The 288,358-nt window shown below is 40.9% G+C and overlaps 6 protein-coding genes across 12 annotated transcripts; 4 read left to right on the top strand and 2 right to left on the bottom strand.

The window, feature by feature from the left end:
- Window positions 1-87,392: 87,392 nt before the first annotated feature.
- On the top strand, window positions 87,393-110,367 carry HABP2 (hyaluronan binding protein 2; the record flags this gene model as incomplete). The annotated part of the gene is made up of 13 exons (XM_080621133.1): window positions 87,393-87,461; window positions 95,429-95,465; window positions 100,814-100,942; window positions 102,072-102,179; window positions 102,727-102,843; window positions 103,204-103,323; window positions 104,246-104,417; window positions 105,311-105,405; window positions 105,533-105,770; window positions 106,999-107,141; window positions 107,475-107,609; window positions 109,150-109,295; window positions 110,191-110,367. 13 exons carry the CDS (start codon window positions 87,393-87,395, stop codon window positions 110,365-110,367), a joined length of 1,686 nt encoding a protein of 561 aa, XP_080477259.1.
- A 1,702-nt stretch (window positions 110,368-112,069) lies between these two features.
- NRAP (nebulin related anchoring protein) lies at window positions 112,070-161,415 on the bottom strand (the record flags this gene model as incomplete). Its single annotated transcript, XM_080621771.1, has 42 exons — window positions 112,070-112,171; window positions 113,408-113,560; window positions 113,795-114,106; window positions 114,752-114,859; window positions 116,380-116,484; window positions 116,601-116,699; window positions 117,369-117,473; window positions 118,994-119,305; window positions 120,948-121,055; window positions 121,417-121,521; window positions 122,311-122,409; window positions 123,298-123,402; window positions 125,207-125,404; window positions 126,842-126,955; window positions 127,739-127,846; window positions 128,221-128,325; window positions 130,145-130,243; window positions 132,358-132,462; window positions 133,537-133,848; window positions 134,477-134,584; window positions 135,059-135,163; window positions 137,153-137,251; window positions 139,579-139,683; window positions 139,905-140,102; window positions 140,548-140,649; window positions 141,452-141,559; window positions 142,336-142,440; window positions 142,939-143,037; window positions 144,122-144,226; window positions 144,916-145,023; window positions 146,321-146,425; window positions 148,187-148,303; window positions 149,413-149,517; window positions 152,204-152,308; window positions 153,775-153,882; window positions 154,430-154,534; window positions 155,293-155,400; window positions 155,999-156,103; window positions 157,066-157,167; window positions 160,212-160,299; window positions 161,002-161,096; window positions 161,344-161,415. 42 exons carry the CDS (start codon window positions 161,413-161,415, stop codon window positions 112,070-112,072), a joined length of 5,211 nt encoding a protein of 1,736 aa, XP_080477897.1.
- A 7,641-nt stretch (window positions 161,416-169,056) lies between these two features.
- On the top strand, window positions 169,057-188,118 carry CASP7 (caspase 7; the record flags this gene model as incomplete). Its single annotated transcript, XM_080621646.1, has 6 exons — window positions 169,057-169,169; window positions 184,590-184,735; window positions 185,570-185,698; window positions 186,210-186,385; window positions 187,039-187,177; window positions 187,895-188,118. 6 exons carry the CDS (start codon window positions 169,057-169,059, stop codon window positions 188,116-188,118), a joined length of 927 nt encoding a protein of 308 aa, XP_080477772.1.
- A 4,636-nt stretch (window positions 188,119-192,754) lies between these two features.
- PLEKHS1 (pleckstrin homology domain containing S1) lies at window positions 192,755-207,691 on the top strand (the record flags this gene model as incomplete). The annotated part of the gene is made up of 13 exons (XM_080620284.1): window positions 192,755-192,785; window positions 193,935-194,026; window positions 194,132-194,238; window positions 196,480-196,614; window positions 197,862-197,937; window positions 198,595-198,702; window positions 199,399-199,494; window positions 202,977-203,087; window positions 203,624-203,733; window positions 205,069-205,278; window positions 205,510-205,611; window positions 206,699-206,834; window positions 207,623-207,691. 13 exons carry the CDS (start codon window positions 192,755-192,757, stop codon window positions 207,689-207,691), a joined length of 1,383 nt encoding a protein of 460 aa, XP_080476410.1.
- DCLRE1A (DNA cross-link repair 1A) lies at window positions 207,664-237,462 on the bottom strand. 3 transcript variants are annotated; one of them, XR_013957109.1, is made up of 13 exons: window positions 236,434-237,462; window positions 233,201-234,763; window positions 229,523-229,656; window positions 228,727-228,845; window positions 226,921-227,064; window positions 225,860-226,005; window positions 224,717-224,871; window positions 220,609-220,750; window positions 219,772-219,968; window positions 218,026-219,170; window positions 217,739-217,873; window positions 214,599-215,004; window positions 207,664-207,687 (listed from the first exon to the last, which is right to left on the bottom strand). XR_013957109.1 is itself a non-coding variant. In XM_080620283.1 (9 exons), exons 1-9 carry the CDS (start codon window positions 236,849-236,851, stop codon window positions 219,802-219,804), a joined length of 2,988 nt encoding a protein of 995 aa, XP_080476409.1. In that variant the 5' UTR covers window positions 236,852-237,462; the 3' UTR covers window positions 219,335-219,801. The 3 variants fall into 3 exon arrangements, 1 of the variants encoding a protein (XP_080476409.1); XR_013957110.1 differs by lacking the exon at window positions 207,664-207,687 and having other exon boundaries at window positions 214,390-215,004; XM_080620283.1 differs by lacking the exons at window positions 207,664-207,687; window positions 214,599-215,004; window positions 217,739-217,873; window positions 218,026-219,170 and having other exon boundaries at window positions 219,335-219,968.
- A 329-nt stretch (window positions 237,463-237,791) lies between these two features.
- On the top strand, window positions 237,792-278,481 carry NHLRC2 (NHL repeat containing 2). Of its 5 annotated transcripts, XR_013957234.1 has the most exons (13): window positions 237,792-238,118; window positions 240,441-240,593; window positions 247,203-247,658; window positions 250,788-250,969; window positions 252,623-252,752; window positions 262,871-262,970; window positions 263,433-263,664; window positions 264,111-264,233; window positions 265,386-265,595; window positions 266,698-266,923; window positions 268,375-268,524; window positions 276,536-276,719; window positions 277,656-278,481. XR_013957234.1 is itself a non-coding variant. In XM_080621628.1 (12 exons), the coding sequence occupies exons 1-12, from the start codon at window positions 237,956-237,958 to the stop codon at window positions 276,571-276,573; spliced, it is 2,163 nt and encodes a 720-aa protein (XP_080477754.1). In that variant the 5' UTR covers window positions 237,792-237,955; the 3' UTR covers window positions 276,574-277,440. The 5 variants fall into 5 exon arrangements, 4 of the variants coding, with proteins under 4 accessions (XP_080477754.1, XP_080477752.1, XP_080477755.1 ...); XM_080621628.1 differs by lacking the exon at window positions 277,656-278,481 and having other exon boundaries at window positions 276,536-277,440; XM_080621626.1 differs by lacking the exons at window positions 276,536-276,719; window positions 277,656-278,481 and having other exon boundaries at window positions 268,375-276,390.
- Window positions 278,482-288,358: the final 9,877 nt, after the last annotated feature.

The raw sequence follows: 288,358 nt of genomic DNA, 5'->3' as shown, positions 1-288,358 counted from the left end.
TAACATGTTTAACAAGGTCTATTAAAAGAATCAGTTAGCATATCAACCGTCATATTTCTAATGCATGCACCGCTAAAGGCGGTATTAGCTTTTTTGACATGCTGTTGTAACAAAGCTGTGTTTGAGTATGTATCATATATATCTTCTGTACACCCAGTAGGGAGGATACATTGTTCAGGCAAAGATCTACCTGGAGGTCTTATGTCTCCTGAGGAAACCCTCTGGTCAGCACATGCAGCAATCCACCCTCACCATACACAGACAATCTTCCAAGGAAAAGCTTAAAACCATGTTGGAATCAAGGCATTAACCAAAAGCAAGATTCGGACTTTTTAGAACAGATAAGACTATCTTGGGTACTTACCAAAGACATGATTGCTGCTATTTTAACTGCCACCATGTTCCATCTATACTCTACTCCTGTGGGAGGAGGATGTTTCATAGTTTAGAAGAGATACATGGAAGTGTAGATGAGTATTCTGTGATGTAAAAAACATGTGGTTGTCAATCTACCAAGCCTGAAATCGTCTTGTTGAAAGCACTTTGTTATGTGTTTATGTATTAAGAATTCATGGCTTGTATAAGAAGTGTATTTTCTTCTCTCTGCTGCACAGGGAGCAGAGTTAAGTTCCCACTTAACTGTGTGCAGTGATGCCCTGGTCATCTTCCAAAGTGGCCACAGTTAATTTAGAAACTAGCAGTGTACATGAGGAACTAGAGTGATGCCTTCCACTGTGCCTGGCCCTGCACTGGTCAGTAATGAAACTCTAGATGACATTTGTGTCCCAACTTTCTCTTGCGCTTGGAGTAACGGAAACTTTGATTAGATGAGGAAATCATTTATATTATCATTAAATGGGTCACACCTCACTGTAGTTAGATTTCAACCACCACCATGCTTTTCACATAGCTGAAAGATGTCAGCTGTGGACCAGTTCACAGAAACAAGAGGAATTCAGCCAAAACACAGACCTTCTGCTGCTGTACAGGTATTTGAATTGAGGGTGGAAACTTCACCGCCAGCTGTTTAGTAGAGAGGAGCGTGTCTGTATCAGAGAACAAAGGAAACAGAAAGAAACCCAGCAGTGCCAATAGTTTTGCTTACTAATGACACAAATAGCGAGAGATTTCGGGCCAGCTCCTGACGGAAAGGACTTGGTTCTGAGTTCATGAGCTACCCTCTGTTCTTTTAATACCCCGTCTGTTTAGAGGACTGGGAATTTAAGTGTTCCTTACAACTTTGTTGGTCCTGCCTCCTCCTAAAGCAGACATCATAGGGAATTTTGACTGGCCGTTCAGATCAGAAGCAATAGAAAGGAAATGCTGGTGATGAGAACTGCACACGTTTTTACAAATAACATCTGCAATGTGGTTTTACCCAGGCTGGCTACTGCTGCATCCAATGTTGGAGTTCTCACGTAAGCCAAGATGCCGTTGGCTTTCATTGGTCTTCTTTCTAAAGTTTTTTGCTTCACTGTGAATTTTGCTTGTGAAAAGACATCAATGCCAGTCCTTGAAAGTAAGAGGAAATCCCACAGATCCTTTTTTATAGTTTGTGTTTAATGTTGTCACATTCAACATGAGAAAAATCTCTTATAGTCTATCCGTGTATACATAGGAACCTCATGCTACAGTAGGGGAAGATTTATGATTAGACAAAAGAGACATTTTCTTAGTGGAAATGAGGTAAGGCAATAAACAAATAAAAAAGCTTTTATTACAGAAGGATACATTTAGCAGGAAGTATGGGAAATCCTGATTTAATCTACTGCTCTGGAGGGATATTTTCAAATCTTGGATACAGTGAAGTTCATGCTGTTTAATTCTCTGCTCAAAAATGCACATGCAATACCAGGAGTAGAGCAATTATTCCATCTAGCCAAAAACTAGGTTTAGTTGAAAGAGCCCTTCAGAGTTCTCACTTTGTTCAGCAAATGGCCAAAAATATGATGAGCTTATCAGAAAATGTAACTGAGAGCACACACAACTTTTAAAAGTACATTGTTTGGCTTGAAATCTCACAAAAATGAGCATATTTGTGAGATTTAAAATGTTTACTGCTACTGGTTAAGTCAACAAGATGATAGAAAAAGTGTTTGGACTGTAGTAATATTTCTCATCTCCACAAAGATGCTCAAAGTATTTTGCCAATTACAACAAGTCTCCAAAACTTTTGTGTTCTGAGCATCCTCTAGCAGTTTTACAATACCGGATAGTTTTGTCCCAAATCAGGGAAAAAAAGCTATTGAGGGAACAGAAGGTGATTGAGGTGTTCAGGTATTGAGAAACACAAACTCCAAGTCCTCTAACAGCATCACTCATTTACCATCTTGCCACAGTTCCACTTCTACAGTCTGAAATCTTTACATCCCACCAAAAGAAATCATGACTTGCTCAAATAAAGCTTATTTATCATAGGTGGGAGAAGTCACTACTTCTGACCTCATCAGTCAAAAATTATCATATTACCAGAGATACAGACTTCAACTGCTGAGGGAAAGACTCAGGACTGAAGAAAACTTCTCTGGCTGAAACTTGACAGAATTCATGGCCAGGAACTAAGCAGACCCATTAAGGGTCAAGTTGAATAACAGCCATGCAGGGTCTTCAGTGCATGGACTGCCTTTTGTAATATGTAGTCTTAGCACAGCACTGCTCTGCTCCATGACTGAAGCTCCTAGGTGCTAATACTGTGCATATACTGGTAAGAATTTAAATGCCAAAGCAAAAACATTAATCAGAAAACAGAAAAGATTATTCATGCACTTCTCTGTATTTGTCCCAAACTAGTCAATTGCTACTAGTTCTGGCAATATCAGCCCCTTGTATTTACTATGTGATATTAATCTTAGAAATGGCAGGAATTGTTAAATTTTGGCAATACTTGAAAATTTGAAATGCTGAAAAATGTTAGTGAAATTTATTGCTGTTTTCCCTCCAGCTTTCAGCCAGCTAAAGAATTGCTAGCCATTCCTGGACAGAAGAGGGAAAATATTTAAGTTTCCCTTCCTCCATGTCCTGCTAAACTGGTTCCAGAGGATCAAGTATGTTCTGAGAAGACCAGAAAATTAATTGCCTACTTACATTGGATTTAAAATGATCATTTTTTATGTTTTTCAGACAGAAAGCGTACAGCAGGGATCAACATAGAAGAGTTCATTGTGATCATCTTCACTGCTCTTCACTGATCTAGTTCCCATTGCAAATAGAACATATATATATTAGAAAATCATCTGTCTCATGTTTAGAAATTATTAGTAACAAAAATGAAGCAGGAACTTTGCTGAGCTTTTGCAGTTCTGTTTGACATTTTTACCTGGCTTTAATCTGAAGTCGTCTACACCATGAGTGTTACTCTCTCTTGCAGCACATGTCCCTGGCTTACCACTCTCAAGCTCCCTGCAGGAGCAGCAGGAAAGGGCAGTTCTTAAAAATGTAGTTTCAGGTTTTAATACCTTAAAATAAACTCAGATCAGCGTGGACATGAGGTGCGGTTTTTTTCCTTTTTAAAACTGATCACCACGTTCCTACAGTTATCCAAACAACAGCCCATTATATAGTGAGCACTCAATGGTCTTTATGAGAGCTACACAAAAGGCTGAGCTTTTCTAAGGCTTGTAAGAATTTATCATCACTGTCATCCTTAAATTTACTCTTCTATTGGAATTTCCTCCTTGTTTGACAACTGCTTTTTCCTTCCATCTATCACAATTTAGGGTGACTAATCAAGTTAGTCACAAACCCTTCAGAAATATACCCTCCAGGGCACTTTTTATTTTAGCTTGGGGAGGAAAGCGTTTCAATTTATAACATTTAACAGAAGCCTCTATGCAGTAGCCATGAGGGTTTCTCTTTAGTTCAGATTTGCATATGCAAATTGCCCAAACATCAATTCAGTTAGCCCAGATGGATGAGATTTAAGGAAAGGAAAATGATCTGGAGATTGGAGGAGGAGAAGGCAGTTCGGGAGATCTGTCTCTGCTCTACTACAACATCACTGCATGTCCTGCAGTAATATGAAGTGGATGTAATAGGCTAGACACTAATCAATTGGTCTGTAGGGGAGATGAAACAATTATTATCAAGTTTGTTAAAAAGTACAGACAATTTCAGAGCTACTGTTCAGTGAAGAGAAGCAATGAAACTGCGAAGAGCAACATTTGTTTCACTTCTGAGACATCGCAAACATAGAGGATGCAACTATAGTACCTGGGAATTTGAGGATCACCAAATTGTAGAAAAGCAGATGGGCAGGAACCTGTGACCCTGCTCCTGAAAAACATTTGTCTAATCCATGGATTCCTGTAGTGCAGCCCATGGAATTTTACGTTTTTGTGAAGCGCATCTGGGGAGGGTGGGTTTCAAGCAGAGGCAGTAGAAATCCCCTTAGCATTGGGCTAAACCAGCTGTATGTGAAGCCCTGTAAGGAAGCTATGCCAGGAGTTCACAGACTGGAAAAGGCTACAAATTAGTTGTGCAACCTGTGCTTGGAGACAGCCAATGATAGAAAATTTTGCTCCCAAGACAATGCATTCCTGGTCTTTGCTGTTCTATCAGGTAAAATACTCATGTCTAACTTTCACTTGAAACTCATTATTTCATGCCCTGGCCTTGGTGGCTGTGACGAATAGGATGTTCCTTTTCTCTTTGCAGATCTCTTTTACATATATGAAGAGTGAGTACAAGAAATTGTTCTACAAATACATTTATCACAAGATGAAAAGAAAAAGGTAGCACCAGCTGATACCAAGGGGGTGAAGTGTTTAAAGCCTTTTTTGTATCATTGTTCATTTAAAAGTTCATTTGAGAGCAGGAGGCTAACAGGATTGGAAATTGAATTGAAAAAGGATGGGAAATTAACACAGAATAAGGAAAGACGTGAGAAAGTTATATAAGCTTCATGTTTTATAATTGGCTGAACCTGACCAGCTTCATCCTAGAATATTTTGAAAGTGGACTGAAACGATCTTAGATACCTGTGGTTGTCTTTGACAAGCCAGGAAAAGCTAAGCAAGATAACGAAAAACTCGAAAAGGGTTAATGTGGTACCTATCTTCATGCATGGGAAGGGAAAACAGAGGAACATGGGAATTACAGACCAGCTCATCTGTATTTTAAACTCCAAGAAACATCATGCAATTTAGCTGTTTGGAAGCACCTGGGAAAAGAAAAGGAATAACAGCTGACATAGGTTTGTCAAGAAAAAATCATGTCATCTTATTTCCTTTAACATAGGAGTGGCGAACAGAAATGAAAGTTTGATTTTGCCTAGGAATTGACCGTCGCTGACAAGATGGAGAAGAAGAATGATTTAGAATAAGCTGATACAAAAATATTTTAATAGTGACACTCATGAAACAGTAAGTTGGGTTGCCTCAGGAGCCTGTAGACTGTGCACTGCTGGAGATCTCTATGAGCAGGTCAAAACAGTATCTATCTGGAGTGATTTAGATATTGTGGAGATTGTTCCGGGGGGAGGAATGGATTGGACAACCTCCAAAGATCCCCCTTAGCCTTATTTTTCTACAGTCGTCTCCCTTAAACCTCCTCTTCTCTAGACTGAATAAGCCTTATTTTTTCTGTCTCCCCTCATATCCCCTGTTCTCAGACCTTGGATCACTCCTGTTTATCTCTCATAAATGCTTTACAGTGGCTGCATTTCTTTCTTGCAGTGCAATATTAAGAACTATCAGGTAGATGCCTTCAAATCTTTGGCATGTCCCAGAATGAGGGAAAGGGATGCAAGCTCCTCTGTACAGCCAGTTCTGCCAGCAAAACACCCAACTCATCTTTAGAGTAAAACCTATCACAACCTAACGATTAATAGGGGCTTTTGTCACATCTCCTTGTTAGTTCATATAAATCCACTTTTGCATTTCCTGCTTACTAGCCAAGGAAGTGTTGTCTGAATACTTCAATACTTGTGGAGGTCTCTCCTTCTTAGAAAGCTCATATTTTAAGATAATGTCAGCATTCCTCTTTGCCCCAGTTGCCTGCTTTTTGAGCCTGAAGTGAAAGGAGTCCCAGCAATAATAAAGCTCAAAAAAATAAAGGCGGCATGAATTACTGTATTCTTCTCATGGTACAATAATGGAGAAAGGTCCCCATGTTAGGCGGGGGGAATGTATGTCACTGTTTCAATACTTCAGAATCAGAAGTGATTCACTGCACAGAGCAAAATAGCAGCTGTGTTCAGATCTCAGCCATTCACTGAAAAGAAAGAATAGTTTTCACTCATAAAAATGAGTATGTGTCTTTATTCTGTCATGGGATAATGATGTACCTTGGGCCTGATCCAAAGCTCCCTGAAGTCCAGAGAAAGACTCACACTGGCCTCTATGCACCCTAAACCAAAGAGGAGAATCTTCCTGAGTGGGAAAAGCTTCCCCTTGCTCTTCCTTTCCCTCCCACACTACTCTACCTCCCCTATAAATAAAGACCACCGGCATGTAAAATCTACAAGGCTGGCAAAAACTTATTTAAAGACACATCAGCAGTTTAGACTGCAAATCAGTGCTTGCAGACACAATATGCAGTATAGATGTCCAACGTGCAAATCTCTGCAGCGGAGTTGCCTTGGAAATTCCTCATCTGGAGAAAGACCTGCAGAAAGCTTTAGAGCAGTACAACTTAGCCTTGGGGTTTTTTTTGTTCCTCTTCTTTCTTTTTTTTCTTTAACTATCCTCTTACAGAAAAATCACTGGAAAGAAAAGAAATGAAGAAACTTTAACTGTGTCCTCCTCTCCTCTAACTGTACAGAGAGCCATCTCACCAGATAAAGAACAGTCCTGGAAGGATTCTGCACTCTTCTGCCAGAGGCATTTGAAAAAACATTTGGGCTCCTACAGAACAGGGCACCTTTCCTGAATAGGTGTCTGCACTGTGAAAGACAATTGATTTTCGCCTGTTGGCCTCTTCCCCATGCAGCAGTGACTTATAAAGGCAGAGAAACAGAGGGAAAGATCAGATCCAAAAGGGAACATTAAATATTTCACTTTCCTGTTAGCTGGGAAAATCAAATATGACACCTCTTACCATCCGGGAGGTTGCTTCTGGCTATGTCTTCTTGTCTTGGGCTTTGGGTTACATCTCATATTAAAAGGTTTGGGGCAAGGAGTGTGTGAAATTAGAGGAAAACCTGATCTGGAGGTGACCTGAAACAAATATTGAGGAGGGAGATTGTTCTTATAGATGGGATATGACACCAGTTTTGCACTAGTGATTTTTTATGTGATGGGCACCTCACTCCTTTCCCCGGATGTTTGGATCTCAAAACAGAAGGTTTATCCCAAAGATATCCAAAGCCTTCATGCTTGTCTTCTTATTGTGAGTGGTGCATGCAAGCCGTGCCTGGAGCAGCACCCAGTACTGCCCTAGATTCCTGCCTCACGTGCGACTGGAAATAATTGTCATCCCATGCTAGAAGCAAAACAATGCTCAGAGTGGCAGGGGCTATTGTGTGACAGTGGGACAGAGAAGCCCAGATGAGACCAGCCACAGGTAGCTTATGCCATGGTGATCACCCCATCACCTGTCACAATTATTAACTGTTCCAAAAAATAGGATTGTGCCCCTCTAATTTGCAAGAGGTGTCAATTTTCTTTAACTCTGCCTCTCTCTTTCCATCTGTGTGTGTAGGGGAAGGTGGGAATCAGGTACAGCATAGAGTTATTCTCCATCCTTGAGATGTTGCCAGCACATTTCCTCTGAGGACTTTGGCAAATATTCCTGCAGACTCTGTACTGTGAGAACCTGCTCTGCTTCCTCTTTGCTTTATGGCAGCAGTGGCCTCTTATTTGGCTGCAGCTAGAATTTTCATTACTGGAAATTGTAGGATGGAGGTGCTGGAGATGTAAGGAGGACAAAAACATAGGCTTTTGCTACCAGCCTGCAATTCTTTTGTTGTGATAGACTTGAGCAAAGGGAGTTAATAGTTCACTGGCTAATTTGGCTTTAAGAACCTGCTGATCCCCTCTTGTGCATCCTCATGCCAATGCATCAAACCTTATGTTTAATTCTCTGCACACCCTTATCAATATATATATATGTGTTTGCATCCATACTCAAACATACAGAGATCAACATCTATGTATGTTTTAAGTTTGATCCAGTATTGAATGCTGCAGAAAAAAATTTATTTCCTATGCTCATAGTTGTTTCAGTGGAGCTTCAGTGTGTTCTGCCCTAGGCCATGGAAGTGGGGAGGAGACTTATTGTATGGGTCAGATGTTCTTGGCCAGGGAAATTCATCTGGCTTGTGTGCCCAGGGTAAATCACTCTGTCAAGCTGCTTCCCCATGCCCCTTCTAATCCTTCTCCCACTGTGTGATTAGACACAGAACCAAGGATCCCATCATCACCATCAGTAATCACCCACCCACCCCATGTGCTGTGATGTTTCCATACCCCTATGATGGCCCTGCACATGCTCATCCGGGGAGAGAAGGCTGACTTTTGGTGATGTGACAGACAAGAGGTGAATTATGTAGGCGTTGTGTGCCTCCAAGAGAGCTCGTGGTTCATTCTCATGGAAGAGCTGCTCACCTGGCTGTGTTTGAGTCCAGTTCTCAGTCTGAAATCCAGATATAGCCATGTCTTAAGTATTCAGTGTCAGCAAGAGACTTTCACAATGGTTTCACAAGACCATAGAGCAGTACTGCTTTGAACTCCAGAAGATCAGTAAGTAGGACTTACTTTATATATATATATATGGTTTTTAATTGAGCCGTTAAAGACTTCTCCTTTTTCCACTGTGTAAAATGGTAACAAGGTTTTGTTACTTCAAGGGGAGGTTTGCAATTCACTTCTTTGCTGTCACAGTACTGGGAATACCTCCGCTTTCTAGGTCAGTTAAGAGGATTCCTGATTCTTGTGATCATTCCTTAGCACAGAAGTACTCTCTCCCAAATGTTCATTACGCATTTAAATGAAACAGTCCTGCCCAAGCAGGCAAAAAGCTCTTAACTTGTTAGCACTGGTTGTTCTAATCAAAGCTCCCTTTTAGGGTTTGTTAACATAGGACAAGGCTTGGTCTGAATCCTGCCTCTCATTGTGTTCACACTGCTAAGGCAAAGCTGCTGTGCCCCAAGCTTTGAGACTCCAAGGACATGGTGTCCGATCCCAACTGTACTCTATGGTGTGGTTTGAATGCGGATGAGGAAGAAGCTCCCAAGCACCCCTCAGTCATTTCTGCTTAGTTTGCACCGGCTCCCTCTTTGTCCTACTCCCCAGCGCCAAAAAGGTTTCCTGCTCCAAGAAATTCTTAATCCCACGAAAAATGAAGCCACAATGCCCACTTTCTGTTCTGGTTTAGACTGATCTTAGCATTGTTCTCATTGTAAGCTGTGTTTAGTCAATATATGGTGGGACATAGATGTTTGTGGTCACAAATGCCCCCTGAATATTTTTCAGGTCTCTGTGAAGAAGCTGCCTTGCTGCTAATGTCTTTGCCACCTTTTTTTATGGCAGGAAGGACAGAAAACAAAAGCTGCGCCTTCATTTAACATTTTTACTATGCATTCCCATTGTGCGCATGTGTGTATGTGAGGATGGGAGCTGCATCTGCAAACAGCAGATGGACAGAGGAGCTTTTAGCTGGAATCACAAGGTTGTGAAATGCTGGATGCCTTGACCTGTAACATGGACTGTAAATTCCTTCGTTCTTGTTATGTTTTCCAGGGGTCACGGTCTTTAACAGTTTATTTAGTGGAGGAGGAGGAAAGAAGCCCTTTGTGTTGTTGGGCAGCAGATGATAGTTTCCCTTGTCCTGGTAGCTGGTGCTGACACAGGGCTGCTCTTCAGGTGTTTCTTTGATGGATGGTGGCCCTGACGCCCACAAAGCAGCAGGGGTGGTGACAGCCTGCACTTACCTGGCTTTGGTTAAAGAAAAACCTGTGGAATCTGCCAGAGGCTGACTCAGTGCTACCTTTCCAGTGCTTTCATTGCATTTCAAAAGGAGACTGAGCTGTGCTGCAGCCTAATTGCTGATGGTGATGGCCTGCTGAAGTGAACTGTTGCTGTGATGCAGTGCATGTACCACTGAGCACTTGCAGTGACAGGTCTGCATTAGTACAAAATCCAGCAGCAGATTGACTAAGGCTGGGGTCCTAAGGCTAAAGACCTTTAGCATCTCTAGAGGTGGGAGAGGAAGATGTTATTTCATTGTGCTGTAAACTGTCTTCACACAACCCAGCACTATGTCATCCTGGAGAGTCACAGCTCCCAGCTTCAGCTTGCAGTATTCCAACATCCATGATTATTTTGGTACTCAAAAATCACCACAGTGCTGAGATAGCACTTTGAGACACACTCCCAAAGGCACTACCAGCTCCTTTTTGGCTGGTGGCAGTGCTAATCTGAACTCAATGTTCCTAGTACTAGTAAAAATAACACCGGGACGCTCCAAGTGTCCCCAGCACAGCCAGAACTGAAAGCTCCTAGGATAGTCAGCTCTCCATGTGGGATGGAGAGCAGCCCACACCTGGTATTCATTCTGCGGCACTGTGGTTAAGAGGAGAAGAAGAGGGTTCAGGCTTGCAATGGTGAAGACTCCAGGGCTTTCCATGCAAGCAATTCACCCTGTTGGCTCAAAAAACATCTCTTCTAGCAAGAGCTCTGAGATTACATGGAGCTATAGCAGAGCCCAAAGTGACTGCTAGCAGCATTTGTTTTGTGACACCTGGACCAGGAAATACATTGCGTGAAACTGAACTCCATTCGGATGTGAGGAAACAGGAGCATATCCTGAGTGTAGCCAGATGTGACCGCCAACTCTGCTTGTGCAGTGGTCCACATAGACACATCTCACAGATTTTATCCTGATCCAAGGTCCATTGAAGAGAAGTCATTAGTGTTTGGGCTATAAAGGACTTTAGATTTTTTTTTTTTTTTTTTTTACTATTTACACTATTTTTTTTGCCCAGGAGAGGATATTCCTGCCATGTTAGCTTGCTGGCTGGAGAGCTAAGGACAAACACGCTGCCTGTCAGGCTCTGACACCACTTGTGCTCAATTTGCCAAACTGGTTAACCCAGCCAGCATTAAAAGCCTAACAGAAAAAAATAGGAAGACAAAGATATAAGATTTCCTCTCTGTGTGCCTGTGTTATGGAAAACAAGGAGACACAAAAGGCACACAAGTAGAATGGGGGTGAAGGCAAAGCACTAGACTTCTCCGAGGATAAAAATATTGATGAGATGAAGTATTGCTGTGCTTGCATGTCATGTGGAGGGTTGAAGTGAAAAAAGAATGTTACTCGTGCAAACACATAAACCCCCTTCTCCTCTCCCTTATCTCTTTTTCTGTGTCTTTAACTGCACATCTTTCCACCTTTTTAATTTTAAAATGCTGTGGATTAAGCATAGAATTTCCTGTGGCTAAGACGAATGGGGTCTGATTGATCATAATAAGAGACAGTCTAAATGAAGTGCTTGGACTTGCCCTGGGCGCTTCTATCTGCAGGTGCTGGGAGCCTTTGCCAATGTGAATGACTTTTTGGAACACAAGTGGTTATTTACTGCTGAACCAAGCCAAAGGCTATGCTTCTCCTTGCAGCTCACAGCCCTTGGCCTCCAACAGGAAATGTATTTAGTTTTCAAATCCCTCTCTGACCAAAAAGAAATTCCAGCAAAATAGCAATAAACACCCAGAGTGCCTCCTCTTCTGTAGGAAAAAAAACCCATGAGCTTGTGTTTAAAATGAGATATCCTGTGACTAATCTATTCTAGGACCGGGATGGGGTAAGCTTGTTTGCAGTGAGAGGACCTGGGAGAAGGCCACCCCACCCCATTTGTCACCAAACCCCCCTCTTAGAAACTCAAATGTCACCAACACAATGTTTTCAAACAACGATTGCAAAAGGGTTCACTGTTTGATCCTCCTCTTCTCAGTTTGTCATTGATTTCTCCCCATCAAAATAGTTTGTGCAACGAATCCCAGCTGTATCGCTGGCACTTTGCTAGCCAGTAAATACAATCCAAATGTTAATTCTCTGGAGCCGAGAGCTCCGTGCCAAGAAATGAATAATCTGTGCGAAGCTAAACAAACAGTTTATTGACGGGGTGGGGTGGGGTGCAGGTGGGGGGTGGCTGGGCTAAGAAGCAGGCAAGCCCAACCAGAAGGACATCAAAGCTGCTTCTGTCAGAAGACTCAGTCACATGTGATTTGTTTTCTCTCGCTGCTAATTCAGTTACGTGTTAAACTACTAATATTCCCAGGCAATGCTGTGAGCGCTTTCCAGCCCAAATGCAGCAGGCAGGAGAAGCAGATGTTTGCACCCTGTCCATCTGAACTTGCCCTTTTTGTCTGTTTTGTTGTAGAAGTGCCGTGGATGCCCTCTGGTCCAGAGATCCAGCAGCCAGGCAGCTTGGTAGGTTTGTCACTGCTTTATAAATAAGGCAATCTGGAAGTCAATAGTGGCATTTCTCTGGCAGCTGATGGAGTGTGGCAGGGCTATTCTGCTGAAATTTAAACCAACAGATTCAAATTCCCTCTTTAAAACTTTGCACCTTTTGCCTTTTCCACACAGGAGGTAAAGACCAGAAGCACGATTAGAGCCTAAATCCCCTGAGTCCCAGGCCAGCGACAGTACAGACCATTCGTTGCATACACTACTGGACCCTGACCCCAGCTACGTGATGCAGTAATCCACTCTGCAAATTTTGGGCCAAAGCCAAGGCAGGATCACAGGGATGCTGCTCAGCCATGTCTCATCCTTCTTCCAACCTGCTGCACCATTACGACATGCTGTCTGGACTTCTTGGGGTTTTGGGAGAGAGGGACTGGATTGTGCTTGAAACCCAAACCCAGTAAAAAACACAAGCACAGATTTGAATCTTAATTTTAATAAGAAAACGTCCACTCCAAATGTGCAAGTGCCATGTGTTGGGTGAATTACAGGAACAGGTCATTGGGTTTATTCCAGTTCTCAGCATTTACCTCCACTTTTCCATTCCTCCCCATGGCAAAGAGCATCCTTCCCACCCAGCAGTGTGCCTGTGCTGGCAGTGTCCCTGTTAGAGACCTCACCTCATGGACAGACCTGCTCAGGCTGCCACTTGGAGTAGGTGGCGGCATTCCCGGGCCACCAGTGCAACCCTCAACACCCGGCATCACACACATAGGGGAAGGCAAGGGCCTGCAGCATGATGGTTTAATAAATAAAAGGCTGGAAAAGTCACTGGTGAGGGTGTGATGACAGGTTATGGAGTCACATGCATGAGTAGTTAAGTCCATTGAGGGTTAATCTAACTCAGGTACTGATGCGGGCATTTAGATAGTGGATAACTCATGCTGTCATTAACCTGTCAGCATTACAGCAGGAAGATTATATCTTCACAAGAACATATTGATTTGGAAAGGGACGTGTGAGGCATGACCAAGTTTTTTCTATGCTGTCTTTTACCACCTGCTTTTGCGCTGATCAAAAATGCTTAATGTGTGTGGTCAGTGCAAGGAAAGCCATGTTTTCCTCTAGGCTGGAGAGATGTTTCTTTTTGCCCTCTTCCCGTTATCTTGGGTGCAATCTAAATATCTTGTTACTTACACAGCCCATTCATTTTCATGCTGATCTGGAGCAGTGAAGACAAGATCGTTGCCTCTGTAGCTCTACCACAGCCTTTTGCAGAGAGGCTCACACTTGCTGTGTATGTGCTCTGAGCAGCCCAGATGCAGGACAGCTCTGAACTGGAAGCTGAGTGCATGACTTTGGACTTTGTTGGAGCTGGTAAGTCTCTTAGCAGATGACTTACTGGCTCAACGATTGCAGTGTGATGAAGTAGATCCTTGGGGTTTGGATCAGAATTGGTTCCTCCAGATATTCAGACCTTTGGAAGAGTCTGCCAAGGTGTGCTGCCTAGAGATTTATCCCAACACTTGGTTTCTTCTACAACCCACCGTAAAATGGCAGCTTATGGCCTTCATATGGGGAGAACATATTGTGAAGGACAGAAGAAGAGGACAAGTGTTACAGCTATAAATGTTTTCGCATTTAAATGCACTGAGAGATAGTTTCAAGACCATTGCACCGGCAAATCCACCTATGGTAAATGGTGTTTTAAAAGCAACAGAGTTCTGATAGCATAGCATGTCCATTCCCAACAGAGATAACTTGTTGGGCAGGGACATGAGGCAGATGGACTAGAGATGGTCCTCAAAACCATGGCACGGTTGTGTTTGCAGTGCTTTCAGGTGACCACTGGAGGACAAGGACCATGTGGCAGCCTTTCGGAAATTAAGGCAGTTGGCAGGCATGTAAGGACTAAAAGTGTGTGAATGAGCCACACTTGGCAGGGTATCTTGTCCTGCTAGTGGTTAGCATCAGGATTTCTGACAGCATTTCATGACCAGCTAAAGGCAGGATTTTTTCCCATCCTACCTCATATAGACTGGAAAATCATTCTGAAGCAGAGTTTTGCTGTATAAAATCAACAAAATTCCCTATCACTGGCATAAAAATGCTGATATTTGCATTCCTTACACTGGGTACAAAACTGCATTTCTGTGAGCTGTGCTGATGAAACTTTGAAAGGCTATGATTCTTTCATAGAATCATAGAATGGTTTGGGTTGGAAAGGACCTTAAGATCATCCAGTTCCAGCCCCCCTGCCATGGGCAGGGATGCCTCACACTAGATCATGTCACACAAGACATGGGTGTCTTCATGTTCCTGGTTCCCCAGGTTTGGGGATGGGGGCAAGAAGTTAGGTGAATTGAACTGGATAGTTTTTGCTCATTGCTAATGTGAGAAAATAAAGGTAACTGATAATGGAGACACTCTCCAATGGCTCTGCACAGACTGTTGCCCTCCAGACCTGCTTCCGGCAGGGATGATCGTGGACATGGAGAGAAAGCAGTTGTGCTTCTTTTCCCCATGCTCACCTCAAAGCACTGCCCAAGATGTGAGCAGCATTAAAACATTTTCCTCTTTCTTTTTCCTGTGAGTATTCACTCTACACAGTCTTGTGCTTCCAGCCTGAACTGGAGATACCTGGGGAAGCATGAGAGGCCAAAAGTCTCCCAAGAACTGTCAAATTTGGCATCCTAATATTGACACTGTTTAGACAAAACCTTGCTCTAAGACTCCTGAGATGAAATTGTTTTCAATACTGCAGTGGGAACTGGCAGCTCACGGTTAAGAGGTTCAATGAGCACATGTGGCTTGTCCTAAATCCTCCTACTCAGACTGGGAGTCTCTATCATTTGTTGGCAGCTGAGTGCTGGAGAGTTGGTGGATGTGTGCAGGGCATTAGGCATGTGTGCACGCGCTGTTCAAGTGCTCCTTAAAGTGCCTGCATTTTATTTATTCAAGCAGAACCAGGGCTCTGGGTGAATGACAAAGTAGCACTTCATCTCCCCTTAAACACAACCACAAATTAGGACTCAACATTAAGATCAGAGCAAAAAGCTCGCTAACTCATGTGTCTGCACATGAAACCCCTGGAGCCAACTCTGCCTCCCCAACCTCCCGGCTGAACCGGCCCTTTGCAAAGAAGCAATACTGCCTTAGTAGGGGCTGTACAACGATGGCTATGCCTTGTGCGCTGCCACAAGATAATATACGACACACAAAGAAAAGAAAGAAATGGAGAGAGGAAGAGAAACAAGCATTCCTAACAAAAGCAGAATAATATGTTAAGGCAAGGCTCTCTGTGATCTGCTGTTTGAAAGCAGGCGGGCATTAGTTGTCATTACCAGCCTCCATCATTTGAGGGCACCCTAGTCTTTGATGATGGCTGCAACTAGCTACGGGAGTAGTGTAGCAGCCATCTCTGGCGACGGCAAGTCTTTCATTGAAATGCTCTTTCCTCCAACGCTCCAGGTCAATGCTGCTGGGACTTGCTTCTTTACTGATGGCAGGAGCACATGCTGGGCTCGCAGATCACCAGCCTTATTGGTGTATTGGGAATTGGAGGTGAATTGCCTAAAGGAGGGATGCGCTGGCATGCCAACACTGCTATTGATTAATGCTAATTATCATTTAATTTAACCTCCAATTAGTTTTAATCAATTGTCACATTTTCCCTGAGTATTACCGCAAGGGTGATGTACAGTAAGGAAGATAATCGTCGTGAGCTTTTCCTTGCTTCCCAGATGGTTATTTTCTAACTCTTTCTTTTGCTTTTAATAGATCTGGGTGAATAATTTGTTCACCAAATTTGGCTGCTGCTGCTTCTTGTGTCTCGGAACTGTCTGTAAGCATAGTTTGAGTCTGTTCCTTGGTCCAGGATTTCTCATCACAGAATACTGGTTCTTGGTCTGTACGATGTGTTGCAGCCATTTGATCCTGGAAATTCAAGCACTTTAATCAGGCATGTGGTAGGGCAGCATGGCTCTGGCCCCAGTGTTGTTGTCAGTCGTAACTCTGGGGATTCAGTTTTGCATGAATTTCCCATATCTGTTTCTTAAAAGAACAGGCACATTCACGTTTCAGTCACCCAGAGCATTTCCCTTCAAAAGGGGAAAGCAGAGAGATGAAGTAGTTACATCTGTCCGTCTGGGTGGATCATCTCCAGGTCTTGAATCCAGGTTCTAGCAATCAACGAGCATCAACTCAACTTCTTCTCCCAAGGGTCTAATGCCTCTCTGCTACAGCACTAGCCCTCTTAACACTCTCCTATGTGGTCTTCTCACTGGAGCTGGAGAAACAGGTTTTGTTTGAATATCACTGTGACAGCCTGACCTTTCCATGTTGTATTTGAATGGATGGTCACAGAATATATTCAGAGGTACTTCTCCAATACTAACAATAGCTGTCTGTCCAAGTGAATTACAAAAGAAGTATCAATTCATTAATCACCCCCACTGATTTTGTGTACATCACTGATGAAACATCAGGCAGCATTCCCTGAAGGTCAATAAATTAGGGCAGTTATCCAAAATTACCTTCTGAGATCTCTCTGAAAGCTAAGGGAAAAGTGAGCACAGTCCCATCTATTCTTGCTGAGGATCAAAAGCAACTCAACAATACCTCAGGGCATCAAAGACAGCTGATAGATCTAACAATAACATCTTGGAGCCCTGATATTCATCTGTAACCTGGACTGCTCATGCAGTGCAGTCTCTGTGCTGCACTCCATCTGTACCCAGACCAACACAGGTCAAGAAAGGCTGAGACAGTCAGGTACTCAGGGAATTCACTTCCCTTCACAACTTTCTCATTAACCATGCCCACACTTGAAGAACAGAAACAACGCAGCCAGATTGCCAGCATCCAGGAATAGCTTGTTTGGACACCTTTTCTGCACTTCCCAGAGTTATCTTGCACACAACGGCTGTCCTGATTTCAGACAGAGTGGTTTCTTTCCCCAGCCCTGCCACCATGTATCTGTGGCATCGATCAAAAACCATGGTGGATAATGCAGGTTCAATTCAATGGGCAGGTCATGTCCCCACCAGCAGTGCTGGTGCTCATCTTCAAGCCTCTGCTGAGACCCGAAAGAAGGCAGTGGTGGTCTGGGAAGGTGGCTGTGCTCCTGTCCCCGCTGCTGGCAAGGCTCCCAGCTTTGGCACCCCATCTCCTAAAAGTTTCCTCCCTTCTATGCAGAAGATATGAAGAACCTTGCTGCTGGAGGACTGAGAACTTCCTTTGTGACAGAAAACAGGAGGACTTTGGTGTCTTGTAGGAAATACATAGTTCATCACAGCACTATGTCCCAACGTTTTAGTTTTATTTTAGAAAATAGAAGATCAACTTATGTGTACAACAAAGCTCTTCCTCCTCCTATCCAACCCACTCTGTCCCCAGTGGGTCAAGTTATGTGGGCTCAGATGTCCCAAGCCAATAGCTATGACTTGGTTCAACATTATTTCATTATAACCATTTAGGTTACAGGAGAACTTTAGTGAAAAATGAAACTATGGTAAAGGAAATCCATTGCTCCAAAGGAACGAAAGCTGACCCTGTGCTCGCCTTTGTGCATGGGCTGGATAACAAACCCATTGTAAGATTTAAATGAAAAAAGAAGGAAAGCCAAAGCTTGTTTTGTTCATATAAACATGGGACTTTCGATTTACTTTTCACAGAGCTTTGACTGGGCAACAGAAGAAATGTGAGCTATCTCACAATGTTCCCTTGGCATAACATGGTGCTTTCAGTCTCATTATTATTGCATTATATGTAGCACATCTGTTACTGGTCAGAAGCCAAACTATTTAATTCTATTAGATACATCTATACAGCTAAGTGATAATCTACACCAGGTTTATGGAACAAGCACTTAATTCTTGGCAGGGAGCAGCTCAAGACTTGATATAAGAGCAACAGAATATATGCAGTGTAGTTGCAGATCAGTGTCATAAACTGGCCAGAAATCATTTCTGCATTCTTCGGCATGCAGGCATTCCAGTGTGGGAAACTATTCATTCAATTTATTGTTCTAACATCTGTAAGTTATTGGACAGGGGGGAGGGAAGAGGCAGAAGAGGAAAACGCTCAGAGGGAAAAACGTTTACCTAACAAAATACTAACTCTTTCAGGGGGTTTCATGTCAGCACTCTGTAAATAATAAGAGCCTTTTAATGCACATGTGGTAGTATTTACTTTGTGGAGAGGTACACAGAATCCTGTCTTGTTCAGAAAGTTTTGTGCCCCAGCACTTCTCAGGCATATAGTTTTTTGCCGCATGTATTTTGTCTTAATCCATCTTTCATCTTTCTGAGCACAAGGACCAAAACCAAAATCACATTGTATTGCCTCTGCTTGCACGCACCTACAGCCCAGGCTGAACCTCATGACACTGGACTGAAAGAAAAAGCTCAGCATTTTGGCTCAGCCCTCCTATCACAGGGCGCACAACAGCTCCGGCATGTGCCAGATGACATGTTGGATCCAGGTGCTTTTTCCATCCCCTTTCTGCAAGACCCTTCCCAACTTTAGGAGGCTCCAAGCCATGTGTCCTTCCCGGGAAGGCAACTAAACATGGTTTTACCCCAATTTTGGAGAAGAGGAGGAAGGGCACTGGGAGGTGATGACTTGCTCAGGGTTGCACAGGAAGTCTTCAACAGAGCTGGAATGGGTGCCAACTCTCTGAACTGTCAACAGTGCCTCTACCTTTATCCACCAGACCATCCTTCCTTCCTCTACACTGAAGAATTGAAACAATTCCAAAAAAAAGGAAAAAAAGGAAAAAAAAGAAAAAAGAAAAAGAAAAAAAGGAAAAACCACTCTCCACCTGCAGAGTTTTCTGACCTTCCACTGACAGGGCTTTCATTTTTCTCCCATCCTCCCTATTTTTTGGTCTCTCAGTGGAAGTAATTGGATCTGTTTCTGAAGGAAGTGATGTCAAGAGACCTGGGTGTTCCAGAAATAGTTATTTCCATATGATCTGAGCAGGTTCTTACATACTGTCACACATACATTGTTGTAATTTAAACAGAGCTGGTTCTTTGGACTGAAGGCCATTTATAAGAGTCTCCAGCTGGAGAGGAATTAATTTCTCATGGCCTTTGGGGAACAGCAGCATCCTTAACTCTCTGCTGTCTCCCCCAGCACCAGGTGCTTGAAATTTCCCTGAACCAGCTTATCCTGAGCCTGACCTTATCGAGGTAAGAACACTGATTGATTGCAGAGGTCCTGCTCTGCTATGGGTGAACAGGGCTGAGCTCCACTGCACATTGCAGTCAGCAGACTGGTAGCACCAGAGAAATCATTCTTGGTTGCCACCAATGGTACTTGAGTTCCTATAAGAAAACCCCAGCCCCTGCACCTGAATTTACAAGCTGAATCAAGGAGGATAGAAACAGGGCTCTGAATGAAAAGGCCATAATTAGGCTATAAGCTTTGGGGAAAAGTGCTGTCTTCCTTCTTCCCATGGAGTTGTATAGCATCTAATACTTTAAGGTCCTAGCTGATGACAGAGGTCTGACATACAACTATAGTGCCAAAATAATAGCATTAAATACCAGTAATAACATGATGAGGTAATAGTAATAAAACCTTGGAGGGAGGCCAAGTAGAAGGGTCTTCAGAGGTTGTGCTGCCCCCTACTACTCTTGATCCTGTATTGTATGTGGGATCCAACCCTAAGTGAGGTGGAGAGGTGTCAAAGAAATGAAGCTTTGCTTAATATGAGAGCTCCCAGCACCTAGGGGGAGAATGGGGAGGGAGAAAGGTCTGTGCATTGCTTAGCCCCTACACCTACACCTTCCCTCCTGCCCAGTACAACGTCCTTCTGACCATTCAGAGCAATACCAGGTCTTGTCATTGGTTTAGGGTCTTTCAGAGGTCATTTAAAAATCATCTCATGATTCAGCATTATACTTGCATTTTCCAAGCACTCCTTGAGGGTGCCCAAAGGAAAGCCAGTGACTGGCTTAGGCTTATTGGGTCTCAAACACAGCCCTGACCTGTCTTGTCCCTCCAGCCAAAGGTCTTGGGCAGAGCCATTCAGGAGGAACTGGTCACTTTTGACAACAGCAATCGGTACTGGATTTATCAACATGTGGACATGTAAAAGTTAATTACCCAGCACGTGGTTTCTGTTCATTAAACAAATAACTCACACCCCCACGTGGCCTGGAGACACTGTTTGCGAGGTTTGCTGAAGAAAGGAGTCACCAGTGGCTGAACCTCTGATTTCTAGCTAGGATCTTCAATGTGATCTTTGCTCTCTAAAGAATGGTGACCAGAACAGGCACATCCTTTATACGAACCAGCCTGCTCCCACTACTGACTTTCTGAGCCTCTGTGGGGAAGGATTTATGAAGACTTCAAATACTTTCTTGAATACAAGGAAGGAGAAATAAACAAACTCACATGGTGAGAAAAGTCACATGTGGTTATTACTGTTTATTTTCCATTAGCTTTGATAACTGCTCCAGAGTATTGTACTTTGTGACAGTGTCCTCCAGAGTTACTGGTACACATGCAGAACCTACGTACTGACATCCAGAAGTTCAGTTGTGCACAGCAGCAGCTCTGGCATCACTCCTCTGTGCACGCAGGAGTCACACAAATAGCAGTAGCAAAACTCATGTTCAAAACACTGAAGGCATTACCAGCGAACCCACCAGAATCACTCTGCTGCTTTTCATGGCACCATTTCTCTCCTTCCTGCTCACAGCCCACCATCTATGCAAATAAAGCATTCTGCCACTGTGCTGCAAGCTGGGTTTTTGCAGTTAGTAGCTTTTAACTTTCCAAAGTAAAGGAGTTTTTGGTTTGGGTTGAATTGGTTTGATTTAGTTTTGGTCCACATCATTTCAGCAAACCCAGTGATATGCTGGCAGCACAGGCATTGCATTATAAAGTGAGGTGATTTCTGCAGGCAGGGAAAAGCTTAAATTACAAAAATCAAGCTCTAAGGAGTGGTCCATGATCTCTTAAAAGTCTGCATTCATCAGTTTAAAACTACTGATGTGATAATGACAATTCCTGATCCTGGGCTTAAAATAAAGGACTCTTACCCATCCTTCTGTGCAATCTTCTTTTTTCACATTACTTGCTTATACACTTGATAGACAACAACCCTGATAGACAACAACTTGCTTATACACTTAATAGCCAACAACAACCCTAGAAAGTGTCAACACTGTTTTCTTGCCATTGTTAGACCTTGCCATTGTCCAGAGTGGAGGACTCAGAACATAATATCAGAAGGCAACTGAGAAAAGATAAGTGGCAGGCATTTAATTTCCAGTGCCACTCATCAGGTATTTTTTCTTGTACTACTCTCATGAGAGAGAAAACAATGTAAATTGAATACCCCAAGGGGAATAGCTTCTTGTAATTTAAGATTAAGCCTGAAAAATGGCTGGAGGATCTAAGCTACTGGTATTTTATGCAGCAGAGCACACCATGTTCCTGGAGTGACACGTGGCACCTCGGCTGGGCTGAAGCCTTGGTTTTGGTGTCATCACAAATCCACCTTTGGGGAGCTTAAGGTGTTTCTGTCATCCCCTGTAATTCTGTCTGTAAATTTATCTATCAATTGTAATCCACTGGGACCATTCATAGCGGTACAGCCGCCATTGTATGAAAATGTTCATCTGTCCATCCGCAAATGCAGGATTCAGTTTTTCTCAATAACATCAGCATGAGATTGTGAAGGGAGCACCAGGACAGGAAAAGCCAAGCAAATAGCTCCTGGGACTAGTGCGGATCTGCTGACAGCTCACACTGCTCACTGGAGAAAACCCTGGCTAGTGATAGCTCAGTGGTCATGCTGTTGGACAGGGCTTTGAGATGTTTGGGTTTGTTTCCTGGTTTTCCATAATATTTCTGTGCCTCAGTTCTCCACTTCTGAAAGCAGAGTTGGTAGGGGATCACATATCCTTTTTGAATGTTGTGAAGGCAATGGCCTTATAAATCCCACATGGTTATAGACTCAGCCACGCTGCACTGCCTTCTAGAGCCTACAAGTTCCCCACATCAGTATAAAATAACCATTAAATCATCTGTAATGCAGCCAGCTTAACTGTAATTCTATAAGGCATGGACTGAGGACATGTAGCTAACAAAATTGGTCAGAAAATGTGGGAATCTTTTCAAGGAAAATATTAAAATAGCTTTTGCATCTATTTTTCTGAATTTGTTGGCTTTTAGTTCAGTAAACTTGTCTTTCTTTCAGGAGCTTTAATTCTCTTTCTTTCTTCTTTCTCACTTTGTCATTAGAAAAATGGAAGGAAGGGAAGAAGGGGATGCAAACTGATGGGGAAGAGTAAACCCATGAAAATCTTCAACCCTTGGTAGCAATTTTTTTGAGATCATTAGGATTCTTTTAGAAAGAAAATTTATGTAAAATGTAGACATTTCTACTTCATGAAAGTATGGCTGAATTGAAGACGCCAAATATCCCAAAGTCTTGACTTCTTCATTTGCAGCTGGGGAAACTGAAGTGAAGCACCAAAGTGAAGACCCCAAGGTCATAAAATGGGGGCCAGTGGCAGAAGAGATATTTAGGCCACAGGAACCCCTAGGTCTTCTCCTAGGTCCAGATCATCGCTGCTCACAGGGCAGCTACATGACGTCTTCTGTTGTAACAACCGCACAGTGCACAAGGAGAGCACAGATGGCTTCCCCCCTGACTTCCTCACCCAAAAAAATGCCCCTACATCTCAAAATCATAGAATCATAGAATGGTTTGGGTTGGAAAGGATCTTAAGATCATCCAGTTCCAACCCCGTGCCACAGGCAGGGATGCCTCACGCTAAACCATGTCACCCAAGGCTCTGTCCAACCTGGCCTTGAACACTACCAGGGATGGAGCATTCACAGCTTCTCTGGGCAACCCATTCCAGTGCCTCACCACCCTCACAGTAAAGAACTTCTTTCCTATGTCTAACCTGAACTTCCCGTGTTTCAGTTTGAACCCATCACCACCTGTCCTATCACTACAGTCCCTGATGAAGAGAGAAATCATTTCCCAGAGCCCCTTCTGCAGCACTGTGGTGAGGGAAGACCACAATGCAGGGCTTGGTGATAGGTGCAGGTGAAGCAGGTAAAACTCAGCAGGATGCTGGAGCTGGGGACAGGAGGCCGGGGGGGGACAGGGACCAGTGTGGGGCATGGCCAGGAATGCGGCGAAGGGCTGTTCATAGATGTACAGATGCTTGAATTAATTGGCTGCTGTTTACAGCTTGGGTTTATTGCTCAGCTTTCAATTAGCTGTTTCCGGATTTAATCTCACAAATGTTCTACCTTCTTCCTTGTTTAATCCAGCAGTCTAATGGCAAGCTTATTTATGCAGATCAATACTGTTTACAAACATGAAAGCCGCCTGTCGGGTTTTGAACTTTAGACGCGATGGCATTGGTTATCAATAGCTGAAGCAGCCCCAGCAGGTGGCATGTCAATATGCAGCCAGTCAATATTCATGGAGAGGCCAAGATTAAAACTTTTTTATAGCAGGAATAGGAGGGAGCTGCTTAAACTCCTCATCATATTCATATATGTGGAGGATATAACCCACTCCCACCTCTGTTTTCTTTTATTTAGTTGTAGCCACCTGAATGCAGTGCTAATGAGAATAATCAGGTTATTCAAGAACATGGGTGGTGGTCGGGAAAATAACTGTTCCCACAGTCTGCTCCCTTTTGTCCTCCCTCAGCCAGCTCACCTGAAAAGGTGCTTCCTTCTATTAAAATATTTTAAGTAGCAGTAGAGGATATCTGGCTTGCTCTCTGCACCTAGCACCATTGATTTAAATTGAAATTACTGAAGGCATTAGGTTATTTTCCACTTGTTCTATTGACTTCAGTGGGGATGGAAAGACCATTCAGAAAATGCTTCCTTGAAAACCAAGCATGAAAACCCAGTGGCTGGTAGTTTTTGATGAGGGGATGCATAGAAAGCAGCACTTGGTACGAGCCATGCAGCCTTGTTTCTCCTTGGACCTGTTCTTTTGCTTGTATCTGGGCAGCTGTTGGCATAGCTGTGAAGGGAGAAAAGTGTATTTTCCACCTGAGTTGCACAGGCATGAACTGCACAGGGTCCCAGTCCTTCAGGGACTGACGTGCTTATCTTATTGCTCTAGATGTAGTCTCTGTTAAAGTCAGTGGCCCAGTTTTTAACACACTGAGTTGATCACTTGCAAATCTCTGAAAGAGCAGAGCTGAAGGTGAGTCAGTCACTAGTTAGGCCTAGTGGGAGCTTTTCTTGGGGAGAATTATAGGTATAAATGTGGAACACAGAGCCTCAGCCTGATTCTTTATGATAAAACCTTAACCTGTCAAGGCAAATGAGATCAGGCTTGCCAGTGCCTACTATTTATTTGTGGAGTGCTCAAATCACAAGCTGCATGCAGGGACCAAGCCCCTGCTGTGCTGGGAATGATACAAGCATAGCTAATTGTATGTTTGCTATAAACATGGCTCTTACACAGTTGTTGCACCTTCCATAAATGCATTTCTAATAATCAGCAGACAATAGTATGGGCAAGCCAGAAGCATCACACAAAGCATAAGAATAAATTGCATTTAATTACAAGGAGAATCTAATTAAGCCTGATTTTCTTAGACCAGTATTAGACCGGGAGTAACTTCATACACATTAATAGAGTTGTAACACATGTGACCCATGGTATAATGACAATGACTACTCAGGGGTGGATTGTCAGATTGATGCGCGGCATGACACTAACTCCATTCTTTAATTTCAAAGATGCAGAGTAGATCATTTCTATGCAGAGCATTAGGGCTCCAATCCTTTCTTTACCTTTGTGTCTTAGCTTTATATTTTTGGTTATTGGCAGCATTTGCTGACATTTTCCAATCTGTCTGTTCTAATACTCGTTGTCGATTATGTAGCCAGGAACAAGACTCTTGGGGCAACAGCCACAGCATTCGCATTGGGGTCCTGTGGCCTCTGCAGGTCGAACACCCTCCTTAGCCTCCCAGGGTGATATTTTGTTCTCTGGGTTCAGAAAGCATTTGGTGATGTTTCAATTTTGACTCTTCCCAAATGACTCACGAAAGGGGGAAAATAGAACATCAGAAGGGGAAGAAAATGGGGACATCATGGCAATGCCAGACTAGCATCAGGCTTTGCAAAACCAAGCTGGATTTCGAAGTAATGCACCCCTGTATACAGGCGCGCTGGTTAGAGGCTGCTGATTTGTTCTCTAGCAACTTGTGGCACACCGCAGCCTTTGTAAGGCTGGCAAAGTGGGAGCAGCTAATCAGTTCTGCTTTATTCTTCCTAGCCACAGACCTTCGCCTGCAAAGCGCAGTGCCTTCTTTAATAGTGACATCTTGAGCGCCTTTCAGAGTCTGCTTGAAAGCAAATATAGGCCTTTTAATAGGTTATTTTAATGCATTAAACTACGGAGAGAAGGAAGAGAAGAGGAAAAAAAAAATCCCTGGCACATACATCTCTGCAAAAGTTTCAGAGTCTGGAAGAATCTGATCCAGAAACAAAAGCCCTTTGAATCTCTCCCCTTCCCTGCTCCCCCAAGCCTGGCTCCCCCTCCCCTTCCTTCCTCCACTTCTCCCTCCTCCTGCTGAGCAGTAACAGTGCCAACTTATCAGATACTTTTAGCTGCCAGCTTCCCAGATACTTTCCTTTGAATGTGACCTGGCAGCAGCTCGCTGCAACTTTTGAACTGCTATATATGTCATATGCTAAGAAGAAGAAGCAGCTGAAGTATAATGACTACTGGAATACGCGATTCAAGACAAAGTCGAAATGCTTTCAGTGGGGAGCGCGAGGCAATTTATTTTAACTCGTAAGGCAACTTTGCTATCCAAAGGGAAAGGGGGGTGGGGAGGAAAGCGGGATAATCGTCGCATTTTATCTTTACATAAGGGCTGCGAGTCCGTCGCCAGCATCCACAAATTGCCCTTTCTGACAGCCCTGAGGTACTCATAAGAGTTTGAAATGATGAGAGAAAGGGGGAGCAGGGGAATGTGCCCGGCTGGCAGGGAGGCACCTCAGTGGTGCCACATGTCCCTAGCCCAGGAGGGAAAAGGGAAACTGAGGCAAACTGGCTCGTGCTGCTGCAACAGGTCCACTGCGGAAATAATACCAGGGATCAATCCCTCTGGCTTTCTACTTTCTGGGGTGTCAATGGGATCTCTCTGTTGCATGAAGGAAGCAAAATTCCCAACAATCCAAAATACACATGTAAGCAACCAAGTGGCTAAGCCTTCTACATCAGTGCCGGTTCAGAAAGAGTCTACTGGAAGAGTGATGGCCATTCAATGTGAATTGGGCTTTTCTACCTTTCCTTTGGAAATGGATGGATTCTGACAGGTTGTTTTAAAATTGCACAAACCAGTTCCAGAAGGAAGCATCTGATTAAAAATACAAAAGCCAAACCTCACCAACAAAAATACCCCAATTTTGTTCAGAAGAAATAGCTTTGGTTTCAGAAGCAAAATGGATTTTCTTTTAGGGAGGTGGAAATGAACAGAGAAGTTTACAGGGCTGAGACACAGTGCAAAGCGGCATGGTCTATGAAAAAGATGTTTTAAGTCATTGGTGTTTTTTTTTCAACTTCTGCCTGGAAGGAAATGTTTGAATTCCCAAGCTTTTTGTTTCAGGACAGAGTGGATGCAGTTTTCACAGTCTGTGGATATTCTGCACAGTGGAAGAGCTGGTTCTCAAACAGCTCTAGGTCTAATACACTTAATTACTGCAGTGCCAGAGATCTTTCTGCATGTAGGTACCAGTTGAGGCTGTTATTAAAGAAGGAGCGGGAATGCTGAGGCTAGAGAAAGGAGGTTCAAGATGTTCCTCTAGCTCCCAGGTTGTATTGCTCCCTGTGATAGTGTTCCTTGTGCCTCCGCCTACCCCTCCCTGAAGCAGGTAGACTAGTAATTATTTGTTATAAAGTTTATTAGTGTCTTTGGCACATTTCAGCAGGCGCAGATTAAGACCACCTTGGCCCCAAGGAGTTTGCTGGTACACTGCCACCCTCACCGGGGCTTGGCAGGAGACTTAATACAATAATTTCACAAAGCGCTTTGAGATCAGGGGATGAAAGCTGCTACAGAAGTGCAAAATATAATGATTAATTGCCTTTTCTTGGTGGGAAGTTGCTATCATCTCGTCACTTTCTGTGACTGGCAAACCGGAGGGAGTATTTAACTTTTAAAAAAACCCAACATCTTTACAAAGTAACAAATTAAGATGCAAATCTGGAGGGGGTTTTTTCCCCCCTCTTTTTTTCCCATCTCTCTCTTTCTCTCCCCCCTCTTTCTCTTTATTTTTTTTCTTTTTGCTAATTGGCAGGAAATTAATGACTGTGTTTCTGACTGAGCAGATGCTCCCGTCAAAAAAGGCAGATTTGGAGTTTCTCTAACCCTCCTTTTAAAAACACATCAAGAAGGCAGTAGCATGTGGCAGGTCAGAAATTAAGCGAAGGTAACTGTACAGATTGTAAAGAACACAAAGGAGGTTTTGTGTGTGTGTGAGGGAGTGAGTGGGGGGGTGCTATTCCCCCCCTCCATTGCTCCCTTTTGTTTTAACTTCCTTGCATTGGATTTTATGGGGATTTTGGGGGGTTTTGTTTCTTTTTGTGGCATTTTTGTGTTTTTTTCTCTTTTTAAACCCGTATTCCGCTGCAGCTCACAATTAGCAGCCAGGCCTCTGGGACCTAATTAACCAATTCAATTAACAAAAAAAGCATACAAGTCACCCTGACATTTGTCAGCCATTAGGAGGGATGTCAGGCTGGCAGGTTCTACCGACACATTAATGATGATTAGCTCATTTGCAGCTCACTTTTACCCCAGGTGTCCACCTGGAGAGCCTGGCACAGAACACTCAGCAGACAGGGAGAGGGGCTGGGGCTGCGAAGAGCTTTACTGCAACTATGGTGGCCCTCAAAGGGAGTTTTGACCTTTTATTGAACGTATAATCAATAAGTTTTTGCCTCGGTTAAGAGACGCTGCTGTCCCCTCATCTGGCTCCCGTGCTAGCTAACCTTCAGAGGAGCTTTCGCCCAAAGAGCTGGGGGCCAGTGTTTGCCCCAGGGGCTGAAAACCCTTGTTTTTCAACTCCTTCAGTAGGAGAGAGGCCTTTAGAAACATTTTCCTTGTTGATAACGCTGTTTGCTTGCTTACCGCAGCAGGGCTCCTTCACTTGGCTGGGGCTGTTTCTTAGTTCAAGCCAAGCTCTTTGTTCTCAGGATTGATTAACTACAGTACTCTATATAATATAGGCAGATATTTATATAGACGTTGCTTCCGTTCCTGCCTCTGATCTCCCTTAATTTAACTCCATTTCCCCAGCAGCTCTGATTTAATAATAAGTGGCTGATTGTTACGGAAATGAAACCAAGAGAAACACTGGCAAAGAGCACTTCCAGGATGGAGGGGTGTTTGACCCTTTGGGGGTTTTCCTTTCTTTCTCCAGCACCTGAGAGCAACTTTCCTTTCCCGCCTGGGTGGCCAACTCCAGGTCACTCAATATCACTGGGGGATCTTGCTGTCCAGGGCAGAGCCAGGTTTGGCTCCCTTCAAGACACTGCCCAAAAGGACTCCCTTAGGCTTGCTGAAGCAAAGGTATCACTGAGATTTGCTCCTGGGGGGACATTCATGGGGCTTGCCAAGATTCATAGGCAGCCCCCTCGCCCTATGGAGGCTGTGAGAGTATTTTGGGTGAGCGATGGGGACACTCATTCAACATGATGCAAGAGTCAGTCCGCCCCATGCTGGGCCCATAAGGATGCTGCCAGCACCCTGCTTCACCCTGCCCCACAGTCCTGCCTTTCATTCTCCTCCACACAAGGCAGCCCAGTCCCAGCAGGGTGCTCATAGTGTTGTGTGACATAAAATCACAACAAACGATATGCACAGGAATAAGCAGGCGTCTCTGCAGGGGGAATCACAGCTCCCCTCTCATTTGGACCCATCTGACCATGCTTCTCCAGGAGGCCAGAGCGTATCAGTTTCCTTCTTGTTGCCTCTTACTGTTGCCCATCACACTCTTGGCCAGCCCCAGCCAAGAGCAAATCACAAACAGCTGTCAAGGAATGAATTTTTGCCTTGGTTTTGGCATTTCGTGAGTTTCCTGCCTGCAGGGTGAACTCTTTGCATCCAGAGGCAGTGATGGCGAAGTGCAAAACCCTGGCGCATCATCTCTGAGCAGGGGAAAAAGCCCAGCAAGCAGTTCAAAGCCAATCAGGTGCTTTCCTTAATTTCAATTAAATCCTAACTGTGCCTTCACATTGACTAATCACAGAGGGGCTGATTCAGCTCCTTCTGCAAAACAGGACCTGTATCAATAGCCAGAGCCAAACACTCCTTCCCGGAAATCTGCAGTGCACAATAGTAAATACAGAGAACCGGGACTATTCATGTATTAACAATGCAGCGGCAGCAGCCCTTTATTGTCACGCACATTGTTAAACCCACAAAGAGCAACTGGTAGGTTAAATCTATTTTAGCTGGGAAAGCTTGACAAAAATCCTTGCCACCAAGCATTTGATACTGATCAGAGTGTCACATCAGGGAACAGCCAGCTCAAAAGAACAAGTCATTTTTTTTCATTTCTGAACTTTAGAGGCAACGGCCTCTCCTCTTCGCTGGCTCCCCAGGTCTTAGTCCTCTTAGTAGGAGGTGGGCTTTTTTCCTCTCATTTTTCTCCTTCGTGACACTCAATGAGAGCAAATTCGGGGGGGACACAACACAAGGGGAAGGGGAAATAAAAAGACAGGAAACATACAATGCTGTATTGCGGCAACACAGGTGGATGGGGAATGCGAACACAAGCTTCTTCCTCGAGGGAAATCAGATCCAAAGCTTGGGATGGCAACAAAGGGTGTGGCTTACGAGGCGGCAGGACAGCTCGGTGACAAATGACCACGACATTAATCGGCTGTCCTCTCGCATGGAAACATCCAACTCAGAGCATCTCCCTGAACTATATACCTTGGAATTAACACCAAAGGCTGAAATCAAATAGATTTGGCCAAGTCACAAACATTGCTGCAACCTATTTATTTTTCCTGGGAGTTTTCTATGCAATGGGACCAGGTATTTTTTTGAGCAACACATCTCCAAGTGATGAAATTATGCTGATTTTCACAGCTTCACAGGCAGACTCCCCAAAGGTCTCTGTTAAAAAGCGCCTGGGCCTTGAGAAGGACAAAACTCCCATAAAGAAGATAAGAAAAAATTCTTATACAGCAGCATTTGTCCCCATCGGAGGGATCACTGAATGCTGCCAGGAAGGTCTGGTGGGACAGGGAGACGTAAGTGCTATCCACCCAGTGGAGTCTACCAGTTGCTTAGTAGGATATTATTAATCTTATTTAGATGATGGCAATGCGTGACACCCTAACAGGGTAATTTAAAGCCTTCAAACCAGAATACCGTATTGATTTTATAAGCTGTGCATTGGTTTTATAGCGAAGATAGCTCTGTAAATGTAGATGCCTTTCATGTTAAGGTACTCTTCTTAAATTTTACGAGTGGGCTTTCTTATTAGTAGGAATTATGAGCCACTGGGAGAAGAAGGTCCAGGGCTCTCAGCACAAGGCTTCACCTTTTCCTATGACCCCCATGCCCAAGAATAACAAAGTCAACAGTGGATACGAAATTACGTATTCTTTATTTGCTGGGAAGAACAGATGACATTGGGTCCTTGCAGTGTCCCCCTGTCTGGCACACTGCCAGCATGGGGAGGCTGTGACAAGAGTGTGGTCTGTCTCTGAGTCTCTAGGATCCCCTCAAAAAGTCCATCCTGTAGCACATGTCGAACCAGACATGGAAGGACAAAGTTCTCTGCTGCTTTGCCACATTTTCCCCTTGTCGTTCACCCTGCTGCATTTATGCTCTGAGGACTTCCATGCCAACACCAAGCTCCAAATAAGCATCACTCACCTCAGGTCAAGCGCTGGGTGCTTTAGAATTACCCCAAGGGGCCAAGGAGAATCAGAGGCTGTGCCTTGATCCTGCTGCTGGAGGCTGAAACTCAGACATGGTCCCTGTGCTGAGTTTCTCTGTGGTATAATCACTCTCCTGTGAACCTTATGGCTGAACTTCATGGATTAATTCTATGGCATTTCAAGTCCGCCAAACAGTGCGGAGAGGCTGTTTGCTCAGCCATAGCAGGAGTGTCTGAAAACACTGACACCTTGTGACAGTTTGGAGTGAGATGACAACAAAAAAGAGTTGGAGAGCCTGTGGAATTTCCATGCCTCCTTAAGGACTGGAGATTTTACAGAGGCTTTTACATATTAGTTTGCCGATGACACCAAGCTGTGTAGTTCGGTTGATATGCTGGAGGGAACGGATGCCATCCAGAGGGACCTTGACACACTTGTAGAGGTGGGCTGATGCCAACCTTATGAAGTTTAACCATGCCAAGTGCAAGGTCCTACACCTGGGTCGGAGCAACCCCAGGCACAGCTACAGGTTGGGCAGAGAAGAGATTCAGAGCAGCCCTGCAGAGAAGGACTTGGGGGTGCTGGTCAATGAAAAAATGAACATGAGCTGGCTTCAGTGTGCGCTCGCAGCCCAGAAAGCCAACTGTATCCTGGGCTGCATCAAAAGGAGCGTGACCAGCAGGTCGAAGGAGGTGATCCTGCCCCTCTACTCTGCTCTCGTGAGACCTCACTTGGAGTATTGTGTGCAGTTCTGGTGTCCTCAACATAAAAAGGACATGGAACTGTTGGAACAAGTCCAGAGGAGGGCCACGAGGATGATCAGGGGACTGGAGCACCTCCCATATGAAGATAGGCTGAGAAAGTTGGGGCTGTTCAGCCTGGAGAAGAGAAGGCTGCATGGAGACCTCATAGCAGCCTTTCGGTATCTAAAGTTGGCCTATAAGGATGCTGGGGATGGACTCTTCATCAGGGACTGTAGTGATAGGACAAGGGGTAACGGGTTCAAACCTAAACAGGGGAAGTTTAGCTTGGATATAAGGAAGAAGTTCTTTATTGTAAGGGTGGTGAGGGACTGGAATGGGTTGTCCAGGGAGGTTGTGAATGCTCCATCCCTGGCGGTGTTCAAGGCCCGGTTGGACAGAGCCTTGGGTGACATGGTTTAGTGCGAGGTGTCCCTGCCCATGGCAGGGGGGTTGGAACTGGATGATCTTAAGGTCCTTTCCAGCCCTAACTATTCTATGATTCTATGATTCTATATTAAGGCCATTTTTCGCATGCCTTCTGCCCCAGAGCCCATTTGTGGACTCTGCTGCTGCCAGTGTGAGCAGATGCACATGGTCATCTAAGCACATTTAAGCCCTGAGTTTCTGCCCTCATTGCTGCCCATCCATACTTTTACCCTTTAAATGCACTGAGAGTGGCAATAGCCCTGTGCAAATAAAACATCTTTGTGTTGCAGAAAACTCTTTTAGCCTCCTTAACACCACTGGTGCAGGAAATATGTGCCTGCCACTGAAGTGACATTTACCACCAGTGTTGTGGGAAAGGGGCAGTGGGTGGGGTTTCTGAGTTCTCACCCATCACAAGTGACCATTCTCCAAAATGCTACAGAAGGGAAAGGTGCTATCGGGAGCAGCCACACAAAGTTCTTGCCATCAGCATCTCTAAGAGTTCATCTTGTGTTCAGGTCTTTCTTTTTGTTGGCAATGTAATTCTGGGTGTTTATTTAGAACAAAAAATTGGTTTTTTAAGCCGTATAAACTGAGGTGGCCTTTTCTCCCCCAGCTGGCTTTTTCTTCCACATGGCAGAAGTTCAGTCTCAATACACCTGGGAAATGCCAACCCTAAATATTTAAATTCCAGAATTGGGGGATTTGCTTTAAAATTATAAGGAAAAAGGAAACGGAGGTGTTTATTTACTCAGCTATTTGCTTAGGTGTGTGTTGAAGAGTGAGCATCACGTTTTCAAATTTTACTGGCAATCACCATGAGTGATTATTATTTTGAAAAGAAATGCTGAGATTTTCATCTATTCACATGACTCCCAGAGTTGGCAAGTAAAGGAAAATTATCCAAGACTCACAAAAAAGCTGTGAAACCTGGTATTGTTGGGACTGAATTTGAAAGCTGCTTCTTAACTTAGTTACACAGTAGAAAAGCAAGAAAAATAATATTTCTATACAACGTTAATTATTCCCCACTTAGCAGTTATATGAATGTCATGAAAAATAGGAATCTTACCTAATTAGCTCAATTCCTCTTCATTTGCAGGAGTATGTCATAAGCAGCATCAAATAAATAGATGCTGAAAATGATGAGAAACAACGCAGAAGACTTACTGTGAAAACCTAAAATAATAAAGTTGCTATATTTTGAAAAGAAATAGCTGTGTGCCAGTAGAGAAACCAGTTACCACTTTCCAAGTGCTTTTATTAAAGAGAAACCAGACTGTTTTCAAATTTCTTTCTTTGAAAGAACCTGAGGTGTTATGAATACTCTGCTAAGCAGAGTCCAGGTAAGGCTGATGAACTGCTTTAACCAGCCTCTGTTTCCAAAATTAAAGTTCTGTGGGCAGAAGAGGTCGTCAGGGTGGCTTGCTTTTTCCTTATTGAAGTTGTGTTTGGGCTTCACAGGTTTTAAAGCCAGAAGGGACTATTATGATTCCCTTGCCTGACCTCCTGCATAATAGAGACTACAGAACCTCACCCAATAATTTTCGCATCAAACCCATAACTTCTGTTTGATCTGGAGCATATCTTTTACATCAAGACTGGATATCTTCTTAAAGACTTCAAAAGTGATGGGGAATCTACCAAGCTCCTAGATAAGATAGTTTGAATTTGTCTAACTTCAGCTTTCAATCACTGGATCTCATTATGCCTTTTTCTGCTAGATTAAAGACCCTTCTTCCATCAGAAATGTCTTCCCCATGCAGGTACTTGAAGACCTTGAGAGGGTGATAAGAGAGGATGATATTTCTTGAATGGGTGAAGAGAATGTGTCATCTTAACAAAGATAAAAACTTATCCATGGGTATTCTTTATTTTCCCCCTAGTTTAAAGCTTGTAAAAGGTGAAGCCAGTAGACTACTTCAAGTGAGTAAATATAACTCCCAAGAATAAGGGCTACACCATCAGGCTTCAACTCACTCATTGTAAGGTATATTACTGTGGTTTTGAAAAAGCCTGTCAATTAAATTTGACTTCATTTTGCCAGGTAGCAACATTATAGAGTAGGATGCGCCATCTGCCCACATGATCAGACATCGTGTTTTTAACAAGCATTTACAGTTCTAATCCACTCAGGAATGATTCATGTAGTAATTTTTTTATCCCTTCCTTTCTAAACACAAGGACAAGAATAGCTTCACCTCAGGCTACGTCTGTTTTAGAAATGTTTACTACAGCCCCAGCAAAAACAGTGTATTTTTTTGTGCATGAATCTACATGAAGGGCTAATTTTTGCTGTAGGCTAATTATGGAATTACATAGACATTACTTAAAAAAAAAACCCAAAGCAAAATGCAGCACCTCCATTCCCAAACAACCTCTTTCTAAACTAGTCTTACTGTTGGAAAATGGAGGGGGAAAATGAAGCAGAAGAAAGAAGTATTTGCATGAAGGTCAGTGTCTCCTACTTCTCTTCGTGGAAGCCTTTTTCTCCCCCCTCTTTTGACTACTGACCAGAAGCTAAGGATTTTACAGAAACACTACACTGTATATTGTTTATCCAACCGCCATTGCCGTAAAGTGTATTTAGCTGGAATTCTGCACATCTTTGTGTGAAAAACCAAAGGAGGTTATTAATTATTAGTGTTAAACCATGTGCACATTAAAAACTCTGTCCTGCATCCTTTCTAAGGGGATGTACCACTCAGTTCCACACACAGAGACTGACTTGAAATGCCTGGAAACATTACTCTATTCAACACTGATGTCACTGACTTTTTTTGATTTGTCCTTCTCATCTTCAGCTGTGTGCATTGCTGTCGTTTTCTTCCTCCTCTTCATCTCAGTGCAATCATGTATGCATTTAGCATGGAGGCTCATTCATGGACTCATCTCTTGCCATGAACCTAGAAATCTACATTTGTGGTTGCATTACTGAAGGTGCAGCTGCTCTGGGTCACAGTGGCAGTCACTAATACCAGACTGCAAAAGCTCTAACCACCCTGTGTGGCTGCTTGGGAATTGCTGATGGTGCAATGTGATGGTGATTTGTGTCCTGGCAGGGCACAAAAGCAGAGAGTCTAAAAACCACATCTGTGGTCCACTGGGCATCCTGGCCAGAACTGGAGGCTCCCAAGCTCATGTCTGGTGCCATATCTTTCCATACGGAATGACAAACTGCATGTTAGAAATAGCTTTAAGATTAAGGCAAAAATGGGGGTTTGGGGAGTTTTTATTTCGTTAGATAGTTTAAACTTGACAACCAATGATGGTGACATGCCCCACCATAGGGCTCTGTAGGATCAAATCCTCAAACAGAAGATGGGTATGACACAAGAACTAGCCTTGCCCAGAGTAAATCCTTTCTTATGGGTGAAGAAAGTACCTTTTCATTAACATCATATTTCACTTCCTTTCATTGTGTGTGTATTAAGAATAAGGATGGAAATAGCTAATGGTATTTTTGGCCCAGCTCAGTGGTGTTTTGGATAAAGATCAAATTCTGGATGTTTCAGCAGAACCAGCTTTATCAACACTATGAGGCGCTTCAGCCTCTCCTGTGGGTTTAGCCGCAGGCTCATTGGGCAGTGGAGGTCTGGCTTTCAGCCAGTGTCATCCAAGGAACTGAAAGGATCTGAAGAAGCTGGGAGGGTTACGTGCATATGGACAGGTCTGTTTTATTAAAGCAGGCAAGGCACACAGTTTACCTTTTGGAGCTAGCATCTGCCAATACAAACTAAACTTTCCAGTGTTCAGCTGGGAATTAGCTCACAGGACCCAGCTTCAAAAGCACTGCTGGATCAGGAGATAAATGAGCCCTAGCTCAGCCCTAGACTGCAGGCATAGGGCAGAAGAAGGGGCTGTTTGCTTCTGAACACACTGCACAGCCCTGCCTTCTCCATGGCACATTGTTCTGTACTCCAGTCAGAAGTATATTTGAACAACTCGTTAGCCCGATTAAACACCACTGTCTTTGGTCATACCCAGGCTCTCTTAAGCAAGGAATATTAAACCAGCCTTGGGCAAATAGATTTTTTAAGCAAAAGCTCTTGTAAAGGCCAATTATCATCCCAAGGTGGTGCATCAGCTCCCCATGGATTCTGCAACCTGTCTCCTCACACACAGGTGACAGCAAATACTGCTTAAAGACATGAAAAACCTACTTGAAAACAGGTTTCTCTGCACCTGCCAGAGGGTGTTTTTTGAATATGTTTATGTAAGTAAGATTTTTCTTCTTCTCTTTTTACAAAAAGAAGATTTGCCATACACCCTTTCTCCAAGTGACTGAGTGCACCTTTGGGAGTGCAGGGTACACACACAGCATCTCCTTATATTTTCTCCAGTGTAGCCATTTCTTTACAGGAATAAAAACATGGATTTCCATTGGCAAGTAAAAGCAACCAATGTAGGTTTCTTCTGTTTGTGTACTGTAATATCCCAGTCCCTACATTATTAAACTTCAGATACCATACCAAGGAGTCCTTACATCATATACCACTCACCCAAAACTCAACACATTATTCTGTGCAGATGGTACCCAGATCTTTCTAACAAATGAGAGATCACCAGATATGGCCTGTATTGGATGATGATGCTTCAGGAGCTACCGGAAATCCACATGAGCTTCCATCATTAAAAATACTGAATTAGAACCAGACTGAATGGTGGCATTAGGACAGACCAATACACTGCATTAAAGAGCAGCCAGTATTCACATCATCCTCTAATCATGCTTTTACAAAATCTTACATTGTAGGCTATCGCACATTTCCAACTCCTCATCTGGTCTCTTCCATGTTATTTACTAAGTTGTTTCTCCACCAGTGTCATGGAAAAAGCATTCTCCAAAGTGACAGAGCTGCACAGACAACAGAGAGAAGCCTAGAGCCTGAAAACTAGATGAAAAATCCTATGCCCAAGAAAGGGCCCATTTTTCTCTCCAATAGGCTAATAGAACTTCTGTTTGGCAATGAAATGGAAAATAGAAAAATTTTAGCCAAAATTCAAAATAATTTGTAACAAAAGTGCCATTCTTCTTGGGAACCATATTTAAGGTTTTAGCATTTCAAAAAAATTCTATCCCTACACTACCTTCTGGACTAGGGGACCTATCAAAGGCCATGCTTTTTACTTAGTCCTTTCTCTTCCTATTAAAAACATGCAGATCTGAAGTGCCAGGAGCATAAACATATGGTTTGCCTTAGCTTCTGCAACAGGACAGTGAGAAAAACACTGGCTTCTTGATCAAAACTTGAAAAGGAGAGTAGATAGAAGAGTTGCTGTATGGGTTTTGAAAGCAAGTGCAAGTTTACTGCACCCAAGTTCTAAGCTGAGCAAAAGCTTTGCGTTAGGTTTGTGTCCTAAAAGTGCCAGTATCACCATTCTGCACTCAGATCTCACCTACCTACTAATTTCTTAGACACAAGCCCCTATCACAGAGTTGGGATAGAGACAGAGATTTTTCCCCAGCAGTGTAATATACATAGCATGAAACAAATGGAAACAATCAAAGACCATCCTGATGAGCAAATGAGCAAAAGGAGCAACCATAGCTAATTATCCTGAGTCATCTCCTCATGCACCATCAGCCAGTGGATTGATACAGACCCCAGCTGGGATGGATCTCACCCTCAGGCAGGTGCTGCTCATCTAGGATTAGGCACAGTTCCAGAGAAGGCATATAGGAGTGCTTGAGAGGAAAGTGATCCACTGCTGCTGGGGAAAAGCTTCACAGAAGCATAACTTCTGAAGGTACAGGGGTTAGGGCTCTGTGGTGGTGGGTTTAGGCCTTCCTGCTATAGGCTTTGCTGAAATCATGCTGGGTTGTATTCTGAGATGGTCTAGTGAAGAGTATTTTCTCTTTCTTATGTTGGACTTGGTTGTTCTGTTGTTTCTACTATGCAGAAAAGTCTTGCAGAGGGCCTTACAGTAGAGTGACTGTGGTGTGCTTTCTGCCTTAGGGTGGTAACCTTTGTGAGGCTGTAGTAGACTAGTGCTGCCTTCCAAAACCCTGGTAGTTACCAATGCAAGTATAGAGCCCGAGAATCATCACTAGTGCTTTCAGTACTTGGCAATGGCAACCCCATTGAATTTCCCTCCCTTGCACAAGCAGCCTTGTGCTGGTGAAAACAACTGGTGTGCATGTCTCTGCACCAGCAGAAGACAGCAGGCTGATTATGCCTGAGTTGAGCAGTGTCTATTCTGCACCCCATTAGTATGCTGACATTAACACAATTGGTTCTTGGTAGGGGCCTCCTCTGTGGTCCCCAATTCAATTCAACACAAACTTGCTCTATCACACTCCTGATGTAGTTTACAGCTACAGAAATGGGTGGAGAGCCAATTATAAGCAATACAGTGACTTAATTAGCTCCTACTAGCATAGCATACCCTGAGCAAAGCTAGGAAAGGGGTAGCTGGATGACTGTTGCAGCATCTCTGTTCTCCAAAAAGCTTCCTCTAAAGGGCTGGTCTCCTCACCATGTCCCTGTGTACCCCTAGGAGACACTCTGTATGGCTGACAGAAATTGTCTTGAGCACCCAAAGCTGTTGCTCAACTTAGTTTACCTGTATGTGAAGTGCAATGAGCAGATGTAGCAAAGCACCCCATAAACAAGCTGTGAGATCTCCTTAATGAATGCGTGTGAAGGACCCAGGGTGGATAAATGTAAAACAGCAAATAAATAAAACTATGTATGAGTATGTTTTTTTCAGATGTGTAGTCTGAGGCGTATCAGAGTCGTGCATCACCTGTGCTGCTCTGTGATTTGGTGTTCTAGTACTGGTGTCCTGGGTGGTAACGTAAAATATTCACAGACACAAATGTGAGCTGAAGCTGCTACAGACTCCTTCTACCAACTGAGTGGGCAAAAAATGTTAAAGGAAACAAAAGCCAGGCTGGATGGGATTTGGAGCAACCTGCTCTAGTGCAAGGTGTCCCTGCCCATGGCAGGGGGTCAGAACTGGGTGATCTTAATGTCCTTTCCAACCCAAACCAATCTATGATTCTATGAAAACCCATTCAGCTAAACTAAATGTAGGAAGTGAACAGAAGTGCCTGTGCATACGGGTGTCTGTGTGCTTTAAGAGCCAAATTAGCAGGGCTTTGTGAGCAATATTTTGACAAGTCAGGTGAATTTTATTCCTTGCTTCCAGCTGCTCTAGTGAATTTTATACAGCTCTCCAGAGACACTCAAGCTCAGAGAGCTCCTTCCAAAACTGTCGTCTTTGCTTTCTCTGTTACATCCCTTTCCTTGTCAAACTTCCACTGCTCTAGTTCCCATCTCTCTTAAGTGGGTTTTTGCTGTTCATTTTGGTATTTTAGAAACTGCATGTAGCCAAAAGTTTTTCTTCCAGTCAAGCCTGGAAGAGCTGTGAAGTTAAACTGCTTCCCTTTGACAAAAGGAGAGTGGCACTGAGACTTAGAAATCTCTTGAAAGGAGAGAATAAAACATAGACAGGATGGGCCTGTGGCAGGCTGGTGCTATAGGTTTCCACGGGATGAGATGTGCCTCCAAGTCAGCATCTCTTGCAGAGCCCCTGAAGATGGAACACAATTTCCTACAATATATAGGGATTAAGTGGAATGGTGGAAGAACTAGTGAAGAGAGGGTGTGGGGTTTGAGGGATTTTTGTTGGTTTTGTTCACACTGACCCCATCACATACAGGATTTGAGACTTCTGAAAGAGCAGGGGTTTGCTTGGAGGGCCTGCCCTTTCTGGGAGCTGGCCGATGTGTCTTCCCTAGCATCATAAGCGTAGCAGTTGCTCTGGCTGTTCTCACCTCTTGACACATTCACACTTCCAGGGTAGGTTTCTTTCCCACTGGCCTCTCCTGGCTTCACCCATGAACCATAGTGTGAGTTAATGCCACATGTAATGCTGCCTGCCCAGCCCAAGGGGGCTCAATGACCCTACGGTGCAGGGGTGTGACGGGTGCTCCTCATCCAGAGAGGCAAAGGGCTCAGTATCCTGTTACTAATCCCATCATCCAGCCAGATCCCACTCTCTTTCCTCTATTTTTCCTTAAAGGGCATTTGCTGCACCAGCTGCCAGAATATCTCAATTGCATCATGTCAGCAGATCCATCTCAGCCTGGTGTTTTATACTGGGAAGGGCTGGGCTTAAGTCTTCCGTTAAACAATTAAAGCCATGCACACCAAACTCAAAACAGGCTTGGTTATAAGAGAACAATAAATATTGATGACTTGAGGCAAGTCTGGCTTTTATGACGTTTGATGACAACTGGTATCACTTACAAAAATTACATCATGAAGAAAGAGCAGTGAAATCACATGTCATCAGACAACATTAAATGTCAGAAGAAATATGCTTATCCTTTGTTTTCTGATCCAAATTCATTTCTAGCATTTAAATGAAATCTAGGGTTGTTATGATGTTTATCAGGCACTGTTACAAAAAGTCCCGGGGTAATTTTGTTTGCTAACTTGCTCATTGCCAAGGATGGTGCGTTGTTTATGTTCCTGCTCTTTCAAGCCAATTTGTGCCTGGTAGAGCATCCTCTGAATTGTAACATCCCCTTCCTCTTTACCCCACCTACCTCATTTTTGTCTGTTCTCATCCTCTGGAGGAATCATAGGCTGCCAGCTTGTTGAAAACCAATACTGGGCCTGGGGATGAGATTCACAGAGGCCTGGTATTAGCAATAAACCATGGGTTTATTGAAGATGTTTGGAGATGAAAACACTTTGTCTCCTGTTTTTTCCTAAGCTGAATAAAATTAGCACTGTCTGGACCACTGCACCACAGCCTGTGGTTCAAACAAAACAAACCCTCCCCTGAATGTGAACTTCAAGATCCTATATATAACCAAGAATGTTAGAATAAATGCTATTATTAAGCAACGGTTGCATTTTCAGCTTTTCTGAGTGCTTTAATATCTATTCTTACATACCCTTAAAAAAAAAAAAAACAAAAAAACAAATGCAGGAAAAGAAAAGCCTTAAAATACATCTTAGTCATGAAGGCCTTTTGCTGGCCGAATTCTAGGAAGGCTTCCTTAGCTTTGTGCAGAGGAATCAATGTAAGATCATGTAAGAAATCAGACCCACAGCTCCTTACAATGTTTGCCAGGTTTCACTTCTGATACCAAAGACAAGTGTAAAAAAAAAAATAAAGTTACTATTTGGGAAGGAATACGTGGAGGAAACTAGAAATGGCACTTAGCAAGCATCTGGGAGGGTACAAATGTCATTTCTCTTTGAAACAGCACCCAACAGCATTCAGCATATCTTAAAGCAATCTACATCTATGGCATGTCAAAGGGAGCGAGGCTTTTCAGCAGAAGAGCCTTGGAATTGCTTTCCGTATTACTAATGTCTCCTGATGTCTAATTTGGGGGTGAGTTTTTTGACTCAGTCATACTAGTTGAAGGTGTTCCTGATTCTCCTGTCGCTTATATGCAAAAGATGCAGTTGTCCATTGTATAACTCCAAGGTAACTGTACCCTGAGCTTCAGTGCCTTCTCCAGCATTAGCCAGAACTCTGGATTTAAGTACTTGGAAGATTGGGTAAACCCTGCTCTGTTATCTTTATTGTAAGTTAAGCCCGCTGTAGATTCCAGTGTTCTCCTTTTGGTTGTCTGCTAGAAGGAGCCAGGGGAGTTGTATTAGACTCTGGGGGATCTAAACCCAGACAATTAAACTATGCAAAAAGTGCATTTCTGGAACAATTTTGCACTAAAAGTTTCAGTCAGGGTTTTAGTTGTTGAGTTTTTGGCTCGTCTCTGGTGAGCCAAAAGAGGAAGGGGGAAATGCCAGGTTTCTTTCTCCTGCATGGTACGCACATTGTGAGTTCATGGGAGCTGAATAATCATTGCTGGGTGTTAAGTCTCAGATTTTCTGACTATTTTAAAGCAACACAGGGGCAGCTGCAGTTGTTTTACACCGAGGAATTTCAAAGAATCATCATATGCTTCCTTTTTGTGGTTGAAATGCTTAAAATATTCCTGTTTCTAAAGTAAGCTGAATTTACACACATCTATATGTATATATAAACAAACACACACTGAGGCTTTAAGTCTTCTGGGGGAAAAAATATTGTAGCAGTCGAAGTACGAATACATCTGAGTTATTCTGGGGGACTATGAAAGCATCAAAAAAATAAATACAACATATAAAAATAGCAAAAAATCAGGCATTCATAAGGACTGGGTGATATTGCATTGGCTTTGCTCATTTGCATGTCAATGCCATAATGCTGTTGCCAGAGCAGAGCTGCTCCATGGCAGCACTGGTGTCTAAGCCCAAGGGAATAATGTGAGAGGTCATATCAGCACATTTGTAGGTTCACTGATTTCTTTTCAGTGTGCTGTGGAAAACAAAACCAAAGTGGAGAGACAGGAGCTGTATCCTATGTGGTGATTTGTTGCTGACCTTTCAGGTCTTCAGCACAACAAGCATGGTGGCTGGTTTTCCAGCCCCACATGCTTTACTTTCCACAATGTAGTGGAATGAGAAACGCTTGAATTCCATTGTGGGCTCTGCTGTTGTAGTATGTGGCTGTAGCTTCACGGTTAGCACAGCATCTATCTAGGTATGCCTAGACTACCAGCTTTTCCATGCCTGAACTTAAGGTCAGGATGGCTTTGGCTGAAAGAGGAGCAGTCAGCTTTAATTATCACTCTGTCAACTTCTGTAAAGCCTTTTATCTGAATGTTCCAGGGCATTTTACAGGTGTTAAGGGGAAAATTTGCCTCTGTTATATGCACGCAGCTTCCTTCAAGGGAGCTCTATTTGTGGCTCTGATTTGCACCAATTAATGAAGTTTTCTGCTGTCACATCAGCAAATGCTCTTGGGAGGGGCAGCCTCCAGCAGCTGAGTGACATGGAAAGCAAACTATACAGTTTGCAGGGTGAGAATAGGTAAGATACTGGATCTGCAGATGGGAAGGGTAAGCAAGCTTGATGAGAAGTTTCTGCTGCAGTAGTTACACAAGTAAAGTATTCTTCTGAAATGCTTGCTGAACCTTACTGATTTTACTTTGGTCTCCTACACCTTTCATAGAATCACAGTGCGGTTTGGGCAGGGATACCTTCCACTAGACCAGGTTGCTCCAAGCGCCGTCCAACCTGGCCTTGACCACTAACAGAAATGGGGCAGGCACAGCTTCTCTGGGCAACCTGTGTCAGTGCCTCAGCATTCTCATAATGAAGACTTTTTTTCCTAATCACAGCCCTGATTTTTGTGGTTCATGGTTTCAGGTGGGTAACGTTCCCTGCAGGCTTAACTATGGGCTGCTACCTTCATTAAATAGTTTAGAAGTCGTGGTTCTAAGACTTGATTTTCTTAATGGAGCTAGCTCCATGTTGTCTCACCATGCTTAAGATGACTGTTTAAGCAAGTCCAGCTGTTGTCACAGGGTAAACACAAATAGCTATTCTGAATTAGCCTTACTACTACAGCTACAACCAATTATATTTATTTGTTTTTTAAATGCCTGGCAACTTATGCCAGGACCCCACCATGCTGATGCTGTAGTACCAAAGTAGCAACAGGAGACTGGTGGAGAAAGCCAAATTCCCTAAAACTAAATTCAGGAAAAGTAAGAGCCGCCAATATATGCAGCATTTTTTGGCCTATTGCTATGTGCCAGTTTTAGCTTGTCATTGCTGGCAGCAGGCAGAGAATGTGTGTGTTTTTCACTAACTGCCATTTCCCTGCCAATGTAGATAATCTGAACTTTCTTCCACCTCACTGATGTGCATTGTGACTTCTTTCTTTTTTCTCAGTTACAAAACTTAAACTATCATTTTATGCAGGAACTTCATCAGGCCTTAAGCCTATAATTTATTTACTGGATTGAAATTGTCTCATTGATTTCAGTTTTGTTTTACACTTGCATGCACCTTCCCGGACACTGTATGCTGGGCAGCGTTTGTGTAGTTTTGCTGTTAATGATGATAAAACCTTCTCTTCTCTGCTCTGACAGCTTCAGAGTCAGGAAGGGAATTCAGAACCTCAAACTTCCTTCCTTCACCTTGGCCATGGGATGTGTACAGAAAGCTGGGTTGAAAAGCAGCACAACTATCCAGCTGGGGAACATGACATTGTGTTATCGATGAGGCACAGTTTGTGAGAGTAACTATAGCTTTTTAGTAAGCCAGCTAGAAGGCAGATGTTGCTGTTAATCTATTTGATGTTTGGTAGTCACACTCTCACATGGTGAACTTTACCTTCCATACTGTAGCTATTGACTGTCTAAGCATATAAGCAAGGTCTACAAGGAAGGAGAGGTAAACAATTTGTTTTACTATAACATAACTATCTTCCTTACTGCTACTTACTGTCTTGCTTGTGTTCTTAGACCATTAGGACAACAATAATGCTAATTCTTTGTCATTAGCAAGCCCTTAGTTATTCTGTTCATGAACTGGGAGGTGACTTTGAAGGCTACATGTTCTTTGCTCAGATTTGCTTCATGATTCAGTGGCTGATTTCTTTCTCCCTTCTCAGAGTGTTTATTCATGGCTGAACAAATAATGGATGGTTAAGTTTGAGAAAAGTGAGAGCTAATTTAAATCATCAATTCAAGACTTTTGGTGTATTCGGGACATTATTTAATGTTTTTGTTAACCTTAGCAATTCTATTTCTGGCATAAATGACAAAAATGCTGGAGTTCATAAAGATGTGCTCAGTCACTCCATCACTTTCTGTGAGGCTAAGTTACCAGTTTACCTCTCTTTAAAGGATAGCATCTGCCCTGACCACTACCTTAAGGCTCACTTTCTGAATTAATCCCTGCAGTTCTGTGTCTTAACCTCTGACTTGCAATACTTATTTCACCATCTGTGTTGGTATAGATCAGCCTGTGTTTCACTTTGCAATCTGTCTCTGAAATCAGCAAAGTTGAGAAACAAACCATGGTTAATCTTAATGGTGGGAAGGCGGCGTTTAGAGAAACTGTTTTTGATGGCAAAACAATGTTGTTATCTAGTTTTCCATTAATTAACATAAATATATCGTTTCTTCATATGTCCCAAAGGGTGTCATTGGTCTTTGATTCCTCTTATATCCAAGTCATGACACCCTGAAACATGTATTTAAGCTCCTGATGAACTTCCTATCTGATAAGGTGCCCTCATTGACCATTTCATACCCCTTGAAGTCTGAAAGACTGTTCCCATTCTTCACATTAGGCTCCTGTTTCAGAATGAGGGTCTGGTCATCCCTTCAGGTAATTTTTATAGGCAGATTGAATCTCTGCTTTTATCCCATCCTCCTGGGGGTGCTGAATCTTCACTAACTCTGCCTTGGGATCCTGAAGCCTTTGTTTTTTCTTTTTCAGGCAGTACCACAAAGACAACTAGCCAGGCTTGGTTTTGTAACTCACTGTCAGTGTTTCTGAAAGTCTGTGAAGATCTCTGCTAATTGTGCTTATGTGTTTGCTTCCACGTGATTATGCTCAGCTGTTTAGCTGAACTCTAAGAACTGTCAAGGCTCATTATCTAATCATACCTTCAGTGAAAAAATTGGGTCTGACAGCTTCATGGACATAAATGCCCTCTAGTGACTGGTGTTCACTGTAAGGAGCTGTACATTGTGTAGAGCCTGTGTATTCTTCAGAAAACATCTTGTTTCTCTGTCTTGAAGTGTTACTTAACTGGTCTCTTAGACATTTATGATATTGGTCTGTTATGGGAAACTAACGAAGCTTGGTTTTTTTGGGAAACATTTGCTCTTTATTCTTTCCTTTCAGCTCCATATTTGTATTAAAACTACTGTATGTGAAAACCCCTCTGATGTTGCTGTGTTTGCTCAGCTTTTCTTTAACTCTTTTTCCAGATAGCAGGAGCAGATAATAGCTGTCACTTTCCTGATAAACCCTGATGTCACATTGTCCCCCAGTCTAGAGTAGCCCCTCTGTAACTAGGCTTACTTGGTCTAATTGTATTTTTTCACAGCTGGAGGAGCTTTGTTCTCCCTAAAGAGCAGGAGAACTGGAACAGAAGGATTGGGACTGTCTGGTTGTGTTCCCAGCTCTCACTGAGAGATCATTTCTACAAGTAAATCTTTTATTAAAAAACCCCGAACTAGTACATGTATCCCCAGTTCCTGGGTTTTGCTTCTGTTAGCTGGGGTTCAGGCATCCAAGGAGCACTGTTGCAGACAGTACAAGATGTCAGCTGCTTTGGGGACCCACTGCCCTTTAGCTAGGTAGTGCCAAGCTCTCTGGAGAAGACCCTAGCACTGCTGTCCATTGCCCTTTGGATGTTTAGGTCTCTGCTCCCAACCCATGCTCTAGTGTAGACCATGCGTTAGTGTAATCCATGCATTAGTGTAGACCAAGTCCATTGAAGTGGCACTTAACCAGAGCTTTGAATCTAGACCTCATTCAAGTTGTCAGCTGATCAAGAGGTGTCTTGAATGGGAGATACAGGTCTTGTCCATTGGCAAAAGGCATTAAGGCCACAAGAGGCATGATTTGTTGCAGACTTGAACCAGGAATCCTGAACACTTAGTGCTGCGCTCCTCCTCAGCTAGCAATCACCCACGTTAGATCTGCTATGGTTCATGCAAACCCACTCTCTTGTTCTGAGGCGGGTTCTCCTGATTTCTGGAAGTCCTTCCCTCCATCGTTCATCCTTATCTTTATGTCTGTGCAGGCTTTCTGGGGCTGCTGGCTCTTTGTTTCTGGAAGCCCCTGCTGAGGTCCCACATGTGCAGCCGCTGCTGATTTGCATGTGTGTGCATCGCTGCCAAAAGCTGCCGCTCGGCCACCTGCACTGACCCTTCTTGGTTGGGTTTGGATTTTGTTTCTTTTAATGCTGCTAATCCCCAAATCTTATGTAGGACAAATACAGGACAGCTAAAGTATGATGCTTTTTCTGCTAGAAAGCCTCACAAATGTCTGTAGTCAGCATGTGAGTGCTGTTCAGAGACGGGGGGAAAAGAGTTGATGTTGGCTATGTCTTATGGTGACTTGAAGGTTTCACATTAGTCTGGCCTGACTTGTTTCCAGCCCTTTAAACTAGGGTATTTCCAATATTTGCTATAGAAACATCTTCTGTATGCTTTTATGCATGTGTATGTCTCTTTTCCGTGTTGCTCTTAGAAGGATTTCTCAGCCAATTCATATGCTTGTCAATTTGGGTGTCATTGCCTCCTGCCATGCTAATTAAACCAAGACAGGGGGAGGGAGCAAATAGCCCTACAAATAAAAAAAAATACAGGCTTGTCATATTTGACAAAGGCATGATGTTAAAACAGAGGTTTTTCAACACCGTAACTGGTTCCTTGTTACACCTAGCTAGGGGAAAATGCAACTAATGTTGTGGTTTATAGTGATTAAGTGGTTAATGATTTAATGAACTAAAAAAAAATTCTCATTTGTTGCATCCCTTGGACTCAGAAAAAACCTCAAAGAGCTGATTTTCTGTGTACCTCAGTCCAATATTGCTACCTGCTGGGATATGAACACAATCTCTAAATAAATTGCAAGTGGCCTTGGGCAAATAGAAGAGTTTCGCTTTGATCTTGCTAGAGAGAATGAAGTCAAATGTTCAATCAATCAAATTCATAACTTCTAGCTACAATCGGCCTGACAACAGCCTATTATTTATTTTTAAAATCATATATTTCATTATTGCAAAACACACAGTCTCTCGTGGGGGGAAATGACTAAATTATTGATAAGCCTTATATGTGACTGAGTTTGTTGGTTTTGACATGCTTGTCACTAACTATTGTCAGGAAGAATTTACTAAGATGTTTAGTCTGAAAAGTTGGTTGGGATTGTGTGTTGTGCCACATTTAAACTGGGTAGAGGAAACTTTAATAGCTTCTTTCTTCCTGAATTCCTAGTTGGTAAAGACAGCTGAAGGCAGACTGAGCTTTCTACTGTGAAAACAATGCATTAGAACAAGCATCCTTTGTTTTAATTGCTGCAAACCAGATGATTCAGGCTCTGAAGTTATCCACAAGTGGCGATATGAAACTTTTACTTGGTTTGTGTATTTCTGGAGATAGCAATTCTCAGTCTGCAGAATACTTATACAAACAGAAAAGAGAGAACAATTAACCCCACACCTCAAGAATCTGTTTGCACTAGTGTTTGTCAAAAGCATCTGAAGAGTAGGGAAGAAGAATGTATCAGAGAAGTCTGTAGGGAGACTTGCTTCTCATAGTCATCCTATTATACAAAAGCATTTATAGAGATGCTACAATGCCTAGTTTTTCCAGCCCAGCTAGAGTTTGTGAGGAAGCTGTGCCTACACCTAGATGCAGCTCCAATATGGCTCAGAGGACCCCGTGATTGACCTATTGCCATGTGCCTGGTAACGGACAGAGTATCTGTAGGAAAGCCATGACCTTTTCCCTCCCCTGTTGCTATTTATGTGACCCTTACAGTTCTTACTTGTCTGTAAATAGTTACTATCAGGAGACCTAGGTCCCCGGATATGTCTGAAAGTGTTTGTGGCAATACCTGGGCACCACAGGAAAAAGTTGAAATCCTGTCTCTTTTGAAGTCAATGGATGGTTTTTATAATGGACTTTTTAATGTCAAGATTTTGTCCTCCTATTCCTTTAGTCATTACTGAGCAGACCAAAGAACCGAGGCAAGTGCTATGACTAATCCAGCTGAGATACACTAGCTTGTACCTTTAGTGCAATATGAGGAAAAATAACCGGTGTAAAGTAACTGAGGAATGGTGAATCTAATCAGTACTAAAGACATCCACATACGTATTATATGTATATACATAGATATTCTTTGCATCCAAACAAAATCATAAGGACTTAAGCATTTGAGTCATTAGCATGTAAAGCTTTCAAAGCCTTGCAAAGATGCTATGTAATGTATCTCTGTCAATATATGAGATACAGCTTTCAATGTACCCTGGATGAACAATTAACGAAACTGCATCTGTCTGATTTTTTTCCAAACAAGAAATTATCAACTTTAGTCTTGCAGATAGCATAATACAAAAAAATGTAATTTCTTCCTTCTTGCTGACACAATTCTTGAACAGATTGAAGGAGGCAGATTAGTAATACTGCCCTGGTTTTGCTGGAGGGAAAGGCAGGGATGGCTCCTTCAACCCTGTAGCCTTGGTTCAACCCCAGAACCTTTAGGTCTGATGCCTGTCCGTTGTTATGGGGACTTCCCATCAACCTTAGCTGTGCAGAATGAAATTATCCCTTCTGATTTGTAACACAGATCTCTGCCATCCTTTGGATTTGCTGCTTATTCTGCACCTATTCCTCAAACAGAAGTTTGGTACGTAAGAATTCTGCAGTATATGCAGAAACACCCAAATGGTGAATGAGACCTGTTGTTTTATGTGTAATTATTGCACTCCTAACTCAGATAATCAGAATCCATTCCTATCATCATTTAGCTCTGTAAAGTGGAGTCTATTTGTAACAGGAATTATTTCTGGACCAAGTCTGATTAAAAAAAACCCCACAACATCTGAGGTTAAAGTTGGCTAACATCATGCTTAGAGGTACTTCATTTCAAGTGGTACTTCAGGGTTAAATTTTGATCCATGAGTATAATGAAAGTAAAAGTCTGCAGAAATGTCTAAAACTTCAGCATCTCCCAGTCATAGGGCTTGATAGACAATTCTGAAAGTCATCTTAATGAGAAGGTGATGCTATTACTAAATCCATGATTGGGAAAAACTTTTCTTCTAAGTGCTGGTCTTCTCTGACCAAAAAAGGCCAAAAAACCTCGTTTTATTTCAGCTTAGTATAACACTGGTCTAATTTCACTCTGATTTTGGCATGCCTTGATTTGAAATTAAATATTTCAGGTCAGTGAAAGAACTAAAAACAAATGTTGCCATAATCCCCAGAATGCTGTGTCAGTCAGATAATGAAATTAAACGTTTGACTGTGTTTGTTCCTGAACAATTTGTTCCATGAGCTTTTTGATGCTATTTCAACATCTTATATTGATTCCACAACAGTGGAGTGTCCCATGTGTTAGAAGTTCCAAGAGAAGGTGAAGAAAAAGCTGAGCAAAGGACTGATTTAATCAAAGTTTAGTGATCTGAAAGTTGAGAATCTTGCTCAGATCCTCCAGGGTCCCCCTGCAGGCACTGACTAAAAGAGGCGCTTCTAGGAGATGGTTTGCCCAAAGCAGTTGAGCATGGGCTACCTTTCTCCATAGGAACAGAAATAACTCTTAAAAGCAAAACTTGTATTTTTGAACTCTTTCCTCATCCCCCAGTTTTAGCTGCTGTGCTTCATGGTTTGTCAGAAGCAACAGTACAAAACATCTCCCAGCCTTTCTGGGTCCCCCTGTTCAGACCTGTCAAACACCACCACAGATGCAACAGGCAGCCAGTAAATCTGGATGGCTTTTGGGAACTTCCCTTCCCAGTGCTTGGTTAGCAACTCTGATCGTGAGCTCATACTGTTTGTCTGGTTTGACATGGATGACAGTCCTATTTGCACCTAGGTTTGGATCCTGTCTGTGAATGCCTTTTCAGCCTGACACTAGGTCACACTTGTTGCAAAGCCTGGAAAATTAAGCCTTTCCTGAGCTTTACTCCTGTGGCATCACTACTGCATGTAATTATAGACTGTAATGTTATTTTATTATGAAGCTTTAGCAAGATGAGCAGTTTGGGACGCTTAATGCCTAATGTGCAGTTCAACTTGGCTTTGATTTCCGTTATGAGATTTATTATCCCAGGGAATACGTGTTCCACTTGACACTGTCTTGTGCCCATCTAAGCTGAGTACACAGGCTTTTTTTAAGGCTAGAAAGATTTACTTGTTCTTTTTAACGTCCAGGACTAAGTTTTTGCATGGAAAGAATGTGTTGCCTAAGTATACTCTGATACTTCCGGGTATAAGAGTGGGATAGGATAATTTGCTTTATATCTGTCTTTCTCAGCCATCCGAGAAATATTTCAAAGATTTTTCCTGCCCAGGTTTCCATTGGGCTATAAGTGACTATTGTCTGTTTTCAGAAGTTCACAGCATATATCAAAATGTATGAATGAATATCTCTTTCCTCTTAGCACGCACACAGGCTCAGATCATTGTGGGAGGCCAGTGCCAGTGTTGTGTACTTTACCAGATGCTTAGCTGCTGTGATAATGAGGACTATTAAGGAAGCAGGGATATTAGATGCTGCAATCTATGATAGTGGGGGATTGTGCTTGATGACTCAGAAAGGTCTCCTCTGCTGCTGTGTTCCTGTGTTTAAGGGAGGTGGTGTTTGTTACCTGCCAAGCAGCCTCTGATTCACTATCTCAAAAGCACTGTGAAGTGTCAACACCAAATTAATTTCTTTGTGCTTCTGTTGTAATCTCAGACAGTCCCTTCTGATACTTGGTGGTTGTGAAAGGGTGGTAAATTCAGATCTGAGGTTGTTTTGGGTTTTTTGGCTCAAGTAAACATCAGAGGAAATCCTTCCCTTTTCACTCAACTGTGCTGTTAAGAAGAGCAGGGACATGACTCGGTTATGTAGCTGGAATCAGAAGTATTTTCAAAGGAAAAATATCACTTGTAAACTGGATTGTCCTGTAATTTTTCTTAACCAGGTGTATTTTGCTGTTAACTGTAATCATATCATCTCAAGCAACCCACATACTGTCTGTTTACTGATTTGCCCGCTTGGAAATGAGCATGTCATGAATTGCGCTGCTGGAGGGTGGATCAGGTATGGGACCTCCAGAGCCAATAATTATCAGTTGCTTCTGTCTGAATTTAAATGCCATCTGCACCAGTACACAACAGGAGCAGATGTTGAAAGTTAACCTCAGGTCCCTGTGCAGAGGACCGTTAACATGGGTACTTTGCACAGGGTGGGTCCATCTACTGCCATTACATACGTCAGAAGTTTCTCCTTTACTTCAACAACCCCAGTTTCATCCTTAGCTTTGAGTGCACTTAGTAAAGTATTTTTTATGAAGAGCTTTGATAGCACAGCATGCCTACTGCCTTTGGGTTTTGGGAATGTTACAATTGAACATGATCCCAATGAACTCATGCGTGCTGCTGCCTCATCCTGTGTTGGTTTTGATTTCCTGTTCTAGTCATGTAATACAGCATTTCGTGATCTTGAAAGTTGGAGTTCAAGGAGTCCTTTTTGCCCAGGCAAGCAATTGTGTACCTTATCCATTTACCATATCAGGCCCTTCTGAAGGAACCAGAGGTACCATTTGACTGATTACTTCCAGATTTTGTGTGGGAGAGGTTTCCCTTTTGTATGCTGGCATTTTAATATACCAAAAGAGTGTCTTTAGCAAGGGGAAACCCTACAGACAACCTGATACTGTCTCCAAGTGGAAAATGGAAGTAAAAATACTTGTGTCAGATACCTCGGTTCCTTTCTTTGACTTTAGCAATGTCCTTGCTCTGAAGCCTTTTCTGGTTTAATTTACTCAGGTTCTTGGGATGCTGCTCATCTGCATCTTGTGCTTTATCAACGTGTAATCATAGGCAATCATCTGTTTGCTAAAAAATATAATTATTGTTGTATTTAATGTCCACCCTTACAAAAGTCTGGTCACAGTAAGCTAGGGAAATAGACCTCTATCACTAAAGAGAAGCTAATTTGCCCTAGGAGTGTAGTTGCAGTGAGCCTCTCTGAACTAACAAAAGGGACAAAACTGAAGCAAGAAGATAATCACAGCATATGGGCTGGAAGAAAGGCCCACACACCAGGCTTGCATGGCAGCTGGCCCAGGCTAGCCTAGCTGGTGCAGGCTCCTGATACAACTCCAGCCACCCCTGCCTGTGACAGCAGCACCGGGTGCTCCAGGCTGAGGATGCACTGGCAGTGCTGGACTCTTGCAGTGGCAGCAGTTGACCTGGTCAGAGCGTTGCCAACTCCAGCACTGACCCTCATTCTGGTTTTAGATGCACATGTCAATTCAGATGCAATTTCTCACTCTGGTCTATGAAGCTCCCCAGGAAACCGAACTGTGCAACACCATTGCCTATGCTGGTGTGTTTCCTGCTGGCAAGTGGAAGACCTTGGTTTTCATGACACTGTGGTGTTGCTTGGATCTGCTCTCTTCCTGGGAAGAGCAGTATTTGAACGTGGCATCACTCATCAGTGTCCATCCTGATCCCAGCACTCAGCTTTGTGTCTACCCATAGATTTTAAATTCACTATATTGGTGGGAAATGTGTTTTCACAGGGGCAGCAGAAAAGATTTTAACTTCGTGCCTGACTTTCCTAAAATGAAACTGGCAACAGCTGATGGCCAATTTCTGTTGGTCTCATTGAGTTATTTCAGTCTGACTTCTTAAATCACAAAGTGCTTATATTCCTGGTTTTATCCTCACGGTAGCACAAACTGCATCTCATCTTCTGGATATAAGACATGGTTATCTATAAATGCATGGGAGAGTGGATTATGTAAATGTGCTTATTACTCTGTTATGGTGGCTGGTAGTGGTTGGTTTATGCTCTTTTTTAATTTGAGCTCATTAACACTTCAGGCAACATGGTTTTTCCCTGTAGTCTCAAGACAAAATCATAGCAAAAAAATATTGCCAAATCTATTTTGTTTGGGATGAGACACAAAAAAAACAAGAGGCAGCAAACTGTTGACCAAGCCTCCCTTAAATCCCTCCTGTTCCCCCCTTACCAGTCTTTGTTTTCTCACTCCTGAGCTGAAAGTATCAACCAGGAGCAAACGTACAAGGTTTTTGTAGTTGTTTCCATAGAAATTAGGCAGTTCTGCTACACTTTAATTGCATATGTTGCAGATCATGTCAGAAGTCATTCTGACAAAAAGGCCAGGGAACCTTAATATTTTTGTTTACAGTATGTTAAACAGATGTTTTTTTCAGTGTAGAGATAAGACTACATTAAATATGATTTCATAAATAGAGGCTCTCACGGCTCGGCTCCTCTCGGGACTGCTCTGATTTGCTTGTTGCATGATTATAATGGGTTTTTAATTACACCTGTGAGCCAAGGTGTATATCAGAACTAAATTACAAAGCAACTTATAGTCGAGATTTTTCCAGTGTACAATGAGCTAAAAAAAGGCTTTTTGTCCATAAGGACAAAGAAAATATTTTTCACATTATTTAAATTACAGCAGCTTTCTGAGCAAACACGGTGATAACACAGAAGATTAAGACAGACAAACTTTTTGTCTTTTTTTTTATGATATATTTATTTTGGAAGATGCTTAGCCAATTTCTCCCAAGCAAGCTTAACTCCTTGTGAGCAGCTGACTGAGCCTCTGGTGTTTTTTGTACTTGAAGCTTACAGCAGGTTATTTTAACTTGGTTTTGTTTCGAAGATTTTCCTTATAAGACTGAAGAAGGCCAATAATGCCGTTAAAAAAATAATCCCAAATTCATGCATTTAAAAGAATGAGAACAAGTGATTTCAATCCTTGAAGGAAAAGCATTTAACATAGGTCTATCTATTCTGAGTCATCTGCAGCTCTCTCTTAGGTTTAGCAGTACCTCTATCTACTGTGAGGAGTTGGACAACTTGAATCATAAAGTGGTTCTTTTGGTCATACATGGGTGCTCAGTGAAGTAACAGCAGCCCAGTAATTCCATAAAGACACATGACTGGTGTAATATTCAGAACAGGCTCTTAAAGATGTTATTTCCAATGTGAGTGTCAGTCTGATGCAAGACTTGCTGGAGCCAGTGGAAATAGGCCTGGGTTGAGAGTTGTGTGTTGATTACAACTAGATGGAATATCTTCCGAATATACCTGAAACACAGGGTGAAGTTCTTGAAGCTAATAATGTGAGTCAGGTTTTTCCACTGTTGGAAAGCCATGCAGTCCAAGGGCTTCCCTTTACTCAGACATAGGAAGATAAAAAGTGCAAAAAGCAAAGCTATTCATCGTGCTTGTCCTGCCCTCATGAGCTTACCCACAGGACGGCCTTTCCCTATGGAACTTTACTGTCCACGGATGTGGACATGCACTGAGTAAGCAGTATGTCTGTTCTTACCTTGGATATCTTTCAGGGAATGAACTTCTTGTGTTTATGAAGATATTAATGGCCCAGGGTGAATGGACCACTTAAGATAAGCTATATTTGAGGCAGCCTTTAGGCATGTTATTCATTAACTTTCGTTTTTCCCTGGGTGGAATTGGAAGAGAATAAGCTGAATGTTGAAATATAGTGATGGAGGAGTAACACAAAAGCAAGGCGTAGGAGGAAAGGCAGGGCATAAGAGGGTTAGAAGAGGTGAGTGGGTAAGAAGACGGGAAAAATAGAAATGGATAGAAGGTTAGGTAGTCAGGCAGCTCGCACTAAGTGATTAGTACTAGGATGTACTTCCAGAGGAGACTTAGCTGTCCTGCTCTAATTATGCAGAGTGCAACTGACTGCAGCTACTGGCCAGGACACTGTTTTCAGGTACTGGTTTCGCCCAACACAGGTATTAACGCTGGTTTGAACAAAGCACTTTCCATTTTCATAGAAAAAAGGGGTATGTGATCCTACTGGGCTCTAACTTGACAGCAAATGGTGGTACTGTCCATTGTAGTGCCTCTGGTTCAAGTGAAATTCAGAGGGTTCATTCATCTGGGGTGTCACCGTACTGCGCTGAAGTTTCTTCCAGCACCAGGTCAGAGAGCAAAAAGAGGCACTAACTCTGCTTCCAGGGCATCCTTCTTTCTTGGAAAATACTGAAGTACTGGCTGAGTTCTGTTTGATGCAGGTGTGGCATGTTAGAGCTGGCATGGTTGCAAATGTCAGTCTCTTTGAGTTGGGGAATAATACTCATATACAGTTCCTGCTAGGACCATGAACACAGAGTGTAGAAGGCCAGATCTGTAGAAGATATTTTCTATGAATAAATCTTTTCCATTAAATCAAATAATTCTCTATCACTTGATGGGTGTCTACCATTTCTTGCTAAATGCAGACAGAAGGGACGTTCTCTCCTTTGCTCTGCTGACTTTAACCAGTGTTGGATGGCTTAGCTCCTCCTAAGTGAGCAGAGCAGGACTGTCAGTTTCTGACTTTTTACCTGTACAGGGTAAATGTCAGTGCAGTAACTGAAGAAATTCCCTGATGTTGCTGACTTGAAATGCATTCAGGTAGTATGTTTATCACAGTTAGTTTTCTTTCAGAAATCAAATTACCTTTGATGTCCAAAGCCTCCATTTATTATCATTCAAGACCAGAAAGGCTGAAGGTACATAAAAAAGAAGGTACAACCATGTTCAAGAAGCTGGCTGTGTGTCCTCTGCTTTTTCCCCCTTTGTGGCATTTGGGCCCCCGTTGCCATATGCTTTAAAGGTCTCCAAATGATGAGCGTGCTTGCAATAGAGCGATGTACAGTAGGGCTGTGGTAACTGAGGACAGCATTATAAGGCGTAGCTCTCCAGATGCTGTCAACCTTGACAAGTATCTATTGAAATGCAGATGCCTCTTTTTTGCACCCAAAGCAACAAATGGTTCAGCCAGAGCCCATTCCTCTGTCTCTAACAAGAAAGAGGGGAAAGGACATGTTTTTGACGATACATAATCATGTGAGGCTGCCTGTGCCCCAGGGTAGGACCACATCATGCAGGTGCTTTGTATGTTACTCCATAATGAAATCTAATATTTGGCCTACCATACCCAAAGCTCAGCCAGGAAGACGCAGGGTTATCCAAGGCTAGGATTTGTCTCCTTGTTTTTTGACTTTGTGTAAGTGAGATATGACCTCAGCCTTGACAAAAGATGAAATTTTATGAGCATTTACCTGCAGGTGGAAGATGTTAATAAGTATTTCTGGCATTCTAATATCCCTCCACTTAGGCTTTATTAAGAAAATCTCCCTTCTTCCTTTAATCACTGGAGCTAGACATTTCTGAGCTTCGCAGTCATTTGAAAAGAAATAAACACGCAACAAATCACACTTGACTAATTTTGTTAAATTCTACAGGAAAGCAAATGTGAAGTCAAGTCTCTAGAGGTTGAGTCTTTGGCAAGAAGGATTTATAAGTGGAGTACGTATCTATTTGTTCTCTGATTATTTGCTTTGCTGACAGTAGATGAAGAAAAGACGAAGCAGAAGATTTGTGCTAATTTAGAAACATGTTTGAAAACGCTGGCCTTGCAAATCCAAATATATTAGCTAAATGTTATTGAATAATAATGAGAACAGGCGTGTATTGACCGAAGAACTTGGAACTATGTGAAATTAATTTGTATTTATTTAACACTGCCTTTCAATGGATCTTTGTTCTTGTTTCTGTGGCTTGGATTTCCTTGCAAGAGCTGATCTCTTTTTATAGCAGTTCTTTATTTTAGTAACCAGCCTAAGTGCCTCAGTTCCCTGACAAAGCTTGAACAAGAAACGGAGTAAATATACAAAGCAAAAGCTTGCTTCTCAGAGGTGCTGTTGTTTGTACAATGGTGAAGTGCCAGCATCACTGCTGTGGCCTGGGCCGCCTCTTGCTGGATGTGCAGTAACCCCAAATCTTCCCAGACAAATGGCTGAAAGAAAAGAAGTCTCATCTTTGACTTACAAGTAGTAAGTTGAAGTGGGCAGCGTGCAGGAGACCCGTCCAAGTCTGTAATAGCAGTGATCTGGGCTTCCCCAAGCTGCAACCCCTTACCCTGAGCATGTTTCTCTCCTCTCATTCTGTGTGAAGCTCTTAACTTGATGCCGTTTCCTTACAAAAACAGAAATGTTTCATCAGATTGAAATGAAGAGAGTCATAAGGAAGGAGATCTGAGAGGGGCTTACAAGTAAAGGGTAGCTATTGAAAGCAAAAGACCAAGATCCCTCCCATCTTTACTACAAAGATGACCTCCTTGCCTGGCCTGTGCACCATGCAGGAGTTATCTGTGTTATCTTCCTCACTCTTCCAGCACCCTGAGTGCATTCTTGGTGTTTATGCACCCCATAATGCTGTACCCACAAGCACGACAGCAGCTGGTCCTGTGTGCTACTGCTCTCTGCTGAAGAGCACATATCTGAATTCCATGCTCCTGAAGGCCAGTGCAGAGCATGGCCAGGTGCTCTTTGGCAGACTGTGGCTGCAAAATTCCCCATCTCTCCTTCTGCATCCCAAATAAAGAGCAGCTGGGCTAATTTCATCCCTGCATCTACTCTGTGGGGCAGCCTCAGGAGGCTGTTTAGTCCTCCTTCACTGAGTTTGGATTGAGCACTCTAGATCCTTCCTGACTTATTTCTAATCTCTTCCCTCACAGCTCCATCAATGGCACCCTACAACTTACTGCTGCTCCAGGGGGACTGATGGCTCAAACTCAACTTGTCTTTAACTCCCTAGTGAACACAGAGGGTCGTCACTCATCCTTTTTTCATAACAGCTATTCATATGAGTAAGATTTTGCCCTCTCTGCCTTTTCCTTTTGTGCTAGGCTAAGCAAACCCATGTTTGCTGTCTCTAGTCAAGGCTGTCAAGTTCCAGCCTACATGTACAAGAGTGTATCCACAGTGTGGGTGGGGATTCTCTGAGCTCAGGTGCTTCCACTTTCTGCCTCTCCATCACTTCAGTCTGTGTCCTTTCTGTGCCCCACAAAGATGCTGGGATCTCCTACCATCCTTCCCATTTTGGGAAGCGTCACCAAGGGCTCTTGGAGATGTCAGTGAAAAAGTTTCCCATTTGCTGTACAGCTGAAAACCCAGAGATTAGGCAGCATTTGTAAAACTGACCAGAAAAGGCAAAATGTCACATTCTTCTTCTTTATGGGCATGGAAGTGTTAAAAGCGTCTAAGCTTTGCTGAGGACAAGTTAGACATAGTCCACAGCATGTTCATAAATGGTTGCACCATTGCCCTCATGTATATGCGTTATCTGTAGCAACTCGATACTTTGCAGAGGGCTTTGGAAGTGTAAGAATGAAACAGACTCTTTTTAATCTCCTTTTTTTCCTCCGGCCATCTGGATTGAGTAAACACTCAAGACATCTGACAGGACAAAGTTGAACCTTAGCGCTAACAGGTTCCTATGTGCGTTAAGAGCCAGGACTGTTTGCATTCGGAATGCTGGCTCCAGCATTGGCTCACAATGAAGCCTTAATAGCTTTTCTGCAGCTTATGTGTCTTAAAGTAGGGCCAGCTATGACTTCTTGCCTCATGGGGTGTTGTGAATGTTTATTACTTACTGCTGAGAGTGGACAGCATCACTGAAAAAAGCTATTGGTCTTATTTAAGGCTCATTAAGATCTTGCAAATTTGGCTTGTACAAAGTCATCGTCAGGAATTACCTACTGAAGTCACTTTACGCTTTCTTGTGTAAGAATAGCAGAGCTGGGCCTTTAAAATGCTTTTCAAATGAATCTGCTCTCAACGTGGTCAGGAGAATCTTACAACTGGCTACAGTGGAAGCATGGGATATGATCCAAAGTAAAAGAATCGACACTCTGGGATTCTGAATGAAATCTAGTAACTAATAAATGAAAAGTACTTTTGTTTATCCTTGCTGGCAAGCAGCCTGTCCATAGTGGGAACACCAGTGCCCAAGTATGTTCTTTATCCATTTGAATTTATACGATGCTAAAATGGGAGCCTGGCCAAAGCATGAGGTGCCCTTGCCACAAAAAGCAAGGACAAAATAGGAGCTTAACTCTGAGAGCTGTTCATGAAATCCATGTGAAACAGCTAACTCCATGAAATCCCTCCCTTCAGAGCAGCATATAACCACAGCGCTATGTGTGTTGTCCCCGTTTGTATCTGTCCTGCGCAGGATTCCGTTAAAGATGCTGCTAAGTTGCTGACCTCTGTGCAATGCTGAGAGTATGGTGGCTGTTATTTGGACATAAATTGTACCAAATGCAAGTTAGAGGCCTGAATGTTTTATGTTTTAGTCCTTCATGTCCCTGCATATGGAGGACTTTCACATGGTTTAGTCTGCTCTTTTACTGCCTTGAAGTAGGACCAAGCATCCAAGCCATTGGCACTTGTATGACTCTATCTGCCTCTGTACTCACTGGTGTCAGGAGGAGGATGAGTAAACCATAAGTCGTCTTTCTAGGGTTTAAAAAGAAAGGTTTTATCCTTGATTTATTTTGATGGGATGGTAACAAAAGGAAGGGTTAAAGTGCTGTTCTTACATTATTGCCAAGCTGTCCAATGCTTATCCTCATCTATAGCCCTGCTGTGAGTCCTGTGTACTTTTATTGAGGTTTGTGTTGATGGTCTGTGTCTATGAGAAGGGAGTACTCCTATTTATTTTTCTAATCCAGAAAACTAATATTCTATTTAGTTTTCATAATGTGTTTCAATATTAGGCATTGGAGTAAGAGCCAGATGTTAGATACAGTGCTTTTCCCTGAGCTTTACACTCAAGATACAGGGTACGTTGGTAAAATTTTGTCTGATTATTGTGTGGATGCAAAGCTGCTGGAGGGAATTCGGAGGAATCTTTCCACTGAGCCACACCTTAAATATTTGCTTAATTTTGCTGTGTGAGCATCTTTCTTTACTATGAAACCCTCCACAACTAAAACCTGTGGAAGACGTTTTATTCAAATCAGGCTGTATAATAATAGATGATACAGCGTAACACAGTGTAACAATAAGACAATCTCTAGCAGCAGCTTCACTGAGAGGCTTTTTAAACCACAGACCGAATAACCCCACCTATCACTAAGCATCTTGGTGGGCTGGTTCATGCATTCTGCTGGAAGGGGGAGCGTGTGGTTTCATCTAGTCTGGTGAATCTGAACCTGTTTGACACCAATGCAGCCTGAGGTTGAGCCATTTGAATTTCACCCGTATGCAAAATGATTGGGATGGAAGGTGTGGGGGAAAGAGGCTTTTAGTTAGTTAGAGCTTTACACTGTTCCTGGTATGATGCCTCCTGATGGGAAGCAGTCTAATAAAGCTTCCATTTTCAAGTTGAGATAAAAGCATTACCTATCCAATAGATCTGTGTGCAGACACTAATGCCTCTCTGCTTTGTTTTCACGTATTATATGTACAACTGGCATTAATTGTTGCATTTTTCTTATGTTTTTCCAGTATGTTTTTAATCTCTGCAGGCTGTATTGATTTTTTTCCTCTGTTGCTTCTGCACTTGGCACCAGGACCTCCTTGTAGATAAGGTGTTTCAATTCAGTGTGTGATATTTCTTGGGAAAACACTCTAAAACACTTTTTTTTTAATGTGTTATTTTTTTTCTTCTTTTCCCCCCTTTTGCGATGTATTAAAAGGAAGATGCTGGAAAAGAATTCAGAGCACAAAGCAAGGACTTGCAGTGCCCTTTCTCTTTCAGTAAACTCTTTTATTCTACTGTGAGGAATGAAACGCTTCTGTTACAGTGAACACAGGCTTGTGTTTTACAGCAAAAGCTGTTTAAAAGGTTATACACAGGCTGTACACAGGTTGAGCCTGGTGGCGAGAGTCTTTCTGTGTTGCTAATATTGAGAAGAAGAGGCTACTTATTCTGAAGTCACAGTTGTTACAGAAGAACCCTTCTTTTTAGGGCTGTTGTCATGTCTTTAATTCAGAGCTGAGGGGATGCTTTCTGGAAAGCTAAGAGTTAAGGAGAAATATTAAGCTGCCACGGAATTAGGCTTGGGGGCTAAGAAGAGGGTGTCCTTGGCCATTCCTCTAGCATGATGGATGATGGCAGGGAGTAACAAAGTTTGACATGGGGTGGGCAAATCCGGTGACTGCAGATAGATAAATCACGATATTTTCTAGGTTGATAAGGCTTATGATGCATTCCTTTAAAATAATAAATATTGTAATTCTTCATTATCTCAGCATGTGCAAACACCATAGAACAGTCTGAAAATACTGGGGAGGTGGGCTCAGCCACCACCTTCAGGCAAGCAGCACTGCCAGCAATGATTTGCAGTATATAGCGATCACTAGTGTTGTGCAGATGTGATTTATGTCCCTGTCACTCACTTCCCATCATCCCACCATGCCAGGCACTGTAAGTGGTTCTGCCAGATGGCTGCTTTGCTCGCCAGCATATCTGCTGCCAGCCTCCACCTATGCTGTCACCTCTCTAACCATAAGCCCAGTTGCTGAAACTTGATGTGAGCACAATTAATGTTGGCTCATCAACCTCTTAGCTTTCAGCACATCCAAATTTGTGCCACAAACTCTAACCACAGACCAACCCTGGCCATGGAGGTCAGACAGAAGGGGAAAGGTGCTCCTGTCCCCCCATTATGGCTTTGGCAGGCAGCTGCTGTTGCAGCTCTGGTCCAGGGGAATAGGATTTGCAGCTGTTCAGTAACAGGTTTTGGAGAATCCAAACCACTGTCAGCCCTCTTCAATTACTCATAAATGGAGTGCTTTCACTTAGCTTGGGAGGCAGGGCCTTTTCCTGCCCTGTGCCTTCCCTTGGCCACACTGGACATACAGTTTTGCTGCCCTCTCTCTTTTCCAGTGTGGACCTTGTGAACCTGCTGCCCAGAGTGTGTCCTGCTGGTTCCCGGATACGCCACAAACACACAAACCCACATTTAGCAGCTAACAAACAGCACTCAGGGATCATGCTGGGCACTTCCCACAGCCTGTGTGTATGATGTGCGAGCAGGCAGCATTGCCTGCCTCAGCCACGCATCATTATCTGGGCCCTTCAGATCCACTGTTGCTCATTAGGTACCTTTCTATATTACAGCAATGTCCATTTGTGCACCCCCAGAAGTGTCAGGGTTGATGCTGCTGGGGTGATGACAGTCATGCAAAACCACTGCTTGCCAGAGACAACTTTGGCAGACTGCTAGCTGCTAGTTCAGCCCCAGCTTGATGCTGCTCTTGGGAATGGAGGACAGGGAAAGACAAGCTACTCTTGTTTGAGTCCTTAATGTACCTGGTAACATGCTTCTCTCTTCTATCCCGCCACCTGTCTGGGTGGGTTTGGCTGCTTACAGACCCCGCCATCAACAAGTGATGGGGTGATTGCACAACATCCCTCACTCTTCCCAGTATTTAAGTGGTGGGATGGCTGATTTGGCTCAGACCTTGCATCAAGCTGGAGCAGAAGCAACTTTCTTTTAAAGCTCAGGGTTCAAAACCAGCCCAGTATCTCCCATAGCATTTTATTGCCTGGGAAGCCTTAGCTTTGCCCATGTACCATCAGGCTGGGATGCTCCCCTGAGCAGTTAGAGATGGAGGAGATGAACTTCTCATTGAGCACCAGGATAAGGGAAAGAGCAGCAGCCTGAGCATCTCCCAGCACATGCAGTGCAAGAAAATGCCACGAGTAGGTCAAAGAGTCTGGGCTCTGTTGTCACAGGCTGTACCTCAGGCAAAACACATCTGAAGGAAAAATCAGAAACCTTCCAGCCTAGTTAACTTGGATCCTAAGCAGAGTGAGCAACGGTAGAGCAGGACTATCCATTTCTATCTGATGTCCCTAAGCGCAACAGTGATCAATTCAAAGAAGAATTTAATATTAAAGATTCAGCCACCTTAATCAGAAATAAGCCCTGATTCAACACAGATGTACGAGAAAGAAATGTTTTGAATTTCAGGTCTACACCCCAGCCCCAGAGAGCTAAACTCTGAATAGTCACCGCTCTGCAATGCACGCTGTCTCTCGGAAAGTTCTGCTAAAGGTGAAATGTGCTGCGGTTTGTTTTGCTTCCAGACTGATCTAACTGTTCAGACTTTCAAAGGCACTGTGTAGGAGTCTGACATTTAAAAGAGGGAGGAAGAAAAGGAGGGGAGAAAGAGTAATATTCCCATAGAATTTGAACATGTATTTCCCCCTCCTTTTCCCTGATAGAAAGCGTGCATCTCAAGCGCTGCTGGGCTGGTGTTTGCTCCCTGCAGGCAGAATATGGCTCCGTGTGTTTCCCAGTGGTGCAAAAAGTGTGTGTAGATGGGTGTGCTGATGTCAGGTTTGCTTCCCTGGGTTGCGAAGTGGGAGGAAATCATTCAAGAGATGAGCTCTACCTGCACCGTGAGATACAGTAAGAAATACTTGCAAAAGGCTTTTATGGGCTGGGGGAGATTTAAGGATGGAAAATATCGAGTGTGCCATAGATTGGTCATCTGCCCGGGAGGCAAACAAATCTCTGCTCTTCTTACTGTAACCAGGAGTTTACCAGATTAAACAGGGATGCAATTTCAGCGTGCTGTTCTCCTTCTGCAGCAGGCAGAATTTCCATGCATGCATATACATATAAAAGAAAAGAATCATATAGAATACACTGTTCTGATACATGCAAGCATTTTCCCTATACGTTTATATACTTTGAGATACACTGTGGATGCAAATCAGCTCTGTGGAAGCACAAGAAATAAATTTCCACATCATACACTGAAGCCACAAAGATGTGTCCCCAATGTGGTTTTGCCTTGGTATGAGTTTCTGAAATATAGCACAAACCAGGACAAAACCTACTTTTTCCTTGGAAAAACATCACCAGGCAATACAGATTCTTAGAGAAGGATTTTTTTTTTCCCTACCCTACTGGCACACACACATACTCACATAAGTGATCTGGACCTAGATGTTAGAAAAAACCCAAAGTCTAAAGGTTTGACAAACAAATGGCAAAATTCCCTGTAATCCCACTGAGAGAGTGTCTGGGTTATTCAGTACAAGCTTCACTTCCAGGACCCTTGCAGATGCTAAGGGAAGCTGCAGGTCTATGCTGACTGCTAGAACGATGCTCTTATAATCAGGAAGAATTTAGCTCTCAGAAGTTGAAATAAATGCCTTGTTCAGGCTGAACGTGGTGGATGTCACTTAGGCTTGTGGTAGCAAGATGTGGAAATAACCTATTAGCTTATTGCCAGCATCGGATGTGGACTGCTGTCCTGTGAAACCTTATTCACAAATGGTTCTTACTTATGTGATGCTTCCCACTGAAGTAAAACCCAGTTCTGATGCTGTTCGCTCCTCTGAGCTTCCCTCTATGTCCTCTTTTCTTTCTAACAGAGATGCAGGCTCTTTGGGATAGGGCATTTCAGCACTAATTCTTACACTGTAGATAGTGCCACATAGGTGAGATGAGAGACAATAAATATCAGAGATTTAAAAATATATATCTGCAGGGATTTCAGTAAAAAATGTACTCATAGGAGAGCATTAATTGATATAACTCTGCAGAACTTGTTTTTTCACTATGTTAATATACTGATATTATTGGTCAAATGAAAATCAAAATCTCTCTTGTAATAATTTTGATTTTAACATATTTCTTTCATAAAACAGAGCTGTGAATTTCTTGGGGTTTTTTTTTCCTCCTGGTTTTATAGTAAGGTGAGCTAAGAATGCTTAACATAAATTTAAAAGACACTTAGCTTACGTGAACTGAAAGAAAATACATTGTGTAAAAAGAGACAGTAACGGGTCCTCTTTTCACTCCTTTTTTGATGAGGTTGTCTCTTGTAAATTTTAAGGGTATATTTTATTAAAATTATTTCAGTACTTGTATCTTGCGTATTCCAGTAGCATTTTAATATATATTATATCAGTGGTGTATTTTCACTTCTCAAGACTGACAGTCTTTCAGTGCTGCACGTTTTTCGTGTTGGGGGTTTCTTACATCTGGTTCATAGTATAAAGGAAAAAAACCCTGTGAACTGATTTGCACCAAATTCTCTCATAGCAGCAAGAGTTTATGGTTAAAAGGGATTGTGAAAGTGAGGGGGAAGCAGGGAAGAATGAAAAATAATGACAGAGTAATTCTTGTAATCACTCAGGATAGGATAAGCATGAAATGCAGCTATAATATGAATGATAATCTGAAGGGGGAAGTAACAGCTGAAAGACTTTCAATTAAAATCCACTAAGCTTAACTGATTGTGCAGATAAAGCACACCGATACCACAATGATGGACGCTACATAAATGCCAGTGCAGATTCCCAGAGCCCAGAAAACAGTTTAATTAAAAATGAATTTCAATACAATTATCGTTGTAGCCTCACAAACAACTACAACAGAAATTCGTATTTTGTCGTGTGAGCTCCCGACGCATGAAGCATTTCATTGTAGGGTATTTATGAACCCCGGTTTTGTTTCAGACCTCATAATGGGCAGTTGAAACACGCAGCAATGAATCTATCCTTGTATCGGTCCTTTGTTCTGGCATTTTATCCGAAGCTCTGATAGGGGATGGGGGACAGGCGGGAGCCCCCTGCTCAGCACATTGCAGCGCTTGGGTTGTGTTTCAGTGCCCTCTCGTGGCTCGCATGCTGCGGGGACATGGGGGACAGCCAGCCCCATGCAAGGACTTCATACTCGGGAGTGCTCCCATGTAGTTATATCTCACCCCATCACACCCTGCATTGCCTTCCCCTGCTTCCAGCAGTGTCAGCTCCATACACAACCCCACGTCGGTGTTGCTACCCAGGAGCAGAGGTGTTCTGTGGGGCCACACAGGCTGACGAGGGTGAGCCAGGGCCACCTGTGCTGGCAGGGACAAGTCTCACTGTCACCTGTACCCTGGGAGGAAGCACAGACTGCCATCGCAGTCAGCAGGGGGTGGATGCTTGATGCTTGCTACTGACCCCGTTTCTGGACCAGGTCTGACCTGTCCGGTCTCTTGCCGTGCTATGATTCACACTTTTGTCATGTATCTGGACATCAAGGGATGCTGCAACCTGAGCGGTTCCTGCCTGCGTGGGTTTCTGTAGCAGTCAGGGGTTATGGAGTGTGCAATGGCCACTTCAATACTTAATCATGCATTTCAGAGTTCCCCTGTGATCTATATGTGCAAGCTACTTAAAACATCAATCCGGTTTGTTCTTCTAACGTTTTATTTCACCAGCTGCTTCTGTCTGCCCCTTCCTTTCCTCCCAAATCAAGCAGTGCTTCACAAAGTGCAGCTCTCAAAGCTGGTGCAAGGGGCTACAGGCTGTGAGGCACAGGCAGGTTACAGGCATCTGCCCAGGGAGCATTCCACACACATCACTGTCTGCAGCTTTCTGTCTGAAATGAAGTTTCTTGTTCCTTTATTCCTTTTCCCCTATTATTGTTTCCTAATTATTCCCTTATTATTATTGTTTATTCCCTTTATTCAATTTTCCCTTTATTCCCTTACTATTATTATCTTATTCCCTTATTATTATCGATTTTCCCTGGTTATTATTTTTTCTTATTCCCTTATTATTATTGTTTTCTCTTATTCCTCAAAGTGGTCACGCTCATTTGTACCAAATGGTGCAGTACAAGTGCTCTGGTACATAAAGCCCCATCTAATTCTAAATCAAAGTGACTTATCTAAGCCTGGTTAGGAACCAAGCTGTGACCATTCCATTCAGATCACTTATGACACAAACTAGATTTAAACACCTATCTCCAGAAGCATAAACCTATGTCTTCTGACTTTACTACAGTTTTAGATGATGGTAAAAGTCAAAACCACCACCATAATTACCCATCAATTTCTCATTTTGTTTTCTGTAGTGCCCATCACTGTAAAACTTAGGATATGATGTTTGGAAGTTAAATAAATGATGTGAAACTTAGATCTTTGTTTCAGCTAGGCGCTTTTTACAGCACCAGGACTGAGTGCAGGCTGTAAGTCTTGTCTGTGTACCATGTCTTTTATTGCTTCCTTGCTTGTACAGTGCAGCTTGAGAATTATAAAACAGAGGAGGGTGTATAAACTGCACAGCCCTGTACTGCAGATGAAACTGATCCCTGCAGTAATGCTGCTGAAGGTAGGAGAGCTGTAAATGAGAAGGACTTTTGCCCAATGTTTCATACAGCCATTTCACCAAGCAGTGAGTTGCCCAGCCCCTGCAGCCTTCTGCTCAGAAAGAGACAGCGGGTGGAGAACACTGGTTGGCTTTTAGAAACATTTAACTGAGCAAGAATCATCTTTTCTTCCTCTTTCAGGTCTTTGTGAGACTGTATAGACATCGCTTTTCATTCTGAAGGACACAGCAAATCAAAGCCAAACCAGGTCTAGGTTAGAGTCTTTCCTCTGTTACTGTTGTCCTCCAAAGGTGTGGGAATTTCTCCATAAAATGCTGTTGTATCACTGATACAACATGATAAAACACGGTCTTATCTTCTGATAAACTGATGTTCCTGTTGGGGAGGTTTCTTATAAAGGAGTTGTCAAGAGGAGTAGAGGTACCAGTACTCTCAATGCCTGTCCTGGCTCCTACTGGCCAGGGATTATAAAAGTGTCAGTGGAACCGAGGCAGGGTTTGAGGCATTCTTACATGGTACTGACAGCAGCAGTTATTTGCAGGTAGCTGCCACTTTTGCTGGCCAACAAGCTTGGCCAGACAAGCTGCAACCATTAATAATAATACTGTGCACACACAGTTCTGAATCCTGTGTTTTGTGAATCATAACACAGGGAGATACCCATTTGTGTACTTACTAGGTTACCTTCTTTTCAGACCTCAATATTTCACATCTCTAGTGTTGAGTGTGAAGTGGATGTGGCTGGAGGCAGGAGTTGCTTCCCTGCTTTGTGAATAAAATCCCAAAGGGCCAAGGGCTAAGAGATGCTGAGCACCCATTTCAATGGGTCTTCCTGGTGCGGACCAGACCAACATGCAGGTCATGCCCCTCCAATGTCAAGTACGTGCTCAGTGGTGGGAAGAGCTGAGGGACTTTGTGGCCACAGCCCAGTCCTGTGTCTGTGAGTTGAAGTGCAGATGTACCATTGCTCTGGCAGTCCCTGTGCATCCCGCATCGCACCGATCAAGCCAGTGAGACAGAGTTTCTTTGTTTGCCCAGACTGGAGTGAAGTCCGTGTTGCCACGACCTTGCTTTTCTGTGTCTCCTATTCTAGTGAGCCCTATCTTGTTGCTCACTGACATTCCCTTGAATGCAACTGTTATTTGCAGAACGAGAGGTGAATGCTCAGAAATGTTTCTGGAAGCCAGCAGCAAAGGCCAGGTTAATGGTTACTTGTGTGCTAACACAGACTCTGACCCACGCCGTGCAGCCAGAGTGGTGGAGAGCGTTGCTATCATCTGCTCACACAGCGCAGGATGGCACAGCACAGAGATGACCTAGAGCAGAGCTGTCTCCTCACTTTGCCTCATCTCTCATTAGCAGCAGCCTCTACAGCAAGAGATGCTTCTTTCGGAACTTAAAAAGTGAGCATGAACGCTGTTCAAAAGCCTGCTTGTTAGAAGACTAGAAGCGAGTGGCAGCCTGAGCTGCAGAGATACGGAAGACTTAAAATACATATATATGAATCATATATGCCAGCCTATAAGCCAGGGTGTATAGAAATGGACCTTTCTTTTTCATCACTGCAGAGTTAACAAGCTGCATAATTTGCTCCATCCCACAAGTACTTGTCCCCTCTCTGCTGTCCAAGTGTCACATGCTGCAGCTGCGTTTGGCAGCCTCACTCGCTCCCTCTTCCCTTTTCTTTCTTCACTGTTAACTTCACCAAAAATGTGGCCCAGTTCACTTGGGTGTAGGGATGAGTCCTGATCAATTGGGCAGAGGCAATGCAGATGGTAAACAGGACTACCTTGTTTTTACTGTATGTCTGTGTTAGATAGAGATGTAGGTGGCTGGATGCCTATATAACAAAGGAAGAGTTCCTGCTATTGGTGGAGGAAAACAAAGCTGTGTCTGAGTAGAGAGATGAATGTAAAGGTCTGCCTCTCAAAAAAATGTGTAAGAATGGAGCTCAGACCTGGGGTAATGTGTGTTCAAGTACTCAACTTTGAGCTCAGACTCGACATCGTTCCATTTTTATGGTCTTTTCTCAGTATGTATCTGCTCCAGCTTGAAGAAAGTCTTCGAGTACGTATTTTTACATTTGTTAGCTAAATTGCACAAAAAGCTAATGCTCTCCAAGCTGAAGATCTGCATTTAGTTTGTCCTTGAGGTAGGCAGTCTCCATCAGAAAATGTGTGTTCTTCATTTGCTGAAGCAAACAACTATTCTACATGTAGCTGATGCATAAAATAAGCTAAGAAAGCACTCTCTTGTGAGTGCAGCAAGCTGTTCAAAGTCCCAGCTAAGCAGCACTAGAAATCTATTACTTCATAGAAATTATTTGCTTAATATTTTTAGCACGGTTGGCAGTTTTTCTCCAACCTGTTTCACTTTTGAACATTTTTCATGTAAATTCTTTTCAATAATGACTATATAGAAGCAGTGTGGTAAAGGAACAGGGAAAGTTAACAGGAGCATGTGAGACTGGCAGTGCTAGAACCGAGACCTATCATAAAATACCAACTCTGTAGCCTGATATCCTTCAGCTCTCTGGTGGGTTTCTGCACTGAAAGACTTTAAAACTCCCTTGTGTACAAAAAAATCTGATATCCACCGGGCTGCATGCACATACTTCATATATAATAGCAGCACACAGTCCATCTCAATGCATTTAGCTAGGAACCCTGTCCCCCTACAGTGGGTACACGTGCTGGAGACACAGATTTCAGCGGTGCCTCTGAGCATCAGCCCCATGATGCCTTTTGTGGCTTAACTCTGAAGGGCCCAGGTACCACTTAGTATAGCTGACTTCAATGTAAAACTGAGATCTAGTCATAAAACAGGAGTACGAGCTCTTTATTTGGGCTTGACTGCTTATTTCAGGCATTCACTGAGGAATTACCATCCTTCTCAGACATCCCGAAAATTGTACAGGTTTTTTATCCACCTTTTTCTCATTGTTCCAGAGGACATTTTTCCCTATAAGTTTCCAGATAAAGGTGGAGCCATGGCTACTGAGAATTGCAGATTATAGAAAGGTCAGCCTACAGGAACACTCTCACCTGCATGCTCTGAATCCTATGCAAAGAATTTCTCAAGCTTAAAGAGCAGGAAGAACGGTAAAGACTCATTCTAATGGAAATTTTGAGCATGTACTGAACCACCAGGTACAAAGAGAGCTTTAGGTGATGGGACTGGGAAAAAGCATCGTATCTATGTCATAACTAGAACAATCATCCATGTCCCTTCCTTTGTGCTGAAGTCCAGCATAGTGGCATTTCAGAGAGATGGGCTGTGCCAGGAGCCTGCAGCATCTCTGCCATGCAAGGTCTATGAGAGATGGCTAGAAGAGATGCTGCAGTGCTAGGGCAGGCGACAAATTGGTGAAAACCATGTGAATGTGTGTGATATTTGCTGATTTCTGAATTCAAATTACCTTCACTTCTCTGCCTTCCTGCACTGCTCATTTGGATGGAGGTTAGGTGACCTGGCGTTCTTTATTCATGAAAGAAGCCCTGTAATATATGTACATTTGCCCTCTGTTCATGGGGTTAATTCACTTTTGGCAAAAAGTGCAGGGAATCAGCCTTGAAGACAAAAAACCTCTATTTCCCTTCCCCAAAAAAGATGGTGTCATTCGTGCTGCAAACTCACTGTCCTGCATGCTTGCTTCCTGCTTCGCCTTGAAGAGCACAGGCTCTTTCAACCTGCTGGTCCTTGTCCTTACTAGATCAGTATAACATTGCCAGCCCAGAATTAGACTTTACAGCTTCTTTTACTTCCTTCTAGCTATAAATTTGGCTGGGAGAACCACATTTATCTCTGGGGAACCACAGAGCATCACAAGTTGGTGGCTCATGTCCTCCCCTTCTTGCTGCCAAGCTGTATCTCATGGGCAGAGGATTTGCTGGCTTCAGTATGAAACTAAAGGTCATTTAAAAGCTGGTTAGCTATCCCTCTTATAGAGAGAACTATTTAATTGTGTTTAATTGTGAAACTTAACACCATCAGAAAATTCCTGTTTATCCCCCTTGAACTATTATGCAGCTTCTCAGAAAGAAGCCACATTTGCCACTGGGGAATAATAAGTCTTATTTATAGAGTAGCCCATGCATGAAATCCTCTGGGCAACTAACAAAATACAGTCTGGCTTAAAAAAGAAGTCTGAAAAAAAAACATCTCCATGTAGTCCAATAAAAGCCAAGAGGGGTGAAATAGTTTCTTAATGTTTTCAGACCAAACGTGGTCAGCAGTAAATGAATGTCAAAGGGATTTTTAACAGATGTTTTCTGGAGCTCCAAACAGTTGGTAGCTGTGTGGGATGATCAGAAAAAGAAGAGAGAATACAGTTGAAGAGGTGACTATGTCTTGACCCTCAGCTCACCAGAGCACCCCTTCTGTCTCTAAGAAGCTTTCATCTAAACCTACTGAAAAAACTAATATGGAGGTGGCTGTGCAGAACACCAAGTGACATTAATTCTACCCTCAGATGTGGCAAATTAGGAGAAAAGGCCTCCTGTTTAAAAACATTTCCTGTTGAGGCCTCGAGGTACTATCCCAAGGGAGGAACTTTTGGTTTATCCCTTCAACCCATGTGAGTAGGGCAGTCTCCCTCCTCTGGAGAGGCTGAAGATAGAAGGGACCTGAGAGCTGCTGTGCTACCCTTGAAGATCCGTTGGTCCCCTGTGTCAAGGGTGGATGTTGTTGAGTATTAATGAGACATAGCAGTGGGGAAAGAGCATGAAGAAGGACAACAATATCCATGTCCTTTTTACCCTCCTGGCAGAAACATGTGTTAAGTCCAGGAAGGAGACTGGGGACCAAAACCAGGGTTGGTCTCCATGCCAAGGTTCTCATCCGTACTTGCATTTTTAAGAGTGAATTCAGGATGTTATTGAAAACCAGCTGCTAATTTATGCAGGTACAATGGATCTCTTAATATCTTCCTTCCAACTACATTTCCTGTATGTTGCAGCTTTTATTTTAATTATTGCATTCCAAATGACTTGCCTTTCAGTCAGCAGGCCTAAAAGATCTTGAAAGACCCCAGAAGTAATTTATGAGCAATTATCTGATTTTCATTTTTAGCAGTCTGCACTGTCCCCATTTCTGTCACCTTGGAATATTCTTCGCCACAGTCTGGATAATTTAACTAATAGGAAGGACACTCATTTTAAAAGGGGGCTTTCTAATGACAGGGCCTGCTGAGCCTGCTGACACTGGTGCGGGTAGTTGGAATTATTATGGTGATTCTCAGCATTTTCATTAATCTCTTCTGCATTCTCTGGGGTTTCTGAGCTGAAATTTGCCAGGCAAGGTCTTAGAAAAGTAACAATTTTTATTCTCTTTCCTTAGGGTCTTTTTTTCCTATTGTGAAAGTCTATTAAATAAGTTAAAAGTAGTTCACAAAACTACAAATGAAGATGGTGACAACAGGCTTAAGGTGCTCCAGTATGGAGACAGGCTGAGAAAGTTGGGGCTGTTCAGCCTCGAGAAGAGAAGGCTGCATGGAGACCTCATAGCAGCCTTCCAGTATCTGAAAGGGGGCCTACAAGGATGCTGGGGAGGGACTCTTCATCAGGGACCGTAGTGACAGGACAAGGGGTAACGGGTTCAAACTTAAACAGGGGAAGTTCAGATTGGATCTAAGGAAGAAATTCTTTACTGAGAGGGTGGTGAGGCACTGGAATGGGTTGCCCAGGGAGGTTGTGAATGCTCCATCCCTGGCAGTATTCAAGGCCAGGTTGGATGAGGCCTTGGGTGGCATGGTTTAGTGTGAGGTGTCCCTCCCCATGGCAGGGGGGTTGGAACTGGATGATCTCAAGGTCCTTTCCAACCCTAACTATTCTATGGTTCTATATATAAGGAGTGCAATGACTGTTTCCTGGAGTGGTGAATTCCCTTTTTCTCATCCCTTCCACCCGAACATCAGGGTCCAGCAGGGAAAAACAAGGTAATTTTGGGTGCTGAGCCACTCCTTACTTAGGATTATGGGTTTGCTGATGATTGCTCTCCTGGCTCCGTGGAGAGGTGGTGGCCACCAGAAGGTAACTGCAAAGAGGTCCCTTAGCCATATCCCCATGTGTGGCTCGTGTCATGGTCTGACAAAACAACCATGCTTACCTCTGGGCTCCTCAGAGGCAGAGGGAAGGAATGAAGCAGCAGTGCATGAGAAGAGAGGAATGAAACACAAGCAAAGTGCCATGTTGAGGGCCCATCAGCTGCGGTTCTTCCACCCCACAGAACATGATGCAGAGCACAAGCCTTCCGTCTGTGCTTGCCCAGGCACAGCCGAAGAGTCCTCCAACATGTGTGGGAGAGTAGGGAGGAACAGACTGCTGTGTGGCTTGGCACAGCCAAGTGAACATCCATTTTCCCCCTTCTCTCTCTATCCACTATGCAAATTGTCCAGTTTGACTATGCTTGAGCGGCCCTGAGAGGACAAGGATCTCACAGAAGAGCTGGTAGAACCAAAGCTCTTGCACTTCTGCAGTACAAGGTCTCCAAAGCAGTTCCTTCATGAACAGCCCCACAGAGGTGGTAGGACCCAAATATCTCTTGTCACCCGATCATCATATGGGGAAAGGGAGCCCATAGCTCATTTTTGTGTGGAACATTTGGGCTACCGGAATCCAAAACACAAATGTCATTTTTGTGTTTGTATTCTCTTCCCTTTGATCTCTCCCACACTATGATTGCTGATAGATTCAGTTAGCTTAGAAACAAATATCTATTGCAGCTATGCTCTTCCATAAATAGCAATTGTGTGCTTTTAGTCAGAACAACTCTTATTCCAGCATTTATCTGGAAACTAAGTGGAAGGAAAGCAAAGCCATTTAGAAAGGCACAGGATGGGGGCATGTGCATGTGTCCCAGTCCTCTGCACTACAGTGTGAGGAGCTGAGCACAAAAATGACTGCTGCTCTCAGCAAACATCAGAGTCTTTAGACATTTAAACATTCAGCATGCAGAGGAAGAAAAGGCATGGCAGCAGTTAACTGAGAGGTTTTGTTTTATTTCTCTCTCTGCTCGTCTTGAATGCACTTAGAAGGGATGGCTCAGAGGATTTAAACTTCCTCACTTGATTGTGGGGGGAAAAAAGAATCATCCCTGCTTTGGGAACCCAACTTCTCTATCCAAGAGGCAAGTCACAGGCATAGCGTATCAGTGGGTAAGAGAAATGCTCGCCTTGCTCCCACCCCAACACCTCAGAAGTGAAACCTGGGTCAAATCTTTTCATGTGTTGCTCATAGCTTCTTTAAAATCAGTGTTTCCACTGATGCACACCAACGTGATGAACATTTTTCATGTATTATTAATGCGCTTCTTTGTACCCTGTTCCGAAAAAAAAGTTTTGATTTATTCCACACCTTAAACCCAATGTGACAAACCAGTGAGATGGCAGCGGGCTGCCTCTTTCTTTCTCTAAGATTTGAAAACTGAACTTAAAAGTCTGGAATTATACTCAGATGCATTCCACTCTTGTAATATTAACATTTTTTTTATTACCTGAACTATTTTCCCTGTCTCCCTTGACTCCCACAGCAGGGACTCTCACATTATTTCCTGCAGTGTTCCACCCCCACTTTCAGAGACCTGGATTTGAGGAGCTGCCCTACCATTTATCAAAGCTTTTCCCTTGGTCATCAGAGAGAGTCTTGTCTGGTTTGGGCTCTATGAAATTGTCTGCTTCTACTTTTTTCCTTGCTTTTTCTTCCTCTTCTTTGTATCGAGTTATCTGTTCACAGCTGAGTAATCTCAGTGGAACTGCGGGAATGGAGATCTTCTTGCCTCACGTCAAAGATACAGAACCCTTTTCAGCTGAGCCAGGGATTGGTGATACGGACAGGTATTTATAAGTGCACACACAAAGTAGGAACGAGGTGTCCACTGTGGCAATTCCTGTACAATATTGTATTGATCTTATATACCTCTGACCTCTCTTTCTCTGCCCTCTAACCATACAGCTCACCTCCACCAAGACTAACAACTTCCAGCCGCCTTTGCTGCTCAGTGCCTCTCGAGCAGCAACCATCTTTCTGGGAAAAGCAAAACCAAAGCAAAGAAACTCCTCACCAATCAGAAAAGCAAAGTCTTTGTTTCTTTTCTTCAAGTTGCAGGATTTTCTCCCAAACCAGACCTGTAGAATTTGTAATATCTGTTCTTAGATGAGCTGACATGTTTAAAACTCAATAGATTGTAAAGGTTAAATCATTACTATATTTATCCAACAGAAATTTGGGAGTCATTTGTTTGAGAAGAGAGAAAAAACTCAGTTTTAACCTTGGGATAGGTTGAGATAATAGACTTTAAATTGTCAGTGTTGTTGCACAGAGAAAAATCACAGATTCTTTCTCAGTGAATCCACTGATAACAAATTTCTGGACTGATTCTATGATCAGCAGATATTTGAAGTATATGGTATTAATACAAGTGCAGAGTGGTGTGATCCAACTCTAAGTAAATGGTTTGGTTGGACTTGCTTGGGGGTTAAATTCTTTGCATTTTCAACTGTCTGTTAGTGCTTTTTTCCTCATAATATAAAGCTTCCATCCTGCCTGTGCTTTACTTCATAAGCTCTTTAATAACATTTCTCTCTGCAGTCCTTTTTGTAGTGCAGTTCACATATACAGAGACTGTCACATGTTCCTAATCTCTGTCCGTTTGTGTGATGGTCCTCTGGGTAGGAGCTTCTTGGAATGGGAATGAGACTCCCCTCCCTGAGAGTTGGGAAATCACCTAGTCCAAATCAGCATCTATGATAAAGATGCTGACGCCAGTGTTGCGGACGGCTATTATTTATTTATGTTGTTATAACTGGGTAACGGAGCTCTCTTACTTGACATCAATAGAAATACCTTTTTACAGCAACATTATAAGTACAAATGATGGGGAGATTTTAAACTTCGCTAATCAGTTCCATGATTGTTTGCTTGAACAGAAATCTAGATCTACTTTCTCTGTATTTATTTTTCAGTTATTCTAGGGGGGTGAAATCAAATTTTTTTCCAAACATTTCCACTCTTTCCTTCCAAAAAAGTGTGTGAGGGAGAAGACCCCTCTTCTGCTGTATTTCTATGTTGCAGCCCTTTCTGAACATATGCACTTGTGCTAATCACTTTCTGTTTCTACTCTATCTGACAACTACAATCACAGAAACATTGATGTCTGCTTAAGATCCAAAGCTATGCACAGAAAGCAAATTTTGAACGTTAAAGTGAATGCAAGGAAATAAAATCTCATTCTAAGTGTCAACAATCTGCTAATCAGGCAGTGAAAAGGAAAGCAATGAGCTCTATACACCAAACCAAGACTTACCAACCCAGCTTAATCCACCCTTACCAGAGGGATGTAGGAGACTGTTTTGTTAATGGTTACAGAACACAAAAGCTGTAAGGTATTAATGCACATTTTGTAGACAGGAAAAGTGGGAAAATTTATAGAATAAATTGCATATAACTTTTCCCCTCTTCTTCTGCCTGCCAACATAACTATGCCTACAGTGTGCTGAAAAAAAGGTTTTCACAGATTTGTGATGTGAACTGTTGAATCTATATTTATGAATTTCCATGATGTTTCTGTAATAATAAGATTATTAATAGTCTTTTTCACTTAGTATGAGGCACTAAGGCAATCAGTGCATGAAACTCGCCCACCTGTAACAGTAGCTGGTTCATTAACAGGGACTGCTGTAAAGACTGTGGTGAACATTAAGGCATATACATTTATTTTTAGCAGGTACTCTATTCTGTGCAATCCAACATGGGAAAAGGGCAAGGAATTTGGAAGCTTCTCATTGGCAAAAAAAATCCTTCCCAGAATGGCGTTGTTCATACCTTTTTATACCTTTTCTTTCTAGTCCTGCACCCCAAGGGGCCATTGGAAAAACATGAGTAAGCACAAGTCTTAAGGCAGATCCAGAGAGGAGTTGCTGGTCAAACTGGTCCTCTATTTTGAGTGTTGTCCTGACTGTGGTTCTACCAGCAGTTGTGTCCATGCAATATTTTGTCTAGTTCCTGTTGTTACAATTAGCTCATAAGACTATCACGTGCTAATGACAATCTCTTTTGAAAGCCTCATAACATCTTCAGACATACCTTGTGCATGTTGAATTCTGCTCCATCTTTAGTATCTTTTTTTTTTTCAAGAGAGACCAGGACAGATAGGGAAACAGTCCTTCATATGACTGGCAGAACCTGAATCTTGCAGCCTTTTGAGAATCCCCACATTTGGTGGCACCCATATCCTTTGTTTGGGGATTTGGTTGCTTCACCATTGATGTATGGTCAAAGAGGCTGACTTCAGCACTTAAATGAAACCTTAGCACTGTGAGGAGCAGTTGCACACTGATGACATGGTGCTGCTGAATGCATCGTTTTGACTAGGACAGAATTTGAACTTATGTCAGTTGTTAAACTTTATTTAGTTAGATTGCAAATCTCCATGCTCAACTGAAGAGCTTGCAACAGTGAAAGTGACAGCTAGGTAAAATGCCATCATTAGGAGTATTTCCATAATGTCTATAGCTCTTTATCAGCAAGCAGATGTGCTGAAGTGAGGCACACTGTATTTTCATATTAACATGAAGTGTGTATGAGTGGCCTTTGTAAGTTTGCTGTGTATTCAGGGAAAGTTCAGACTTTAGTATCTGACCTGAATTTGGAATTGAGTGGTCCTTTCAGTGAAGTAAAAGCTCATTTTTCATGACAAGAATCCATTTATTAGGTGAACCAAAAACCCCATAAGCAGCCAGTTTTAGGCTTTCAAAGTGCCTTCATAGAGGTTCTAGGAAACAACTTGCAAAACATGCAGGAATTTATATGGAGATGTTTAATAAATCAAAGAGACACTTTACAACAATGAACATCACTCAGTTTAGGTGATTAGTTCTTTACAGTCATTAGGATTGGAGACCAGAGTGTGTGGACTAGTCTCTTTTTATAGATGATTGATGGGATGAGAGAGATCAGAAACAATATTGTAGACAACAGATGAACAGAGAATATTAAAAAAGCAATGGGGGGAGTATTGAAGCCCTGCTGAAAGATTAAAGAATAGAAAGAAGTACAAATGAGCAAATCAATTATTGTGTGAAGATTTCTAGGATGTTGTTTAATTCATATTGGCCTGTTCTATATTTAGTTTCCTCACAGTTTCTTTTTTTATTGATGTTTCTTATAGTTTCCTCTCTGGAATCTGATTCTAAGATGCATCATTGAATGATCCTTTGAGGGGAAATGTTACAAAATGAGACCCAATCTTGCAAACATTTTCTGACATGAGCCGTCTTGCCTTAACTAAGCAAAATTCAATGATGCTGTTTCTGTGTATGAAAAACACTTGAAGAAAAGGTTTGCAAATGTGGGCCATAAGGTGGGCACCTCTGCTTGTGGAGGGAAGGGTAAAGGAGGAAAGGGAAGGGCTAACTTCACATGTGCTTCTTCTTTTCCTAACCTGGGAATTTATTTTGGCACCAAGTATGTGGTGTGGGTTGCTGGAGGGATAGTCCCAAAGCCAGGCAGAGTGAAGGGGGTTTATGTGCAGTGTCTATCTGTCAGATCCCTTGTTGTACATGACACCAGGAGTTGGGCAGCTCTCTCATGGGAACCTCAGCTTCAGGAGCAGTTTCAGGGGCCAGGATAGCTGTGTTTTCCACCTTGTCCGACTGCTAGGAGCCTCCCTTCCCAGAACATCCTGTGCATGGCTCCTTCCATCATGGGGGTCACTTGCTTGGACTTTTTGCATCCCACTTGATTAGGTGCACAAGTGATCACTGGTATGGGCTAGAACAATATATGACAGGCTTCCTCTGGGAACTGGAGAAGTGAACCGAAGCTGTTGTTCCCACTTAGCCATTCCTCAAGCCATCCCAGTGAGTCAGGCAGCTTCAGGTCAACGTGTGAGAAGCAGAAAGAGGAGCCCAGAGGAGAGGGATTGAGGTGCAGGTGCTGTAGCAGAGCCGTGTGCTGCATAGTGAGGGTTGTGCATAGAGGGTGTTAGGGTGGACAAAGAGGATGCCTGGGAATAGGTGTCAGAGTGGAGAAAACTTTGTGCTTATTGGAGGCACCATGGTAAGGGGAAAAAAGGACATAAATACGTATTGTTTAAATGATGTGCTCTAAGCACAAACTACAGACTCTAAAATAATGTAAACATATTGCTCTGCTGGCTTCAGGATGCCATTACAGAGCCGAGCTCAGACTGTTCATGAATCAGTTCCACTTTGGAGCACGTTTGAATCAAGTTTTACAATAAATCATTCAGTTTTGCAATACCTGGCTTAAGAATGATTATAACATCACTATAATTGCTTTGAATGTAAACACCAAAATGTGCTGCGTCCACACACCAACACCTCAACACTCAAAATTTGCAGTGAAAAATTAGGTGCCTCTCTAAACACGCTGAAAGAAAAGTGCTGCTTTCCACACAAAATGTCAACTTCTTCTCAGAAAGGTTATAACAGCCAAAATGATTCACTGATACCCTTTTTCTGAAGCATTTCATAGAAGTATGGTGATTCCTACCTCTTCTTTGCATTTTGTTATGCATCACGGGAAGATTGCCAACCAGGAATGTCCATGTTACTACCAAGGGTTAGGGAATTTGACTGCTGCTGCTGTGAAACACTGTGATGGTACCAAAGCTTCCCAACCTTAAAAATACTCAGGTTTTGGGTTAGGACTCTGAAGCAGCAAAACCATGCCGACTTTCCAGTGAGCTGATGCAGTTGTTGGCTGCTAATGAGGAAATAATGTTGGCTGCATTTCCCTCTATGAACCCCAGATGCTAATTTTTCACAGTGCCAGTTCTCTCCATTCTCTGTCTGGTTCTTTGAAGGCTGTGCTGGTGGTGTGGGTTCAGAGACCCTCTGGGCTTGCGAGCATCTTGCTCACATCACTTTCCCTGTCTCTAGTTCTGGGTACCCGCTGTTGGTGGAACTATAAAGCCTGCAAGATGACTGGTTTGACTGCAATGAGAAGAGCAGAAAGTGGAGAGTGGAAAATGGAACAGAGATTTGAGAGCAGCTTAGTCAAAAAGGGACTGGTTAAAGAGGACTTGAGGGAAGCAGGCAAATACTGCTGAATGCAGTGAACTAATGGGGAGGAATAGTGGCCAGGATCTTCAAAGGCAAGTAAGGGGGAATTCAGTGGGAGCAGTACACAATCCATTAGGATCTGCTCATCATTCCAGTGACTAATTTACAAGCTAATAGTCCCAAGATTATCGAGGTGGAGCTTACATTTAGCATTGCTGCTCAAGAGACAGCTTTCCTATCCCAGATAGTCTTATAATCAATTTTACTTGTGGTTGCCACTGCTATGTGAAGAAAAGTGCAAACAGTGCTGTGCTGCTTCTGTTACAAATCTCAGAGATTTAAAATGCATACTTGTTTGATTGCAACCATGTAAAAAATAAGCTTGAATACTGGGTTGGTGTCCATAGAAAAATTGCTTTTCAGAAGTAAAATTCAGGGTTGAAGTATAGATTGAGATGGTGGAGCAAAAAGAGGAGTTGTAACCTGGGGAAGTTGTGCTTGAAATGAAATCGATATCTTTGTGCTCAACCAGATTGGCCCTGCTCATCATGTTAGGCCAGCCAAGTTAAACACGAAGCCAAGGTAAACATGACATAAGTACTAGATATCATACACATTCCATCACCTCCAGGTAAGGCAGTGGCTACAACTATGTGCTGCTTTGGTGGAGCATCCTTTCAGCTGGCCATTCAGATGGCTAACTCTGTGTGTAGTGATGAACATTAGTAAATAAATGAAAATTGAAAATCTTCATATATTCTTTTTCATAGCCTACACAAGGAAAAGTAAAGATCTAAAGAGAGTAAAGTAGTTGTATAGTTCTTATTCAAGTAAGAGTTGTTGGCTCTATCAGAACTGCAGAGCTGTTTGTGAATCGATACACTTGAAGTTATTTGTCTCTGTTATTTGAGTCATTTAGACAATTCACGAAACAGTACACTAAATGATTCTGCCAAAGAATCACCAGATATCCAGTATATGTATTACTGTATGATCTCCTGTTCAGTTTTCCTCCTGGAGACAGATGATATCTCACTGTCCCACTGAACAATGTGTGATTTGATTCCTCTTCAAAATAAAAACACTACAGTGAATAGAGAAAAAAATTAATCAAAATTTACATTACTTTTTTTATGGCATATTTTGGAAGTAAGGGGTTTTTTTAAACCTGTGTTTCCTAGTTCGTGCTTGCCTCTAGATACATACAGAATAGCATGGGGATCAGACTTCATTATGGTTTTACTTCTTCAACAGGAAGAAAAGGAGTTACCGTAATGTTCATTACATTCAGCTTGTTTGGGGATTGTAAAGATAAATTAGTAAGGAGGGTGGTGTCCTCTACACTGCAGTGTAAGAGGAAAAAAGAGGCATGGATGCTAGCTGAAGTGGCAACAGGGTATGTTGACTTTCTAGTTGCTATGTGATGTGCTTTAGAAGTGCCTGGCCCACCAGTGCAGTGTAGGTCTACGCACCTCTGTGCAAGCTGCTGCCTGTTGAGCCTGGCCACCACACTGTGCTGCTGTTCCTCACCCTCTAGTGAAGAAAATCTTCACAGATGCAGTGCCAGGCCATAGCGTCAGGCTTTCAGGTCCAGCAGCATCACCTGGTCTTTGCTTTTACAGCATCTCCTTTCCTTCCTGCTCTCTTATTGCTGCCATCGGGTTAAAAGCCAAATGCTGTACCTTCCTTAAACCCTATCTTTTCCCACAAAGCAACAGGATGGCACTGTCAGCTACTGCAAGCTCTCCTCTGAGAGCTACTGCCTGCTCCCACCTCTAGCTAACTCCCCCATCAGAGAGTACCTTGTGGGGTTACAGCTTGTATGTTTTCCCTCAGAATAATATTCCCTGCTCTGCACTTTGTCTGGAGAAGGACAAACAGAGCCTGTGGAGGAGGCGTTTGGTAACTGGAACAGAGAGACTATATTAGCTCTACCTTTGCAATGTAAAAACATATCTGGTTTAGGATGATTGGACAGAATTTGGCCCTTGGGATTTATAGCCTAGGCAGGTTAAGTGAGAGCCGTGCACATTAAATGCAGACTTTGAGGTAGGCCGTTGCATCTTTCCCAAAATTATGTTACCCTACGGTCAGATTTTGTTTGTTTTTAATACTTTGTAAATTTAATACAGGGCCTTTGATGCATGTTTTTCAGCTTGAAAGCAAAACTGTCTTCCTTTGTCCAGCACTTTACAATTTTAATGCTTTTAGCAGGCAGCTCCAAGACACAAAACCCGGCTCAGGAAGCTGCACAGCTAACAAGAATATCTGGAGCTGTTATAGGAAAGATTTAAAAGAACACCCAAGAGGCCAGGAGGGGACAGAAGCCTTTTGGCCAGGGCATACATCAGTCTTTGACTGAGGACAGGAACAAAGCTGCACCATGGCAGGTTGTTCTTCAAGGGCTCAGTGGTGTTTATATACCTTCAGAGGAAAAGCCTGGTATCAAATCAGTGTCAGAGAGAGGTTGCTGGCCCTGGTGTGTACTGCTAGAGCGGGATTGCCTCCCTTCCTAACTAGCTGAGCCTCTTCTTGCACCAGCTTTGAGCTTGCATAAAGCCTTTGAAGAGTTACTTCTGGGTTATAGCGGTGGGGACGAGGGAAAAGCCCTTTTGCACGTCCAACAGAACTTTCTGCTGCTGCACTTACTCTGGTTTTTGTTTGTTTGCTTGTCTAAATTTTTACTGTGCTTTTGATCTGAGCCCAAGAATTGAAACCATCGCTGGGAATGTGCTGCGAGAGAGAATTACGAAACAAAATGCAACCGCAACACTTTAAATGTTGTTTTAAGTGTTGTCTAGACCTCATGCTGGCTTTCTGCACCAAGATGAATTTCACAAAGTGAACAACCCTCCTCCAAGCCCCCCCCCCCCAATTTATATTAAAAGTCAATTCCCTATACTCTCACTCAACTCCAGTCCTTCTGTATAAAGAGGAGTAATAGGGCTTCTGCTTTCTTATTTTCATTTGCCATTTGTAGAAGGCTCACGTTTAATGGAAGAGGAGGGAACACTAAAAAGGAAGCATGAACATGTATAGGGCTTTTGAGTTATTAGGTTAATGAAAGGAAGCCACAAAATATGGTAGCAGTGGAAAAGGCCAGAGTCAAAGCATCAATCTTTGCATATTTTATGGCATTGCTGTTGAATCTGAGGAAAGATGCCCTGACCCTTGAAGAGGCTGGCTCATGCTCTTGTGGGCACACTGCTGTTGGCTGATGCCAGCAAGTATTTCTAGAGCCACTGGTTGTGTTAAATTTGTATAATAGATGGGTTTGGTTTTTTTTTACTAAAGGAATTTTCTCTCTTCACTCACAGCTGGGGTGATTTGTTTCTTCTGATGTTAATAACTAGATCTGCAGTTAGTTTATCTGACACCGTAATAATCCACACACACCAGATACACGTAGGTAAGACTCAGCACAGAATATTCATTAGTGTTGGAGGATGGAGAAGAGTTATCAGCCAGGATGGGCTTGAAATGCTTTCTGGTGGTGTGCACAGGGTTGGAAAAATGTCCAAGGGAAATACTTTTTCTGTGGAAATTCCCATTTAGGTGAAAAGAAAGGACAAATTAATGATTCCACTGTTTATTTTGGCAACCAAAGCTATTTGAGCATTACAGAGAACAATACTTACTAGTCATCCCAAATAAATCATTGAGATTATGGTCATTTAGGTTATTCTTTTCTTTCTTTTATAGCAGACATCACAGCTAAAACAGGGCACCTCTTGTGCCTGGAGCTGCTCATTAATACAAGAAAAAATACTGAGTAAGAAGAGCTTATTATCTTAACAGGCAACACATAGTGAAAGATGGGAAGTTACTACCCACACTCTTCAGGTGGGAATGAAGGAATATTGAGCGTAAATGATTCGTTCAAGGCAGTAGAGATGGCTATGCAGAACCCACCCTGTCCACCACAGTTCTGATCCATTTGTTTTCATATCTTCATTCTCAATTTAAATGGATTTGATGGTTCTTATCTTTTTTTTCCTACATATTTATTGCTTGAAGGCACCTGTACTGTCACAGAGAAGTGCTTCATATCTGATGAGCAAGCTGTCATCACTAGGATGGGCTTGGAGATATAGAGATTGGGTTTATTCCCAAAAAAAGAATGTCTATGCCCAAATTCTGCACCACCTTTGCTGTGCTCAGCAATACGCTTTATGTTGCGTATTGCATCTCTGAAAGGCTTGGATGTATCCTGATGAACAAGGAAAGCAAGATGATATATATATTGGCTCACAACTGATAAGACTCAAAATGGCTCCAAAGCTTTTCTGTTTCTTGAAGCTTCCTACTGGCAACACATTTCTATGTATATGAAAGAGGAAGAAGGACTTTTACATACTTAAATTTTAGTCCATCTTCTGAAATCAGCAAAAGTTGCAAGCAGGTTTGCCTTTCCACAGGGTCTGACATGAGGACCTCTTTGCAACATACTCAGGGGCAGAATGAAATGGATCCACAGAGCATTCTCACTGGTCAAAATTCTTCTGGGCAAAAAGAGAGAACAGCAACCTTATTGCTTGTGTCTTATTATGTAGATTTATGTGACACAAAAAGGTATGAGCTTTGTGCTGCCCCTCTGCACATGGTGAGATTTCACTTGGCAGCTTGAAAAGGTAAATTAAGTGTTAAACAGCACCCAGGCTAAGAGGGCAAGATGACTATGTGCCATGTAACACTTTTTGCGTATCATGAGCTGTGCACAAGGGCATATCTAAATAAAATGCATAGGAAATAGCATCACGCAAATATGATCTACATTTTTTTTTCCTGATCAAAGAGGCTGAGGGAAAAAAATAATTAAAAAGTAAAAGCCTTATGCAATGAGATTTAAAAGAAAACTTTGGAGGCTGACAAGACGCATCTGGCACAACTTCAAAGTCCTTCAAAGTACATATAATCAATGTTTGTCAATAGCAGTTTTGCATCCTTTAATTTATCTTTCATGGATATAAAGCATGATGTTATTAGGATCCAGTCCATACCTTAATTCTGTTTGAGATTTGATGAATCAGGGCTCTATTAAAATTCAGTGCAAATCAGCTTACTCAAGGACACGTTACATAAAGTTGTGCGTTATCTAACTCCTTTTATCTTGCTGTCTTTCTAACTCCTTAAAGAATCTGGAATCTCTTAAACTTGTATGTGTGGCCACCAACATACTAAATCTCAAACACATTTTGCTTGTAGGCACCTGCTTAAATTATGCATGTGTGGCATAATTTGTATACTTAAATTCTTTGTGTATTTTGTGATGTATGAAATCTCCTTAGGATGTTCAGACTCCAAAGTGAGGAATCATCAGAAGTAAGGTTCCCCGGCATCCAAATTTCAGCGCTTGTTACAGAGTCTGTGATCAAGTGCTCACATCTTATCTTTTTCACAAGAATGTCACAGTCTGGATAGGAAATGAGGAAGCCGTTCTGATTTCACTGTTTTCTTCTTCATATTTCACCATGTGGACACCCCACCCATCCATTTTATTTACTGTACACTATTTAGGTCCTCCTTAGAAGACAACCATATTAATTTTTCTCCTGGTGGTGTTTAATGTGCTTAGCACTATCCTATTTAACTGTTTTATAACTGCAGAGAAAACATATTGCTATAGGGAGTTCCATGTGAATTTGGGCTGTGATGTGAGGACACTGTATTTCTGTCACCCTCCTCCTTCTTCCTACTCAGGCTCTAAGCTATCTGGGAGAAAGAATATGTCTTTTCATTTGTTTTCATAACATGTAGCACAAGCAAGATCTGATCAGAGAAAGTTTGTCAATGTTTCTGCAACAGAGGGCTGTTTATACTTGCAATAATATTGTGATCTGCTCAATCGCTACTGTTGTTACAAATGCCTCAGCTTCTGGAGACTGGGAGTTACTCAAGAATTTCAACTTTTATTGAAAAGAGATTCCAGGTTCTCACGTCTGTGAACAAAATGCTTGAGAGCAGGAACCTCAGTGTCTGAAATATAGAAAATAATAAAACCAACACTTTTTAAAACCTTACATTTTATAACTAGATCTCAATATTTTTTTCCAGTTAAAGTTAGTCTAATTCCTTCTTTTTTCCAGCTGACAATAACAGTCAAAATTATTCTGTTACAAGGAAAATACTTTGGTTTATTGTCAATTTATGCTATTATCATAGAATAGTTAGGGTTGGAAATGACCTTAAGATCATCTAGTTCCAACCCCCTGATTTGAAGCGTTTAACAGCGGTTAATGCAGTGATTATCTGATCAGGATGCACTTATTTGATCAGGGTAATCTGTTGAACATTAAACAATATTTGAAGCACGGTTAATTATTTGCACTGAATTAGCTCACCCTTGAACAGTTGTGGCTTCTCTGAAAGAGACGTAGGCAAGAAGAAAAGGCAAGTTTCAAGAAAGACACAAGCAATAAGGATGGTTAACAGCGTTCTGACCCTTCATGTTCTTCCACTGGTTGTTCTCCTAGGGAACACACATTTGTGTGTGAGTATGTTTCTGAATTGCTTTTCTTGCTGTGTGCCAGCTCTGTTTCTTGCTGACCCCTTCCTGGGCAGCTGGAGCATTTATCTGTGTATTCGTATTGCAGGATACTGAGGTGCCCAAGTAAAGGCTGCATAAGAGAGAAGCCCCATGATTTTTAGGAGCAGATATCTACATTGACAAGGAATATCCTGTCCGGGTGTGTTCAGTGGACACCCCATACCCGGGAGTGTGCAGTGGGGAGTGCTGTCGCTTCCCCAGTCTTGGGCAGTGAGAGATGCTTCAAACCACTGGGCTGCTCATCCTCAAGCTGAAGGGACTTGAGATCAGATTAAACAGGTCAGGGTATGTGTTGACTTGGAAGTTTTGCAAGCTGTTTTGTCCAAGGTAAAACTTACCACAGCCATCAGTTTTGGATGGTTGAATTATCATTACTGAGACATGGAAGAAAGGTTAACAGCAAAATACTCAACACAGCTAGAGATGGCCTTTATATCCTTTCCTAAATTTATTCGTCTCTTCTTTAAAGAAGGCTGAAAGAATGACTTGCAACCAAAACAAAGTTAAAACAGTTTTAGAAACATTTCTTTTGTTCCTCCAAGCACTGCAATCAAGTAGGTTTTCCTATTAAGGAATTTGAGGTTCTTTCAAGCCCCTGCTTTCTTAATGATGGTCTCGATGCATGCAGGTTTCTATTTGCTGAAATGCAGTGCAAAATTTCAGATATTGGTATTTTTAAGTTGAGGTCTTTGGGAAAAATATGTAGTGAGGGGGTTTAAAGTGTTATAAATCTTTTTTGAAGAACTCGGTGAATTTTTGATCCCAGATTTTCAAAACACAATAGGGTATTAATAATTATTTTATTAATTAGTCAGGTCTATCTATCTGCTGACAGCAGTGGATATGGCACACTTAGTTCACTGGTGCATATGGCCACTTGCTGAGGGGATCAGCTCTAGGTAGTTCAATGCCAGTTTTACAGACATTGTGGGAACCCAATCTTATATTAAATAAGCTCATAATGAGCTGGTTGTGTTAATTCACACTCAGTGAGGAAGATGCAGGTGCAGTCTTAGACAACACAAAGTCTTGCACAGATTTTTCCTAACTATACCTAAGTGTTAGATTGATTCATTAGCTTTGACAATCCTAATCTGACTTTGCTCTAAATGTTGCTGTGGAAAATGTAGTGCATATCCCCCCTCCACCCCACCCCTGAAAATTCATTAACATTGCTAAAATGCAAAAGCAATTCTGCTGTCACTGAAAAGCAGCATGGCAGAATATTCAGCAGGCTAGTTTTTAATAAAACATGGTTTTTCTTCATAATTAATATAACAAGGTTTTCTGGCTTAGCACTTGGAATGGATCCCAGGAATAAAAAAATGAGGGGAATGAATAGCCATGACGTGACCATTGCATGACAAACATGTTATGAGGTGACATTTTTGCCTTAATGATTTGTTCCAAAGAAAAAGTTTACTCTGAAATAGTTTGAATGGAAAAAGAACAGATTTTCACTTTTCTGAAACCATGGAAAACATCCTTAAATTCTTATTTCCATCCTTTCCCAGAACTGTGTATCTTCATCATTGTCATTTTTATCTGAATCTGGTTTGGGGAGTTTTTATAAGTAACTCTCTGATTAATAAATGTTATTGGTGAAATACAGCACTAGTCGAACACAGATTTAGGTGATAGCTCCTATCAAGTCAGACAAAAGAGATCAAGAAAGCACTCGGGCATTCATGGATCTGGCAGGTCTGGAGCAGGACCCTAAGGCAAATATTTCTGTTTGATTCTTTCGTATTACCTGAAGAGAAACTGATTTCACCTGCATGAATCAGGGCTATCTCCATAAAAGACATAAAGTTGCATGATGGGTGCTAATGAGAACAAATTTTGGTCCTATATTTTATCATATATGATGCAACTGCGTCAAAGATTGTCTTCAGACATGACAGGTCTTCTAAGGTTGGGCTAGGTTATTTCCTGCTTTTAATTACAATTCTGCTCAGTAAGATACTATGGTAGAGGTGTGCCTGCCATAAGGTATTGTATTGTTAAGTGTTCCTTATTTAGCCAAGAAGAAATCCAAAGAGCTCTGGTGCAGCAGATTGTGCAATTCAGCTCTGTGTCTTCCTTTAATCAGACTTGCATTGCAGCAGCTTTTCTGAAATACACACAGATTTAAATGTCTTAAATGTTGTGCAGTTTTGGGCTAGAGAACTCCGCAATGGGACAAGACTGGGCTAAATCCCACAACACTGTGGTGATGGAGCTGTTCATATGACCAACTGCAGCTCCCTTTTAAATGTGCTCTAATGTGCTTCAGCTCATACTTGGAGGAGACTAAAAAACTCATCTCAGGCTTTTTCCTTGTATCAGAGTTCCCTGCAAACTCAACACCCCTAGCAGCAGAGAGGAAGACATGGAGGGGGCGCAGTAGCGAAGAGGCTCTTCACTGAATATTTCAGAACTTGAGAAAGTTGATGTCCACTAAGTTGTGATGGAGAGCATTTTGAAGTCACCAACCAAGACCAGCCCAACAACCCAACACACTTAGTAGTGGAAAGGGAAGGATTAATGTGTCACGTTAAAGTCAAACAATTGCAAAGAAAACTCACCATCAGTGCCTATCTGCTAACTGGCTCATCGCAGATAGAAAACTTAGCAGTACAGGTCTTTCCTTGCCTCAGATGCTTAGAGACCAACTTTTAGGGTGCCCCAAAGTCTACTCAATCTGACATCTTTTTCCATCTACTGATGGCTCTTTTCCCATGGGAAACTCCTACTCCTGCTTCCTTCATCCTCTCTCCAGCAGTGCACCACTCACACGAGGGCTTTACGCTGTGCTGTGTCACAGAGCGATCACTGCAAAGATTAGTGGATGCTGTCAAGCCTGTCTCGGTTTGTGGTCCATCAGGTATGATGCCCTTCTGCAGTGCTCACCTAAATTTGCCTGATGCAGCAGGAAAGCAACAAAGCCTCGGGAGTGCTCCCAGCTAATTTTGCACCACGCACTCAGAGAGGGAAATGTTCCTCGCTGACCCCTGAAGGCAAGCAGCTTATGCCCTGAAGCATGCAGGTTGATATCCCCTGTAACTAAAAGGACTTAATGACTTTGCATAAGCTTCAAGTCTAGCAGTATAACCTGCATTCCCAGCACTGGCTGCAAAAGCATTTGATAGCGCAGCTCTCACTTGTTAGTGTGACAAGCTGGCTCCTGCAGCCCCTGTGAAACAGATCTTGTAGCTTCCCCTTGCTGTGGCATCCGAGGCTGACCCTGTTTTCCACCTGGGAGCACAAGCACACCTCATCCACCAGTGAGCAGCTTTAGAAACAGCCAGCTGCTACCAGGCCATCTCTCACAGTGCAAAGATTAGTTTGGAAACTTTGATCTCTTGGAAAACAGGAGCAGGTAGCTCCTGTGCAGGGAACCAAGCTGGTTTCAGCAGCACCTCCGAGGGCTCTTGCTTTCTTCCTGGATCCCTGTGGTTTTTGTATCCGGTGTTACCATGGGAAAGGTTCACAACTAAATAATCATCAAAATAAAGACTTTAAATGTAAATCTCTCTGGGTGCCCTAGGACCCCGTCTAATGAATGTGTCACTCACTCTGAGGCACATGTTGCAGTTCAGTGTGGAGGCAGGAGATGTCTTGCTAGCGGAGAGGTGAAGAGCTCAGAGATTCTGGTGGAATCCTCTCAGAGAATGGTTTCCCAGGCTACAAATACAACATGTGTTGCATGTGTGCTCCAGATGATAATATGCCCTGCTTTCATTATACTGCAACCATGGCCTTGGCTGAGAAGTACAATGTCATTGCTGGAAAAGCCACTTTCCCTTGAAGTTCAAAGACTGTCACTACCCAAGATGGTTGCAGGCAAAAATCTGGCCGATTGTAAGAGCATCAGAACTGTCGATTCCCTCCTCCTTTGGCGAGAAGCCCAGACAAAGGTTCCCACTGAGAGCTGTCAGCAGGATCAAGGGGTTCACTGCGAAAAGGCAGTAGTTGTGTCTGCCCTCATGGCTCCTTCATGCCTTATGTCAGTTGCGGATGGAAGTTGATCAAATATCCATCCTTGTCCTCCAGTTCTTCCCCATCCCACCTCCTTCTCGGCTGCAAAGCTATGGCTGCACAGAAGAGCACATGAAAGGGGTGATATTTGCTTTTCTGCCATGGAGGCCACTTGGTGGTGAGTTGCAGGAGAATTTGCACAGCTTAGTGCTATTAAGTGAATAGGCCAATTTCTACCAATGCAGTTTAATATTTGGACTCCTGTAGTGCTTTGTTGCAGACTGTGGGTATGTGCAGATGCAGTTTTCATCCTCATTGCTAGCCTGTCATGCCAGCTTGAGTAGCTACAAGGTTTTCTCTGGAATTGCTTCTGGTTTGCACTCATGTAAATGCACAGCCTAACCCTGGGTTGTTGCCTTTGTGCTGCCTGTTTTTCTACCTGCTTTTGTGGTTTAATTATTCATTTTGATTGTAATAAGGGGTAGCGAATGTACCCGAGACACAATAAACAGTTCAACTGCAGAATGCCCTTGGCAGCTGTAAATGATTTCCCTTGGATTTAGGGTCAAATCTTCCTGGATTTATTCAGAAAGAATTAAATGGACATTTTTGTCTGAGAAAGAGCTGTAGGATTCTGTCCTGAGACCAGGAAAGCTCCTGGTGCTGACATTACTGTTTGAAATCCATTACATTTCATTAGTCTCTCTTTCTTATCGAATTGAAATGGAAAAACAGTGAGTATCATGTATCTGCAGCACTTAACCTTGGAACAAAGCCTAATTAGCAAAGTTTGGATGGTTCTTCAGAGAAGCGAAGTTTTAGTGAAGTGCTAATCATTATGATGATGATAGACAACAAAGGTCAGGTGAAATTAGGGTATTTTGAATTTCAGCCATTTCTTCCACCATGTTTTTCTAAAAGCCCTATAAATGCAACCAGCTCCACACTCAGCAATGCACTGGTGCCCATATCAAATGTCTCTCTCAGGATTTTTCTCTCTTTTTCTGCACAGTTTCTTTTTTATGAGCCTAAAATAATAACGTTTAAAATCCCTCTACACAAATTCTTCCATCTTCATCCCCCATCCCTGCGGACCCGCTACATACACGATCCAGCGAGTTTATTCCCTCTTGAGAGAGCACACAGAGTATCCGTGTCAAGCTGCAGCAAGGAGACTGCTTGGTGAAACCAGCCCCGCAGCCTTAATTCCTTCTCGCAACCCCTTTTGTTTGAATCCCGCTCCTCGTTGGGCTCCGTGCTGCACCTCGTCGGAAGGACAAGATCCTCCTCTGCTGGCCATGAGTAAATACGGCACGGCAGGCAGGACGCCCTGCCTTCACTGCCCCTGCCTGCACCCCTCCTGGACCCCCGCTCTGCAGCCCCTAACCTGTGCTGTCTCCTGCCTTCCGCATCCCATAGCCTGCATCCCCTTATGGCAAGGAGGAAAGGGTGAGCTCAAGCCCGAAAGAGGGGAGGAGATGAGTGCTTGTCCCTCCTCTGCTGCACTCCACCATAGAAAGGGAAGCAAAAGGCTAAAATCCGGCCTTGGACTGGCTAGCGGGGGATCAATGCTTCAAAACCAGTGTAGTCTGGTGAGTGGTGCAGTAGAGCTCAGAAGGGAGGGGAAAAGTATCCACACCACGAAGTCAGCTTTGCCTGAGGTTTTGTGTATCTGCTGCTGAAGCATCTGACAGGCTCATGGAGGGCAAAAGCTCCAGGGAATTCCAGGGACACCAGAGACTTATGGTAAAGACTGAGCTTAACTCTTGGACTCTGCTCCAGGATCTTTTGTTCCCAGTAATGTTTGTACTGTGGCAGCAGATGGAGGCTTTCACCCAAAAGCAGGAACCAAGATTTGGGGCTCAGCCACCCTAGACTACAAGCCACTGTCTGCTCTTAGGGATGTTACTGGAAACCTGCACATTTTCCAGGCAGCAATTATTGCAAGAGTTTAGGGTATCTGCGCTTCCACAGTCAGCTCTGTCCATGGAGGGGTGCCTGGGCACTATGGGAGGTGGGTAACCTGGAAAAGAAAGTGGTGTAGTAAAGTGCTAGATCTCTGATCTTTCTCCTTCCCTTGGCGTGTGAGCAAAGCCTTGGGCATTGTGTGAGTGTCATCTCTGCTCTACAGCTGGGGGAAACTGAGGCACAGAGGAGCAAGATGCGGTCACATCCTTCACCTCACTCAGCCTGGGCTGAAACCCTCTAGCATCCCCATGAGGTGCCAAGGGCTGTCCCAAGTGCCAGGGCAACCTTGCTGAAGTCAAACCCTTCTGTCCCCAAAACCCCTTTCCAACCCCATCGACACAACAGGGCACTGCAGACAGCTGGCATGGGAGATAAAATATTTCTTGCTTCATCCTGCTCCCGTTGCTGCTTCCTTGTTCTTAGTTTCATGTATTCCTCCAGCAGAAAGGAGCACTGTTGCAGGGTCTGTTTTGGTCTGTGTATATGGATGAACACTACCACTAATTGTAAATGGAGCAATTAAACCTTTTCTTTATATAGGGTCTGGCAAAGGATCTGACAAACCCTGTTACCTGCACTTAAGAAACATACATACCAAGGGCAGAGCTTTTACAGCCTTCTCATTTACCATCTCTCCGCACTCATTCAGGAGGGGCAATTGTGTGAGAGTGTGTGTGTATTCCCAGCTGCAAAGGATTTAGTTATGGATGTGTGTGGCTCACTTAAGTGCACCTGGAAAGGGGCTCTGCTGAGCAGTGCAAGGGGCATCGCTCATTAAAGTCAGTGGGAAGGGGAGAGCTGGAGTGTCTGTTCTCCCTGGCTGAAACACAAGAGGGAAACAAACGTGCCTGAAGCAAAATCTCATTTATATATTTCAGGTAATATTCACAAATGTAAATCCTGAGCTTTTTAGGTCCTTTTTTTTTACTCATTGCTTCTGATTCATTCGTTCTTAGTCACAAAAAGTGTTAGTTGAGAATGTCATTCTTCTATATGCCATTTCTATATGCAATGCACAATGAAACAAGGTGTAGATTTACAGTTAATTGTACCTGTGGCAATATGTAGGTGCACATAATAACTGTGTGTGTGTGCATGTATGTTGTCTTTGTTACATGTGTTCAATTGTTTGGAAATACATTCCTTTCTGACAAATCATGTGAGAGATGATGAATAGCAGCTCCAATTCTCCTTCTTTACACCTGCTGTTAACACATGTATTCTCATCACAGGCAGGTAATCTTGTCCATAGCTGGGGTTTAGAGCAAGAGGGAAAGCCAGCTGAAATCGTCACGCAGGGGATGCATCCCTGTGTGGAGTCAGTGTGTCTCCTTTCAGACAAACCTCACTCACACTCTTCAAAGCCTGAGAGCTGTTTTCCTTCTTCTGTTCCCTTTTGTTGCTTGGCCTTGATCATGAGCCCAACAGGAAAGGCTGGAGCTTCACGCTGGAGGTCGGACACATGGCATTTCCTAATGGGAAATGGCAGAACTGTTCTCCATTCAAACGCTGTTGACAGCCTTCCAGCTCAACGGTCCAGATCCCACTGGCTGCACCAGCACAGGCTCCTGGGGCTGTGCTTCACTGCCTGACCTCTTCTCGGCCCTGTCTGAGCTTTGGCAGCCGGCTGGAGAATGGCCTGTTGGTATCTCAGACACATTAGACAGTCAGTCAGTGTGCATGGTCACTTAGTGAGCAAAGAGGCAACCGAACTCATTCAGGATAGGTTTTCCCCAAAACACAGCAGCCCAGCCACTTGGGCTGGATGCTCACAAAAGCCAGAGCTCCCACGTGGGTTGTTGGGAGCAGTGGGCATTTGAAGACATTTTGCTAATCCTTTGAAAATCCAGCCCAATGAGCTCCGAAGTGGGTAATGGATGTCCAGCACTGGGGCAAACAGAATCTTCGTGCTGTAAACCAAGCATTGTGCTGGCTTTTGTTTTTTCAGAAACTGACTCTTTTCCCTTTTCTGTCTCAAGCAGGCGGCCCATTTATTCTCCCTGGCTGACCTGCTGGATGGTAAGTGGTTTTGATTTCATTATAACTTCTGCATACCAAGGCTGGTGACTTGGTCCTTCAAAGAGCCTTTGCTAGTGCCCAGTGCTGAATCTTATTAATTTCGTGCACAGCTTTGCTGAGCTTAAAATAAGGCCTGTGATCAAGTAGAAAGTGTGCTTGACTTTGGATGAGTAATATGGTGAGTAATATTCAGACCTCTGCTTGTGCTCTGTGCTGGTCCAGGGGACAGCGCTGCACCAGGTCCCAGGCAGGACCATGTCTAGCACACTGGAGCCCAAACCAGAAGCACAGCAGCAGTACCACTTTGCAGCTGATCATGGGGTACTCCTATGCTGCACAGCTCTGTTCCAAGCCAGGACTTTTCCACCATCCATAGAATCATAGAATGGTTTGGGTTGGAAAGGACCTTAAGATCATCAAGGTCCAACCGCCTGCCATGGGCAGGGACACCTCACACTAGGCCGTGTTGCCCAAAGCTTTGTCCAACCTGTCCTTGAACACTGTCAGGGATGGAACATTCACAACTTCTTTGGACAACCCATTCCAGTGCCTCACCACCCCCACATAAAGAACTTCTTCCTTATACCTAACCTGAACTTCCCCTGTTTAAGTTTGAACCCGTTACCTCTTGTCCTATCACTACAATCCTGTGGCAACATTCTGTGGCTACATGTGCTCAACATAGCTCTGGGGACGCATGGTGGGTCATGATGCTGGTCTACAAACCTCACATAAGCGAAGAGTCTAGCTGTGCATAAGAACAAAAGGCCATATAAATGAAGGCTAACTTTCCCTTGCAGCAAACAACAAACTGTGCAACTTATTTCCACAATGTTTTGTCCTAAGTGTAGGAAGGTTCAAAAAGTGTTTACAAGCTCAGGCAAGTAAAAAATCGTTAATGGCTATGTAGTGTTAAGACGTTGATAAAGGTAAAGCTGTGATGAATGTTACGTGTGGATGTGTAGATTGTATCAGGATTTGCACATCCTTTCACAGACTACTTGGTCCACATAGAAGATTATGGTTTTATTGACAAGTTTAGTATTGTTGCAGATAAGTTCTGCTTCTCCTTTTCTTGATTTCAGTGGCTCTTAGATCTGAGTTTATAATTTATAGCTAATAAAGTATCACAGTATCACAGTATGTTAGAGATTGGAAGGGACCTCAAAAGATCATCTAGTCCAATCCCCCTGCCAGAGCAGGAACACCTAAATAAGGTTACATAGGAATGTGTCCAGGCGGGTTTTGAATGTCTCCAGAGAAGGAGACTCCACAACCCCCCTGGGCAGCCTGTTCCAGTGTTCTGTCACCCTTTATTGCATTAATATACTCATTTTCCAGACAAAATTATGTTAAATTACATTAATATACTCATTTTCTACTGTTCATTCCAGCCGCATTTTGGCTTCCAGGTCAAACCTGCAAGGTCCAGCAGCCTTGTAGCTCATACAGCACTGCTGCTTTCCCCAAATCAGTGTTGCTGTTCTAAGAGGATGTGTATGAAACATAAATTTCCACATTCTTTGTGCACCCAAGCATTTGGCTTCTGCAAGTATTTGGCCACAGAGCTGTGCGCTTGGCTTCAGGCTTTACCCACAGGCCTTGTGCAAACTGATTTGCCTTTTGATGATGGAGTATCCCTTTCATGGTTTCTTAATTCATTCCCTCCCTTATGGTTATAATAACTTTCATTACAAGGCTTTATGGTCGTTACCTCTGTCTCTCCACTGCCCCTGCCCTCTTCATTTCCCATCCTTCTACAAGTCCCCACTCCTTCAGCGTCATCATCCACCTTCACCCAGCTCCCGACCCTCCAAGGAAAAGGTGTCGCAAAACTCCTTTTAAGTAACAGCCTTAAAACAATGTAAAAGGCTTTGTTGTTAGCTGGTCTCTCTTTCACAACTTCTTTCTGGAGCTACACATACTCCCAGCTATAGCCTGTGTGGAAGGGAGGAAATACGTGAGGTCTTATCTCTGCAGAAGTAAATGGGGGACATCTCGTTATGTAAAATGCAGTTAGGATTTCAGCCCCATAAAAATAACGTTACATTATTCTCAGAGCTGGAGACAAAAAGTATTTAGATAGGTGGTAGGAAAACTCATCCTGCTTAAATTAGGCCACATTTCAGTCAATCCCCAGAGGTTCAGAGAGCTTGACTAAACGCTCGGTACTTTCTGGCGCTCTTGATGTGTGTTGGCAATAGGTTTTAACTTTGCACATCACTCATCTTGACATCTGCAGTCCAACAAAGTTACCTCGCAATTCAGGTCACTCGATGGCATCCTAATGCATCACTTTCTCACTCGGAACATTAGTCATGACTTGATCCAGCGAAGGTTTTGAAAACAGTGTGACTGCTGGCATTGGGATATCTGTTCTTTCTGAAACAGAGAGCCCATGTAAGCTAATGAACAAGGGGATATTGATCAGAAATCCATTGCTTGATTGACAGCTTTTGGCAATGTGAAAAACTGCAGATGAAAGCTTGAGCAGTTTAAAAGATCACCCAGACCTCAAAGCTGATTTGAAGCTTTAAAAGTCAATCTCTGCCTATCAATTATGGGGGGATTTTTTTGTACTACACAGAGGAAAGTTATTCTTTGAAAATTTGCATGCAGGATGTCTAATTTAATTTCGTGTAATAGTCACATTTCAGTGACAAATGTCAGATCACTGCTTTTTTTAAGTATGTTAAGGTTTTCCAGCACTTACAAAGAGTGAACACTCTGATTTAGTAATATGTTTAAATCAACCAGTGTATCAGACTTTGTGCATTAATTATGTGCTCAGATACAAAAAAAGTGTTGTTTTTCCTTTACTAAGCCTATAGCTTGTTATGAATAATTAAAAAAAAAATTGAATGGGAGCACCTCTTAAATAAGAGATGTAGAAGCCAAATAGTTATTTAGTGCCAAAGGAATGATAAATAAGAAGACATCTTTTAGTTTGATGCCATGTACTCAAGTCAAGGTTTTCTGCTCTTTGTTTTTCACTGCTTCACACAGCTGGGGAGGACACGGAGTAGCTGGGAAATGGGAAACATTGCTCATGTGACCCATAGGAGCACTTTATGGTTCCTAGTTTCATAAGAAGGGATGGGGGAAGTGGGGACGTTCTCAGATCGGCAGGACACTCTCATCACCTTGGCTGGTCTGATGGCCAGGCAGCTCGGCTTCCCAACTCCCACTATTCATATGGGAAAACCAGAGTACCCAGAAGGGTTTGCTGATGTTTTCCAAGCCCTTTCTGCATGTACCTTGAACTGCACAGCTTGGTCATAACATTTCTTGCAATGGTAACTGCCAGCCCATGAAGGGGTTTTTTGGCAACCCAAAGTGCCCTCCTCAAGAGCTGACAGGTACCAAACTGGCCTCAGATGTGCATTGGCCTGTTCCATAACTCTCTGGGGGTCATCTCCCTGTCGGTGTGAATAGGGTTTTGTACTCCTCCACCTGACAGAGCTGTCAGAAGCAGACATCCTGCAAAACATGAATTGCATCTTTGCCAACTTGGGGTTTGCCATTGAGATGTACTTGAAATAGTCCATAATGGGCCAACAAGTAATTCCATAGGTGTTGCTAATAAATGATTAATTATTAGCATTAAAAGACTGCCAGGATACAATGCCAGTGTAACAAACTGAAGTGACAGTATTCTCGTTTCTTAACACCATATTTACACTGAAGAGTAGGTTTAAAAATCATGGTAGATGCTTCTACAGTGGCTTGGCTATTTGAGCTCATTTGGAACACTTGTTTTTCCTCTGTCAACTCCAGAGAGTTCTCACCAGCCTCTGTAAATCATGCTGGGCATGTTTGCAGTCTGCTTCTGGCAGCCGTAACTCCCCTGTTCATCCTTCACAACTTTTAGGAGGTATATTTTCCCATTAAAAGGGCTCCCCCATCCCTCAGAACACTTCTTTAAAGCATCCGTGAAATAAAAGCCAACGTTTCCCACTGAGATTTTGAAAATAAACAGGGAAACAAAATCAGCCTCCTTCAGACAATCCCCTCAAACTCAAGTCCGCTCACAAAGTCTCCCCTCCAACACAGTGAGCTCGCAGGCTGCATTTCAGGCAAAACCCTCTTTTTGTTTTCCTTTCTCAACTACATCACATTAAATTTAATTTTGTTCACTGTAGACAATGTCCTTATCTTCCAGCGAGATCCTTCTGTTCCTCAGCAAGGCACACACTTCTGCAACACTTGCACATTGTCGAGACTCGGCTCCTGTGGAAATAATGAGCTGAGGAAAAGGAGTCTTGACTTAACATAGCAATAAATGAGGTGAAACTTTCCTCCTTTTTTTTTTTTTTTTTTGGTGAGAGTTGGCATGTAGGAAAAAAAAGGAGGAAAAAAAAAAGACAGTTCTATTTTAATATGAAGTATAAAACATCCATTGTACAAAAGTGGGATTTCTTTCTTTTTTTTTTTTCAGAAGCAAAGAAAGAATAAAGATAAAGGCTGCAAGCGAATGAATGAGGAGAGAAAACTAAGATAATGCAGTTGATAATCAGTTCAAGGCAGAGCATTATCCATGGGGCCATCGGTCCAGCCCTAGGGGAGAGCTTTTTATAATGCCTCTGCTTAGCTTTGCTCATTACCATAGCCTGTCTTTGAAACGCCGGCGTGGCTCCCCCCGGCAGCAGCCCTACCTGTGCAAGGAGCTGCCAGCCCACTTTAACCATCCAAACCCCCCAAACATGGGCTGGCAAAGCGGTGTGTCCCACTGGTCCCAGGCGCCCAGGAGGATGCTGGCCATTGGCTCGACCGAGGCAAGGATGGGCTTCTTAGCATAGGTCTGCTGTGCCAGGCCCTCTCTCCTCGGAAGGGGCATTGTGTATGGGGAACTACACAGGTGTGCAAGTGCCTTGGGCCCTTAATCCCCTCCGATTTCCCTCAAAATGGGTTTCTGTGTCTCCACATGCAGCAGGTACCTGCATGTCGGTGAGGGTCTTGCCTTGTGCTGCAGCAGTGGTGATGCTGGTGGTGACCAAAGTAGCTGGACAAAGGAAAACCCTTCTTCCTGTAAGAATCTAAATCCCGTTTTCTGACTGTGCTGGTAGCAGCCATCAGCATCTTCCCTGGCTGTGAGAGCAGAACTGGGGCCAGCGGTGCTCAGGGATGGCTGTGCTGGGCGCTGAGTGAGCTCTGTGCGTACCGAGGAAGAGCTGAACGGCATCTTTCGTCCATAAGATGATGGAAGCTCTGGACCCACTAACATCCCAGATGAGCCGAAGGAGAAAAGGGCTGTGTCCATCCCAGGAAATAACCTCTTTCATACCTTCTCTCCTTCTAGCAGTCCTAATTCCTCTGTTCTTCCACTCTCATCTCACCCCATCCTGCAGACGAGGCTGATGACTATGAGTACGACGATGAGTACCTTGAACTGGAGCAGGACCTCTTTAACCAGCAGCAGCACTCAGAGGACCCTGACTGGTTTGAGGCATATTTTGGCTACAGTGATGCTAGAAAAGGTACCTCTGAGGGGTGGGCAGGGAGCGGTACAATCCCAGCCCTGCGCTTGCAGTGGGAGTGTGGCAGGCCTCGGCTGCCAGCCTGCTCTCGAAATGCCTGCATCAAAGGGATGAGTTAGGAGGATCGTTTGCTGTGTTCTCCTTTGTATTTCTCTTGTAAGGAGCCTGTGTTTTATCTCTGGGTTTCACAGGATGGATTCTGATCATGCAGAACATTTCTGATTGCTACTACAAAAAAAAAAGCACAGGCTTATTTGTCTATAGACACTGTAAGATGTAATTGCTGTTTTCATGGGATGTATGTTCTGTATTTATGATGCGAAACAAATGTAGAGCAGGTTTCTTTCTTTTTATCTCTTTTTTTTTTTTTTCTTCTCTCAGTTGCAGGCTTTTCTCTTTTCTTTTTCTGTTTTGCGAAACTTCAGGAGAGCAGGAAAGGATCCTTGAGATTCCTCAAGGAACACAACAGGGAAGTTGCTTGTAACATACCCTGGGTTATCCCCCAGTACAAAGAGAGCAGAGCTGGTATGTGGCTTGTCCGCAGTGCAAATTGTGCCTGACAGCCTGGAATGGAGAGGTTGAACACAGTTCTAAAGAGTAGCACTCAAGAGCATCTCATCAGGTGCCTGCTCCCTTGAAGCAGCAGCCACCCCAGGGCTATTATAGAGCATCATGGTGGTGAATGGCTTTTCTAGGGAAGATTTAGTGCCACCTTACAACCAGCGCAATGACAAACCCAGATACCTCCACAGCAAGTGCATGAAAAGAAATGCCCAGGCACAGCTCTGGTTCTTCAGGCATCTGTTTCTTTTGCTGCCATAGAGGCAAATCTGTCCCTGGGCAAAGGAAAGGACTTGCCCTGTTACAGCTCCATCATAGACATAGAGAAGGGAGCTGGGGACATCCAGATCCAAAGCCAAGAGCTGTTACAACTTGCAGTAAGCTCTGCAGCAGTTCATAGCTGTTTCTGTGGTTGCTGAGCTGATGCATAAGCACAGCATATGTTACGCAGCCTGCTGTGCCTAGGAAGGCAGCCTTCTTCAGTCAGAAAGCGCAAGAAGAGAAAGCAGGTGATGGAGGTGAAGCAGCTGAAAGTAAAACTAAAAGGTCTCCATCCTTCTCCCAGCAGACCCATGCTCCTCCAACCCCTGCAAGAACAACGGTAGGTGTGAAAACAGAGGGAGCAGCTTCAGCTGTCTCTGCGCCAAGCCGTATGCTGGGAACACGTGTGAGAGAGGTAAGTGTTCGTTTGCTAACCTACACTCCTGATTTTGGCACCTGATGTTACTGTTGCAGCTCTGCCAATGGGAGCAAACACAAGGCTTTATAAACCCACTGTTTGCTGGGCTGAGGGTTTTGACAGCCCACTCCAGTCATGTTTATAGGTCTCACACTTAGCTCCCTGTCTAGACCTAGGTCTGTCTAAAACAGTATCCAGATTTTAGGTGTGCAGAAAGCATTCCTCTATCTCCTAACGGGTGATCAATGAGGAGCTGCTTGTTAGTCATAGTATCATAGAATGGTTTGGGTTGGAAAGGACCTTAACATCATCCAGTTCCAATTGCCTACCATGGGCAGGGATACCTCACACTAGACCACGTCACCCAAGGCTCTATCTCACCGGCTTTGAACACTGCCAGGGATGAAGCATTTACCATTTCTTTGGGTCTCCAGATTCTTTGCCATTGATACTGAGAACATGAAGAGAAATCCCAAGCCCACATAGGCCAAGCTCTTGTGCACATACAAATGCTGATGAAGCATCTCATATCTGTTTTCCACAGTGAAGGACACGTGTCTGGAGAAGAGGTGCCACGGAGGAGACTGCCTGCTTACATTAACTCCACCTTATTTTAAGTGCAGCTGCAATCATCCCTACAAGAAACCTGACTGCCAACGAGGTGGGCACTCAGCAGGGCACCAAGTGGATTGTGGTGGGGACAGCACGGGGAGGTCATCCCATCACTGCTTGTCTGTGGTGGGAAATCACACACAGCTCACTGCAGTGTGGTCCTGCCCTTGTCATCCAGCCTGAATCTGACCATCCATGTTTGGGCTGGTCAGTGATGAGTGATGCTTGATGCACAGTGGGTGGTTCAGTCATTGGTAACCTGTCTGCTGATAAGTGTTCTTCAGGAGTTCATAAGAACTCAAAGCCAACAGGCTAAGTGGGAGCTCTCCCCTGTTTCCATCAGGCATGTGACTGGCCGTATGGCACTCAGCACAGTGACGCGGCTGTTCTGTGTTTTCCCCATTGACAGCATCTTCACCATGCAGGCCAAACCCTTGCAAAAACGGAGGTGTCTGCATCCGGCACAAGATCAGATCGAAGTTCACCTGCGAGTGCCCGGCACCTTTCAGAGGGAGGTTCTGTGAGATCGGTACGTCACAGCACCGGGGCACAGCGTAGGGGTGAAGCCTCCAGACAGGCCCTAAGCCAAAATAACTGATGCCATCACTGACTACACGTGGGCACCCACCTCCTTGGAGAGAGAGTTGGAGCAAGAGGCTGTCTTCTGCAGCCACCACTGGCAAAAGGAATCAAAGCAGTTCCTGTACTGATGTGTGCTTCAGCAAGGTCCCACTGGCGTATGACAAGTGAGCACGCTTCCCAGAGGTGTCATATGTCCCACGGGGAAGGAATACCAGACTTTCCTTAAACACTCGAAAGATGATGTAGTGAAGATTCATTCCCAGTTATCTGACTCCCCAGGCTGCGGAGACAACCACTAATACATGGATGGGTGGCCAAAGGCATCCCAGCCTTCATGAAGAGACTTTTGCCGCTGTACCATGGGCACCACAGCCCACACGTTTCCAAGGAAGAGGACTTGGTTTTTCTCTTTTAAAAGTTGAGCTTCTAACTGCACATTGCAGGTGACTTTTACCTCCACCTCACTTACAGGTCAGGTTCACAATCCCATAACCTTCCTTTTGGCACATCCACTGCCCTAGCATGGTAGCAGCTCTGTGCCCACTTCTGTCTAACCCTGCTGTGATATCATTTCTTGTCAGGCCACTTGGCAAAGAGATTCTACTTTGGCATTAAGACACCTCTTAGCTGCCAGGTCTTTACCGTGCAAAGAGATTTCAGGCATCTGAAGTCAATCAAGCTTCGAGCTGGAAAATATGGGACATTAGCCTTATTTCTGGCCTATGTGGGTTATAAGGTATCATTACATGACCCAGTAGGTCCTTCTTCTCTATAAAATTAATGTAGAGCAAGGAAGGGAACAAAGAGGGACTGCTTCGGGCAGGGAGCAACACGAAAGCAATTTTAACATTGGTATTGTCTTCCTACAGGACCGGATGACTGTTATGAAGAGAACTCCTTTAATTACAGAGGAAGAGTGAATCAAGCAGCGAATGGCAAGATGTGTCTGCACTGGAATTCCCACCTTCTCTTGGACCACCCTATTAATGCCTTTATGGAGGATGCTGACTTTTATGGCATTGGTGAACATAACTTCTGCAGGTAATATTTTGAAGAGCAGCCGTAGAGGTCTGCATCAAAGAGAAAGCTGTCATGGTTTAATCCCAGCTGGCAACTCAGCCCCACAGAGCTGCTCACTCACTCTTCCCCCCCCACCCTCCCCAGCAGGATAAGGGAGAGAATCAGAAGAGTAAAAGTGAGAAAACTCATGGGTTGAGGTAAAGACAGTTTAATAGGAAAAGCAAAAGCCGTGCACACAAGCAGAGCAAAACAAGGGATTCATTCACCACTTCCCATGGCAGGTGATCAGCCCTCTCCAGGACAGCAGGGCTCCATCACATGGAACGGTTACTTGGGAAGATAAACACCATCACTCCCAATGTCCCTCTTTTCCTCTTCCCCCTGGTTTACATGCTGAACACCTTGACTCTATGTAAGCACTGCTCAGCATGAAACCATCCCTGTGTTATCAACACTGTTTTAGCACAAATCCAAAGCACAGCCCTGTACCAGGTTCTATGGAGAAAATTAACTCTATCCCAGCCAAAACCAGCACAGGCATTGAGGATGAACTGCTCATGAATTTGGCAAACTGATAGTGTTATGATCTCACATCTTTCAAGACAATGCCAGTCTACAAAACACCAGGGCATCAGAGGTGCATTCCCTAAGTCACTGATGCAAGGTTTCCAGAAGCAGCCCTCATTCCTCATTTTTCTTACGGTTAAGATAGGTCTAGGGACAGTAAAATGGCAAAAGCCTTACTCTCTTACCTCAAGCATCTTCTTTGTCAAATCTTATGAAAGAGTACCTTTGGAAGTCTGGTTCTCATATGGGAATATGAGGCTGCTCCCCTAAGCATTCTCATCTCCTTCCCTGGTTTCATGGGGATTTCCCCATTCCTGCTGGCTGATGGTCTGGACTGTTCCCTTCAGGAATCCCGATGAGGATGAAAAACCCTGGTGCTACATCAGAAAAAATCACAAAGTGGAATGGGGCTTCTGTGATATTTCACCCTGCTCAGGAACAGGTAAGGAATTACAAGTGAGCTGTTTGGCAGCAGTGTACATGATCCAGAGCAGCAGGTGACTCCCTGTTACTTAACTCCTCCAGTCAATATTCTCTGCATCATGTATCTGCTGTTTCTTCCAATGCAGCTGAAGAAAGCCTACAGTCAATAGACAGCCCAACAGACTCAAATGAAATGTTCCAAACATGTGGACAACCAGAAATTCCAAGGATGCTTCAGAGGATCTATGGTGGGACTAAGACTAAAGCTGGCAAACATCCCTGGGTAGCATCTCTGCAGATGAAGTCTTCACCTGGGGGGGAACATTTCTGTGGTGGAGTGCTGATCGAAGCATGCTGGGTTCTTACTGCTGGGCACTGCGTTGAGTAAGTGCATGTCCTGTGCCTAGGGTAGATAGATGTATAAAAATCAGGATTGTTACTCAAGACAGTTTGGAATTTGATTTATTTGCAATCCAAATGATTGCTGGGAATCAAATAGAAAGGAAAATGTATATGTGACAAAATGAGCACATAGCTGAAAATAGATATATCTACTTGAAAATGGTGCTTGCTAAAATAACAAATTAAACTTATCCCCCACTCAACTAGAATAAGCTAAAATAGTTGTGTGAGAGGAAAAAAGGAGGAAAGCAACCAGGTTTCACAAGGTATAAAAGAAAGACTCTATGAAAACTCCAGGAGATATTAGGATACCATAAACAACATCACATATTGCATCATAATTAAGATCTCCAGAACAGCCTAAATATACATTTCGCTTTCAATTGTCTATGTGCCAGCTACCTTAGAATATAACATTTGCTTCAACATTTTTGTTGATTAGGTTGGAAACCACCACACTGGAAACTGGTAAATTACACTCTGGAGATCATTCCAGCACAGATGATTTTAAGTGTGTCCAAACTGCATATATGCAATCGTACTCTCCTAGCTCTATGAGCAGCCACTCGTCATCACAGTCATGCATGTGTGCCCACTGCTTCTCTGCCCTAAAATGCAAAGAAAACCACATCACGCAGCTGTTCAGCCTCGAGAAGAGAAGGCTGCATGGAGACCTCATAGCAGCCTTCCAGTATCTGAAGGGGGCCTACAAGGATGCTGGGGAGGGACTCTTCATCAGGGACTGTAGTGACAGGACAAGGGGTAACGGGTTCAATCTTAAACAGGGGAAGTTTAGATTGGATATAAGGAAGAAATTCTTTACTGAGAGGGTGGTGAGGCACTGGAATGGGTTGCCCAAGGAAGTTATGAATGCTCCATCCCTGGCAGTGTTCAAGGCCAGGTTGGATGAGGCCTTGGGTGATGTGGTTTAGTGTGAGGTGTCCCTGCCCATGGCAGGGGGGTTGGAACTGGATGATCTTAAGGTCCTTTCCAACCCTAACTGTTCTATGATTCTATGATTGCAACGTGTTAAGAGCACATGTATTGTCCAACACCATCACTTCCCTGACTAAGTCCTCCCATAACAATCTTGGGAAATCTGTCCATGCTCTGTAACAGGAAGGAATATCTTGACTTGCAGCTACTAAAGGTGCAGGTTTTCACCACCACTGATAGACCATGACTGAATGTGATTTATTTTCTATTTCAGGCATTCAGCAAAAAATCTCCAAGTAGCACTTGGAAAGCAGGACCTCAAGAAGAGAGAGCCTCAAGAGCAAATATTTGATGTGGAGAAGATCATCAAACATTACAACTACAGAGAGAAGAATGACATCCCACACAATGATATTGGTAAATCCTTTTTATTGAATATGCACCTCCAATCTCAGTGGTTCAAAGTGCCTCTCCCCAACTAATGTCAATGTGAAATTCCCATTGAGCCTATATCCTGGAAATAATTAGGCCAAATTGTGGCTTAGACCCATTTGAATTTTTGGGATGTGAGTTTTGATGAGCAGGCAGAAGTGGGAGGAGCAAAACAACACAGATAAGTCCAGCATGGAGTGTAAATAGCACCATCAGGTACATGCAGCTTTGCCTGGGGTTGTGTCACAGCCTGGTAATGATGGTTTGGGATTAAAATTAGCTCCAAATAAATGAAGTTGTTGTTCCTTTTCTCTCCAGCACTACTTAAGCTGAAGCCAGTTGATGGTCACTGTGCAGTGGAAACGAAGTATGTGAAAACAGTGTGTCTGCCTTACGTCCGCTTTCCCGATGGGACTGACTGCTTCGTTTCAGGATGGGGTGCCACAGAGAAAGGTATCTGTGGGCTCTTCCATAGCAAGGCGAGCTGGTAGTTTCAGTAGCAATTGCCAGACCCAAATGTGGACCTAGACACTTAGTGAAACCAAGACATGGAATTCATGTCTTAGGACATGATGAATTAGATGAATTCATTCATCTTAGGATGGCTAAACCCTGTCATGGAAATCACTCATTAGCAGAAAGCTCCAACTGCTAAGACCAACCAAACCTTTCAGAGCTCTGCAAAAATCCCTCACGCAGTGTTTTTTGCTTGCCACCTGACACACCATGTCATGGTTTCATCTGAAGCCAGCAATAGAAGCAAGAAGGTACCAAGAGAGAGGCTATTGTATCTAGAGTTTGTGTGTTTCAAGACAGGACTAAGATGGGAACTTTCATATGGTTTTCCAGCCCATTGGGTCAGCGAAAGCTTTTCAGAAGCAGCATCTGGATCTTCAGATGTGCTGAAAAATAAGGAAGAAAAAAAAAATCCAAAGCTTTTCAAGTTCAACCAGCTCCGTCCGAAACCTTTCCTGCCCGTGGTAAATCCTAAGGGGAGAAATTACTATGCTTAAAAAAAAAGATAATGGCAATTTTCTGAAAAAAATGCATTTTCTCATGTTCTGATTGATGTGTTGCTGTAAAGCAGCAGAAGGAAAATGTGTCACTGAGGCTGCAGTAGGTGTCCTAGTGCTTTGTGACTGATACAGCCCGATACGATACATAGGACCAAATTCTCCCTTCTGATGTAGCTCTCATTGAAGTCCACAAGAGACAAGCGTGTTCATTTGATCAGAATGCACCAACAGAATTTAATGGATATGTTTTAAAAGTTCCAAATAAAAAGTCTCTCTTAAAAAGGGTACAGGGAATTTTATTTTTCTCTTTCCCCAACAAAGAGTCTCAGGTACCCTGTACGTGTTCAAACTAGATGGCTCCTTCTTTGAGCAGAGCTATTATTAGCATTGCAGGAAATCTCTGCAGAAATGGAATATTTCCCGAAACTCAAGCAGAACCAAACTTATAAACCACCCTTAATTATCTACAGATGTAGTGCTTTGAAATCCTGGCTATTGCCTTTAGATGTCAAGTTATGTCTTTAGATTCGCTGTAATTAATCATTGCCCTTAAATATTGCATGATTTTCAGTTTTCATCTGTTTCATTAGCCCGCGTGTTAAAACATCTAATGGCAGCAGGCTGAGAAGTGCTGAGCTGCTCAAAGTCCCACTCTGGGACCCATGGGAGCTGCAGACAACCAGCACCTCTGAAATGCAGGATTACATTGGTAGAGCTGATGAGAACCGAATTCTGAATACCTGACCTTGCTTCTACTCAGGCAGCAACTTGGTGTCCTGAGCAAAGCTTCCAGGCTCCAACTCTAACCCGTACCATTTCAGACAGATACGTCTTTCCTTCCCAGGCTAGCACATGCTTCCCCCCCTGCTCCTCCCCCTTCCCATCCCAAAAGCAAGCAAGCTCGTGTTTTGAACAAAGACAATATATAACAGGATTGGGAGGAAGGTGACTCCATTTTTTTGGTGTACATCCCACAGATGACTTATCCCATCAGCTGTTAGATGTCAACGTCAAGCTGATTTCGCAGAGGAAATGCAATGCACCCAGAGCATATAATCAGAGACTGGATGAAAGCATGTTTTGTGCAGGAAACTTTCAGAGACCCGGAGCTGATTCTTGTAAGGTCTGTTGCTTTTTCTGTATTTGAACAATAATTTTTTGTGTAAATAGTCAGACTGTGCACAGTAATAGCTTTGGCAGGGTGCTGCATATGTATCTGTTTCTCCCATCAGCGTATTTCAACAGTCATCGTCTTTTCTTCAGTACAATCTGAGATGTAGATCCCTAGAGCTAATGTTGTCACTGTCAGCCACAGGCAGATCTACGGAAGTTAGAGACTAGCCTGGAAAGTTTGGCTTTGAAGGCAGTTTGTCATAACTTGAAAACTTGCCTTTTTTCCTCTCTGTTTTATTATGGCCTCTGCCATGAGCACCAATTCTAATCTGATTTTCACTATCACGGCTAAGACTTGCAGGGAAAGTCAGGATTGGTATTTCTTCTCATTACAACCAGTGTAAATGTGAAGCAAGTTCATATTTATACTGCTTAAAGATAGGGAAGAGTTTAAATAATGCTTTCTAAAGTACAAACTACCACTGTAAGCATACTTTGCAATAGAAATCACCAATTAAACAATGAGACCAACCAGCTCAGAATAAAGTTATGTTGAGGGGTGTGAGAGAGATCAAGTATTTTTATTTAGGCCAAGGATCACATCTTTATCTTTCTGAGCTCAGGCTCTTGAATGCCTCGTACTTTCATGCCTGGGAAATTTCATGTGACCTTGTCAGATGTATGTCACAGACTTGAACAAACAAGAACTTACACCCAAAAAGTCTGGCATCATTTGACCTGGTTGCAGAACTGCAAGCCTCTCAGGCACTGAGCAGCATCTGGTGGTACATCTGATAGGGGAAAAGCATCATTGCAGCTTCAAAGTGTTATGATGAGAGAGGAATATTCTTATTTTGGTTAACATTTTCCTTCAGGTTTTGAACATGTGTGTTTTTTCTCATCAGGGAGACTCCGGAGGCCCACTGACTTGTGTAGAAGATGGCTTCTACTATGTATGTGGACTTGTGAGCTGGGGTGAGGGCTGCGGGTTAAAAAACAAGCCAGGAGTTTATACCCAGGTGACAACATTTCTCAGTTGGATTAAATCCACAATTCAGACTGAGTCCAGGTCACTTCATTAGGATACAGCTTCGGAATGACAAATGGTAAGCTTGAGACATTTACTTATTTTCACTGTTTCCCCAAACGTCTCCTCTTCAACCAAAAATGCTATTGATATTTTCTCATGGCCTACATGGGGCATCCCTCAGCACCATCTTGAAAGCAACCTTAAGAGCGTTTGCTAGAATGTCAGTGGCAGTTTTTCTGTTGGGGGCTTTGTAATAAGCCCACATTTCACAGCAAAACAGAGCAGAAAGTAAAGTAACTCCAGTTCCTCCCCAAATCAATCAGAGCTGTAGTTGCCAGTGTTTCCAGTTCTGCTTTTTAAGCCTTGAAAAGTCTACAGGCTCAGCTGCTGCCAGACATTCTCTTTTCCCCTCATGTCCCTCCTGTCTCAGGTGCGTTTTTTCTGCACTCATTGGACCCCAGCACCTCAAAGCTATTGGTGTGTGATCGATACTAAAGCCAGTACTATTTTTCACACGCTTTAAAATCGTCTTGTGCCTATGTCTGTAAGACGGCAGCCATTGGAATTATCTGAGGATGGAGCATCAGGCAGGAGAATTATTTTTATAAGCATTTCTGTAGGGCAAATAACCACAAATTCCACCAGTGATTCATTCCAGATTGAAAAGAAAAATAAAAAATCAATACTAGGATTACCCACTTTACTCCTGATTAGAGGATCATTACTTAATATGCTACAGATCTACAGTGGTATATGTGTGCTTAACTTCAAACACAGCGAGACCTAGAGGGTATTAAATCCCATTTAAAGATATGGTTGTAAAGCTATTGGATAATTCTTGGGCTTTCATAAGTTTTGCAAGTCAAATAGTGTCACTTTTGCCCAATGATTCTGCACAGAAATTTGAAAAACAGAGGATTAGTATTAAGTCTGTTAACCTGATCTAGTTGAAGATGTCCCTGCTCATTGCAGGTGGGGTTGGACGAGGTGACCTTTGAAGGTCCCTTCCACCCCAAACCATTCTATGATTCTATAATTCTAAATCAGGATATAAAAAGTAGATGTATTTGTGAAGAGTCCTTCTCATCTGAATTCCAGGGTTTACAACTTGCCCATATCAGCTCCCTAATTTATCAATAGCTAACCCTATGGTAAGAATTTCTAACAAATTTATTCTGATTTTTTGCTTTGGAAGATTTGAAAAAGACTGAAGAACTAATTGTGACCTGAATACATCCTGTTAATCAAGACCAAATTCTCTGATGTCCACAAAGGCCTGCCCTTGGTTAGTCAATGATCACTTCGCTTCCACTGGCCCTTCTCGTTTATCTGTTAAGCCACCTGAATCATGCTCTTGTATTCTCTTAGGTCAATGGTTCCAATAAACCAAGAACATAAAAATCTAAAATTACTACAAGTATGGAATGAGGTTCCTCTGATTTATTCATTACAAATTATTTTATATTCTACCAATCAGGTTAATTCATCTGTAGTACAAAGCTGAGCCTGCCAGTCACCTAGTATTAGTTTCATTTACAGCTTTAAATAAATATCAGATTCTGTCATACATACAGTGATAAATCACTGAGTATCCACAAAAAAATGAAATGCTCAGTTATGAATTGCGATGTTCAGGTTGCTTTTTAAAACAAGAAGTTTTTAGACACCATTTATTGTGCTTCCCAGAAAACTAGTAAAACTACAGGATTTGCAGGACAAGATAAAAATCTCTTTGTGTTATGTCATGTTTCTGTTTACTTCTGATACAGCTGCATTCTTCTTCTCTTGAATTGCAGAATTTCTGAAGCGTCAGGGTTGACTGTGGCCTGCTGAGATCCTTCTGTCCCCAGTTGGTCCTGTAAAATGAAACACAAGTGAATTGTGAGGACAGCCAGTGGACACCAAAAAGATTTAGCTATTATTCCATTAAAATATTTGTGTATTAAAAATTACCGTAACTGGCAAACAAATGAGCAAAATCTAAATCACTGCTCTGCACTGAGCAAGCCTCTACAGCAGAGAAGTGCACAAAACGGAGGCATTCATGGAAGTTAAATACTACACATCTCACAGGACTGAATGTGCTCAAGTCTTAATTTCTCATTTGAGCCCTAAACCAAGCAAACACCTGAGCTCCTGGTGGATTGCACACCTGTAGATTTCCCTGGGATGATCAGATCACTATCATACCTAGGACTACAGTCCCTATTGCTTGCATTAGTCAATCATAGCAGTAACTTATTTCCTGAGTAACATTTCAGATGGGAATGTAAATCATTAATGTGTTGTGTTTCTCTTGGCCTGGATTACTGTTTGACTTGTTGCCAAAGTTAAAACTTAAATGAAATGAGTATTTACAGTGCTGATATTCTCTTTTATTGTTACTTAATCTTTCCTAACTGCAGGGGCTACAGGGTTCTTGTATGGACTTCGGCTCTCTTGTGCTGGAATGCTGGTTATTGGGAGTTATCCCTGTGGAGGTAGGGAGAAGGAAAACCTGGAAGATCCTGGCTTGTAATTTCTTGCATCTTGAGCTGGACAGACACGGAGGAGGCTGGAGTATTCCCCCTTTGCAGAGAGCCTCCCACAGATACACAGCCGTACAGCATGCATTATACTCTTAGGAGTCTACACTGAGTCTGTCCATACTGTTGCCAGTGGAGATTACATGGCAACACACAAAGCAATACATGGTGTCTTGCTGAGATTAGGAAAAGAGGAGAGTTTTACAGGGAGTCCCTTCCACCTCTACTTCTGCTTTCTGTGGAGGTGCCAGGACACTTAGCTGACATTTACAAATTAGGGGAAACACATCCCATAGTATAAGTAAATCTTATCCCGTGGCACTTCCTAGTTCCTACAGGAATTCCTCAGCCGTGAAAGTACTGAATGCACTTGAGAGGTTCTTTCAAATTAAGGTGCACAAAAACCAACAAAGCTTTGCGCAGGAGATATACATATTCTGTTGAAATAATAGGGAGAACTGTAGATTCTGGGAAGCATTCAAAAGCATTCAACAGGCTCTGTGCTTGTCTATCATCTAGAGAGCAGAGCTGTTGGGATTTGTGAGAAGAACAGTTTACTCTACTTACAACTTCATATCCATACTGGGCAGAAGAACCCTGCAATGCCATTTCCCGAAGGTACGCCAACTCGGCAGCTCTTCTTGCCATTTCGACTTTGTGAGAACCTGGGGGAGTCCAGCCAATGCCTCTGAGCCAGTTCAAGTCAGACTTGTATTTTACCTGAGAGAATGAAACACACACCAGTGTGTATTATTTTCTTTGGCTCTAATCAAAACACACACTGTGTATTCAAGAGCAAGCATATAAAAGAGTCTACAATAAATAGAATATTTGTTTTCAGCAGACTGTAGTTCTTTCAAGAATGTGATTTTGTTGATAGGTAAGGTCTGCAAAGCACATTACCACAGACAGCTCTTAGCACTTGGAAAGACAGTGTCATTCAGCTATACTTACATCACTCTGCAGCTTGTAGGCCTGCTTTGCATGCTTCACATTTAGCTGCTCAGGATCACAAGTGTATTGGTGAAAAGGCTGCTTGTAGTTAACATTACTTGCAAGCTGCTGGCTTCTCATAGCATGGAGGAATCCTGGCTGGTTGAGGTGACTCTGGAACTGTGTCATGTTCTGGGCATATCCACTCCTGTATTGGTTGTCACTCTGGAGTTTCCCCACTCTGAGGACATGCCTGATTTTGGGATCATCATTTGCACTGAGGAATCCAATCTGCTGGCCTCTGTCTCTCAGGAAGGCTTCTCTGTATTTGTACTGCAGGAAGTGCAGAGAAAAATCTCATTTTCACATTCAGAATACCTTCACATTCTGTAATGAAATAACTTACCCTCCCCTAGATCCTATAATGCTCAAAGATCAAGGGTTGGTTTGCTAACAAACTACATCTCCTAATCTAACAAGATACTTTGGAAGAATGCCCTTTGTGATAATCTTTAAAGGAGTACAAAGACTTAGGGACCCCAAAATACTCATCTCTCAAAAGCAACTAGAGGTCTTCTTACTGTTGCACTCTTGGGTGCACCCAATACACAGCTCAAGGAACAGCTCCTTCATTTTCAAGCTTTTTTGCCAGCTGTGGTCTTCTGTGTTCAAAGGTGACCCACTTATTCTAGACCATGCTTTATTCATAGCCTAGTACCTATTTTATTTAACTACATCATAATATACCTCCTTCTTAAGAATAACTCTTTCAAGTGAAACAGAGCAACCTGGTATTGGACATTATTAATGGGAGCCTTTAGTTGGAAATCATTGCACATAACTGGCATTTGGATTCACTGGATCACCAATTTTCCAAACCAGAACAAGGTTCACTTACATCAGAATTCACCCCTTTTTACAGGGTGGGGGTGGCATGGGAAGAGGGTTGGGAAGTGTTTGAAACAGAACGATGCTTACATCACTAGCAATCTCTCTTGAAGCCTTTGCTGTCTGGAATGGGATGGCGTCAATCCTAAAATCATAGCCAGATGCCCTTGTCTGTTCCCAAGATGTTTTATACAATTTCTGTGTTGAAAGGAAAGAAACAAAAGAGTCATTTCCCCCTGCAGTTTCTTAAATGCAGTCCCATAACTGCAATAATAAATGTTTTATCCTACTGGGCTTATTTGTATCAAGAGTCATCAGTACTATCTCCAAGGTTTTGATCCAGTTCTATAGCACTTCAAATTCTTTTCTATTCACCATAATGATAAAATGCCTCATCTGAAAAGTGCCACCAGGGTTTCCTTTTGTACTTGAATGTGGTTGTTTTTGATGTGATTTAATTTCTATTAGAATCTGTGATGCATCAGTCACATCAATATTGCATTGATATTGCCCTTATTCTCTCTTTTGATGCATCCACTTGCAGTGTCTTGGGTTTCATGGCATCATAATTTCAATACCAGTTATTTCAAGCTTTTCAAATGATCCCTGTCTCTATCCCCAGCCACATGTGGCTTCATTAACTCATATGGAGTAACAGTCAGTTCTAACATATTTAATGTGACTTTGAGGATATGAAATACATTTACATCCTGAAGAGAAATTGCTCTAGATTTTGTTCTTCTTCCATTAGTAGCTTTCTTAAAATAGCTTCCAGTTTGCAGGTTCTGCTACACAGCCATGATACCTCAACTGACACTTTTGGCTGTCACTTCCTGACTTTATTCATTTGCTTTCACCCTTTCTGAGGTCTGTGACCACATGAAAACAAGCACAAAATCCACTTCACATTTTAAAAGATATTCTTCTGTTTCACTCGTTAATTTAGTCCTAGGTGGTGCTAAATTTAAAGGTAAACTGAGATGCCAGAAATCCTGCAAGTCAGCCTGGGCAGAAGCAGTGCAAGCATTACTGCATACCCTGCTAACAGGTCTAGAGCTGACCTTTCATCTGTGTGCAATCACCCCTTTTCCTTTTTACCTTCTCCTCTACCACTTCAAAGAATGTAAATCCTGCTTGTTTCTTTCACCTATAGAGCACCTATCACCAACTAGGAACTCAAAGCTTCTTATAAACTAAGGTCACTGTGACCCTGCAGTTAAAAACAACAGCTATTTAGTCTGGAAACAGTAGATTAGGAATAGACCAAGTGCCTCTGTCTGGAATAACATGGAAATAAAATCCCTTTAAACCAATTCCACTCACTGATTCAGTTGCATCCAGGTTGATGACAAGTGTGCCTAAAGGATCAGTTCAACAGAGTGTTGTACAGGTAGATTATACAGTCAAGGAAAGAGGATTCTCTCTTCTCCCCCATTCAAACATATGTAAAGTGATTTAAATTTGTAACTACAGACCTATACTGAAGGACTGAAATCCTTAATAATAGTTTCCCGCCCTGTAAAGCAGAACTAGCTCTCAAACATCAGCAGATTTCCTGATCACTCCAGCCCAAACCTAGCAACATGTTGGCTGTCCACAACCTCTGGCTTTTCTAGTTTTTGTCAGGCTCGGAGAACCTAGCTTCTACATATACATGGAAGTTTTGATTCTCTAGCAAGTGTACCAAGTCAACTCCATGATGTAAAAGGCTTACTTACATCACTGAGGTGAAGGGCATTCTGGCGGGCTCGGATAAAATCTGGATGGTCAGGAGGCAGGGTGTACCTGTGCCTAGCTTCAGAGTCTCCAGCCTTGTACAGCCTCTGTGGAATCAAAAGTCATTGAATGCAACTGATACTGGAGGTAATGTTGAGATCAATTCTTTTATGCACTATAGTACAACAAAAGTTAAGATCACTTATAGTAAAATGAAACCTACATCACTGCACTGGAGGTAGCTGTTTTTAGCATGAATCAAATCTGGAGAGTCAACCACAGAAGTGAACTTCAAACTTTCTGGCTTCTGACGGTACTTTATCTGAGAGGGAGAGGAGGCAACAAGAACAAAGGAAAAATAAAACACAGGATGTTTCTGTTAATGATATATCACAATTCCAAGCATGTGATAACTGGAGTAACACATAAAAGCCACAGTATTAAAAACATACTGTTCTGCTATAGTCTCAGTTGCTCTTTCAGCTAGGGAATGGGCATATCACCATATCCTTGCTGTGGTGCCCAGGCACTAAACTTCCTTTTGTGTATGTGCAAGAAGGACTTCCCACTGAAAATTCACATGCAAAAAGCTTTTGAACACTACACTTTTGACAGCTCATAATTTTTCTCCATTAATGTATGATACTGAACAGGCAAATGCCCCTTCAGTTGTGGTTGTCAACGCTGTATCTTTCTATATCACTTTCCTAACCACCTGCTTAGAATTTCATAATGGAGTTTACTGCATTTATTTATTGCTACATATTTTGTTTATACTCCTGCACTTCATTCGGAATGGAAAATATTCAGCAGGTGTCACACAGTGGACTTGCATCTCCCGTACTGCTTCTTGGTAACTTACACCTTGTATAAACAGGCTCCCACATCAAAAGGCAATGATAAGCTACATTCGTAAGTGTCATGTAACGAGGAGCCTTGATGGTAAACAATTCCTACAGACGTGCTATCCCATGAAAGATTTATCAGTTACCTCGCTGATGAGCTCTCCAGCCTTCTTTACACTTTCTATGTGCGGAGATCTCAGAGCCATCCAACCAACTCCTTTCATGAAGTTCAGGTCTGATTTATAGCGGTGCTGTTAAAAATGAAAATCGTTAGCTATCAGCTTTGTATCCACAGCTATTAAGGTTTCTTAAAAAGACTCCCTGATTCCTATTAACATTTTGTGGGTTTTCATTTGCCATGCACATATCACGTAGGAAAGCCAAACTGTTTGCATTTGTTCATTCCACCAGGAATTAAATAATGTATCATATGCAAGTTACAAGAGAAGGCCCCACGAGTGAATTAGTATGACTCAAAGCAGTAATAACCTGTTTGTACTGGGCGTAAAAGAACCCCTTTTGAAATAATTTTCTGAGGTGAGTTCAAGTCAGGAATACTAATTATTTTATCTGGTGTACACTTCCTCATTAACCCCGTTTCTAGGAGGACACATTACTCTTTCTTTACTCACATGAAAGGCTTGCTCTACCTCCTAATCCAGTAAAGAAAGCAAGGCAGACCCAATAAAAGGTGAAAGCCAGTAAAGCACCCACACTCCCAACAATTCTGACTTCTCCCTCACAGTGACAGTGGCTGACTGTGTGACTTTAATCTAATCATCTGTTTTTTCAGGGTTTTTTTTTCCCTATATGCAAAAAGACATAACAGCCAGCTAGCTCAAGCATGTTGTAAATTATTACATATCGAGGGTATCAGACAAAACTACCTTTATAATTTCTCTGGATTTCTAACCTGTGGGGTCTAAAGGCAAACAGCCAAGGGCTGAGGTTCTTACCTCCTACCCTGTCGCTCTTTAGGCAGAGCTTCCTGCTACAGAGCAGTTCATGACACTGGACCCTAAACTGTCACAATACATCTGCCTGCATCTATGCAGCTTTATGCATGCACTCAACAGCTACATCTGTTTAAAAGTACATATAGCCAATGGCTTGTCCCTGAACAAAGGGTCTAAGGCAAAACGAGCATGGATGTGGCTCATGCTAAGATTCCGTCATTTCTGTCATCAAAGTTTGTCTGAACTTATCATAGAATCATAGCATCAACTAGGTTGGAAAAGGCCTTTAAGATCATCAAGTCTAACCATTACCACATGCCAAGACCACCACTAAACTGTATCACTGAGGGCCTCAAACTTACATTTGCATGAGCAATTTCTGCAAACACATCTGGGGAACTAGTTATTTGATATGAATATTTCTGCTTGCAAAATGACTTTTAACATATCCCAAATCAACCTCTGAGCATTTAACCTTCTGCTCCAAGAATTCTGCATGTAGAGCATTGGCTGTCAAATCACTAACTGGCTGTGATCCAAACAGCTGAGAGATGATTGTGTAGATCCCTCAGCTTTAGAATAAGTTACATGGACTACAGTGATTTTCTGTTATGTTCATAACACAGAAACTTCTAATTCACGTATATTCCATATGTGAGGAGCAATCAGATATCCTGCTGCTACGCATACATAAGTTTAAAAACAGTCTTTCTAAATACATTGCCCAATGTCAATACACAATCATTCGTGCCAGTCACTCAAAGATGTGTTATTCCTAAATTCAATTTGCTGTTAACAGAAGGGTTAGTTTTCACCTCACTCTGTAGCATGTGGGCTCTTTTGGCCCACTTCATCTTCATGTCTTCTGGGACTGCTGTAAATTCATGGAGTCTCCGTCTGTAATCTTGATCACTCGCTAAGGCCTGGGCTTTCCTGGCATGAACAAGGTTCACCATGTCCATGGGCAGATGGTACTGAGACCACACTTCTTGGGACCTCTTCTTATACTCCTGTTCACTCTGTAATTTGGCAGCATGCAGGCAATGCAGCAACCTGATGTCATCCAGAACACTTCTGGCACCAATGTGCTTTCCTCTCTCCATCACAAAGTTGTGTTTATACTGGTACTAAAAATTAAAAGGGGTAAAAATGAAACAGTGCCAAACAGACTGGCTGCTGTAACTAAATTAGGATAAGCCACTGAAACATCTATGCTGTCTGTAAAAACAGCCAAAGTATGCATCACTAGAAACTAATTCTTTGAATCTCTCATTGCTCTCAATTTAACTACCACAGTAGTTGCAACATTAAACACACCTCAATACATTCTCTGAATATGCCCAAAGCATTGATCATGTTTAACCTCAGTTCATGTACTTTTATTATCTCTCATAGAGTTTTATTCCTATCGCTAGGAATGAGAACATAAGAAAAACAAACACAAGGCAGAATAAAAAAATCTATACCAAAGAGAAACATCATGCACTCTGTAGCCTTCACATTTGCAAATGCTACCCAGCTATTTTAAAGAGTAAATTCAGTTTTCCTGGATCAATAACTATGTTGAGAAGCCTAAGATGGTGAACTGAGCACAAGAATAAGCACCAGCAACCCCTCATTCTCATTTTAGCTGGGACTATGACTCTCCCTATGATCTTGCATTTATCCTCTCTGTGAAATAGTGATGATGATGATAATGATTATTTATACAGCATCAACAGGGTGCTTGGAACTTTAAAGGGAAGGCCTGGGCCCTGAAGAGCTCATAATGTAGTTGAAATGGGATAATAACACTTATCTACCACACAAGAGAGTTGTGGGGATTAAATTACAGTAGCTAATGTTTATAAAGTGCTTCCAAGATGAAGGGCCAAATTCAGATCTGTTGTAAGTGGATGTAATTCTATTATGGACTTGTACCCGTTAGAGCAGATCTGAAGCTGTAACCAAAAGCACTCTGCAAAATATGGTTAAGTATACATTACAAATGACAGCTAGAAACAGTTGCTTCATAAACCAAATATACATGCAATATATCCATATTTTGTCACATTAGAGATTAAATATGCAACTAAATACTACATAAAATGAAGATTTCTTTTACCAAATTTATCTCAGTTGTCAGTTTTTCCTAGAATTTATTAATTTTCTTCTGGGGAAGGGATGAACTTAGGCTTTCTGAGAAATGGATACCGTCATGTTTGAGGGGTTTGCAAACAACAATCCAGACGTGAGGATATTTTTCAGGATAAGATTTGTTTCCTCTATTTCCTAAATTAAGGGAACAAATATCTACAGCATTCCCTGATTTTCACATCCTAACCAGACACGCAGCTCCTGATTTTCAGACATTCAAAGAACACTCAGCTTCTTCTAACTTTATTTCAATTCAGGAGCACTAAGCACTTCTAAAAGTAAGCTCAAAGCAGGGTGGACAGAATTAGTGGGCACTTAATAATAGGAGGAGCTGAAAGCCTGGAAAGGAGCAGAATCCCTCTGATTTGTCTGTCTGCAAATACTTCAATTCACTAGCTATTTCCCACTGGAAGATGGTTAACAGACCTTGGTTCCCGATTAGAGGCAATTCTTCCTCCTCTTTATTTTTTTTAATTCACACAAAGAATCTCATTCATAAGTAATATATTCTGTCTCACACTTGTCTCACATGGTTATGGAGTTGCTTCAATTCAGTAAAATCTGCTTTAGACATTGTTTTACATGAAGTTAACAAGAATTAGGCAAGAAGGAAGGTTGAATCATTCAACTCACATCACTGGCAATTTCTCTGGAGGCCCTGGCAGTCTGGAACGGGAGTGCTTCCGTTGTCAGTTTGTAGCCTTGAGCACGCAGATTATGCCAAGATTCTCTGTATTTTGCCTAAAGTAGGAAAGGCATATGTAGATTGCTGTTTCACTTTTAAATGCACAAAGGAACAAACAAAGGAACCCTCTTTCATTTGTTATTCTGCGTTACAGTCACATTCTTCATAATCAAAGTATTTTTTTAAATTATCTTTGTGAAATCCTACTAACACAGACAAAACATGTCTCGTTCTTTATGTAGATTTAATTTACTCACAACCTTATATATGCTAATGGAGATAGATATCATTATAATCAAATCAAGGCAAGAAAGAATAGAATAGACCTAAGAAGTCCTCTATTTATCCATCTTTCCTGCCACTGTACAATTCATCCTCCATCCCAAGAAATATAAGAAATACGGAACAAATCCTTACATCACTGAGGTTGGCTGCATTTATTCTTGCCCGTGTAAACTCAGGCAGACCCAGTGTTGGTGTATAGTGATGTTGACTGTCCTCTCCCGCCGCTTTATACAGGCGCTAGGAAAGACATCAAAAAGACAACTGAAATTCATTTTCTTTATTGTTTCACTAATGTAACAGCAGGACTTAAGTTGTTTATGATTATGCCAACTACAGTCAACCAGCATAAAAACCAACTAAGAATATACCACTGCAATTGCAATGGGGTTTTCTTCCGGCCAGAAAAAACTTTGAGATTAATTTTTATACATAAATCATGATGGCAACTTGCTACATTATTCGCCTTGCACTGTTATGTTCCCAGCAGGCCCAAAGTAGACCTATGAACATTAAGCAAATCATGAATGTGTGTTAAATAAAAAGGTAGGCATTTCTGTTAGACTGGCCATATTTTCTAGGTTGGATTTTTCTTCATGTTATTGCAGATGATTTTGATAACTTGCCTGTGGGTTTTGTCTTGCATTTTTCCCAAATTAGGAAAGTAATTATTTTTTTTAGGAGCCCCTTAAAGTGGACCATACTGACCATACTATGCAAATGCGCTCCCTCAAGAACACCCCAAAGACCTGATCTTTTGAGGCTCTGTTTCATTTACAAAACCTGACGATGGAACTCTACTGTATGGGAGCTATTTAAGCTTTTTAAAAGAGACTGAATTGAAAACGGTATTAAATGTTTGGAAATAATAAAATATGATCTGACGGTGAAAAAGCACAAATCAGTGATGCCTGCTTTCTTTTTGATGCATTTTGCTTTCAGAACAGTGTTGTCTCTTTCCCAGTCCTCCATGCCTAGCTTGCTGCATTTTGAAAGGCGTATTTTCTCACTCACGTTAGGAGAACCTACCTCATTAGCAATCATATTGCTGAATTTTGCATGAAGGAGGCCAGGAGAGTCTGTCACCGATGTGTACTTGAAGGAATGTGGCTGCTGACGATATTTACTCTGAGTTCACACACAAAGAAAAAGGAACAGAATAACTAAAGTCTCTTGTCAGTTAAGGGATTTTTCCAATACCAGTGGTCTAGTATTGCTTCTTGTACCTAAAACTTTAGTTTGCAAAGGGTATGTGTCTGTTGACCATCAAACTAATTTACCTTTTGCTACTCTCAATTTGGTGCATTCAAGTCTCACAGGGGAATTGAAAAGTACATAAGAAACAAGGTGTAAAAAAACCAGTGCTGCTATGCTGAATACAGTAATGAGGTTATTTCACTCCTTGGTGTCATTAACCCTGGCTAGTGGAATTGCAGTAAAGGCAAACCCACTCAGAGAGAAGGTGCTGCACAACCCTGCTGAACTTTTTTTGGGAGACAAGGTTCCACCTGGCCTGTGGTCCTATGTCAGAATTGTGAACAAATAACTGCAAGATCACTGCAAAAACAATATTCAAAATAATAGCACACAAAAGCAGCAAGTGAAAACCAGACTAAGACTGTAAAGCAGGAGCAGAGCTGAGGACAGTGTAATTAATATATTGGGCCCTCCACAGGTCAGCCTAATTTTAGAGAAACAGTACAAGGTACTTACATAGGCACAGCCTGATTTTTAGTTGAAAAAAGTAAAATCAATTCTAAAATAAATAACATAAAATAACAGCCTCCTGGGTCTGAAACACAGGAGAAAAGATTTGTGAAAACAATTAGCAAAGTCTGCAAAACCTTGAACTCCTTCAGATTCACCCATCTACAGTTAGGACACGAATAGAATGATCAAACGTAAGGGGAGGGATCCTAGCATTATCCAGTGAGTCACTTTGCCAGCCCAGTTTAATAGAAAGACATCTGGCAAATTCTTGTTTGTAGTGGAGAAATCAAACCCCTCTTTTGTTACCTCGCTGATGAGTTCAGAAGCTTTCTTCTTTCCTTCAATCTCTAGAGCCCCTGGAGTAATACATCCAACTCCTCGCATAAAGTTCAAGTCAGACCGGTATAAATTCTAAGGAAAACCAAGCAGAAGTAATTACAAGTTTGCATTTGAGATGCCCTATATTTATTCATCCAAATATATACAATATTCAAATAAATCCATTTAAAATTAGTATCTGCCACAGAGTTCATAGGCATTACCTTACGCTCTTTGTCTTTCTTTATGTGTCTGTGTGCGCTCAGCCCTGACAGATCTACAGTACAGAGGCAAGATCCTGAGGACTACTAAGTCTCATGAAGACTGAATGATACTTGGACTCCTAACTTCCATTTGTAACCTTGAAAAACCTTTTTCCAGATACATGAATTTTCTTCATATATAACATCTAAATCATAGGTATTATTTATTTATAAATATATATAAGACCAGTTTAGAAAAGTATATGAAAAGACCTCTAAATAAAAGCTGGAAACCTTTTAGTACGTGGAATTGCAGACAAAATAGTCTCAGGTTTTAATAGCTCTGAATAGTCAAATATAATTAGGGAACATTAAGGAAAAATACCACTATAAGCCACTATACAGACGTTATTAAATTGTTTTCCAGACCACCAAACCCAGCAGGGACTCACTGGAAATACTACTTTTTCAAAAGTTACCAAGAGGTTACTGGTAAGATACATTAGGACAAATATTATTTCATTTGATGATGATAAGTGTGTGGAGGGGGATTTTCTGCTTAGAAAGAACTATACAGACCAAACAACTAGGAAAACACAGATTTGCTTACTTGATGGATATGTGGAAACTTCCACTGCTTACTGTGGGAAGAACTAGCTTTAGCTAATGAGGTGTTCTGGTTCAGCTACCTACTTATAATGGAAAAGGACTATGCCTTCATTTTATTGAGAACCAGCTCCTCTTCCATTCAGGTCTAATCTCTAGACTCAAAGGCATCATGGTGCTGCATACAGGAAATACTCCTCATGAAATGGAAAGTAAGAGAGAACAACACTAGAAGGTGGTCTCTTGTCTAATTTCAGCTATTAGCACCAGAGAGAGCACATTCTGCACTCTGAGATGTGTTGCTGCCAATCAGCATTTTGCTCCCAACTCAAAGAAAGGTATGGATGGAAACCTGCCCCAGAATCTCTGATTACATGTGTTTTCATCCAAGTTAGGGCAGCAGTTTATACTTGTTTGAACACAGTCTGACATCTTAAAGATTGCTAGCTGAAAGTGTTAAATTGATATACAGTAGCATTTTGGAGCCAGATAGAGCCCATCTTGAGGTCTCCAGAGGCAATGCAATCTATTAAAAGCCCTTTGCTCAGGGCTGTGCCTACAGACACAGCCTACCCTCGAATTTGTAAGGCATTATCCAGTTAATTTACTCAAGATTATATAGGGAGCTAAATTCATCCTTCTCAGAATTTCAGTGGTTATGTTTTGGGGCAGAGCTTATAAATCTCTTAAAAATCAGATTTTTAACAATAGGCATCTTTCTTGTGGAAGTACACATGAATATCACCCAGATGTAAACCAACTCAAATACTAGATGGCAACCAGTCTGCATGGTTAGCAAGATCTTAAAAAGAGTATGTTACCAACAGTGCAATCATCCTCACTTGCAAACACTTCTCTGCCAGATCATCAAAGATTACTATGCTTTGCGTCTTGGTATAGCATACACACACATTTTACAACTGCCCAATAAGATAAATGTCACATTCCTGAATGTAATCAAGTGGGAACTGCCATTGTTTATCCCTCAGCTGCTGCTCAAATACATACTGTCAGCTGTCTTGATTTGGAACAGAACTTTCTTGCATCAAAACCAACAGGGATATATTGCTGGGATACTTTGCAATTACCTCACTCTGTAGTTTGTATGCATTCTTGGCACACCGCAACCTCACATCATCAGTCAAAGAAGTGTACTGGTGTAGCAGCTGTCTGTATTCTTGTTCACTGACCAAAGACTGGGCTTTCTTGGCGTGTACCAAGTTTATCATATCCAGTGGCAGGTGGAAGTGAGTCTTTGTATCCTCAAAACCTTGCTTATATTTCACCTATCACATTAAAAACAGATCACATAGATAGCACAGCATGGTAATTAGAATTCAGGTTTTGATCAGAAGACGCATTCTCCATATTTCTTCCATTATCCGGTATAAATTATTCTTTCTAAAGGTAAGTTCCCAACTTGTTTAACTATACTGTGAATGATCAATACTTCGAATTAGAATACGTGGCAGCCTATTCTTCATCAAAATAGTAGCCATCTACAATATAGTCAGTTAGGCTGAGATATCATTTATATTTTTCTGTTAAAACTGGATACATTGAATCTATAGAATTACCAAGCTGATAAATAAAACTTTAATTCACTGCATTTCTCAAAAGCACAAGAAAAAGGTGAAGCTACTGCCTGAGGATAAAATGCAAACAGCCATATTTATATTACAATTAGCATGAATCCTCAATCAAATTATTTGTTGGTCCACATCGATTCAGACAGTTTCATTTCATAGTTTTAAATGTGATTTTTAGTGGTTGGTTTTTTCTCATTCTGTCTCTGTCCAGGAAAAGAAAGGTGTAAAAATCTTCAAAGAACTTTTTTCACATGACATTTCCCTATCAGATTATGCAAATTTGAGACGTTCAGGCTCTTCATCCAGATAATGAACATCCAGAGTTATTGATGATCATCAAACTGATTTAGAATAACCTGACAGATGGATGAATTCTTCAGACACTTAGTGTTACCTGTATGTCTAAACGTACCATCACACAAGAGAGAATCCCGGTACAAGCTCAGCACTCAATTTACTGAAATCTGCAAACGCTCTCCCATCTATATCCACAATCAGGCTTACTATGGACAATTATGGTAAGATATGTAGTTCTTAGATTATTTATGTGTTTAAAGTCAGACAAATATTTCACTGCTTTCTCATCAAGCCACAGTGTTCAAAATGCACTGAACAGTCACAATTCTTACAGACAAGGAACAAATAATGTAATTCTTAGCATATACCAAGACCAAGAGGGAACCATTTCCCAACCAAAAAAGGCCAACTTGAAATTCCATAAACTCATTCATCCTTCTGTCTTTCAGAAAAACAGTAAAATGAAAGTAATTACTGAATAACTTTGTATCTCTACCAAATCTAATTTACTTCTGTACAAACCACACTACTAACTCTCAGACCTGCCTCTGAGTGACACTTTGAATAAAATATTCTATGCTAGGCATTAGTGTTATGCAGGAGGAGTTTGTGCAAGAATGCACAATCTTCTTTTATTTTCAAATTAATGGAATTGTAAATAATGTAAAATAATGCCAAGAATATCATAAGTATATCAACATATCTGGAAAGTGGGGAAGAAACCCCTAATTTTTAAATAGTAAGCTATTCCACACAGCTAAGTGAATCTTCCATGAGGAGCTACTTACTATTAGGAAATCAGTTCCAAAATGCCCACATCTTCTTTCTTATACTTACATCACTCTGCAATGATGCTGCATGGACTGAATGAGCAATATGAATATCACCTTCCAGGCCACGTGAGCCAAGCATCTGTCCTTTCATTTTTTGAAATGCCTCCTTATACTTGTGCTACAAAGGAAATAAGAATAGAAATGTGAATAGAAGTATTAGTCAGATTGTTGAAACCTGAATAAAAGGGGTTTCATGTTATAGAAAGAGAGCTATGCACAATAAATTCTGGCTATCCCCAATATGATAATAAATCTGAATGGACCTTTAGTGGATACTTGGAGGACATCACCTGTGCAAATATTTTAATACCTTATCCTATTGAGAGAAAAACACACAAAAAATACAATGAACACTTACAAACAGCTTGGGTTACTTACCTGCTATTACACAGGTGGCGGAAGACAAGAACCTGGTATAGGTTCAACCTCAGAATCAATCTCTGAGGAGCCTCTCCCCATCAGCTCTCTAGCAAAGTCAGAACAACTAACTGGTCTCCTATACTTGATATTTATCTGAATATCTCTACAACCTTTAAAGGACACTCAAGACAAACCTTGAAGAGTAGAACTTCCCGAATAAGCAATCTCTTCCAAAGCTTGCCTAGCTAACAGTGGCTGACAGCTCCTGAACAATCCCTGTGAATGTCCAGTCACAGCAGATAAGTTAGTCAACTTTGCTAAGGGATGTTTGCTTTTGCAAACCTTCCTTTGCTTAGTTACCAGTAACTCTTCATTGTGTCTGCACCTCCAAAAGCACAACTACCTAGACCAAGGTCATATGTCTCCCAGATGTAGAGTTATCAGAACATGCTGTTTCCATCAAGTGTCACTCAGCAGAGCAGAAACAGTCTGGAGTGACTGACATATCCTACTGGACAATATCGGCAGTAAGTTCACGTACATCACTTATGATTTCACCCGAAGCCTTTGCTGCCTGGAAGGGAATTGCATCAAGTTTCAGTTGATAGCCACCGTTTTTCATCTTTTGCCAGGACTCCTTATAGTGAATCTAGGAAATACAGAACAGGAATAAAGAAGAGTTGCTATTCAGAGGGTTGACACAGCGATGCTATTGCTATCCTAGCAATGTTACCACATTAGTTTCATTCTACTCCAACACAGAGGGCTAACATATATTAAACTATCAATACAGAACAGGAATAGTCACATTAAAAATGTCCATTATAAAAATAAAGATTTGTTCTTAATCTAAGTTAGGAGAAGTTCGATTTCTCGTATTACTTCAGAAACCTTTTTAGACCATAGAATGATCGTATACTAGAGAAAGGAAAGAAATTTAGTTTGCTTTCCTATGAAAGACTAACAGGAAAGCACTATCAATTTTTTCACTTCCCTTTAAAATATTAAAGGTAGGATTTATACCTCACTGATATTCATAGCATTTAATTTGGCCTGAAGGATTTCAGGAAGATCTGTTGTGGGTGTATACTGATGCTTTACACTCTCTCCATGTTCCTTGTACAGCCTCTGCAAGTAGAGATGAATTTCAGTAGCAAGTACTTACTACACATGCACGTTGTTCAGAGACAAAAACATCGACAAATAGGTCTATGGAAAGCAAAGACTACAAAAAAGTGACAGCAGCATTAACAGATAAAGGCAAATTTATCAGTCAAAAAGTATTCAAAAAGCTTTGAGTCTGATACACCTATCAGCTAGAGTCTGCTAGACAGGGACTCCTTTGAGCATATAAATCAATAGATAGAAAAATTCAGATATTGGAATGCTAATTTGATAACACTTCCAACATATGTGAGTAGGGAGAAGGAGCATAAACAACAATTGTTAAGGATGTAGTAAGGCCATAACTGGCCTACGAAAACTCTGAAATTCTACAGAAATATGGGGAGTTGAAGTTCCTCAAACACACCTCTGCAAAGTTGTTAATTTTTAGCAGATAAATATAATGGTAATTAGCTGTGCAAGTACTTCAAATTTAGTTCCAGAGCTAGTTGCGTGGGGGTGCTCAACAGTCAAAGGCAGGAGAATAAAAGTACTTGGAATGGTGAGTGATCCCATCATAAAAGAGGTGTCTATATGAGCTATTCGTATCAGTTCTTGGGGAAAGAATATAGGGTTGGCCCAGGACTAGCTAGCTTTTGGATGTCTGCACACAGATGAGAGGAGTTCTATGCAGTTAACTGGAACTTCCCCTACAATGGCTATGCACAGTTCACCTCTTTCACATTATCTTTCTTTTCCAGTTTAGTTTCTTCTCACATTGACATCATAATTTCAGATAAGCACACATTGCCACCATTTGATTTGGCCTTAGATTTGACCCATGTCTTGACCACCTGACTTGCCATTCCCAGGCTGTTATTTCTGTGTGAAGGTTTGAAATCAGGATGAAACTCTCCATTTCACCCTGCTGCCACTTTCTTTAGCAAGTAGACCCACCTGTATTACAACTCCAGAAGAGGAAAATTAATGAGAACTCCACGTGTGAAGTAGAGCAGCAGACTGTTTTTGACTGTGGCACAGCAGAACAAAATGACTTATATTTATCCTGCCTGAGATGTAAGCCTTTTGGATCTTATTAATTACACCAAAGGCATAGACACTATAAGTATTACAATAGCATGTGTTTTACACAAAGTCTTTCATCTTCTTCTTCACTTTAAAAATATCTATTTTCAAAATACAACATCCTCTCATGTTTGAAACTTGTCTTTTTTGAGTGACTTTTGCTTACTATTCACTTCTGCATTATCCCAGTTAAGTCTACAATATTTTTAAATCGCTCTTCTATTAAAAATAAACATGTTTAAACACCAAACAGCCTCAATTCTTCACTTTCAGGTTTCCCCTCCTGGATTTCTCTCTCAGCAGGATGACAGCTTGAAATTATTTATTTTTATTTCCTTGTCATGCTGCCTCACATTTTGTTTTGAAAGAACATGAAGAAACTGAAATTTGAAAGATCTGTTTGAAAAGGGGAAAGGAACCCAAATGTGTTCTTCCTCAATGAATTCCAAGAGGCCAAAAGACTCTGAAGGCCAAAGGTCAGTCTTACTCTTAAATTTTACTTCTGGAAAAAAAGCCAATTGGACAGAAAGCCCTTTTTTTACATGAAACTCCCATTCATTTTACTGGCATCTCTATGACTTCCCATTCCAAGTTAGAAGCATGCTTTTTGTGAGATGCACCACACCAGAACACAGAAGTTTCATGGTTCCCAAGGATAATCTCAGAGAAAGAAAGAGAGAGAAAGCCAGTGCTTCAATCGGGTCGTTCAAAGAGGATACCACTCTTATAATCATAATGTATATACATTATAACTTACATCCACAGCCTGGTTATAACTAATTCTAGCCTGGATCATCTCAGGAGTGTCTTTAATACTGGTAAACTTCAAAGCATGTGGATGCTGACGGTACTTCTTCTGTTGAGCAGAAAAAGATCAAAGCTGTGAATTTTGTGCTGCTCTTTCATGCTATTTGAAAGAGAAAAATCATAGGTTGCTGGAGATTAGAGTGAATTTGTGAACATAATTATTATTCCTATTTCCTTATCTTTATGTCCTAGGTACCTTCAGATTAATATTTGTTTCAATTTAACAATAACCTTTTGCCGATTAATATTAAAGTATTTCTCCCTGAATATAAGGAAAACATTTCAAAATTGGATTTTGCCTACCTAAGTACTCCAGAACTCAGGATTTTAAAATCTTTTTCAGATTATTTCAAATACAGTATGACTGATTATATTTCTTATTGACAATTTCTTTAAGCAAGAGATCATATCCATTGTAGTGCGTTAATAATGGTAACCATTTAATTTACTGTTCCAGGATTTAGGTTTCCTCCTTACATTTACAGCAAATCTGTGCAGCCATTAACACTATGCCTAATCGTTATGGTATATCTTCTAGATAATTATATTAATTCTGCTTGCTTGAAAGGACCCATAGTAGTTTCTGAGATCTTGTTATACATACATAATTAAGATGAAGGCTGTTTGATGGCAAAATGTCACTTTTTCTACATGGCCAGGTCTCTAAATGCATTCCTGCATTAGCTGTCCTAAAGCCATCAATACTCTTATCTCTTCTCCAAATAGTGCATAGTGAATTTTCCCAATGCCTCTGATGAACTCCCAAGTCAATAAATGTGTTCATAAGTCTTCTGGAAATTGTTTCTATCTCAGTGTTTGAGTCTAAAGGCGTGTCATCCTCCTTTAAATTGAGCTGTGACCCACAGAAGTTTATCTATCTGAGGCAACATCTTGATTCTTTGGGAACTCAAAATACCCATGTAAACCACATTAACTCTTCCAAGGTATTACAAGCTTATGAGCAATGTTTCATTTCAGAAAGAAATCCCTTAAAAATGAGCAATCTTTCTAAGTGACAAAAGTGGTTTATTCTTCCTTCTGATCAGCTTTAGAGACAAATAAGAGTTGACCAGAACATGTCTACACAAAACTCCTAGAAATATTCTGGCAATTGCTTTTTAGCAGTACTACAAGGGCTAGTCACTGTGTGTATGTAAGAAAGGAGGAGGCTCATAGCCATCTAAAATTAATTAGTACACACAAAAAAGTTGAGATGGACAACCTAGCAGGTCAAATTTCTACCTGGCAGTTTTCACTACTGTAACATCAAAATGGCATACCTCTACAGATTCAGAGTTACTATTCCAGCCAGCATTGCTGTACTAACTTTTATGAAACTACCCTGCTTAACAAACCCCATCCTTCATTGTAGATGATAACATGGGAAAAAAATTGTGTTTGCAATCAGCAGATGTGAAAGGATGACCATATGTTCTGAGACACTACACTAGTGGCTATACTGTTATTCTCACTGACTGAATGGACAGATGATTCCTGCATTACCCATGGTTATCTAAAAAATCACAGGATTCAGTCTCCTGCTGCAGCAGATTTGGCCAGTAGGACTTCCTATAAAACAATAGAAACAGAATACTATGAACCTTTTAACCATTTCCACCAGGCCTTAGAAGGTCTTATGGGACTGGCATGAAGGATTCTAGAGTTTGCTTTTTCCTATAAGTGATACTGGTTATAAGGAGAAATGAGGATGAAAACTACTTGGGCTGATAGACAGCTACAGACAGATACCTATATGAATATCAATAGCTAGCATGAATATACATGAAAAAGGAGCAAGAAGGAATGTGTATCTGTTACAAAAGAAGGTTCTGGGTCCAATGACTGGATCTTTTCATCATCTCTACTGTTTTGCTTCATTAAAAAGGTAGGCTAGTGGGTAGCAATTGAGCACTGTTTGATTGCCATTATTATTCATAATATCATTTGTCACCTACTTTGTTTTTGCAAAGGCTATATGGACTCCTACTGGTGTGTGTTTGGTATCTGGTTTCCCTCTAATTACCAGTCCTATCCCTGGTTTTGAGGGCTTTCATGTGCTATGCCTTTTTCTTTCCCCTTTGAGTGGAAATTATTTTAATTTTATACAGACATTTTGCACGCATTATGCAGCAAATTCTGTTACATGCTGTCATGAAATCTCACCTCACTAATGAGTTCTCCTGCCTTCTTAGCCTGCTCCACATTTAATGACCCAGTGGCTATCCATCCAGCTCCTTTCATCCAGTTCAAATCTGCTCTGTATCGGTTCTGACAAAGAAAAAGAAAAAAACACTATTGTTGGTGTTCATACACTTAAAATGCCATTAAAGGATTCAGACATCTCAGGGACAACCAAGTCAAATTAGTGCCTGCTTTTGTTTTATTCACTATTGTACAGTTGCAAGGGAAGCAAAAAAAAAAGAAAAGAGAATGAAATAGAAGTATCAGGACTCGCCAGCACTTGTGCAATACGCTGTGCAAGGTAATTTTTAGAAGTGGTCTATACTTTACTGTCATTTGCAATTTTTAACCTCATGTGGCAAAAACTTCAGTTTTATTGTACACAGTGCACTGTTTAAAAGATCATTAATGATTTGCAATGATAAGAAAACGATATTTAGTATTTCCCAACCCCTATCCTTTTGTTATACTGGAGGGAAAGCGTTTAGTTTTTCACTTTCCATGTGTTTTTAAGGAGGAAGTGTACAGGAGTATTTCTCATTTTCCTCACGAAATCTCTCCTACCAACAGTCTACTGAATTCCGAAAAGCTTATACAACTACTATGGCTGCCTTTCTCAAAGAAGCCAGATGGGTTTCAGTGGTTATACCTCAACAAGACCTGTACAGATACCTATCTTAGTCTCCTTGAAAAGTTCTGACTTAAAACCTCAGAATGGAAGGCCTAACTTACAGTAACCATTTACAATATCAGACAGTTTACCTGATGGTTACAGCTGAGCATGTAACCTGTATGGAACTTTATCACCAATTTTATCACTATACATTATTTAACCACCCTGCACATTAGATAAAAAAAATTAATGTACATCATATACTAATCCTAGTGTTTTATTAACATTTGAAGTAGATTTTGAAGAAGCCATGATCATAAAACAGGGTTATAATTCTCCTCAAAACTGTACACCTTTTGCACTGCATATATCTTTTGAGCAAATACATGGTTAATATTTACCAGTTTAATATTAACTGCTTAATAGTAGAAATATTAGGTGCATAAATACTGTGGCATTAAAAGCCTAAACATCTGAATAAACTCAGCCCTAAGTGTCCACATGGGTTGAATGAAGGAGCATTGAAATATATTAAGAGTGGGACTTACATCACTTTGCAATCCATAGGCCCACTTGGCCCATGCCACTTTCATGTCAGTAGGCAGGGCTGTGTAGTGATGGAGAGCTGTCCTGTACCCTTTATCTGTGGCCAAATTCTGAGCCTTTTTGGCATGGACAAGGTTAACCATATCCATGGAGACATGGAACTGATTCTTTGTGTCCTCAAATCCCTTCCTGTACTCCAGATCACTCTGCAACTTTGACATTTGAAGGGAATGAGCCATCTGTGAATCTTCCTCCACAGCCTTTACTCCAATCAGCTTACCCTTCATCTTCTCATAACCTTCCTTATATTTAATCTGTGAAGAAAAAAAATAGACCATGAGTTATTGATCTAAGCTGACAAACTGACAGCTCTGCTAGTAGTAAAGCAATGGTCTATCAGTACTGTGACATGCTCGGTCCTTGACACAAGGAACTAAGAAGTCCATTTGCAAAAAAGAACAGTAATGCTTTAGAAATTAGTAACTGTTTGTAAAGAATAAACCCTTTCTCAATAATAATATGTTCACAAAAAGCTTTAAGAGCTCTTTTCTTTTTGGTTCTTTCTAGGAAAAACAACATTCTCTAAGCACTGAGGTCAGAAGGTTCTTTTGGGAATTTTCTGGCCAGGCATAGATGTACTAAGTTATGATGTTTCACAGGAGATTTCCACTTCATTTTGAGTTCAAAAATTCACCCTCAGGTCAAAATGAGAACAGAAAACCACAGTCAGCATGCAGGGAAAAACTCTGAATTGCTCAGAGCAAACCTTCTGACTAATTACAGAATGCCAGTCACCCAGTCAACTTCTCCATTCCTTAGCACAAATCAGTTGCGGGTGGCTCAGGGCACTAAGACATATGTGACACATCCCCAACACTCTGGTAGGAGCCTGGATTGTCAGCTGTCCTATAAAGAAAGAAAGCTGATGGAGTCCATACTCACATCACTTGCCAGATCCCTCTTTGCCTTAGCTGTCAAGAATGACAAAGCATCCAGACGAAGCACGAATCCTTTTTCCTTCTGCTTCTCCCAGCTACTCTTGTAGAGTTTCTAAAGAGATGACAATAACGCAGACTCTTTATTGCTATCAATATATTCTGTTTGTTCTATAGTCACAGTGAAAGCTCTCAAATAACATCAGACCAGCAAGTACTCCATGTCCAGCAACCATATATTTAAAGAAGAGATGTGGTGTCTTCACTTACATAATGTAACTGTGGATACTATGGGTACTGTAACCCCATTATCTCACTGTTTCCAGTGAAATTGTCAGCATGCCACTCATCTGCAAGCATGTGGAAAACACACAGCTTCAAACTCTAAAGGTGACAAATCCTCAGAACAGCAGATGTGACTAGTATTTAATTAAGAGAAAGTAATTAAATTTAGATATAAAGTTTTTACATCTAAAACATTTGGACCTTTACGGAGAAAAGAATCTAACTTTCACCAATAGAACAAACATTGCAACAGCAGCTGTAACTATTCACAGGAGTTAAACCAAACCTCTATCCTACACAGTACCTCACTGATATTGGCAGCATTTGCTTTGGCCAGCAGAAAGACAGGATCATCTTTGCTGATGGTGTACTGATGAAGAAACTGCTCCTTTCCTGACCTGTAGGCAACCTGTCCACAGAAAGCAAAGCATGGTTTAACAAGCAGTAGTCCACATTTAATACTGAATGAATATTGATTAAAATACCCCAAATATTATGGGATTTGTTAGGGTTAATTTATTTAGTGACTTTGTCTTTAGCACCATGACATTTTTGCAAATATGAATTTAAAAGCTGACCCACAGAGTCAGGTTGACCAATTACTCATGCAAGCAGTGAAACAACATATATATCAGGATACTTTAATTCTCTTTCCTAAAGTTAGCTACTTAATGGACTATAAAGCTGTCAGCAATTCACAGTCCGTACAAAATGTATGCAAGAATACATTTCATCCAATATTAAACTGCAGCTACTTTTTGGGTAGTCTTTAATAGGGCACAGAAATAGTGAATTTTAAGCATGAAATGAAGAATGCTATGCAACTGAATCTGCAGAAAAAGTTTGTGACCTAAATGTAATTGCTGACATAATACTCCAGTGAGGACTAACGTTCCAACTTTAATGAAAATATCAAGGACCTTTTATGATCCAAGTAGCAAACATCTCCATTTCATATCCCAGAGCAACATCAACAGAGAAATAAACTACTCTGTTTCAGAAGCCCATGAAGCTGTTGGAGGAGCTGTTGAAAAGCTGCAAAAAGATGCCCATTTCACAAAGCATTGTATTTCTTACATCTCAAAGAAAAGGGGGTAAGAAATGTCCCTACTATAAAGCTCTAAATCCATGGCTACTATTCTGACTTCCATGCACATAAAGAAAGGCAGTGTTGTCCAGTACACAGGAGATAAATAATGGGAGTCAGGAGACCAGTGTTCTCCTCTGATTCAATCTGGTGTCATATTTGAGACCCACAACACTCATCCAAGTAAGTGCTGCGTTTTTATTGATGTAGAAGATCAAAAAAAGGAAACATGGTAGCTGACTGAAAAAGACCACTCAAGAAGCAGTAATGCTTCATTCACATAACAGCTGAGAAGCTTACAGCATCTTCATTTCAAGGTACAACATATCAAATGTAACTTAAAAAAGGCTTGTCGAGTCACTCTGTTCCAAAATTAGTTGGTCAGCAATTTTAACAACAGGTTCCTCTCCTTTTGGAAACTTACAAGTCAGTTCCTGTCATCTAAGTCCTGCCAGGGAGTTCTGAAGTACCATCTCAGCCCTGAAGTGGTCAGGCAGTTGCACATCTGACCACTGTAGGACCCTTCATACTGAAATATCCTATCCTATCCTATCCCACCTGCCAGTGTGGCCCACCCCAAGGAAGAATAGGGAGTATCCTGAAGGCACCCAGTTGGGAAAATACGGCTACCTGAGCATTTTACTAAATCATAGAATTACAGAATCAAAAAGTAAAGTACTTCAGTAAAATAAGTAAAGCACTTTAACAGCCACAGATGAAGAATGTGCTGTCTAACAAGGCTGATATAACTTGAGGTAGTCTGACAGGGCCTTCAGTAGAGAGAAACACAGAGCCTGGGATGAATGTGCATCAGTCCCTGAGCTAAAGTCTACCTTGCTTTGAAGCATTGCCTGAGGAACAGCTAGGAATACTGCGATTCTCCTACAGCTTCCTCCCTCACCTTTGCTAATTCATGGATAACCAGTTTTCATGCAGATAACATTAATGCCTCAGGAATAGTCATGTATCCTCTCATGAATGCATTTCAGCCATGCTCAAATTCAGCCTATTACCAAGATTGCCTTGCAGAGGCATCCCCAGCCTCTAACATCATTCCTGAGAAGCCTCGCTTGTATATTTTCATTCCCATTGGCGGTTGATTTTTGTTGTTATTGTTCTAGTTCAGAGAATTCAATGAGAGAATTTATCAAATAAATAAAAACCCTTGGAAATAAATCTCAAGAAATTTCACATTCAGAAATGTTTCATGACTGGGTTTTCTTCCACCCACCACCCCAGTGTTTGTATCTCAGGAATGACCACATTATGATTAAGTTGCTTGCAAAGAGACAAATTCAGTCAAGGACTCACATCACTTTGCAGTTCCTGGCTTTTCTTGGCATGCTTGATCTGAGAACTGTCAGCCACACTGGTGAACTTCAGAGCATCAGCCTTCTGTCTGTACTTTTTCTGCATCAAATTACAGCAGGTTACACAAAAGTTTCTACAATATTTACATCCTCCAAAAAAATGTAGTGCTTTCAAAAAATACATGACTGATAGAGCCAAAGTTCCCCTGTAAATTCAAAGACAATTTTAGCAAGGTATCAACAACATAAGATTCCAAATACTACCCAGTATTGTATACTTTATATATATTGTATTGTTATATTATTGTATATAGCTACTGGTATTTTCACAGTGAGAAGGGTAGTGCAAGAATATGCCAAATGTACTCCTTGCTGACACTGCAAGCATGGACACTCTTTGGTGCCAGATGTACTAGCTAAATTTCTTACAAGATCTAGGTTGCACACCAACCAGTGAGTGTCCTTCACAAACTCGGTGTGACAAGTCAGGACCCAAGAGAGCTCATAAGCTACAGGATCAATATTGCCATCTCGTTTTCTTACGTGAGACCTCTGAAGCATATGCACGTGTTATCAAAATCACTGAACATGTTACTGAGGTATTTTTAAGTTACTAACATACTTCTAAACTATCAATTAAATTAGAAGGGGCAATTTCAATGTCCTGAAGGCAACTTAAATTCAGAATCCCTCCATCTCCCAGCTCTTTTCAAAGCAGAGCTCAGAGCAGACACTGCAGCCAAGCCTTCCTGGGAGCAACAGCTGTGAGAGGACTCCACAAGGTTCAAGTCTTGGATGTGGGGAAGACACATTGTGCTTCATTCATCTTCTGGTACCAATACCTATATAAGATTTATTTGAATGGACAAATTTGCATAGAGACTAATATTTCTACTTTGGTAAACAAGATTGCCCTTACCTTTATTCCATCTTACTTTTTGTTTTATATTTGAAACACACATAAGTGAATGGAAAACTTCCACTAACTTAATCAGGCTTTGGATCAGGCCTGTTTTGTATCAATGCCTCTGCCTCAGTCTTTTGCATCACTCATTTGAGAGCAAGATAAGTATTTCTCTCTATCTTTGAGACAGTAGAAGGAAATTCAGCACCTTAGTTCAAGACCACAGTATGATAGGGGAGACCAAGCATACTTTTGTATACTTTAGTCAAATTCTTATTCTAACAGTTCAACCATGAAGTGGGGCATTCCACCTAGGAAGGGCGTAAATGCATTTTTTCATTATCTGGCATTTCGGTAGAGAAATCCTTCTGTTTGAACTGATGGGTGAACAGATCAATTTATGCTGTGTCTCTGCTATGGGAACACAAAATAGAAGTTAAAAAAGCATGCAGCACTTCAAAGAGGTGCTCATCGCTTTATTTTAGGAACCTGGAAGGAAGGGAAGCAGATTAAAAACAGCATGTTTTGTCACATTGCATGGAACACAATATAGTGACATTCTGCAAAGAAATGACAAAATGCCAGGCTCTGTATGGCAATAGAGATCTCTAAAATACCATCCACCAGTCTCCAGTTCAGGTGACTGTCAGCCATCTCTTGGCCTTATGCAGAACTGGAATGAAAAGGCAGATCATTATGGATTAAATATTTGTGGAAGTGATTATTACCACAGCACACGACAGCAGCAGATGTTAGTCTATCCCTAGCAAGACAGTAGATCTGAGAGTAGCTGCTCTTCTTCTGTTTCTCAGATGTATTTCTTCCCCTCGCAGGAGTAGTGAGAGGATGTCAGAGACCCAATGTATTAGAGAGTGTGATCTCCAGTAACTAACTGGCTTCTGTTCCTTCCCCCAGCCTTAAGTGGAATTTTATCCTTCTTGTCAAACTTCCCCTAATGTATTCTTCTATATGTCCTCTAGTTTTCCTAGCTCTAGTGAGATGATTGAACCATAGCTAAGCAGCTGAGGAAGTGTACTTCCATAAGGCTAATGGCAGTGCAAAACCAAGTGAAAGCAATGAAAAGCAACACAAACTGAAGCTGCCAATAAAGTCACATCCTTATTTGCCAAAGAGCAAGGAAACTCCAAACATGGCTAACAAACATCTGATTTTTCAACACTGTTCCTTAGAACTCTATGCACTTCATGTAGCATATGTCATAGAAAATCTAATTCCTTCCAGTGCCACTCTGCAAAATGAGCAGGTGAATGAAAAGAGGTGGAAGCACAATTATGGGCTCTTCTGCCTCACAAACTTGACACAATAATCAAATAATGGGAAACATATTTTTAACCTCTAACCTAGGATCTCCTAAACTGTTGAATAACTAAACAACATCCATCAGTTCTTCCATTTCTCAAGTTTTCCATATTAGGAATTACTTACCTATTCCACATAATTTAGTGGAATAAGTGCACATAAACCTTTGAATAAACAGACAGAAGCCTGAGTACTTTTCTTACCTCACTGACCAAATCTCCTGCTTTTTTGGCTTGTTGTATATTAAGACTTCCTTCTGTGATACACCCAGCTCCTTTCATCCACATCAGATCTGACCTATATCGAAGCTGTAGAGGAAAATGACATTTATTGGCATGTGGAACACATGTAAAATTTTTGCATGTGAACATTTGCACCCTTTCCAGTTTCAAAGGCGTTGCAAAGACATATAAAGAAAGTCATCGTGTAATCAAACAGCATTGTATGAATGAGAATTAATGTCAAACTTAAGAAGTCTATAAACAGTCATGCTGCTTATAACAGTTAAGCTGAGTATACATCATCTTACATCACTCTGGAGACCATAGGCCTTCTTTGCCCATTTTGTCTTCATGTCTTCTGGAACCACTGTGTATTCGTGCAGTCTTTTTCTATAATCTAAGTCACTAGCAAGTTCCTGGGCCTTCTTAGCATGTCTCAGGTTTATCATATCCATAGGCAGATGGAAATGTGTCTTACTCTCCTCAAAATCTTTTTTGTAGGCAATCTAGTAATAGAAGAAATGAAAACAAGTTGTCTGTACCAGTGCATTGCAAAGTCAAAGCTATCTTAAATTTCCATTCTTGTTTGGGTCCTATAAGGGATCCACAAAACAGATGGCAAACTCTGAAGACATCTTCTCTATTATAGTACATATGACTTTTAAACATACTTTAATCTGCTTGAAAGTTCCATGTAGAAGTGTTTATACTGGGGGTTTAATAGGATGTTTCTTTCCTACCCCAAAATAAGCACAGCACCAGCTCAAAATTCCCTATGAGAACAAAAATACTGTGCAATCATTGCAGAGCCACAGACAGAGGAAGGAAATCAACCTCTGTCTTGTTAAAAGCTTCCAAGAATTTCTTATAGTGAAAGCAGTAACTGTGGTAGATTGCATACTGTTGCTGAAAGACTCATAATTCTCTGACTAAGAGAAAAAAATAATTTACCTCACTACTCATCTTGGCCACCTTCAGAGAGTGTAAAAGTCTTGAATCTTTGGCTCCAATTGCTTTTCCTTTTGTTTTTTCATATTCTTCTTTATATTTAATCTGTAAAAAAATTTGTTTCAGTCAAAGAACATTTCCAATTACCTAAAAGATAAGTAATATGGTTTTCACTGGCAGTTTGGATGGTCAAAATTTAGAAGGGCTTAGTCTGATTCTCACGTTGTCACTTTAGATTTCCCAGATTTTCTAAGAAATTCCCAAAGGTGCAAGGTTGGCCTCATTTACGTTGCCTTTAACTTAATTCCTTCAGGCTCATTCCTATGAGGGTGGATACGCTTATAAGCTGATTAGCTAAATTATCTGGTTCTTAAAGCAAAAGATAAAGAATCAATCATGTAAAAACAAGCAAGGAATGAAAAAATTTATTTTCTTAATGAGGTGGAATTTTGGAATCACCATCATTGCCAAACACTTCCCACTTCCAGGAAAAGTTTCTTCTCTTTTTGCGTCTCCACAGGGTAAGAATCATGAGGTAAGTTGTTTAAAAAGTGTTTGGAAATTTTTTTAGATACATGTGTTTATGTTAAAGCAGCAGACTAAAGATATATGCATTCCCTTTGCAGAGGATGATAACAGTATTTTTGAGGCTTTAAACAATTCAAAACACTGAATTTTGCTAAAGGCGTTGTTTTGCTTCCTTCTGTACACTTGTATTTAGAAAAAACAATTTTCAGAGACTGAAGTTTCATAGCAGTCTGAGCAAGTTTCCAACTATTCACCAGCCATTGAGAAAGACAGCCAAATGTAGGACTTTAAAATTCAGATGAAGTGAGTTAAGCTCTATTTCCCTGCTGTATAACAACTTATATAAAGAATAATTCCTAGGTAATTAAATATAACATACATCACTGGCAAGATCCCTTGAAGCTTTGGCAGCAAGTAGAGGCAGAGAATCAAGTTTCATTACAAAACCCCGGCCCTTACTCTTCTCCCAGCCTTCTCTGTACTTAATCTGAGAAAGGAAAGACAGCAACATGTTACTAGCATCTAACAATGAGCATGCATCCCAGCACATTATAGCCACAGAGTGTTGCTCCACAAGACTCCACTAACGTAACTCAAATGAAACTTAGAGGAAAAACAAAGTTATGAATACTTGCAGTAATGCCAACTCACAACCATGAAAAATTATGAAACTGTTTCAAAAATAACAGTCACACCAGTAATAAGACTAGAGGTTTTGCACTCATTTATCTTGTTGAGCTTTTTTCCCTCCAAAACTACTGACAACGATGAAGGCCTGAAAAAAATACTTTAAAAATGAAATAATAGAATTCAAACTTTTCCTGTAAGTTCTTGATTTTAACACCCAGGTGTCAAAGTAAATCAATGTATATTGTCATGAATTCTGAATGGCAGCAAGAGTGGGCTTGATCCAAGTTCACTGAAGTCACTGTTTCTTTCCATTGACTTCAGTAAGCTTTGAGTTATCGTAACTACGCAAATGTTGCTTCTTCATATAAATACCACCTCAGTGGTATTGTGAAGTTGTGAAGTGAACACTGATTTACTAAACAAAGTCAAATCATCTAAAAAGGTCTAGCAGTTTCACTGTACTTGAGATAGTATCTCTACCTACACCAGAATATCTATACCACATTTCATGCTGTTTAGTGAAGGCCAATGATAAATGATAAAGGCTTCCAGAAATAGTATCATCATTTCTACATTTATTTCTGTCTATTAACAGTATCATGAGTACCAATACTTCCACACCATGTGACTTACCTCGCTGTATAACTCGGCATTCGCTTTCGCTTTGACTAACTGAGGTACATCCTGAGGTAGAGTGTAGTTTGTTTTTGTCTTCTCATACTGGGCTCGGTAGTTCAGCTGCCATATATCGAAAAAGTCAACAACAAACTCAATTATTTTTAACTCACCCAAAATATGACTGTTAGATTGATTAACTGCCATTGAATTTCAGGCTATTAGTGCTGGAGTCGTAGATACACTCATTGATATGGCTGACATAAATATGAGGGCAATAAGGCAACTGTAACTTTTACCTAGGTAGTAGGAAGTAGAATAAATATTCTATAAATAGAATAGTTACTGATTATCTGTAAGCAGAAAATACCAAAAAACATTCATCAATAAATACACAGAAGAAAAACTAATACAAATATTAAAAATGGAGGAAAATATTACATCTACTGGTATGCTTCCCACATTGTTTAAAAGGATTTAACTCAATTTTTATCCTGGTTTTGGTTGTAAATCTGTAGATGAACTATCAAGAATAAAAACACATGAATGCTACAAGTGCTATGAAATAGAATTATCTCATAATTGTAACAAACAATGGTGGTTAATGATGACAGAACTTACATCACTGAGCTGCTGCGCATTTATTTTGGCTTGAGCGATTTGTGGAGTGCTGGCAACAGAGCTGTACTTCAGCTTGTCTATGCTTTGCCTGTAGTTTACCTAATTTAAGATAAAATAAAAAGATGTAATAAAGGAAGAAATGGCCAGACTAGAAAATGAGAGAATGAGTAGAGAAAGGTTTATTAGCTAATATTCTAGATAAATCATGACTTAAACCATAGTAAGTTGAGGTGAGGAAAACACCAGGATCTCTTGGATAAGATGTGAGTTAATGCTCTAAAAATTTCCCACTCTGAGATTACAGTTTGTATCTCACTTTGAAAATGAACTTCATTTACAACTGTTCTCCTTCAAAACAACAAATTCTTAAAAAGTTGCAGTTTCAGCTGGTCCTCAAAAGATTCCTGTAACACCAATATTCTTAACCATCACTTGGACTATTTTTATCTTTATCAGGCTGTAGAGCTCATATAACCACAGCAGTACACAAATTTCTTCATACTGTTCCATCAGTAACTCAATCCCAAGTACAGAAGGCACCTCTCTCACAAAGATCACAGGTATAGAATCATAGAATAGTTAGGGTTGGAAAGGACCTTGAGATGATCTAGTTCCAACCCCCCTGCCATGGGCAGGGATAACTCACACTAAACCATGTCACCCAAGGCCTCATCCAACCTGGCCTTGAACACTGCCAAGGATGGAGCATTCACAACCTCCCTGGGCAACCCATTCCAGTGCCAGTATAAGGAAGGTTATGTGACCAATTCGTTCCCCTTTCTATGTGACCAATTAGTTCCCCTTCAAAGGGGAACACCTTTCTTCAGGGAACTCACAAAGGATGAGAAGCCTACTTAAGTCTCCTCATCCTTCCATTGCTTGATGCTGCTGTTGAAGCTGTCCAGGATGGTGAGATGTTTTGCAACACAAACTAGGGATGGGTCAGAGCCCACTCATTTCACATCAGTGTACAACCTGTGTTGAACTGAAGCCAATGACAGGAGGTGGTAGCACTTTCTATTCCTCTGAGCTCCCTTGACTCCCTGCACTTTTTTTACTTTAACTTTGTTATCACTAGCTGTTTGCTCCCATGATTAAATCATCATTTGACACATGCAATCTATCACAAGCTCTCCTACAGGGACAAGATGAGCCATGCAAGTCATAGGAAAATATTATTTACATCTTTCAAAGGGACCAACTTCCTTGTTGTCTGATACGAAGGAGTGAGAGTAGCTGGGTAATTGTAGTCAACACCATCATGTTTGTAATCAGATTTATAGGCTATCTGAAACACAGGGAGAACAAAAAAAAAAATCATCTTTTTTTTTAAGCTGTCATTTGCGTGAATAATTATCAGTCAAGAGGAAAAGAGAAACAATAATATTAATATTAAATGCAGAAAACAAAGTAAGTTCAATGTCATGAGTGACAAAGAAAATGAAATTATTTGCATAGTTTAGCCACTAATTGATTCTTTTTCAGCTCCTCAATTAATCCAATGCCAACAGTGGGAACATTAACTTAACTTCCACCTATGACACATTTCTTTTATCTTTCTGCTTAGTTCTCAAGCTTCTTACAGATTTGTAAATAATGTACTTGAAGGAATGGTATGTAATGAAATAGCTTCTTGACTAACCCAGTAAATTAAATTGGAATCCAGAAATCTTCATTAAAGACTGTTTTTTCAGCAGAGGTCTGACCCTGGAGGTGGTGGCAAGAAACCTTCAGCATCCTACTGATGTCAAAGAAAACTGAAGGAGCTCAGTATGTTGCGAGATAACTGAATTTGCTTATTTTAACTTTTTCCACACAGTGAGCTATAAATCAGTACAAAAAAGTTTCTACAATTTCTCCTTTTCTCAACATACCTATCCTTTAGATCCTCAATATAATATGATCTAAAGTTTTCTATCAACTTAATCTTGGAAAAACTTAAAGATAAGAAAGCAAGTGTGATTAATAAAGACTTACATTGCTTGCCAAGCTGCCAACCTTCATGGCATGTAGCATTCGCCTGTCCATGCCAATACCCACATAATGACCTTTCATCTCGTTCTGGTAGGTTTCTTTGTATTTAAGCTGTACAAAACATAGCAAAAATACTCTGATAAAATATACCCATTTTTAATATGAGTTTCTATATGTTACAGCAGTGAAACAAACGATTACAGCTGTGGTCTACTAGTGTTGCACCACTACAGAAACTCATGAGTCCACCACAACCTTGGTACTTTAATAAACAAAACTTAAAACCCTCTGTGAGTTTCCTATTTTACAAGATGACATTTACATGTTCTTCATATCACCTGGATGCCACATAAAGGAAATACCTCCACACTCTATTGCTGCATATTTTTTTCATCAGAAACAGATATTAGAATTAAGTTGCATGGAAGCATTATTTGTACATTAACAAATGAAATTATAAACATCTACCAAAACCGGACTGCTTTGGTGCAGCTTTCATGAAGACCAGAGTAGGGAATTTGACTAGATAAACCACTCAACCATTTCATGCATGTGGCAAAAGATTTACTCCTAGACTTGGGAATCACAGTATCACAGTATGCTAGAGATTGGAAGGGACCTCAAAAGATCATCTAGTCCAATCCCCCTGCCGGAGCAGGAACACCTAGATAAGGTTACACAGGAATGTGTCCAGGCGGGTTTCGAATGTCTCCAGAGAAGGAGACTCCACAACCCCCCTGGGCAGCCTGTTCCAGTGTTCCGTCACCCTCACTGAGAAGAAGTTTCTTCTCAAGTTTAAGTGGAACTTCTTGTGTTCCAGTTTGTACCCATTACCCCTTGTCCTATCATTGTTTGCCACTGAGAAGAGCCTGGTTCCATCCTCGTGACACTTCCCCTTTATATATTTATATACACTAATAAGGTCACCCCTCAGTCTCCTCTTCTCCAAACTATAGAGACCCAGCTCCCTCAGCCTTTCCTCATAAGGGAGATGCTCCACTCCCTTAATCATCTTAGTTGCCCTGCGCTGGACTCTCTCCAGCAGGTCCGTGTCCTTCTTGAACTGAGGGGCCCAGAACTGGACACAATATTCCAGATGGTAGGAAGCAGTGTAAAAATTATACTTGAGTATCATGTGGTGCAATTATTAACATTGATTACTTTCACACAGTAAACATGTTCCTCTCTGACATTAACTCTGGTAAAGAATCTTCTGTTTACCTTTCCAGTCAGGAAATGGGTATACAAAATTAAATAAGTAATAATTACAATAGATAACAGTAACAACTGACAGCTACTTGTCTAGATGAGCAACCTCTCTTCCATATATTGCAATACTTCTTTTCATAATCTTATATAAATGAGCCCCAGTTATCTGTCAGGATAACATGAGGTACTGGAAACTTACATCACTGGTGAATTTTGAGATCTTGCTCACATTCTTAAACTGCGGAGTATCACAGTAGTTCATGCTGTAGCCTCTGTTGTTTTCAAGATCCTTCTTATACTCCACCTTAGTGACAAAAATGCACAAGGGGTAGATACAGTAAAACCCTAACATGATCTGTCAAGCTCGTACACACACTTTTCATCAGCCAGACCCACTGTTCAGAGATTTTGATACATGGCTTTCACAAGATGGCATATGATGAAAATTAATATGATTTTCATATACTCAGTTCTTGCTTTATAGGCAAAAGGAACGCAATCAATTTCATCCATTTGGACCTCAGCAAAGTGTATGAGACAGTGCCATGAGGAAAATCGTTAACAAAACCAAGGAATCTATGAAGGAATTTTATGGAGAGTGTGGAGTAAATGAAAGCAAAAAAAGCAATGAGTGTTTTCCACCATGAAGGCTTGACCAGGAGGAAGCTTACCAGCAGAATTCTTCAGAATAAGTTTAAATACAGAACTGGTTTAATATTTTCATTAAGCACCTTACTCTGAAGTAGGAATGTTGAGGGTGATATTAAAAGGGGTGGTAATGGAAATATGACTAAATTCAGCAATGTAGAGCTTAATACATGTAGGGAGAAGTCATAGAAATTTCAGCTATAAGAGCTCATCACCTGGAAAGGCTAAGAAAGAGAAAACTGTTCATCGATAGGCTGACCACAGAAAGGTGGCGAGATGACAAAGTAACACAGCCATGTTAGCCATGTAGTCCAAGAATGAAGCAAGAGGAGACTTTTGAGCAGTCACTGGAAAGTGCATGTGCTATGTACCAGGATCCTGCAAGACCTCATCAAGAACGTATGTACTCTTACAGTCATTCCTGTTTAAGGAACATGCACTCAGCCTCTAACAGCTGCAATGAAAGACTGTGAGAAATGAGAAGAATCTGGCTTGCTTAGTCTAGGAAAACAAAGGCAAAGAGAAGAAAATGATATCCGTTTGTAAACATCTCAGAAAGGCAATCATGCAGGCAGAACTTTTTAAACTAAAGGGCAATGCTGGCACAAACCACAGTAGTAATAAACTGGACAGGAATAAATGCAGGCTAAAAATTAGAAGAATAGGATTATATGATACTGTGCCGAAACAGCAGGAGCCAGGAATCACTGGCCCAGGAGGCCCCTTCCAGTCCTACTTTCAGGGGTTTTTCATTATTGAAGGTTTTATACTTTGACATCTCAAGAGTATAAGTTTTTAAACTGCTATGGGGAAATCTCTAGAAACTCACATTTATTAATATCTTTATAGCTGATATGACACTATAAATAAATTAATAATTCAGAATCTACTGAGAATTCCCTAGCAATGTTCTCTTGCCAAGCAGAAGAAGAATGCATTATCAGTAACTCACAGTCTTTCACATGGCGGAAGAAAAGAGAAACCTGCATTAACAGAATGGTACAGATTTTGGCTGAATTGGTGTTACTTCCTGATTATCAGTAGAACCTTCTTTGAAAAGCTCTAAGTACCTTAACACATCCCAGTTACCCTAAAGCATTTATGATTACAGCTTCACAGGACATTAAGAGCACAATTCAGGGTGGGATTTTTTTCAATTTATATTCTTAATGTAGCCAGAATTAGGGTTACTTTTCTGGGGTTCGTTTCCCTATACTTCCATACAAATCACTGGAAGTGTCAGATAACAGCACCTGAAGATCTGGCCTTGCACCTTTCTTTCCCATTACTGAGCTACACACAGATCATGTTTGTTACATTCAGGGCAATAAGAACAATATTTGTAGTACTTACCCATCAGACACAAATGTTTGTATGAGCTGTATTAACTTGTTAACAGATCGATTGAACCCCTTACCTCACTGACAAGCTTGTTAACACTTTGGGCTTGCTTAAGGGCTAAGTTGTCTTCAGCTGTTAGGGAGTGAAAGTGAGCTGCACCTTTCATCTTGGAAAGATCTTTCCTGTATTTTATCTAAAAAAAGAAAAAAAAAAAAAGTAAGAAAATTTATAAAACAGATGTCTACCTTTTCACCATTGCTATTTAGACTGGCTTCATGAGGTGGGATTAGATTTTTCTTGTTCTAGCCTTGATAAGCAAATTGAACTTGCCAAATTGAAACACTGCAAGTTGTTCCTGAAATAAACCCCATATAAAGTCACAGCCCCAACAATCCCTGTCTAGACACTTCACTAGACAGCAATTTTTAGAATCCATTTTTTACATAGATTGAACAGCACTAGTGGTTCATACCTTGAACAGATAGCTAGTAGATTCTTGGCTAGTGACTGGTTGAAGCTATTTACTGCTAGTGTCTAGTACAGGCTAGTACATGCTGAAAGACTAAACAGAAAACAGCCTCAGCCCATCAGCCCAGATAGCCCCACAAGGGATAACTGTCCATACTACAAAGGTTGTCACTAGCAGGAACCCTTCACAGCAGCCACAGGGTAGTGACCTACAGACTGACCCAATTTTTGTCACTACACACAATGGACTCCACAAATAGGACTGAGGCTCTTTAATCCATGGGCTGCATGCAAGAATCACATATCACCACCTTCCTTGCTAATTCTTTAGCTTAGCACCCAGAACTGAAAATCCCCAGCCTAGAAATAAGCTCAGTCTTGTGAAGTGATAGTGTCATACTCTATGGTTTCTTTTTCTCCATCTGACTTGTTTTGTGCTAGAGGCATGATACATCAAAATATCAAAACCAGTTCAGCTTATTCATCCTCCATTTATTCACTACTGGGAATACCACAGTAGTCCACAGGATGATTAAGGCAGTTCAAGGTTTCATTAATAATACAGGTGCAGATTTGCCAGGAGGGTTAACCTAACAGTAGGGATCCCCATTAGTTGCTACATCCATCTCCTCCCTCATGCAAGTTGGAGCTGTGTCCTCTTGTATTAATGGATATTATTAATCCCTTGAGGCATCCAGTTCCCAGCAATGCAGTGAAATGTCATTGTTGTTTACTTCTCAAGTGTAATTTTAGCATTCTCCTTCCAGGCACTGCTCTGACAAACTGCTATTTTTAATTGTTTATGAATTATATTGATTCAGGTTTCATACTTACATCACTTGCCAATTCATTTGCTTTCTTGGCATTTTGATAAGCTGGAGTGATCATAGCAGGAAAGCTTCCTTTCCCTCTGCGTTCTTCAAACTCATCCATATAATCCTGAAGATTACACACAGAAAGATGTATGAGTGTTTACTCATCATACATGAGCAGCTGAGACCATGGGTGATTTCATAAACCCCATGGTCCTTCCTAGCAGGAAAGTTCATTGCTTCATTTTTACTTTTCTTTTTTATGGAAAAGAAAATTAAATCACCCATTAGCTTAACTGTGCCTGCAACATTACTTGTGTTGCATTGCAAGACAAATTTAGGTAGCAATTAGCTGAGATCAAGATAGCATTCAAGTATACAGTAATACAGAGTTCTTACAGAGATGGTATCTGCTAGCCCTTCTCCTCATCAATACATTTGCTTGTAAAACTACAAACACACCTAAGGGTTTGGACAGTCAGGAAATTTGCTTAAACTTTCCAAATTTAGCATAGGGTCAGCCTTTCATTGTGATGTGAACAGAAGGCTCTTGATCTCTCCATAGCCATACCTCACATCATAGATGATCAAAAACACTATTCCTCTAGTGCAGTGATATATTTTGACAAAGGATTCATTAATGAAGCAGAAATATCTAGCTATTAAAGTGGGAGCAAAACACCTTAGGAAACAAAATCACAAAATTCCATTTGCTTGATTTAAAAAAAACAATTATTGCGGAATTAATACTCTTAAATCCATCAATAGATAATTTTATGTTTGACAATTTGAAAAGCCTTTAGATAATTCAATAACAAAAAACTGGAGCTTCTTTTAAAATGGTAATACCTAGTGACCGTCCTAAAGCTTTCTATGTCAAGATCTGGGGAGAATACGGTAAGGATACAAACAAGTAAGATACAGTGTAATGTGTCTTCTTTGAAATCTTTTGTAAATCCTTTGTAGTAAAAGGCTAGTTTAAATGAAAAAAGAATGTGTGGCATGCCAAGAATGTCATGGAGAGCACAGATAGAAAGGACTATAAATATTTGAGGTATCTCTCTTGTGACTTCTCAATGCAAAATAACCCACTGTAAGTCACTTTATGCAGCACCAGTGTTACATGGCAAGGTAGGTCATGTATTGTGACCAATATAATGCAATTACAGTTATCACATCTAAATTATTCTATAAACAGACATAGAAAATAAAAAATAGCCATCACTAATCAGCTGAGTTAGTTTCCTAAAATGCCATTCATGAGTCTGACTTCTTCACAGCAGCTTGCCATTTTCTTTCTCTTCTTTCCCAAATCCTTTCTAATATTTCTCATATCACAAAACAGTATTTTCAAAGTTCCAGAGAATTAATTTTAGCCACTTCTAAGATTTTAAAACATGAACAAAACAGGTGCTCAGCACACAGGAATTTTATAGCAATGTTCCTTAAATTGTCTCATGTTATACATACATTGCTATGATGTGCCCCCATGATCCTGACAGTTAGAAATCTAATCCCTTTACCCACGTTAACTCATGCTTCACTCAGAAAGATCCATTAATTTCAGTGGTTCTATTTTATTTGAATATTGAAATCCAATCTATGCAGATTAAAACTCAAATAAAATTTGAAGTCTGTGACTGAAGTTTCAAAGACACTTTCAAAGAAAAAGAACCCTTAAATTAATTCTAAACACAGAAGCATTCTATAATGCTTGAAAATGCAACTAGTGCTTTTTAAAATTCATTGTATTTGTTTATTCTTACTAAAACTTGTAGTGGTTCAAAAGATAGAGACTAATTGAAGGCTTCATTGCTACATATTCCAAACTCATATTCCTCAAGAATGGTTTGATTTTCACACATTATAAGATACAGGTTTGGAGAGAAGTGAAGAGACAGAAAATACCAAGTATCTTAGGGCACTATAGTCCCTTTTCATTCATTTCTCCAAAGTATGTGGGTCTCATGAGGAGTAAGGACAAAAAACCTGAGACTAGCCATATAGTTTTGTTTATACAAAACCATTATTCAATTCCTTTCAAATTCCCTTCAGCTGTATTCAGTACTATTTAGCTGTACTATTTTCCTAATTTAATTGAATGCATTTTGGGAGACCACAAAAATAATGTAATTCCCTTAAAAATGAAACAAAAGCAAAACGAATGCCACAGACCAAAACAGAACTAAAGCCTAATTGGTTGCACAAATACAGAACTACAACTTGTCAAGCACACAAGACTATTTTTGTAGATGCTCTGAAATCTAAGAGGACAAGTATGATCTTCAGCGCTATTCTCACATATTTAGAGCTGCAAAGTTTCTAAGATTTCTAAAAACACTTGCAAGGGAAAAGATTCTCATCCATCTACTAACTTGCTACCTATCATTTCACAGCCCTTTCAGTTTTTCTCCTAACTGAATTTACATTTTCTTTCACACGTAATTGGACATTTTCCACAAGTAAACACATTTCAGTGTGAGACGTAACAATATCACAATAGAAATGTTCAGTGCATACATGCACACAGATAAAATTTGCCAAGGTAAGGCTTACCTTTTGGAATGACCCTACCATAAGGATCATGCAGCAACAGTGTATGCACCCTGCAGGCTCATCTTGTAAATCTCAGTGCCAAATATATCACACATTCAGAGCATGGTGCTGTTGCACACCATGCTTTCCTTTCAGACCTTACATTTTCATACAGAAAAGCAAAGTGAAAATAGGTCTCGCTGCAGTTTCTAAATTCTTCAGCAAGCGCCCATAGTAATGGTCAACATCAGCACGGGTATCTCTCAGATGTTGCATACCTGGCCATATTGATCTACATGTTCCCTTGCAATAGTAGCATCAGTTCCAGCTGTATGGGTGGCTTTTCCCTTGATCTCTTTTTCATATCTTTGATGATACTTTACCTAAAAGGAAAAAAGAAAAGGAAATGAGTTTACTCTTGTACACAAATGTTACATAATAATTAATAATCAACCACGTGCAATAAAGGATCATCAAAATTCCCACCGTCACCAATCTACAGAAGTCAAATATGTCACTTGAAGATATAAAACCAAAAATAGCAGTGTACTTTTTAATAATGCACTAGGAACACGGGACTTGCCATTTCAACCCAAACCATTAGCTTAGTGTGTTCAGTACCACCTGCTTGTCAGCAGCTAATTCCTGATGCTTCAGCAGGTTAAGAAAATAGAACTGATTGTAATGTAAATCACAATGTAAAGTTACCACAGAACACTTCTTTGACCAAAGGGTCATCTGAATGCCATTAATAACTGGACTTGTTTCTGAAAGATTCTGATCTCCCTAATGATCAAGGGAATTTTAAGCAATCAACCTTCAAGTTTAGACCAAGATTTGCACTACCTTTGCTAAAGTCAAAATAATGCCTGTAACCTGATGCTGCCCTTTAATCAGCATGTGTTTTTACTAACACAAATCCGCAGATCAAAGGCAAACAAAAACATTTAAGTGTTTTAGAGACAGTTGCATTTGCCTTTAAAATTACAGATCTCCTCTTTTTTTCCTCAAGGACTCTTAATAATGTTTTAAATTCACTTCCACCAAGTTAGCACGATATGTTATCATCTGCAGCAAAAAGGGCTTTCCTTTCAGTCACCAATGACAAAACACAATTAACTGTATATTTGACGACCTTTCACAATGCTTTTCAAAGCATATAGGAGTGCTGCAGTTTTGCCATGTTTGGAGAGGAACAGAAAGCCAATAAAGATCAGAACAGCAAGCAGTTGAAAAAAGACCCAAACAGTAAGGAGAGCAAAATGAGTGGAATAGAAAGCTATGTTTTATAAATCTATGCGTATGTCAAATGTATGCATGTATGTGTGTGTATATATTCAAGAAGCTAGTTTCTTGAATTCATAAAAGCCTCATCCTGCAACAGCACAAAAGAAAGAATAGAAGAATGAACTGCAAAGATCCACTGGGAGCATGGAAATTCATGGCAAAGCAGATCTCTGAAAACAGAGCTTTCCCCTGATACAACATCACCCAGAAATACTGTAGCTGTGTAAATTAGAGCTGCACTTTAGCCCCTCTAACTCATACTGAGTTGGGCAGAATGAAATCAAAGACTTCCATCTAACTCTTAATTGTCTTCCTTCTCAGTTGTATGCAATAGGAGGCAGGGTAAAGGAGACACTTTTGCCCACAAAAATCCAGAGTGTTGATTCACAAATAAAATGCCTTTTTGTCCCTGAAAAGATAATCACTTGAAAATCTATGAATGAAGTGCACTGCCAGCGTAACTCCACAATGCTCGTGGAATTTCTGGTGATAAACATTTTAATATAAAATTTGTGTGACAATTCTTTTCTTCCCCAAAAGAGACTTTGCTTTGGACACTTACATCACTGGCTAATTCATTTGCTCTCTTGGCTATCTGATAAGCTGGAGTGATCATAGCAGGAAAGCTGCCTTTTCCTTTTCGTTCTTCAAAGTCTTCTGTGTATTTCAACTGTAAAAATTCAAGACAGTTCAGGAGCAGTTAGATCAAATGTATCTTGATTGCACACATAATCAATTCTTAAAGTTGCAAAGTCAAGCATTTGATGGCTGTCATCTGCCAGAAGGAAGATGAATCACGAAGTCTGAATCTTTACAATGTAGTCTTTAACGATATGACTGTGTATCTTCTGCAGGATCTCTGTGTCTCATTCAGAGTATAGGATGGATCACAGCTGTTTAAAGAAAATCTGAAATTGTCTGCAAGATGTCTGCTTTATTTATGCTAGAGTCAGACATCCTCCACTACTTTGCATAGCACCCAGTTGCTGGGTATAGAACAGGCTAGTTCTCTGCCTTCAATTCTGACAGCCAGCTAGTCCCTAGAACTCAATAAGGGCTTTAAAACTCGAAATATTAAATGCTTAGTGGTAAAATGAGTTTGCCTTGAAAATATTAGTATTTTACTTTAGTTTATGGTCATATTTTTAAGTGATTTATAAACATCCTAAGAGGCACTTGAGAGTCAAAACCAGGTCAACCTATTTCGTTTCACTTACATCACTTGAAAGCTGTCCTGCAACCTTTGCATGAAGTATATCTGGAGTGTCTACAACAGAGGTGAACTTTGAAACTCTCTCTTCATGTCCCCGCTTATATTCTACCTGAGGGAAAAAACATAAAAAATACATATTACAAACAAAAAGTATTTTCTATCAGAAGGCTTCAAGAGGAAACAAGCAACGGCAGTCATGACACTTCCCAGTGTACACTCAAGCTATCACTATATTTAAGGCCCTATTTCCTTGAAGTGAATGCCAGAAGCAGACAAAAATGGACCCAGCTAATCAAATTTTCAAGTAATACTAGATTTATGTGAGCCATAAATTTGATTAAATATCATGAGAATAGTCATTAATGCACCATCTAAGATCACACTGCAATGACAATGCAGACAGTGTTTGAAGAAAACAATGCAATACTTTAAAAGCACTTCTACAGGATTTATTTTTACATGATCTTTTTCAGTTGAATTGCTATTTTTCTAAATAAGCAATTTTCTGTGCATATATCTGAAATAGCTTGTATATGAATTCAATTCATTATTACAGGTACTGAACTTCAAATAATAAAGGGAAAAAATCAGAGCAAAATAAATAAATTAATAAAGCCATAAAGCGAAAATAAAGGAGGTAACGAATTAAATAAACATTTTGGAGTGATTCACAATCACAAGCACAACAAAAGTTGCTACATCCTTCAGGAAATACCTATAATGTATGTCATTTATGCTGTATGATTGTCTTCCCAAAGCCAAGTAGTTTGCTAGTGCAACGAATATTCATCATAGAACCTAGTGTCTGAAGTAAACGAACTAAACCCAGGATTCTCCAAAAATAGGACTGAAAAACCCCTGACTTACATTACTGCTTAGTTGGGTGGCTCTCTTAGCAACCTGATAACCTGGAGTGATCATAGCAGGAAAGCTGCCTTTGCCTCTCCGCGGCTCATATTCTTCTGTGTATTGAAACTAGAAAACGAACATTTTTTGTTGTTACAGAAAACCCACTGTAGTTCAATACGATTCCTCTTTTAATGCCTGCTTTCTAAAAGTAGGTATCACTTTATTTAAAGGTAAACAAATTAACTTCTGCCTTTTTAGGTAGAAATATTTCCTACATACAACACAAAACATTCCCCAGTCATAACGATTATCCACTCCTAATTGGCTGTGTTGGCTGAGTCACTAACCCACTGTATGGGCATAGATGATCAGTCATAATTCAGAAGTTATTTTCTTCAGCCATGGAAATACAGTCAATGAAAGGTCTACTCTATGGAAAATAACATGCTTTCCATCATGAGTTCTGTTCTACTGATGGAAACAGCACTGACCTCTAGATTAGGTCACTTCAGATATCATTGGTCAGTAGCTGAAGTGGTTCTCACTTACACAAATATTTAAATGTATTGCCAGGATGGGCAATAGCACCGTTATGTGACTTTAATCATGTATATGGTTAAATATCGTTATTGACAGAAGTAAACACGTGCTTTGATGCACTGGTAGGTCTTCAGAATATGACAGACCATGAAAATAAAGCTATTCCAAACATCACCCCACTTACATCGCTCAGAGCCTTCTGTGCCTGTGTTATCTGGACCATATCAGGATCTGGGATGGTTCCAGAGTACCACGATTTTCCTCCCGCATAGGCAGCATAGTAAGCATTCTATAAGACAAAAATTAAATAACTCCCAATCTTTACCTTTGTTTTCATACACAAACAGCTGATCTGACAGAATAAAATAAACCACACACAGTGCTGTGGAAGTGACATTTGTTTATTATGTGAAGACATACAGCACATGCCCTATACTCCACATACCTTCAGAATTGCCAGGGCAGAACTTGTATAACAAGAACTGACATCAAGATGTCAGGATCTAGGATCCTGGAGTAAGACTCAAATAACGTCCCCTGGGAATCAGATCACTTGATGTGAAGCCTCAGTGCCAGTAGAAAGACACATTGAGTATGGCTGTACCTGCAGTAGTCCAAACAGCTAACTATATAGATATACTATTCCTTCCTTGTCTTCTGATTTTTGCATAGAATCATAGAACAGTTAGGGTTGGAAAGGACCTTAAGATCATCTAGTTCCAACCCCCCTGCCATGGGCAGGGACACCCCACACTAAACCACATCACCCAAGGCCTCATCCAACCTGGCCTTGAACAAAGCCAGGGATGGAGCATTCACAACCTCCCTGGGCAACCCATTCCAGTGCCTCACCACCCTCTCAGTAAAGAATTTCTTCCTTAGAGCCAATCTAAACTTCCCCTGTTTAAGTTTGAACCCGTTACCCCTTGTCCTATCACTACAGTCCCTAGTGAAGAGTCCCTCCCCAGCATCCTTGTAGGCCCCCTTCAGATACTGGAAGGCTGCTATGAGGTCTCCACGCAGCCTTCTCTTCTCGAGGCTGAACAGCCCCAACTTTCTCAGCCTGTCTTCATACGAGAGGTGCATCCTAAGCTATAACTGAGCTATGCTGCCTTGAAAAGTTTAGCCAAATAAGAAGCAATGTTTTAGCATTGAAATGCTACGATTAAAACCCTAAAAATCAAGTTTGCCAGGGCTGATCCTTGGTATCCTGCAGGCTAGTGGCTTGGAGATTTGAGGGATATTTCTTACCTGGGTGGCCAGTTGTTGGGCTTTATAGACAGCTTCAATTTCTCTGGATCTTGCATCCCATTGAAAGACTGATTTGAATTCTTGCCCTTCTCGATATTTTGTCTAAAAAAAAAAAAAAAAAGACTTGGTATTAGTAGTTTGTTAGTAAAGAATAACATACACCCCTCTTAGGAGAACAAGAAGGGAGACATACAAGGTTAACAGTCTCTTAGTCCACAGTGTTATGGAGTCCGCAGGAAATGCAGTAACAAAAGGAAATAAATGCAAGACGAAACAACAAAAACAGTACAATTTCCACCACAACAAATTCACTTCAGTACCTGCTAGTTTTTGCTGCACCTTAAAACAGTCTAAAGGAAGGTTACTTCCAAAACTCCTCAGACCTACTTGACAACCCTTCTTGTCTATCACACACTGACACCATCAAACAGGCAGCTGTGGGGCAAATCAGCTCAGGGAATTAGTAAATAGGCTTTTGCTGTGTTACCTTTCAGCAATGTCAGTTCTTTCATTTGCCTCACTGCAAAAATCTCCAACATCAACAGAAGAGAAGCAGAGGAACAATGAGACTGCACAGAACTAATATTCTGGGTGGCATCATCAACATAGCTCAGTTTAAGATGATTTACTCTAGTCACAAAGTTTACCTGTGCCTGTGTGTTCAATCTCCAACTGCTACAGAGCAGCCTCTGTGCCAACTACTAATTTCACCCATTTTTATACCATATTGATGCAGAAACCAAGGGTCTATGACAAGCACACCTATCAACCAAATCTTCACAGCCCACAAGAAAATACCAACCATCTTCTCAGAGCTTGCAAAATTCTCCATCTTTTCCACCTTCTCCCTCTTTAGATCAACACCAGTCACATCCTGGTTATATACAAAAAGGCTGCATAGCCTGCAGCTCTATGCCATGCAAAGACTACTTAAGTACCTCCTCCATGCCACCCATTCTTGGCAAAGGAGTTTTCACAGAAGAGAAGACTGCATTTAGCCCTCAGGTCAAAACTCTAATCCACACCCAACTTCTAACTAAGATTCCTACTATTATTGGAGTGCACATCTGTAGAAGAGCAGCATATTACACCTGAAATCTGGCATGAAGCTCTGAAAGAGTACTTCAGTCTTTAGATAATAATTCTGGGGGAAATAATTTATAAGGATTGAAATCCCTAAGAAATTTTAAGCAGAACATATCAATGCAGCATTACATGAAAGAACTATTACCTGGCGGGCAATATTCTACTCTCTTATTTCCCTGCACAGTGTCCACAAAGCATCATGACTGTGTAAATGTAAATGACTACTATATTTAGTCCTGGGTCATCATTTTCCTGCTGCTACTTTATCATGACAGCATACAGAAATCCAATTGAAATCACATCTCTGTTATACAGCTCACTCTACAGATGCAAAAAATACCAGTCCCTGTCTTGAAGAGTGCAAAATCTAAACTGACTGGACAGAAAAATCATTGAGCATGTGTAACATTATTCCCATTTTTAAACAAAGTACAGAGAGATGAATCTGCTCACATTCTATGTTCACATAGAAATTCTGTGTAGAGGAAGCAAGCTGAATTTTTATGTCTGCATTCAAGTCAGTGTCTCCACGTAAGACTCAGGTGAGAACATCATGTTAGGATTGAAGAAACATGTTACATTTTCTGCATAAGGAATAATATAACTGACACCCCCCCCTTCTTCCCCCCAACCTTTTCCCAAGTTAGGCTTATTTTACATGTTTGCCAATGAAAAAGTTTTCCTGCACTCAGAATTTCTATAGAAGTACTCCCTTTAAGTAAGTACTGCAGAATCAGCTTCTTTATTACCCTCAGCAATTTTATCTCTGGAGCAGAACCTCATTACGTGATTGAAAAGGACAGAAGGTGCTTTAGGTGTAAAAAAACAAGGGAAAGTGATCTTTGAGCTATAACTTGTCTGGCGTGTATATTCACATGCACTGGAAGTATCAGAGTCTCATATCACTGCCTAAAACCAGAAATAGAACCTGAAGTAATCCCAAACTCATTCCTGACCAGATCTGTCACACACAGTTTAAAGTAAGCGTGATAGTCACTGCTGAAATAGTTGCTGCCCATGATACTGCAAAAACTGATGCATAAGAATACAAGAATGAAAGAAGGTAGAGTCTGATAAAGGCTACAAGTGTACATCAAGTTTCTACAGCTGACACAGAATCAGAATTAATTCAGCATGCTATAATCTAAGAAATGCAACTTTCTTCTTCTATTTTAATATGGCTAATCATATCAAAACACATTGGTTTGCCTACTAAATACAGTCATGCAATTAATAGGACTATTAAGAGTATAAAAAGACATGACATTCAAGAAACTAGTATTACACACAGAAGTGAGATAGCTATCAATTATTGGCTGCTTCTGTATTTCTCATTCCATGAAATTCTTAGAAATGCTAGTCTGAAACAAATTCAACCGGAGGAAAACAATGCAAGGCAGAAAAGAATGGCATCTGAACAGAAAGAAGACTTTGAGCACCCCTAGAGGTCTGCCAGGCCACAGCAGCCTTTGAGAGGACAGATGCAGTTAAAAGTGCTGGCTGGGAAAGTTGCTCCATCCTGAACTCTTTGGTAAAACGTTTTCAGTAGATCCATGCAAAGCTCCCTGGACTTGGGTGTTTTCTTATTTCAAGTTTGCCAGAAATACTTGACAAAGTATTTAGAACTTTTGCTTATGTCCCACTGAGACAGAGTTTATTTTTTGCTTCAGGCCCTGTAGTATCAGTTTCAGAAGAGACCATAAAGCTAGTGGGTCATTCTTGTGTCCAATGGCAGTGTAAACCCCCCTAATTTAGTTATTGAGTTTACATGTGTGCAGTTTATGTGAACAATGCTTCTGTGTATCGTCAGATATGGAAGGTGAGAAACTGCTATTCAGTTTCCTTTCTGAAAGTAGAAGCAAATTCAGATCTAACCTTTCTTTCTCATGAGTGAGTGCACTTAAAAACATGATGATTCAAACCTGGGTTGAGATCTTACTGCTTTAAAAGAATACAGGAGGGTAAGTAAAGAATACAAGTTTATATTTCTGAAACAAGAGAGGTATGTGATATCAAAATGTAAAACAAAGCTAAATACACTTGGCCCTCAAGCTTCTTACCTCACTTACCACTTCCGACAGTTTTCTGGCATTCATATTTATTGGTGATTCAAATACACTTGTGAATGCATTGTTTTTTGGATTATGCCTAAAAAAGGAAAGTGTAAAAGGAGATCAGGAATGTACAAAATAGCCCACCAGAAAGGTTCTCTCTGAGCACTCAAAAACACAATACCAGCCTCCACCCCTCTACACATAACTTTCCCCCCACTCACACATACATTTCAGATTACATCCAAGTTATTATTGCATGGAGTAGGTGCCTAGAGCAAAATTAATTTTAATGATCGTCATATCAATGCTGTGTTTCTAATAACAAAAGAGAATAATAGAATAAAAAACAACTGTCATCTCTCCTTTTTTCTGCTGACAAATTTGACAGGAATTGATCATTATAAAATAAAAACTTCCTAGAACCAACCAACTCCAAAACCTGCATTTTTTTATACATTTTCCTGATGATAGCTCAACTCTGTTAACTCCTAACCGCTGATTTGGAGAGCACTGAATGTTATAGTTGGGTTTATTTTCTTCCCACAATACTGAAATGGAATTTAATTTGGTATTTTATAACACACTGGACAAATGAAAAAGCTTTATATCCAGTAACAAGAGTTTCCCATCATTTGTGATTCACAAAATCCAAAGATATGCACAAAGGCACTAACAAGACACAATTTCACACCACACATGGGACCAGGCTGTGTCCAAATGGTGATCTTCTATTACATTAAAATGACTTGGCATTTAAAATCTTTGCTTTAAAAAAGAGAAAAGGAAACACACTTACGCTTGACAGTAAGGCTTTTTCTCATGGCTAACAAAGTTGTTTACTGTTAACATCATCTTGCATATTTCACAGTGAAAACAGGCTTTGTGCCATGTCTGGAAATACCCCAAAACAGAAACCAAACAAACATGATTTGCATTTCATTATTATTCTGTTGAGTTTTAAATTTCAGTATTGATCCTTAACAATCATTTAATGTTTCTTCAAATATATGCTTATTATTAACTCAGTTCTGAACCCAGTTATGAGTAAAGAACTTTTAAAACCAAGAGATTTGCACTGTGTTAAAAGTGCCAATCTGAGCATTTATTATAGTCCAAAATAATAAAGAAAAGAACTGACCTGATCTATACAGTTAATCTTCTCAGCAGGGTAAACCCCATAGCCACATCTAGCACACGGCTGCACATTCATCTTGAAATCCACAGAGTGAAAAATATATAGGTTTATACAAAAGGTTCAAAGAGTATGAAAGTGACTTTTTGGCCTGTGCAAAGCACACTCTAGATACTCCAGTCAGGGCCTTTTGCTGTGGTCAATGGCTCCCATTAAAGCTCTGAATTGAAGTCTGTTGCTCCGTTTGCTGACCTTCTGTTTCAAAGTCAGCTGCAGGCTGGCTTTTAAAGCTGTCAGTTAGTAAGAGCGGTTATTTTGGCAACTGTGTCAGTGCGTAAGGGAGGGTAGCAGGATCCTTCTCTAAATAGAAGAATGAACTCACAGAAACGAATCACGTTCATGTGAACGACAGAGTCTGATCATTTAGTATTTCAGTTTTGCTGTAAAGCCCGTTGTCATAAGCCCAGGATGAAGAGAAAAGTCTATACAGCAGCAGCAGCAATTTATGATAATCTCTCCTCACCCTGATACACAGTAAATGGAGGACTAGTCTGTGTTTAGGAACAGTCTCATATTAGGAGGAGGTAACACCAGAGACACAGGCCAGAGATGGGTTTGGAACTTCCCGGGCCTTTGCTGGATCTAGAAGTAGTACAGAGCCATTGTCCCAGCCAACTCACTGTTTTATTTCCCTTGGTGCCAGCTCATATTCATCTTGTATGTTTTAGGCAGCAGAGCAGAGCACACTCATTTCTCATGTTTTTCTGTTTCATCAACCTATCACTTCATCTCCACATGTAAGAGGACGCATAGTGAAATGGACAGGGCCTCTTATCACAAGAGAGTTCTAAACATGATTGGTACAAATCCAAACATCTGTCTCCTACAGGAAAAACTTCAGAAAAGAGCCATTTACTTTTGAATAGAATGAACAAAGCAGCAGTTTAACAGTGTTCACAAAGAGCAGGCTGGCATAGGAGTATAAAACTTCCTTAGCCAAATAATGATATTATAATGCCAGATAGTAGGATTCAAGCAAGTTATTAGGTTTGTAAAGTCTGCTCTGAACAAAAAAAGCTGTCAATTCTACCAGCTATTTGGTCCAGATTTGATATTTACATCTTACCTAATCACAACATCTGCAGGGCTCCATAACTTTGGGACACAGTTAAGAGTGATCTCAATCCAAGCAAAAGTCTACTTAGTCATCCATGCATTTGAATAACTTCCTGTGCCTGCAGCAGTCCTGGGATATTGCTAAGCACTTACCTTTTCTATAAATTACAAACAGTTCTATGGAAATAGTTTTTGTCTAAACCTTCTGGGTATGTTTAGAGAGCCTCCTATTCATCTCTCCACAGAGATATGCAGCTTAACTTATTATTACTACTTTTAGTGAATGCTGACAATGTACTGGCACAACACACTGTCGGCAACTGGTGTGCCGAAAATAGAGTCTCTAATCTGAAGAGCAATGGGTATGGCACAAAGTCCTGAAAACACTGGAGTCCTTTCAAAGTAAGTAATTAGTATCAGTATGGAAACAGAAGTATTTTCATTAAATTAAAAAATATTCACAGGACACATTTTCTTGTATTAAATTAACTGCTGAGTTGCCTCGTGTTATTCCTTTTGGGATCAGGAGCAATTTTATGTTGACCAAGTTACATCACAACAATATTTACCCTGCTCACACCTGTGAAACAAAATAGTTTGGAAGTCTTCCAGTTCCCTTCTCACACAGCTTTCCATGTCCCAGACTGCCATTCTGTTTATGCAAGTGACCTGTATTAGGGTCACAGCAGCCAGGCTACCTCCTCCTTATTTAGCAGTGGGCACAATACCAGCTGCTGCTTCCTTGTATTCATCTACTCCAAGAATCACCACATTGTTTATTTTCTAGATAGTCCTAGTCATCTTCATGCTATCTGAGCCCACGTCTATCTGAGGCCTTGTCTCAAACTTTGGCAAGAAAAAAGATGCATGACCTGCTCCTGTCCCAGCACAGATATCACACGGCTTGAGGCACTCCTGGAATGAGTTCTGAAAGGTGCTGAAAGCAGGACATCCCTGAACTACACAAAAAACCAAAGACTTGTCAACTAGAGAACAAATCATTCATCCAGAAGTTACCTGAACACCAATTACCCGGAAAGGACTCCAGCCTGGAGCATCAATGTATACAGCCCATATGCACTGTGCACCCACACAGCATACTAGAGGTCCCTGAGAAGAGGCCTGTCAGACACCTAGAAGCCCTTTAAAAACTTGCTTCATTTCAAGATATACAAAGCCTGTTTATTTCTTTTCACAGCAACACATGTTACCAGCTTGGCTGGAAGTCAGCAAACACATTTTTCAAGTTCTCCTGCTTCTTCTGAGTTAAACTATGTTCAAGAAGAGCAGCTCAGTAGAGCCACAATGCCCTGTACAGTTACTGTCTTTTCCAACCATGCTACTTCCCTCACATCCATTGTGTGCTGGTTCTGCTGAAGTCTATTGAAGATTTCCCCATTTCTGAACTCCTCAAAACTGTCCTGTTGCATGGTCTGCTCTTCACCGCCCTGGATTAAAACTGAGTTGCTAATAGGAAAGAGAGTTTATTGAAAAACAAGCATTGTATTCTCTTATTACAAAGTAGATACTGCATTTTGATCATGCAAGGAATTAAATCACAAAACTAGCACAAGTTTGTTACCTTGGCAAACCTTAGCAAGACATTTTCTCTTCAGTTAAAAGCTCACTGTGGCTTTTTTCCTCCTTTAGTAAGGCCCCATAAAGGCTTTTTGATATCAATGAAAATCTTAAAAGGCTTTACTTAACAGTAGAACCTTAATCAATGTGGTTTAAAAGTACTGCAGTTACAGGTAAAGTACAAGGAGACAGTACCTTGAAAGTGCAAATTAGTAGAAAGAAACATTGTTACCTCTCCAACCTCCTTAAATTCATTGAATTAACTGCATAGAAGCATGTCTGCACCCTGAATCTGAATATAAAAAGCACACATTAGTTACACAAAGTAACCTCTTACCAGACATTCAAGTCAGGGCCACCTTCTCTGTCACTCCTGAATAGCGGCTGTGCCCTTCCAGCCCCTGAATAGCGGGAATCAGACATCACAAATTACGGCAACCCTATCTTCCCTCTGTTTGCAGACAAAAAGGTGCTGCTTCCCGACACAAACTGGGGGTGTTACTCACTGTTAAAAGCTGCCTGCAAGAGTTCAAACACTAGACCAGCCTCATCACAACCTTCTCTGAACAACTTGGTTAATTACTTATCTGGACTAAGGCCTTTTGTCTCATACAGCTTCTCCACGCTAATCAAATCAGGCATAGCAGCAAATCCGGGTTTCAAAAATACAGAAAGAAAGGTGGAAAAGATTTATCATCACCAGGATCTCCCAAGGCTTAAAGAGAAACCTCTAATGGACTGCCTTCCAAACTTGTACCATAGCTTTTTACATTTTTTTTTTTGCTTTGGAAACAAATCAACAGCTGTTTACATTTCATGAATTAAAGGATTTGTGCTTACACTTTCAGGGTGAGGAAAAATTGAGAGTTGTGGGGGGTTTGCAAATGCTTGTAATAGAGCAAGAGAAAGTGAGAGTGAATAGAGAGAAATGGAAAAAAGAACCAACAGGCCAAGAAGGCATCACTGTTATAGAGCAGAGAAAGAACTAGTGAGGATGTGCTACAGTTTCAGCTGAAAGCTTGAAGAAATGTGTGCAAAACATGCACAGCACAGTCTATGTGTATAGTATGAGACCTCCAGTGTCCAAATATGCCCATTTATCATGTATCACAAGCTAAAACAGATTCAGGCTTAAAACTGATAAAATACAGCATGCGCAACAGATCACCTCTGCCTGATTACAGAGAGATCCTGTCCAAACACACACACCAAACTGAGATGCATTATTCTACTGAATTTCGTACAGTTGTGGTGTGCCAAATCACACCCCACAGCCTCCATATTCCCACACCATATCAAAACCATTCACCCTTTCTTGCAAAATATATCAAATTCTAACAACTGCCATTTAGGAGGGAGTTGCTCAAGTCCTCCATCCTGAAAGTATCCCCACACTTGACTCCCAGGTCTCAGCAGAGCCCCATCCTTGTTTTCACAGATGCTGTGCAGAACACAGCACACAGTTATTATTCCAGACAGGTACTATTTAGTTGCCTCAAGCCTTCTAATTTGTACCTGCCTTCTACCTTCCAATTTCCCAATGGCACGCTCCATTGTCATCCTGCAGCTGCTTAGGTGGTAGTTAAACACTTATTTTCTACAATGCAAATATCCAGTCAAACGCTTATTCATGTTTTGACGGAGTAGAGTGAGTCTCCAGGGATAAGAAAAGGCATGCTGCTGCTACAGGTATCACAATGCTGGTTCTTCCCCCTGCCCAGTAATGCATACAGCCAGCTGTTCAGTATTATACATGAGAACTTCCTTCCTTCCTGACCCTTCCCCAGGTAGCAATCACTCTATGCCCTGAAGCAAGATACTTCCTTCTACTATCCTTTTAATTTCTCCCTTACTCATCACTGAAAACAAGCAAGGTTTTCTGAAAGATCTAGCACCTTATACTGCATTAAAATTGTTTAATGTAGCATGTAGTTAAGAAAGGTATCACAGAACACTGAGGAATCAACCTTTCTTTGTGAATGCCAGCAACCAACATGAAAAGCAAATAGAAACAGGGGCTCATCAACATTTTGAGTAAGAAATTCCTTATGCACAGTTTGACTAGTAAACTCTCAAAAATTGGCAAGCATTAGCAGATACAACACCACTTTTTCAATAGGAATACAATGACTTCTAGAAAAAAGCCATTTCTAGGTCTGCTAATTCAGCTGTGTGGGCCAGATGGCAATGGATAAAGATTTTCATCAAGATATAGAAGGTCATAGCCGGCAAACAGCTTCAGGATTTCCTAGGTAACTCCCCATACACACCGTCAGGAAAGCACAATTGGATGTTCTGAAGTTCTGGTGACACTATCAGTCGTTGCTGGTGATGGCGGTCTCCCACCCCTCCTCTCCAGGCATTTACTTGAAGATCTATATATTTCTAGCATCTCTGTTGCCCATAATGATCCATTATGGCTTTGGAAGCAGTGCTGTCTTCTTGAAAAGAAGCAGCTAACAGATGGCATGAGGGAACCATGGAATTTTTTTTATGTTAGTTTGATTTTCAGAAGAAAACTTTGGCTACATCTCAAACCAGGAGCTACAGGCATAACCCCATGAAGCAGACACGGTCCCCTGCATGCAGACACACAGTAAGGGCCACTGTGCACTCAGAAGCTCCTCCATCGTGTCGGAGCAGTGACCTGTCGTGAAGCAAAAGGCTGTTACCATGCCTGTGTTTTGTGCCAATTATGAGGCAGTTACACTGGAAAATGTCGCTTTGATGTAAATCTCTTCAGGTAGTGAATGTTAAACACCACACACTGCTGGGCAGGTGTATGATTTTGCAGGATTGGAGCCCGCATCCAGGAGTAATTAGCAAGACTGTGCCAATCTTCAGTCCATGTACTGGACTGCTGGGCCTGATGCAACAGCTGCGCAGTAGGAGATCGTAATTAGCAGAGATGCAACACACTGAATAATTGGAAAGATAAGGAAATGCCACAAAAGTTTATAGAAGTGAAAAAATTTCCTTAGATCCAGACAATCTCGTGTCACCATGAAACTTAAGGCTCTTCTTTCGCAGAGGTGTGACAGCTTACAGCCATTAGAAAAGGGCAATTTCCTTTCTGCTGTGAAGCCGTCATTACCAGCAAAGCGAGAAGGGCCGGGGGCACCCTCCCCTCCGCCGCTGGGCCAAGGCCCGGTTCCTACCGCCCTGGGGCCGGCCCTCAAACACCCCACAATGGGCGGAAGACGCGGCCCCTTTGGGGCAGGCCCGGGCCGGCGGAACCCGCCCCACTGCCGGCTTGCGGGGAGCCACCCCGCCACTTTCGATTCCGCTCTGCCTCGCTGGACGCCCGCACCAAGGCAAGCCCCAGCCCCTTCCCAGCAGCCTGCCCCTCCGCGACCCGCTGGCCGCGCTCCCTGCTCGCCTCAGGCACCCCGCTCCGCTCCCCTGAGCCCCCGGCAGGGCCGGCCGCTTTCCCGCCTTCCTCTCAGCCGCCCTCCCGCTGCCCGGCGCCTGTTCCGCTCCTTGCCCCTGCTGCGCAGCCTCGGGGCCCGCTGCTCCCTGCTCTTTGGCGCCCAGGGGCGGGGGGTGGAAGGAGGGAGAGCTCCCTCAGCACCGCACACTTGGGCCCTTCAGGTGGCCGCGGTGGCCACACTGCCGTTTCCTGACAGAGGGCAGGAGTACCCGCGGTGGGATTTGGGATGTGTGTGGTTCGTAGTTGGAGGAGCTGGTGTCCTCCACTCGCCCGCCTTGGTTTGGGGCTGCTGTCCTGGGGCAGCCACCCGTGCTCCTCGCCTGCTTCACTGGCCACCTGCGGCCTGTGAGCTCCTTGATTCTTATTTTTTAAAAGAGGATTAAAAAATGCATTAGTTTGACAAAGCAGAATCGAGATCCCAGCTTTTGGGAGCTGCTGTTACTCTCGGGAATGCCCATTAATGTCCCAGAGCCTGGCTGGGGTGATGCTGGCAGCCATGTAGCAACTGGGCCTGGCAGGGTCAGCGGGATGGTTTTCAAGCTAGATTTAAACTCTTCTGAGTAAATAGATCATAAAAGCAATTTTAATCTGCCTAAGTATGGGGAAGAGGCAGAAATCGCTGCTGCTTTTCCTCATGAAGCCTGGGGCTGGAGTTGGACAAGGTGGCTCAACACATCCCACCATGTGCATGAGGTCCCACACTGCCTTCTCACCCTGTGCTTAGCTGGTGCAGATCATTGCCTCCATCAGAAAAATGACGCCTTTCTTCTTGTAGTTTTCTGATGGATCAGTGATCTAAATAAACTTTCTTAGTGGGCAATGAAATACATGGAAGAAGAGGAAACAGACTGGTTTTCATCAGGAAGAAATCATTAGGCCAGCTTAGCCTTGTTTAGCCGTGCCCTGTGTTGCTTCTGAAATGAGTGAGGATGTTCCAAGCTTACTGAGTAACAGTCAGAAAGTCCCCACTGGTTGAAATATAGCAACTTGCGTAAGAATGCTTTATGTAATGAAAATACTTTTTAATTTCCAAGAAACAACTTTTTTTTCTCCTAACAGGTCTACACATGTATTAACTAATCATTTAGTGTTGGTAAAGATAAAACAGAGAAATGAAAACCTAAGATTCTATCCAGAGAAGATAATACAGGGCTTTTTCTCTTACACACATTTGACTGTGTGAAACAACAGGAGCTCTCTGGGTGTCTTAGTACCAGGTAGGATTGGTTAGAACTATTTTGATGCTAGTTGTCTTTGCTTTCTTCCCAACATTGTTCTTTCCAGACCATAAAAAATTTTCTGGGAGTTAGTCATAAGATCTTTTCCCATAAAATCATTTTTACTTTTGTTCTTACCTGCATTTTTGAGAGTGGTATGTATGAGAGAAATCACTTTTGGTAGCCGCAAACGGACAGCTAGGCATGTGCAATGTCATGTTAATACAGGGCCAGAAATCTACGTTCGCTTTTACTTGATGAAGTATACAGTATAACTGACAACCTCACGTGTATCTGGTTTAGCTGGCTTATAAAAGTATTTCTAAAATGATAGTATTCATTGAGGGATACTTAACATTCTTGTACTTTTATCTGTAGATGTCAGAGAATCAGCATGTTGATCACCCTACTCAAGAGGGAGGTGATGAAGATCGTGAAGATGTAGTTGATGCAAGGCCAGACAGAAGTAGCAGATTCTCACTTTTTGCAAAGTAAGTTACTACCTTAATTCCTGTTATTATATCAGCTGTCATACTACCCTCCTAATGGGATTTTGGTGTTCAATTTGCTATGTCCACAATGTCATCGGTGGTTTAGATAGGGAGATGGTTTATACTGTGTAGGTTTAATGCATAGATCTGTACCTTATAGTATCTCCCATAAACTTTATTTGGTAGTCAAGAGATCACTTAGTTCATTTAGCATCAATTATAGTCCCTCATCTTAAACATTGCCCTTTGGTGGAGCTGGGAATTAAATATGCCATTAATTATCTATTTTACTGCATTCAGCTCAGCTAATCTCCTGCATCATTGGAATGAATCCCCTGCTGACTATTTAAGTTAGTTTAAAGCCTGGATGTGCCATCTAGGTTGTAGCACAAAGAAGCCTCACAGAGTCTAGAGGTGTAACCCATTACAGAATAAATTAAAAAGCCTTTTATTTTAAAACATAGTCATCTCACTGAAGTATAAGCTTTTTTTCATTAATTGTATAGGAAGCAAAAATTATGTACTGCATGTCTGTACTCCTGAAAATGCTAGATAAATGTGACTGAAAATGTAAAAGATGAAGAATGAAGTGCAGAATGTACAAATACTATTGAATGTGAGGAAATGCCCCAGCCCTGGCAGTGTTCAAGGGCAGGCTGGACGGGGCTTGGAGCAACCTGGTGTAGTGGAAGGTGTCCCTGCCTGTGGCAGGGGAGTTGAGACTAAATGGTCTTTAAGGCCCTTTCTAACCCAGATCAGTCTGTGATTCTATGGTTCTATGAAATTGCTGCTTAACACTGTGAACTTCATAGATTTAGAGGGATTTTATTAGAGGTATTTACTACAAAACCTGTGGTATTTACAAAGAGGTTTTGATTTTTATTGCCATTGGACATGCGCATTCAAGTAAACAGTATGATTCAGAGAAAGTACATGGAGAAAATAATTTCATTTTTGCTGCTTATTATATGAGTCTAATAGGGGTAACAAATCTGCGAGAAGTGAAGATGCTTTAGTGTTAGAAGACTTTTGATGTGCTGTTAAGCAAGTCACTTTACTTTCTCTCTCATTTTCTCATTCCTTAAATATGTTTTATGATGTGTGTGTGTATTATTAATTTTAACAGAATCATGTCATGCAAAATAGATAATGTACATTTGGTTTTAAATCTTGCCAAACATTTTTCAAAGGATTCTTTTAAACTTTATAAAATGTGTGTTTTAATATCTGAATTGGTCTTCTTTATAAGAGGTGATATGCTAATACTGCTATTAAATTGGGCAACTCAAAGTTAATCATTCCTGAAGGAAAGGCAATAATCAGCATTTCTATCACTTTTTTCTGTAAGACATTTTCCAAATAATTTCAGTGTGCATCATCAGTTTGAGGCATTCATCTTTTGGGAACTCCTTGAAGATAAGTTTGAAACATTTTTTTTAGAAGTAAAAAATTGTTTAGATGAAATATGAAGTAACTGAGAAGATTCAGCTTAGGTTTTGTATTAAAAAAAAAAAACAACCCAGAGCAGTGAGAAACTAAATTCAAACCCTCTCAGAAAGGCCAGCAGTTTCCACCAGCTTCACAGCTCAGAATTGGAAGCTAGTGGAAACTGCTGGTCTTTCTGCAAGGCTTTGAAATGCTGAATTACCATTCTCTGGCTGTGACTGGAGATTCATCTTGCAAGAGCAGTAAGTAGAAGTAAGAGAAAATCTTATTCACTGCAGCACATTTCTTTCAGAAGAGTGTGCACCTGCTTTAGTATGAAGGCCACGAGGCTCAGAACAAGCCATGGAGTGGGTAGGTTCTTCTGCCTGCACCACAGTTAAGGGGAATTAACTTGTACGTATTTCCTTTGCTTTGAAAAAGTGATAGTATTTAGTTAGTGTTGGTGGGGAAAAGAGTTGAAAGAAGTAAGTTTTGACTGAACATCTGCCGGTGGTGTTTGGTTCGGGGGGATTGTGGCCGCTAGATGGCAGGAGGGTATCAATTTTGTTTATTGCAAAAAAGGTGGGCAGAAATTACGGAGAGTTGCAGTTGAGCAAAAAGTTCTGTTTAAGCAAGCAGGATACACTGTGGCAAGTTTGTGCACAGCCACATTTCAGAACGTGGTTAAATAAAGATTGAGCTGAGGATTTCAAACATGTATTTTAAGTCTTTATGTGATAGAAACAAATAGAATTTTTCCCATAGAATTTCTTCTTTTTTGTGCTCTGTGTGCTCCTGTTGTGGTTTAAGGCTTTAAAAATAGTCTCACACTTCTCCACAGAATGATATCATGTCTTCATGTGGTGTCATAGAATCATAGAATAGTTAGGGTTGGAAAAGACCTTAAGATCATCTAGTTCCAACCCCCCTGCCATGGGCAGGGACACCTCACACTAAACCATGTCACCCAAGGTTCTGTCCAACCTGGCCTTGAACACTGCCAAGGATGGAAAAACTTCTTTACTGTGAGAGTGACAGAGCACTGGAACAGGTTGCCCAGGGGGGTTGTGGAGTCTCCTACGTTGGAGATATTCAAGGCCCGGCTGGACAAGTTCCTGTGTGATGTACTCTAGGTTACCCTGCTCTTGCAGGGGGGTTGGACTAGATGATCTTTTGAGGTCCCTTCCAACCTTTGGGATTCTGTGATTCTGTGATTTGCAACTTCCTTGGACAACCCATTCCAGTGCCTCACCACCCTCACAGTAAAGAACTTCCTTCTTATATCCAATCTAAACTTCCCCTGTTTAAGTTTTAACCCGTTACCCCTTGTCCTATCGCTACAGTCCCTAGTGAAGAGTCCATCCCCAGCATCCTTATAGGCCCCCTTCAGACACTGGAAGGCTGCTATGAGGTCTCCACGCAGCCTTCTCTTCTCCAGGCTGAACAGCCCCAACTTTCTCAGCCTATCTTCATACGGGAGGTGCTCCAGTCCCCTGATCATCCTCGTGGCCCTTCTCTGGACTTGTTCCAACAGTTCCATGTCCTTTTTATGTTGAGGACACCAGAACTGCACACAATACTCCAAGTGAGGTCTCAGGAGAGCAGAGTAGAGGGGCAGGATCACCTCCTTTGACCTGCTGGTCACGCTCCTTTTGATGCAGCCCAGGGTATGGTTGGCTTTCTGGGCTGCGAGCGCACACTGAAGTCAGCTCATGTTCATTTTCTCATCAACCAACACCCCCAAGTCCTTCTCCGCAGGGCTGCTCTGAATCTCTCCTCTGCCCAACCTGTAGCTGTGCCTGGGATTGCTCTGATCCAGTTGTAGGACCTTGCACTTGGCATGGTTAAACTTCATGAGGTTGGCATCAGCCCTCCTTACAAGTGTGTCAAGGTCCCTCTGGATGACATTCCTTCCCTCCAGCGTTGGTGGGAGTTTAAACCATGACACAACCGAACCACACATCTTGGTGTCATTGGCAAACTTGCTGAGGGTCCACCTTTCAAATTGATGTCTCTCCAATTTAGAGACAAGGATGTTGCATGGGACAAATCCAGGTAGATGACATCAACTGCTCTACCCATGTTCATCAGTTCTGTAGCCCCATCACAGAAGGCCACCAAATTGGTCAGGCAGGATTTCCCCTTAGCGAAGCCATGCTGGCTGTCACCAAGCACATGAAATGTATTGCAAGAAAATCCCACTAAGGAATTTGAGAAGTGCATAGGGTACACTGACATATAGTCACCAAGAGTACTTCATCTGTTTAACACTGCAAACCCAAAATATCTAAAGTATTTATTTCTGCCAACTCAGGCCACTATAAAGTTTGAGACTTTTCATTTTAATGAATCTGAAAGCTTGCTGGAAACATCAATGTGCATCTTGCTTTCAGTAGTGAAATAGTTATAACAGTTCAATAGTTATGATATCTACAATGTTTGTAAACTGGCATTCAGGTCAAAAAGATTTACAGATATAAAGGTTTCTTTTCATTTGTATGGTATTTATTTTGGTTACAGGACAGCAAAGTAGGGAAGCACAGATGTTACCAAAGCCATCTACTTCAACTTCATGTCCCTTGTCTCAGTATAGCTGTATTTCTCAAAATAAATAGCCTTGTCCTCCAATGAATAAATATTCATTATTGAGATTCAGCCTCAGCTGGAGCTCAGCTTTGGAGCTGTAACAAGTGTGGCAAGTTGTCTTTGTTTCAGCTTTCCTCTTCTGTTGTTCTTCTGTCTTTTGAGGAGGATAGCTTCCATCCACTTTTGGTTACCAACAGCTTGTTTTATTTGGTTTGTAAGAAGCTGCTTTGCAGGTAGAACTTTATGAACAGTTTCACAATGATGAAGATGCACACGTTTTCCTGAGTTGTCCATTCCCTCTTTTTTTTGCCATTTGAAAACACTGGGCCTGGATGCTAGGTACCCACCAATGCCACTCTCACTCCCCTCTCCCAACTGGACAGGGAGAAAAAAGTACAACAAAAGGCTCATTGGTTGAAATAAGGAAATGGAGAGATTACTGTCTTGGGCAAAACAGACTCGACTTGGAGAAATTGGTTTGATTATTTGTTAGGTCCGGAACTCAACTTCTGGAGAACACTGCAGGAGTATTAATTAGTAAAAGTCTGGTCAGGGCTTGTAATTTCCCTGGGACATTTACTGGATGTGCCACATAGGAAATTCCCCAGTATCCAGTCTAAAGTGTAAGAACTCACTAATTCACAGTCAGTGTTTGTTTCCAGTCTCCTTAGAGGCTTTTATCTCATAAAGCACAACAAACACTGGGTTATCCATAAACTGTATCTGTAGCAATCAAAACAGTGAGTCAAGTATCCTAATTTCTTAGTATAGAAATTCATTCCCCTCGTTGCAGCAAACTCTGGGCTGTCATCATACAAAATCTGGAGGAAAGCTATTATGTAGTGTCATTTTTAAGCTTTCAAAAGATTCAAAACCAAATTAAGCTGGATTTATAATAAACCAAACCTGTTTAAATAAATAATAAATACATAGGAAATGGATCTGTGAATCAGAATACAACGAGGTTTTGTAAACTGTGCATGTTAATTTGCAGTATTTTCTTAGGAATATTCAGTGTGTTAATATCAGAATAATAATGGTGGATCAGGTTTTAAGAGAAAGAAGACATATTACAAAATTAAGTCTGCTGTCCCACCTTACTCTCAGGATCAGCTGTGTTTTCCTACACTCTTACATAGGAACAGTGATAGAATCAAAGCGACAGGAGTGTGTTTTCCACTTGTCAGCAAAGGTAGATCAGGCCTGCATGACCTCAGCTTGCAGGGTGATGGCTGTGAGGGTTTGAATAGCCCCATAGAAAAGTCCAGCGTGACCCACTGCTGACACATGCGAATGTTTGGGCCTGAACACAGAGAGCATCCATCCTGTTTCTCTCTCCAATGTAACCCTGAGCATGGTGGACTCCTAGCATTAGCACAGAAGTTTAGACTTGTTCTTGAGGACAAGCTGAAGCTGTTTGCAGATGCAGTGTGGAGTACCATTTGATGATGAGCCAAGGTACTGTAGAATGTTACTGATCTCCTTCCTTCTCTGCCACCTGTTTGGAAAGCTCATGAATGAATACCCTCAGAGATTTTAGTGTCAGTGTTTATATCAAGCTAATTATAACTGTAGTGACATTTTGCAACTGCCAGTCCTGGCCAGAGAGTTCCCTGAGAAATAGAATTTGGGAGGAGAGGGTTGGGGTTTTTTTGTCATTTTCCAAGCAATCCATATAGCAATCTATGTACCTGTTAATTGCTCTTAGTACCTATGATAGATAAGAGAGGCTTCACTTTTTCTTCCCCCCCCCCCCCAAACTGGCGGTTGCCTGTGCTAATTATACTACACAGGATTTCAGTTTCCAGAACACCCATGGCAGGTATGTACGTGCAGGTTTTCTAGAAATAAGGAGAAAACCTTTCACAAGCAATGTGCTTTATTTGTAAAATTTTACCTTTTCTTTGTTACTTGAATATTATCTCACATACAACATTATGAGGCCTGCACAGCAAGTATCACACAGCTAATTGGGAAGCTGAAGATTAATTACAAATTAATGGTTGAGAATTTAGAACTTTACTGGTTTTGTTTTCTCTGCTGCAGGTGTCACACCTCAAAATTGTTATGTAAGCTGTAAATGATATGTAAAATACGTGCACAAAGAGTAGGATACCGCTGCCTGTTTCTTTTTTAACAGTTGCAAAATGTGGACAATATTAGATGTAATAGTCTGTGTTGAAACTCTGTTTACAAAGTGTAGCTGGCTCAGCCCCAGTGTGCTTCCTCTGCTTCATTTGTATATAATAAAATTGCAGCCATGGTTTTGATTTGAATTATGTTAAGACCATCATTTAAACATGGTTAGAAGAAGGAGATAGATGTAACTATCAGAACTCCAAAGATACATATATAAAATATACAAACTGTGTCAGAAGTTGTTGTCTGAAGCTTCCTTTTTCTAACAGCTCCACTCTTTTCATTACAGAGTGAGGTTCCAGTTGCCCTGGACTGGGTTTATTTGTTTTCCGAGTTCTTAGAGAAGAGTCTCCCTCTGAATTGGGGAAGGGACAAAAAAGCTGTAAGAGTAGCTCAGGGTCTGAAAAATGTCGTACAGTGAGGGATTAAAAATGCATTTAGTTTCTCTAATTAAAAGTTGAAAGATAATTTGCTGTTATTGTAGGTAGTATGAATATGTAGTAGATTATATAGGTGATGGAAAATCAGAAGATAGGAGGAGGCACTTTTTGTAAGCAAAGAATTCATAAATGGATCCAATGGATCCATACATGGATGTTTTAAAAAAAAGTTGGGTATAAATCTAAAAGATGTTCTGTAGATTAAACAGAAGCTGCAGGTTTGTAGAAACTACTGAATAAGGGTTTGTGACTTGCTTTGCAAGAGATCAAATGAAAAGTGTGCTCATACTTGGATGAGTCAGTTACTGCAGTTAGCATCTTGCAGCTCACTAGTTGATTTTGTTCATCTCTGAGACTGTTGCAGTTGTGAAGCTTTGTGGTATGTGAAGCCTTGTTGTGATTCAAGCTAATACACTTTAGATTATGGTTTCAAAGGAGCATACTGATAGCCATTGCTATAGTGCAGGTGAGTAACTGCAGTGTGATAAGCTGTGGTATCTTGACTGTTAAGCCAAGGTCTCAGAGGCCTTTAGGGCTATATGTACTTTGGGGAAATGCTGTATTCTGTGAACTGCTACCCTGTCATTTTTGCAGTTCAATTTAAATAATCATGTGTAGGCACTAGCAGTTTTATCTCTTCAGGGAAGCTAATGTGCAGTAACGGAAGATGGGAATTTGTGTCTGAACTGAGATCCACTGTAAAACTCCATAGTGAACAATAAGAGTGCCTTTGTTTCAACCATTTAGGAGGCAGATGGCAGTAAGCTACCTCCCATGCTCTGGATGTGAACGTAGTTTGTATGTACAAAACAGTGGATTTTAAATTCATTCTCTAGTTTGCTGTACACAACTATCCCCCCTGGAAAGAAGCCATGAGATCTGCAGTTCTTTTATGAAATAAGTTTGTTTAGGCTCCGTTTTGTAATGGATAAGCTAAAACCAAGAGATACCGAGTTACTTTGCCAAAGCTATTCAATAACAGAATCAGGATTCACACTCAAGTCTCCATCTAGAGCACAACTGAGTGGCTCTGAGCAGATAACAGAACATATCACCCCAGCTGAGCATTGTGGTTTGTTTAATTAACTTGTTCATCAAGTTAATTGAGCTATACTTTAATAACTACTTTTATAGCTTGTGTTCTATTGCTGGAGGTGATGCAGCATGCTACAGGAAATGTAGGAAAATGCCAGGATTTCTTTAAAAAAAATAAAGCATTTTAATTTGCAAATTTTGTTCAAAATCTGTAACAGTACTGCTAGGTATGTCCTAGTAAGGACAAAAACTTTTAATATGATGCTGTTTTATTGGATGAATGAACTCAGCCCTGACTTGAGCAAAGAATTTGTTAATGATAGCTTGGGTACCTCACAGATCCATTATTATCTTTATAAGTTCAAGGAAATAATCACATTGTTTATCTATCTCCTTTCTTTCAAGACTGCTACAGCAATATTTCCCTTTCAAAATTAGTGTGTTTACAGTTATAAGGAGGGCTTGGAACCTCGGTTTCCAAAGAAACAAGAGGTACAGTCTTCATTAGCTTCCTAGTTTCAGGGTCATTCAGGAAAAAGGCTTTGCCTTTGGTGACTTTTAAACTGGCTTCGTTTAAGCAGCAGAACATCTAATTCCAAAGATGTCCTAAGAAGCCATGCACTAATCAGCAGTTCAAAAAGAAGCTGGAGGCTAAATAATTATTATGGCCCTGATCTTGAGAGCAGTGCAAACGGAGATTATTTTACTGCCTGACTAGTCCTGTTGGTTTTAGTAGGGCTGCTCCCAGGCTGAAAGCAGGGTGTGTTCCTTCAGGACTGTGATGTCTGAGCAAACACACTTGCTATTTCTCTTTATCCTACCCCTTTCCAAGAAGAAACTTTCAAGGCTTAGGCACTTCAGCAGAGTAGTGCATGAAGATGAAAGGGTTGCATAGACTTTATGTGTCATTGATGAATATGAACTTTAGACTCCAATATTCTCTGTTTGGCATGTTTCACTATAATTTAGAATTATTTCAACAGACAAAACAAGGTTATTAGAGGAAACAGAAATCTAGTACCATTTGATTGGGTTTGTGTTTTAATGTTCCAGGGTTTTGGGGGTTTTTTGTATTGTGGTGTTTATGTTTGCTGTTCTAAATTGCAGCTGTCAGTTTTCGTGCCTTTTGTATAAGACATCTCTTTGCCATAATTAGCAGTATAGGTGAAATAATGTTTAGATGCTTTTGAGGGGACTTTTTTGTTCAGTTTTGTAGGACTGTTTTTCTTTTCTCTTCTAAATGAAGTCTTTCTATTATGTTGAAGAGATTCCAACCTTAATATTAAAATTTTTTAAACATTTTCTTTTGACATTTATCTGGGGCATATTTAAAACTAGCCTTCTAAAGACCAGATATTTTGTTTGTGCTTGTCTGTCAAAGCCAGCGGTCATTTGCTGGTACTTTCAATAGGGAAAGTGAAAGCATACAGTATTTACTTGAACTTCCTCCTACATAATTAGTATTGTCCCTTTTTCCTGAGGAGATTTTCCCTTTACATATTAAGCTGGTTTTAAGTTTCTCTACTGGCATGTACTTTGGAAGCCCAAGTAACCTTTGTTTAAACAAAGATTGTGAGGGCTAGTGTGTATTTTTTTGGTTCACGATTATATTTAACTGCTTTCAAAAGATTCCTTGGTAAGGTGTTATCTGTCTGAAAAGAGAGAAATGGAAATTGCATCTGCCATTGGAATGTATTGAGAAGAAAAGGTTTCTGAACCCATAGTGTGTAACAGGTTGGAAACAGTTGACATCTCCCAGAGGCCAGTTTCTTCTGCAGTGGCTCCTGTTAGTGTTTATTGCTGGCTTCAGTTAGTATTCTAGCATGATACCTTCTTGGCATGTGTCCCAGGATCACACCATCAAATGCACCGTAATACAGTTTTAGTATTTATCCATGTTTAAATACAGAAAATATAGTAAAACATTCCTTACAGTTTTCACAGGAAGCTGTAGCTGCCACATCCCTGGCAGTGTTCAAGGCCAGGTTGAATAGGGGTTGGAGCAACCTGGTCAAGAAGGTGTCCCTGCCCAAGGCAAGAGGGTTGGAACTGAATGAGCTTTAAGGTCCAACGCAAATCATTCTATGATTCTATTTGGTCCAGCACTTATGGTTAGTCCTTATCCTGTGTAATTTACGCTTTCTGATTTTTAACAGTAAAGGAACATTCATTTTTATAAAAGACTATTCAAGTAGTAACACATTATTCTTGTCCAGAAATGTTGCTGCTCTGCCAATATGATGAAATATTAATGGGAAGAGGCAAGAGGATAATCTATTATTTGCATGCAGCTCTAAATCTGTGTGACAGTCTACCAAAACGGATCTGACAAAGAACAAAGAGTCTGCCTTAAAGAACTTAAGATCTAGAAAGCTCTAGTCATGTTTTACAAGTGTCTTTAGCTTGTTATTGCCAATAGGTTTCAAGAGAAAAAAATTCAAAGAGGGGAGAGTGTACAGTAATTAGAGGTGTACTAAATACGGTGAAATTAGACTGGACAAAAGTATTAACATTGGCAGTTTGAAGACAAGGTTATGTAGGAGTAAGACATACTAATGTATGATCATCAGAAAGCATCAGCCATATGAATAGCCACTAATTACTGAGTTTAAGATAGAAACAGACAAAATATTGAGCCTTAATTTGTCTAATTTAGGAATTCTGTTGCTTGTTAATTTCTTTTGGAAGAATAACTCTGAAGTAGTCTCTGGCATGCTCAGTTATACTACCATAGTTTGGTGGTGCTTTGTGAGGGGCAGCAGCTGCAAACATCATTTATACTTTGCATGCAGTAATGGAAGAAGTGGGGGTTTTCAGCCAGAAATAGCAGCATAGAACCACACAAACTGCATCAAATTAAATCAGCAATATAGGCTACATAAGTGTCTTTAGAGGTCTTAAAACTAATGGATTACGTTCACTTACTCCACAGTATTGTAATTCAATGGGGAATTTATTCAAATTAAGCTTTTAAAGAGGTCCCCAAATGTAAAAGCCATGTGGGAAACATCTCAGTTGTTTGTAATGGAATAAAGAGCATTGCATTTTCAAGATCTATTGCATCCCACAACGTTACGTGTATGAAAGTTCTGGTGGATGTTGGTTGATTACCTGAGAAGATGCTAAAAAGCGTGGGGACTTCAGAAAGTATCCTGAGATGGTGTGTTCTGTAAAGGTAGCATGGTTTTTAAGGCAAATTTTCTTTTTAACAGAAACCTGTTATCAGTCATTCAAAACTGATACATACTGTATTAAAGAAGCGTGACAGAGTAAAAAACTGTCACAATGTTTTGTGATATTCACTGTCAAGTAAAGCCCAAACCTACTGAAGTTCATAGAGAAAGACAGTGTTCTCTTGTGTGTGTGTACGTCAAATAGAAATGAATGTAATTAGTTTAGCCTTTTCCACCTACCTCTGAATATCAACTTCCTGAAATTGAATAGTATCATTATTGTAGACTTATTTTTTAATCTGTTTACACAGATTATTTGACATTTTTTAGTTTACATCGGTTTACAGCAACAAAAGTCCCCAACTTTCCTGGAAGAGAAGGGGACTATAGCTGTTTTCAAAGCCAGGATATCCCTCTGTAATACTGTTTTCAGAGCTCATTTTTATTAACACATTAATTTCCTCTTAGAAAAGTGAACAAACAGGGAAAAAAGCTAACAGAAAACTCTTCCCATTATGTGACTAGGAAGCAATGATTGTGAAACTTGTCTCTGTTCATCTAATCCTCTGTCCATAAGGCTATTGAAGTGACTTCTCTAGAGAGATCTGTTTCTTCTTTCTGTGTGCTGGTGTCACGTTGCTTCCTAGGCCAAGCAGCTCATGTTTTCAGAAGAGTTCTATTGTCTGAAAATTATTATAATCCTATTTTTAATCATTCTTAATGCTGAGGGTTAGTAATTGAAGTGGTGTTAACAGTTCTTGAGAACTTTCCTTGTGTTGTGCTAGTGCTGTTCCAAGGGGAGTCCATATAGTTAAAGCAGACCAGCTTTCTTAGAGCAGAAGGGTCTTTTACAGTCACTGGCCTTTACACCTTGAGCAAATTAGGCAATACCAGGCTACACAACTGACATTATGTGATGTGATGGAAAGTGAAGACTCTCCCTGTGGAAATATATCACACTACACTTGAAGTTGAGCATCTGGTTTTCACTGAAACACTTGTTAACTCTGGAGGACTGGCCGACCTGAGCCCAGGAGCCTGGCTATAGCAGATGGGAGAGATAAGAGGCTGCAATGCTCGAGGAAGCCATTCTCTGCACATAGATTCTTACTTTGTTGGTATGTCATATTAATACATGGTAGCAAAGAAAATGCAGGAAGATTGCAGTAGAAAGGAAGCAAAAGGAGAGGAAATCTCAGCTTCTAAGAGGCACTGCTTTCAGTTGTCAAACATAAAGCCTCGATTTAGAAACAAATTAAGGGTGAAAATGTACAAGCTCTCAGGGTGCCAGGGTGGAGTTTCAGTTTTGCTGAACCCTTGATTGGAGGGAGAGAACATGAAATATGTGAGAGCACTGGCCGGAAGAATATTTCTGTCTCAGGGAAAAATCAGTGACCACTAGCGGAGTGAGAAATTGTGGCACAGTTGTAATTAAAAGCTGAACAAAGAGTAAACAGTCTTAAAATTCAAGTTTCTATTTAGTCGGGACAAGTTTGAATCCCAAAAGAGGGAAATTAAAGACACTGGATGTCAGAGAAGCAGAATGAGATAAAACTGAGGGGAAATAGCTTAAAACGTTTTATAACAGCACGTAACTAACCTGTGAAAACCCCGTCAGAAAACACATTGATTAGAAGGGTTAGTAAGAACTACAGCAGTAAACATTTATGTTAGCATGTGTCTAGTTCAAAGTTTAGAAAACAAAAATTTATCTAGGAAGCTTGAGGCTTTCAGTCATAAAACAACCTGTCACTGACAGGGTATTTCCCTTAAGAACTCAGTATTACGTGTTTATTAATCATTATCACAAGGTCTGATTTAGCTTGTTGAAACTGAAGAGTTGGCTCTTAGGCTGTCGGTTTAGTACAAGTCAAGTCAGGCAATTCCCATATTGCTCCATGTTGGCACAGAAAATAGAATCTTCAAAAAACAATTTCTCTCCGGACTGCAGGCTCAGGATATTTATACTCCACAACCTTTGCTTCCTTATTTGTTCAGTTTGGATAGATACTAAAACATTCCTGGAACTGTTTGTTGTCTGCCAGTAAAGAAATGTTGGGCATAGCCCTACAAAGCATGCTGTGGTTGCTTAGTATCTTGTTAGCCTGTTCAGCTTGGAAGGAATCATTAGAACAAAACCATACTATCCTCTATAAAGGAATGGGGAATATGTGCTACTGATGAGGGTTGTCTGTGACACTTGACATTGAGTGGGATAAAGATTCTACTTTGTGTAGAATCTAATTTGTGTACTTTGGGAATAGCAGCAGTAATAGCCACATCCCTGAAACTCCCAAGTATTTCTGCATGAATGAGTGCAAACTATTGAACTCAGAAGTGAGGTGGTTTCAGAGAAGTTGTGTGGCTATGTTATTATGCCCCTTAACCCAGCTTCTATTTACAATGAGGCTTTTTATGGCGTAATGTGGCTGCATGATTTCTGGACTAGAATTAGATCACTTCCAGCATTTTAGGAGAGCAGACAATGCAAACATGATACAATACTGCTCATGTTGATCTGTTGCAAGTGTTCACAACTGCTCGTGGGTTGGGCATAAACAGAAATTTGTGTACAATCCCCTTGAAAATATCCTGTGATGTGTAACAGCCACTCTTAGGCATAGCTTTGTTCAGGAAGTCACTGAAGCCAGATAAATCTGCAGAAACCTGATTCCAGTGTGGACTGAGGAAATTAGCCTCTTCATCGACCTGGATGGTTATTTGTTGTTCTGAAATTACTTTTTCTCTCTTTGCCAAAGAGCTGTCTAAGTGATGTAGGACCAGGGGGAATTTTAGGCTAAAATAAGAATCCAAGCTCTCTTTGAAAGTCAAATGTAATATTAACATCATACAGTTGTGGATAATTCTTTAAAAAGGTTAAAATATTTTCTTGAGGCAAAGCATATTTAATTATGGCTCCCAGAGCCCTCAAGAAGCAGTATGCAAAGCGAATACCAATACTTGTCATTTGCAAGGAAAAAAATGTACTTCCAGAGTATCAGACGGAATCCTCAACTAAGTATAATTCTTGTTTTGTTGTCTCTAAGAGAAGTCTAGGAGAGGATAGGATATTAGGATGATCACATGTAGAAAGAGTATAGAGAAAGCCTGCCAGGTGCAGCTATTTAATTTGGCCCTTTATAATAGAACGACGATGCTCAAAAATAAGAAGAAGCTGTTGTAAAATTGAATTGTATTAGCATTTAAACACAGTGAATCATCCAGAGAAGGTTTGTTATAGTTTCCAAATAGGTTTGTCCTTTAGTAATAAAATAGGGACACTTATGCTAAAAGACAGCAATTGTATAATCAGGAAGGTAAGAGAGTAGATTACTAAAAGCATTTAATCAATTGGCAGCGATTTCATGTCTACAGGCTATTATTGAACCAAATAGCTTAGTAATTCTTTAGAAAGATATAAGAGTGGGAATAGTGAAAGTACTTAAATTAATTGAGATTATGGGGAAAATCTAGTTTTGTTAAGAACAAACTGTATTATACAGTTATTTGTGCTGTGAAAATAGGTTATGTTTTCCTCTCAGACGTCATCAATAAATACTATTGGGAGCAGAACGCTGGACCAAATAAGAGAGGTTCTGATAACCTCTTCTGGTCTTCTCTGAGCATTGTTTCTAACTGGGCTTGCTCCAAAGCTTGTTTATGGTTCTCAGATTGAATCAAACCCTTCATAGGCTCTCACAGGCTTCAGTTCTTCTGGAGGAAATCTTACCAGTATTTGAAGCCACCTGGCTGGACCAGAAAGTCCACCTCTAAAAGCAAGTACTGCTGAGTTCCTCATGCTTATACTTGAGATGCACATGCTGGCTGCAATGGTTTGTTCTTAATACTTTGTTTAGAATAAATTGGTGAGTAATATCTGTGCTATCCTTTTGCATCTCTTTCTAATCCAATCTCAGACTCTTGCACATAGCAGAAAGGTCAGTATGTAGTCATTAACAGAGAAATATAAATGCTTGTTTTGTTTCGTTGTGGGTTTCTTGTTTGTTTTTAAGTGAGGTTCAGGTATTGATAATTACACTCAAATGTGCTTGTTTTTTTGCATAGGATCAAACTGCTGTTTGGCAGATCAAATTAACACATGGCCTGTCCACATCTATAATCTTTGTCAGTAGAAACTACTGAATGCTTGGCCTTATCTTCGGAGAACTTATGGGTAATGGTGATTTAGCAAACAGATCCTATCACTTCATCGGGTAATCTTCTTGTATTTGAAATAGTTATTAAGGGAGATCCATCTGTCCTTCCATTAATTATTTATAGTAAAAGTAAAATATGTCCAGAACCATAGTTTGCAAAAGGCTATCACCTGCCTGACTTTATATTTAGGTATTTGTGTTATCTGTGGGTCAGGATCTGCGTATATTACTGTTGGCTGCAGTTCACTCTAGAGTCACTTTACCATCATCAGAATCCAACCGCGTACAATAATCACTTCATAGAAATCACAAGATCTTTGTGCTTCTATTTAAAATATGAAGGAAGAAAACAAACATCAGAGAAGAAAAAACATTGGGTAGGGCTGCCTGGATGATTTGAATTAAGGTAAATAGGCACACCACATGTGACTGGGCACTAACAGTGATTCCATTTGGTTCACCTAGGAAAAAGAAGAATGAAGAAGAACAGCCAAAGTCCTCTCTCAGTAATCAGTACCGAATTGTTACACCTACATTCCAGTATAATATGGACTACAAGAAAGTTGGCAAATGTATTATTATAAACAACAAAAATTTTGAAGACAAAACAGGTACTGCTCTTCTTCTAATGATAGTCATTACAGACCTTAGAATTCTTATACTTTAATTAATCAATAAGCATTTAATTTTTAGGACATGGAATTTTAATGATTATGTTTATCTTTTTTGAGAAACAGTTACTCCTACAATTTATTCCTGTTCTTTAGCCCTCATATTAGAGCAGCTCTTTGCAGCTCATGTTTCAGAGAGCATGTCACCTTGCTCTGCCAACTTCAAACTAAACCTTTGTCCCAGAGGTTAAGGCTGGGTTGTTAAAATTTGAACTTTGGCATCTTCAGCCCATGTTATAACTCCTTCGTCCCTGAGCTACAGCTATGAGCTACAAAAGCTAAAAGCTGTAGGTGTGCTCTTTTCACACTCCTGCATTTAACTTTTCAGACTATGTAGAGTTTCAAAACAGATACTTGTGTTATAGTCGACTTATAGATCTTTTCCTATATACTTGGCAGGCACACTAAATCAAGCGTTTATTCCAAAGAATTTATATCAGTTTCTTTTAGGTAGGTATTACAGGGACTCTTTTCCACAGTTTCTCATAACCAAAAGGAGACAGAATCATCCATAGTGGTCCAGTGTTGCAAGATGCTGGAGACATGCCAACATTTTTCAGGATAAGATCCCTGTTAACACTGAACCTCGCATTAAAGCAAACCTCACAGTTTGTTCTCAGTGCTGAGAATGCTGTTAAAAGGATTGTTTTAAAATCATGTCGCCATGACACTGGTTAGGTCTATTAATTATAAACCTAAAAATTTACCTTTGAGCATGTGATTAATTTTGAATTGTGTAATGTGCAGTCAACCATATTCTTTGTTTTCTGGCAGGAATGGGCACACGCAATGGCACTGATAAAGATGCTGGAGATTTAGCTAAGAGTTTTCGGAACTTGGGGTTTGAGGTTTGCACGTACAATGACCGAAGCCGGGGTGATATGGAAAAATTACTGAAGCAAGGTAAAAAATTAGACTCATAGAATAATTTAAAGTGGAAAAGACCTTTGGAAGTCACCAAATCTACCCCCTGCTCAAAGCAAGTCAAATTAGAACAAATTGCTTGAGCCCAGTGACATACTATTTTCTGTATAGAAGTATTTGGTTTCTGAATGGATTAGACTTAATTCCCCACCTCTTCTTCCAACATCAATTCAGAAATACAGTTTTCTTGTTATATTAGGAATCAGAAGCATCTGTCCTTTGTATTAAGTGAAAAGCCTTGTCATAATAGATACAGAGTCCAGCCTGTTGACTCCAGTGGGCTAGACTTGGAGTCAAGTGAAGGATGCATTTATGTATTCAAGATACACATCTCAGTACTAAAAAGTGAGTTGTGTCATCTTTATCCATTCCCTCTTGTGCCTTCCAGTAGAGGCCCAGTGTATATTTAGTCTCAGAAAAATGTGTTTGCTAAATATAATTTTTATTTAGAGTGTTGCTTCCCTTTGGCTAAGAAGTATTTGATTTGTAGCTGCTGAGGAGAATCACAGTGATGCCGCTTGTTTTGCCTGTATCCTTCTAAGCCATGGAGAAGAAGGCCTCATCTATGGCACTGATGGACCCATGGCTATCAAGAGTTTGACTGCACTATTCAGAGGAGACAAGTGTAAAAGCCTTATAGGCAAACCCAAATTATTCTTCATTCAGGTAATAGCCCTAAGGTAAAAACAGTATCCTACTGCTGCAGTGGGGAGAATATGCTATGTTGGTTGTTTGCTCTGCAATATGTGTTAACTTACTGAATTGTAGTGGCGATTTTGTGAAAAACTGTGTTGAGAGAAGTTGCCTGTGGGAGATTGGTTTGTTTTTAAAAGATAATTTATGTACAACATTCACAGATGTAAAGAATATATTGTCACTGTAATTTTGTATATGCTGTCTCTTTGTGCTCAGTAATACATGAACTGCAAAGCAGAAAGATAAACTCCCTCTTGTGCAGACAGAGTTGAGGACAGAACGTGGTTACACGTTGCACTTGTTAATTACACTTGTTAATTGCTGACTATTATATATAATAATCTTATAAACTAATGCTGACTTGGCACTTTGACAGTCCACCAAAATCCACAGCCTGCAACACCATTCCCTCCCTTCACTGTACAGAATGTATATTTTAAAATGGGCAATCTAGGAATTTTATCACTGGACAATGAGACATCCCATGGAATTTAATTTCTGCTTCTAATACATGCAAAGTACTGTTTAAAACCATATACATTAAAAAATGTTAATGAATACTCAGCTTTATAACACCTTGTTTCACCTTATTGACAAGTTTTCTTTGCCTTTACTGCTTTTAGGCATGCAGAGGCTCTGAATTTGATGAAGGCATACAAACTGACTCTGGACCTGCAAATGACACTCTGGAGACAGATGCCAATCCGAGATACAAAATCCCAGTAGAAGCAGATTTTCTGTTTGCATATTCCACAGTGCCAGGTAAAGAAGAGCGGGTCAGGGTGGGGGTAGAAACCTAAAAACTTATCACCCATATTGATTTGATTGTAAAGGGACCCTCATTCATCACATATTGTACATCGATGGACAAAACAGTAAGGTCTACTGTATGGTAAGCCACTGTGTTGTATGTGCTTCTTTTTACGCTAGCTATCATGGAAACAGGAGAAAGCCCCAATCTGAGAAGGTGAGAAGACGCAGACATTACAAATGGAGGAGGCAATACAATTTTTTGGGAATCATGCCCTTCCATGTCACAGTTTAGTGAGTATGTTGAATACTTGATTGAGGTAGGAAGAGACATAGTTACAACATGAAACTTAGAGAGGAAAAGCATAGAATCATAGGATGGTTTGGGTTGGGAAAGGACCTTAAGATCATCTAGTTCCAACTCCCTTGCCATGGGCAGGGCAGTTTCCCAATTGCAAAAATATAGATCAGTACTTTAGTAGTGTGAGGTTAGGAGAGCTAATGCACATTATTCTCCTCTTTAATAAAATAGGATATGTGACACAAGTGATAAGATTTAAACTTTCCGTGTGTGCATTATCACTCTTTGCCCAGTCCTTCACACAAATTAGACTTATTCTCTGCCATTCCATTCTTCAGATATTCTCTGACATTTCATATCTTCAATATAATAAGAAAAAAAAGAGGAAAAATAACCCCATGTACTTTCTTATCTGTCTTTCCTGTAAGGTTATTACTCCTGGAGGAATCCTGGAAGAGGCTCCTGGTTTGTGCAATCTCTGTGCTCTGTGCTAAATGAGCATGGAAAACAACTTGAGATCATGCAGATCCTCACACGGGTCAACTATGTGGTTGCCACCAATTTTGAATCACAGTCTGATGATCCACGCTTCAGTGAGAAGAAGCAGATTCCCTGTGTGGTCTCTATGCTCACTAAGGAACTTTACTTCTGAAAATGTATTTTAATGCAGCCAGTGATGAAAAATCAGGATATGGTTTTGGGTGGAGGTTTAATTATAAACTGGAGTAACACATTTTTAATAACAGAAATGTAATTACACTAGATTTTTATATTGTATAAGCTGGGGTATCTGATGGCTGGACAATATGAAAGATTTTAAGGAAGAAATAAATGCTGTGGGCCAGCCTGACAGCTAATACTAATGACTGTATCTTAATTTCCCTTAGTATGGCTGTCATGATTTATGGCTACTGAAAACATTCTGAGAGTATGCTACCTGACCCATAAAGGTTTATTCCAGAAAACAGATTGTAAATTAAGAACAAACAAATTAAATTGTGAGACTCCATCTTTTCATTCACTGCTAGCTCATGGAACCATAACTTCCTTGGAAATTTCTGAAGACCATCATATTATGGGTATGTCCAGTGATGAAACAGATTGTAACTATTTAAAAGGATGCTTCTTAGTCTATTATATTAATTTCCCTTACATGAGCATTATTAGTGAACACTAATGGTTGCTCTGTGCTTAATCTGGAAGTCAATTTATTTAGTTATCACTCTAGCATAAATGGATAAATAAAAATCAGGTTTTGTCAATGATTTACCTGAATAGTATGGAAATATAGTAGAAAATTCAGAATTAAACTCCTTGTAAATGATTGGCAAACTGTAATTGGGTGATGCCTTACGAAAGTGCCATTGTAAAGATTTTTGCCTTACAAATGACAGTTAACTGATAAAACAGCCTGAAACAGTGGTACTGCAGTTTCTGCTTGCAGAAATAAAAATGTCTGCTTGTTGATTCAGAAGGTTTGAACCAACGGAAAGTTAATGCCACAGATTTGATATAAAACGTTAAAATTTAATGTTGAAATGATAGAATTTTATGTTCCAGTAACAAATGGATATTCAGGTATAGCTTCTATTTGTGAGGAATTTTGCCAACACTGGAAATACTTACTTGAAGCAGAAACTAGAAGTGCCTTTTTAGGGTCTTGATTTTGTATTTTGGGGCTATGTCGGTGATGTTGATATTCCTACTTTTTATATTCTCTTTAAAGTTGGTAGCTAGCTCAAAAAAGTAAGTTTGATGATGGTTAAACTGATAAATGATCAGTTGTTCTCCCTTTTCCCGGTTAATGTACTCTTTACTCTTTGCAATCTTCTTAGAAAGTAAGTGCATATTATTAAAGCCAAGTTACCAAATGATTGAGTTTATTTTCTTACAAATACTGTGACATAGTGAGGCATATTTATATTTTCCTAAGTCAAATCTACAGTTGTTTGAATTAAAGCAGTGATTGTTTTATGGATGTCTTGAGCATGAAATCAATAAAGGCCTTTTTAAAAAATTTCCTGTTAATATCTGCATGTTTGTCACTCGCGCTGGTGAAGTGAAAACCAGACGCAATACATCCCAATGCCTTTCTCAGCCAGGAATGCAGAAGTTCTTCGACATGTTTCAAGATAAGGTTTACAGTGGGTAAGCCATGAAAAAAGTGAAAGATGAAAATGCTTTAAAGGAAATATCCTGATCTACCAGCACTTAATCTTGCACCAAGCATAAAGTGCCTTTACAGTTGTGTAAGTAGCATAAGAAGTAGCTTCACTGTTGTGTGGTTCAGTAAATTATGTTCTTTAAATCTGAACTTGGTTACATTTTATTGTACTTTATGATCTTTTAGGGTTCTTACTGTTGCTGTATCTTTCAATCATGGGTAGATACTATGTTTTAGATAAGCTCAGGGGAAATGAAGGGACTTGAGAAAGCTGAAACAGCAAATACAAGCTGTCTCCAGGTTTTTTTTCTGCATGGGCGACGTTTATAGCTGCCTCAAATGTCCGTATTTTGTCATTGCTTCTAAGTGAATATTAATCTTTTGGATTTCCCCTTTCAGAACAGCCTTTAATTTGCTTCCCATGGCAATGGCAGAAATTTCCGTGTGGGTCAAATTTCAGGGTGTTTATATTTGCACATGGACTATAAGAAGGCTGGCACAATGCAGGGCAAGGACACACCGTGCTTTGCTCCAGGAGGCAATACAAGGAATTTGGAAATGCTTTAAAGGTGTATTTCTCTAAGACCTTCTGCTCCATAAAGATATTTTACCTGTAAGTATTACCACAGTTTATTTTCCTTATCTTGGTATTATATTTTGGAAGCTTTATAATAGCCTACATCTGAATAATTTGAAGCATCTTATTTGCATTTTAACTGAAGTGCCTCATTACATTTCAAAAGGTTGAAAATGATCCAATCTCCTAATGTCAAGCACACAAAAATGTGAGGGGGAATAGTCATAGAATTGGTGTTGTCTATTCTGATTTAGGCATAAGCTGTTTAAAATGTTGCTTTCCATTGAAAAGACAATTAAATGCAACAACTAAAAACTTGTTCCCAAAATGCAGTGAGATAGCACAGCTGTAACCTCATGGGTTTCTGTCTTTCTCCCTGTAAGTCTTTACTTTTGCTGAGACCTAGAAGAGACTTTGTTCCTATCATAGGAACATTGAAATTCCTTCATTTGCCTGTCACAGTGACTCTCTTGGTCATGTAGGAACGAGTATTACATTGTCTTTCATTGCAACCCTACTGTTGACACTAACAGTCTGACTTGGTGTGCAGTTATTTTTAGGTTTGGAAGTCGCTTTTTTGTTCTTTTTGTTGGGGGGGAGGAAAGAGATGAAGACCCTAGCAGTAAATTTGTACAACAGATGTTTCTCCCTAAAAGGCAAAATCACAAAGGTTTCCCTAAAAACCACCAAACCAAAACCCCACAAAAGAATACAGGCAGAAATGTCATGCAGAGATCTGCAGTGGACCTAAGTTTGCAGTGCGTCATTCTCATCTACAGCATGGTATTGCCTGATGAGATGAGGAAGTCTATAGCTTTAGTTATGTGTCAGAGGTAGAAATTTCTGTGTAATCAGGTCCATGTCAGATGAGTGAGGCCAGAAAATAGCCAGCCCTTTCTGACCACCACTCCTGACTGTACCGTCTTTACTTCTGGCACCATGGAGGCAATCACTGAATAAACGGAAACAAAAGAAACCCCTTAGATCTCTCAGTCCAGCCAGGGAGCTCAGCAGAGGACAAGAGAACAGCACTTATAACCCTTCACATTTTCCCAGAAGAGGCTCTGCATGCTGGAGATTGTAACCTCATTGCAGCTAACAAACAACTTCAAACCGAGTTACTAACAGGAAAGGATTTGATTTTGCAATAAATGAGAACTTCGGGGTAAGGCAAATACAAACTCGAGTTAAGTTTCCTAAATGATGTTACGAACAGACATGCTGTTACACATTGGAGATGTAAGTATATGAGAGAAACTAGATCTGATTTTAGATGAAGAAAGAAGTAATTGTGAGATAATAAAAAGCTCTACAGTGTGCAAAATGTAGTGGTGTGTGTGCAGTTGATGGGAAGGAGCGCAGAGCTCACAAATGCATTGCAAAGAAATAGCAGTGCTTTGGAGGTCTGGCTCTCTTATCCTGACACCCAGTGTTCTTCTCAAAGGAAAATACCAAAAGGCAAATTAGCTCCAACAAAAATCCCAATGGAAGCCTATTAACCAAACTCACCATTTACCTTCGAAATGCTTCGTCTCTAGAGCACTTACCAAATCCCAAGACCACTGCCTGCATGTTTTGTTAAAGGGTGATTTAACAAAACTTTGGAGAAATCCATGGAAAGACATCAGTGCTTTCTGCCTCTCTGCCAGCCTCTGTTCCCATCTCTGCCATGGCCTGGCTGTGCCAATAAGCAGGTTATTTATCTTCTCAGGTTTACAGTGAGATTCCCATTTCCCTGGTAATACTGGAGAAGACACTGCAAAACTAAATTGATGTAAATAAAACCAGATACTTTCTGTTCACCTCTCTGAAAAATCACAATATTAATCCACCTCTTTGAAAGCTGTGAAGTTTATTTCATCACTGGTTATAAATTACTCTGAGGGCATTGCATTAAGACTGCTACAGACTTGCAAATTACTATAATTACCATGGTATTTTGACTAGATTTTCTGAATAGGTTTTCTGTTCTTTAGGCCAAGCTGTGCTTATTTTATACAGGGCTGATCACACTGCTAAGGCAGTGTCAGCAACATAAATGGGATGCGATATTCCCAGGTTATAGGTGTTCCATCTAGTGCAGAGGAAGGGGCAAAATGAGGTTCAACTGACAGGTCACACCATGTCCTGGGCAAACCATCTCTTTGGCCTATAGAAATTTATAATGTCTTATTATTTGTAATTTTATAATTATATTGTAACAAAGTGAATATAACATTGGAGCATAAAAGGTATAATTTACTTTGTAATATAAAATACTATGATGTATTATGCTTATATGAAATTATTTATATAATTATTATAGATTATATAGTTTATTCATTATTTATATAATTTATATTATTTATATAGTCTATTATAGATTTTCTGTGCTTATTTTACATAGTTTAATCATCACTATGAAAAAAACACCCGCTTGTGAGATATTTGTTATTTTCTTAGGCAACCGTGCGTGCAGTGAAGTGCTGCTCAGCAGCAAGTAAAGCCAAAGGAATTAGCTTCAATGTTCTTGTTCTGCTTACTATCTGGGTGGAAGAAACAACCAGGATGGCTTCTACAGCCAAAAGAAATTCTGCAGGTACAAAATGCTGTTTACTAAGGTTTGTCAGTAGTAAGGTTGAATCAGTTTTCAGTCCGTTCTTATCAGTATATGGTACCATTCTCTTTGCCCTCTGCCTGCCAAGGATTTTGTAGTAAACAGTAGGTGAAAAACAGATGAAAACAGCATACTGAAAATATGGAGATCTCACCTGAACTTACACTGTGTATTAATTCTGCCCTCTGCTTCCTCCCTTAAAGGATCTGGCCTAAATGCAGCATTTCCCTTTATAGCGGAAGTTTCTATTGTCCCTATCACATTAACTGGTAACTGGAAGGTACACTCAGTATCTCCAAGGCACTGGTGATGAAGCCTTAACCTCCACTGAAGTCAGTAGTAAATGGGATTTCAGAACCAAGTGTTTCTTGCACCATCACAAAGTTTGGTCATGTTATATTCCCTAGAACTTATCTATATTATGTATCTTCTTTTACTGAAAGATCTAAAATGAGGTTGTCTCTGTGCCTTTCTGGCACTGGATTCTTCAAAAATCTGAATTTCCCATACGTGGTTTATAGCTTAAAAAAATGGAATGATACCGCCAATCCTTTCATTGGAAGTTAAGGTGCATTGATAAAAGTGAGATTTTGATCAGTGATTGGAAAACATGAATCCTAAACTACAGCTCCTACAGAGCACACATGAATACATTCAAGCATTTCCCATCCCCCCTCATGTTTTACTTTTAAAGACTTTTCCTGTTGTCACAACATGATTCACAGTGTAAGATGATCTATCCTTAGCTCTGTCTGCAACCTATCCAAAGTGAATGCCATCTACAGATTTCATTAGGGGCTGCTTACTGTCTTTCAGATCCCTGACCAGAAGTTAAGTGAGACTAGTTAAATAAGACAGAGGCTCATGATACCTTCCATGATATCTTCCCTACATTGTCACTATCATTTGTTTACAGTCTGGGACAGTGGCCAGCAGTAATGTTGACATCAGGGAAGCATGGTCTGGCCTTATATTTTATAGCCTTGATTTCTGTTTGTCTTCTCTAATTGTAATGTAATTTATGTGCATTTAAGGACAGAAGCCCAGTGCTTAGCAACAATTTCCAGGTCTTTGTAAGAGGTTAATTGCCAATAAAAAAAGTAATGGTGCTGTTCATTTCCCTTTGATTAGTGAGAACTCCAAATACGTTTTGCCCTGAAGGTGGAGTGTGCAAGCACGGATTCCTTATCAAATCACCACCTCTTCAGCTTTTCAGCTCACAGGTAAGCTAGCACAGATTAGTCATATTCCAGCAATCTCTCAGCAAGCATCTGTTATTTTTGCTATCCTGGAATCTAATGAGACACAAATTACTTTCTCTTCGGCAGCATTCCTGGAAAAGGCGTTTTTTCATCTTGTCCAAATCCAGCAAGGGCAATTACATCCTGAAGTATCTGAAAGGCCAGAACATAAAAGGCTCCATAGCTGTTGATCAGTATGTAACTAAATGCATCACTTTTTTATGTATCAACACTCTTAAATGGGCATTGATTGTACAGACACTTGTTGCGGATTGAGGTTATTGATCCAAATCCCACTGAAGTCCAGAAGAGTGTCCTTTTGGCTTTTGTAGGCTTTGGGTGCAACTTACAGTGTATGGCATATATAGAAGTAAATATTCATAGATTGCTTTGATGAAGTATGATACATTTGTGTGAGTGATTGTGGTGATGTGGTATGTGCAAACCAGACATCCTGACTCTGTGATCCCAAAGGATTCCTATAACAAAAGATATTTTATCTCCTGTGAGGATAGTGTTATGCGCTCACATGCAAGTAAGGATGGGCTATGCCACTCTGAACTGGGGTGCACAACCCACATATATATATATTTATACACATAAACACACACACATATATATAAAACCTTATGGCCTTACAAAGTACTTTGCAAGTTATGCAGAGGTCTCCTAGCTTTCACGTAGCTCTTTGGGCTGATGCTGGCTTCTCTTACCCCACCAAAAAATTGCTCTGCTTTGCCTGTTTGGGTTAGAAATTTAGAATCATAGAATCATAGAATAGTTAGGGTTGGAAAGGACCTTAAGATCATCCAGTTCCAAACCCGCTGCCATGGGCAGGGACACTTCACACTAAACCATGTCACCCAAGGCTCTGTCCAACCTGGCCTTAAACACTGCCAGGGATGGAGCATTCACAGCTTCCCTGGGCAACCCATTCCAGTGCCTCACCACCCTCTCAGTAAAGAACTTCTTCCTTAGATCCAATCTAAACTTCCCCTGTTTAAGTTTTAACCCGTTACCCCTTGTCCTGTCACTACAGTCCCTGATGAAGAGTCCATCCCCAGCATCCTTGTAGCCCCCCTTCAGATACTGGAAGGCTGCTATGAGGTCTCCACGCAGCCTTCTCTTCTCCAGGCTGAACAGCCCCAACTTTCTCAGCCTGTCTCCATAAGGGAGGTGCTCCAGCCCCCGATCATCCTTGTGGCCCTCCTCTGGACTTGTTCCAACAGTTCCATGTCCTTTTTATGTTGAGGACACCAGAACTGCACACAATACTCCAAGTGAGGTCTCACGAGAGCAGAGTAGAGGGGCAGGATCACCTCCTTCATCCTGCTGGTCACACTCCTTTTGATGCAGCCCAGGATACGGTTGCTTTCTGGGCTGCGAGCGCACACTGAAGCCGGCTCATGTTCATTTTCTCACTGACCAACACCCCCAAGTCCTTCTCCGCAGGGCTGCTCTGAATCTCTTCTCTGCCCAACCTGTAGCTGTGCCTGGGATTGCTCCAACCCAGGTGTAGGACCTTGCACTTGGCATGGTTAAACTTCATAAGGTTGGCATCAGCCCACCTCACAAGTGTGTCAAGGTCCCTCTGGATGGCATCCCTTCCCTCCAGCGTATCAACCAAACATTCATTCCTCTCAGCACTGTGTGCACTGCAGCAAGGCTGGGTGTCATTGGTCTTGTAATAGCACCCTTCACCATGTTACATATGGTATGAGATACTTGGAAAGGAAACAGTAAATGTAAAGGGAAATGTAACGTTAAAGATTTTACCAGTTAGACCTGGAGCTTAATATTCCAGGCTTCTGGAATTGTTAGGCATGGAGGTCACTGTACTCCCATTGCTATTGTGCTTTTTCCATTAAAAGGATTTACATTGTGAAGTTTTCAAAGAAATTCCAACTTGCTCAGTGGGATGTGGTTACATTATTACCATCAGCATTGTTGTTGTTATTTTTACTCATTTAACTTCTTGGGAGTTAATGGAAGTAGTGCTTACATTTAAGGATCCATTAAGAGGAACACTGTTGCTCTTCCCCTCCATTGAAACATGGTTAATACACAATTCATTTCAAATCAAATGTATTGTTCTGCAGTGGTTCAAAGACATCTGCCAGGAGTTTTTCTTACTATCATTTCTTTTCAAGACTGTGTTAGACCAACAGCCCCTTTTTTAGATCCAAAATCTGGACACAAGTCTTTGCTAAAGTCAATTTTATTCTTTTTGCTTGGAAGTTCACTGAAAGACGATGTCTTTTGATTGTGTGTGCTTATTATCTTAAGGATGTTTCTTTGTTTACCTTTTCCCGTGCAGAACTCATCATATTGTGCTGTGCTTAGAGTAATATACACACATACACACATATGTGTGTGTATGTTTTTATCTATGTATGTATAGTTATATAGGATGTTCCATATGGTTCTCTTAACAGAATCATAAATATTGAAGTTGGCATCAGCAAATCCGAAATGATGGAGATGGTGAGGAAGATGTTTAAATGCCTTCCTGAGCAGGTGATATCCATCAGCACTGGAAACAGGTGTTACTACCTCATTGGGAGCAGCAGGTAGGCATAGAAAGATGTGTAGATACAGACATTACAGTTAAGATAATGTAATACTAAGCCACTGCCCCAAGGCAAGGTCCAGCTCCTTCCCAGCTGCTTCCATCCCTTCTTGTGTCTCAGCTCTGGGATGGTTGATCAATGGTTGATTCTATGGAAAACTGCTCTTTCCTGTATCATTTTCCCCTCATGGCTGGGTTAATGTTTTGCTGGTTCAGGTAGGTGAGCTAACCTTCCCTGCATCCACACTTACAATGTCCAACACAAGGAATTAGCAGGAGCACATGGCTGGGAATGGGGATGGCAGCAGCACATCAGTGTGGCAGTGCCATGTCAAACTGTACTATTAAGGGTCAAGGAAGAGCAGAGAGCTTTGTCTTCTCACTCAGTGGCTGCTGAGAGTTAGGAAAGCTTCTGCGCCTTATGGATAAATCACTGGAAAATTCTCCCAAGTGAAAACAGATCGTAAGAGGAATGCCTGGGGCCTTTACTGCAGCGGGATGGTGTGCTCCCTGCTTTACCAGGCTGCAATCCATTCCTCAGCAAGGGCAGAAACTGCTGCTGTCGAGGTGATCAGTCAAAGCTCAGTTAGGTGATGGAGGACATTTGGCACAGGACTCCTCTGCTGCTGCTTCCTGCTTTTCCTCTTCAGTTTCCCAGCCACAGGTGTGTCAGGGGTTTTTCTGCCTTCATGCAGAAGAGCAGCTGATGTGTGAAATGCCGATAAACGCAGAAGACAAACACATACTTGTGTGCCACTTAAGCGTGCCACCTCATGCTTTCCCCCAGGGCATTGCTCTTACAGCCCATGATTGTTGGGAAGTGGTCTGGAATTAATCCAGCTAAATCCACCACAAGCATGAAACAGGGCTTCCGGGGTTCTTTCATGGCATGTTTCTCATTCTGCTAGCCCAAATGCGTTCCCAAGCCTTGCTAGCTGTGTTTAAGGCAGGACTCAACAGAGCAGCATTACACACAGAAAATGAAGCAGAAAGCACCATCCCACCTCCCCATCTCTTTCCATCTCCATGTCTCTTGCACACACACACACTATTCCCTTCCGAATACCTTTTAGCTGCATCTCTCTGAGGTCAAGCCCAGCACTCTCTTTTGAAAGGAAAGTACACATTTTCCCCATTGATTTCTGGAAGCATTGTTTTCGGCCCCATAGGAAGAAGTAGGTAGGCAAATGAGCTTTCCTTGTGTTTTACCTGTGAATAGGTTTTCACTTCTATTGTTCCAAACTACAGGCAGGAGACGGAGGACTGGGTCACTGTGATATCTTCAATCTGCAAGGAGGCCAAAAAAGGTGGATGCTGCCCTCAGGTGACATGTTTCTGCACTTGATTTTAGAAGGAAAGAAGTTTGTAATGTCATTCGAAACCTGATTTTGGCTTTGCAAGTTGGCGCTTGCCTTGCTTAATCAGAAATTCATTTTCCATATAAATCCTGTACCCTGGTTTTATGCATTAAGCAGGTGCTGCACACTCTGTCTGTGCTGGGATTGATTTTACATTGAAAGAATCTCTTTGAAGAGTAAGCTACACGGAAATTAGGAGATGATTGACATTATGCTACAGTGAATTGCACCTTGATGAGTCAGAATGCAAGCCTGTGTTGCTACTCTTACTGCATGCTTTTCAGTTATATTTATGTGCTGTTTTACAAACCAACCCACATCTACTCTGCCTGTGTTATGAACCAGCTGAAGCCCTATTATTAGTTCAAGCTCAGCCTCAAGTTTCTTCACCTTGTCAGACAGCCAGGCCTACTATTCAGACTCAGCATGAAGCTACGTACATCCCTGCAGCTTTCAGTCAGCTCAAAGTGCAAGCAGAGCAAATCTATTGACTTAAAAATGTCATGTAGACAACCTCTCTGAGCCATTAAAGTAAAGATTTGGACTAGTGGGATGCATTGGTGTATTGTAGCCCATGCCCAACAGGTACCTGTCTTTTTACACTGCTGTTATCTTACTTCTAGAGCCAAGATCTTCCAAATTCAGAAGTCAGAAGCCGGCCTTCCTCTTTGCCACTGTTCTTAAATTCTATAGATACAACCACTTTCCTAGAAAGGCAGAGCTACCAGAAGGTAAACAGATGAGCCATGCTTATAATGAGCTTGTTCTGAGGGGTGACTGTGATATTTGATTTGTGTAGTTGACTTTTTCCACCACAAGTTCTTCAGAGCTTGTGCCGTGGGTGCCCAGGTGGTCTGTTCTGCTCTCTGGTGAGGTTCCTGAGTAGGAGCTAGATGATAACGTCAGAAAGTGCCCAGAAAGGAAAGACTTTTGAGGGAAGTCTGCATGTAAGTAAAGGCAGGTGTTGATGGCAATGAGAAATGATACTCGCTCGCTGTCTCAAGTGACTGGCAAAGATTAGCAGGCATGAAACAAGCCCCTGAAGATTCGCTTTGACATGACTTGGCAAAGCTGTGTGATGATTGTTTTGGCAGCTGCTAGCCACATTCCTCCTGTTTTGTGACTGTGCTTTTCTCTGTCTCTCTCAGGCTGTAACACTTAGAGGGGAGTTCAGATTCAGTTTCTTTGTGCCTTCCAGATCAGATCTTCCCCCTCAATATTTAAATAGACAGGAAAGAAAGCATTGCTTCTATCCCAAAGCAATTGCAGTCCTCATCCTCTGGTGACAGGCTGAATAGCAGCCAAGGAATTGTTGGTTTTCTCTAGTCACAAAGCTGTATGCACATGGCCTAGCTAGAGGAAGCTGAGTGCAGGTGAAGCACCTCCAGCGTACTTTTAGGAGTCAACTTCTTTCCTTTTGTATATAGGAGAATGGTTCCTCAGAAGACAAGAACAGGCCTAACTCAGATCCTGGCCCTCATCAGGCTCAGTGTGACTCACCAAGAGGAATTCTTCGAAGTCTGGTGAGCAGAACAAATCAAACAGCTCTTTACTTACTCAATCGGTAGAAGTGACTGTTGGCTCTTGTCTCGCATGACTATCTGTAACTATAGATGATACTTTCCCAGCACACTGAATTGGTTTTCACTATGAAAGGTTCCTAATTATTTTGCCTGTTGTCTTGTTTAGCACTGAAAATAACTTTCTACGAACTTGTTTAAAAAGTCTCAGGTTGCTCTCCTTGAGGATTTGCTCCTCCCATCGCATTTCTCATCTGTGCCACAGTCTTCCTAAATGCTTTCTTTCTGCAGCCTCTGCCAGTAGCAATTCAATCAATCAAACTGAACTGCTGAACTACAGAACACACATTTGTTAAATCAAGGCACACCTCAGGGCTGACCTTCTGTCAGCATTAGTATGACTTCAGGTAATTTAGCTTCCATATCTGACAGGGATGATCCAAAAAGATACAGTGGTGAATTTTATTATTATTATTTTTATTTATTTATTTATTTTTATTATTATTATTTTATTTATTTATTATTATTATGAATTTTATTATTATTATGAATTTACCATGTATTATTGGCTGAACGTTCTGACCTGTGTTCCCTGAGCAAACTCCTCCAGCAATCAGGTGGTTTTCACCCTTCCTCTTCCTTCGCAGCACAGTCAACAGAACAGAAGATGCAACCAAGGCTCTACCACACCAGTATGCAGTTTGGCAGCCGAATTTAAACCCAGATATTTATTGGCAATTTATGTATTGGGCTATGATCTAGAGAATTTCTACTGTCATAGCTAACAGTGTGGTAACTCACATGCTGCAATCACCATCCATGTATATGGGCTGGCAGCACGTATGAGATAATACAGCTAAATTTAGTGTAAAGAAGTGAAAATAGTTGAAATGACATTGGAATGCCATGGGCTGTTAGCAAAGCTAAGCTGATACACAGTACTTTATGAAGCTGCAATAATTCAACTGTGAGTCTGAGCTCTGAAATGCATTGAGTTAACCCTTAGTCTGACTCTAACTACTGCTCCTCTGGATGCAGACCAAGGCTGTCTTTCTGTCTCTTCCTTATGCATGCCTTTTCTGTCTGATTCGTTAATTCTCCTCATACTTATGATGCCTCAGAGAGCGTGTATTATACGTATTATACGCAGCTGTCTAGACACAAGACAGACTGACCATGAGGGTTAAAATACAAGGAATCTGTATTTTACCTTTTTAGCCTGAAGCAGAGGCAATAGCAGGAAGCTCGTATTTCTGTTTCAGCATGTGTGAAAATAACTGACCTCGCCATGCAGCTAACAAGAAACAAAAATGTTTGTTCATTCAATAAGAATACTTCAGTTGCCTCATAAGTTCAGCATCTGCTAACATCTCCAGATCTATTCTCTGCTCCGTGATGTCTAGACAGCTGACTTCCAGATTAATCCCTTGTATTTACTTCCTTTCAGAAGTATGACTCCACATTTCTAGCATCTGATGGGTTTTGCTTTTTACTGGTGGTTCCCTCATCCAGGCCCAGATCTTGTTCAGTAGCCATTACTCATGCACACACAGGCCTTTCAATGTCAGCCAAGTCTAGTCACACAGGCAAAGACCCTGCAGAGATCTGGGGACCTGGCTCCCTTTCAATTCACTTTTTGGAGCTACCAAACCAAATGTGAGTCAGCAATTTAGTATCAGCTATTTTGATATGCAGTTTTAAATACCTGAAATACACCAAAGTAAGGAGCCCTGACTTGCATCACCCTACACTGCTCATTACTGTGTTGAAGGCAGCTAGGCATCCTTGTCAGGATCTGTTAGACACAGACAGAGATTTTGGTAAGTTCCTCTGCTCAAGTGCAACACGTAACTTTCCCTGAGGAGCCTATAACTAACAATTACTCAGTTGTTATCCAGGTATCATATCCATCTTGTGCTATAGCAAATTTTCTCCATAGTCTACTTTCTCTCTAATGTAAATCCACATCATGGTTCAACAGAGGCATAAAGATCTTGTATAGCTATTCAATTGATAATAGCTGAGGTTAACTGCACTTCTCTGGTGGTAAAACACCTGGAGGGACAGGGATGTCCACAAACTGCTTCGTGGCAATGCAGTGCTGCTGCAGCTTAACCTTCTCCTACCCACTGTCCCTATAATCTGCAATGGTGCCAAGGAGAAACACTAAGCATTTAGCACAAGGTAGCCACTGTTCATGATTGAAGGCTCAGTTTTGGAAGCTGATGAGTGCTGTCAGCTCTCTGAGATCTCCTAGGAGCTGGACGATCTCAAGACTTCATAAAATCACCTCCTCTTCCCCCTTCTTCTCAAGTGTTTACTTGTTTGATTGCTCCAAAGCCCCTGAAAAGCCACTAGGAAACTCATTCATGACTTTGGATCATGATACAGAGCCAGCTTTGCTCCTGCTGTGGTTTTGTTATGCACTTCTTGAAGGATTTTGCAGGTTTGTTCTGACTCCTACTGCATGAGTTGCTTTGTATGTTGTTTATACCAACAAGGAACAAAAATACATTCATAATCTTTAATATCTATTCAATGCCAGTTTCCTCTCTTTACATGTAAGAGAGTAATTAGTTTCATTTACCTTGAAAACAGTAATATATTCTGTGGCATATTTAGCAATTATTAAAGCGATCACCATGGAAACCAGGAATGTAAGTGAAGAGATAAAAAGGGGTTGCATCACAAACATGGCGTGAAGAATTGCATTGGGAGGCAGCTAAATACTAATTACCATAGTCTCTGCTACAGTGAAGTCAACCAGGAGATATGAAAATGAATCATTTATCTTTGTGACTTAGAAAGGTAAATGTGGTAGAGGGATTAATTTCTCCTTGATTTACCAGATTTTCACAAACTTAGAATTTCAAGTATCTATGAAAGCAGAATCACTCAGGGCACAAAGGATTTCGTGTCAGATCTCTAGCCCTCCAGTGTATGTTCTAGTTCACGGAGAAGTATGAGCAATTAGACTTCTCATTAGTCAAGGAAGTCCCAAATTCATTCTTTACTTGATAGCAGTTAAAAGGTGCTTAAAAAGGATGAATACATCATGAACCACTTCTAGGTTTTCCACAGATTTTTTTCCTAGTGCAAAGACTTTAGAACTCAAGTGACCTTAAATGCCTGCAGGTTCATACATGAAGTGTTTAACTCACTTGATTTTTAAACAAAACAACAGGTTGTGAACACACAAACAATTTCAATTGCCTGGTTACCACAAATCCATCTATGAGAAGTACTAATGTAATAATACCGGTAGCCAGTTTTGTCTGTGCACAGTGTGGATCTCAAAAATACAAATACAGAAATCTGTTTCTAAACCAGACTGGCTCTGAGCATATCTCACTTCAAAGAGAAACGTTTGTCCATGTTTTCTGTGGATGCTTGCTGATGCTATAACTTCTCCATATAGATTAAAAAATACATCTTACACAAGCGGTATAACTGAACCTGTTAAATGCAACCCGTTCTTTTAACAGGATAAAACTCTGGGAAAGTGTGAGGAAAATCTGCTGTTGTCAGATACAGATGAAGACATCAGAAAGGATGAAGAAGATTATTACCAAACTCCCAGCAATATTTTAGCACAGGTAGTTTGTCAGTTGTTTTTTCTGTTGGTTTGTTAGCATCTCCAAGGAGACAGAAGACATTTAATGAGCCAAAGAGGAACTTGTATAAGAAGCCACTAGTACCTGGCAAAAGAAATACATAGATAAAGCAGAAGGCAACAGAGATTTCATTTGTACAATAAAAAATACCCTGGACTCGTTCAAAGGAGCCTTCTGGTAGAAAAGCTGCATAAAACAAACCAGTGCTTTAAAAGCACTGTAAAATATTTTGGTACCTACATTTCACTGTGAAACAAGGGAGCAGGAGAAATCATACTGGTAATTTAAACAAATTTTGCCCCTAATGTGGGAGGCTTATTCCTCCAGGCTTCCCATGTAGTTAGTGATCAGGAGAAGCTACACTGTAGAAGTCACAGCCTCTCTCCCAGGACTGTACAGCCAAGCTATATTAGCTGATGTGTTTAAACAACATGAGCTCTGAACCAAACAAGGAAATTCAGATTTTCTCTCTAGGCAGAGCAATGATATTAATATCTTATCTTATGTGTTTTAAACAGTTGACTACTGAGGTATCAAAGCCTGACCCTACAGCTGGATTTGATGTGCAAGAGAAAGCAGTGCAGACGAACCCAGTACAGGAGAACATTTATATGCCAATGAAATCACTGTAAGTAACAACTTCATTAAGGTTTGCGAATTAAAAGTGACATAGTGGTACAGATAGAGCTGTCATCTGTGGTATTTACATAACAATATCTAGAGGCTGCATCTCGTTTGAATGAATCCTTCTTTGGTCTTGGTTCAGAAAGTTGAGAACTTGTGGCAATACCAGAGTGAAACTCAAACTCATCAAGGTGAAATTGAAACTCACATTGCAAACTCATGCATTCAGATGTGCTCTGACTACACAATGCAGCACTTTTTGTTGACTCATACTTTGCCTAGGTTTTCATGACATAACAACCCACTACCTCACTCAGGTACTGTAGCCAAGGCCCAATAACCTTTCAGACAGGTACTCTCCAAACAAGCAGCATTATCTAGTGGTTAAAAGAGAAAGATAGACATGGCGAAAAGCTGGAAAAATTTACTGAAGAAGCTCCAAGCTTTCCCAGTAAGAAGTTCTGTGATCCTGAGTAAGCTGTTTCCTTCCTTCCTTCCAGTTTCTCTTCAAAGGGCAGGTCTGATGCTGACTACAATGTTCTGGCATGTCACAAAGAAAGACCTGAACTTTGTAACACAGCATTAATGCCACAAGGAAACTTTACAACGTCCACGGTCTAGCGCAGTACACTGACGCGTGCCTTCACCATAAAACCGTACCTCCTGACCCAGAAGACTGGTCGTTAGCTTTTAGCTGTAGCCTGCCACCTACTGACAGTCAGATCTTGTGCCACATAGTGGGAGGCAATTGGAAATGCAGACACAGGAAACAGTCTATTCCAATAGATCTATTCAAGCTCGTCTGTGTCTTTGGCAGCCCCTGGAGGGAATTACTATAAAACTCTCACAAGTCAATGCCATTCAAGTTAAAATATACCAAAATATACCAGCTTTTGCTATGAACCCCACTCTTGTTTTGGGGTGTGGAGGGGATCTGGCTCCAGGCACTGTAAGGCTCATCAAATAAACCTAAAATGAGTTCAAGCACGTCTGAGTTATGTCCCCTGTATCTCCCAGGGGACAGTGTTAAATCCCTTCAGAAGCCAGTACAGCCAAGGCCAACACTCTGCACTCAGTTTCTTTATCCAGGCATGTTGTTAGCTGGAATGTTTTCAGGCTTAATAAATAGTCTTTAAATACTGAAAAGGTTTATTTTGGGATTTATGGTCCATTTTTAGAAGGACTGTTTATTTTATTTAGCTGTAATTTTGTTCACTGGATATTCTACAAGAACTTGTTATTCTTTGCTTCACTGATGGCTATTTGATCCAGCTTCAAACACAGCAAGAGTGCCTGGAATGGTCAAACCACTTCATTTTTTATCACCATGCCTCTTCAGTAGGTTGCTGGATGAGAGTTGCCAGCTTATGTGCGGACATGATGGGCTCCCATCTCTTCCCAAGCACCAAGACAACAGCACATGTCCAAGAGACTTGGAAGCAAACAGAGACCTAAAATTCCCAGAAAAGAGCACCAGCCAGCAGCCAGCCCTCCAGAGAAGGCAAAATTCATCACCACTGTCAGTGGTTCAGTTGTCTATACTGCTCAGGTAAGTGTCTTCTCCATTTTCATTGCAGAGAACACAGACGTTCATGGGTGTCAGCTGAGGTACTGGTAGAGCGTGTCAAGCCTTTCAGAGTTCAAGGAGCATCTGTATGACACTTTCAGTCATATGATTTAGTCCTGTGAGGAGCAGGGAGTTGGCCTTGATGATCCTTATGGATCCCTTCCAACTTGAGATGTCCTGTGATTCTATGGTCTCTGATGTTTTCCCTCACAGTCAAATTAAAGATGAGACCCAGCTGCAGAAGTTGGATATTTTCGTCCCCCTGGCTGATATTGACAGTTACCTAAAGCTTACTGAAGCAGCAGGACAAATATGGTGAGTTCTGGATGTCTTGTGATGGTGCCTGTCAGATGTGAATGAATGGCTGTCAGGTCAGTTAATCCTAAATAGCTTTTCATGAAGGAGAGTCTATCAGAGACCAGCAGGAAAGAAAAACTGGAATTTCCATAGAATCATAGAATAGTTAGGGTTGGAAAGGACCTTAAGATTATCTAGCTCCAACCCCCCCTGCCATGGGCAGGGACACCTCACACTAAACCATGTCACCCAAGGCTCTGTCCAACCTGGCCTTGACCACCACCAAGGATGGAGCATTCACAACCTCCCTGGGCAACCCATTCCAGTGCCTCACCACCCTCTCAGTAAAGAATTTCTTCCTTATATCCAATCTAAACTTCCCGTTTAAGTTTGAACCCATTACCCCTTGTCCTGTCACTACAGTCCCTGATGAAGAGTCCCTCCCCAGCATCCTTGTAGCCCCCCTTCAGATACTGGAAGGCTGCTATGAGGTCTCCACGCAGCCTTCTCTTCTCCAGGCTGAACAGCCCCAACTTTCTCAACCTGTCTTCATACAGGAGGTGCTCCAGTCCCCTGATCATCCTCGTGGCCCTCCTCTGGACTTGTTCCAACAGTTCCATGTCCTTTTTATGTTGAGGACACCAGAACTGTACACAGTACTCCAAGTGAGGTCTCAAAAAGGTCCCATCAGGACAGCAATGGATCTTTTGCAGTTATATCATAGATAAAACACGTTAATAAGTTTTAATTTCGTTCTTTTGGAATGACTTCAGAAACCATCTCAGGCAAACACGGGGCTAAAACATCTACAGCAAGTCTTTTGGACTGCAATCCCTGACTTTCACTGGTGAACTTGCTAGCACCAGTCTCACTTGTTAACATGCTGCAGCATCAGTGTCATGTGCTGTTTTAGGAGAAGCTATTGGGATGGATGAAGCAGCTTGGTTTCAGCTAGAACCAGATCAAAAAGTTGCAAAGTCATTGAACCTGTGTGTTATTTCCAGAGGGCAGTACCATAAACGCAGTCCTGTTCATCTATTGCCGTTCTGTTAGTGACTGGATATCCCATATATTTCCTTTATTGTCTGTTCTCCAAATGCCCTAGTGTCTCCCAGTGGACTGGTCCTCACCAAGTGGGATGTTTGTTTAACCACGGAGACCATATAGTGGCTGTGAATGATCTGCAACCCCAGAACGTGGAGGAGGCTTACTTCTTCATCAGCAGGTCCATGAGAAAGGAGGTAAGCTTGACTATCCTGAAGGTGAGAGTCAAATGAATCAAGCCAAACGAGAAAGGAAGTTGCCTTTTGCATTTCTAGTGGCTCCAATCAAACCACTTTACTCTGATTTAAGTTTGGCATGAACAACTTCAGTACCAAATAGCTCATTAGCATCATTCTGATGTAGCATCACTCATTCCTGGGCTATTTGGGGAGTGCAGGGTCAGCACTGCTGTGTCTGAGGACTTGATCTCAAGGAGTCTGAGCAATCCCAAGAGATACTACTGAGCAATTAGTAAATTAAAGTTACTTGGTATTTTTTTGCCTGAGGCCTGTGATTTGCAAACTTTGGGAAATAAACAATTGTCTGCAGTGGATGCTGTTGCTTGTAGTGGTTTTGAGTACTGAGGGCAGAGCCCTAGACTCCTACCTCCTGTTGGTTATCAAGCACTACACATGTCCTTGTGTGATACCACCTTTTTGAAGAGTGTGGGAGATTTCTAAGAGGTGCCATAACACCACTGTGAGCTACTACATGTTAATACCCATGTGCCTCTTGGTTGGACTCGTATTTCAGTATCCAGATTCTCTGACCCACACCTGAACTCATTCATATTTGAATTTGCTGAAAAAGTTGAGGTTATCAGATGCTGTTGCCATCTAAAGAGAAGAAAGCCAGTCTCAGCAATGAAAAAACACTCATCTGTCTCAATAGGGCATTTTCATTCAACTAGTTAAAATACAATTCAGGTAGTAGCACAGATGTTGACCAGATGTAACAAGCTAATCAAATGTCTCTCTTTTTTTAGGTGAAACTTACTGTTTGTAGGATTCCACATTCAGATATCTTCCATGTTAAAGGCTGCTCATGTTCCTGAAAAAAAGACCTCAATGATTAAGTAAGTGCCACAGTTTAAGGGAACAGATCAGGGAGAAGAATGTGATACATAGACTATGGAGATAATCTCCATCTTCTAAAGCTGCCAGACATCTTCCGTTGCTGAAGTACAAAGAACTTGGAAAGTGGATTTCATTTTATGTCCCAATAACTTATTTTGGTGACATGGATGCTATGTGTTTGGCTTGTATTTCATGTTAGCATGTAACTGAGTTACATGAAAAAACCTGAGTGTCAAATCATTTATGAAACCTTTGCATTATGTGTACTTTGTACTTCAGTAGTAAGTGCTGGTTCATGCCTCTTCTCACCTCTTTACACTGAATTACATTGGTTTATACCAAACTCTTGATGAGTTAGGGGTGTGGAAACAACCTCCATTTGGAACAAAGCCATGTTTTCTCTTCTTTCCCCATAGCTACAGAAAGGCAAAAGCAAGCTGAGAGCTGTAGTGTTGGCTGGTAAATAAAGTGCTGTGCAGTGATTCAGTGGGGCCTCCTTTTGTGTTATGCCCCTCTTATGTTACAGCCACGAAAATACATTCAAGGGATGACAGGAAAAAGAGCTGGTTGGAGAAGAAGAATGTGTCTGGAGCACCTTTGGGTTCATTGGCAGCCAAAATAAGCCCTAAGTGATGAATAAATGAATGGATTTGGGAGAGAGGAGGGCTGGCCTGCGCTTTGAAAGTGTTACTGGTAAAGACAGCTGGGAAAAACAGAGAGAGAAATTACTCATACAAAGGCATGTGCACTCATCTTAGTGCAAACAGAGCTCACGGGAAGAGTTCTGATGCCACCAGATACCATAGGGATGTCACTGGTACCGCAACATTTCCAGACCAAATGCTCATTTGTTTCCCAAACAAGGACATTTCCTGTAAACATTTATTTGTGAATACATCTTGCTTCCATTGCTATCCTAGAAACATCAGTGATTTTCAGCTAATATCACACCACAAGGTGTTGATGCTTGATATGGACCTGCCTGCAGGGATGCCTTTAAGTGGATGCCAAAAGGGAGCTTTGTCCTATACTACAGTGACCTCTGTTGCTTACAGAAACATGGCATGATGAGGTGTGTAGGCAGAACACATACCTGTTTTCTATATGGATATGTACACATTTGTACATACGTGTTTGTGTGCAGGTGTATTTACATACATCTATTATAGAATCACAGAATGGTTTGGGTTGAAGGGACCTTCAGGATCATCTATTTCCAACCCCCCCGTGAGGTAGGTTGGATTAATATACGGTGATGTGGGAACAAACGCAATGACTGGTTTTGAGTACAGAAGAGTTTTATCTTGCCAGACACAACCAAAATAACTAATGGGTTTAGCAGGCATAGGATTATTGATACTGAGAGATTTGATTAAGGTGGATTTGATCCATCTTCCAACTGAATTAGTCAGCTACTACAGTAAGAAACTAGACTCACTAAAATCATCATTAGAGCAAACTTACTCCAGTACTAAATTTGACAAATATGCTTTGTATATCTCTTTTAAAATCCAGTCTGGACTTTTAAACCATCATCATAAAATTTTATGTAACCAAAGATGAAATCAGCATCAGTAACTCAAAACGAACCAACATAAATATTTATACACTCTCTTCTGACTCAGGTCCTATTCAAAAGCTTAATTTCCAGCCTGCATGTTTCCACAGCCTGTCTCTTCTGCTTTTGAGATAAGAGTGTTTGGGACATGCTTATTTCTCAAGGTGGGAAAGCATCACCTTTTGCTATTTCTGTTTCAGTGGTGCTCAAAGGGCTGAATTCTGCATAAAGACAGAGGAAAACCCCAGTTCTGGAACTACAGAGGCTGAAAATGGAAGAAAAGACATTCCCTGGGGGCTCTTCTCCAAAGCTGCTGTGGGATTCCTTCACTCCGCACCATCTCTTTGACCACAACAAAGCCATTTCTGGCTAAGGAGTCTCTGAGGGACGGGATGCCTGGCTATCACCATGCAGGGCTTCTTCCAGCTCTGTAACTGTGTCATTCTGCCAGGACAGCCTCAAGGCCCAAATCCTGAAATCACAGATCATCTAGTTCAAGAATATGCACCAAGGATGTCACCCTCATCCTTTCCTGCCCAAGGCTTGCCTAAGCTCTTTGAACTTTGGAAAAGGAAAGTACAAACCTTCCTGCACTGTTCCAAGACTCATCTCTCTCTATAATTATGAAAATTTTACTAATATTTACACCAGACGATTTTTTTCTTGCCCTGTTTGCAGTGGGCACAGGGAATGGGGACTTCCGCTGTCTCCAGAGAAATCTTCATTCTAGAAGGTGTTTCTTCTGACTCTTCTTTTTTTTTAGGCCAAGTATCCTACATTAGAATTGTAGAATAGTTAGAGTTGGAAAGGACCTTAAGATCATCCAGTTCCAACCCCCCTGCCATGGGCAGGGACACCTCACACTAAACCATGTCACCCAAGGCTCAGTCCAGCCTGGCCTTGAACACTGCCAGGGATGCAGCATTTACAAGTTCCTTGGGCAACCCATTCCAGTGCCTCACCACCCTCTCAGTAAAGAATTTCTTCCTTAGATCCAATCTAAACTTCCCCTGGTTAAGTTTGAACCCGTTACCCCTTGTCCTATCACTACAGTCACTGATGAAGAGTCCCTCCCCAGCACCCTTGTAGGCCCCCTTCAGATACTGGAAGGCTGCTATGAGGTCTCCACGCAGCCTTCTCTTCTCCAGGCTGAACAGCCCCAACTTTCTCAGCCTGTCTCCATACGGGAGGTGCTCCAGTCCCCTGATCATCCTCGTGGCCTCCTCTGGACTTGTTCCAACAGTTCCATGTCCTTTTTATGTTGAGGACACCAGAACTGCACACAATACTCCAAGTGAGGTCTCACGAGAGCAGAGTAGAGGGGCAGGATCACCTCCTTCGACCTGCTGGTCACGCTCCTTTTGATGCAGCCCAGGATACAGTTGGCTTTCTGGGCTGCAAGCGCACACTGAAGCCGGCTCATGTTCATTTTTCTCATTCTTTCAGCATTTTTCCCAGCACTTCCTGAAAGTAAGTGGTCATATGGCACAGAACGGCAAGAGAAACACCTTGTGTTCCCGCTTATGGGTGAATAAAGGAGGTGAGGCAGCTGTAAAGCAGCTTCCTGGAACTTCATAAAGAAACATTGCCAGAAAGAGGTGACCTACAGAAGAAGCTGTGAACCGTACATGATGGTAGGAGGAGAGCCACCACCATGGAAACTGCACGTGGCATTGCTGCTGGAGGTGTTAAACAATGCATGCTGCACCTCTCAGCCATGGAAGAATGTGCCTATTGGACATAAGTAGGATTTGGGTAGATAGAGCACGCACAAGATAATTCCAGGGTGCTTCAGAAAACTGGGGGTTTACTTCTGTACTTCACTAAACAGTTCCTGATGTGTTACCCCATAACTGGTCATTATGTCAGCTTGCACAGTGATAAATGCAGATTAATGTCACATATTGGCTGATTCATAGCACGGAGGTACAATATGGAAATGACATTGGTACAGTAAATTGTGGGAGGGTGTCTGCCCACATGCAATTAATAAATGTGTTAACACTTTATAACACATTGTATTCTGCTAATACCCAGCTTTCTCCTGACACAGCCCCTCCTTGTCCTCTAAAGATTGCCTGAAACTTCCCAGTAACCTGCAGCTGAACCACCAGACAGCCCTTTTTAAAGTGCTACCCTGAAAAACCAAGATCAGTCTCCCTCTGTCACATTTGTCCCCATGTGAAAATGTCACCTTTCTTCAAATGAGCAAATTCTGCTAAAGCTCTGGGCTGCTTCTAGAAGCAACAGCCAAGGGAGATGCCTACATCCATGTATTACCCAGTGCTCCTGGAACACCTGAAAGGAATGTCTTTCAACCTGTGCTGTCTGAGGGGTAGCTGGTAATGTTTTAGATCACCTACAGGCATTTTAAATGTGTCCTGTTAGCACACATGCTTAAAGAAATAGGTGATATTGCAGCTTCTTGTTGCAGCATGCTCTATGGCATCAGAATCCTTTCTTAGCCAGTCCCTTGGGCTGTGAAGGTTCCTGACACAGATGATTAAATTGACATGAGCTGAAATTCACTGAATCCAGACTAGTGAACCTATGTAAAAACAGAGCTCGAATAAGCCTGCAGATCCTGAACTCTTGCACTGCTGAGCCCAAAGTAACCTGCTTAGGAGCAAAGGCCATTGCTGGCTGCAACACACACCACTTGGAATCGCTCAGCATCTGCAGACTGGGTATACAACAGACAAAACCCAACTGACTGCAATGCAGATTACATGATTTGCTCACAATTAACATGCTCCTCACTAACTCCTTTAGTTCCTGTTACGGAATATAGCCAGTGCCTTTAGGTTGTTCCCTGACTGTTAATTCATGGCACATTCCCATGCTGCAGTCACTCATTACTGGTGCTGGTTTTCCCCCCTGCATTCCCAGGTATGAATCATGTTCTCTCTACCACTCTAGCGCTCTTCTCCAGCAGGAAAGTTCCAACACTTTCTCTCTGTTCCTGAACAGAGAAAGCAATGGTAAGAGAAGTCTCCAAATCGGTGTGAGGTCATTGAAGTTAAGAAGAATAAAAACCTCATTTGTACAAGAGGCACAAACCAGATGACACAACCCCAGCACTTTCTTTTGAGGGCCACACTACCAAGAACTGGGGTTGGAGTCATGTACTGATCAAGAGAGCACAGGTCCTGCTGCAGAACAATGACTCTAGCCAGTAAAGGTTACCCATGCTGTCTGTGTCCATGTCCATTCTGAACTGAGCCAGAGACACACTCTGTGTAGTGCAGTGTCTGGCTGCAATGTGTTACTCAGTGTCCTTCCAGCCTGGGGTACCCAACCAGATGTGCTTCATGGCTGGAATTCCAGCAAGTGGAGTCAATAGAGGAGTAGCTGCAACGAAGGAGAGCAATGTCACTTTGCACATCACGTGAGTGGTGAGCTGGGGACACTTAGTACACTTAGTCTATGTTTTCCCCCATATTTTCTGGTGACCTTAGAAATTTCCTTGCACTTCAGGAAGTGATTGCAGACACACACACATCACACTCTCTTTTATCAATGCATGCAATCTCCAGCATCACATTCAACACTGAATTGCTTTCCCTTTCAGAACATCTCCTGGAAACATCTCCATCAGACCTGTATGCTGGGGGCTGTAGCCCTATTATATGGAGGGATACTGATGTGCCTGATAGGAGCCATCCTGAATCTCCTGCAGGAATATGTCTTACCATGTCACCCTTGAGACAGCACCACCATAAAAGAACATTAGGTGATGCTCCCACTTCCTTGCAGGGAACAGGCTCACCCCAAATCTGTGCTGCTTATGAAAAGCTGCACTGAGCAGGGGCTATGGAAATCTTCTCATTCAGTATTTCAGGCCCCGTTAGTGGACATACCAATACTTACAAGGGAACTTCCTTGGTGCTCACCTTGGCAGTGCAGGACAGTGTACTGATACCTCAGCAGAAAGAGCCTTAACCACAGGACTGTCTACCTTCAGGTTTGGGGAGCTGACAGCATAACCAGAGCTGTGCTGAGGGATGTTTTGGTTTGTTTCCCAGGGATCAACAGTAGAGGGTGCAGAAGTTAAGCAGTCGCTGGGGATGCTGAGATCACGGCCATCGGCAGTGCTCATCTGTTTTAAAATGTCGAATGACTGCAGTTACCATCATCCAAGTGTTGATCCAGAGCTCTAGTTACAGGCTGCCAGTCCAGGGGTCTCTGCTATGAAGAATTCACCAACCTCTGCTACCAAAGCAAGCAAACCCTCTGCCTGAGACCAGAGCTTAGCTCTCCTACCACTGCCCTGCCCAGTTTGGTTTAGTTCTTCCATCATGACAAGGAAATGGGGTTAGCAAAGCTGATTAAAGGAAATAAGAAGCAAGACCAAAGCCCAGTAAGCAGTTCCTAGGTGGCCCGTGAGCAGATGAGCAGCTCACAAGCCAGCTCCACCTCTGGTCCTGCCACTTCCAGCAACAGAGGCCATCAACACTTATCGTGCCAGACAAACTGCTGCTGCATAATAGTTTTAAGCACACATAATCCCAGGCAGTGCTGTAGATAATTACACAGTTTGTAATTGTAGGCTGAAAAACTGAAGCAGCTGCTGCCATGAACACCAAAGATGCTGCTGCCTCTTTCAGCAGCATTAAAGTTGGATCAGCCAAATAGCTAGAGATGGAGACAGGCTTTCCTAGGAGCCCTGTTCTGTTGTAGCTCTGCTCTATACAGCATTTACCTGGAACCACAATGATGTGGTGCAGGCCTGTCTTCAATGAACCTGAGAACTGGAGAAACAACACATACACACAAACACACCTAAAACACAAAACCCTCCCTAAAAATCCAAAACCCCAAGGCAAATGTCCTTGTGCTCCTCTTCCTAAGAATAGAGGTGAACTCTGGCAGCCTAATGTTTCTGAGAAATCCCCAGTAGTAGAAAGGTAACTTGGGGCAGAATAGACAGGAAGGAAGAGACATGAGGAATAGCTATAACCAGCAAGGATGAGGGGTACAAAAGAATCAAGTCAAAGATGGCAAAACTGGAGTTCTTTGCTGTAAATATGGTTTTGATGATTCAAAAAAAACCCCAAAACATTAGCTTAAGGTTATTTTCCAGCATCAGACAAGCACCAGAAAGTAGTACGTGGGAGGAATGAGCTGTGCTGTGGCTGACATGAAGGTGCTGGATCAAAACCAGGCTCCTGCTGTGCCGCAGAGCTCAATTCCTCATTTGGTCGCTGGGTAGCAGCACGAAGAGCTGAATTTCAGCTCTGCCTCCCTTGCACAGGCAATAGACACAACCAAGAGCAGGGCAGGGAGCCAAGCAAACACCACAGCTTCAGTAAGGAGTGAAATCCAACCTGTCTCTCTCTGATTGAGGAAGCCCTGCTGTGATAAATGCCTCAATCCATCTCTTCTGTAAAAGAGGAGCTGAAAAGTGGGTTAGATCTTGCTGCTGGCAGCAGTGCTTTTGGGGAGAGCTCTGCCTGGAGCTGACAGACGACTGGAGGGATCAGAAGAAATAAATCTTGTTTCTTACAACAGTTCACTGAAATCACTGTCTCTGCACACGAAGGAAGGTGATGGGCAGCTGGGAGGGGCGGGCAGCAGCAGAGTCAGGACATGGAGAACCTCACAGCCCGCTCTGATCTTGCAGAACTCAGCTCCAAAGTCACCCTTTCGGCTTTGTGTCCTCCTGTCACCTTTACCTCGGGTGCCCTGTTGGTATCTTCTTCCCTGAGACAGTGAATTTTTTCCTCTTCCATCCTTAACAACCAATACAACGTACAGAAAGGAAGGAGAATAAAGTTAAATTCAAATGCCAAATGGGAAAGTTTAGAGGCTTTAAAAACTGTTTGGTTTATGTAAGTACCCATTGGAAACTGGCACAAACAAGTCACTATCTGCTCTGAGATACCAGCGCAGATGTGACAGAGTGGAAAAGCTTCTTCCCTGCCAAAGCATTTGCTGGAGGTTTGATAACAAGGTGCCGTTGTACAGCAGTGGGTAAAGGTTCAGAGCAGAGGGGAAACGGAGGCGGCATCCAGGCAGGGCAGGGCTTTGCTCTGCGGCTGCAGCTCTGCCGAGGCTCCTGTGGGTTTCATTCATCCCTGTCCTATTTCCCCCTAGATACCGTGTGGTTTACACACCCTGGGTGGTCTGCAAACACAGGTGAGTTGGAGTGGTGGCTGTTGAATAGAATTTCAGATTGCATCATCTCACTGTAAATCATAAAGACATGAAGCAGCCTGGTCTCGCCCCACAAGATACGCTCTTGCTCTGGTTCTGAAATGAATCTCTGCTATTGACTCACTCGCTGAAATGAATGCTGTAGCTAAGGGAGGATGGGAAAGTTCGGGTTGCATTCTCTTGTTCTCAGAACTCCCCTGTTTTTAGTTCCCTACCAAAGAAACTCACCAGACACAGAAAATACCGCAAGGCAGTAACCGCATCTTCACCTTGACAGTCTCCCATGTAATCCCCTTAAACAGTCAGTAAATTCAAAACACAGGCTCAGTAAAAATCAAACTCTGAGTGCTTGAAGGGTGTATCTGAAATCACACAATCTTAAACTTGAATGGCAGTTTATCTCAGAAGCCTTTATGAAGCATGTAGTAGATGGGTTTGTTGAGATCAGAGAAATGCTTTAACCATCCCCATGACATCTCAGCTCCTTTCTCCACTCCAAGCTACTGCCAATCCTTATTTCACATCACAGTTTAAAAAGATGCCCAACACCTTGAAGATCCCTTCCCAGAAGCCTCCTCAGGGGTGATCACAGGCCATGGCTGCAAGAAGCTGCTTTCATATACTGCAGCCAGCCTGAAACCCATTGCCTGAATCAGCACAGCAAGTAAGCTGCTTTCCTCCTCTCCCCATTCTCCCCCCCTACTCTTTTCAACTGAGGTTGCTTTTAGCTCATTTATCTGCCTACTGGGGCGATATGTAATCAGAGCAGGAGCCCTGATGGGAAATACAAAGTGATTCTTTGGAGTGGTTGGCTTTGAAAACCGTTCTGTGCACTGATCAAGTGAGTGTTACAGCTGCCCCTTTCGTTTGCTTTGCCTTCTGCCCCGAGTCTGTCAGCACCAGACAAACTCGAAGAGCTTCTGGGATGTTCAGAGGCCCATCTTGCTTTTGTAAAACCTGCTATTATTTTTGTCAGTATGTGACACTCATTTGATGTGAAGGTAAGGACACAGACTGACTCTTGACCCCCCTGTCCAAAGGCCTCTGGTCTAGTCTGCTTTCAAGGCCAGGCTGGATGTGGTTCTGGGCAACCTGATCTATCTCAAAACGTCCCTGCTCATTGCAAGGGGATTGGACTAGATGACCTTCGAAGGTCCCTTCCAACCCAAACTATTCTGATTCTCTGAACAGAGACCAGTAATTCCTGTCTATTGACTTTGACAAAAATGGTACCTTTGCTGCAGTTAGAGCCACTCTGCTCAATCAAAGTCACAAATGCTTTCACACATGCAGCTATAGTGCCAACAGTGCCAAAAGACTGAAAAAATATTCACTCCTTAGGAAAAGGGCAGCCAATCCCCAAGTCCCAATTAATTACACCTGAGCAGTAATGCTGAAATCAGATTTATCCATGTGGAATACTGCATCCTGCTTTAGGACCTGCTTTAGCAAAGAAGATGGTCCGAGGGCTGGAGCAGCTTTGCCTTGGAGTCAAGCTGAGGGAGCTGGGCTAGTTCAGCCTGGAGAAGAGAAGACTCCAGGGAGACCTTAGAGCAGCTCCAGTGCCTAAAGGTGCTACAAGAAACCTGGAGAGGGGCTTTGGACAAGGGCCTGTAGGGACAGGACAGTGATAGGGAGTGGGTTTAAACTGAAAGAGGGGAGATTTAGATTAGATATTGGGAGGAAGTTCTTCCCTGTGAGGGTGCTGAGGCGCTGGCACAGGTTGCCCAAAGAAGCTGTGGCTGCCTCATCCCTGGCAGTGCTCAAGGCCAGGATGGACAGGGCTTGGAGCAACCTGCTCTAGTGGAAGGTGTCCTGCCCATGACAGGGGATTGGAATTGGATGAGCTTTAAGGTCCCTTCCAACTCAAGCCATTCTATGGTTCTAAGATCATAGATCTGTGTTCCCTAAAAGGCTTAACCTGCTGTGATCAGAGAGCCCTCGCTCAGAACAGGCCAGACAAGTGAACAGGAAAGGTTCTGCTACAGATCTTCCCACAAAATCCTTGTTCAGTTAAATGGTTTTCCACATCTGTTTACGTGTCATCCTAGGCAATCTAAGCAATCTAATCCTGTTACTGATCTTCCTTTACAATAAAGAATATAAAAACAGCAGTATCTTCCTGGGTTTGGATTCTGAAAAGACTTTTTCAACACAAAGGAGGCGAAGTACCTGGGTAATATGGAGATCTCCTAACGTGAAGCTGCAAAATTCAAGCCCGCCCACAAAAAAACAGCTGGTAGAAGTGCAAATACAAACCAGGAGGAGGGAAGAATGAAAGGAACCAGTGGGCTGATGCAGGAATACCTACAGCAGAACAGGCAACTGGAAACAGACCTCAGCACAAAAGCCATTCTGCTTTGCTGGCTGAAGTGAGCCTATCACCATCTGCTCCACATCAGGGCAGGATTAACCAGGTCACTCCAGCAGATGCCAATGTCAGCGTCTGCCAAGATACATCATTTTTGTGGTTAGTTGCAGAAATAAGTTTGCTTTTAGAAGAAATAAAAACCAACCAACCCTTCAATCAGGGTAACAGGGTAGAAACCAACAGCACAGAGTAAAGAGCCATAGAGGCAGCAGGTGTCCTGCACCTACCTACTAAATCTGCAACAGCAGCAGCACATTGGGATCCCATACACATGCTCACCCCCTGCAGGAATACTCATTCTTGAAAATACACCTATGGAAGGAAGCAAGCTGATATCAGAGCTGTGATTAAGGTTTTGACTTCAAGGTGCTTATTCCAGGCCCTCACACTTGGTGCACAATTAGTCAGGAAAAAGACTTGGAAGGCCAGACCCCCCATAACTCCTTAACGATTCAACTGCTAAAAGCTTTTGCCTGCCAAACATAATCCCCAAATTAGTTCCGACTCATACAAGGCATTAATTCAGGTTTGATATTTGCAAGGGCTGTAAAAGATAGTTTTTCACAAATCTCTTCGAAAAAGAGTGGAATCCTAGGAATGAGCATGCCAACCCAAGACAGCCAACAGTTCTTGTGACAGCTAACTAGCATAATGCCTTATGGAAAAGAAAACCTTCAGATTCCTTTAACTGCTTAATTTAAACAGAAGCATTTAACAATGCCATAGCTAAGCAAATGCACTGGAAGAATTGTGAATCAGTGTAAGAACTTTTTCCCATCAGAGTTTCGCAGCTATTTCTCTCAGAAGACAGAAAAACCCCAGAGGCTTCACGTTACAGAGCTCGTCGCTCAGAGACAAGGAGCTGTTTAGACTTACACTGATCATGAAAGAAATGTTTTCCCAACAAAAAATGGCATTGAAGACTTCAGATGAGCTGTTCCTGGGGGCTGGGGATGACTTTATGCATGATGGAACTTTTGTAAGTCCTGGAAGTTTGGGGCAGTTATTAATTTAGTGTTTAAAATTACACTAGTATGCCTGCATGCAACCACATGCTTCAGCATCATAAATACTCAGAAGATACAGAAAGAGTTGCACCGATTATCTAGTAGGATTCAGGAGAAAAAAATACAAAGTGAAACTTACCTTTCTGCTTCCAAACTGGTATTTACCTTTCTTGTTTCTTCAGAATGTGAGGAACAAACCTGTGCACAGAGCCCCGCAAACCCAAATGCACCATGGCACTTACACAGAGAAGAACCTCTTCTGTGCTTGGAGCACGTGCTGAGAACTAGCACTCCCAGGATGCAAGAGCAACACATACAGTAGATCCATCACAGATACTACAGGACAGGTTTCTCAAGAGTAGTAACTGAAAAGAAATGCATTTCGCTCAGAAAGAACACACAAGCTTCATGGGAGTTCTTTATTAAATAAGATGAGAAAATCTTCAGTAGGTACCAGTATCTTTTTATAAAAAGCATTCTCTGAAGTACATATGCTGCAAAAGCTGAGCCAGTCCTTTCACAAGGTACAGTTTGTTTACAAGATTTGAATTGCAATAGCTCGTTCTGCCTCATGAAACCAGCTTCTCTGAAGCCTGAACTGACAGCATGCGGCACAAGCTTAATGTAGTCTCATTCATTACAACCACACCTTTCCAGGAATGATTAACCTGGAGGAGGTTTCTTCCCCAGCATGTGCATCTGAGCATCTTCAAAATGTGAGGTAAATGAAGAACTGGGAGAAGAGAGTAAGATAAAACTAACCTGAAAAATGTAGTTGTAAAAAAGTTATGAAGTTATATTAAAAATAAGTAGTAGGTACATGAGGAAGCAAAGTGCCTTTTTTTTTTTTAATGCAGATTCAGCTTTCTCAGGAGAATGGCAGCTTCATCCTCCCTAAAGAAAGCTCCATGGAAAAAAAGAGTTAAATAAAACACACAGGAACTCTCAGCTCCCACTCCAGCCCACCTTCTCTGAAATACACATTCTTCCTTATATCTATTCATGCCCACTGTCCTCAACCATCCAGTCTCTAAAATGCTTCTGCATCAAGCTTCTTGTTCTCCAGTTACCCACATTTACAGTGGGGATGATTTTCTGTGGCTTCAGCCATTGCACAAACCGCTTCATTTCCAGGTAACTGCTGTGCTCACTGTAAGGAATCCCTGAAATGAAACATACCACAGCAATCTGTTAGTCTGCTTAGCTCCTTGCCAGAATACTGTTGCAAGCCTTCCAGCTAAAAAATACTTTAGATAACATGTATTTTTTTAATACCTATTTGAGATTTAAATTTTATAGCTAAAGTAAAATGAAGCCCCAGATTTTCCTTCTGGAAAACCTACCTTGCATTAAGTTACTGAGTCTTTTATCAGTGCAAACTGAGCGACACCAAATGCACTTAGTTAAATGACTGTCATTTAACTCCACCCACCGAGAGGTGGGTGATCTGTGAGGAAGACCCACAGCCTCCCACAAATAAGTAAGGTATAGAATGAAATCTTGGCTCTGGAACTGCACTGCCACCAGCATCAGCCAGACCAAGACTTTACCCCTGAAAGTCTCTACCTACGTCAGAGAAAAGCCTTTATCTGCATGAGGAGGACACGAGCAAAATATATGTAAAAAGCTACATTTACTGCATTCTCTATTGCTCCGTTTATGGCTCTCTCCTGGAGAAACCATCTGTTCAGTTTCCTAAGGAGTTATCAGAAAAAGCATTGATTACAAAGAACAGTTGGAGCTTCCAGAATAAAAATACAAAAAAAACCAGCCACACAAAGTGAATCTTTACCACACTTATACCGTATATGGTGATGTTTCCTCTTGTCTGAGGTTTGATATCCACCAGAGAAAGGCATGAATCACAGTAGGTCCATCCAGTAGGCTTGAAAGCCAGAATGTGATCAAAAATCTCAGAAAACTTACTCAAGTGATCTTGCAAGCCCTGTGAAAAGAACACAGCATAAACTGAATGCCATTAAATAGCTCTTTAGTCTAAAGGTTGGAAATTCATGATGGAGAGACTTCAGACTAAACTTCATTTTCTTGTTTTAACATAAATGTCATCTACTTTGGAAGTATTAGTGATAAATGTTTACATCTGCACAGCACCTTGTACCTTAGGATCTCAATTGCTTCATCTGAATAAGCCCATGTTAAGAGCCATGTATTACAGATCAGACTATGTATGGCATAATCACATCCTCTTACAGATGATGCTCCCCAAATCATCCATTTCTTCCTCTCAACTGCAGGTCAGAACTATGGCGGCTGAGTGGTGACAAAAGATGGTGGATGTCTGCTTCAGTGCAGAACCATCTAGTTAAAGTGCCACAGAGATCCTGACATCTGTTTATGCCCAAAAGTGCTCAGAGTTAATTAAGCTACCCAAAAAACACAGCAAGCTGTGCATTAGTTGAGTACAGTGCATGGCTGTGAGCACTCAACCATGTTTTACCACATCTCCATTCAGGATAAAAACAAAAATACTTCTAAAAACAAAAGTGAACTTGAAAAAGTTTTCAAATTGGTTAGCCTTCAATGTTAAGCTAGGATTGGAAAAGGATGAAAGGGAAGCATAAGGAAAGTACAGTCCTATTCCAGGACAAAGTGAGGTCAGTATTATTTCAAACAGTATTATTTCAGTATTATTATAAAAAGAGAAAATCAGCTGCATGTGTCCTGTACAAAACCTTAAAGGCACAGTCTCCATCTGAAAGCCCTACAAGATTATAGAACTCAAAATCATAAACTTTATATCAGCAGCCAGAAGAGGAATACAAAATAAAGACTGGTTAACAAAAGCTGAGGATAGGCAGGCTGTGATGGAGTCACAGAATCATAGAACCAACTAGGTTGGAAAAGTCCTTTTAGGTCATCAAGTCCAACCATTACCCCAGCACTGCCAAGACCACCCCTAAACCATATCACTGAACTGCCAGACACTTGAAAACTTAAGCACAGAAGCAGAAAGCTGCCTGTAACACTGCCACATTTGATGGCACCTTCAGTACAACATCCAGTAGCAACATACAGAATCCATCAAACCAGGCACACAAACCACAAAAGACCCAGCCACAATGCGTTTCGTTCAGCAGCAGGAATTGTGGCTGGCTGCCATGACTCTCAATACACTGAAAATGTTCAGCCCTCACTAGATGACAGATGTAACTGCAGCAGTCAAATTCTCCTTCACACTTCGTTTTTGGAAGATTAACATAACTTCTGGTAATAATTGAAGTATTTGCTCCCCTTGCTCTAATGAAATTTAATACAGCACTTCAAATACTATGATTATTATATTAACCAATGCTGATCTGCTTTCACATTTTGCTATAAATCAAGTGTGCAACATATATGTTAAGGATGCAATTTCAATGTCATAAAAAATTGATTTGTGCATTTCAATCACAGGCACCTCTGAAAACCTCACTTCAATGCTGGTACAATCATGTTCATAGTTATTAGAACTGTCAAACATGGAGCACAAACAAGTTTGGAGGGTTTTCCATTAGTAAAGAGTATGACAAAGAAAAATAGGGCATAAAACTGTGGCTTCTGGGGAATAATATACCATCAGGGGTTGGCTATTTGCATTCTACAGGATCACAGATATACTGTTTACTAAATAAGGACTGAATCTGAGCTTTCAACTGAGAATCTTCCCATAAGGATTTCATGGATTTGTAGTTTCAGCCGTAAATCTACACAGACAGGAAATTAGCCCAAATTAAGAAGTAAATTGTGGTTTTGAGGAGGGCTATGGGATCAAATAAAACAGAAGAGGTAGGAGAGACCCAAAGGATAACAAAGCTATTGGCATTTACTAATGAGGATCACTAAAAAATTCTGCCTTTCCCAGTAATAAGCCAGTAATTCAAGAAAAAACACCTGGTGTAATCCAGCCAGTTCCATGGAACTGGCACCAAAAATTACATGGTCTGTACAAATAGGACAATATCATTCATCATTCTTTAGCGAGAACGAGATTGCAAGAGATCAGATGATGTATTCTTAAAAATATTGCCTTTTCTGCATTCCTATTTACTGATGCTGAGTAGAAATAAGATAGGAACTCATCTTTAAGCATTTAACATTCTCCACATTGTTCACTAAATGACTGTGCCTTTTAATCTTTCCTGGTCCTTTCTGTGGTCCAGGTATCACTTCCAGCATGCTCTAGGTTTGTCTACAACCTCCTGTTCTCAGAGGTAAGACCCTGCATGATACAGTTGCCTCTGAGAAGCCAGGCTGCCCAGACATCATCATGGTATAATCAGACTCTCTGCATAAAAGCCCGCTATGTGAGTACACCATACATGGTGGGACACATGACAGCAGAATCACGTAACAACCCCAAAATCTGCAGAAGAAACTCAAATATATTCCTGTTTAAGACAACAAGTTAAAAATAAATCCATACACGTTGCCATTACTCATTTTCTGCCCCACCATGGAAAAGATTATAGAACAATGTTCAAACATTAAGATATTAAGTTCCATCTCCTGCAGCTCCCATCCAAATCATAAAGCCTCTTTTTCTCCTTTTTAGGTCAACTCTGACATTGACTGGTCCTGCAGCTAATTATCATCTTGCTCTGAAGGATTTGCTTGAGATGGCACAGCAGGCCTGAAGCAAAGCAGGAAAATTAATCCAAGTCCATAAGGTGTAAGCAACCATTGTTTTTCTTCCAGGTTACCTTTAATCTCCAGCCTCCTGCTTTGCCTTAATGCCATTTTGTATTTTGCGGTCTTTATAGAAAAACTGTTTCCCCCCCAGGAATTAGTCACCTTTCCTAACTACTTACTTACTTCTGTGGGAAGAAAGTCCCACAAAAACTCTCACCAAAAAGCTGCCGTCTCAAATCTCAACTGAAATGTGCATTTGAAGTCAACTTACATGAAACAATGTCTTAAAATAAACTGATTTACTTGCTGTTGCTACAAATATCAGAGAAGATTGTGTGTGGAAAAAGCTAAAGCATGTGTGTTTATGTGAAGTGTCCTTCAACTCACTCAACGTGTGCATTTGTTTATGTGCAAGTTCGCAATGACTTTCAAATATCCTTAGTCCCATGTGAACCATCAGCACAGGAGAGAGAATTATTCTTTTAGAAGAAAAAGGAAGAAATTCTTTCCTATAAAGAAAGAAGTTCTTCACAGTGAGGGTGGTGAAGCACTGGAACAGGCTGCTCAAAGAAGTGGTAAATGCTCCATCCCTGGCAGTGTTCAAGGCCAGGCTGGACAGAGCCTTGGCTGACATGGTCTAGTGAAAGGTGTCCCTGCCCATGGCAGGGGGTTGGAAACAGATGATGTTAAGATCCTTTCCAACCCAAAGCATGCTATCATTCTAGGATAAGGAGAGAGAATTATTCTTTTAGAAGAAGAAAATATGATTACAAATACATGGAAATTGAACTGAGAAGAACATGAAGAACCTTATTCCTATACCAAACACCAGACAAAGGTGGCCACGTTCAGAGGCTGCCTCGAAACAGATTGACAGGCAGAAAATCCTTTTAGTCTTTTCCTACATTATACCAGGTAGAAGACAGGCTGAAAACAGGGACTCCATGTCACAACATATTAATTGCTAATATGACAGATCCTGCAGTCATTACATAAATCTACTTCAAAAAGGCCCGCAAAGAGCAAGCCTTTTGAACAACCCTCGTCTTATCTTGTACAAGCACCTCATTGAAGTGAAATTACACTTTCTGTGCATCATGTTTGGAGACAGTTATTAATGTTTAATTGCATTTCATTTTCAATGTATTGCTACATGTCAAAACTCTGCTAAATAAATATGATCTGACAAGAGGTTGCGAAGCACCAAACAACACTGGTTGAGAGGAACCCAGAGTAAGATTAACCACCAGGATAATCCGCAGAGTATATGTTCTGAACTTACCTTAAAATTAATTTGCATCATGGGAAGGACATGAAGCAAAGTTCCATCCCAGTCCACGCTGATGAGAGAATTCACAGTTGCTGACTCCAAGCACCGCATTGTTTTGTACTTGTCACGGGACATGCTTGCTTTTGTGCCCAGAACTTCAGCAATTGCTTTAAGATTAATTGGGAAGAAATCAGATAAACAAAATTGTAAGAGTTAACTTTTTTGCCTGGATGACTGGATCACTTCTACTACTGAAAAATACCTGCCTGCACTTGGGCAATCATGTTGGTTCCTAATGGATGCTGGAGAGGGACTCTTCATCAGGGACCGCAGTGACAGGATAGGGGGTGATGAGTTTAAAACAGGGGAAGTTCATGTTAGATATAGCGAAGAAGTTCTTTACTGCGAGGATGGTGAGGCACTGGAATGGGTTGTCCACGGAAGCTGTGAATGCTCCATCCCTGGCAGTGTTCAAGGCCAGGCTGGACAGAGCCTTGGGCGACAAGGTCTAGGGTGAGGCATCCCTGCTCATGGCAGGGGTGCTTGGAACTAGATGATCTTAAGGTCCTTTCCAACCCTAACTATTCTATGATTCTATAATGCTGTAACCAAGTGCAGCATAGCACACAAGCTTTTCATTAAATCAGAAAATATGTGCTTTGGTTTGGGGAATGCTTTTTTAAAATGTTTTTCATTAAAACTGATGACTCTAAATAAACAGGAAAATATGTAACAGAAAACTAGAAGGAAAAAACTGTTATCAAAATAGAAGCTTCAGAATAATTCTATCCTTTTGCTTTTTCTTGACTACATGAAATTATTAACAACAGAAGTGTCATAAAGACCTAATTTTCTGGGGGTTTTTATTATTATTATTTAATTTCCAATAGCAGTTTTCTCTCCACAGTCAAAGAGGTTCCAGATTGGCCTTGTGTATATTCAAGGGGGGTTGTAAACATGGCAGAAAGATTTCTTTCAGAAAGCTAAAACTTACTGATTAGAAAACAAAAATACTAGCAGTAGGATTATTAAATATATTTAATTCCTTTACACAATACCTGACCATTACAACTAAAAGACCCTTTATATCTTCAAGAAAATATCTTTTAACACTTAGGTATTTAGTTTTTGGATCCAGTACGCTTTTTTACATACCTAAAAAAACTTTTTCTTTTCCAATGGAATAGGTGCCACAGACAACTAGAGTACGTGGGTTTAAAGTCACTGTCTCAAAGGCAGTATTAACAGCAAACTGGATAACCTCTTGTTGCGGAGGAAAAGTGTATTCGGGACTACAGTATCTGGAGCATGGAAACAAGAAGCACCACTTCATTACACAAAATAAAGGATGTCAATTCACCAAGAAGGCTCTCAAAACTGCATGCACACAGTAACAAAGTAATGAGAAAGATGTTACCTCCTACAGCATTTCAGTCTACGTGCAATCTATTTATTAGAAACTGAGAAGCCCAGATGAAACTGCTGCGAGAAAATCCACATTGAGTGTATCAGTCTTTTCTCTACAACTACTCACTTGTCTGCCACTGACACTCAGTTCTGCAGTTTTTTCTCTATGAACACCAAGTGCTCTTTCAAGTTAGATATTTGTATCACTTACTAATTACATCCTCATGCCTATTTTTTGTCATGCACACAAACCATACCATAAGGCATTATTCATTGGCAGAAACATACGGAGCTGAAATGAAAGTCTGCAGCTGGGCTTTAGTCACCATGCACAGAAAAACAGTTTTATATACATGAGTCAGAGAAATGTCTAATGAAAACTTGGACAACTGATTGAATCATTTGGCATTCTTTCACTCTTTGAATTCCCCCACATCCTTTTTCACAATGGAGTTGAATCCACATAAAAAGTGTTCCATGAACCTCTTCATACACAAAATGTTCAGCTCTGAGTTTTGCCACCCAGAATTTATACCACTCAATGTCATTTCAGTAGATGCTTTAACATCTTTTCTACTACCCACTTCTATTCTCTCATATAACAGCATAACAGATGAACAAGCTAGACATACACAGACTTTAAATAAATCCCTCATTTTATTCAGCACTAAATAGAGCTAACAAGTGTTAAAAAAGTTATGTCAGTCATTTACACTTACATTTATTTGGTTCATATAAAGTCTTACTAAATTCAAAAGAGGGTTATATTGAAAAAAACCCCAACATCCTAGGAATTCAACACAACTTACGTGGTATCAAGGTAAAGGGTGTGAACCTGCTGACCACTCAAAGCAGGGTAGCGCTCCATAGATGGATCTGCCCTGAAGTCTCCCGTGTGCAGAATAACAGTACCACTGGGTAGGCAGAAAAGGATCATTGTTGCACCTGGACAACTGTAACAGACAAAAAATCCCATACAAATTGTGTTAGTTCTCCAGACTGATAAACCACCGTAAGAGATATACCACACTACGTTCAGTAGCAGGAATCTGGGCAGAACAGCATTTTAAATTATACCTACTACGCAGCTTAATTTAACTAGAAGTTCCTGGTTTCTAAAGGAATTCTGAAGTTAATCTTATGGCCATAGATAAGCTGGACTTGAGTTCTCAGCTGAGATGGAAAAAAGGAAAAAAACACACCAACAGTAATCAAGCACTGACTGCCTTTTTGGAATCCTCTGTCTTCTAGGTACAACAAAGAGGCAGCCTCTGTTGCAATCCCTGAGGTTCTATACTTGATCCAAAGGGCAAACAGCATTCTTATTCAGGAGAAAGAGAATTGTATTGTTGCAGATACATTTTCAGTCCTGCAGGACCTACTGAACCATCTCCCTTTAAATTCTATCTGCAGATTTTAAACACTATTCACCATCCAGAATTCCCTGGTTATAAACACAATTCTGTTATGGGCCACAGTGCATCCACTGCACCTTTTGCAGTTCCTTGCCAAAGCTGTCTGAAGGGCAAGAGCTCAGACTAGAAAACCAGAGTGGGACTATTCTGGACATGAATCATCTGTAAAGGATAAATGAAATCTCAAAAAAAAACTGGCATGAATCAGAGCTCAAATGACAGAACTGGTGACTTCTCCAAGAAGCTGAACTTTGTACCTAAGGTTTATATGCCTTTTAAATTGAAGCAGAGGATCAGAGACACAAACAGGAAAAATGAAAAGCGTTCAAATTACACAAGTAACAAGGCTTCCTCCATTCCCAGAAAGGGTTTTCCAAGGACTTTGTGGAATCTTATCTCTGTAACTATACACAAATCATACAATAAGCAATATTCAAATCAGCCGTGATGCAGTCCTGTGTGACAATATATACTTAAGGGAAAGGACGCTTCTCCTAATCCATAGCCAAATAATGTACCAGCAGGCAGCACAGCGACAGCACTGGGCTGTAAGTCTGGTGCTACTGAACCACACATTGCCAGCATGACGGACAAAAATCTCACCCTTTATTACCAAATCCAGGACAAATTTTGCTTCAGATTTAAATAGGTTTATCTTCAAAGTTCAATTTTCAAAATGTTGGTTAGGTTTTGTCTCTCCTGGGATTCCAAAGTACCTTGTTTTCCTTTTGTTGAGGATTTCACTATATTCAGTTGAAGCTACAGGAATCTAATGTATCTGATAATCAAATGTAGGATGTCACCAAGTAGAGACCAAAAATCAAAGCATGCAGACCACTAGAAAAATCATTCAACCTCTCAAGAAACTTAACAGTTATGGAGCTATGTGTGGTTAATACTAGGTACTCATTACAAGCAAACAAAATGAAGTTAAACTAAAATGATCAAAAAGCCTATTCTCCTTCAAAGGTCACCTCTTTCAGAAGCTAATTACTTGCAAGAAATTTAGGCTCCTACATGCCTAATCCATTTCTGCAGTGAAAATGCATGTTACTAAGCCAACTCAGGAATGTGAAGTATTTTCACCCTTATTTTTTCAAATCCCCATAAACCTAAAAATCCTAAAAATATAAACTGTCTTTACAGCTCTTTAATATTCTATACATACAAATATTGCACAACAAATGCAATAATACATACTGATTGGCATCAAGCAGCACCACTTTGATCCCATCCACTATACATTCCGTGTCCATTGGCAGTATGTGGACATACTCCTCTTTGACTCGAAGTTTGCTCTTCACCAGACTGCCAGTTATCTGCAACAGGGAAAGGATTTAATACGGAATAGAAACAATCTAAAAAAAGCCTTTGTTTATTTTAGAAACAAAAGCTCTCAAAGCCAGACTGTTTGGCTTACAGAGAAACTATGAGAAACTATGAGATCCTGGGTATAATCAAGCCTTTCAGTAGCATTGCACCTCTCAAAAAGAAAACTGAAAGAAAGCTTGTCTTAAAAAAGCAAACTTTTAAAAGCCCACCAACAGGTTATGGACTGGAATCAGAAAGGAGGCAAACATGGGGGAATAACATCTGTTACAGACTGCCAAGTCAAAAAGAGGGGCTGGGTAAAGCCTTCTTTAAACAACAGAAGTTTCCACATCACAGACCCTGGATCTTATCACAGAGGACTGCAGTCACCCCAACACCTACTGGAAGGGCAACACAGGCATTCCAGGAGACTTCCAAAGTAAATCAGAAACAGTTTTTTGATGCATGTTCCGGATAGGCTGATGAGGCAAGGTGGCCTACCATGTTACAAGTAAAGAAGAGTTGGTTGGACATATGACAGCTAACAGCAGTCTTGGCCATTCAGCAGCCTGAAGCACAGGACACAGGAACCTCTGCTCTGATCTGTTTACTTTCACCAGTATAAAAGTGCTTATAGTTGCATAGGGATTTCATAATACCCAGTATATATCTTGGAAAATCTTACCTTGTTACAGTAGATTGGAAACATGAAGTTTTTTGTTAGTCCACAATAGTGATCGGAATGAAAATGAGTAAGGAAATAAGCTGTGCAGCCTTCAATTTCTCCATACTGGAAGGCATCAACTGTAAAACCAGTTCCTAAAGCAAAAAGGGGAGCGAAGAGAGTCAGCAAACTTGGACAGTTCAAAACTAGTTTCTAACTAGATGTTCCTTTTTTCTTTTTCTTCCAAATGAAAAGGTAACACAGCTACACTGCACACAGTTGAAGGAACCATTTAAGCATGAGCATGGTTTGTGTATGAGTCAGTCACAAAAAAGACTTTCACTGACTAAATAAAAATTTAACAAAGTGTCCACACACAGACTTTCACAGGCCTCCCATATACCTGTTGTTCAGCTGGCACCCTACACAGATGGCAACTGCTGAAGCAAATGAAACATATTTACCTGCATTCTGCTGGTATTTCTGAAAGTTCATGTAGATTAAAATCTAATACCAATATCTTCACACAAAATAAAACAGGTAACTGCAGCTTAACAAAATACATTTTGCAATCAAATTGCAATAATTCAATTACTCTACGTTTAATAATAGTCTTAAAACATGCCAGCATGTAGAATCATAGAATGGTTTGGGTTGGAAAGGACCTTAACATCATCTATTTCCAACCCCCCTGCCATGGGCAGGGACACCTGACCCTAGAACACGTTAAATACGAACTCACTCCTCTAAATGAGATAACAAGGTTTTATTGACGGACAAAGTCAATAAAGCAAAAGCAACAGCGCTGGGCGCATGACCGTAGCCAGAGGTGCAAGTGACTAGTATTTGTTACAGGTTTATATGCTTCAAGTCTCCTCCTCGTGGTGTCTGCGCACTGCTCTTCAGTGATTGTGGGCAGAGGTCTTGAGGATGAAGTAAGCAGTCTTCCTCTTGTGAGTAGGGGTCTTCAAGATGAAGTAAGCAGTCTTCCTCTTGTGAGTAGGGGTCTTCAAGATGAAGTAAGCAGTCTTCCTCACAGTGTACTTTTCACTTTTGGCACAGTTGGATGTCCCAATAATCACAAATTAGCAGAAACCAGCCATATCTATAATTCTTCTGGTAACTAGCAAAGATTTGAAACAGTGTGACCTTCCTGCAAAATTTATTGCAGGACGGGCAGAAAAGGAGTATCCCAAGCTAGTAGATGTTTGGGAGGCTCTGTCTCTAAACTAATTGAAAAGTAGAAGGATGGTGTGAAAATAAATCATTTAGGTTTAGTGGGGCCACTAAATCCTGTTATCTCAACACAGACCTACAACACAAACATTGTTCCTTGAAGCTAAAGATACTTCAGAAAACTAGTGTGAAACAATTAACTCATGTTTAGTGGGGCCACTAAATTCTACAGACTTAAAACATAAACATTGTTCTCTTTCTACAACTTAAGCTAAAAAGTACTTTATATTTTCCAGGCAATAGCTTTTCTTATATCAAGCCCCCCCCTCCCCCCTTCTTTCTTTTACCTTCACAAATTCTTTTGCTTTGTGACTCTGGTTTGCTCAAGAGTTCTGGCCCTTTTTAACTTGTTGTCTAATCTTGTGTCTTTAGCGGGCTTTGTTTCTGTTATTGTAAACTCATACAGTTATATCCACATAACCACACCTATGATTTGCGAAAGCCAATACATTTATGTGTTTATCACAACCATGTCACCCAAGGCTCTGTGCAACCTGGCCTTGAACACTGCCACGGATGGAGCATTCACAAGTTCCTTGAGCAACCCACTCCAGTGCCTCACCACCCTCACAATAAAGAACTTCCTCCTTATACCCAATCTAAACTTCCCCTGTTGAAGTTTTAACCCGTTACCCCTTGTCCTATCGCTACAGTCACTAATGAAGAGTCCCTCTCCAGCATCCTTATAAGCCCCCTTCAGATACTGGAAGGCTGCTATGAGATCTCCACGCAGCTTCTCTTTTCCAGGCTGAACAGCCCCAGCTTTCTCAGCCTGTCTTCATACAGGAGGTGCTCCAGCCCATTGATCATCATCGCGGCCCTCCTCTGGACTTGCTCCAACAGCTCCATGTCCTTCTTAAGCTGAGGACAACAAAAGTACACACAGTATTCCGAGTGGGGTCTCACAGGAACAGAAGGGCAGGATCATCTCCTCTGACCTGCTGGTCATGCTTTGTTTGATGCAGTCCAGGACACTGGTGGTTTCCGGGTTGTGAGCACACACTGAAGTGGCTCATGTTCAGTTTCCCATCGACCAATGTAATTATGAAGCAGGCAATGTGGGGGCTTCCAATATATCTGCTGAGATGAAACGTGACTGATTTGCCATTGTATGCTTTCAGTGAGGTTGTTTGTATAAAGATGCTGCATAAAGAGAGCTGGATAGAAGACAGACCTTTTCTCTGCAAATATATTTGTTTCGAATGCAAACATACTGACAGATGGTCCTTTCACACCTTCTTAAGCCCACCAAATAGCACATAGAACTAATTCATCTGGCAGCACTCAAATATTTTTTCATTTTATGTAACATAATTTTTCCAGATCTTCTAGAACTAACAAAAGCTCTACTTACTTGAGGTTAGAGCTTCATGGATTTGCAACTCCAAAAACAACATAGCAGTCTGCTAATTAAAAATCACAAACCAAAAAATGCCCAAGTGTTTGAGAGGTACCCAACTCAAAACCTCAGAGAGGCTGAACTACCCCAGGCCATTGGGATAAATACGTATCGTTAGCAACACAGAAAATACAGTCAAATAGACTTCAAATGGAGTAACAAAATTCAGAACAAAGATAATGCAGTTTATAACAAAACAACTTTAAAATTGCATTGTAGGCATAGGAGCATGCTCTTGAAAGTTATTATATATGGAAAATTCTCTAAGCCCATAGAAGCCATGATACTGGTGTAGCCCCATAAAGACTTACGTATCAGTTTTCAAGAAGCAGCTTTGCATTTTGGATCACTAATATATTTCTATTTGGCTTCCTCAAGTATCTCCCTACGACTAAGACAATCCTTTGGTGGTAAACAGAACTGTGAGGATTTGAAGCTCTTTAAGCCATTGATCCATCAGCATGTAATTTATGTAACTGCTTGAGGAGATTCCAATAAATTCTTCTCTGTTTCCTTAACTAAACTCGTCTGTTTGGTTTTCATTTCTTTGCTTTCACAGTTGTAGTAGATTGTATTTCTACTACTACTGAATTTTAAATACAAAATTGAACTCAATTCTTTTAACTTAGTGTAAGGAAATAATTGCTATTGACAGCCTTGTTTTTAGGAACAACTGAAGCAATGTGAAAGATTAAATTCAGGCAATAGGACTGAATACTAACAAGGGATATATTCAAAATTATTTAAGAAAGTAGATCCATCTTTCAAAACTGCTTTTTGCTGTCACAAAAACATTCAGAAGTCAGTCCTTGAACTCATTTTGGTGAGATAACTATTTCACTGTTTTCAGCCATTGCTAACTTTGGTTCTGCAAACACCTTTTTCTGGAGATGTACACCTACATCAGATTTTATCAACTCAGATGGAGGAAAGAAAGTTCATTACAAGCTGCAATCTAAATGGTTATGAAGAGTGTAGAATATTGAAGTCTAAATTTAGGAAAAAAACCAACCCAACACTCAAGCCAAAATTAACCTCTGCAAAAAGCAACAGTTCTCTCTCACCTGGAATCTTCTTGTAGAAAGGGCAGTGCTTTTTTCTTGTTCCTTCACCTGCAGTAGATAATACTTTAAACTTTTTATTCCACCTTTGTTGGCCACCAGAACTTACACCTGCAAAGGCTCCATTTTTTGTTGAACTTTCAGTAACTGTTTCTACATCTTCCACAGACCCTTGAGCTTTCCTTTTTTCCTGTCTGGGCCTCTTTCCATTGGGAGTTACTGAACTTGATATCTGCTTTCCCTCACTCAAACACATTTCTTCTTTGCTTTCCTCTTTTACTTTGGGTTTTAACCCAAAAAAAACACCAATGTCCATTTGTTTGAGTTCTTTGGCAGGACTGGATTTGGCATTCGTACTTGCTAAAGAAAGAGACGTTACTGTTTTAGAGTTGGGGCTGGGAAAGCACACAGCAGCTGTATTAAAGTTTCCTTCTTTCTCTACTACTGACTGCAAACTCTCCTGGCAAGCTGTTTTTTCAACTGCATTGGAAGGCATTTTATCTGCATTAGTTAAAATGTTACTTGGCTCCCTCAAAGCATTACTGTTCTGAGTCAGAAGAGACCTAGCACCTTCTCTGGCTAGCAGTGATGATGTTTCAGTAAAACTCAGGTACGCAGAATCCAAAGCACAAGCACCAGTATCTTCTGACTCTGTATCACCTGATTTAGCAGCAGAAGAAATCAATTCAGGCTCTTCAGCCTCCTCCCAGTTAAAAGGAGAAGAGGATCCACTGGCCAGTGCCTCTTGCTGATGCTGATTATCTACACATGTTGAATTACAAAACTTCCTGTTTCTGTGACTCTGAGAAACAGTTTTTACACCATGATCTAGATGGTCCAATGGCTTAACTTCCTCACAGTGTTTGTTTTTAATTATGGAATGTCCTGGTCTGGTATGCTCATACTGAGGCTTTTGCTGTAAGAGAAGTCCATCAAATGTTTTAAACATCACAGAATTACAGTCTTCATCTTCAGAGTTACAGTCTCTGAATAATTTCTTTTGTGATATTTTCACCTTCTCTTCCTCAGTTTCCTCTTCACTTTCCTCAAAAGTGCTCAGTGGAGAATAAGAAATTTCACATTCACTGAAGTCTGCTTTTGACTGTAGTAAACTGAGCTGACTTGTATCTTTCTCACTACACAGATCTTCCGTTCCACTTTCTTGAGCAGATATAAAGTCATAAAATTCAAAATCACAACTATTATCTGTTGTCTCTGTATGCTGAAATGTCTCTTGAGGCATCTGAACATGTGCAAAAGAGGAAGTATTTTCACTGATTAAATTTAGAGACTTCATTTGTGGTGAATTCTGAACTCTCAATGTACAGTCATCATTTGGGATATTTTTTATGTTCTTAGATGGTTTCTCACTCTGTGAGATTTGCTCTACTTGACCTGAGGAGCAGCTGAGTTTTGGAGCAGCAGAACATGTCACCTTCCTTTCCAAAGTGTTTGACAAAGAGTTTACAAGATAATCTCCGGCCCTGCTTGCTGCAAGTAGAAAATGGCTGTAACGCTTGTAGTGAGATGGAATGGTGGAATTGCACAGTAAACCATCAGGACACTCTATGAAATGAGTTAAGCAGAGAAGTAATTTTAGTATCTTTGCAAATATAGTTGGCATAATTATTAAAATAAAAATCACACATGAGACAATTTTAAATCTGTTTCTTATAAATGCAGCTATAGAACAGAATGCACAAGTAAGAAGTATGACCTCCTGCCCTGAGCTGGCTAGAAAGGAGAATGCTTCCAATCTAAAACCAAACAGCTGCTGCTAATACAGCACTATGCCTGAATTAATACAGCCCTCTAACAACATGAATACCTAACCCTGTTTCAATATTGTGCTAATGTAATCATATGGCTTCTAGTTTCGAACTGTCTCACATGCAAGCAATGAGCTTGGAGCAGCAGCACCAGAAAAGGCCAGTAGATATGTTTCAAAATAAAACAAATCTCGGTTCTGAGTCAGCCTGAAATTCAATTTTAAATTGGCTGCTGGGTCACACATTAAAGAAAAAAAAAAAAAGCTCATGGTTTTACTTCAGTGAAAAAAGTATTCAGCAAAAAATCTGTGGCTATTCCCTAGGCCTTTTCGTTGTGAGTTTGCTGGCCTATTGTGAGAGGATTTTAAGGTGAATATGTCAATCAATCAGAGGGATTTTTTTACCTGTTAATTATGGGTGTAAGAGATGGAAAACAGGTGTTAACCATCTCCCTTATCTTAAACTGCTGCCAAAATCAGGATTAAAGCACTCACACTGAAGTGAATTTAAGTTCTCTTCAGTCTTGAAAAAGAAACTTCAACAAAACTTACAAAGATCCAAAAAGCAAAGTGATTCTGTTACCTAAAAGAGCCTTTACTCAAGTTTCCAGGCTGTATGCTGCTTCAAAAGCTACAAGGTGTGCTAAGAACATAGAATCATATAAATCAACCAGGTTGGAAAAGACTTTCAAGATCATTAACTCCAATCATTTACCCCAGGGACTGCCAAGACCACCACTAAACCATATCACTGAGGGCCTCATCTACACATAAATGGGATATCTGGATCTGTTTGGACCTGGTATTTCCCCACAGGAAACTAGCAACTGGAATGCATCAGTTTTATTCCTCTTGAACAGAACTCAAAACAAAACTGTATTGTTATATGATACAGGAATGATCACACATAATTCTGTATAAAATTTCTAAAATATACTGGACCAGTATATTTTAGTAAGACTGGTAAACAGACCAGTAAATTAGCATAATAGACAGATTTCAGCTTCCAACCATCCATACATAACAGGACAAATTATACAGCAACATGGATACAGGATAATAAGATTTATACCCAAAGAGAAAGAAATTCACAGTCAGAAGTAGAACCCTCTTAACTGAAGGAGGGTTTTTGCTGACACTGACTTAGTAATTGAAATAGTATGCACCTTCAATTTCTTCAATAAACTATTAAAACCTGAGCTTGCTGAACAACCATAAATCTTTGTCACTGCTCTACAGAGGTTATGATGCAAGATATTCATGTCAGACTTCCATGTTCTTCACAAACAACAGAGAATCTCATGCAAAAATAGTACTGATAAATGATCAGTACCAACATTATAAAAACCATACCAACCACTCTCTCAGACTTTGAACTAAACATGGAAACCCAAGTTTTATAGCAACGTCGTTACGTGAGAAGCCTTTTAACTTTTCCCTGAAGGCTTTTTTCTTACTCTGTGCATACCTTTTTCATTGGATCCTGGAGTATCCAAACACTCAGCAACGTGCCATCGAGGTGTCTGGACCAATAGCAAAGAAAAAGGCATCTGGCAGCTTGGGCAGTATCCATCATAAACCGGCTTTGCATTTTGTGAGCTCTGGTCCGTGAGGCTGCTTGCGCTTTCCTGGGAGTGCACGCTACTGTCATCTTTACATGGATCTGCGTCCTCGTTTGGCCTTGATACCTGCTTGGTTTTCTGAAGGGTATCAGTTTTTTCTATGGACTTTTTTGTTTTTCTATTTGTCTTCCTTTTTGGCCTGCACTTGCCATCACTTACTGTCTGTACAGGTGCAGAGATGCTTTCTGCATTACTCTGATGCTTTTCCTTCCTAATGGATTTGTACTCCCAAATGTCCTCTTCCAATGATGTATCGTCAGACATGGCAACACAAGAATTATTTTTCTTTCTTTTAAGCAACAGTTCATAAATATACCATACCCTCCACTAATATGTTTTCTCTTCTGTCCTCTCTTCACTATCTTAAGAAAAGCACCTAAATTCATTTTGAACATGCAACAAACCATACAGCAGTCCGTAATGGGACTGAAGCATGGTGAATCCTAAAAATAATTTAATGAGCGTCTCTTTGAGTACTTGAAATTACTCCTTTAAAACAGAAGCTTAAATAAGATACAGCACGATTCACAGAGTGAGCCATTTTCCTCAGCGTCCCCCACGTAAGCGCCCAGCCAGGCCCGGCCCTAGGAAGGTGAAGCCCCTCCAGACCCGCTCCCTGACTGCCACCTTGCTGCCCCGAAGAGGGATGATTTTAAACGAAAACGACGAAGCGCTCAGCTGCGGGATCGCTGTCGGGAGCCACAAGACGGAGAAGGCCAACACCGGCCTGAGGCTGCCGGTCGGGCCGCGCTCCCCTCCTGCGCTGAGGTTCCCACCGCGGGAGGCTGCCACTTGCCCGGAGTCTCCCGTGGGCATCGAAGGCAGCTGTCGCGTCCCGCCGCCTCCCCTCAGCTTCCTGCCGCTACCGCGGCCGCACTTCCTCAGCCGTTCCCGCCGCAGCAACACATTCGCTTCCGCAGCTTCGTCACGGGGGCTGTGGCTCAGCCTTCCGCATATTTCATAATATCTTCCCCCTAAAAAAAAAATCCCACAGTTCAAATTATTGGTGCCTTGCTTGGAATTTGTCGCGATATTCCTCGGTCTTCATATCTATTCCACTTACAAATAAAAAAAGCAAGAGGGCGGGAAAAGCGGGCTGTGTGGAATCTGCTGAGCTGGAATCACCGCTGGGGATTCTCTTCACGAATATGCTTCTGTGAACATCAAAGCTATGTACGAACACGACATGAATGAGAAGGTCCCTCTTTAATAAACGAGTATTGGCTTGTTTGTGCTTAAGTTTTATTATTGTTATTATTATTATTAATTAGAGCTTTCGTCGCTGGTTTTGAGGGACGTGCAGAATGTGCGGCAGTGAAACAGCAGGCTGGTAAACAGCGACGGGTCTGGGCTCGCCCAGGAGCTGTCATGGCGGCGGAGGGGCTGGCGGGGCTCCTGCCCGCCCAGACCCAACTGGAGTACGCCCTGCTGGACGCCGACACTTCCCAGGAGAAGGAAAACTTGGTCTACCAGTACCTGAAGAAGATGGACAGCCGGGAGCGGGACCTGACGGTGCCCGAGCTCGGCGGAGGTGGGTGGCAGGGCAGGCCCCGCGGCGGAGCGCGGTTCGGCTGCAGGGCCCCTCAGCAGAGGTGGCTGAGTTCTAGTGCTCACCGTGTGGCATTTTCCGTCAAGTTCCGCTGCCTGTGAGGGCCGTTTAATTACGGCCCCGCTAGCCACTTTGTTTTTTTCTTTCTTTTTTTTTTTTCTTTTTTTTTATTTTTTTTTTTAAGGCGCTTCTGGTTACAGGAAATGTCACTCCTGAAAGCACCAGGAGCAAAGGACGAGAAAAAAAAATCCCTTTATACATGCTCCCCCTGTTACTGATTGCAAAAACTTGTTCTTTAAAGCCTCTCTTCTAAACCTCTGCTAGTTTTGTTAATTTACATTCCTTTTTTAATAAAGCTTTCTGTACAGTATGTTGATACCTCTCTTCTCCGGTCATAGCAAGAACCTTATCAACTCTCACAGCCTTATCCTGAGTTCCCTTGGTCTCAGTGCAGCCACTTGGGTTTCCCAGCTCTCTCTCCCCATGACTTACCTGTGCTTGTCAGATTTTGTGTCCCTGTTAACACAAACTGTCCTAGAGATGTCATCCTTCGCTATTGTGCCCATTTCCCTTTCACACATTTCTTTATCTCTTCTTTTGTTAAATGTGAAATCAAAGGTTAAGTCTTGTAAGATCTTGCAAGTCCTGCTCAGGTTCTTTTAACCTCAGTGAGGCTCTCTGCAGCTCTGCTCACATCTCTCTGCAAAGCAGAGATCTCAGAGGGTAAGCGTGTATCATGGGAACACATTCTGACTTTTGAACATTGGAGCAAAGTGAATGCTCTTTCTGTCTAGATTTGGACCTCCGAGTCGAATTTTCACTTTTGTATTTCGCACTGTTTCACTTTCTGTGTTCTGCCAAAGCTTATTTTCTCCTCTGAAAAGAGCTCACATAGGTAGTCGATGCTTTTTACTTTCAGTATATTTTATGAAAGGTATTTTAATTCTAGTGAAAAGAGGAATAATGCCATAAAATAAATACCCCAGTCTTTTAAAATGTAAACAGCAGAACCCTTATACCATGGAAGTAATGCATATAATTGCTAATTGTTATAGTCACTAAATCTGAAAGTGTGTGCATCCGTTTCTTTTTATAAATATATGGAAGTAGAGCTCAATCCTCCTCCTAGTGAAACTGAAAACAAGCCTCCTGCTGGCTTCAGCAGCAATAACCTCTGCTGGGACAGTAAGAACTTTGTGTGCTGGAACTGTCAGAGTGGAAGTTTTGAGGATTTTTAGATTAGTCAGCATACATTTTTTTTTTTAAATAGGCCTTCAGAAATTTAGTTCAGCTTTGCCTTACATCACATCTGTCTTTCCCTATGCCCTTTATTTTCAGAAGTATTAAGTGATAAAAAATGGCAGACTATATTACAGGGTATTTATTTCTTAGATTGAGATCAGTTTCTAATGTGATCAGAGTAATAGCAGTTACCTGTGAGAAAAGAATGCTTTCATGCTTCAGATCAAGTGGTTAAAATAAATGACCAGGATTGCTGCCAGGTAGATCTGAAAAGGCTGTATTTCTTCCCATGTAAAGGGATTAAGTTATACCTGTCACCTGAAACTTTGAAAATCAAGATCAAAACTGTAACCACAAAAATATTTCAATCATCTGTTTTCAGAGTCCTTTACAAACATGTTGGAAAATAACTCAGAGTTCAACAGTTCTTTAGTTTACTACCATTTATGTGGGTTTTAAATAATTGTTACCCATATGACATTATTAGGGGTTGAATAAAATAGGTCATGTTTTTAAATGTATAAAAATGGTTCTGAGGCTTGCATGTTCTTTCACTTTAAAGGTATTTATTAAAATATATACATTGCACTTTCATTAATTACATTAATTTTATACATTTAATACATTTAATGTATTACATTAAATCTCATGAATAATAAAACTTTTAATTCTTCACTATGAGGGTGGTGAGACACTGGCACAGGTTTCCCAGAGAAGCTGTGGCTGCCCCATCCCTGGCAGTGTTCGAGGTTGCATGGGGCTTGGAGCAACCTGCTCTAGTGGAAGGTGTCCCTGCCCATGGCAGGTGGTTGAGCTTAAGATCCTTTACAACTCAAACTATTCTATGATTCTGTGAAGAATCATGGAACATATGGATGAGTTGGATAAATATAAGACTTTCGGTTTGCTTTTCTACCTGTATAAAAAGGGATGTTGAACTTTTTCATTTCTCTAAGGTTAAGTGCACCAGGAATGTTGTGTGATGGTGTGCAAATTCGCTCTTAAGTGTCTACCTTTCCCTACCCTTCCCCTAACTGGGTATTACTGTTCTCTGAATTCCAGGTCTACAATGGTTGAACACTGAAGGTCCTATCTCTCTTCACAAAGACCTTTGTGGAAAAGTTGTGGTGTTGGATTTCTTTACTTACTGCTGCATCAACTGCTTGCACCTGCTGCCTGATCTCCATGCATTAGAGCACCAGTTCTCTGATAAAGGTAAAAGTGCTTTGGCTCGCTTGGAATAGAATTTCCTGGCACTGTTGACAGTGGAGTAGCTGAGTCACTTTGTTGCTGGTTACTAAACAGCTGGCAAAATTTCAGGGGTGCCTAAAAATGTCTTCTAATCTTTTAAGTAGCCTAAAAAAGGTGACTGCGTGTACTCCCATTACATTTTTAAATGGGGTTAAATAAGGTACCTGTTGTGTCTGTATAATGAAAGAAACAGGATATGTGCTCAAACCCCAAATCTGATATCCTCATAAATAAGGCTATTTGCAAAATGCTACACAAGGATGTAAGATATGGGTTCAGAGTTAATACAAGTATGTAACCCTCTGCACTTGACTTAAGGACTAACTCTGAGAAGAATATAGGTGGCAGAATGGATGCAGTTAAGATCACTTGGAGTTTTTTTCCATTCTAACTGAAATAACAAAATATGTAAGCTTGGTTTAGAAAGAGGGTTTTTTGCATTGGCAACAAGTTATGTATTATTAGTAGTCCTGTGTTCTGGAGAGGGAATTAAGCTTTTGAAACTCACATCTGAAATGAAATCTTATCTCTCTCTTTGAGTGAATAAAAATATAGGGTAATTACTATTTAGAATGCAGTCTGTTGTCATCGTGATGACTTGACAGAGATAAGCTGTGGTCTTACACAGAATGTATCAGCTGCTTGCTTATCTTGGATATTTTAATAGACTGAACAGTGAGATGAACAGTGTTACTTTCAGACTAAAAATACTGTATTAAATATAACATATATATGCAGTTAAATTTCTGATCCTCCATTGGTGTTTCTGATTGGTTTTAATTTTGGCATCATTTATTCTTGCTGCCTTCTTTCACTAGAAAAGAAATTACAATGTCTTTGAAATTTCAAGCTCTTTAAGTAGTTCACTTATGTATTGTAGGATTGCATAGTGCTTGACAGAAGACTCAAACTAAATTTTCTGCCTTAGAAAGCTTAGCTGTTTGCTTTGGAGAAACTGGAGATCAGGTATAATGTTTCAGATATAAGAAAATTTAATAAGGAAAACTCATGGCATTTTTTTGGGAGGGAGGCGTTTTTAACTAGAAAATGATTAGCAAATTATAAATAGACTGCTGTGGATACCAGCCATGCTGGGAAGAAGGTGTAGATTTCAGAAGATTATATTGACCATATAATAAAGAATATCATTAAATTACAAACATTTTGCAGCACAGTGTTACTGTATTAGTACAGCTGTCATATCGTTAACCTGTTTTTTAAGAAGCTGTTAAATCAGTTGATAACAAAATACTCATTTTAACAACCTATCCCCACAAGCTTTCTTTTTAAAGTATTTGAGTGTCTTTTTCCTGGTGCAGAAGAGGCTGTAGCACTCTGAACTGAGCTGAAGCTTCACTTGGAGACACATTTTTTTTATTTGACTTGTATTAAACTTCCTGTCACAGGAGTTATTACTTGAGGAAAGTACTTTGCTGATAGGTGATAAATTCTTCTTGCATTTGAGCTATCCTGTTCCTACAGGAACCGGAGTGAGAAAAAAAAAGATACTTCGGATGAAGGTGGAGGTAAAAGGAAAGAAGAGCAGGTGTGTGGAACATTAATCTTTAATTTAATCCATTAGGAAACAGAGGATAGTAGTTGGATTCAGGAAGAGATTAAGATGCTTGAAGGTTAAAACAAAAAGAAAAATACATTGTTTTTTTTCACTATAGATCTCCCTTTTGGTTGTTTTCTGCTCTTTTCATGTTTTGATTCTCAGCAATTTCAGGATTATTTAATCTTTCTTTGCTGTGCTAAGTGTGTGAATTTTAGCATTACAGTAATATGCATAAATACATCAAGGTAGTAGGAGTTGTGGGGTTTTAAGCCATAGAAAAATACTTCAGCAGATGGTATTATATTAACGTGCATCTTCTTCACCAAAGGTAAACATCATTTGCCAGTTACAAGGAGAAAGAGGAGGGAAGAATTGTTGGCTTGAGAAGCTTGAGAAAGATGAAAGTTGGAAGAGTAAAACAAAAGTAGAGAGGATATTGGACATAACAGAAAGTATTTTAAGAATGTCTTCAGCCTTATTCTGGAGTTTCATTGTATTTTATTCTGCTCTTTATTTAATGGAAGTCCCTTCACTTTTGGTTGTGTTAGTTCTGAAATCTTACCACCTTTTTGTGAAAACAAAAAAACCTGATTTTGGCTCATCAAAAGATGAGCGGCGTGATTTCTTTTGGAAGCAGCTAGTCAATGAAATACATAGTGAAACTGCAGCTTTACTGAACTTTAGATCTGTAAATATGGCATTTATTTACCCATTTCATGTATGTATTTACCATACTATAGAAGTGGCAGAGGGTTCTGACCTAGCACACAATATTAGTCAAAATGAAAACAAGCATCTGACAAAGCATCTATCTCATAATGCATTTGGCCTGTTTGAATATTTGAAGGAATGTTGCCTTTGTTTTGCTGCATAACTAAGAACAAACTTCAATACTGATGTAATGTCTTTTTTTGCTTGTACATTGTGTATGTTCATCTCTGATACTCTAGTTACTTTGTTTTTTATGCTGTTCAAATACCCTCTTTATGCGGAATATGTTGAAATTTCAAGTGTGATCATCAGACATGAGAAGTCTGAACACAAGAAGCTCTATTTTTAGGGTGGTCCTAAACCATTATATATATATATGTGTGTGTGCATATATATATGTCATTGTACATGTGCACATAGTTCTGTTGTCTGGAACTTCAGGAGATTGCTTCAAAATGAAGACTGCTTTCCATAGGATTAAATGTCACCTAGCATCTTTATCAGATATGTTCTCGCTGCTATCTTCGGTGGTGCTATTTCTGTTTTCCAAGTGGCATTCAGGAAGTTATTTTAAACTCCAGTGCATATTCAGTTCATGTTATCAGCAGTCCAGAAATGACTTCTGTAAGAGGGAGTACTTTTTAATATTCAGAAATAGCTTGGCCTGAATCAAGTGTTGTGCTCTGTTATAATCCTTTGAATAAAGTGTTTTAAATGGTGTGCATATTCTTACATCTCAGCATATCATCCATCAGTTTCTAGAAGAGCTTTCTTCAGTAGAGGATGTTATAACTTGTTTGTCCTGTTCAGGTGTTCAATATAGAATTCCCTTTCTAGTTTTAATGGTATTGTTGAAGGACATACAACTGCTGCTGATGATCCTGTTAACAGTTAAAATATTTGACGTGCTCTTTGGAGTACAGCAGTTCATGATGCTGCAACTTCATCTATCTGATACTGCAACATGCTGTGCATATAGGATTGATAAAGACTATATAGTGGTCTTATAATTCTATACCTGTGAAATTCTTATATTCAATTAAGTCTTTTATTGTGCAGCACTTTATCCTTTTCTATTGTCACATTGAAGATTATGTTCTTCTCCAATAACACTGTTTTATGGTTGGGGAGAAGAGCTAAAAGAGAAAAATAATTTTCCATTTCTTTGTAACTGAATAAAAAGCCAACTTGAGATTAAATTAGGTTTTCTGGAAGGAAACAAACTCATCTGAGCTTAAATAATACAACTGTTTAAGACCTGTAATAATTGCCTTTCTTACATTTCTGACACAAAAGCAGAGTTGAGGGTAGAACAAAGATGCCCAGCTAGCCAGACTGCACCTCTACTTTAAAGGTAGGAGAAAAGCATAAAAGTAAATACTACATTCTGTTCCAAACCATATCCTTGGATGCGGTTATTTGCAATTGTAACTTTTTGGGCCCTGATTCAGGCACTCTTTGATCGCAGGACTGGTTTCACTATTCTTGCAGTGGCAAACTCCACTGACTCTTAACTGCAGAGCTTTTAGAGGACTGTTTTACAAAAGCATTTTATTTTGACATATTTTCTTGACATTTTCTAAACAGTGAAGCCCTTTAATGGATCAGATAGTAAATGCCAAATAACAGTAGTGATCTGAGACATAAATTGCCAGCTCAGAATGACTTGTGTGACATAACAGTTGATGTCAAATGGAGTAAAATGTATTAGATAGGTGAGTTATTGCAGAAAAAAAAGCACACTTCTGATGGGTTAAAAATTAAAACACTAGAATGCTAAATAAATAAAATTATTTGATAACGGGAAAGTTGAATTATGCAAGCTCAAAAAGTTTGTGTGTGGCTTTCCTTCTGAGAGCACTAATTACTAGATTTTGGTAACTACAGTTACAACTGGAAGAATGAAAAGATGAAAACTGGGAAGGAGGGGTAATGTGCTAGGAACTGTATGAAGCTAGAAGATGGGAAATAAATGTGTTAGCAAGGTGACTGCAAATATTCAGGTTGTGTTCTGGTTAGACTATTCTGTTGTAACAGATGGTTATATTTGAATGAGAAAAAAATTGCCTTCTAAAAATTCAAGTAACTGAAACTTACTCCCAGGTCTTCTTAAAACCTTTCTGAGAAAACATTTATTTTAAAACTAGTCTTTTCCAGATGAGTGTCCTTTCAAGAAGGCTGTTTCTGTTGGCTGCTGTTCACGATAAATATAACAATATTAGAGTAAGCACAGAGTGACAGAACTTGCTTACTTAGAGATGCGCATTGCATATCTGCCTTTATCCTTTATAACCGAATTGTATCTTTCTTATCTAAATGTAATAGCTGTTCAGCCAAACCTATTTTGTCTGTTGTAGTACAATACAACATTTTCAATTGCAGTGAGTATGTGTATGAGCACAAATTAGTCTAATTTAAGAACCTTATGAAGTTCTTCAAGGTTCTACAGTCATATTTCAGGGTATAAGCATCATCAGAATTGGATTAGATTGGATAATGGCTGTTCCTCCTCCATGCCACTTTGTATGGACTCGAGGTCTGCTTTCTTTTGCTTTGTATTACTGAAAAATACAGTACTATAAGGAATCCACCTATAGACATTTGTGACTGTGTAAAGGAAGGAAACACCACAGATACTTGAATGATACTGATAAAAGTGTTTACAAATTCTAAATTATGTTACAGACTATATAATTTCTTATACTATGGTAAAATATAACTCAAGTTGGGTATCAACTCTAAGGACATTTTCCCTTCCAATTTAATTTCACTCCTCTCCTCCAAATAACAAAAAAGATCACTTGAAAATTTGAAACTTTTACTTGCACAAAGAAATAAAAAGATGCCCATTGTTACTTGTGGTTACAAAATGCTTGCACTTTCCAGAAACATGAGTAATGTTTAGATAAGTGGTAAGGTTAATGTCTAAGCATTTCCACTAGATTGACAGTTCTGGTTTAACATTATTGTATTGCAGCTTTCTACAACTTCATGGTTACCGTTGTTACCTTCCTTACTTAGAAGGTAAATTCTTAGTTCAGGTAAAATTGACAAGTTACTTCGACTATAACTATGCTTACAGTTAGTAGTATTCTTCAAGTACAAAGTGAGACAAAGTATGGTATTGATGTCATACGCACAGTTTACTTCATTTGGTGGAGATTATGCTAGTAAAACATAATTTAAAGCCCTGAAAAAGGTTGTAGTGGGTTTTGGTTTTGTTTATTTTCCTCTTTTTTAGCTCCTAGAAAGTACTGAAAAGTGTCTTTTGACTGAAGAAAGGCTCTTAATTCTTTTTCTATTGGCTAGGAAGGAGGAGTGGAAAATTCAGGGCTGCTTACATAATTGTTTACATTGTGGTGGAAGTAGATTTATTTCTCATCACAAGGGAAAAGCAGCTCAAGTCTGAGATTTTTATTTCTGTGTTCAAATTTCATAAAACTAAGAAGCAAAGGATTGCTAATACATATGCAATGGATAGAAGCAGACTTATATTACTTCATACTTATGCAACACTTTCATACCAGGATTTCAGGTGCAGTAATCCCTGATACTGGAAAATCTAAACTCTTCATTGCCTTTATTAACTACATATAGAAGTAAGTTAAGCATTTTAAGGGGAGGTGCAAAAGTCAATGATTTAATCCTCTTTTACTCCTTTTTTAATTGTATTTTAAGGGAAAAGATTCAAGCCTTCCAGGTTTCTGCCGAGTGCTATGTGTCATTTTGTCATAGCTGTCAATGCTGCTGTTTGAAATAGAGAATACTTTATTGATTTCAGAAGCCTATACATTTTTGTTATTGAGTTAGATACACCAAGGTAACTCTGGGCTTCAGAGTTCAGTGTTACATTTGTGATTCCTAATTAACTGTGGAAAAGAATTCATTTTCTAAAACACCATAGTTGTGTATGGGCATTGGAAGGCAAAGAGGTATCATAAACATCTGAAAAACCCCGAAGTATCAGTTAACTGCTACAACTTACCCATAATTATTTTGAAAGTATTTTCTACCTTAGTAAGTAGAGGTTCAGGAACTAAGAACAATTTCTGACATTAAATGTTAACCAGCTGGGGAAGTAATGGTCCTAAAGTTCAGTCATTTTTCTGAAATGTTATTTCTGAGTTTCAGTATTTTGTCTACACGGCTATTTATAGTCCTACTGAGATGCAATTGCTTTTTGTTTGTTCAGACCCTTTTATTCTGGAAAGCAATCAGTCACATTGTGAGATAACTGTGCTTCAGTTTTACTTTTTATTCAACTACAAATATATTTCAGTGCACGACTTTATTTTTCCTTTCAGATGGTCTTATTATTGTTGGAGTCCATTCGGCAAAATTCCCAAATGAAAAGGTTCTGGATAACATTAAAAGTGCCATTCTGAGATATAATATTGTCCACCCTGTAGTAAATGATGCAGATGCAACACTGTGGCATGAACTTGAAGTGTCCTGCTGGCCAACTCTAGTTATTTTGGGGCCTCGTGGAAATATGCTCTTTTCACTTGTTGGAGAGGGACACAGAGAGAAGTTGTTTTTATTTACTTCTATAACACTGAAATTCTACAAGGAAAGAGGACAAATCAAAGATAACAAGATTGGAATAAAGCTATATAGAGACTCACTCCCACCTTCTCCCCTGCTGTTTCCTGGCAAAGTGGCCGTGGATCATTCAGGAGAAAGGCTGGTCATAGCAGATACTGGACATCATAGGATACTGGTTACTCGAAAAAATGGACAAATTCTACACGCTATTGGAGGTAAGGGTATATAAGTTTGTTACAGTAATTTTAGTGTAGGAGTAGAGGATGTTTGCTGGGCCTAGTATAATTACATATATAGTATAATATGAATTACAAAAAATACATTTTGTATTCTTATGAAAGTGTTGCAAATGGGTTTAGATTAAAGTGACATACATCCACAACCAGCAGCAAGGTAGGGAAAAGAAAAGACTAATGTGTCCCTTTTCAATAGAAGACGTGAATGCTCAGTTGTGGTGGTGGTGGTGTGTGGGGAAGCTTTTGGTGTATGTTTTTAGCTTGGTTTTTCCGTTTCTTTAAATGAAGAGCATTCCTATATAGGACTTTGGAGGAAGGGAGAATTACTAAGGACAGTGGCATTGCACTAAGTGACATTGAATCTGGTATTCAGGTGCCTCATATATAGGCACCTGAAAATTAAGTTGCTTTAGCGTATATGAGAAGACCTGTGTTGTCAACAAAACTGAGGTGTACCATACAAACAAGTACAAAAATAGTGGAAGTGTTAAGATTTAGCTACATTTGTTACCACGTTTATGTTGGTAACATTTCAGCTTTAAAAACTTAATCTCTTTAACTGATTTTGTAATATTACTATCTACAGTGCAAATCAAAAACATTTGTACCTTCTTCGTGTTCTTTACTCTTTCAGAAATGAAACATTCAGATTTGTTCCTTTTTAGAATCTATTACAGTGGTAGAAGTTACATCTTAATGCACCAAGTACATAGCTGTCAGGAGAGTCCATTTATGAACAACCATAACAGGCAAATGTAGGAAGTGGTTGAATCCCCAGATAATTGACAACAGTGATTCATTTATGTCTCAGAATCGGGATCTGATAGGTCCTATATTACTCAGTCTGGTATTGACTAATGCCTGTTCTGTGGCAGCTTCCTAAAAACCTCATAAATATAACCCGTGGCACTGCTACTCAAAGAAAGGAATAAAATCTCTTGCTATTTAAAGTAACAGTGTATTGGATAAGCAGAGGAGTTACCCAAGTTAACCTGATAAAGGCATTAGTCTTAATATCCTTCTTCTATGGGAAGTGCCAACAGGATTTCTTCTGACAAAAGTGAGAGAATTTGGTTTCTGTTTGATATGTGAGATAAAGTCTCCAGCAACAAGCTACCCTTTAGTGTTCTGGGATAGTCATTAAATAGCAATTCAGAGGGAAGTATCCTAACCTCTGAACTGGTACCCCTGCTTCATGTGGCATTCTGTACTTTTCCCCTCCTTGGAGGTATGCACTCTGCCACTTAGAAGGGGAACTACTGGAATCTAACACACCAGTACCTCAGTCCTTTGTGTCTGGTAAGGTCTAAATTGTCTGCTGACAGTAAGTTGTGAAAGTTTGTGTATTTCAGTGACTCAGTTAAATGATTCAGTGGGCAGAAAATAATGTAACAAAGTTGATAATACAGTAACAAATGTGGGCAAGCACAAAGGTTGAAATTATTGTATTTGCATCATAAATCATGATGCACACATAACTCAATACCTAAATGTCTTCTGCTGAGACATACTGTTAATGCACTTTTGTTACTCCTGCTGATACACAATGCTTACCTTCTTACTGTTATATTCAGGTCAGGGTCCTTTCTATTTCTTGATGGCTCTGTGCGGAACACTGTCACTCCATCATTCTTACTATTCTTTTATGTAATCTGTTCCATGGTATCTTTTTCCTAATTGTTGCTAATGAGAAAATGCTGCTAATCAAGTATTAGTTTCTTTTATGATAACACCAAAATCTAAACCACTGAAAGTGAGTTGAGTTTGGGAAATTAAAGTTTTCCCTGCTGGCTTGATTTGATGTAGTTGGGAATAAAAAAACATGTAGTTCTTCTATTTCTATCTTGTGTTGTGGCTATTATCCTTTAGTGCAAGAGAGCAGGAGCAATTTAAACCCCTTTTAAGACTTCTCTTTTGGCTCCTTCAGCCTGCTGGTCATGCTCTTTTGATGCAGCCCAGGATATTGGTGGGTTTCTAGGCTGCAAGCGCACACTGAAGCTGCCTCATGTTAAGTTTCTCATCGACCAACACCCCCAAGTCCTTCTCCACAGGGCTGCTCTGAATCTCTTCTCTGCCCAACCTGTAGCTGTGCCTGGGATTGCCCCGAGCCAGATGTAGGACCTTCATGAGGTTGAACTTCATGAGGTTGTCATTGGCCCAGCTCACAAGCCTGTCAATGTCCTTCTGGATGGCATTCCTTACCTCCAGCGTATCAGCCAAACCACACAGCTTGGTGTCTTCAGCAAACTTGCTGAGGGCGCACTCAATCCCACTGTCCATGTCACCGACAAAGATGTTGAACAAGACCGGTCCCAACACCAATCTCTGAGGGACACCACTCGTTACCGGTCTCCAGCCGGACACCGAGCCATTGACCACAACTCTTTGCATGCAGCCATCCAGCCAGTTCTTTATCCACCGAGTGGTCCACCCGTCAAATTGATGTCTCTCCAGTTTAGAGACAAGGATGTTGTGCAGGACAGTGTCGAACACTCTGCACAAGTCCAAGTAGATGACATCAGCTGCTCTACCCGTGTTCATCAGTTCTGTAGCCCCATCATAGAAGGCTACCAAATTGGTCAGGCAGGATTTCCCCTTAGTGAAGCCATGCTGGCTGTCACCAAGCACCTCCTTGTTTTTCATGTGCCTTAGCATGCCTTCCAGGAGAATCTGCTCCATGATCCTGCCAGTCACAGAGGTGAGACTGACTGGTCTGTAGTTCCCTGGATCATCCATTTTCCCCTTCTTGAAAATGAGGGTTATATTTCCCTTTTTCCAGTCGTCGGGAACTTCACCTGGCTGCCATGATATTTCAAATATGATGGACAGTGGCTTAGCAACCTCATTCACCAGCTCGTTCAGGAGCCAAGGATGGATTTCATCAGGTCCCATGGGCTTGTGCATATTCAGGTTCCTAAGATTATCTCAAACCTGATCCTCTCCTACAGTGGGCAAGTAATGCGAACTGTACAAGGTGCTGTGAAAGCACCTCTTAGAATGTGTAATTTTTTTACAAGTTTAAATGTATGAATTTTGGGCTTGTTTGGTTGGTTGTGTTGTTTTGTTTTTTCTAAAATTACATTTGAGTTTGCTTTGTTTCATTTATAGGTCCAAACAGTGGAAGAAGAGATGGAAGATTTTCAGAGGCAGCTTTCAACTCACCACAAGGGATTGCTATAAAAAAAGATGTTATTTATGTAGCTGATACAGAAAATCACCTCATTAGAAAGGTAAATTTTCTGCAAGGAAATTCAAAATCTAATCTCTCATCCCTTATTCTACTTACAGAGGTGAATATTTACACTAAATTACTTACTCTGATTATTTACTGTTTGAATTCCCTCAACATTGGGAAGGAAATTCAGCACAGTATCTTATAAATAAATGCTGTTGTGTAGTTTGTTGTCTAAAGGCTACATATACTTTTGTGCTTCCTTTCAAATGAAGATGATATACATTACTTGCTGCAGCATATTTGATTTTGTTTTTCCTAGTGACTCTTACTTTCCTGTTATGAGAAACATCTATTCTTAGTACTACAACAAAATAGTTTTTATTTCACTTCCAGTAGTATCTGATTCTTATCTAAAGTTATTGTACTACTGTGGTTCACTGAGTATCTAAACTTCAGTTAGCTGTTTGGGGCTCTAAAGTACATACGGGTAACTGCTGTAATACCAGAATTGTCTGCATGTGGAATTTTTTTTTTATTAAACACTTATTTTAGCTTGGTTTAGGATGTAGGAATGATACTTTCTATATATAGTCATTGGATCTTACATTTGGTTAGGTCAAATTTAGAATAATAAGTTAAATTTGTTGAAGCAATATAATATTACCTTATTATTAAAAGTATTTTATGCATCTCAGAAGATCTTCTACTCAGATCCTCACTAATATGTCTGATTTATGATCAGAGGAGGGTACATCCTTGCTCAGTTTGAAGTGCCTTTGTACTGTTAAGTGGGTTCATTGTGTGTTTCACTTCAAAGCACTTGTCCACGAACTCCCTGCACAGTATTCATTGGAGTTGGCTACCTGGTTTTATTCTGAAAATGACCAAGGCTCCCAGTTGGTAGAGAAACACGTGTACTAAAAATGAGCAGTTTGCTCCAGGGTCCTCATCTTACAAACACTCATCACTGTAGCGAGGTGACCGCAGGATATGAAGTGTTGCAGGTAGCAAAGACAGCACAGAAATGTCTGCAGATCAGTATCATACCGCATCAGCATTTTTGGTGATAATTAGCTTTTCCCTTTCATCTAAATGTGCCATGAGGGTATCCAGGACTTAATAGGATAAACAGCTATAGGCCATGCATTCAAATGCTTGTGCAAGCCATGGGCCTTGCAAAAAGTGCATTTACTGCCACAAAAGTTAGAAGATCCTGTGTGTGAAAGACTCCCTTTTTACATGATCATCATGATAAATGCATGAGCAGCATTGGAAGTCACTTCGAAAATAAGCAAAAGGGAAAGAAAAATAAAGGGATTTAAGCTGCAGAAATTAAATCTTTTTTTTTGCCCTAAGGCATGAAATGAACTGTAAAAATAATTTGCTTTGTACAAATTAAATGAGATGGGAGATACTGTTACAGTATCTGAATTTCTATGTCATATTTCTATAGAAGTTTAAAATAAAACATCCACATCCATCGTCTGAGTATTTCTTTAGAAGATTTTGGTGCTTGCTTCTGCAACTGCTGGGCAAACCTTGACAAAACAGTGTTAATTTTTGTTGAAGGGAATTCCAGGCTTGTGTTTTTCCTGCTGCTTCCTGCCCCCATCAGCTAGCATTGTGGTAAAATTCATTATCTTCCTACATTTGCTAGGATTTGTTTTTTATTTGTCAGCAAAAACTATGGTTTTGACATCTAGCTCAAATTGTAACTTCAGTCAACTTAATTTTGTACATTCAGTGTGTGTAATTTTGCTCCTTGTAGATTGACCTGGAGTTAGAGCTGGTGACCACTGTAGCAGGCATTGGGATACAAGGTGTCGATAAGGAAGGTGGAGCAAAAGGAGAAGAACAGCCTATCAGCTCTCCGTGGGATGTGGTCTTTGGAAATTCAAGTATTGTATCACTTGAGCTTTTGACATCTCATATTTACACATGCATGGCTGTTTGCTAAATATTTTCCTGTTTTGATAATAATCTGAGATAGAAAAAAGTAAAAATTTACTTTACAGCTGAGTCTTAAAAACAGTGGTTTCATTTGTAAGTAAGACCTGCAGTTCTGCTTTGGATCCTGAAGGAAGCATGAACTGTTACTTGATGGCAGAAAAATTCTTTTGTAGTGAGCTATATAGTTACTGGGTCCAAATACAGGAGGAAATTGTGATTGCTTTTGTTAAGCGAGTGCTTTTTATGGCAGGATCACTTAAGCAGCTACATTTTACAGGAAGTGAGCATTGTCTAGAAGTTCCTTTCCTTGACTATACAGACATGTTTGACCACTTGTAAATATTTGAGTTTAGGAAATAAAAGTAATTTTAGTTGGGGGCCTGTGTTTATTCCTGTTTAGGTGACATAAAATCATTAGATTCAAGAGAATGATAGAGTCAGTCAGATAGGTGAGGAATACCTCAGAAAAAACCTTGCAAGCATCAGTGGGTAAGAGTGAAATCTTTTGCAAAAGAATTAGCTTCTGAAGATTTAAGTAGCTTGCTTTCCTGATTCACATAAAACACACCTGAGCTTGACATCACATAACTGCCATGTTTCAACTGATATTAACTGTGAGTTGATTCTTTCTTTTTTCATGTTTCCATTTAACTATAATTCAGGGGTTGCAGATGCCATTTTTTGAACAATGACAGAACAGTTCTTTAGCGTGAAGTAAACCCCTTAGGTCACTATTTCAAACATGACAATTGACTTCCAAAATCAGGTCTTGAATCTGCAGATAATGGGGTGGGGAAGTAGCGTGATTTAAGTCTAATAGTTTTAAATTAGAGATGCTTTGCAAAATTAGTAAATGAGAATATTTTACTGACCTGGAACCATTTGTTATAATCTTGGGTCAGTTATGAGAGAGGAAAACACACTCAAGTTTAAGGGAACATGAAGCTAGCTCATATAGATGTCTTCTCATGTAGATTGTCAGTATAGACATTGTACCACCAGCAGCCTTGACTACTTTTTTTAATTTTTTTTAAAAATTAAAATCATTAATTTTTAGATTTAAAACTTTTAATAGCATGTCTTCCACATAAAAATGAAATGAAAATATATTAAACTAAATTTTACAAAGGGCACTTTACCTCAAATGCTTTGCCAATGACCCTTACAATGTGTGTTAAGCATATCGATTTCTACTTTCACAAGGAAGGAGGAGTACCTGAATCTCACTGGATGTGGGTTGCTATTAATGAAGGCATGAGTTTAGCTGAATTTCATCCAATCTGATTTTCCTTTTGTCAGCCAGTAGGCTGTTGTTTGACTAGCTGGTATAGTTTTCAAGGTGTCTTGAACCAGCAAGCTGATTTGCATGGGATGTTACTGCAGAGCTGTTTCGCAGATCAGCGAAGGAAGAAACGAGTAACTCATCAGTGCTTCAGAAACCTCAGCCGGTTAACAGAACTATTCAAAATAGCCTATAATTTTACTTTTCATGATGCTTTCTTTTACTTTTGCCAGTAGTTGAATTTCTGTTGATACTTTCTGTTTTTGAGAGCTCTGCTTGTTAAATGTTAATTGATAGGATTGTTATCAACATGAGCATAGTAATCACTGTATGATTCACCTGTAGAGGATTAGTCATCTGCACTCTTCAACACTACTGAATTTTTATCAGCATTTACATAAAAATCTGATCTTCTGAACACTGAAAAGTAAAATCTTTTCCGATTCAATTAGAACCTACCAGTGAATTGTCTATTTAGAGCTCTGTCCCTTACAAAGAGATTAAATCAAATAAATTCCTTTTTTTTGAGAGGGTGGTAGGCCAAAGATATAAAATGGGGCTGGGTTGTGTGTTTTCAGATTCTTTTTAAAAGTCTTTAAGACTTTTTTTAATATGGTTTTGTGTGGGTAAAATAAGCAAGGAAAAATGTAAATAGCTGTAATAGCTATATAAAATCCCTTAAAAAACTATAACGAGAGAGAGATGTCAAAACAGGGGATTATACTGATTAAAATGCTGGCAGGAGTGTGTCCCAGAGCATGAAGAACCAAGGCTGTGTCTTGTAGTCTGCAGTGGATTTGTCTTGCAGCATAGAGCAATGTCTTGCAGCATTGTAGCAATGAGCTGCAGTGACTTCTTAAAGTGTGTTGCCAGCCATCAAAATAGTTTGTCAACACTGCAGCAGAGTTTGTCAAAGTTGTGTTGCTACTGCAAATTGCTTGAACCTAGTAGCATCTTCTGTCACTATCCCTTATACTATGGATAGTATGCTTTAGTTATTCAGTAAATGTAGGAAATGTTCAGTTTTGTAGGAAATCTTCACTCTCCTGGGCAGACACCCAGCCTTCTGTTGGTGATTCTCAGTGTGCTGTCTTACAAGTAGATACCCTGCTGTCGTACGTTAAAACTGGCATGCCAGTGTCTGTGTGTGCATATGGATGGATGAAGTAATTGATGAGAGTTTCAGAAATTGCTTTGGTTCATATCCACGTAGCAGCACACATTTTTTACATGTGTTTATATGTGTCTCTGTGCAAGTTGCAAAGTGTAATGGACACTTCAGCGACACAGGTGCGTTATTACAGTAAGTTTGACTTCTGTGTTAACTGCTGTGGCATATGGGAAATAACACTGTACTTTCCTGTTTTCCTTAGAGCTATGTAGCTTACACGGTGTACAAGAAACATATTTTTCTTTTCAGAAGATAGATGTATGGATTTTATATGTTTTAAACAAGTGATGCTTTTGTGAGTTTCCTTTCAACATGCAAAATCCATGCTATCCAGAACATGAAGAGGAGAAAAAAAGTTTAAATGTTTAAGCTGTTTATGTACTACACTAGGTAGTCTTGAACAGTTTATGCTGACCTGACCTTCCTCAAAGTCTCAAAGGGAAAGGTTACCTCTTAAGAGAAAATTCAGTATCATTTATATTTCTTGACATTTCTTGTGTTTGCTCCTAACACAGTTTAGACTATGTGTTACAGTATCACAGAATGGTTGAGGCTGGGGATCATCTGGTCCAACCTCCCTGCTCAAGCAGGTTCACTCAGAGCACAATGCTCTCCAGGGTTATCTCCAGATAGCTCTTGAATATCTCCAGGGAGGAGGCATTTTGAAATGTGAATTTATAGTTTGTTGTGAAATTAAAAATATTGAAGGGAAAAAAAGTTTATGAAGGCACATATAAGTTAATATGCAGAACAGATACTACTGAGTAGCATGCTTTTAAGCATCCTTATATTATTTCCATGAGATAATAGGCTTTTGTTTCCCCATTTTATACAGATGCCGAAGTCTGAGGCAAAGAGATTAAGTGACTGTGAATTACCCTTTAAAAGAAAGTTGGCACAAGTCTCTTTAAGGTAGGGGAGTTAATGGAGATAAAACACATACTAGGGTTTAGGCAGACAGTATTCTTCCTTATTATTGATTTCTTCAGTTGTGGCCACTGAGCTTGCATTTTACCCTTCACTTAAAATTCTTGAATGAACTCTGTGGATTAAGTTCTGGCTTTGTTGAAGTTGGTGTTGAAGTTTGCAGTGATACAGATTGTGCAGGAAATACAGGGGAGGGCCAGCAGCTTAAAAATACATCATCAAATTACTCTGGTTTTTTTTTTTTTAGCTTTCTCTGTTGTCCCTTTCTATTTTTATTCAGTGGGTGTTGAAAGCAAGTGATACTTAAATGCACAGTTGATCTGAGCGTGAAATGTTCTTGATAGCTGCATTCTTGCTGGTAGGAACAGGACAATGGCCTGCTCTTGGTGACATAACTGTGTGATCCACATTCCAAAATGTGGTCTTAAATTGCATGATTGTAGTCTATTTATAGCAACTCCCAAGAACAGTGTTGACCATGCTTTCAATAAACTAGTTGGAAATTTTTACGTCAATTTAGGTTTTACATAGTTATTATTTAAATGAAAGTACTGTATCTTATCATACTGCTACAATTTTTATAGCCCTTAAAAGGCAAAAGTATGTAAGATTATTTTTTTCTCTCTGAGTGTCTCTGCTAGAGGGTTCTTTGGTACCACCACATTCCAGAGGAAGACACTTCTTTTTTCTGAATTACTTTCGGTGATTCTCCCTCAATTTTGCAAAGGAATAAAGCAATAATTACTTCAGCAATAAGCAGTTCCCACCCCCTGGATGAGCTCACACCGTGTATGAACTGTTTTTGTCTGAACTGTCTGTATCTTAAAAGTATGCTTTCTACATGTTGCCTTTCTTTCTCCTTCTAGGCTAGTCTCATTCTGGCATTGGGGCTCTGGCCTTCGCTATCCTGTGAAAGGAATTTTCCTTGGTAATAGCTGAAAATTAAAGAACTGCTCTTGTAATCATCAGACATTAGTTACGTATCGTTGTGGTAGACAGCTCAAAACTTTTAATTACTCTAAACGTATGTTGTGTAATATGGCTGCATGATATAGCAATATACAGAATTTGAATGCAAAAGGCCTTCTTATCTCTTTAGCAGTTTCCTGTGCAAAGTATAAACTCAGAAATACCCCATTCAGCTTTGGGCTGCATCTGCCCTTGAAGTGCACTTCCACAGAAAATTGTGTTAGAGACATAACTGACATGAAACAGCATTGCCTGACTTCTCTTGTTGAACTAGATCTTAAATTTACTTGTAAATAATTATTTTTATTTTAAATATTTGGCATTTCAAAGAAAAAGTATTTTCTTCATTAAAGATAGGGCTGAAGTAAAGTGAAAGACTGATTATAGCATTTTATTCCTATGTGAGAACTGTTTAAGGAGAAAAAGTCTTTTGAGAAGTGTGACATTAAGACATTACAGCAAAGGACTGCAGTGAAGCAGGACATTACCCAGTCTTGCTTTGAGAGGACTTCTGAAGCACACTGTTTAATTCTAGATACTGTCTGAGTGGGTCAACCAGCTTCATACTGTAGGCACAATCACAGAGAGGGACAAATAAATGCGACTGAAGTTTTCACATGTGCTAGCGCAATTTAGGTATGGGTTCTGTGAAACCTCAGCAGCTTTCATTCCTGCTCCTGACCTTGTCATTTTTTCCTTTAAACATTTGAGAGAAAACTGAGGAGGAATAAACTTCCAGAACTAGTAGCTTTTTGTGCAATCAGCACAACAGATTTTATCTCTACAGGAACCTTGTACTTGTTAAATTGTTGACTGAATGCTCGAATTCTGTATTCTAAGCCAAAACGGAGCAATTAAGGAGTTTATTGTATTTCCAAATAGCAATAGCAACAGAAGTTATTATTATTTCACATGTTCACTATAGAAACAGGTCAAGAAATTAGTTATTTATGTTAGTATTTTACTATAAACATGCCTTTAACAGAAACATATGAAGACTAAAGTCTTAACATAAGGATGTAATAGAGTTGTGACTGAATATCCAACAGTAATCCCACACAATTTAATTTGACAGATTACTCTTCTAGTAAATTGGGCTTCTCTAAATCTTGACAGAATGGATGGTGATGATTACTTTCTACAGTAAAAAGAAGCATTTGAATTAGCAGTTACCATCTTAACAGATGTCAAACTTAGTAACATTTTGAAGTCCATAACTTGAAACTGTCTTCAGTTATGTTATTTGTACTTAAAATCATGATTTCTCATTGCCTTTTTCTACAGTCTGTAGTCTTGTTCTGTGAATTAAATCTGTGCTCATGATAAAGATAAAACTGCGAGTCAGAATTCTGAATACTAGTTGAGGTATCAGATACTGGTTTTAATGCAAAATTCCAGATGCAGAGCTGCTGACAATAAACATCCTTTACAAGTCTTACAGAGACATGCAGGGCTAAGAATGAGACACAGTTTTTAACTGTTCTCGTTTGATGCTGAAAGAGCTTTTGAATATGGAATGTGTGTGTTGAGGATCAGGGGAGACTGCAGTGCTCAAGTACCCTCATGTGTACATGTTTGCTGTGCTTAAGTAGGAATGAATAAAATGCATAGCCAGACTTAGCTTTGTCTGTACTTACAGTGATGTATCCCAACACTAAATAATCTAAATCTGTTCTTTCATGTTAACAGATACTGTCATTTCTACTTTAGATTTTTTTCTGAAGTATTTACTGACATTACAGTCAGAAGGCCAGGGTTAGAAAGAGAAAACATTTAATTACAGTCACCATTTTTAGCTCCCTGTTACCTCCCATTGTATGACATGCCCTTGGTATCTACTGTGTCCAGGGATTTCCCCGATGAGAAGGCAGGTATGTTAACTAAGGAGGAAAACTCCAGAAGCATTTTGTTTCATAAAGGGTAATGCAGTTTGCATGATGGAACACTATGTGAAAGAGGTAGCGCAGGAAAAAGAAGAAAATGAATTTTTACTCCCCCGAAAAGGATGATGTGTACTTGTAACAGTCCAAACTGACAGTGCTAAAGCATTCCTTTGGGGCTTTGCTATCTCTGTCTCACTGAAGAAGAACAATTCTCTAGTTGTTCTGTCAGTCAGATTTGCTGAACTACCACTGACTTCAGCGTAGGCGCGACTTGCACTCACAAATGCACATAGGCAGTGTGCCTGTCTGTAAACTGGAAGGTGTTCTGTGGAGCCCTTTTTGCCACTTGTGATTTTGCAGAGGATGAGTGTGCCAACAGACTTCTTCCTTGTTATTTTTTTTTGTAGTTAGTAGACAAGAATAATATTTTCAAACTTCAGTCTATTTAGAAAATGTCAGTGGTGCCAGCCGCAAAATCTAACTTTGATTCCCAGGCTTTTAATTCCCAGACTGGAAGTAAGCATGCCGTCCCCAGCCAGGGAAGCTGGAAGAGTGGGTAGTCCTGGGAATGGAATCTCTTCAAACAGATACTGCCTTTGGCTGTTATGAAATCAACTCTTCTCTGTGTGTCCAGATTGACTCACAGTTAATGGTCAGCAGTGTTAATGAACTGTTTAAAGTTGTGTATAGGTCTGTTAAGTCTTACAACAGATACATAAATTGAAGAACTGAATCGTTGCATAATAACTGAAGTATAATATGGAACGCCTAGTTCATTATTAGTGAATCTTTATAACATAAGTGTGTCACAATTGCAAGCCATACTTTGCTTTGATAGGGGCAGCACTAAAGATAAGAAAGCACATACCCTAATAAGGAGAAACTGCACTGGATTTTTGAAACAGCTCAAGATAGTTTGGAATGTGGTGCTTAATTGAATGAATGTAAAAGAATTGCTTTGTTCTTTTATGTTGTTTTATAATAAATTCTTTAAAAATAAATTCTTTCCATTCAAGGATGATAAGGAGTTATGATAATGATAGCACTAACATAATTTTAGGATGCTGGTTCTCTCTGGCCCCCTTCTCATGTGAGAACAGTGCAAGGATGACAATGGTGGCATGTCCTCTAAGTGTTGTATCCTGATAGAAGAGGATTTTCTGTCTTATGCTTCAGAACATAAAGCATTAAACTCTGTAGTGTCAGGCCCATTGTATGATAAAATACCTTAGCTGTGCAACTACAGGCATTGTTTTTTGGGTTTGTATATTTTTTTCTTTTATTAAAGCCCTGACATATTTTCCACAAGTCACTACACTTGTGCTGTTTCCATGTTTGCATCCGTTCTCTTTGTTCTAATGGCCAGCCAGTAGAAAATACTTAAGTTGCGTTAAAATCTATAATGGTTACGGAGCTCTTATTTTTATTGCCTTGTTCTCTAGTTGAAGAAAAGTTTTTCTCTCTATTGATCTTACATTTTCAGTAAAGTTTGGAATTAATATTGATACTTTTTTGCTATGCCTCATATTTAAGCTTTTTAGTGTGCAGAACTAAAGTAAGAAACCTTTTCCATTTTTCAACATATAGCTGTCACAAGGGAGTTTTGAGTGGTTGGAATTAGAAACTTGAATAGATGAATGGAATAGATCTTTCTAAAGTGCTCAGTTCAAGCCTTACTCCTTCATTTCTTTGGTGGGTGAAGTGAATATTAAATAATTAACAAAGCACTTTTTGACATCCCTCATAATGAACTGCACAGCATAGCAAGATTAAAAACTCACTTTCTGAATTGACTAGTGATTTTAACATTATTCATTCTGGGGTGCTCCAAATAGGAGCATCTGAAGAGTGCAAGGTGTGCATCATGGAAACATAAAATGCTGAAGTTGAACATGAACTACATAGGAAGTAGTGAAATGATTTCATAGTCCATCTTCTCAATTTAGATCTCCTAGAAACAACCTCTAATCAAAGGTGATACTGTGAGGGGGTGTGTGGTTTGGTTTGGGTTTTTTATTGGGGTGGTTTTGCCATCCCCAGGACTTTGGTAACATCTGTGGTGACTGACTCATAAAATGTGTGGTTTCCAACTCATTTTGCAAACCTTTCTGCTCAACAAAAAACTTTTAGATGCTTTGGAAGTTGGGCTTTTATTCTTGGAGCTCTAGTTTACATAAAAAATGGAGCCACGTAGAGGTGCAGGAGAGAGTCAACAGGTTCCTTTGACCACAATCTAAGAAACTTGTGTCTTGATCCAGGGAACAGAAAGGGCTAAAGATAAATACTGTTAAAATCATACCAGTACTATTCTGAAGCGTGCGCACAGTATGAGGAAATTAATTCTGGAGAAAGAAGGATGGTTTTTTCCCCTCTTGCAGTGTGTGAAGTGGGAAAGGTTTAGGATTAAAAGAAAAACAGCAGGATCTCTGTTGGGGGAGTGGTGGTAATTTCGTTTTAGGAACATTGATTTGGACTAACTTCTCAGGTTTAAAACGCTTGCAAGCGTTTTACATAGAATTGCTTTTATTTTGAAGCTCCCAAAATAGGGTGGTGGGGGGGTGTCCACTAGATCGTTTGCAGAAATACCTGTGAGATGTTTTAGAAGTTCACGTGAATAAAGTTTCTGTGAGCAATTTGAAGGTATTTTTCTTTTGAGTGGCTATTAGTTATTCCAATACCTGATACATTTATTCAGAAATGAATGTATCTTGTCTCTGACTAGACCAGATGATTGTATACAGTGTGTGTAGGCTAATACAATATCTACACTTAGAAAGATAAGTGTCCACATTTTAATGTGGTTTTTAAATGTCAACTTTCTGTTCCTTTTCAGAAGAGGCTAAGATAAATAAATTTCTTTTGGGTTTCTTGGTTTTTAATGCTCTTTCACAATTTGTCTTCATGTATTCTTCCTTACACTGAAATGTGCTGTGTTTAAAGCTATAGAGCACTTACGTGTTCTTTACTTTCTATTTGTATCATTTTATCAGTGAGGTATTATCTGGAAAAGCTTCATGTAATTTATAGATTTGGATTGGTGAATGGTAGCTTTATACTTTGAGTTGAAAAAAATAGCTGCTTGAAACATAGTAGAACACTTCTTGATAAAAGGTCACTGTTGCACAGATCTGTGTCTTGTATTTGTGGTAATACATGTACGTGTGCATAGGGAGAACAACTTGGAAACTGAATGGATAGTGGAAGGGGAAATCAGTAATCACCCACATCACATCTGATGTTTGAATAGACAGCAGCAGTTGTGCTCCAGAGTGTAAATCTACATGACGCACAAGCATCAGTTACCCTTATCTTAAAAACGTTATGTACTCTGTATGTAATGTACTGCCATGCTTATTTCTCTCCAAACCCGTAAACAACTGCCAGCAGCTTTTTGGAATATCTAATTTTCTCACTGACATAGTAAAAAAACCCAAAACATATGTCCCCCACTGCCCAAATCATGCGTAGCAAAGATGAGTACATATTTGCTGGCAAGTATGAATCCAAAAATCGTAGGTGAAACATGGACTCAATAGCAAGATGTTGTGAAGAGCAAATTCCATTTGAAGTATTGTTCTTAGGTAGGGATATTAAAAATACTATTTTTGTATCTTGGAAAGAGAGCAGAAATAAAATAGAATTTTTGATAGAGACATTTTCTCTCCTCTTGCTCTGTTTTTTTTGGTTGAGGGTGTTTTTTTTCTTCCCCATGAGAAAAGGTGAGCTGGAGTAGAGGGCATAGCAGGATTGATTTGTTGATTTCTTTGTTTTACAAAGCATTCCCAAAGTGTTTGTTGAGTTTTTTTCTTCCATTTTTACACATCCATTTTAAAGTTTCAGGGACCCAGGAAGATGATGTTTTATGGATAGCAATGGCAGGCACTCACCAGATATGGGCACTGATGCTGGAAGATGGAAAACTACCAAAAGGAAGGTAAGCAACTAATAAGAGACATGTGAAGTTGCTGTTTGTCTTGATAAACAGCTTTCAAATCCTAAAGAGAGAGAGAATCAAATTAATTTTTCTTGACTGTGTGTAGCTTGAAGCTTGCTGCTTCTGTTTAGACTTAGAAGTTGTGCGGCCTTTAAAGTCTGCGTGTTTTTTCCCCACATCTCTTAGATGGAATTAAAGATGTTACTTTTGCTATAAAACTGTGACTTGGTAGAATATATTCATATAGTTGAGTGGTACTTTTCATTGCGTTTGCTGAATTATCTAGTGAGGAATGATATACTGAGATGAAATACAAGTTAGCAGAAAGGCATTGAATAATTCCCTGTGCTGCAGTAAAGCTGGTTTCATAACTCACAAGTGCTTGTCCTGTAGCTTCTGTTTATGCATAATGTCTGAAGTAGTTCAGACTCATTCCTGATCTTGGGTACTGTTTTCCTCTAGTGATTTAAAGAAAGGAATCTGCCTTCGATTTGCTGGAAGCGGGAATGAGGAGAACAGAAACAACGCGTACCCACATAAGGCAGGCTTTGCACAGCCTTCTGGTCTCTCTCTGGCTTCTGAGGAACCATGGAACTGCCTTTTTGTAGCAGACAGCGAGAGCAGCACTGTGCGAACCATCTCCCTGAAAGATGGAGCAGTGAAGCACCTTGTAGGAGGAGAGAGAGATCCATTGGTAATCACTTCAAACTTCCCTACACTGCCCTACTAATATTCCTCAAGCCTGACCTGGAGGAACCACTTTTGGGGTGAGAGGGTAAATCAGTTTCCATGGCCATCAGTTTCTTAACTTCACTGCTTGGAATGCAAATGTGTGCCAGTTGTGACACTCAGGTTGTGGTGCAGATTGATGCTCCTTGGATAAGAAATTACTTCACTTATTTTTAAATAGCCAGCTCATTTCAGCATTGTGTGGTCACTAAAGCCAGCTGGAATCATACTGCAAGTTTAAATGTGAGAGTTTCCATTTTCATGGTTAGCATCCACACTTCCCAGTTTTCAGTATCCTTGTTTTGAAGTTGTCTTGATTTTTTTTTAAAGTCAGTGAATTTCCATTTAATTACAATCATTTAAATTCATGTCAACGTTGAATAAGCAAATGTATTAATAACACTCTTTCAGAATTTGTTTGCCTTTGGTGATGTGGATGGAGCAGGCATAAATGCAAAGCTGCAGCATCCCTTAGGAGTAACGTGGGACAAGAAAAGAAAACTGCTGTATGTGGCAGATTCCTACAATCATAAAGTAAGTATATAGGAGCTTGTATTTTAACAGTACAAAGAATTATTTTAGGAACATGCAAAGATCGTGCTTGGTTCAGTTAAGCTGAGGAAACAAGTCATAGAATCATGGAATGGTTTGGGTTGGAAAGGACCTTAAGATCATCTAGTTCCAGCCCCCTGCCATGGGCAGAAATGCCTCATACAATGTGAGTATGAGTTCCTTTGGGGGTTCCTTCACTTGTGGGTTCCTCTCTTTACCATCAATTTGGTATCACATGCTTTTGTATTGATATGATGGTCTCTTGGAGAAGATGAATTTCAAGTTACAGTTTGGACTGAAGACCCTTTACGTACCTCCTCCTGAAGATGCTGACCTAGAGGAAAAGAACTAAAGTCCTTAGTCAGGAATACTGCAGGTCTGATAAAACCAGGAGAACAAGAAGACTTGCTTTTCCCTTAAAAAAGCCACCCAAGTTTGGAGAAGATGTATTGTGGGTTGTCCCCGTGGAACTCCGAAATAATTGAGATTGTTTTGCATGATTGTTCTTATGCAGTGTTGTATAAGCTTTCATGCTTAGAAGGTTGTGTCCTTAAACCACGCTTAAACCATGACAGGTTGTTAACTGCATATTGATTAAGTGCATTAAAAGAAAAGTGATTTGTTCTAATTTGAAGAATAAAGTATGTAACACTAAGTGCTTATTGAAAATGACATGGCAAAAGAATTTTTGTTTCAGGTATTGTATAAAGCATTATTAACTTTTTTACTATTGTTTTAAGGAAAAAAATCACCTATTTTGGGGGGTTAAAAAATATTATGCCAGTTTTGTTATGCTGTTACTCTTGTGGAAATGATTCCAGAAAGGCAATACACATTGGAAAAACAAGCCATTCAGCGTACTTTTATAGCAGAGGATTATTTGCTTTCGATATTATGAAAGGGAGCACTCAATGAAGACCAAAGGAAGAAGAGTCCAGCAGGGAATGGGGGGCAGAATAATGGGACATGTCATTTGATAAAGTATGATAACTTAGATTCTAGGACACACTGCTGGTAGCTAAGGTACTGAAAGTTCATGCTGGCTTCTGAAAATGTGGGGCATAAGATAATGCAGAGCTAAACCTTGGTGAGTTTTTTTCAGAGAAGTTTTTTTTGCTACTGTTTTTATCCTAGATTAAGGTTGTAGATCCCAAGATGAAGAACTGTGCTACCCTGGCGGGCACGGGAGAAGCAAGCAACGTCATTGGGTCCAGCTTTACACAGTCAACATTTAATGAACCAGGAGGTTTGTGTGTTGAAGAAAATGGCCGCTTGATGTATGTCGCAGACACAAATAATCATCAGATCAAAGTGCTGGATTTGGAAACAAAAATTCTTTCCATGGCAAGTAATACTTATTTGACAGTCCGATAGTGGTGTTTCTTGATACAAATTGCTATTGCAGGCTTTAGCAAGTAGTATAAAAATCATATAGCATACAGTAGCTATATTCACAGAATGTTTTGTGATGAGCTGACAACTAAAGTTTGCCTGTTGTTACGAGAGCACAGTTGTTGAAAGCTTAGTCTTTGGAAAGACATTTTTTGCATGAAAACAGAAAATGATCCTCTAGAAAAAGGCAGTGCAGAAATGTGAGTTATTAAAAAATGCAGCCCAGTTTTTCAGTATGAGAAGGATTTTATGAGCGCTTTGTAACAAGTGGAGGTTGAAATCAGTTACTAAGTCCTGTAATTAAGCTGAAGGGGATGATTTTTGGGGGTCAGTGACTTGAAGTGGGATACATAGCAGGCTTCCAAGTTGTCAAATCAAACCACTGTCATAATTGAGCAGTGCTGTATTTGCATGTAAACATGAAGGCAAAACAAATTCATGCTGCTATTCATCTTACAATGGCACTGTGTCTTAATGTTTTCATGTAAACATATATCTGTATGAGACATAATGGTTCAACTGTCATCCTGTGTGTTTCTTGCATTTAATAGTACAGATTGTAACGTGTGTTTGAATTCTCCTGTCATATAATATGTTGATGGCTTTTTTGGGAAATTATCCCTTACTGTGCAATCTGCATGGCAAAAATCTTAGATTTTGTTACTGAAGCATGCAGCTTACCACCAGATTAGAAGAAAATACTTATAAATTTTATTTAAAGTAAAAATACAATTCAACTGTTAAAATTTTAAATTAAAGGATGCTCTAAAGTAGTTGTGGATTTAATACTGAGTTTTCAATACTAGGTTTTTTTTGTGGATTTAATTTTTAATTTTGTGGATTTAATACTAAGTTATTAATACTAGTTTTCAAAAAGCATTTTGTTCTTGTCTTTGTCGATACAGGATTGTTACAGTCACAAAGTTTTAGTCCAGTAGCCATATTATCATGTGTTAGTTTTCCTAGTCCATGTCAGCTTCGAAACTATGATTGCATTGTGAAAGCCTCTTTGCTTTCAGTACAAATAAATACTTTGTTTGATTTCCACTGATAGTTGCCTATCCTGAATCCAGAAGCAGGCGATGTTCCAGATAACCTGCCTGTGCAAAGGGAGCGAATGACAAGCCTTCCAAAGCTGCCTAAATCTGCATCAAATGTTCAGCTTCCTTCACTAACAGTAGCTCCTGGCCAGACAATTCAGTTTTTATTAAAGCTGACTCTTCCTCCAGATTCAAAACTGAATGAAGAAGCACCCAACTCCTGGTTTATCACAGCAGAAGGTAAAGTGCCTGTGTCCTTTTATTAGTTGAACAGGAGTAGGTGTGACACAAAGTGGGTTATATCATGATGTGCCTGCAATACATGGATCTCAGCCTGATGAATCTGAATGTCCCTCCCAGTCCTGTGTTCCTGTTTGACCTTGTGATGCAGTACATGTTATTTAGAGTTGATACATTTAACAGCTGGAGTGTGAAGATTAAAAAAACCCAAAACACCTGATAAGCTGTCTTTTGCTTGAATTAATACCTGCTGCATTATCTTTATTTGCTTTTACTTTCTTGGAATAAGCTGCCAGTGAGGGCTTGCCGTCTCCATTTTGTCTCTATGAACAGCTTATCCCAGCCTTACTGCCTGTTTCAGAAAGCTCACCTTGAAGCTGTAGCATACTCTGAAAGAGATTCCTTTTTTGTGCTTTTGTCTCTTCCAGAAAAGTATTTGAGGTACATTTATACCTAACCACTTTAAACCTACTTTGTTATAATTGATATGTTCATATTTCTGCTTTTAAAAGCAGTCGACAAATGTCGTACAGGCACTATAATTTGTTTATATGCCTTATGATTTAAAGTAGTTTCTCATCCCAGTTTGTGCTTTTGGAGTACAAATAGTCTTATTTCTAGGAGAGTCAGCACACTTTTTGGCTAGAGAATCTCCAAATGTTGTTGAAGCAAAGTTATATGTGATTGCTTCAAGTGCTAGTAAAATTGGAGAGTATAAGCGACCTAACCTCAGCAAGTCATTTCAAGCTCATAAATCCTAGAGCCAACTTCTAGGTATTTTCTGAAAAATGCCAAAAAGAGCACTTCATCCATCTCACTCACAGTAAAATACAGAGTACAATGCAAGGAGCTAGGTACATTTATTGTGCAGTTCATTTTTCAGCTCACGTACTCTTACATATTTAAATAAATGTGAAACTCAAAAGTCTGTTCTAACAGCCTGCTAAATTGCAGCAGCCCACTCATAAAACTAGCACTTCTGTTTGGAAATGCCATCATTTACCTGCATGTATGGCAAATATCTTGCCTGGAGTATTTGATACAGATGTATAGAAACTTGTTAATTTAAGGAGTTTTGCTTGCATATCTCAGAATAGATTTTAATATCCTCTGAAGAACATATAGGAGAAATTATAGATCCAGTGCCTTTAAGTAAGATCTACTAGATGATCTTAAGGTCCTTTGTAACCCTAACTATTCTGTGATTCTACTGTATGTATGCTTATAGTTCTGAAGCAGAGCTATCTATCTCTCCATCCTTACATGACTGCTAGAAGCATCTGTACATTACTTTCCTATTATTGTCCACAACTGGAAAAATCAGGAGGAAAATTTCTCCTAATGTTGCGTATGGGAAGTCCATGTTGTCTTATAGGTAAAATTAGTATGTTCTGCAGGTTTCAGGCATGGTGTTAAATATCTTAATCATAAGACTTCTTGTTCTTTTACAGGTAATACCTGGTTGCTTCCAGGACAGCTTCTGTCTGGAGAAATAAAGGATATTTCCTGTCAAACTGTCATTCCCTTTCAGTTACCAGGGAGCTGTCTGTCAGCTGAAGCTATCCTGGCTATCAAAGTGTGCCTCTACTATTGCAGCAAAGGTAGCAGTGCTTGTATGATGAAAGGAATCTCATTCAATCAGCCTTTACATATAGCTAGTACAAACCAAGGCAGCTTGACTCAAGTTGAACTGATACACACGTTTTTAAGTAACTAACCTGAAGCCAGCTAATTTCATACTTTATTTTAGTATCCGTCATTTCTATAGGAGAAAATGCAAATAGGTAACTTTTCTCTATTTTTAATTTTCTTGGAGCTTATGACAAAGCTAAGAAATAATAAACTTCATAAAATGAATTGAGTTTCCTACAGCGTAATGTGAAAATTAATCATCACAACCTCACTTCATTACAGTAGCAGCAATAAAATTGTAATACTCTAGGCTCCGTTGCCAATTGTGAATATGTTGGATATATGCCATTCTAAGCAATGAGCAACAATTGCTAGAGTCCCTTTGAAAGACCTGGTGTTACTTTGTGATGTTACTGTAAGAAAGTCTTTGCACTGTATCTACTGTTAGAAGAGCTAGATCATTTTGTCCTAACAAGTTACAAATTCCATTTGTGCCCTTACTAAATTTTAATAGAATGTCAAAATGAATAGTTTCCTTCTCCAGGCTGTAAAAGAGGTATCTTGCTTATTTTTCTGTAGTGGAATTGATGACACATGTATTTTGAAAATAGATCATAAGCTAATTGTGGTTCTAATTTTATGCAAACTGAGTGTTTTGCTTAACTACATACGACTGCCTTATGTGAAGAGCATAGTTTCATGGAAAAATTTCTGTGAAAGGGAAGTGTTCAAGTTCCTACAGAAGAATTTCCTGCTGATTTCTAACAAAGAATGTGCCTCTCTAATGTGTATATATATAAAGAAAAACCCCACGGAACCATGCTGGAGTTTTTCTGATACATACCAATTTACATTTTATAATAAGTGGGAGATAAAGTTTGAATATCTGAACTGCAAAAATGAAATGTCAGCTATTTCAAGCAGGGTGAATCACTTTACTACTTTTATGATTTCTCTATAAAGAGTTCTCTGAAGACTTTTGTCTTGCAAATACATAATATTAAGGAGAATATTATACTCTTGAAGTCTGATTCAGAAGTCTCTTGAAGTCACTGTTAGTCCTTCCATTTGTAATAGTGGCCACTGAGATGGAACTATAATAGTGGATTATTTGCATTCATGTTCTTTTTGCTAGAAAAACCTAATATTTGAGTAAGGTGCTTTAAAACTGCATTACAAAATTCTGCCTTTGGTCAGTAATGTTTTGCAAGTAACATTACTTTAGTTTGCCACAGTAGGTAGTAGAAATACAAGGAGGGAGTGCAAGTTTTTTACTTGAAGAGTTTCCTCAGTGCTGAGGTGGCAATTGGATGAGGCTCTCTGCTCAGGTCATGAGGATCAGTTCTGAGAAGATGATTTTGTTTGAAGTTTGAAGGTAGTATTTTCACATACGGTATGACGTACAGTAGTGAAAGAATTTTTCTATAGTCTGTTCTAATCACCGCTGTTCCTGGCACCTGTCAGGTGTCATACCCCAGTATGATTTGTTGTGGCTCTTTCCTACTTAAAGGCTGACTGAAATGTTGGTCATGAACCCGAAGGCTTTTGTTTTAAGGGAACCGTGCAGACTGGGGTGGTTCTTCCTTCCATTGAAATGCCAGTCTATCTGCAAGTTCTCTGTACTACCAGAAATGGTTATTATCTCACCTGTCAGCAAGGCAAGGGCTGGACTATTATTTTTCTTGTGTTTGTTTTTTAAGCAGCTTTTCTAAGTCAATGTTTCAGCTCCTTTGGGTAAAGCTTTCAATTCTCACATGCCATTTTGAAGAAGGAGACAGCTTTGCTACTTTGTTCACAGATTGCAAATGCTATTGGAAAGATGAAGGTAGAGAAACTGAATTGGGCATTTATGATTTTTTATACTTCAGTACAACTCTTTCAGAATTTGTTTGCTTCACTTTGGATAGTAGCCAGGAAACCTTGTATCAGCTTCCAGGTAGCCCACAGATTATCTGTTGCTTACTGAAAAAAACAAGCTTTAGTTTCAGACGTTCGGAATAATGAACCAAACTTTCAGAGCTGTCTTTGCCATGCAATTCAGCAGATGCTTTTTTTCTCATTATGAACTAGAATTGAATTATAGTTGCCTATTTCAATTGGATGAGATCATCAAATTCTGCCTGTATTACAGTACTCAAAAAAGAAAACCAAAAGTCAACAAATCTGTCTGCTTATCGACTTTTTAATTAATGTGTTGCTGTAGGGGAAAGACTGTGTATTCCTAACTTTATTTAACTATGGTGTGTAATGTTTGAATATAGTATTGTAGATATGTTTTCTTTCTAAATGTACATACATGAATGTTTAAGTGTCATACCCTTTTTGTTTCAACTTTTAGTCACTGTACGTAGACACATGTGGAACCACTGTAAGTTTATTGAGAATTGTTGATACTATCTAGGAGTATCAACAGTGGGATCAAGCTGAAGTCCAGGATCAAACTGTAAAGGACCTTTAAATCATGAATCATAGAATACCAGGTTGGAAGGGACCTCATGGATCATCTGGTCCGACTTTTCTAGGCAAAGCATGACCCAAACTAGATGTCCCAGCACCCTGTCCAGCCGAATCTTTAAAGTGTCCAGTGATGGGAGGCAGAGGCAGAAAGTGTGGTGCTATCTCAAAAAAGATGGTGTGTCTCAAAAAGACACGCAACCGCTATTTACAAACAAAAGCTGTATATCCCAAAATGCTTTCCTCTCACTCATAGCTGCTTTTCCTGAGTCAGTGGGTTTCACAAAGGGACACTGCTTTAATTGTTCGCCTTCATTGTATTAGATGCAGCTCATTGTGCTCCAGTTCTTGCTGATGAGGTTACAGGGGTTCTTCTGCTCCTTGCTCTGTCTGCGTGTTTGCTGTGATTGGCCTTTCATCGTATAGCCTAACACTATGCTTTCTTTGTCCAAGGAATACCATACACATTCCTGGAGTCGCTCCTGTTTCACTTGTGGTGTGCAGACATTTGAATGCTCTATAATTAGAAAAAAACGGAGTTTAGAAGCTTATGATGTTTAGGGATACTTATTTCCATTGGTTCCTGTAGGGTTTACAAAATGCTGTTACGGTAAAGCAACAAGTGCTGTCAATGTAACCAGATAGTCAAACAGAATAGCATGTACAGGTTACAGAAATTTATTTCAGTTAAGTACCAGGCAGTGTCTTCAAAATATGATTCAGAAAGATAGGAACTGTTACTACTCTGTCAAAATACTGACAAAAATTAGGTGTATTGATGACTCTCTGTATGGTAATCCAGTTTATTAGTGGTTCCTGATATAAAAATTCTAAGTAGGTTGGTATTGCTCAGCACTCCCAGATTTGCATCTTGCAGTAAAAATAAGTAATTGAAAACCTTTTCAAAATACGTCTTTCAGCTGACCTTAATAGCTTTTGCATCAGACATTAATAAAGTAATGAATTACTCTAGCAAATCCCTAAAGAATATTGGCCGTGGTTGTATTGTATAATGGAAACAAGTTCAGTGGCATTTGCAGCTTTTAGATGTAGTGTTTGCTTTTCTGGAACAGCTTTTGGGTTTCAGTGAATATATTAATAGCTCCATGAGATGCTTTTAAATTTTTTATTTAATTACCATACAATATTCTTCGTTAGACTAGGAAAAAGATGATGTGGTTTGGAAGAGGAAGTGCAGTGTGTTTTAATAGCTTCTTCATGTTGTTTGAATTGGTAGTGTCTTTCCTTAGTTTGTTCCCTTTTGTTGAAGGAAGGGAAGGGATGCTGGCTGTGTAAACCAATTGATGGGCACATATTTTATGCGTGCATTTTCAGTTGATTCCTTTTTTTGTTAGATTCTCACATATAATTTTGTGTTTTTCTACTGGATGCACTTCTTCATAGTTTGTGTTTTGTCGCTCGTATCTCCCACTTGGAGATGTAGTGTGATACAGAGCAAATACAGACCAGATGAGTAATACATGAGAAAGTGGTTTTATACCATCATATAGATGCCTTATCTTCTTAGCATGAGAAAAGGTGCATATGGCTTCCAGTATTTTGTATATATTCTTAATGTACTTTTTTTATTCCAGTGGGCAAATCTTGTAGCTAAAACTATGGGTAAAACTGTATCTCTTGCTCAGAGGAGGGGGATGATCAGAATGAAGTGACTTTCCTTCTCGTGCAGGGGCATGTCCTTCTGTTCCTTTAATTACTATTTATTTTAGCAAATAGAATTGTATTATTGATCACAATTTTTCTTGATTTTTTTATTCCTAACAAGGTTTTCTACATACATGGAAGCTTTAAATGTCTGAATTTGTAGAGTTATGAGTGATATATCTAGTTTAAAATGGCTTATAGTTTTGCAGACAATAGCAGAAATTTATGTGCATTCTTAAGATCTGTAATATTTAAAAATCACTGTTATTCATTATGACTTACCTCAAAGGCACATTGCAGCTAACTCCCACAGAAGTGTGTTCATAAACTTCGTATTGCAGCTCACCTTGTATAATGTGTGAGAGATGCTGTGACACGTTGTGTATATTTGTCCTCCAGGCTGCAGTTGTGCTAGCTGAGGAGAATTTACCATGCACAGCAGCTTATCAACCACCCTCCGCTAAGTCTCCACTCAAATCTGCCAGTTCAGTTGTTAATAAAACTGCTAACACGTATCAGTAATTTTAATTAAACATTTAGCATTTAGAATTAACCATTATAATTTTCATTGAAATCAGTTGTCAGGGATTAGAGCTTCCCTGTCCCAAGCAGGGAAAGAATAGTGGCAATTAGTTGGAGACAGTTGTTGAAAATGTGAGACCTGGTTATTTTTTAATTAAACCACCTCATCTGTCTTTGTAGTCTACAGCAAATCATTAATTTAGAAATGATATTTCTAATATTTTACATTCTGTTATGTTCATGTAACCCAATTTGAATTCCATCAGAAGCATCTGTTCTGTATTTTATAGTTTTTGTACTACCATATGTAAAATCACTCCTATCATTAAGGATCAGGATTCATTCCCTTTCAGGATTCAGCACACCTGTGTCTGAGTTCCCGAGTTTACCTTAGTTTCTTTGTCATAGAATCGTATAATCATAGAATGGCTTGGGTTGGAAAGAACCTTAAGATCATTCAGTTCCAACCCCCTGCCATGGACAGGGACATCTCACACTAGACCATGTCATAGAATCATAGAATAGTTAGGGTTGGAAAGGACCTGAAGATCATCTAGCTCCAACCCCCCTGCCATGGGCAGGGACACCCAAGACTGTCCAACCTGGCCTTGAACACACTGCCAGGGATGGAGCATTTCCCGCTTCTTTGGGCAACCTGTTTCAGTGCCTCACCACCCTCACAGTAAAGAACTTACATCTAACCTGAAATTTCCCTGTTTAAATTTAAACCCATTCCCTCTTGTCCTGTCTGTACAGTCCCTGATGAAGAGTCCCTCTCCGGCATCCTTGTAGGCCCCCTTCAGATATCTTAAGATAATCTGATAATAGTTACTGGGTTCTAGGACCTATCAGCACCTACCCCGTGATTCTAGGTAGCATTAGAATAAGGTTATGTCCTCAGGTCAGCTTCGTCAACCTTAACACTTACGCAACTACTGTCAAAATTTTTACCTTTACCTCTGGCCGTGTCCAGTGAGGTCCTGAGGTTATTTTTAGATCTCTCAGAGCATCCCATCAAACTTGAGTGCCCTGTGCCGTGATTTTGATGTCTCTTGATTTCAGGAAACTTTGATCCTATAGATTAAATACTTTGGCTGTTATGTAATTTGCTGTCTTAATTATGTGCTTAATTATTATCAGTGGAACAGACTTTTGTCACAACTGTAAAGGTAGAAACCTAGGATATAAGTTGAGGAATGTTTGTGTAGCTATAATTACTTGTTGCTCAGTGTTCCTCTTGGCTAGTTCCTTGCTTTCAAACACACCAGAGGACTTTTTGTCCAACTGCAGGCTGTAGGACTAAGGAAAAGAATTGCAAGTATTTATCAAGTCTTGCCTAGTTCCTTTGAAACATTGACAATTTTAAGATAAAGAAACCCCATTTACAAAATTCTGTTCATAAGTCTACCTTAAGGTAATGCTCTCTACTCAGCATGCCTCAGAAGAGCAATATTACACACTGTGTTATTTCCCCTTTTGCCTAAGTATTAAGAAACTCAACCCATCTGGCCCTTGTCAGACTTCATAGAAAGCAAAGCAACAATTCGTGGTTTGATTTTACATTCATGTTGTTTGAAAAATAAGAGCTTGTTTTTCAAGCTCTTGATTAAACTGAAATACCTGTGTATGAACCATACATTCAAGGCATCTGTCCTGAGCATTGCCTTTATCAAATAACTGGCTTCCAGTTCTTAACAATTTTGAATTGACAGAAGAGTGAAGGAACAGAATTGCAGAATGTTTCATTTTTTGAATATTTAATTTCTAAGCTATCGAATTTCACTTTTCAAGGAGAATTGGTGCAATTAAAACTGTCTCTTCTGTAAAATTGCTGCCATTAGTGTACCATTAATCATTGTGTCATTAAAACCTCTGGTGGATCTGTGTGATTTTATAGAGAAATTAATTAAGGAGAAAGAATAAATGAAGGTAGTTGTAAAACTGCAACTGGGTGAAATCCAGATTTTCCAAGGTTAGCAGCAGACATCTTTAGGGCCAGGATTTCAGCCCAGTGTGACAGAAATTCCGTGTTTTAATTACATCGTGCTGGCTGAAGGAAGAAATCAGTGCCTTCCATAACAATACTTGAAAGTACATCTTCACAGAAATGCTGGAGTACTGATTGAAATAAGATATTTGACCTTCATGGTTTGCAAGTTTTCAGGATTTTAATTCTACTAATTCTGAAACTGAAGAGTTCTCTTCATGTTTTGTGAATTAAGTCGAAATCAAGGTGCGTATAGTTCAAAATACTCTTCTTACAAAGTACTTCAAAATGTTATTTTGTTGTTTGGGGGTTGTTTCTCCATCTTGTGAACTTACTTCTGAAACTGTTGTTACCTCTTCTGTAGGCTTCAGAACAAACTTGGCAGGGAGATTTCGAACAGCTTGAAATTCAGTGAGATGGAAGGCAAAACATGCAGTGCTCTGAAAGGGTGAGGGTGATGCTTCTTGGTATTTGAGGGGTACAGGGTTGGTCTCTGTTTTGTTTGGTTGGGTTTTTTTACCCTGTTGTACAGATCAGCAAGGATTCTTTAAATGGCAGAAGGTTGTGTGTAGGGGCAGCTAGGAAGGGTCAGCTTTTCTCACTGTGAACCATGTAACTGCATTTAGGTTCTGATGCTGGGGAGTGTAGAAATCGCAGCAGTATAACACTAGTGAAGAAAGTCACATTTGAGCACTTAACACCTTAATAAATGCCTCCATATGGTTTAAGGGAAAAGGGGGGATTTTTTCTTCTTCCTTGAGAACTTCAGTGTTACTTTGTGGACACTGGAATATTTCTGTCTGCTCTTTGAGATACTAAACCTCTGTTTTTCCATTGCGTGTGATGCAAAGCCTTTCAGATGTCTGAACATTTAAAAGATGTGGTTTATATTTGTTGCTACGAAATATGTGAAGAATTAAAACTGAAGGCACCTCATCTACAGCTGATGTAGATTGTGTAAATTCTTCATATACAGCATTGCCTAATAGTGTTCTTAACAATATTCATGGATTGTGATCCTTTTTAACTAAAAGGTAAATGTCCTGTAATATTATGAGAACAAATAAATACACTGTAGAAGAAATGTCAGCCTTGGATATCAATTCATCAAATAAACAGTGATTAAAGAATGTCCTCTTTCTCCTGTGGAACCTCTTTTCCCTTGTAAAGCTTTTTCATGGAAAAATAAACATTGAGCATTTTATCTTTTCTGTCAAAGCTGGCTTTCTGTGTCAATCTTTACATGCCCGTAGATGTGGGAGTTATGAAATGCATCTGCCGTAAGGGGTTACAGCTGGATTAAAATCCTTTAATTAACAAGTCCTTTTGGTTTCACACTCCCTTTCCCACAGGGCTCTGCGGTCGTGGATGTCAGACAGCCATTTGGTGACCTGAGGGCTGGTAAAGCATGCAGTCATGAGGAGTCCCCAGCTTCCAGGTTACCCAGTGGTCTGAAAACCAAAGATCTGGTTTTCTTCCATTTCTGCAGACAAGAGAGATGAGAAATGGTGTGCTGCGTGAATCAGTGACCAACTGGTTTGTAACCTTCAGTTTATCCCAGAGCAAGCTTAGCAACTGCAACAGATCTTGTGGCATTGAGCTCCGCTTTGAAGCACTGTTTGTTAACCATGTTACTGCAGCTAAACTGTGCCACAGTTTGCAGTGTGTGGGTACCTGTTTAAAGTAAATAATTATGGTTGAACCATATTTCAACAACAGCTTCTAAAACAAACAACTGTTTGTTTTAATTGTTTTACTTGGATAACAGTTTTGCATCTTTCACTAAGAACATATGGACGCAGAGTACTAACTAATACAGGCTTCTCATGTGCACCAATACTGCTGAGGACTAGTACCAACATACCTATGAAGATAATACCTTATTTATGGTGCTCAGCGTATTTTTATTGATACAGTGATTTATCATTGATGAAAGCATGGAATGCCAAAAATTCTGGCATATCTGCTATAGGACAGCCCCAGCAACAATAGTGTATCCGTCTAGGGTTTTTTTTCCTCCTTTGCTAAAGATTATTCCTTGTATCTATTCAAATATTTGAAACATTTATACATGCTACTTTTAAACCTCTGCTTTCTTGGATTTCCATCCAGATTAAATATATTCAGCTTAGCCTGATGTAATGAGTTTGAATCTGACAAACATTCCAACAAATCTATTTGCAATTTCTATGTTTTGTTATAAAATGCAACTAAAGCCTCTGCCAAGCCTCAGCTAGATTAGGCAGGGTCATGTCATCTCTCAGCATCTCAGTGACCATTTGCCTTGTGTCATAAAGCTGAAAGTTCACCCGCTCTGAAATGACACTTTCTCCCCCTATTTTTCTCTAAGTACTCTTCAAACAACAAGCCTGTACATACACAGACTTGTACATTCTATGTGCAAACAAATGTGTGATGCTTGTGTGTATAATGGCATTTGTGTGACTGAGCTGGATTTATGTGTCTTGACAGAAGCCAGGGAGGCACTGCCAGGTGGTCACAACGTCGCTGCTCTAGGAAACAATTAATTAGGTTGGTCTAAAGTCAAGGGAAAGGAGCCTTTCATGTGAAAGACATCAACAGGGCCAAGATATTTTCTTGTTATTGCAAGGGATTCTGCAATCTCCTGCCAAGAGGAACTTGCCCGGAGACTGGGTAGATGGAGCTTTCAGTGTGTCTCTCCCTGCCCTGCCCTTCCCATCTGAAGCAGTTTCCTGTGGCTGTTCAAAATCATGACCCTGCTGCATCATCTGAGTTTTATCTTTTCTGCCTGTCACCCTGGTATTTCATGCACACAGTCCAACCAGGAACTGAAAATGCTGCCTGATGGCTCTGTTGCAATTCTACCCACCCTATAACTGGGCTTCCTAGAGCTGCTTTGTTCTCCTTTGCCCTCTTCCTTAAGCACAGAAATCGAAGCAGAGGTGAGGATTTCAGCCTACAAGTGTAAGAGTAACTTCCTAAAGTACTGTTATAGCAACACCTGGTATTTCTTTCTTTCTTTAGGAAAGCGTTAGCAGGTTGTAACACTTAGCTAAATCTCTTGTCATGATTTAAGCCCAGGCCGTAAATTAGAACCACGCAGTCTACTTCCCCCCCCCATCCTTTCTTCCCCCCACTCCTGGAGGGACGGGGAGGAAAATCGAAAGAATGCAACTCCCACGGGTTGAGATAAGAACAGTTCAGTAACTAAGGTATAACACAAATCACTACTGCTACCACTAATAATAATAATGATAAAGGAAATAACAAGGGAAGAGAATACAACACCTCACCACCTGCTGACTGATAACTCCCCCACCCAGCAGTGTTCTAGCCCTTCGGGAACTCTCAGTTCTACATCCTGGGCATGACGTGCTGTGGTATGGAATACCTCTTTGGCTAGTTTGGGTCAGGTGTCCTGTCCCTGCTTCCTCCCGGCTTCCCCTCCTCCCAGGCAGAGCATGAGACTCACAAAGTCCTTGGTCAGGGTAAACATTCTGACCAGCAACTGAAAACATCGGCTTTATCAGTATTATTCCCAGGCCAAAAGTCAAAACCACAGCACTGCACCAGACACTAAGAAGGAGAAAAAATGACTGCTGCTGCTGAACCCAGGACATCTCTCCATAGTTGTTCAATCTCCCCTGAGCCCAGAGTATGTGGGCTTACCAGTGCTCAGAGCTCCTAACAACAGGCTGTAAATAGTGGGTGTATTTTCCAAAGCTGAACAAAGCTGCAATATGGAGGAGTAGTTACATACTAATGAAGAGGATGCCTCAGTGAAACCAAATTGTTTAGTCAAATCTACCCTTGTGCTGTGTGTTCACTTGTGAATTCCATCCACGGTGGAACTGCAGTGTTTTTTCTAATCTTTGAAGCTATAGAATCACAGAATAGTTAGGGTTGGAAAGGACCTTAAGATCATCCAGTTCCAAACCCCTGCCATGGGCAGGGACACCTCACACTAAACCATGTCACCCAAGGCCTCATCCAACCTGGCCTTGAGCACCGCCAAGGATGAAGCATTCACAACCTCCCTGGGCAACCCATTCCAGTGCCTCACCGCCCTCACAGTAAAGAATTTCTTCCTTAGATCCAATCTAAACTTCCCCTGTTGAAGTTTGAACCCGTTACCCCTTGTCCTGTCACTACAGTCCCTGATGAAGAGTCCCTCCCCAGCATCCCTGTAGGCCCCCTTCAGATACTGGAAGGCTGCTATGAGGTCTCCACGCAGCCTTCTCTTCTCCAGGCTGAACAGCCCCAACTTTCTCAGCCTATCTTCATACAGGAGGTGCTCCAGCCCCTGATCATCCTTGTGGCCCTCCTCTGGACTTGTTCCAACACTTCCATGTCCTTTTTATGTTGAGGACACCAGAACTGCACACAATACTCCAAGTGAGGTCTATCATTGCAATTACTGTCCTTGAGAACTGAAAAGTTGTTCCAGCACCACCTTTATTTACTAACGAGAAGGCCGCACATCAGGTTTAATATCTCCTTTATACAGCATGGCTTGGCAAAGCACATCACTTCCCTAGCGAAGGTCTGAACCCCGTGTCTAAGGTGACGGCACGTTAAGCATGACGTGTGTTAAGCAGAGTCAGCAGTTTAATGGTCAGCAGCAAGCACAGTCAAGGCCTTGGCTCTTCCAGTTGTTATCTGGGGTTGATACTAAAATACAGAGATCACTAAGCATGGGAGATGTAGCTGGTTTTCAGTATCTTAATATATTCAGCAATTGGAATCACAGGAAAGTATATAAAAGTGAAATGTGCCAAGCAGTGCGTAGGAGCATCGGTGCCTAAACAGCAGTTAAATCCAAGGGAAATTTGCTGGGGGCTCCTGAGATACCCATCATTTGCATTTCTCTTTATGTAGTTGAGTGAAGATGGATTTAATTAGCATTTTTGCTGTGCTCGTTCAGTGGAAGTGCTACAAAGTGCTGTTGTTATCACAGATTCAAACCAAAGGAGGTGCATGTGACAGAACTTCTTTGACCATATGAGGAAGGTGTAGAGGATGTACTGGGACACTCAGAAATTAAGTCTCTAGTAAAGAGAGACAAAATTTACCTCACAAATTCAAGTGTAAAATGAAACATTTACTGAATCATAACGGGATTAGTTACGAATTTAAACTAGCAGGGGATTAAAACTTTTTATTTACTTGAGGATGCTGAATAGGATGATTCTCTTCACAGTAGGGTCGAATTACATGGAAGTGCATGAAATATGGGAAGAATAGAGAACTTTACCCAGAGAAGTGGAGTAGGATGGATGGTATATTTTATGTACATGTAAGCATCTTTCTTCTGATATACAGCAAGTTTGCTGATTTTACAAACATGTTATGTATTAGTGGATGGAGAGTCTCAGCAACTTTGTGACCTGCTTCTGGTCTATGTAAGTATATCCCCTATAACCAAAAGATTGTATATTTTTCTTATACATTTGGTACTGGGTCTCTCTTGCTTTCACATACTGCAGTACCTAATCACTTGTGATGTCCTCTGGCACTCTTCATATCACAGGTTTGGTCTTAGCAATAGGAGAGACTACCTTACAGGCATGAAACAGCAGACAGGCGTTTGTTTTCCATGAAGAGCCTAACTCAGAGGAACCTATCATAGTAATTGCTTGCCACCTTCTGCTAACAGATTGTGGAGTACCTTGTACAGCAGCAAGCAAAAAATGTTCAGGATTCTTCTGGATTTAATCCATGCTGAAGCTTCTCACAGTCTTGAAGGAAAGTTATTATTCATGATTAAAATCCCAGGAAAGAGTTAATTTCCTATTTGGAAAACAGTCCCAACAAGTTTATGTTGTTGGCCTAGAAAAACGGTGTATATTAAACTCAGAAGTGTCTATAGTCACAAAACACCTTCAGAAAAAAGGATCAAGCTATTCTGAAGCAATTCTGACCTGCCAGCTTAAGCTTAGCAGTATGAGGACTACTGTAAGCAGTGATACAGCCTATCCATTTTTTTCTTGTCAGCCAAGGAAATTAGTGAGGAAAATGCGCTAGGATTATACTACATCTCAGCATTAAAGGCTACTGAATTTTCCTCAATTTGGGAAAAGACTCAGATTCAGTAGTAAGTTTGACTCTATGACATAAACCATAAGCTGATCCCTTAGGTGGGATAAAGTTTCTTGCTTCTAACTGCACCATGGAGTTTATGCAGTTCTCTCAGGCAGCAAATAAATGCATGTATTCCTACATTGCTGCATGCCTCTTGGTAATCTCTGCTGAGTTTCTTATAGTAATTTATTAACATGATGCTTTTCACTCTACTTTCGTCTTTCTCATTCTCCCAAAGCCCATTGACTATCTGCTTGTAGCTCTTCTCAATCAGAAAGAAATTTAGTTTCTCTCATATTGGAAAAAAATATTTCCAACCTGTATATCCCATCCCCTTTTCTTTTTACACTCTTGAAATGTGCTATTAGCAAGAGCTCCTGCTTCCTCTATTTCACTTCTATGTTACATCCCACTGACCACTGAAATTGCTCTCAGCAAGGTTTCTAATGATCTACTGCTCGCCAAGTATCATCAGTCTTTGTGGCCTGCCAATTGCCTTACACGTACACAACCAGCCTTTTAGTTTTGAGATTTTCACTTTATTTCCTTCTCTACTTCCCTTTATTCCAGCTCTCTGCATACTTTGGAAACTCCTCCTTCATCATGATGAGGCTGAATAGTCCTCATCTTCCCCATCTCCTCTTTCCTCATCTTTCTTCCCTCATCTCCTTTGCACACTTTGTCTCTGCATGGTATGAAGTTCAGCAACCACCTGTGCTGAGGAGTCAGCGTCCTACCTCTCTCCATCAGGATGATCTCTTTCTATCAAACTCATCTCATCCTTTATCTTCGTTTGACTTTACAAATATAGTTGAAAACAATCCTACTTATTACAGACTGTGGTGGTGCCTTCTTCCCCCCTTCTCTCCTATCATCCTCTGGGCTGCTCTAGGATCTCATTAATTCCTATCAGGCCTTGGCTTTTGAGCGATGAGTTGGGCGGGGAAGTATCCCTTAACCATACCAGGCACTCTTACATGGTTAAGGAGGGAGGCACTGATTGTTCCCTGGCCAAGATGGGCAGCGAGAGCAAGGATAATCTGTCATGCCCTGACAGCTTTAGAACGCTCCTTCCCTTGATCGTATCAGAGTGGAACAGTACCACTGTGACCGGAGTTTTGAAAAGCTTCTAGTAATTACTGACTCTGTTTGTGGCCAGGATGGAGATTTATTAATGGCTAAAGCCAGTCATCTTGCAGCCTTAGAGATAGTGGTCCTAAGTGAGGCCCTTTGAGCTCTGCTGGCCCGCAGCAGGCAGCCACCAGCATCTCCCTCTGACTGGGCTGATGTCCCCGCACTCCTTAAGACTCGACCCTCACCCATTGAGAAATGCTGGGACATTAGACATGAATATTTTACTGACTCAAGGGAGATTTTTAGCAGGCACCTTTATATATATTTATATATGTGTGTGTATGTGCTAGATTGTTACAGCAATTGTAGTAAATTCTGTTGATTCATAAGATCCACTTTAAAACTGCAAACTGCTGCTAAATGACACTTATAAACCTTTAGATGTATACTGTTGACCAACTCTGAGACTAAGACTAGATTCAGCTGAACCTAGGCTCCTTTGGGAGTTTAGAAAGCAAGGGGGTCTGTTCCAAACCGTGTGACTCAGCGGGAGGGTCTTCCTTACACTTTGTGCCTTCAGTCTGTCTATCAATCATCTTTACCTCGATTTTCCTTTGTATGCTTCATCCAAGTAATAAACGATAGCATGAACCTTGCCATTGAATCTTACCGAGTCATGCCTTTATAAATCATATTAAAACTGCTCTTGCTAATACCTTTGTTGGTCATTCTTTGAGCAACCTTAAATCCCTCATTTCGTGACACAGACAAACCTTAGAACTTCAGCATTCATTCAGATTTCAGCATCTGTCTAGGTCCTTACATTTGAGCAGTGTCTGAATCTTTACAGATCTTTTTTCTCTGTCTTGTGTTTTCTCCCTCTAGCCTGAACATTTGTCCACATTTTCTACCTCATGTCTGTCACAACACACAGTGTTAGTTTAAAGAATCTTGTCCTGCTCTTACCTACCCAAAATGCCACTTGCAAGGTGCAGGTTTTGTAGCCCGAAGGCTGATGACTGAAACATTACTTTCTTGAATCCATCTGCCAGTTCTGTCTACTTGCTAGTACCAAGCATATGCTGTGCCCCCGCATGTTTCAATATGCCATTCACAGCATAGTCAAAACTTCACAGATAGCATATATTAATTCTCAAATACCAACTCCTGCCTGTGGTTTTTTCACCTTTCTGCGCCATTATCCACTATTAAATCTTGCAAACATTGCAAAAAGTACCTCTGAGGCTCCCCTTGCACTTCTAAAGGATTTCCTCACCAATGCTGGCAAAGCCTTCCTTACAACACTGAAGTATTGTCAAATTTAGGCTCTGCTGGACTAAGATCGCTCACTCTTAAGCCATCAATATCTCATTGTTCGCTGTCAGACTCTGGCTGTTGCTGCACTGCGCTGTTTGTAGCTTGGTGTCGTGCATTGGTTGTAAGCTCTTTGTGGATGTAGGACTTTATTCTCCCTGTGTTTTTACCCAACACCTAATGCCACGGAGTTATTCCTGAGAACTCCTAGACATTATGGTAATACAAATGATAATAACAGTTGGTATGACAGGTTTATTTCCATGGCAGTGCTCAATCTTAGCAAAGCAGCTTTTAAAATAGATTCAGAAGCCAGAGAAATAAAATAAATTACTTACACAAAATTTGAAGTTCTACTTAGAATCATAGCATCATAGAATAGTTAGGGTTGGAAAGGACCTTAAGATCATCCAGTTCCAACCCCCCTGCCATGGGCAGGGACACCTCACACTAAACCATGCCACCCAAGGCTCTGTCCGGCCTGGCCTTGAACGCTGCCACGGGTGGAACATTCACAGCTTCCCTGGGCAACCCATTCCAGTGCCTCACCACCCTCACAGTAAAAAACTTCCTCCTTAGATCCAATCTAAACTTCGCCTCTTTAAGTTTTAACCCGTTACCGCTTGTCCTGTACTTCCATCATTCCAGTGTCTTGCTCTTGCCTATCTGTTTGTAGATGAATTTCCCATTGCTTATCCCACGGAAGCTTCAGAAATGTATAAGCAAATAGATTAAATAACCTTCCTGAACTGAGGGATTATGTCCTTAGTCCAGGAATTCCGGAAGGGCACATGGAGTTCAGCTGAGCTGGATTTCTCCCTGGGTTCAAGTCCTAAATGGGTCCAAAGATTTTATCATGCTTTTTGTAGGGATGTTTGATCACATGCTGAAAATATGTTGAAGTTGGCTGGAGATGCATCTGTCTTCACAATATTTATTGACTTCTTTCATTTGTTCTAGTGGATAAAGAGGCAATTGATTGGAATGGATAAAAACCAAAAGACCGTGGGACATAGGGTTTGATCCTGCACTATGGTACCTCTGTCTTCCATCAAAATACAACAGATCCTGCACACATACGAGTGAAGGGATGGGCCTTCCCATTGTGGGCTGTTGCAAGGGGTGCATTTGGGATGTCTGTAGGAGGTGAGGTTTATGGCTATGTTTAATTCCCATAGAAGCTCACTGCATGGCTTTGGACAAGCTGCAAGATAGTCTCTCGAACTGCTGGTTGCTACCATTCTATGGAGGTCTGACTGATTGGTCAGTGCTCTTTCCTAACTGACAGTTTATATTTGGCACTGAACATCTGGGAGATCATGAACAATTTCATGGATTTTACTTGATATTTTGAGCAGAAGGATTCAGTCTCCTCAGCCACAGGTCTATTCTCACCATACTTCTCCTTGTCATTCCTGTATTCTTTGGGGGACACAGGCTACCACTGCTTCTGCAAAATTGGACAGGATGAAGTGGGTGCTCCCAAGGGGAGGCTTTTGGCTGTTTGAAGCATAAGTAATTTCTTCTGAGGAAAGGCAGTGGTCCAAGTCCTGTTAACTGGTTAGATGACACTCTTCCATGGGGAAGCCTGTCTCAGTAGAGAAGGAAGACATGCAGTGACTTCCTATTTGCAGTTGGGACATACTGCTGTAGCTTATGAAGTGATGATTTCATCTTCAGCACTGCACAGCTACAGTCCAGACAAGAAGCAATGAAAGGCATTTATAACTGAGGCCAGTAGTCTGCCAGTATCAGTGTCTCCTGGTCAACAAGAGAAGGTGGAAAGCCTTGCCTTGAGATGGAGCTGTGTGAGACCTCCGTGCCAGTGAGGAATCCCGGAATACTCCAGGTACACTGTAAATACTCAGATAGATGGTCAGGGAGCCTTTTCCTGGGGAACGTATGCAATCGTACATAAATCTTCTGGCCTCGCCTGGTTTGGTTTTGCCTTTAATCCCAAAGAATTCCGGTCTGATATTCTAACCTTATTTTCTGATGTTCCATTAGAACTAACTTGCAAAGCCTCCTTCCAGTATGCGTGGGATCCTGAGCTTAAATTTCACTAAGAGCTGCCTTTTTAACTCTCTCACATCTTCCTCTAGTTGATTTTCCATGGAAGATAATGCAGTATCTAAGGAAAATATTGGAAGGAACAATCTGCTGTTTTCCCTTTTCTGTAAAATGAGGGACTTGAAGTGTAAAGCACCAAGTACATGACATTAACATTGGGAAATAAGCAAATAATATTCATTAAAATTCATCAGAAAAAATATCTTAGGAATGTAATTTTCTTTTCATGACTCCCTAACTTTGGTTTATGTATTGCACAGTTCTAAGGGAGTCACAAATATATCTTTTAGGTTAAAAAATCCTATAGCTAATGCAATTAGGTATATTGCATACCCTCTCTTTATATATACATATATTTATATATAGCCTCATATATAATCTGTCCAGAGAAAATAAGGCTGCATGGAGATCTCAGAGCAGCCTTCCAGTATCTGAAAGGGGCCTACGAGGATGCTGGGGATGGACTCTTCGCTAGGGACTGCAGTGACAGGACAAGGGGTAACGGGTTCAAACTTAAACAGGAGAAGTTTAGATTGGATATAAGGAAGAAATTCTTTACTGTGAGGGTGATGAGGCACTGGAATGGGTTGCCCAGGGAGGTTGTGAATGCTCCATCCTTGGCGGTGTTCAAGGCCAGGTTGGACAGAGCCTTGGGTGGCATGGTTTAGTGTGAGGTGTCCCTGCCCATGGCAGGGGGGTTGGAACTGGATGATCTTAAGGTCCTTTCCGACCCAAACCATTCTATAATTCTACAATGAATATTTTAGTCAGGATTGTGAGGCTGCATAACCAAAACTGTCATAAAGTACAACAGAGTCAGATCTTGTCTGTTATGTCTGAGTTGAGAGTACTCAGCTCTCTATGATTATATATCAGTTTCCTAATCCTTGGACCATAATTAAGTGCTATTCTTGTTGCTACTGGTTTACTGATGTTTGAGCCAGCTCTCTGGAATAATTTTTCTTTCGCCTGCCCCCGGATATCTAGCTCTACAACTTCAATTGAAACCTCTTGGGTTTTTGGGGGTGTTCTCAGTTTTGACTTATGAAATCACTTCAGAGTAAAATCATTTCCATATTATTTTTCCTACTGAGAAATAAAACTCATTTTTAAGTGTCATCATTTTCTCAGAGTCAAAATTGCATGTCCTGATTGCACACATAGAGGTGCTGCCCCAGAGCCCCAGTGTCCAGCCCAGCCATGGCAGGAAAATGGCTGTGCATAGCAGGAGCTGCCTGCCCAGGTGAGCCAACAGTCTGGGGATAAACTGGGAGCAGAAACTTGACATTAAACGCAGAAGGAGTTGCAATAAAAGCAAGACGTTCGAGATCAGAGGGAAACTAAAAACATGTTGTTAAAGTAGTCCTTGGCCTGCCTGATGCTGAGAGGTACTACTGCTCTCAGAATTTCCAAGGAAGAGTTGAGTTGTTAGCAAGGCCAGTCAGCTTACAGTGACTCCAGTACCATGTGTGCTCTTCCATGCCAGGTCCTTTTGGTGCCAAGGAAAAGTCCTACACAGCTTTACTTTTCCAGTATAGACATAGCCTCTATGAAAATACATGACTGAAATGTGATTGAAATGACTGAAAGAGGGGAGATTGAGATGAGCTCTTAGGCAGTTCTTCCCTGTGAGGGTGCTGAGGCGCTGGCACATGGTGCCCAGAGAAGCTGTGGCTGCCTCATCCCTGGCAGTGTTCAAGGCCAGGTTGGACACAGGGGCTTGGAGCAACCTTGGCTATGTGAAGACTTCATAGCAGCCTTCCAGTATCTGAAGGGTGCCTATAAGAATGCTGGGGAGGGACTCTTCATCAGGGACTGCAGTGACAGGACAAGGGGTAACGGGTTAAAACTTAAACAGAGGAAGTTTAGATTGGATCTAAGGAAGAAATTCTTTACTGAGAGGGTGGTGAGGCACTGGAATGGGTTGCCCAGGGAGGTTGTGAATGCTCCATCCCTGGTGGTGTTCAAGGCCAGGTTGGACAGAGCCTTGGGTGACATGGTTTAGTGTGAGGTGTCCCTGCCCATGGCAGGGGGGTTGGAACTGGATGATCTTAAGGTCCTTTCCAACCCAAACTATTCTATGGTTCTATGATTCTATTCTATGATTCTATAACCTGGTCTAGTGGAAGGGGCCCCTGCCCGTGGCAGGAGGTTGGAACTGGATGAGTTGGTCCCTTTCAGCCCAGTCCATTCTATGGTTCTGTGAATACTGCAGAAGACAAACTCTACAGAAGATTTATTTTGAAAGACTTCACACTTGCTGGCCCTCAGTTTTTCAAAGCTATGTATGTGCCTCACAGATACACTGCTGCTGATGGCAGAGCTTATTCACTGCGGTAGGTCTGCCCATAAACAAACATATAGCTGCATAAGCACACACTAAACTAGTTTTTTTATGTGCCCGGCACAGTGGGGCTCTGGCCCTATCTTGGTGTTGCTGTGTTGCTTTAATAGAAATAAACAAGGAACATTATGGATTCTTTCTTGGATGCCTGTTATAGACTTTTAAAAAATCATAGAATCACAGAATCATAGAATAGTTAGGGTTGGAAAGGACCTTAAGATCATCCAGTTCCAACCCCCCTGCCATGGGCAGGGACACCCCACACTAAACCATGCCACCCAAGGCCTCATCCAACCTGGCCTTGAACACC

This window comes from Psittacula echo (genome assembly GCF_963264785.1).
Source record: "Psittacula echo genome assembly, chromosome: 6".
In the NCBI taxonomy this organism is placed as follows: Eukaryota; Metazoa; Chordata; class Aves; order Psittaciformes; family Psittacidae; genus Psittacula; species Psittacula echo.
Note: the sequence above shows the minus strand (reverse complement) of the source record. Positions and strands in the feature narration are given on the sequence as shown.

Excerpts from the sequence above, each read along its gene's own strand:
- DCLRE1A (XM_080620283.1), bottom strand. The coding sequence starts at position 236,851 with ATGTCTGACGATACATCATTGGAAGAGGACATTTGGGAGTACAAATCC. Across the intron at positions 234,764-236,433 it reads TCCAGGATCCAATGAAAAAG|AGTGTCCTGATGGTTTACTG; the intron begins GTATGCACAGAG and ends CTCATTTCATAG. Across the intron at positions 226,006-226,920 it reads ACCCTTTACCTTGATACCAC|ATACTGTAGTCCCGAATACA; the intron begins GTAAGTTGTGTT and ends TCCATGCTCCAG.
- NHLRC2 (XM_080621626.1), top strand. The coding sequence starts at position 237,956 with ATGGCGGCGGAGGGGCTGGCGGGGCTCCTGCCCGCCCAGACCCAACTG. Across the intron at positions 238,119-240,440 it reads GGTGCCCGAGCTCGGCGGAG|GTCTACAATGGTTGAACACT; the intron begins GTGGGTGGCAGG and ends TCTGAATTCCAG. Across the intron at positions 266,924-268,374 it reads CTGGTTTATCACAGCAGAAG|GTAATACCTGGTTGCTTCCA; the intron begins GTAAAGTGCCTG and ends GTTCTTTTACAG.